This window comes from Archocentrus centrarchus, chromosome 5 (assembly GCF_007364275.1).
Source record: "Archocentrus centrarchus isolate MPI-CPG fArcCen1 chromosome 5, fArcCen1, whole genome shotgun sequence".
Classification (NCBI taxonomy): Eukaryota; Metazoa; Chordata; class Actinopteri; order Cichliformes; family Cichlidae; genus Archocentrus; species Archocentrus centrarchus.
In genome coordinates this window covers 19548630-19774370 of record NC_044350.1, presented here as the reverse complement: position 1 = coordinate 19774370, position 225741 = coordinate 19548630, and the positions used below count along the sequence as shown (strand labels likewise).

Genomic DNA, 225741 nt, shown 5'->3' with positions numbered 1-225741 from the left:
TGTCTCAGTATGTGGGATGGGTGTGCAAGATGTAAAATGTACTTCAAGTGCAAAAAAACAAACAAACAAACAAACATTAAAATATGAACTTGGCTTCATGGCTGTCAATGTTTCTTGTTAGAATGACACAGAGCCACAGAGATTCAAACGAGGGATTTTCTCTACTAATAACATTTACTTTTCATAGTTCAGCTGTGCAGCATCCTGACACAACAGTATCAATTTATTGATTTGCAATAAACAATTCAGCTCTGCAACATACCTCTGTGAGAAGACGAGTTATGAAGGTGAGTGAGAAGGTGAGACAAAGTTAGAGAGGCAAGGCTGAGATGGTTTGGACATGTGCAGAGGAGGGCAAGTGGATATATTGGACAAAGAATGTTGCATATGGAGATATGGAGCAAAAGAGGAAGACCACAGAGAAGATTAATGGATGCAGTGAAGTGGACATGCAGAGGGCTGGAGTGACATAGGAGGATGCTAGGGATCGGGTGAGATGGAGCCAGATGATTCACTGTGGTGACCTCTAAAGGGAACAGCTGAAAGAAGAACACACAATAAGCAATTTAAATGTGTGAGAGCTAAAACTTACATTTAAGAGATGATAATCCCAAACCTTCTTTGTTGATTTTTAATATTTTGTACAGTGTACTTTATCATCCTTGCAGAGGAGTTTCTCTGTGGATCTGGTGTTGCTACAAGCTTTTGGACATAAGTCAGTCTTCATCTCCAGTGAGAACTATTAAAGTTCAGGCGCCATGTTGGAAGACAGCAGAAAACAGCAGCACTATAGTGTGAATCAAAGACAATTGGTACTATTTTTGAATTTTCAGTTTATGTAGACATTCTTGCCTGAAAATTGGCTAACAAGATATTTCTGTAAAAACTTATGATGTCACCCATCTATTTAAGGAAGAATGATGCCATATCATGTTCCACCAAGCCCTTTTGTGCAAACTGACCAAGCCCATTGTTAATAATATCTGGAATAGTTTGGACAGCTCATTTTGTTAATGATTTAGATTTTTTTTTTTTTCACAATTTTAATCATACTTGCACTGTGATATATTTTTGCTTGCACATTTTCTTTCACTTTTCATCATTATCAATTAAGACTCCATGTTCATTGTTGATAAACGTTATTACTCAAGATTTTAAAATGATGCATGTATACTGTCTTCCTGTCTAGAAATTCTGTCCATGAGAAACTCTCATTTCTGTTTGTTCTGGTTGCACAACAGTGGCAGCCATGCAGGGTGGTTTGTTCCTTGGGCAGGACAACCATTCAGGTTCACCATTTTTTTGATAACCATGTTTTTCCTCTTGCTGGCTGATAACGGGCTTGTTTTGGATCTGACTGAAGGTCAATCTCACTGTATGTGTCATGGTCCAGGGTCATTTTGACCCTGGGTGTTTTGTTTTTGCTTTGTTTGTCTGTTCTGGGTTTCTTTTGTTGTGGGGTTTGGTTATGTTTTGATTTTTCTAGTTGTGTTCTGTGTCAAGTCTGCGTCTTTGTTCCCTTGTCTCACTTCTTGTTTTATTTTGATAGTTATCTGTTCCCTGTGTGTTGTGTTCAGTTTTGCTTCCCCTTGTCTCGGTATTTTGGTTCACCTATGTTCCCTGCTGTTTCCACTTCCCCTTATTATCCCCTGGTGTGTTAAAGTCCTGTGTTTCCTCTGCTCATTGTCGTGTCGTTGATTATGTCTTGTTGGAGTGCGTGTGTGTTCTTGGCAAGCCTTGCTTTGTTTTTGGATTATGTTCAGCTCCCAGGAGGGTTTTGTTTTTTGTTCTCCTCAATAAACACTTTTTAGTTATATCTGTCTCCGGAGTCCTGCAACTGGGTCCATCCCTTCATGGCACAGTATGAGCAGGTCACCCATTTACGGAAGGCTCACAGTCCTCACTGCAGGGGCCTGGGTTTGAATCTGGCTCAGGCCATTTCCTGTGTATCGTTCCCCCTCACTCTCTCCCCATCTACCTGTCTGCACTGTCTAATAAAGGCAAAAAAAACAAAAAAAAACTCTTCCTCTTTACATTATCTTCCAAAACACTCTCTCTCTCTCTCTTCTTCTTCTTCTTCTTATACTTCTTGTTCTTCATAGAAAAATGTTATGCATTTTATATCGTTTTAAGCACTTTAAACTGATTATGGTATTCTGTCTCTCAAGTAGATCGTTTTATTATACTGTTCAGGGTTGCGGGGGGGGGGGCTATCCCAGCTGACATAGGTCGAGAGGCAGGGTACTTAATTCAATTAAGTTCAATTTAATTCAATTCAATTCAAAGTCTGAGGTTGAAATAATAACAAGCATCGCTTCATTTTTCTTTTGGTAAACATTGAAAACAGGTCCTACAGACCCAAACACCACACCAGGCTACACTATACTCAAGGTTTTTTATTTTTTTATTTTTCTTTTTCTTTTTCTTTTTGTTTTTCCTTTCCTTTTTTTTTTTTTTTGATAATTCATATCTTTTGATTTTTGTGTGTGTATGTGCGTGAAACAAACCACACCCATATGAGATGTGGGAGTGGAGATAATCCTTTCTGTACAGTTGCCAGCTCTTTGGATGCAAGTATTGAAATAATACATTTGTGTTGTGTTCAGTGTCCTTTTCTACAAACACAGCTACACTCAAAACAGTGATTCTCTGCCCTCATAAACATGAAGCAATCATTTTGAGTAAAATGCAGCCATAATATCTAAAATCCATCCATCCATCCATCCATCATCCATCCATCCATCCATCCAGTTTCTTCCACTTAAGGTTTATTTATTCAAATAATTATTCATTAAGGACAATATGCTTAGTATAAACTGAATGTATACCAGTCAAGCAAATTTAATTTAACCAGAGTCCAGTAAATCAACAATTTTATGTGACCAGATTGCATTCAATTTACATGCAATCAAGTCAACTTGAAGTCAGCATTTGGTGTGTGTGTGTGTGTGTGTGTGTGTGTGTGTGTATATGTATATATATATATATATATATATATATATATATATATATATATATATATATATATATATATATATATATATATATATACATATATATATTTTTTTCACACACACACACACACACACACACACACACACACACATATATATATATATATATATATATATATATATATATATATATATATATATATATATATATATATATATATATATATATATATATATGTGTGTGTGTGTGTGTGTGTGTGTGTATGTATGTATGGATTTTGTTTTGTTTTTTTTAGTTTACAGCAGCAGGGAGTGAAAGAGCCACATCAACGTGAAGCCAAGAGGAACCATAAGCTGTCACTGAGGGAGCTGGTCTGGATTTGGAATACCATCTGTACTAAGGGAAATAAATAAGACAGTGGTGGTAGAATGCTGTAACCTGGCATGTCTTTTATGGAATATGAAGTTTAATTGGAGGAGGATTAATACATTAACTGCCTCAGGGAAAGCTATAATGCAGAAATAGAAATGCACTCCTTCCAGTGAGGATGTGCACAATCTGTTGAAAGCATCTAGCAGCTGGTAATTGAAGGGACAGGACTTGACTCCCCCATTATAAGTATGCAGTAGTAGTAATATAATTGGATAAAAACATACACTATATTGCCAAAAGGACTCTGCAGGACAGTTAGGCTCCTCCACACCAAACTCACTCATCCATGTCTTTATGGACCTTGCTTTATGCACTAGTGTGCAGTCATGTTGGATCAGGAAGGGGCCATTCCCAAACTGTTTCCACAAAGTTGAAATTGTCCAAAATGTCTTGGTATGCTGAAGTATTCAGAGTTCCTTTCACTGAGTCCAACTCCTGACAAACAACCCCACACCATAATCCTCCCTCCACCAAATTTTACACTTGACACAATGCAGTCAGGCAAGTACTGTTCTCCTGGCAACCGTCATTCCAGAGAACACGTCTCTACTGCTTTACAGTCCACTGCATCCAATGCTTTGCATTGTGCTTGGTGATCTAAGGCTTGGATGCAGCTGCTTGGCCATGGAAAACCATTCCATGAAACCAGGGCTGGACTGGGACAAAAAATCGGCCCTGGCATTTTTGGCTTAGACTGGCCTGCAACTATGTCTTTATAGCATTTGACACTGTCTTACTCTTATTCAATGTGGGCATACCTTTTGCTAATAATACTTTTATACTTTTTTTACACTTACTTTAGTAATGCTTAAATTACAAAGCATTTGCTTTTCATTTAGCTTTTTTAAAATCTGTTATTTCACCTGTTTGAGTGCTTTTTAAAACATGTTTAACCAGCATAGAGGCTACAAATTCAAACTACTGTGCAGCCTTTCAAAACACCTTTAACCTAAATATCTAAAATGCTATGATGTAGCCTAAAATGGACACTTGCTGCTCATCCAACACTTCTTGGCCTTGAGTGTTTGCTATTTTATCAGATTAAGGTGCCATGGCTGCCAGATTTTGGGAAGTATGCAAATACCAATATTAATGATACTAATCAATCGCCATTGCTCATCATTCTTATGTAATAGAGGTAATGTTACCTCCATCACCTCAAAGTCCCTGTATTATCCTAATGTTACTACCTGCTTCGTACTACACCTTCCTGCTCACTCTGTCCCTCGGTTTCCAAAACCTGCATCTCTGGCTGCTCCTCCCCGTGTCCGCTGCTGCTGTCTTCACCTACAGCAGAGCCAGCCCAAGCCTTGAAGGGGCCCTAACCAAGGTAAAGACCTACAATAATTACAGAAAAAACCCAACAGTCATCCTAATCTTAAAAATAGAGAGGGTGTCTGTCTCCTGAATCCAAGCTAGGAGCTGGTTCCACAGAAGAGGGGCCTGAAAGCTGAAGGATCTGCCTCCCATTCTACTCTTAAGTATCCTAGGAACCACAAGTAAGCCAGCAGTCTGAGAGTGAAGTGCTCTGTTGGGGTGATATGGTACTATGAGCCAATGAAGAGAAGCCAATATGGGAGAAACTGGCTCTCTCTTTCTAGTCCCTGTCAGTACTCTAGCTGCAGCATTTTGGATCAGCTGACAGCTTTTCAGGGAGCTTTTAGGACAGCCTGAAATTAATGAATTACAATAGTCCAACCTATAAGTAATGCATGAATTAGCTTTTCAGCATCACTCTGAGACAGAAATATTAGAGCGTAGCCTACTCATTAAATTAATGTTGTTACAAGTATACAAATCTGGACAGTTAGAATAGTCTCTTCTTTCTTTTAGGAAATTGGCATTTGTAAAAAATTAAAACAAACCAAAAACAGTTTCATGACAAATGTGGCTGAGCTTGGGGGCCCCCTGGTAGTCAGCCACATATGTCGCCTATGCCTCGGCCGGCTCTGCCTACAGCTTGCTGTTGCGGGAGCATTGCTGTTACAGAGGATGTGGAGGCTACAGCAACGAACATGTCTGTGATCTTTACACATTTTGTAGCATCTACAGCGACACTCTTCAATTTCGTAACTTCTCTGCACCGCCTTTCTGCCGCTTCGGTTTCTCCATGTTGCCTCTCCTTTAACACACGCGCTCAACACTGAAACTACTAGCGGGAGTTACAGGGTACCACGCAGAGAAAGGGTGGGGCCACTTTCATCCTATATCCTGATTGGTTCCATCCACTGTCTATATTGAAGATGGGCCAATGGGCCGCCCCCTCTGAATTGTGGGCCGGTCTCTGAAAAAAAAAAAAAAAAAATCCAGCAGCGTCGGCCCTGAGGACGGTCGGCCCACCGGGCAAATTCGCGGTATGCCCGATTACCAGTCCAGCCCTGCATGAAGCTCTCTACGCACTGTTCTTGAACTAATCTAAAGGCCACACTGTAGCAATTGACTCTGCAGAAAGCTGGCAACCTCTGCGCACTATGCGCCTCAGCATATACTGACCCCGCTCTTTCATTGCAATCACTTCCACTTTGTTATAATACCAGTAACATTTGACTGTGGAATATTTAGCAGGGAGGAAATTTCACAACTGGACTTGTTACTCAGGTGGCATCCTATTACAGTACCACGCTGGAATTCACTGAGCACCTGAGAGCAACTCATTCTTTCACAAGTGTTTGTAGAAGCAGTCTGCACGCCTAGGTGCTCGGTTTTATACACCTCAATTCAATTCAATTTTATTTATATAGCGCCAAATCACAACAAACTGTCGCCTCAAGGCGCTTTGTATTGTGGGTAAAGACCCTACAATAATGCACCTGTGTCCATGGAAGTGATTGGAACACCTGAATTCAATGATTGGGTTGGGTCAGTGATTAATTTTGGCAATATAGTGTATATTTGGCTTGTTCTTCCAATTAATCCACTTCTCTGTGTCTACAGTGTCCCTGGACCCTTAGAAACAGCTTTGTGCATTTACCACCTTCAGTGTCAATACAGCATGCTATAGTAATTAGTGTGTAACCCATAATTTTACTGATGCCTCCACTCCATTTAATCATTGCCATAAAAAGAGCCAGAATGGAACTGACTCATAAAATTCAATACAACCACTATTTATGTTATTAATTGCACCTGTGCTTTTGTACTATGACAGGTTAAAACATCTACTGAAACAAATGAATGTTGAAGCTGACACTGACGTGAACACTGTGCTAAATGGGAACTTGAAGGCATCAGGCATTAGTTACATACAATGCAGCAGAGGCAGGAACAAGAGCCTGCAAACCATTTTTGCTGACAAGCCCTACACATGTAGTGGACACATGGTACTGAATGGAGCCCCTCTTCTCTTGCTGTCTCTCTCTGTCTCTCTCTTTCTGTCTAAAATGAAGGGAAAGGGAACACTTGATCATTGCAGTATAAGATACAGGTAAATGTCAGGGATATTAATCTTTCCAGTTAGGATGCATGAAAACACTGTGAATCCATTTCACCTTCTTTGGGGCAAATGAAAGTAACAACAGGTGCACTAGAGAGGCAACAACAACACATCCCCTCAAAAAAGGGGATGATTTTAGAGGTGGTGGCAACAGATGATTACTCTCTCCTTATCCCTTCTGACTGATTTTCTTCTTGTCTTGCATTTTTGATAGTTTCCTTATCACCACTGGTAACATGGGATGGTATCTGCAGCACATTCAGGTTGCACAGGTAGTCCAGCTTCTCCAGGATAGCACATCCATGTATGCCATCACAAAGAGGTTTGCTCTGTCTCCCAGCACAATCTCAAGAGTGTGGAGGAGTTACCAGGAGATGGGCCACTCCCCAAGGAGAAGGGTATCACCCAAACACCAGGACCAATATCTGCTTCTTTGTGTGAGGACGAGCAGGAGGAGCACTGCAAAAACCCTGCAAAATAACCTCCAGTAGGCTGTTCATGTGCATTTTTCTGAACAAACTGTCAGAAACAGACTGTACGACGGCCTGACATTCTTTAGTGGGACCTGTGTTCACAGACCTTTCTCCAGAGGACATCAGAACTGGCAGGTCTGCCACTGGTACATATTCCTCTTCACATATGATGCTGTGGGCAGCATAAACATTCACCACGGTGTCTCAATACACTTTCACGCCTGTCACATGTGTTCAGCGTGAACTTGCTCTCATCAAGAGTGCACTTATATATGATTTAGGTGATAATTGGTCAAAGAGTTAATAAAAGTAATAATAATAATAATATTGCCAATTTTCATATGATCTCTCAGTTGCACAGGAACAGCCCAGAAATATGTCTCCCAATAGTAAACCACAAAATGATGCAACACATACTGTATCAGCCAGGCATCTGGACATGCTCTGGGACATAAATTAAGCATCAAAATGTTTGGTAAGAATATGTGTGGAAACTGAGAATTTAAAAAATCAGATTTGTAGACAGTATCAAAAATGTATTTCATCAACTGACTTCAGTTAAAGGAAGTCTGTTATTCTTTTACAACCTATTTAAGTATACAAATCATTTTTTATTTTTAAGTATACAAATATGGAGCTTCTTTTTCATCTGTCAGCCCTTTACAAACTCAGTCATAGCCTTTATAGCAACAAAAATTAATTAATTAATTAATCAACCAACATTAATTTCTGCTAAATTAAGTACCTTAAAAAAATCTTGCATCATCAGCATTCACTGATTGTGCAGTCACTGGGATTTCTTTTTTTTTTAAACACTGATTTGGATAGTAGTGACTGTTGAACTACAAGCTCTGAGAGACAGACAGTCCCCATTCAATCTCATTGCCATTACAAAAGGGTTTGACAGTATTTACTACCAAAGGACAGCTGCTGTTGCACTGCAGTAGAGCAGTGGAGCCATTCAGCTGTATGAGTTACACTGTGCATATAGTCCTTCTTACACTGCAGCATCTGTGAGTATTAACAGCTCTCCCCAGAAGCAAGAAAACCATGGAAGTGAAACTCATTACAGACTTTCTATATGTACAACAATGCTACTTTAAGGATATTGATTTTCAGACTGTTTCTCAATTCTCGTTTCTGATTTTATTTCTATAAATCTGAAGATCCGTTTCATTTCATTGCCTCCAGGCATTTTAGGTATTAGTCAGTCTTCTAATTGCAATATGTTTTTAAGAGCGATTTATGAATTATGATAATAATCCTGGAAATACCACAGCAGGGTGTGTGGAGACACCTCGTGAATCAGGTTAAATCTCCCCATGTGGGTAAGCACCCTGCTCAGATAGCAAGACTAAGTGGGGATCAGCTGTTGAGCAATTTTTGTTTCCAAGGAAAAAACATGTAAACATATTACTGATGTTTGGCCCCCAAACAGAAAGCCCTATAGCTGCAGTCTAACAGTGTTAGACATTTGTTCTGCACCACATATAATAAAAGCTTTCCTGAAATACTGGAACAGGGAAGTTGTCACTGACAAAGTGTTTAACGGCACCTATGTTTCCCCACAGTCAGGCATTCAGAAGCTCGGTAGCTAACCCGACAGGATGGCTGCACCTTTTTGTTGCTCCCTCCAGGAGGAAGGATCTGGGTTCAGCTTTTATTCAGCTCCCTGATGGCAGGCTAATACTGCTGTCACGTCCTGGGGAGAGAGAGGACTAATTACTGACTGCACTCGCTTCCTGCCAGTCCCCCTCTGAGAGCCATACACTGTTAATTAGACGACAATGCCAAAGAGAGCTGCACTGTGGATGAGACCGACCTTTACCTCATGTAAATAGCATTACAAATCAAAATGAATTTTTTATTTCTCATTTCCCTTTTTTCACCTCCATAGCAACCTTGTTTATAGAGATTTTCCATTTAACATCCAAGTTAAGGAAAGTTCTCTTGAATGAATAATTTCCTATTTAAGGGACACACTTAATAAAAACGCAGTTTTAACCCAGCTGACAAAGCAGGGACTTTGACTGTAGGCCAGTTTTACATTTTTGTCTCATAGATTTTAAAATGCTGTGCTCTGATATCTGCCTCTGAACAACATAATGTTTATCATTCTTTTTGTTCTTCTTTCAGTGCTTCCTTTAGGGGTCACCATAGCAGATCATCTGCCTCCCTCTCACCCTATCCCTAGTATCCTCCTTTGTCACACCAGCCCCCTTCATGTCCTCCTTCACTGCATCCATTAATCTTCTCTGTGGTCTTCCTTTTTTCCTCCTGCCAGGCAGCTCCACATTCAGCATCTTTGGTCCACTATATGCAGCATCTCTCCTCTGCACATGTCCAAACCATCTCGCCCTTGCCTCTCTAATTTCAACTCCAAAATGCTTAACTTGAGCTGCCCTTCATTTCTAATCTTGTTCATCCTGGTCATTCCCGATGAACACCTTAACATCTTTAACTCTGCCACCTACAGCTCCACCTCCTTTTTGTTAGTGCTGCCATCTCCAAACCAGGCCTCACTAACCTTTTTAGATATTTGATATATTAAATATGATTTTAAGCCACACCAGACTCTCTGTGAAACTGCACTAAGGCTCTGGGATAAAAGCTAATTGCTAACACACTGACATGCTCCCAATCACACAGTGATATCACAGTAAGTGCTAATAAAGTAATGCCACCATTTTACTTTAGGCTGTTAGAATGCTAATGTTTGTTAATAAGCACTACACCAAAGTCTAAATGAGGCTGCTGGGATATTATGGGTGGGTAAGAATAATATTGGACTAATTAAAAAGCTGGACTAAAGATGGCCTGAAGAAAAATTAGAGAAGCAAATCAAATTTCCTCTAGACATTTATATTTCACCCATGATCACAACTGTCAGCCTATTTGTGGCCCAGTTTTACCAGGTTCAGGATGATTCATTTTTTTAAAAGTTAAAGATATTTCCGTCTAAACCAAATCACACTATAGTTACAACAGCTGTGTTGCTTGTATGGCAAAAACAATATTTTATAGTGCTATTTTCCTTTAGGAGCCAAAACAATATTGTGCATTTTGTGAAATATGAGCTCTAGCTCTGTATCACTGTTAACAGGTGATAAAAAAAAAGTGCCTTTTTGCACATAAATCTGAAACTAACTGAAGTGTAAAGGCTGGACTCTGTTCTTTGGGGTGCACTTTGTGATTATCTTCTGGCTACTGATGGATTTAGTGTTTTATTGATGTGATTATTGTAATGTTATTGCTAGTCCTTTAACCAGATGTTTTGAGGTTAAATGCCTTCCCCAAAGGCAATCAGACAATTCTTTCATAAAACTCAAATTATCCTTCCCATTAATAGGTCTAATTAAACTGCATGTCAATATATCACCAGACACAGCTCCTGTGTTTGTGCACCAGAAAACATGACACTAACAGTAATGAAATAAATTTATTCACTTCCGCTGAAAATATCCACTTTACTGGTTAAATAAAATTCTCTGAAATCAAAAGTTTTAGATCAAGTTTAATTAGAAATCTGGCAATCAAAATCACTCGATTTCTTTAAATGAACTGAATGGTTTACACGACAGAAAATAATCCTTCAAAAACGCATACACGCAGGTACACCCAATCATGTTAACCACACAGTATGTTATTAAAACCAGCTGCAATGTCGAGTAAAGCAAAAGCTTACTGTGACTATATCCTGAGAATCATAAAAAATAAACAGTACTCAAGGTTAAGAGCTCAGTTTCATGATATACTCTTTGGTAATCTCTGCAAATTCCTCAAGTTAAATAGTCAGATCATCTGGTAAATATGTTTTAGAAAGGATTATATGATGTCTAAGCCTCATCAGGAAGAGCAGCAACGCTGGCAAGAGCCGGGATGAGCCTCTCGTACACGCTGATGCCTTTCAGGAAGACTTGCTCATTCAGATACTCGTTGTGATCATGCAGCAGGATTGGTGTCTGGTTCATTGGAGAAAAGCCAATAGCAGGGATACCCACCTAGGTCATTAAACAAACATTATTTAAAGGAACTGATTTCTCCCAGTAATGTCCTAGTAATGAAAGAAACCTCACATGACTCACAGAAGGAAATTTCCTCTATTTACAAACTCAGTCAGTTCTTATACTCACCGCTCGGATAAAACGGCTATCTGTGGCAGCAGGAAAGATCTCCTTTTCCAAAGTCATATTCCTACAGTAGAGATGATCATATGAGACTTGGCCGTAGATTAGATAGTATGTTCATGTTCATGTACAAAAAGTGGTGCAGCCAATGTCAGAAAGGTTTGTAAAGCACAAATAAGCACAAATATATATATATATATAAAAACTCAGTGAAAAACATAGTGAATGAAATGAAAATTCTAGTGTCTCACAGCTGCCAAAAGTAACTGTGACAAACCTTTCCAAGCACAAGAAGCAAATTGTGAAAGTTGTGAGAACATTTGCAGCTAATGTGTGAAGACTCATAGAGGGACTATTATTTTTTTAAAAAGGTTATGTAAGCAGATTACAAGGATATAAAATTCAGATCTATGATCCACTATTACAGCAGCCAATTTTTATTTTAAACATTAAATTATTACTTGTTCAAAACTAAAATGACTCAACAAGTAGAACAGAAACTAAACACACGGTGTTTGAAGAATCACCAATGTTTGAGACTTCTGCAGCTGAGGCCAAAACAGAGATTTAAGCTGACACCATACACTACAAACCTATAAGCTAAAAACACTGATCATTTGGTTACACTGAACCTTGGGCCTGGTGTTCATGTGGATGCTACTTTGAGAAATAAAACTCACTTAAATACAGTTACAAACCAAGGACAGCTCCACTATGACATAAGCACTGCATGTCAGCAGACATACCACAGAAACCACTCACATACAGGGCTCAAGAAATATGACAAAGAGCCCAAGCAGTTAATGCTGCTTCCAAACTCCCCAGACTCCAACCTCATCATGCAGGATGTGTTGGATCTTGAATGTATAGGCAGTATTACACCCAAAGGATCTGCTACTATTGTCCTAGTGCCACAAACCACAGGACACCTCCTGAGGTTCTGTGTTCAGGCTCGACAGCTTAGAGCTATTTTGGCCTTCATTTCCATTTTCAGTAAATGTTTTACTGGGAAATAATAAACAGCATATGAAGTCCCTTTAAGGCAGATATTCCTTTCTAATAATCTGACGGCATCTTAACACATCGTATTCATGTGTGAATGAGCACCCTGGTCACATTAGCGAGAAATTGACATTTGAAGCGACTGAATGATAGACTGCTGTCAGTTTAGCAGACTTGTGAGGACAGCAGTGTTATGTATTCCAAGTTTGAAAAAGGATTAAGTCTACTCACAACGCCTTGCAGGCAGTACTGAAGGCATTCCACCATGGATCATTCTCATTTGTGGATGTGACATTTTGGTTCATGTGTTTCTGCAGCAGATAACAGCTGATTTAGATAATTTGACTTTCAGAACAAACCAACAGCAGTCTGATAACAGAGCAGTTATACAGACCTGAGCAAAGTCATAGGTGACGTCGTCTCCTGCTTCCTTGCACCACTGCTTGATCTGTCTCTCAAACTCCTGGTATGGTAGTAATTTAAAGGTCAATGTAGCATTACCATGGAGCTTGCAACCATCTACATAATTGTATGAAGAAGTTACACAGACACATAAACATAAGTGTGACTGCTTACACACCTGTAGATTTACTGTGGGTGGTATTCTTAGGTCAAAGCTGACATCCATTTCAGCTGGAATGACATTGTAGGCCATACCCCCTTTGACCATAGTCATATTTACTGTGGTGACATCACCAAGTGTAAAACACTCACTAGTATTTAGCCTGAAAAACAGAAGGTAGTAATGAACGGCACGAGGGAATGAAATCTAAAAAGAGAGCTGTAGTTTTGCAACATCATCACAGAAATACAGCTTTGAACCAAACATAGCCACATCTTATAATTATAATATAACTTAGTTGCCAAAAACAGTTTTGATATTCATTCTTCAGAAACCTATACGGGACACAAAGACAACACAAATGCTGATGAGCCATCTGGCATTTCTTTTAAATAAGCAGGAGCCAAAATACTGATGTAACTTTGGACATCTTTACTTATCCATAATTTACCAATTCATACATTCAATGTTTCCATTTTGTAGTTTTGTAGTAATGACCGGGAATTTAAAGGCAATATTCTGAAATAGGTATTTTTAAATGTTTTCATTTAATTAGTCTAATCATTTCCTAAACAGATTCCAGGACCCGTTTAAACTATACAGAAATTTGTGATCTGAAATGAATGTGTTACTTCATTACCTGTAAGGCAAGAGATTGAGGGATTCAAATTCACAACTTAGTTATTTATGTCATAAATTTTCAGCTACCACTTTGTGTCAACATGTACTAAACTAAAAATTTTATTTATGTACAATACTGTGCAAAAGTCTTAAGCCACCCTTTATTTATTATTGATATTTTGCTGGGAAAATGGGGAATAGTTGCAGTGATTTATTGAAACATACATGAAACACGTTATACAAGACAAAATCTGAGTCCTAATGAGCTTGAAAGTCAATATTTGGAATGATCCCCTTTATTCTTCAACACAGCCTGAACTCTCTTAGCCAAGCTCGCTTGTAATTTCTTTAAGCAGTCTTCAGAAATAGTTCTTCAGGCTTCTTGAAGGACATTATTGCTCTTTTTTGGATGTTGGTTACCTTGTTACATTCTATTAAGATGATCCCTCACTGCTTCAGTAATGTTGAGGTCTGGGCTCTGGGGAAGCCAAACCATGACTGATGGTGTCCCACTGTGTGTTTTCCTATCCAGGTATGATATCACTGCATCAGCGGTGTGTTTAGGATCATTGTCAAGCAGAAAAATTAAGCTTTCCAGATGATACTGCATGGTGGTTACTTTTCTGCATTCATAATTCCATAATTTGGCAAGATCCCTAACATCACTGGCAGAAATGCAGTCCCAAACCATGACAGAGGCTACACTGTTTTAAAGATGGTAAGACACTCACTGTTGTACCTGTCCTGACCTCCCCCCCTACTCCTCCTTTTCTTTTCTGACCTCCTTTTCTACTCTACTTTGAGATGAGGTATGCTTTATACAACATGCCTCATTCACTCATTCACACACATTCATACAGGCACTTCTTTCTATGGCTAAGTGCTTTCTATCTAACATTCATACACATTCATACTCTGACGGTTGCATCGGAGGGCAACTTGGGGTTCGGTATCTTGCCCAAGGATACTTTGGCATGCAGACTGGAGCAGCCAGGGATCAAACCACCAGCCTTCTGATTAGTGGGTGACCCGTTCTACAGTGGATGGATCTGAACTGGAACTCTGGAAGTGAAAGGCCAGATGCACCTCTTAGGTCTTGTGTCAGGTCTTTGCTGGATTTCGCCCTATTTCTTAAGAACAAAACTTTCAGATGCTGATCAACTGCTGTAGATAGTTGTTTTTTTGTTTTTTTAGGCCTGAGTTTCTTTAAGGACACACTGCACAATGCTGAGATATGTCAACTTTTCAGCTAACAGCTGTTTGGGAATCACCTTGTTGGTGCAAAAATACTAAATACTATTTTATGCCTGTTAAACTGTCTTATATTTGAAAATTTTCTGACATTTAGATTCAACTAAAGAAATTGAAACAAATGCATTAAAATGGGTTCTTTGCAAAGTTGTCTGTTATTTGCAGACAACACTGGTTCATTCCTTGACTTTATTGACTTTATTATGTTTGAAGGACTGATAGACCAGTGTTAAGTAGCTTAACAAACGAACACAAAAACATTCCTCCTCTTTGAAAGACCTTCGGAAAGCCTGGATAACTATTGCTCAAGACCACTTCAAAAACTGTCAAGAAAGTCTAGCAAGTCCCTCACTGCTTCAGTAATGTTGAGGTTGTTGAGTAATGTTGAGTAATGTGATATCATAACCAAATAAAACCATTGCCTTAACGGTTGGAACAGATTTAAACACTTTGTGAGCAGCTTTCAGGACAACATATCACCTCAAACTAACTCCAAAGAGATGCATTACTGAGAAAATCTCTGACAGTGTTTACAATGTAAACTGTCTCACCTGTGCTTTTCCTTCTCTCTGAAGTCCAGGAAGCAGTTTATGATGTGCCGCTGTAAGTGAAAACATAAGTCACTGATGCTTTCTAATAGTCCTTGTAACAAAAAGCTTTTTTTTGTTTGAACAGCTTTATAAGCCAGTAACATTAGACATTTAAATACCAGCTTCTCAGCAGCTGTATTCTCCACAAACCGAGACCCATGACCTGGACTGCCTGGGCAATGGACAGTAATCCCTGAAAGCAGAGGTAATCCTGCTTGATTTGAGACACGTTTTATCATTTACCAGTACTTTAAAACTAATCTAAGTTACATTTTGAAAATTTCAATCTAGTAAGATGTGTGGGCTCTTCACATTCTGTGTATTTTATACTTACACCATGGGTTCCTTTCTCCATAAAACACAGTGAAAGCCTCAGTGGGATTTGCCAGACCTGCAGAACACACGCCAAAGAATTAAATACAGTTCAAGATAAACATTAAAAAAAGAAAGAGGTTCACGATGTATCAACACGCACAACCAAATAATGTAACCTTCATGTATACATTTACAATTAGTTTACAAAGTGATGCACATGACGTGACTTTTTTTTTTGGGGGGGGGCAGGCAGTCAGACTTAAACTCCAGTGAACAGAAAAATTATGAATTGTTAACCAAAAAAATAATAATAATAATGAAACAAATCATAATCCACACATTTTTATTGTCACAAAGATGGCCAGCATCACTGAGAGGGGAATTTAACTGGCTTACTGACCAGGTCATAATCCTAGGTGCATGTGGCTGTGCTGACCATATTCATATTCAACAGACTTGCTGGAAAAGGATTTGGGGCTAAATAGTGTGCTGTTAATTTAGAGTTTATACATCAGAAATTGTTCAATAAGCTACATTTTTCAGACATAGTTTTGAGAGATATTTGCAGTCAGTGAAGGTAACAAACATTTGAAATATTGGAAAGCCTGGTTGTCCTTGATTGAATCATTGCTTGGCTGTTTTTGAGCACAGCTGGGATTCTTGGTCTGCATCTTTTTTTTTTGTGTGTGTGTGTGTGTGCTTCATCACATATTCTTGCATACGTCTGAAGGTTTGTTTATTCTATCTTGGGCATGGGCAGTGCCAAATCAAGCAATTTACAAACAATAGGGATTTTTTAGACCTACATTTACTGATAATTAAAAAAGAAAATAGTCTCAGTTAATGTCAAGAAGTTCAGAAGTTTTAACTGATAATACATTTTATTTATAAGCGCCTTTCATTACACCCAAGGACACTTTAGAGGGGTGAAAACAAGACAAACAACAAAAAACACAAACAATGATGACAATGATGTCATAGAAATAAAATCCCACAACACCAGAATTAAATTGCAATCCCAATTTAATGGTTGCTGTCTCACTTCTCCTAACAGAGGAAAAACAGGAAGCCTAGTTAGTGGTGATCATAAGGAAAAACACTTCTATAAATACTTCTCCAGAAACAATGTGCAAGGTTGAGGCTGGATCAGTTCAGGAGCATAAAGGGGAGACATGACCATGAACATAAAATACAAGAAAAGTAATAAGTAAACACAAATTTGTTCAACACTGGTCATGTTGCAATTATTTAGGAGACAAAAGGAAATAAAAGCTTCACCATTAAAAAAAAAAAAAAAAAAAAAAAAAAGGTGAATCTGGGGGGCTTGAAGATTTAAGACACTCTTCTATGTGCCATAAAAGGTAAAAAATAAAACAAATTGCTGGCTTAGTACTGAAAAAAACCATCATGCCCCAATGAGATGAAGGTAAAGACTGCCAAAGTTAGTTTTTTCCTTCTCTAAATTCTTTTATTTCACCTGTAAGTACACTGCAGCAGGATCAATTACCATTTTTCTTTTTAATTGTTAGCCCATTTAATAGTCTGTTTAGTTAGTTAGCTCAGTTTTACCAGTTTTATAAAGACCCTAGTTGATCTTGTTATGCTTACCTGCAGTTTTATCTTGTTTCTGGCACAATCACATAGAAATATTTAGATTTTTAATAAGTACTTCTGAGAGTACTATTTGAGGACAAGAGGATTTTCTGTGGACAAAATTCAAACTAAATAAATGATCCGAGGTTTTTAACTTACTAATATACTTTGGCATTTTCAATATTCTGATTTTGATTCATTTACTTTTGAAAAATGATGCAATTGATGCTGTTCATTATTATTATTTTACCTTCATCAAGGGCAAAGCCGACGTTTAACTTGTGAAACTCTGGCTGCTTCACAAATGTGTCCATTCCCTTGTGACCTCCAACTTCTTCATCTAAAAAGTAAATAAATAAGTGACTAGAGGTCAACAATAGTTGGAGAACAAATTACATCTTTATTACTTGGATTCAATCATTATGGCTGATTAGACATCTGCTCAGGATGAAGATAAGATAAGATAAGATAAGATAAGATAAGATGAGATAAGATAAGATAAGATAAGATAAGATAAGATAAGATAAGATAAGATGAGATAAAACTTTAATGATCCCACGACGGGGAAATTTGCGCATTACAGCAGCTCAGTACAGAGAAAAAGTGAAAAGGATGAGTAAGAACAAATAACTAAACTAAAACTAAAATAGAATAGAATAAAATAATAAAATGAAGCTGGGTGAAGCAATGCTAGCAACAATGTAAACTCACTAACTCGCTATAGCCAGTGCCTTTGCCCCAAAACTGGCACACTGTGCTGAAATGTTGCTGAATGGGGTTGTTGTTTCAAATTAAATATATTCAGACTTGAATCAAATGCTTTGTGTGGTAAGCAGACAATAAATACTGTACAGCATGTACAAACAGATTCAGAAAACAATGTGTACTCTGACACACATATTTACCATGTCTGTACTGGCTAAATCTAAACAGAGTCCTGTTGTCCAGATTACATCTCCACGACGTACAAGATAACAATTAATACACAGTATGTTTTCCTACCCATCTACACTTGTAACACACCCATTAATAAGAGACTAGTTAGTCCCAGTGTCACTTCTATTGGAGCCTGACAGATAGAGACATTTAAGTATACATTTCCTGTTTTGATGTCTGGGGCAGAGTGGAAGGTCAGAGTTAATCTTAGACTGAGCACATGAGCTTCGCTGACCAAAGGAAACTCATCTCTTCTGTGCTTCATGTGTACAAGACTACAGTTTGTGAAGCAATTAGCCTGTATTAACAATGTGTCAAAATATTCCAGACAATTTAAAAACAGAATATAGAGAGGGATTTAAAAGTCTTACCAGGAACAAACATCAGATGCACAGTGCGCACCGGTTTCCATCCCTTTGCCTTCAGCCTCCTGACTGCCTGGATGTACCTACACAGAACAAAAGTAGACACGGCAGATATATGACAGGAACAAAAACAAGAGTGTGAACTGACAGTATGCAGGCTGAGTGAGCGGGTGTTAAATCGGGTGTTTCTCATAGAACATAAAATACAAGAGGTCATCACAACAACACTAGAGCACAAATCCTGTTTAATAAAGCAAGTTATCAAGGCAGGTTATACCCACTGTATAGTTACACATTTCATGTCCTGTGATCCACGGGCATAAATGTTGCCCTCTGCATCTTTGAAAGCACTGAAAGCATCGTACTTCCAATGTTCCTGGAGAAAAGATTGATATCAAATCTGTTTTTTTCAGGTCTATTACAGGTGATAACAGGATTATAACACCATAAACAGAGACGGACGTCATACCTGGTAAACAGGTACAACGTCTGTGTGGGAATTCAGCAAGATGGACTTCAAAGTGGGATTCGTTCCCTCCCATGTCATGATGGATATGACTCTACCTGGAAAAGCCTAAAAAGGAGAAGGCATGACAGAAAGGAATTTTTTATTAATAATATGTCCCCTGCTTCATGCAAACAAGTGCGGTCTGAATGAAGCGCCATCCATGTCACACACCTCGATCTTCCTCATGGGTAGTTCAAGCTCCTCCGCTATTCTGTCTAGGAACCTAAGAGCAGCATCTAGAAAAGAATTAACAAGACATCATGCTCAAGGATTAATAATTGATTGAAAATTCTCAGTCACCGCTCCTGCTACTGGACTTTGACAAGCTTTCTCTTTTCATCATTGCATTTTTCAGCCACTTTTAGGTCAGCATGTGAAAAGCAGCCTAGCTAGCCACTCTCTCACTTCTTACATGACTGACCTTCTCAGGGCAACTGGGACACACAGACCCTGTTTACATTTGGTTGTAACCACGCTAAATACACGTGTAAACAATCAACTCACTTCATATTTTTTAAATAGCACCAAATCACAACAACAGTAGCCTCAAGGCACTTTATACTGCAAGGTAAAGACCCTACAGCACTCTGGGGAAAACCCCAACAATCAAGCAACCCCCTATGAGCAAGAACTTGGCTACTGTGGCAAGAAAAAAACTCCCGTATTGGAGGAAGAAACCTGCAGCAGAACCAGGGTCAAGAAATTTAACCTTACCTTGCAGTCTGCTTCATACATGACTGAGCAATTAATGGCTAACTGATGCAGATTAAAAGTGAACTTTGATTTTTTTTTTTTTTAAATACCATGTTACAGATTATCACAGGAAACCAAATACTTTTTGTAAAATACAAGAAAATATAAAAATGCCTTACATAAAGAACAGAGAAACACCACATAAAAAAAAAGATAATTAGTCAAGCATCGATTCGGAGACCGTTGAAGACAAGTGCAGCCTAAATTTTCAGTTGTACTACATCGCCAAAGGTCATGGATTGAGCTCAGCGTGTTGTAACAAAAGCGTCTCACCATAATCGGGCTCTGGGTGGACGGTTTTGAGCCGGAGGTAGTCTCTGAACAGAGTCACAGAGGGGTCTTCTCCCTCAGGAGAGCTCTGTCCGCCTCCAACACCTGGACCATCTTTGTCAGGTAGCATGGTGTGATTTATCCTCTGCCTGAGGACACGAGAGCCAATATACGGCATGTTACAATCAAAGCATGTCAGGTTGGCATGGGAAATATCTCAATATTGCCTTTTCTCTGGCACAGACATGACGTTAAATCCGGTTATCGCTGTCTCCCTTTACCGCTACCATGGCCTTACCTGCTTAAGCACCTCTGCTCAAGTCCTGATAAAAGCTAGCTAGCCTTGAGCGAGTTAACTTGTCTCCCTTTCGTTTTTGACACAGGCTCCACCAGCGAAGGCAAGAAGCGGAGATTACAGGACAGCAAAGGGCGCGTATTCACTTACTATACCTTTTTATATTAGTTGTTATTACTGACAGTACTCACCAAGTGCAGCCACGGAAGGTCCCACGACTCAGGTAGGTGTGCGCGTGTGTGTGTGCGCGCGCGTCAGCTGACATGATGCTGGCTTCCTGCCCTTCAAAATAAAAGATTCCTAACTGTTCAAATTGCTATGAATTTGCATTTTCTGCTGTTCGGTTTTCAAACGGTTTCAGACATTAAACAAAAGACAAATGAGAAAGACACGCCGGGCGCGTCCACAACTCTTTGTATGTTTCGCTACTATCGTGCTGTACTGACACCGCTTCTTGTTTCTTCTGCTCGCCATCATTTGTCTCGATCTCACCCTATCTCCAGAATCCTCCTCTGTCACACCAGCCTTCTGCGTGTCCTCCTTCACTACATCCATGAATCTTCCTTCTGGTCTTCCTTTCTTCCCTCTGCCAGGCAGCTCCATCTTCAGCATCCTTTGTCCAATATATCTAGCATCCCTCCTCTGCACATGTCCAAACCATCTTAGCTTTGCCTCTCTAATTTTATCTCCAAAACGCTTAACCTGAGCTGCATCTCATTTCTAATCTTGTCCATCCTCGTAATTTCCAACAAAATATATATAGCTTTGTTCCAGCAGTGATCATTTGTTTGAAGAAATAAAAGCTTTTATAACTTAGATGACATGGATCAACTTTTTCATCGTTTATTTTCAAACGTTTGTGCTGCCTTTCATTAACCAACCTTCCCTCATAGTAAGCTACTGCAATGAGTAATGACGCAATAAAGTAATTTGTGCAATACAGATCAGAGTATTTTAATTTTGAAATCTGTTTCATCTGCAACCACCATGGCTGAATCGATCCTTAATGGGGCCACAGAGGAAACCTAAGTTTTAAATGGTGAAATCTTTTAACAGTGGCCACAGCTTTAAATCAGATACATTATAGTTCTCCCACCATCTTTGCTGTTGCAGAGTAGATTTAAGTTCAGTTCAACAAAGTCTTCTTCACACACTAAGGTTAATTACGGAGTTCCACAGGATTCTGTGCTAGGACCAATTTTATTTACATTATACATGCTGCCCTTAGGCATTGCATACATTTTCATTGTTATGCAGATGATACCCAGCTTTATCTTTCCATGAAGCCAGATGACACACATCAATTAGTTAAACTGCAGGAACATCTTAAAGATATTAAGGCCTGGATGACCTCTAATTTCCTGCTTCTAAATTCAGATAAAACTGAAGTTCTTGTTCTCGGCCCCACAAATCTTAGAAACATGGTGTCTAACCAGATACTTACTCTGGGTGGCATTACTTTGGCCTCCAGTAACACTGTGAGAAATCTTGGAATCATATTTGACAAGGATATGTCCTTCAATGCACATATTTAAAAAAAATATGAGTTTTGTGCATTTGCACAGTATCTCTAAAATTAGAAACATCCTTTCTCAGAGTGATGCTGAAAATTCATAATGCTAATTCATGCATTTATTACTTCTACGCTGAACTACTGTAATTTGTTATTATCAGGCTGTCCTAAAAGCTACTTGAAAAGCCTTCAGCTGATACAAAATGCTGCAGCTAGAGTACTGACAGGGACTAGAAAGAGAGAGCATTTCTCCCATATTGGCTTCTCCTCATTGGCTCCCTGTTAAATCTAGAATTGAATTTAAAATTCTTCACAATATATACAAGGTCTTAAATAATCAGGCCCCATCTTATCTTAAAGACCTTATAGTATTGTATCACGCCAATGGAGCACTTCACTCTCAGACTGCTATTTTTAAGATTAGGTTTAAAACTTTCCTTTATGATAAAGCTTATAGTTAGGGCTGGATCAGGTGATCCTGAACCATCCTTTAGTTATGCTGCAATAAGCCTAGGCTGCTGGGGGGGTTCCCATGATGCACTGTTTCTTTTTATTCACCTCTGTTTACTCTGTTTATACTTTACTCTGCATTTAATCATTAGTTATTATTAATCTCTGTCTCTCTTCCACGGCATGTCTTTTGTCCTGTCTCTCTCCCCTCAGCCCCAACCAGTCACAGATGATGACTGCCCCTCCCTGAGCCTGGTTCTGCTGGAGGTTTCTTCCTGTTAAAAGGGAGTTTTTCCTTCCCACTGTCGCCAAATGCTTGCTCATAGGGGGTCGTTTTGACTGTTGGGTTTTCTGTGTAATTATTGTAGGGTCTTTACCTTAGAATATAAAGTGCCTTGAGGCGACTGTTTGTTGTGATTTTGCGCTATATAAATAAAATTGAACTGAACTGAACTGAATTTGTAACTGTCATAACTGGCACCGTTTTTGGGAACCAAAGGCAGAGACTGAGAGAGGAACTAGGTTCACTAGCTTTATTACACAAAAGAGGTTCGACCAGGAAGGCAGGTGAGTATCCATTGGTAAGTGTTCTTCCAGACAATTGTTTTTTTATTCCACGGAAAATGTTTGCTTCTTTTTCTCAGGTGGGAACACCAGAGGGGCTCTAAGGCAGATGGAGAAAAACAATCAATGAAGAAGATGTAATAAGGAAGATGTCCTAGAGCTACACTAGTTACCGCACTGAATGCTGTACTGAACTGGAGATGAGTGGATGAAGAGCCGGTTCTTTTATGTGCAGGTATCTGATGTTATTATCTACAATGTTTTTTTTTTGTGTTGTTTATATATATATATAGTATCTACGCAGCTTTATAACATCATCGTACATGAATGCTAATTTTTCAAAGCATTTTCACACATTCAGCAGTTTTCGTTTTCACAGATTTATACTCCATTAGACTCCAGCCTAGCCCTGTCTAAACAGTTATTTTTGAGCACTAACGAAGCAGCTGAAACAGACATACAAACACTAAGATGAAGAGTTGGAATACACACTTCTTTCTTGTCCAGGCTTAATCCCCTGCTCCTTTTGACCAGCACCAGAAAGCTCTGTAGTCCAGATAGGCATGGCAAAGGCTAGCTGCTATCATCATCATTTCTCTGTGCGTATCTGTGGTTTACTGCATCAAAATTGTAAAGCTTCACCAAATTTGCACTTTGCTTAAACTCAGTTAATTAAATATATGTAAGCCAAACTATATGAGAATGATTTTAGAAGGCATCTTCATGTGCAAGAGGTCATTTCATCACATATCGAACAATTTTTTACTGAGAATGTGAATCTGCATGTAAAAAGGGGGAGCAGCGATTGTTAAGGCTATGCAGTGAATTGAACTTTGGCTTCTCCTGATTAGTAAACCAAGATGATCAGAGAAAGGAATTTTCAGTCTGCCATGCTGCAGCACGATTAGCTCAAATTTATTTAATTTATTCACTTGAATTATAATCAAATCTCATGAGAGTCCACTTTTTAAAATTAAGTCCACTATTTTGTGCTGTCTTACTTGCACATTGACAATGAGATTATTTTATCACATTATTGTTCCGTCTGTTTTTCCTTCATTTATGGTTTGGCTATTTATCTATAAAGACAAGACACTGAAACTAACACCATAACTGAAATCATGAAAGGGTCTATCAGGCTGATTGGTGAGCAACTGGACAGTTACGCATTTTTAATCCTGTCCATCCTGGTCACTCCCAATGTAAATCTTAACATCCACGTCTCTGCCACCTTCAGCTTGGCCTCCTGTCTTTTTGTCAGTATCACTGTCTTCAAATCAAACATCATAGCAGGTCTTACTGCCATGTTGTAAACCTTTCCTTTCACTCTTGCTGCTATCCTTCTGTCACAAATCACCCCTGACACTCATCTCCACCCTGCCTGCACTCTTCTTCACCCCTAATGTGCACTGTCCATTGATTTGGATGGTTTACCCCAGGTATGTATTTATAACTCATCCACCCTACTCCCTTTGCAACTTCACCATTCCACCTGACTCCCTCTGATTCACATATTTCAGCTTAATTTGGGGACTAAATACAAAAGACAAACAGCTACTTGCCATCACCTGTGGTGAACATTCAGATCCCCTACTTAGGTAAATGTAGCAATATTACCCCTCCATTCAAAATTTAGAAAAAAGTAACGGTATCAAAAGTTATATAATAGTTAGAACCATTAATGAGTTACTTAGTAATTATTCATGTGTAAACATGAAAAAGACCCATGTGAATGACTTAATAAGAGCGCTGGAATAAATGAAAATGCTCAGAAAAGTCGAGCATTGCCTAATTAATTTTTTAATGGGTCAAACTAGTGCCCTTAAAAAATATTTGAGAAAAAATGAATGAGGCTGCCTGCATTATATAGAAAAAGCTTTTGCAAAACAAGTCATACAAATACATAAGGTCAGTTCCATAGAGTTTGTTCATTCTCAATATGCCAGTGTGTAAAATCAAATATACAAAGCACACTTTTTTTGTGTTTTGTTTTTATTTTAAGCAGTGCACATATCTTTCATTTTGGCATGATTGTCCAAAGTCATTGAAAATATATTACATACAATTTCAGTACTACATAATACGAGTTGCTTTTAAAATTATTTTTTCATTTATAACACTTGTTTTTACACCCCCCCAATCACATTAGGCATCAGGTCTGTCTGCTTTTGTGTAGCACAGCTTATGTTTAATGGAAGCCAGAATGTTTACCAGACATTTACTGAAATGCTGTTTGTTAAACATGAAACTAACAGAAGCTTTCAAACACATGTAGAAGCAACATTTGCCTATTTACAGTAGCCTATATGTCACCCACAAAAATGGCAACAGTTATGCAACCACATTAAATATCTTTACATGCAACAAGCGATGAGAAAAAACAAGAAACAAAACTCACCACTATACAAGCTTGACTCTTTTTTTTTTTTTTTAACAAGTTGAACTAGTCTCATATTTTTAGGTGACAATGAAATTCTGAAAAATAATGCATTCATCACAGCAATATCTGTAATACTAAGTTGTTAAATGTAAAATTTGAACACCATTTTCTAAGCCATAGAGTGGCGACCTGTCCAGAGTGTACCTTTGCTTCGAGCCCTGTGAAAGCTCGGACAGGCTCCAGCACCCCTGTAACCCTGAACTGAATAAGCAGTTAAGAAAATGGACAGATGGAGGGATTTCCCAACGCTTCTCCTATGCCAGAGATCCTTTTTGGGCAGAAATAAGAATTCAGCTGATTTAAGTCACCACAGTACACCTTAGCTTTTTTCCAGCAGATATGGTTACAGTTGAATCGTCTAGAAAAAAAAAAAACTGACTTCCCATCTTTTCCTAATCACTATTCTTTGACTTTAGTGGAAAAAGTCAAGAGGTAAAGGAAAGATGTAGAGGACTCGGCTGCACTTAGAAAACTCAGAAATGTCACAGCGGATGCTGCTGAAATGCTTCTGCCATGAAACTGTCATGTTTTGAAGATAGACCGGATTTTCTTTAAGTGGAATATATTTATAAAGTGAAATTAAATACTTGTTACATTGAAATTAGCAGCTCCTCCTGTCCACTCGTTTTATTTTCCTGGTGGAGAGCTGATCCAGTGCAAGTCCTGCCTTTATGAAGGCTTCCTGTGACTAAAGTAACATTAAATAATGATCACCCTAAAGGGCAATCCTTCACTTTGACCATCACTTTTGATATAGCTCATATCTTTAAATAAATTTACATTCTTCATACAGGGTAACAACATCATAAGAAACAGATTTTATTACAGCAGCCTAGTGTTCATAGTTCACCTGTGGGTTCATCATAGTCTGTAACTGAAGGTTTAAAACATGTCAGCAGGTTGTGGCACGACATGGAAACTACTGGAATTGAAATTGAATTATTTACACAACCTGCATCACTTCTCAGTTTTCATGAAAGGTTGGATGATGTGTCGCTTTGAACTGTGGCTTGGCCTAACCTCCTGCCCTTTCATAAAGTATGGTCCAGTGTATCCTCTGCTAAAGAAGGTAATAAAGGAAGCACTGAAGCACATTTCTTTAGTGTGTAGATTTCAACCAGAGCCTGATATACTTCAGGTCATGCACTCAAAACAAAACTGACTATTCCATCCCAACCCAGGTATTCTGTTTCCTTTTTTTTTTTTTTTTTAACCCATCTTTATACCTTCTATTTCTCCACTCATTTCAGTTTGCTGAGGAATTCGATCAATCCTTGGTGAAATTCTCTGGGTTTGTCCATGTAGCAGGCATGGCGCGCGCCTTCCAACTTCAGCACAAAGTGATTTGGAAGTTGCATGAGGTTCTTGTGGGATTGGGCACCCAGATTTGTATCCAAGGCTCCAAACACAATCAGAGTGGGAGTCTGAAAAGCACACAGGACTGAGAAGTCAAAGAAGAAGACCCCTCTGCTACAACATAAAAAAAAAATACAACAGTGTCAACAAAGAGCAATATAGATAAACAGAGTTTTCTGCCACATTTGTGGGGTAGGTCTACTATAACTGGCTGACTTATGAGAGGCTCTTACATATCTATTATATCTCTTAAATATCTATCTCACACATTTTAAATACAACTGTAACTGCATCTTTAAAAATGTGGTTGAAAAAAATCTATTAATTATTTCTTTCCATAGTTCCATTTTTTGATTAAGAGCAGCTTTTAAAATATGGAACACCAAATACTTAATCAGCTGGGACGATGACTACAATAAACTTGCTCTACTTCCTGTTACAAAGTTTAGATTTATAAATGTTATTATTCAGGTTATAATTCCTGTACGGTGCATATTATTTTGTAGTTAATTAAAATGGCAAGCAAATTCCACATTACAATGAAAAGCTAACCACTATTCAATCCTGGAGGGCATTTTCCAGGTTTTCAGTGTAGCTAGTGGATTTCTGAGCTGTTACTTCCTGTTGCATCCTCAAGTCATTGTTTACAAAGGCTAATTTAAAAAAATAAAAAAATTCAAAGATCAGACAACAGTCGTGCTTTTTTAGGTAATGCAGCCCTTCTTTTGCTTTTGGACTACAAATGAAGACCTAAAGCTTTCAGTACTAAAAAAATCTTCTCCTTTACCTCAAGAAAAGCCTGTGAGGCTTGTACTACTTCATAATGTCTGCTGTAATGATTTCAGCAATATCACCATTATTTATGCCTCTCTCACCTGAATATTTTGGTATTGCTGTGGAGAGTAACTCCGGGTGCCAACTGGCGCTACAGGAATAAAGCCATGTAGCTGAGCACTGTTCTTCATGAGAAAGGGGAGGGAGTAATGTCCACTCATTGATGGGCTCAAAAGCACAGCTGCCCTCACACCCAAAGACTCCATAAACCTCGAAAGGAGGTCAACTCGACTCTGGTCAGTCTTCAGAGATTCCGAGTCTGGTGATTTTCCATAGCCTGAAAGGAAAGGGACTTAATAATAAGCTTAACTACAAAACTGGTATTGTTTTAAACCACAAGACCAATTAAAAAAAAAAAAATATATATATATATATATGTATATATATATATATATATATAAAAGGTTGAAGAAGAGTTTTTACCCACAAGCCATCCGTCTGCTCAACTCTGAGCCCTAACTGGACCATTATTGCACAATGTAAATATTATAATTTAAAAAGTGTGTATAGTGTATAGTATATAGAGTATAGTGTATAGTGTGAATTACTTTTTTATTTTTATTCTTCTTATTTATATGTGTGTGTATATATGGTTGCAGGTACAAAATACATTTCACTGTGCATTGTACTGTGTATAACTGTGCATGTGACAAATAAACACTATCTTATCTTATCTTATATATATACATACATATATATAAACCAGATTTTCAGAAATTTGACAGCATTCACATTTGTCTTCAGATATTTCTAGTTATGTCTGCAGTGATGCGGACGCTGCACCGGTCCGTCGTGGTGAAGAGGGAGCTTAGCGTAAAAGCGAAGCTCTCGATTTACCGGTCGATCTACGTTCCTACCCTCACCTATGGTCACGAGCTTTGGGTAGTGACCGAAAGAATAAGATCGCGAATACAAGCGGCAGAAATGAGTTTCCTTCGAAGGGTGGCTGGCCTTTCCCTTAGAGATAAGGTGAGGAGTGCGGCCATCCGGGAGGGGCTCAGAGTAGAGCCGCTGCTCCTCCACATCGAAAGGAGCCAGTTGAGGTGGCTCGGGCATCTGATTAGGATGCCTCCTGGCCGCCTCCTGGGTGAGGTGTTCCGGGCATGTCCCACCGGGAAGAGGCCCCGTGGTAGACCCAGGACACGCTGGAGAGATTATGTATCTCGGCTGGCCTGGGAACGCCTTGGGGTCCCTCCGGATGAGCTGGAGGAGGTGGCTGGGGAGAGGGAAGCCTGGGCTTCTCTGCTTAGGCTTCTGCCCCCGCGACCCGGCCCCGGATAAGCGGAAGAAAATGGATGGATGGATGGATGGATATTTCTAGTTAATCTGGTTGCTCAGACCTCTCCTCAGCTCATCCTGAATTCGAGCCATGCTGGAAAAAAACATGTAGTTATCAAACTCCAAGTAAGGCTTATATCAACCCAGATATAAGCCTTTTGTCCACACCACAACATCCACAATAACAAAATGAGGAACAACAATCAACATAACATTACGCAAAGTCAGTAATCAAACATCCACGTTCATATATGAATATGATAATGTAGGCTGACGTGAACTCCATGATCCGCATTCATATTATGCAGGTAAAATATTTTCAGCCACAAGAGTGCGCTATCATCTCATCAAACTGAAGCTTGCCAAACCAGCTGAACCATTAAACAGATACAAAACTGTTACTCTCTGAATGACAGAACTGCAGAACCTACTGTTTACTATAAATTTATGTGTGTGTATATATATATATATATATATACACACACACACACACACACACACACAGACACACACACAGTTTCATTACTACTGACATTTACCTTAGTGCTTACGAAATATGATAAGACTTAAGTTCTACCTGGTAGGTCCATCGCTAAGGCCTGATATCCGTTTGTTGCCAGTAGGGCCATGGTACCAAGTTCTTCCCAGGTTTTGGATGTGAAGGCCTGACCATGCAGAAGGACAACTTGCAGCCTGCAGAAACACGCAGGTGTGTTACCCAGGATTTTAGATCATGCACAGGCCCATCCTGTGACAATCACTGCCATCTGGTTTCTTAACTCACCTTGTAAATTGTGTTACTATTAATTAAAAGCCACAAAGCATGTTATGTCCTCAGATATGCCACCAGCTCACCTTGGCAGTATCTGCCGTCCAGCTCCATCCACCGGCAAAGCCTCTCGGAAGAACAGCGGAGGGTCACCGGGCAGCTGTCCGGTGCGAATAGACACATTGATGGTCGGAAGAGCAGGAGGAGGGGTGGCCATCAGCCCCATTTTTTGAGCATCAAGGGACGGTTCCATGCTGCCCTGGCGAATGGATGGCAGCAGCAGGTACAGCAGTAACGTGGCCAACAACACCAGGCCCAGAACAACAAGACGATTACGCAAGAAATTCATTTCAACAAGATGGATGATCTGGAAAAAGTGGTAGACAGTAAATTGCCCTTCATATTGTTCCAGTTCACACAGTACTACTACTTGTCTGGCACTGTACAGATGGATAGATGGACATAATAGCCAAACCCATGTTTTGCTTCTACAATCTATGGTTACTAAATGCACACTTAAACTGTATTTTTAGAGACTGTCACACTGCATTGATGTGAGAGTAAATACAGCTGCACTGATGAAATATGAGGAAGGAGAACAGGGGTTCCTGCAGAATGATGTTGCTTCATCATGTAATAAATTGAGCTGACTGATAAAATTTTGAAGACTAAGCTACCACAAAGAAGTGCCAAGCAGTTCTATATTTAATTAGGTGGACATTAAAATTTAAGGGTTGATGGTGAGGTCCTTTGCAAACAATCATTAAATCCAAGCTGAGACGATCTCAGATGAATAATCCCTGCACCAGAGACTGCACTCTAAATGTGCTTAATAAGTCTTAACTGGGCACGTATATTTTAGGAGGGGTGGCTTTGCATGGTAATAGAATAAATGCACACACACACAAAATTTGGTGCTGCAGCGCAAAACTGTAAGACGGTCAATATAATTTAGCCAAATAAAAATGACAGCTAGCAGCAGCTAATTGTGTCTGGTACTAGCTAAACTTGCACAATGGGACACTGCAGGAGGCAACCTGCATTATACAGCAACATACCGACACAGACGAGACAGTTAAACGTGTTCAGTAACTGAGGGGCGAGGCTTTCTTCTCTATCGTCATGTCTCCAGCGTTGCTGGCTGCCAGCGATGGGAAACGTTGCTGAAAGGCTTCGGTTCGATGCTCGTTTGGATGGCTAGTCTAGCTTTTCAAAGTGAGAAATTGTACTTGAAAGACAGCTACAAATATTTATTCTTCTAGCAAAGTAAAACAAATTACCCGGACACTGAATGAATGGTTGCCAATAAACTCAAAGTAGACTAAATATTAACCGACAGACGAGAAAGACATGGACGCGAACGCATTTTAGAGAATATTTGTCTGATATAGATTAAATCTAGCACGATTTAAACCGACTACTTCTCGTCGGAGCATTTTAAGAGCTGCACATAACACTAATCGCCACAGCACTTCCTGTTGAAAGTTTCTTCACGAAAAACAAGTTTTAGTGTGGAGAAAATATTTTTGTTTTAGTTAAACTGGCTCTGGAAGTTTGGTGTGCTTTTAGAAAAACAAAGTTTGCAGCTCCGCCTTTTTTTTGTTTTTGTTTAATACTATTAAAATAAATTTCGATACATTCAGATCTGATTTTAAAAGACAGATTTGTGCTTAGCGGTGATAAAACAAACTAGGATTTTAGGTTTTAAGTATTCTTCATTTATTCCATTAGCTGGAAAAACAACCTATAACAAAATAGGTTGGTATAGAAGTAGAATATAATTCTCAAAACAAAGGTTAAAAATACAAAAAAAGTAAATGAAAACAAGCTCAGTATATTTTACTAACAACAAAATACAATATTAGTAAACCAACTATAAATGTAAGTAAAATATGAAATAATTAAAAAAATAAAAGCTGACTCTGGCTGTGAGCATATAGTCATACAAAATTTTTTATTTTTTTTAAAAAAACTAAACACACCCTTACTGCTTCCATAGCAATTACAAGTGTGTGAAGCAGCTAATCAAGCTGATCATCAGCAAGCGCGAGCACCACTATAAAAGCAGTTTTGGTGTACTGGAGCATTTGGGTGTGTGTTTATCCAATGCCAAAAATCTTCCCAGGTGTGGACATCCAAGCAAATCCACCCCCTGGTTAGGATGTGTAATGCTCAGAGAAACTGCAAAAAAAAAAAAAAAAAGAAAAAAAAAATCTACACCTCAGACTCGACAGGCCTCACTTAGTATGTTAAATGTTAAAAGTTCATGACAGCAACATTAGAAAAAAACTGAACATTAACAAATCTCAAACAGAATGGCTGAAAAAGAGAAGAATCAAGGTGCTGCAAAGACCCAAAGCCCAGAATGCAGCCTGATTAAATGACCACACACCTCAATAAACTTAACTCAACAATGTAAAGAAGAGTGGGCCAAAATTCACCCACAACAATATGAGACAGATAATCATTACTTCAAGTTATTGCTGCTAAAGGTTGCTCTAAAAGCTGCAGTCCTGTGAAAACTCTTTTTTTTCACATGACTGTGCCCTGAGGATGTCCCCGAAGCAGAGCATAAGCAGAGCTAAGAAAATAACAGACAGGCAAAAATCACATAAAAAATATTTTTAATAATGTAATTCCTCAATGCAAAAGATGAATATGAAATGTTTTAGATACAGCACACTTTGATTTTGTTAATTTTCTTTGAAACAATAACCAGTATATTTTGATTACATTATTTATATCTTAATATTGAATGTAATTACTAATAACAGAATCACAAAATGTGTGTTAAATAGGTAAAAAGTATTCTTCTCATTGTAGACCAGCTAATCAAGTGTTACTGTGTAAGATCTTTGTTTTATTTTTGTGTAACTAAGAAACATTTGCTCTAAAAGAATATGCATATTTAAAAAAAAAAAAAAAAAAAAAGAGACTTTAAAAATTTGAATACTTCTTAAAAAATAACTGAGATGAAAGCCGAGGCAGAGAGGTATAACAACAATAGAGGCAACCCTTGCATTTTCGACAAGATTCACAGTGAAACAGTATCTCTAATATGACACATTATATGGGAAAAGCCACTATAATACTGCCATGCACCGACAGTATTCATTCAGTTTCACACCTCACAACATGTAATGACGACCAATCCACCTCTACATGAAAGTGCAGAATTTTAAGACATTTGCAATATACATACATGTAACAACACAATTCAACAGTCTGTGCAATTCTGACACTACCGTTTGTGAAAAACCACCTGCCAGCTTCTATCATAACTCATTTTAGTTACTGAAATTAGAACTTACAGTATAAATATGAAACTGCTCAGCTAGTTTGAATCACTGGCAGGATCCTTGACACAAGCCGCAGTGCAAGCAAATCAAGCTAAGCCTCATAAACATTGGTTTTCTGAGGCTGATATACATGTTTGTTCAGTCACCTAATATTCAAGGTGTTTAGCAATCACAAACAATTTCAAAATGATCCTGTACATTTGGTTATAAATGGAGCCAGCATATAGCCTATTCCAGTACTTCAGGAAAAAGCTGAAATTGGCTATAATCAGTTACACCAGACTTTCAGCTGCTCCCTTATTCACAAGGGGTTGCACACAGACTACTAGTTTCTCCTCCCAGGATCGAACCAGGGATCTTTTGCTTGTTAGGTTACAGTGAATAGTTGTGTTTAAATTCCCAGTGATAATCCACCCATCTGATATATTTCCTAATGGTTACATGACTTGTTTTCACAGTGATATCCATTTAAGTTAGAGGATACCATGCAGCATGTCTATTTGGTCTGCACTGTTCTGGTCATACGCTCATTTGAATATAAAGCAAGGACATAAAGACTTCTGCAAACAAAGGCAACTGCAAAAGAGAGCTGGTTGTAGCCCTGTTAAGACACAATATTAAACTAAAAATGGGCAGGTCCGGCCTTGTTGTTTCTATTAGCAAAAGATAACTAGAGATTTGTAATCGTTATAACATTTAGACATTATAAATGGTTTGTATTTAATTCATAAGACACTTAAAAGCTCGATATCCATACTATAATATAAAATAACGTTGTTGTGAAGCACCAACAAACTGTAAATATGTGTGCGTCTGTTCCCTTTTATCCAATTTTTCTACTCTAAGCCATGTATTGTTCTCATGTTGTACCCATCATAAAAAAATGCATTAAAAAAAACAAAAAACAAAAACGTTTTGGCTTCTTTTCACTGTGGACACAGCCCAACAATTACACTATGGTCCTGTAAAGCTGTGCAACATCTACTTATCTGGAGGTCAGGGTGTGTATGGAGCATAGCAGATACCTTTAATAAAAAACTGATTTTAGACATGATTTCCTACAAGTTAATGGCTGGTCAAATCTTGGTGGTAGGACATTAACTCCAGCCTGTTATTTGGAAGTTAGCAATTTCATACTACAGCTTGTCACCCACAAATATTGCTATCCCATGAGTCTGCATGCCTCGACAAAAACCACCTGCGGCTTTGGGAGGTTTCTGATTCCAGGACTGACTACTTGCTACTGTCAATGCATCAACATAATTTCGACCTTTATGTTAAAAAGTCTAAACTGTCCACCTCCGGGCTGGCAGAAGTAGTAAATAGTTTGGGCTTCTTAGTTTCCTCAGTGTAGTAGAGTAAGCAGTCCGAGTGGGAGAAAAAGGCAAAGAGGCCAAGTCCCTAATACAGAGGAGGCTCTATTCTGCCCTTTTTCTTTCAGAGCACAGTCATCACCGCTGTACCCACTGTAGCATTGGCACTGGAAGTGCTTGTGGAAAAAATCCACTTCAGCTTGGCTGAGCGCTCCTGTAACCTTGAGCTGGCCACTCTGATTAGTTATCTTGTGTGTTGAGGGGCTGAGATGCAGATATACATCGCTGTCCGGTACTCTGCGAAGACAGCGGCCATTGAATTTACATACCACCTGGCTGCACTGCTCTGCTGCTGTAGACACATTGAGCAGGTACCGGCCCAGCGGTCCCAAAAGATACTCATTTATGGTGGAGCAGTTAGCCTGGAAGACAATAAAGAAAAGTTAACCCCGGACACTAAACACCAAGCAGTTCAGCAGTGAAGAAGCAAAGAAAATACAGTTCTTACACTGCTGCTTGCATAGGAGGTGTCCCCCCAGAAGATTACGCCTGCAGCTCCAAGTGCAACACTCTCACCTATTGTGGAGACCAAATCTGTCTAAAGAAAGTTGACAAACAGTTCAGGGCTGTGCCACAGAAAATGACAACACATTACAGTTCCAGTGAAGTTGTACACTACACTGTGCTTTAACAACAGAGACAAATATACACACATTTCATATCCAATATTAGTATCTAGTTTCCAGTTTAATGAGATCGCCCATCAGTTGTAGCTGGAAGGTGTAAGTAACTAAAAAGTGCTTCACATTTTAAATCAGTCACTCAAAGTAAGATGCAGGAGTCAGTTTGCTGCTCTCGTTGGTGTTTGACATACATAAAATTGAATGGGAGTCTTTCAATCTGGGTTTTTAAAGTTACAGTATACAGTGATGTGTCCAGAGAGCTGGAATATTCCTTTTTTATTACTGTAGTTAGAAATGTGGTATCTAAACACTGGAAATCTACTCACATTCCAGCACTTCTATAAAGAATAAAAAAGAATTGAGCAGTGATTTGAAGAAGGAAAAATAGATTACAATCATCGAGTTTACAAAAAAATGTCTTTTATAATTAGGTATCTGGAATTTTTGTTTTTTCTGTATTTATTTCTCAGAATTCAGGACATTTGGATAATAACTCCAACAAGGACATTAAACTTGAGTTGTAATAATCTAAAGAGGTTTGTGCTGAAGGACAACAGACTGGGGTGTCTGAGAAACAAACTGTAAACTTTTAGTTTAACTAATAATAAAGTGTATTTTGGTTTATCAGATAGGATTCTGAGATTGAGTTTTCTTGTGCTATTTTGTGTTTTGTTTTTTAATGTAAAGGAATAAAATGTTACATTTGTATTGACAAAATAACTTCCGACACAACAGTTAATCAAAGTAAAATCCTCTTAGATGAACTGATGCTCTCAATAACTAACCTCAGTTAGGAGAGTCGTCTGACTGATATAAGTAGGTCGGGTGTAAACAAAAACAGGACGTGCTAATCCATCCCCAACAGATGCCAGGCGCATCGCCTCTTTCACCCTGTTTCGGACAAAAAGGCGCCCCTGGCTTGTTGAGCGTAGTACAGATTCCATGTATACTGAGGGGAAAAGTGCTGTACATTCCATCCACAACCAGCTGAGCTGATTATTGCGGTCCACCTCTACAGGAGGACATTGGCCTGTGTAGTTTCGCAGGCTACTCTTGTAGCCATGGTTGTAACAATCTGGAAACAGGTAGAAGCCCCACAGCTGATTGGGCCTCATGTTCTTGGCCAGTTTCAAAGTCTCCAACATAAATCTTCGAGCTGAAAGTTCAAATTCTTGTTCTGCAACTTTCTCCACTTGTTTTGAGGTCCACTTAGGGTTCTTTTTGGCTACCATTTCATAGGACTTATTTCGATAGATAATTTTAGCATCCCAATTTCTGATCCACAAAGGGCGCCACTCCTCCCAGTCAATAACAGCCAAACCCTTTGCCCCTGGTGCTTTTATATATTTTTCAAGACCTCCAGGCATCTTTTTTGAGTGCTCGGTGAGGCTGACAAGCTGTGGAAGGCCTCCATTAACTGCACTGCCATCATGCTTATAATAGGGATATAACCCAAGACGTTCCTTATAGAAGATTGTGAGATTCTGTCCCACAAAGCCCTCATTGGGGGTTGCTACAACATCAAACTGGCTCAAAGATAAGGCTACTTTATATCGTGGTGCACACTCCTGTGTTGGGGCATTCCAGGCAAGAAGAACTGGCTTCTGGGTATATAATGGTTTTCTTGTCTGCTTTATATCTGCAGAACAATAGGCTGTCCACGATGTAAACAGAGTCAGAAGCAACCAGGGCAGATGGCCAGTTGTGGTGAAGAGAGGGTGAAATGCAGCCTCCATGGTCATAGCTCACCTTCAATCCTCTTTGTCTATGAAAGACAAAGCAGTTTTGTTAAATTCAGCCAAAAACAAAACGAAACAGTTCCAGCTTCCTAAAATGAGATATTTCATCACAGGAAATCGTTTGCAAGCAAAGCAACATTACATCAAAGGCAGATCAGGTTTCTGTGAACTACTGCTACATTACTCATTTGTATTTCCAAATAATACCAAAAAAATGTCAACTAGCTCTCTGACAGACGTTACCTTTACTTTGAAAATTGTTGTGGGAGGACAGCTAAATGCTGGTTAAACCAAAATGTAACGCTGAAAAAAAAACATTTAGCTAACATTCAGCTGCTTTTCTGTCGGACTACTTTTCGCCTGTAGCACAAAGTGAATGTTACTTCGCCATTAGCTCAAAGTTTCATTGAAACGTACCATCGTGCTAAGTTAGCTAACGGTTTTCTTTTTCCTACCCATTCTAACCTGTTTCGCTGAAGCCGAGGACTTAAGTTTATTCCATTCCTGTAATCGTCGGGTAAGTTACTTTTCCACTGCCCTGCCATGTGAAAAATAACAGCCACACTCTTTTCAATCCATATCGACGACTAATAAATCAATCCTCTCAGACTAACACAAGTCATGGCAGGAGCGGTGAGTTGAGCAACAACAGTTCGCTGCATTTACTCCCTGTGTACGGGGGTTTTCAATTAATGAAAGGCATATTCTATCCGCATTTTTCCTTTTATCTGATAACAGTGTGGCTTTTATTTTACATTGCTTTAATGCAAAATCAGTTAACCACGATCACAGCTTCGCATGGCTTGAATTTGAGGGTAAATTTACATCCCAGTGCAAACTGCCCCCCTCCGCTGGACTTAAGATCAAGTTGGTCTGTTCCTCGAGTTGTGCCCCGAAGTAAGTTTCATTGATAAAAGAGAATCTTATATTAAAATGATGTTTTGCTCCTACTTTAGATTTTCTAGTTATCTAGATGTAAAGGTCTTTTGTAGTAAAACAGAATAATCATCCTTTTTTTTTTTTTTTTTTTTTTTGCTTAAAGCACTCCAACATTTATGGTATAGGGTATTTAAATCTAACTGCCTTAAATGATTTTCAGGTCACAGTAGATTTCTGACATGCTGACCTCTCAAGTTTAAACAAGTTTAAACAATCGGTTTATTCTGCAACCTTTACAGTGAGGCTGATTTGAATTATTAGGCAATTTAGATAGACACAACTTAAGACACACACACATACATTTGCTTAATAACTTAGAATTTGTTTTTTAAACTGTAATTTAAAGATGAGTACCAATTATGCGTCTTACCAGCAGCCTTTTCTTTTACTCTGTAATCTCCAAATGAAAGTAGATCAATTAAGCTGTTCACTTGTTAAGAATGAATAGACCTCAGTCCTTCTTATGCTCTGTGCTAACAGCCTACAGAGTTCAGTCAAGAGATCCCTTTAACAGAGCACACAAAAGCAGTTGTTCATTGCTATTTAAATATCCAGGAAACCCCGCCTCTTAACCACAAAATTACAAAATCCTCACTTTATATTATTACCTGCTCTTAATTTTGAAGAGTGGTAGTTACACAGGGCAGCTACGTTGCCTGGTTATTTGTTTGTTTGTTTTCCTGATTTAGTGCTAATTCATAAATATGCTGTTTAAAGTACCTGGTTCTAATGTCATGAGATTTTGCATCAGGTTAACCAGCAGTAAATTCAGATTCAGACTTTGAAATCACTAAAGTAGTTTTAGTGATTTTAGTGATAGTTTTAGAGATTCACGTCTGAAACAGCATTTCTGGCTGCCAGGCCTTACATCAATGGTCCTCAGGTTACTGGATCAAGTATAACCTTTTTACATGGGTAGGCCACATCAATACATCAACACACTGTGTTATGCTATAATGGCTACAGAATCCATTGTGAGGATGCTGTGATATGTTGTCAGGATCATCATAAGTAATGACACAGTAATTTAATAACTTTACTTTGATACTCATAGACCCTTTTTGATACTCATAGGCACATGAGACACTCATCTTATTAATTTAATAAGATGAGTGTAACTGGTGGGTTCCTACTGTAGGCTGGATTTAAACATGTTTTTCAGCTTAACATCCTAAGACCCAGCAATTCATTTTTGTCCTCTGTGGGGGACATGAGTCTGAGATCTCTATGTTAAGCAAAATGTATGCAATCTGTATGAGTCCCTAACCCTAACCCTAACCAAAGGAGGTGCTCCTCTCTGAAGGTACTTAAAACTGAAAACATTCTTCAGCATAGCTGTGTACATGGCATGACTCAGATACCTTGGAATCCAGACATAGACTCCTAGTTATAATCAATTCAAGAAACTATGATTTCTGAAATGTTTATTGTATTTGTTAGGAACCTCATTAGCTAAAGCAAAGCTAGTCTTCAACTCTTTTAATAGTGAGTAGGATGTTTGCTTTCAACACACCAATAAAGGTTAGATCAGTGTAGGTGTGCAAAAGCTCAACTAAAATTTAAAAGAGCTTTGATGCTACCATGCATCATGGATTTAATGTCAACACTTGTGATTGTATAAGTAAAGCTCTTACAAGTCACCTGTGCAGTCTACATTTAAGGTTAACTTTATATACCATCTATCTATCTATCTATCTATCTATCTATCTATCTATCTATCTATCTATCTATCTATCTATCTATCTATCTATCTATCTATCTATCTATCTATCTATCTATCTATCTATCTATCTATCTATCTATCTATCTATCTATCTATCTTCTGGTATGTCCTCTTCTCCATCTCTCTCATCATCGTTGCTATGTTCTGAAAGCTAACATGGAAATCTCACTGTAATTTTACCAGCACATAATTATGTTTTTGCATGTCTTATTACTAATAAATAATTAGACAAGCCAGTACAATTTTAATATTCTAAGTCAATGACTGCTCTAAGAACTTTATATTGACACCTCAGTGTGTAGTTTTTGAAGAGTTTTTGGTTCCTATACTGATTTTATTCTCCTAGTCTATTATTTCCCTGTGTTCCTTCTTTCTCATCAATGTTCAGTTCAGTTTTTGTTTTTGTTTCGGTCACACAAAAACGAATGATCCATCGTAAATGCACATCTGACAATCAGTAAGTGAGACCAAAACAGGCAGAAGCAAAAGCTTATATGCCTAACTCAAAATTTACATCCATTTACAAGTTACCTTTTATATAAGAAAAGAAAATACACACACACAAAAAGTTTTGCGACCCCCCCCCCCCCCACCCACCCAAAAAGAAAAAATATTGATATTGATTCAATCACATAACTCTGTAAAATATATTGTAGGATTTTCTTTTTGAAAATAAATAATGATTTACATGTTTTCATGTCTGGGCAAATTTTATTCCACAACTGAGCTCCAAGAACAGACAAGCATCTCTGTTTGAACCCTCTTCTGGCTTTAGGTACAATAAACTTACATTCATCTCTTAAATTGTATTCAGTTTGCTGAAGTACAAAATATTTTATGAACACAGTCTGGCAGGGTCTAATGCTTTTAGCATTAAATATTATTTGAATTATTTTATAATAAACTATGTCTTTAAATTTCATAAGATTAGAGTTAAGAAATAATGAATTTGTGCATTCATAATAGCCTGCCTTATTTATCAGGTTTGTAGCTCATTTTTGTAATAAAACTATATAATTAACTAAAGTTTTGAAAGTGGACCCCCACAGTTCTACACAATAAGTCATATATGGAAGTATCAGTGTGCAGTATATTATAAATAAGGCATTATACGCAAGCAATTCTTTAACTTTATACAAAATACCAAGTGTCTTTGAGATTTTTAACTTTATGTAATTAATATCCTGCTGTTAATTACCACCCTTAAGAACTTTATATCAAAAACTCTTACAATTTCAACACCACTGATTTTAAGTTTTATCTCTTTAAGTACCTCTTTTTTATTTCCAAATACCATGAATTAATTTTTTTATATATTAAGAGACAATTTGTTGACATCAAACCAAGTTTTGAGTAACTTTAATTTCTCCTCTATTTATGCCAAAAGTTCATTCAAATTTTTACCAGGAGAAACTATTGTCATGTCATGTGCAAAAATAATAAAACTAAATATATTTGAAATATTATAAATGTCATTTATGAAGATAATAAAGAGTTTTGGAACAATCACAGAACTTGTGGTATTCCACATCTTTATAGTCTTAAATTCAGAAACTATATTATCTAGTTGAACACATTGTTGACAATTTTCCAAATAACTTTTTAACCAGGAATAAACAGTTCCTATAATCCCACACCTATCAAGCTTTTCCAGTAACTGTTTATGATCAATAGTATCTATCTATATATATATCTATATATATATATAAAATTCAACATTGTCAAGAACAGAGTTAATCTCCTCTAACACATGCATATGCAGTGGTCCAATTTTTTCTAAATCCATATTGTTGTTCACACAGCAATTTTTTTTTTTACAAAAAACAATCCAACTGTTTGACAAAAACTTTCCCAATATTTTTGAAAATTGTGGAAGAGAAATGGGTCTATAATTTTCCATATTGTGTTTATCACAATGTGGAAAATGTGTTTGTTCCTTCTGTCTTCCACTCTGCCTGGGTCATGTTTAGTGTAAGTCTACTTGTCTCATTGCATTCATTACTTAGACCTGTCTTTTTTTTATCTTGCCTTGTGTTGTGTCACTAATCAGTCCACAGTGTATATATAGTCCCGTCCCCCTTTTTGTCCTTGTCAGATTGTTTCCTGTTGTATGTGGGTCCTCTCTCCACCACACAGATTATTGTTGAATAATTGTCTTTTTTAAGAAGGAGTCCATGTACTTCTAAAAGTTACTGATTTACTTATATATTTTCTTCTAGAAAACACATTAAGGAGCTGTATTGACAAACCACATTATTGACCTTTATTGGCTGATTATACCATTATTTTGTTACTAACTGCTATTATTTACAATTTAAGAAAAGGCTGTCAAATATATCTGTTAGAAGCTGGGATAATTTAAACATTCCTTTTATAAGATATATATTGATCCTTTTGACCTTACTGCATGAATGTTGCCTGATGTGTCGGCAAAGCCAGAGGATGGCTGGTTTACTGAGTCAATTTCCTTAATCCTGAGACTGCAATTCACCTCATGGCCTTTTATATTTGTTCATCTATGAGAAAACAAACAACAAAAAAGTAATTGCATGTCTCCCCCAGACTGAAAACAGTACTTTCCCAGAGGGGGGAAAGCTCAAAGACTTGTGTAGAGACAAAATTACTTCAAAGAAGCAATAAAGTGAAGTGGATTTTGGCACTCAACTCTTTATCCCCTAAGAAGAGCAATATTAGACAGCTTTGTAGGAAACCCTTTCTCATGGAGACTGCATTGATAGCCTTTACTGCTGTCTTAACTTCATCCATAACTCATTAGCAGATGCTCTTATACATACTTCACTTCCAAACACTGGTTTGCCATAGCAATTTCCTCTGCAGGTGGCTCATTTCATTGCAGGTGGAGGTAAAGAGCAACGTTTCAAATACAGATGCTCCTTCAGCTCTTTCCAGTGTTTAAAACCTCTGTCAAAAAAGACTAATGTGACTGTTTTTAGGAAGGATTATTTGACAAATAGCTTGGATGAGCTTGCAAAATAAAGGTTATATAAGATTGAGTTCATCTTCATTTAAACTGAGTCTTTAGCCAAACTGCAGAAGCCGGCAGGATAGCACAGTCAGGAAAAACTAGTTTCATCAGCAACATCAGTGCAAATTTTAGTAATGTACTCCAAAATGCTAATCCTCAAAACTTGAAGTATTTTAGAACCTTAGAAAACATAATGTGATCAAATGTATTTAAACTCAGTAATAATATGGTGTCCACAAAGGCCAGACTGATGGCTTTATAGTTATGAGTCCACATTCCCAGACGGCACTTGAATAGTGTGAGATGATTTGATGCCAGTCCCATACAGGTTTAAATTCCAACACCTAACCACATTACAAATGTCAGAGACTTTAACCCAGGGCTCTTCAACTCCAGGCCTCGAGAGCCCCTGTCCTGCAGGTTTTAGATGTGCCTCTGCTTCAACACACCTGAGTCAAATATAAAAGTCATTAGCAGGACTCTGGAGAACTTGACTGCATACCGAGGAGGTAATTCAGCCATCTGATTCAGGCGTGTTGGATCAGGAACACATCTAAAACCTGCAGGACAGGGGCTCTCGAGGCCTGGAGTTGAAGAGCCCTGCTTTAACCCCTTCCCAGACTCCAAACATATCTTGTAGACTCTTCTCAGATTGTTGAAACATCTTAATTTCATAGCATGACCTCCTTGTAATTAACTGTAGCTACTATTTTACTAGCATCACTGCTAATAGAGGAAAAAAACCCACACCCACCCCTCACCACCATGGTGCAAGGCCAAAAAAATATTAACACAAAAAGGATTAACAGCTCATACACCAATCCTTTTTTTTGTCCTCACTTATAATAAGAAATACTGGGAACATTTTATAATGAACTGTGGTTTTGTGTAATTAAGCATCTTTGACATGTAGTTCATCTGTAATGTGGGGATAGAGAAAACGAGTATGATTCAATTCTGCATTTTATTTTGTAATTAAAAAACAGTTATAATAAATTAAAAGTGAAACATCATATGCCAAAGCAGCAAATAAATCAACAGGATCTGTCATTAGACTCACTGCTGCACATATGTGGCTTTGAGGTCACTGAAGCCAGTCCTTCCAACATTATACTGTGACATTAATCCACTTAAAGAGTTTGTTGGCCACTGATTGTCAACTCATTAGGCTGTCCCATAAGCAGATCCTGTTCCATGCATAATGAAGCAAGTCATAATGTCAAAAAACTTAAGTGTGCACTGGCAACTTTCCAGATTCTTGCTCACACCCTGATGGAGGGAAGAACATTACATTCTCCTTAAACTCCTTGAGTTTTATCAATCACACCAGAAGACAATCTACTGCAAAATATTCAGGCCTCAGTCATGTTTCATCCCATGTCTTCACACTTACATGCACACAAACCATGATCTGTAAACTGATTTTCTCCAGATTGGCACCCTTCTAGAACCCCACTGGTGACCTATTCTGTGTCTAACTGCACACAAGCCAAAAACAGATCACATGCAGAGGTTCAGCACACAATGCATCAGCCTGTCCACATAAGGGCATCAAATATATCAAGAGATCAGGTTATTTTAAAAGATGGTTCAGGCTTCCATCTGTAGTGGAAACCGCAGGACGGAGTTGACACAGTGGCTAGTCTGAGACACTCCTCAGACATTGTCAGGCTTCACAGAGGACAATCGGGAAATCTACATGGATACACGGGTGGTCCAGCTTAATGATTCCCTGTATAGACACAAGAAAAGAAAATGATTTGGACAGATGGTACTGAGAACTGGTGATTTGGTGTAAAGTCTTGCATTAAGATTACAATTTCCTAACCTGAGGTGTTAGGTTTTTCTGAATCTTCTTCAGCTTTGCTTTTTTGCGGCCATTTTTTGTCACAATTGTCTCTTCGTAGAACTCATGAGCCAAGTCACCGTCTTCATCAAAGAACATTGAGCTGCAGCAAACAGACAAAATTCATTATGCATAGTACTTGTTTTTTAAGCCACACAATCTAGCTTATTTCTTGTGCACATATTGTGTGTACCACAATGCCCCCCCCCCCCCCAAAAAAAACAAAAAACAAGCAAGTGTTACTCTGTAAATGTGATTTTAAGATGTCAAACTTAAGGTGTCAAAAAGCACTTAAGTCACTTCCTATTCATGTCTTCCTATGAGTTAAATGGCTGGTTTTAAAAGGTTAGCGGTGTAGGATAAAAATAACAGCTCAGTATAAAAGTGATGTATAAGAGTGTAGTTAAAAACCACTACAGATCTGCTACAGCTGTGGATGCTTGTTTGTGTCCAGTCCACATACAATGAGGAGAATGAAAATAGTGGACATGTTAGCAGGGGAATAGAGAGAACAAACATCAGGTGATCTGGTCTGAATTGTTGAACAAACATCATAGATTTAGGGCTTCATCTTTTTCTCTCTCAACAATGTTGGCCAAATGTAAATGTAATTCTGTCTGAATTTTTATTGTGAAAACAAAGTACATTTTTGACTTTTTTGGTTTTTACACATTTTCTCCCCCTGGAAGAGCATATTGTATCATGTTGCAGTTACACATTTTTAAAATCTTTACAAAAATATCGGGTACATAAATGGCCTTTTTTAAAAATGAGGAAAACTGAAACTACTCAAAAACTCACAGACTGCAAATTAAAAACAAAACAAGTCAACGCTAATGTTGAAAATGAGTGTTACAGGCCAAATAAGAATTTGAACATCTGTGTGTATGAAACTACTTTCATCCAGAGTAAAATACACAATGGAAGCAACGTGACGAGGTTATATTTACCTTCTTCTTGTGAAGACAAAAGGAGTTGCACCGGGGAAACTTCGAACTCTCGCCAGTGATTGCTCATTTCCATCTTTGGTTGGATCGTCTGAACTACCTGAGCCAGAGAAAGGCCAAAATCCTTTGGATTTGGAGCCGCTACCCCCCATCTTCAGCTGCAGCACATTATTTTCTTGGGGTCACGAGGCTACCAGCAGTGCTACAGTGTTACTGTACAAGATGAAACGTGCCTTCAGGGTGTGACACCTGCGAAAAGTGGCAAATAATGGAAAGATTTAGCTACATTCAGCCAAAATATTATGACACTGGTATTCTTTATTTTTACAACAGGCTATTGTAAGAAAGGATGCTGCTGAGGCCCGACTTTTCTCCAAACACAATGAAACACAGAAGAGGAGCACAGATTGAGCTCAATTATGATCAATTTATGTCGTAGGCCAGCAGCATGACAGTGCTATAATAAGACGACACAGGCAGAATCGCATACCCGGTCACCCTTTGGAATCACACAATACAATTAGTTTAACAATGAATTTATATCCAGCATAAAAACACGAAAAGCTTGTAGCAGTCTAGAATTAGACTCGGTGACCTTATGTAGCCCTGGCAGCTAACTTGGCTAACAAGCCGTTCCCAACAACACCAAACTGATGAGAAACGGATCCTGGTTGCGCTAATCGTAGCTGCTTTTTTGCCACTTTATGTCCCGTCTGCTAACATCGCTATTAGCTTTGTTACTAGCATTAGCCAGGTCAACATGTTTCTAAACACAATAACGCTTACGGACGCCGCCATGGGCTAGCATGAGCTGGCTTAATAGCCAGCGCTCGTCGCTTTAGCTTAGCTGAACACATACCGTAAGTGGACAGCAGTGTGCTCACAGGTAAGAAATTCTCTTTGACGAATTTATGTTAGTGGCTCGCTAATTCTGTACAAGCAAAGACATCAAAACGCACACAACTACGCTAGTTGTTTATGCTATCTGACGGCCCACGTTCTTCTTTTTCCGCTCAAGGTTGACGCAGAGACATTATGGTGAGCTACCGCCATCAAGTGGACGGGAAAAGAAGAAAATGTAGATCCCATCCACATATGCACTCACCGGCCAGTTTATTAGGTACACCTTGCTATTAGCAGGTTGGACCCCCTTCTGCCTGCAGAATTGCCTTAATTCTTCATGGCATAGATTCAGCAAGGTGCTGGAAATATTCCTCAGAGACTCTGGTCCATATTAATTAATAACATTACACAGTTGCTGCAGATTTGTCAGTTGTTGTTGTTATATTCAAGAAATTAGTTTCAGATGAATGACATGGTGTGTTATATGCGTGTAACAGTGAAACTGCATGGAGCTGAGGTAGTGAAAATAGATTACCTCAAATACATGGGGTCAACCATCCAAAGCAATGGACAGTGCACAAGAGAGGTGAAGAAGAGAGTGCAAGAAGAGTGGAGCAGGTGGAGACAAATGCCAGAGGTGATTTGTGACAAAAGGAGGCAATTTTGACAGAAGAATAGCAGCGACGGTGAAAGGGGAGATTTACAAGATGGTAGTGAGACCTGCTATGATGTATGGTTTGGAAACTGTAGCACTGACAAACAGATATGAGGCCAGTCTGGAGGTGGCAGAACTTTGGATGCTGAGGCTTTCACTGGGAGTGACCAAAATGGACAGGATTAGAAATTAGTGCAGCTGAAAAAGAGCAGTTTGGAGACCAAGTTTGAGAGGCAAGGCTGAGATGGTTTGGACATGTGCAGAGGAGAGATAGTGGATATATTGAACAAAGGATGTTGAATATAGAGCTGCCAGGCAGGAGGGAAAGAGGAAGACCACAGAGGAGATTCATGAATGCAGTGAAGGAACACATGCAGAGGGTTGGTGTGGCAGAAGAGGATGCTAGGGACAGGGTGAGATAAAGGCAGATGATCCCCCTAAAGGGAGCAGCCAAAAGAAGAAGGATGACATGTTATCCTGCTGGAAGCAGTGGTTCTTTAGGGAACCAGTTTAAGTTTGGTGTGGAACACTTTATCAACCAGCACCAACACAGTTGACATGGATTTTAAAGGCAGGTTCTATCACCATTGCAATTGCTGACCTAATGTTCTTGTGACTGATCTCAGCTACATTCCAAAACTTTGTCAGAAGCTCTCCCAGAGGAGTGAAGGCTGATATAGAAGCATATTAATACTTATAGTTTTGAACGAGATGCTCTATAAACACAAATGGGTGTAATATTCACGTGTACTCTACTTTTGTCCCCCACATTTTGACCTACTCACATTTGTTAAAATCACCAAAAGACACATATTAAATGACCCATCATTTTTTACAGTTTATTAGATGATTTTAATATAAACACATTTTACCTTGCCCAACTCATTTTTACAGGTTGATTAAAGTGCCACAATTGGAAAAAAACAAATCAAAAAACACCTTAGCAAAATAAAGAAAACTGAGTATGAGAAGATAAAACAGACAAATGGTAACAAAAACCTAACATGTCACTATAAATAATCTAATCAAGCAGCATAGTTTTTAAAGACAGAACTGTGATCCAGTCCATGATAACTTCTTCTTCATAGCTGGGCTGGTTGCACAAAATCATCCTGACACGAACCTTTAAGCAGTTCACATTAAACAGACTTCCTGCTTTATTAGCAACCTCTAATCCATACAACATCATTGCTGGAGCTATTTCATTTCATTTCAGTTTGAATGTCTCAGTGTCAACCAGGGGTATTTATCTGGGCCATGGCCTGCTTCATCATGTCTCTAGCGACAGCGTAGCGCTTCACAATCTCTCGTACGTGTGTTTCTTCCTCACGTTGGAGGATTCTCAGGAAGTTGCACAACTCAGGAAAGCTAAATGCATGCCACTGTGGAAGAGAGAAATTCACCTCATAAGCACCGTATATTGTTAAGTATATTATTAAGTTTATCTTTCTCAGAGCTGAATGGAAACTTACATTTACATCCCCTGTCTCATTCTCTTTCAAAACCAAACTTAAGACTGTTTCACTGGGACCGGCGCACAAGCGCAGATACAGAGGACGTTCGTCATCAGACAGTTTGCGCATGTACACTAAAGGAAAAGGAAGCAGAATTTCAGAATTCAACAACTGGCTCTGTTTCAGTTTGTAAGAACAACACAATGTTAAGAATCCTACCTTGACTTTGTCTCTCTGTGCGTTCAAACAAGGCAAACTTTGCTGGGTTGTCCACAACGGTGAACTTGTTGAGCAGTGCCTCGATGACTTCCTGTACCCGTGTTTCAGAGCTTATATGTAGGTGCTTTGCAGCATCTTTGGGGAGGTAGAAAGATGTCCGCCGTTTCATCCATCTAACCTGGTGATCCTCTACCTGTATCGAGCTCAAACTCTGACGAGGAGGAGGAAGGGAGATGGGGCGAATTAACTGAAAGTGGACCTTGATGAAACCAGTGTAGGAGCCATCTTTATTCTGCGGGGTAGACAGATTTATAACATAAGAATGGGAATGAAAGGGTTTGATCTATTATCAACAAATATTCTGAATAGGAATATTTCTATATTCACACATCTGTAGCTATACTAAGATACAGCTGTGGTCAGAAGTTTACATACATTTGTAATTTAGGGCTTTTAATTTGTTTGAATTGTTCTTTTTTCAGGGTGGAATGATTGTACAGCATACATCTTTAATGACTTTGAAAAACAAGAATTGGGTGCACAAGTTTGAATTTATTTTGGATTTTCTCTAATCATGTATACACACACACACACACACACACACACACACACACACACACACACACACACACACACACACACACACACACACACACACACACACACACACATGATGCTTTTAGCCATTAACAAGCTTCTGGCATAATTCTGGCTGGATATTTGACCACTGTTCTTGGCAGAATTGGTAGAGTTTATTTAAACTGGTTGGTTTCCTGGCATGGACCTGTAGTCCACAAATTTTAATTAGGGTCGAAGTCAGGTCTTTGGGAATGCCATTACAAAACCAGTTTATCTGTGTTTGGGATGATTGTCCTGTTGGAATACTCAACTGTGTCCAGGTTTCAACTGTTGATTCGAGGTGAAGTTGGAGGTAGTCCTCCTTCATGATTCCATCCACTTTGTGCAGTGTACCAGTACCACTGGCAGCAAAACAGCCCCACAGCATGATGCTACCACTACTATGTTTGACAGTTGGTCCAGTGTTCTTAGGTTTGAAAGCCTCACCTTTACTCCTCCAAACATAGCTCCTGTCATTGTGGCCAAATAGCTCAATCTTTGTCTCGTCTGACCATCAAACTTCTCTCCAGAAGGCATTTGGTTTGTCCATGTGGGCTGCTGCAAATTTCAGTCTAGCTTGAAGGTGGCGATTTTGGAGCAGGGGCTTCTTTCTTGGTTGACACCCTCTCAGCCCATGGTGATGTAAAACTCACTTCACTGTGAACTGTGACTTTGGTGTTCCAGCAGTTTCCAATCATGGCAGGCTTGAGCCTCGGTGGTTCCTGGGTTATTCCTGAACATCCTGACCAATGTGCTCTCATTTGAGGGTAACAGTTTGGGTCTTCTTCTAGACCTTGGAAAAGTGGTGACACATCTGAATAACTTGTACTTGTGTACAATTGTTTGAAATGATGATCGTGGAATCTGCAGTTATTTAGATATGGCTCCAGGAGACCTTCCCAACAACAAATCTTCAATTCTCCTTCTTAGGTCTTCAGAGTTCCTTGGACTTTCCCACTGTTCTGAGTATTGGTCAGTCCAATGAGTGCTGTCAAACAAATCCTTTTTATGCTGGCAAAGAAGAACTACCAGTCAATCATGGTCAATAATGAGAAGTTAACAGGGCTTGGCCTTGAAATTTGAAAGACACTGTAGAACCTTCAGCACCACTTATTAAAAAATATAAGTGAGTGTTTGAGCCTGTATGTGTACTTTTGACACTGTGTGGATCAAAATAAGTTCAAACTTATTCTTGTTGTATGCTGTACAATCATTCCACCCTGGAAAATGACCAAGTTTAAAGAAATGATTAAAAGCCCAAAATTCCCATGGCATTCAAGATGAGCGGATGTAAACTTCTGACAATAACTGTATATCAAAATACAAAATTTTGCTAAAGTTAGTGTCAATGAAAATGTTTTTCAGTCCCTCACATCCACCATGTGGAGATTGGTGCTGATCTGAGCATTGTATTCTTTCACCTTCTGTTGAATCTCACAAACACTTAACTCCTGTTTACCCAGCTCGACCTGTTCATCCTGAAAAGGAAATAAAAAGAACAACAATTAAGCTCCGTGACAGTGAGCAGAAATCTTCCCTCCACACCTGGGTTTTAACAAGGGATGGTGACATAAAACAGACGTATGGAAATAAAAGTCAGCTCAATTCAAGCTCTTCCTATGTAGCCAGAAAATTTAAAAATGCTTTACTTAATACAATTCACCAAACAAAACAGATAAGCCTGATAAACTATGCCATAGGCTCATCATTACAGCACTGTAAAAGAAAGATGAACACGCAGTGAAATACAGGTTCATCTCTGAGCTGCTGGCTTCCTACAGAAAAGGATAAGTCCCTTGGTGGGGGGACACAACCCAGGCCTTATTTAAAAGTTTCCTATCATATAATCATAAATCTTTTTTTGATGAATTCAGTGTTCTTGCTGCAGCTTCCCTGAGGGCACATCCAAACATACGAGCATTTAAAACTTCAAAAACCACACTAAATGTACTTTCAACCTTTTACAGCAGCCCCCACAAATGATTCTTACCGACTGTTTTTAATGAGTATTTTTTCCAGTTAAAAAAATGTACTGAAAAACAAAAAAACCCAGAGCATTATTTTTAATTTATGATAAAGTATCTGACTATCTTGTGCCTGGATGGTGCACAATCATAAACGAGGGTAAACAGCCACCAGAAATGAACAGAGAAGAAAAATAATCTAAACTTGTGCATTTTAACAATGTTTGGGTTACATAACAAAGACATTTGTAATTATGTGAGTGGTTGTATTGGTCAGTGGACAAAAAAAGGGTCACATATTTCTCTGTTTTTGACACAAGGACAGCTATTTTATTGTTCGTTATTGCTCTTCTCAATGACTTTCTCTCATTGGATTGACAATGAATAGGTAATAAAAGCATTATCCCTGAGGGCATAATGATATATACTATATGGTATATACAATAGAGAGTAGTGGACAGTTACCCTTCATCTGCTCTGATCTACCCACTTACTCCACATGAATGTGGGAAGAGTTAAGTGCACTTTATTTTTGTGAAAAAAAAATACCTATGAAACTTCTCTCTATACAAATATAGTCTAGTATTATAGTAGGTTTCTTTTTTCTTTTTCTTTCTTTTTTTTTTTACCACATTTGTGTCTGTCTCAACAGAGTCATCAGAGAAATCAGCATGCTCTGTTAACAAACTTCCATGTGTCCTGCAGTCTAGCTGGATGGATGGTCGGCACCGGTAGTGACAAGTGTAACTGCAGTCTACAAGAGCGAGAAAGAGAGAGACAGTAATCATCAAAGGGTGACATTTGTCAGCAGTTGCAGTGTAGCATCCTCTGGTGATGATTCTAGCCTGTAATGTTTTCCCTTTCTTCCTTTATTGCTGTATAAAGTACTGCAGCAAAGGATACAGAAAAGAAAAAAATGCACCCAGGCTCTATCTGTAGCAAACACAATGTGGTGCTTTCCAGAGTTTCCTTCAGATTAGGACAAACTGCATCATAAAATTTCTCATGAAGGGAAAACCTAACATGAGAATCCTACATGCTGTAGATCCTGTGATGTCTTTCTGTATGGAGTTTACATGTTCTCCCCGTGCCTGCAGGAGTTTCTGTCTTGTGCTCTGGCTTCCTCCAACAGTCCAAAGACATGCATGATAGATTCACTGGTAATTCTAAACTTAAATTTGCCATATGTGTGGATATGAGCTGTCTGTTACTTGTGCTAGCCCTGTGATGGACTGGCTTTAGTGACCACAGTGTGCCCATCTTCTGATGGATGCTTCCAGCAGGATAAGAAACCATGTCACAAAGCACAGATCATCTCAAACTGATTTCTTAAACATGACAGTGAGTTCACTGCACTCAAATGGCCACCACAGTCACCAGATTTCAATCCAATAGACCATCTTTAGGATGTAGTGGAATGGAAAATTTGGATCATGGATCTGCAGCAACTGTGTGATGCTGTCATATCAACATGGACCAAAATCTTGAAGAATGTTTCCAACACTTGATGGATCTCTACCACAAAGAATTAAGGCAGTTCTGAAGGCAAAAGGGGGTTCAACCCTGTACTAGCCAAGTGTCTGATGAGTGTATAGAGCAAGCCACTACAACTTTCAGCAAACTTCACTCAAACAGGAGTCAGTAGTGCATTTTTTTGGAGATTGTTTGTGTTATGGATTTGGACACTTGGAGGGGGAGGGGACTTGGAGGATGTCAGCTAGAGCTGTGTTTAGAGAACGATGGAGGTCTTTGCTATGAAAGAATAAGATCTGCATTACCAGGATTTACTTGCACAGACAGTGCTTGTTTGTTTTGTTCTTTTCATGGGAACTGTTGACAGTAAGAGAAATACAGATTATAACCAGACTTATCCTTTAAACAAATCTTTTTGTGGAAGTACTTACTGGTGCAGCGTAAACTCTGCTTATAAAGCCCCCAGATGAATTCTCCACACAGGTCACACCAGGTGAGATGTGCATGACTGTAGGGCTGGAAATCATGACCTATACCATTCTCGCTTGTGTGACAGCCGGGTGCCTCGATGCTGATGTTGTCTCCAACCAGACGGACAACACGGTAGTGGCCGGGCTGACCCTGGTTTTCAGCTGGCGAGGCTACGTGGACGGCAGGAGTGGCCAGCTCGATGGGATCATTTACGCTGAGGTCCTGCAGCTCAATCAGCTCACATTTAGACATCCTGACCTCGATACAGATGCTAACATGTCAACCGTGCACTTGATGTCCATGAGCTAGTACGGGTGCATGCCGGCTTCCAAAATGAAAATATATGCACCTCCGCATGTTTTGCAAATGTATAGAGTTTGGGACAAAAAACCCCCTAAAAACACTGGGTCAAGTTTTAATTCAGTCCACTGTGATGATAGGCCTCTGAGTCCCTAGGAGCTGCAAGACAGGCAAAAATTATTCCATGTTTATGTACAATACACAAATGCATGCATGGGTATGAATAAAATGTAAATGCATGTTCAACATCTGCACTGTATGGATTTTACATATGAAAAAAACAAACGATTGGTCTTTGTTATTTGATGCCAGGATCTGATAATATTAAAATGTGGGACGACATGATGAGTATAATCCTTCGCAATCCTGGGACAACTCTGTGTTGTTTGTGTGACCCTGAAACTATTTGAGACAACACATTGTCACAAAACACTAAAAGTGGGGGAAAGTAAGTAAAAAGCCCATAGTGCAGATCTTTTTTTGGTACTTGATACTTTAAAGAACCTGAATACTTCCTCCAGCTGTGACAGACAGCATGTGAACGCTGTGTGTGTCCGTCTTGTTGTCTGAGCTGCAGAATTTAATAATCCTCTGCTATGAAGTCAGGTGTCACCAGGAAGAATAAGTGTAAACGTTCTCCTTAAATTAGTGTCCTTGTGGAGCTGCTTTGTGCCCTGAATATGAATACCCGGGACGCTATCTGCCAAGTGGGTCACCACACGGTGCAATTATTCACACAGGGCAACAAGAGCCCTTTGTAACCGCGACCATGCATGGATTTTTATTTATTTTTTGTCTTATCGGTTTATTTTCCACTTGAAGTCATGTATGGTTTACTCTTTACGAGTTTATTGTTTCATTGGTCCTTTGTTTTGCTTAATGCAGCTCTGCGTGTGACGGGACAGCTCCGGTTTAATCCTGTGGTCTGAAACGGGACGACAAACTCCAGTGACAGTTACACCCGAGCAAAATGTTCGAATAGTGTGGCAAAGTGTTAAAAACGACCTTACCTCGCTCACTTCACTTCATCACCCACACTCATTCTGGAGGAAGTCCGAAGTGTGTACGCAGCTTCTCGATGAATTAACACCGAGCCGTCCCTCATCCGACGAACGCACTTGTGTTTGCGCATGCACGTTGTGAGTGTGGGATTACCGTCTAATCCCATGAGTATTAAACTACACTGAGAGGAATCCCCTCTGTTCTCACCCATCAGACACTCGACTGTACAGTGATGAAGAAATAAATGGAAATGAAGTTATTATAGATGATGATTATGATGGAATTTGTAGGATGTTAAAATAAATAAAAAGCAAATTAACTGTTAACAGCTGTTATTTGTTTTTTTCATGTCTGCCTTGTTGCTGAATGACGCATTTCCTTTGGGAAATTCCTTTGACAACAAAGTCCAGTGTTTTGGTAAATCCTGCTCAGCACCTGTATCAGAAAGGCTGATCTTTTTTCAAATCCCTAATTTCCTACTTTAATAATCTAAATCTAAACAGTTAAATGCATTTTTTCATAAATATTATGTCAATAATAAAACAGTGGGAGATTTTTTTTCCTCAAATGGTGGATATGTTGGTTTGAAATGAACAGAATGTTTAATTTTTGATTTGTGGACACTTGGAAACCCTTCAGGCACCAATATGGCAGATTCTTCCAAGCCAGAAATGCATGTCGGAACACCATAATGTGATTTATTCATGTACCACACGCTTACTTTCTGCTTCTGACATGGGCAGCTAAAGCTGCAAGTAAATCGAGATATAGGGCATGAGACGATTTCTCTAGAGTTAGTGGGGATTGCAGAACAGAAAACAGCATTTGGTTAGTGGCTAGTGGGTTAGTGGTTAGTGAAGATTGGGCCACCAGAAATAAAAATATCTAGTGATTTTAAAATATTCAATGCAAAGGGAAAATTACAGTTTAAACAAACAAACCCGTGATCACTTGAATGGGTCTTTTGATGTTCTTAATGGCTGTTTTAAGATGTTTGTGTCTATTTGTGTTATCTGCTGTTGTTTCCATTACAAACCAGCAGTTTGCACCTTGTTGTAAACCCTCTGTATTTACATTCACAAAGGTGTCTTTTGATTGTAGAGATTGACAATAATACATCTACCTCCTCAACAGTGTTCTCGACTTGTTCTCGACTTTTGGTTTTTGAGCCTGATGATGGTCTCCCTCACTTTCACTAACATCTCTCTGGACCTCACATCGAGAGTTTCAGTGAAAAACTACCAAATGCAAGTTCAGCACTTGGAATCAACTCCAGATCTTTTAATTGCTTAATTTGAAATAATGAGGGATCAGGAGTTCACCTGGCCATGAAACTGCTTGTCAGTCAATTGTCCAGTAGTGGACTATGTAGAAAAAAAAAAGTTGGAATTCCCAAACAATTAATGCATTGGTTTTGTTAAACCCCTTAAATTAAAGCTGAAAATCTGCACTTCAATCAAATCTAGGTAATTTGACTTGTTTTCTTTTTTTTTTCCTCTGTACGCCACAAAACATGGTCCATTGTCTAAAAACGTATGGACCTAACCATGAATTTGTATTGCCAGGTTATGTCTTAATACTTCTGTTAAATGTGCTAAGTATCCCCACATGTATTTAACTGATTACTGTTTCTGATTTAGTCTGCAGCTACATCTAGTTAGATGAGTCTGTGTTTTGTAAGAAAAATCTCAATCTGTGGTAACTTGACACATCACATGCTGCAGTGCAATATAACAAAAATGAATATTATGCATATGCACAAACCCACCAGCTGGGTCTGGCTCCCCTGAAGAATAACAAATAATGTAACAATCTGCAAGCATAAGCAACATTTTTTTTTTTTTTTTTTTTTTTTTTTTGCTTATGCTTACCTGTTATGAAGCTTTATTTTTAAAGAATGCAACAGTGAAGCGACCATGCGGCACCCTGTTTGGTGTGCATTGTGTATAAGACACAGAGAGGAGGGATACTCTGAATGAGTCTTGTTGTTTTCTGTGCTGTATGTCCCAGTGTGTGGAAGCTCTGCAGAGTCACAAGCTTATTAAAGAGTAATTGGAGCACAACAAATGAACAGCTGACCAGCGAATGCTGGGTGTGGAACTTGTAACATTAGTCCGACAAACTGATATAGCAAACTGAAGGCAGTTTAGAGGACACTTTCTTATCCATTGTGCAATAAATAGCATGAGAGATGCATCTGATGGCACCAAGATTTATTGTGCAAAATGTTCTCAAACCTACAAACAGCCTACAGCTATAAAAACCCCTGAGGTAGAGATAAATACACATTTTTAAGAAACTTAACCACGTGTTAGAGAACCTGGCAGAATTCACTGAAAGAAAACCTCTCCCCAGTATTCAAGCACCCTTGAGTAGCGATAATACTCCAATGCTTTGTCCACGTCAGCCAGGTTAAGCTGGTGGTTAAGCTGGTTAGAATAAACAGAGAAGAATTGTGGGAATTCCGGTTTCAGAATAAAAGATTTAACGTTTTCTTTTAGTTTTTCAGTTATTTCTGAGTTATTGTACAGACTGTTACAGGTCTATCAGACAAAGCTCAGATCTTAGACTGGTCAACTAAAATATTTCTTCACAGGCCAGTGAAGAGATCATGTCCCATCTTGTTAATTACTTTCTCTGTTATCAAAACATTTGTGGAGATGCTCCTCCATCAATAGGTCATTTCCAGCATCCAGGGTTGTTGTTTTTTTTTCCTGCTGTGGTAGAATGTTTCTTAATCACTGTAGTGACTCCACACTTGAAGTAGGGAGTACTGCACTGTTGACTTGCTCTTGAACTAATCAACAGATGATCCAGTTCCAAACATTGTTCCATTGATTGTTTATTTGCATGTCTGAATGCTCCATCCACACTGCAGTCAAGCCCGGGCACAAGCAAGCTACTCCATGGCTCCAAGGCAACTGACAAGAAAAGGGTCAACAAAAAATACACTCTCCCTACTCACTGATTCTCCATGCTGCCACACCAGTGACCAGGTGATTATATTTTCTACTCATTCGTTAAACACCACCCACGTGACATGCATCCCAGGAATAGACATGCAACACCATATGCATACATAACACCCTGTTTGTGATAGAGTAGGCTAATTCAGCCAATCACAATATTTTGGGGGAATGACAGTGCACAAGAGTGGTGAAGAACATGAGTATCAGGGGTGAGCTGTGACAGAAGGATAGCAGCAAGAGTAAAATGGAAGGTTTACAAGATGGTAGTGCGACCTGCTCTGATATATGGTTTGGAGATGGTAGTACAAACAAAAGACATAAGGTGGAGATGGAGGTAGCAGAGATGAAAATACCCAGACTTTGGTTGGGAGTGACCAGGACAATATTATTAATTAGCATATTAGAAGGACAGCTCAGGTTGAGCACTTTGGAGACAAAGTTAGAGGGGCAAGGCTGAGAATATGTAGCTGCTGGGCAGGAGGAAAAGACAAAGACCACAGAGAGGATTCATGGATGTAGTGAAGGAGGACATGCAGAGGGTTGGTGTGACAGAAGAGTGTGCTACGGATTGGGTGAGATAGAGGGAGATGACCCACTGTGGCAAGCCCCTAAGGGAGCAGCCAAAAGAAGAAGCAGCATCTGTATGTGAATACTGACACAAGTAGAAAAATATAAATAATGAAAAATATTCTAGTGTCATTCGATAACGTGGGGCTTTCATCAAATTCTGGTAAATCAGCTGACATATTACAGAGCCTCCGGTAGTCAGTGGACTGCTTGCCTGGATGTTTAGTTGAATTAAGTATGCTTTATTTTGAAAAACCTAACCGGAACTGTTTTCTTGAAGGTGGAAATCAACAGAGCGGAGGATGTTGACGTAACGATAGGAGATATGTTAATGTTTTACGCAAGTACACTTATGTGACAGTTTACTACTGTAGTGTTTGTGCCCAGGTATCTAAATAAAACAGGGGAGCAGAAAAAGACGATAACGCGCAGACTTTTGACCCCCCATCACTTCCGCTTTACCTTGATTAAACCAACAGCGAGTTCACGTTGGCCACATTCTGGCGTTTGAATGAATTAAAAAAAAACATGGCTCACAAGAAACAGCCCGAGTCAGAGTCTCGGCTCTATGCTTTTATCAGAAAGGCGTCCGCAGTGCTGACCCACTTCGTCTGCTTTGGCTTCACGGTCTTCATCGCACTTCTCTCTCGACTCGGGACAAGTGAGTGCTTTCAGTACCCGCGTATTTCCATACCAGCGCCCCTCCTTGCGTAGCATTTAATTTGATTTCCTGTTTTGTTTTATTTTAGGTTGGTTTTCTTGGCATCCTTTCTTCATGACACTAGCTGTAAGTTTAAACTGAAAATATGATTAGATTCTTCCACTGGCATTAGGCCTTTTTTCCCCCACTGTTAACAAATCCGACAATAATTCAGTTCATTTCTTTTTCCCTCCAGTTCTCGTTCTTCATGACGGAAGCCATACTCCTCTTCTCACCCGAGGGCTCTCCTATCAAAAGTTTTTCACACAGCACCAAAGGTGGTATTCACCGGCTCCTGCAGGGCCTCTGTGTATCCTGTGCAGTCCTGGGTTTTGCAGCTATCTTTTATAACAAACACCTGATTGATAAACCCCACTTCACCTCGTGGCACGGTTTGCTGGGCCTGCTGACAATCTGTGTGGTCGTCGCGCAGTCCTTGGCAGCGATGCCTCTCAGTTATCCGTCTCTTGCCAAAGGCTGGTCCCTTGCCAAACTCAAGCGCTACCACGCAGCGTCTGGACTCATCACCTACCTGCTTGGCAGTGCCAGCCTGCTCCTGGGCCTCTGCTCTGTGTGGTTCACTGCATCTGTCAGAGAATACACCTGGTACCTGTCAGCACTCTGCCCTGCGTTTGGTGCCTTCGTCATAATGAACCAAGTCTCCAGGTCTTACGTGGCTAAAAAACGGTTCCAGTCCTGATGAGATGATGTAAAAGAGTTTAAGAAAAGCTCGCCTCAGAGATTGAACTGTTTAAGTCACATGCTTTCAGACTGAGGGTCAAAAGGAGCTGATTTCTGCAACTATGTACCTCTGATGGTTTTGTGATTCCAAAAAGAAATGGTGCCACATCTGGGTAATGAAATCTTTCAATATGCACAGAACTGGAGCTGCCTGTAGACACTGAGGTCATGTAATTTTTTTTTTTCTGGGAATTTTAACTATGGAGATCAGCATTCACAACAGCTGATAAATGAAATTTAAAGAAGAGAGGGGAGAAACAGCCTTTGTTTTGAGTGTTGACATTGCACAGTTTGTCCACCAGAGGACAGTCTGTAGCTTCCCTGTTTACCACACTTGTATTTCATAAACTAAAAATGTAACGACCAGCTGATCCGAAATCAAACAGAGTTGGGAAAATGTAAACGAGTAAATAAATAACTACACATAAATGTTTGGAAAATCTGTGTTTCAGGTGTGTTAAAGAAAAAAATACTGACTGATATATCGGAATATCGGCTATTTATATCACCAACTATTGGTTTCGCTATCCTTAAAAATCCTGTATCAATCGGGTTCTAATTTGTGTGTAGCTTAATGACTTATTAAACACTACCAAAGATACTTTGTATGTCTGGCTTGTTTGATTAGTTTCTGACCAACTAATTCACGTTACCTTTAACTAAATAATGATGTTCTCACAGGCCTGAGGTCTTTGTGCTAATTAGAAAATGTTGGCTCGTTTAAAAAAACAAAACAAAACAAAACATGGATGCCGTGCCTGCAAGACATCAGCATGCTGGCAGTGTCACTGTGAGCATATCCAATTTTTGGAAGTGGAACATTAGTGGTATACCGCTACCTGGTGATTTAAAAATCCAATATTCTGACATATCAGCAGGTATATATTTTTGCACTCTGACACATGAAACATAAACAGAGTTCGTGGCTATTTATTTACTTGTTTACGCTCTGCTTGGATGAGCTGGTTGTAATTGTGGCGTTCCAAAGAGGTTTATTGGTAACAGGGAAGTTACAGTGCCCTCTGGTGGACAAACAATGCAATGTCAACACTCAGAACATGGTTGAAGGGTGTTGTTCCCATCTCTAACTTTTTAAATTTTCATTTATTTATAGTTCAGCAAATAACTAATATTGGACAAAAATATTGATCCGCCAGTAAATCGGCCGTGGTCTGATTAAAGCTGCTAACTGTTGCTTTACATGTAACTTAAGTGCCATCTGAAACCCAGACAGCATTTCCTCTAAGGGTAAACCCCTGCCTTATAATTTCAAAGGAAAAAAAAAATCCAGATCTACATATAATATTATGGGATCTTCCTTTAACCATGTGCTACCTCTCCATTAAGATTATTAGAATTCAGTTTTGCTCAGTCATTCTGACTAAACAGCACTGAAAACACACTTGGTGGACGACTTAAAACAAATAAAAGGTTTTTGTGGGGTAGGTGTAGGTTAGGTTAAAGAAAAAACCCTGGCTCCAGCCCTGAATGTACTGTATGTTGACCTCATGTTGAACTTTTCTCAGTTCATGGATGATCCTTCCTGTTCTGATTATTTGCATAGCCAGATTTTGGATACATTGTGCCATTTAATATAATAAATGTATTTGTATATGATTGACACTGCAATAGTAGAGTGTTTTATTGTTAAAATAACATTGATAACACAGTCATATTTTGCTTCGGTTTAGGCTGCATGTATGAAACTCTTACTGGATCAGCCATTAATGGGACAAATTCAACAAAGAAAAAGTTAAAAAAATGTAATTACAAAAACAACATTTTCCATCATAAATAAATACATTTCAGCTATTTAGGGTGTAACGAGGGACATGACCGCCAAGTAAGTGAACACCAATAAAAAATTAATAAAAAAATTTGAAATATTTCAGAGAAACATAAAAGATGTAAAGCGCTTCCAACTGATCGAGAAGACGGAACAAAGACACGGGGTCATTATTTCGTACGTTGTACAGTTCACAAGCAGATATCCTTTTACAAAGTGCTAGTTCCACTCTCAAATTGGAAACAAACCAAATCACAAGTTCCCAAGATGTGTTGAAGGAAAACTGGAGGGAAAGAAAACTTCAATTGTAACGAAGCAGCCAAATTGACAGAAGGATCCAGTAGCAAATAAAAGTGAACAGCACTCAGACTGGGGAGAAAACGTCCCCACAATAAAACACATACGAGTAACGTAACACAACAGGGAATGATCCGTTGTCTCAGGTTATCCAGTGTCTCTAAAGGCTAATAAGCACTGCATCTAGCCTAGTTTACAAACAGAGGAAAGTGACTTTCCTAAAACTAATTAGCTCAAGGTGTTGTGATAACACAGAAACACAGGGCTACGGAGAACAGTGAAGACCCACACTCCCTACAGCACCGCATATCTACACTGACACTACTGACAGAAGCTACTTACACTGCACTGCACTGAGGTGAAAAGCTACCACATTATGGCACTGTCAGTTTTGTAAGGCCACCGTATCACCTGACCCAGTTCTGCCACAGTCACAGGCGGTTGTACCGAAAGGGTAGATATCTAGTTTGATGGTTGGTGGCTACATTGGTGACATTTTGATGCTCTCAGGCTGCATGAATGCAATGGTTTCTATGGTTTAGGTATGCTCTCAGAAAGAAAATACCTAATCAAGTTACTGCAGTCTAGACTACATGTTGAGTGCAGGTTCACTGAGTCTTCAGATCAACAAAATGGTGGGGACACATCAGTGAGAACTGCAACTAAAAGAGAAATGACAAGTTTCTGTGAATAACATCAAACCCTGGTTTGAGCTCCTTTTGGCTTTCAATCAAAATCTACCTTAAACTTGTGTTTTGAGTTTGCCTCAGTAGCTCTTCTGACAGATTTGTAAAAAGTAAGATAAATGCTAAGACTGAAGACCCCTTTGTGTTTATTTAAGGCTAAAAATGAAAGAACACAGTCCAAATCCATGTCCCTGCCCCTGTGTTATCAAAGGCTAACATGAAAGTACATTCATTTTAGGTTTAAGGGGGGGGGAAATATACAAAGTTTAACAGAAATTTGTTTCCCTAGCATCCTCGGGGTGGGTTTATCATGATGATCACTGTAATAATAAACCATCTCCTTACGACCAAAATCTACACACTGCACAGTATTGACTTGCAATATAAACAATGATAATGACTGTTTATTTACAAAGTATCAACATGGTCAATTATAGTATCACACATATCTTTTTAACAGGGGCGCTACAATGTCTATCAAACTGCTAAAGACTAAAATATGCTCTGACAGCCTAAAATTCCTGTTGTTAAAGGTGAGCCTTGACGGATTACCTCTGTGGATTTTCATAACCCCCTGTTAGCTACCGAGTTACTCATTATTGTGGCATGTAGCATTCCAGTTTTGTTACACTTTTTTTTTTTTTTTTTTTTTTTAATAAGAAACTGGCCATGAAAAAAAAAAAAGTTTCAAATCGTATCCATCTAAAGTCAGAGGAAAGAAAACTGCACACGCGGCCTCGCTTCAAAACGCAGCAGAGGAGGCTGTTTGTCGCCCCTGAAAGATTCAGCTGGTCCCCGTATGACAAAGGTCTGTTCCCATTGCTCTGCTGCTCCAGCTCAACAACTCTGGGACAGTCAGCATGAGGATTTTGTTACTCTTGACTCTGTAAATCCATTAAGGTATGTGTTCATTGTGAAAGTCGCTGTATGTGACGTTTAATGACACCATTAGAAATGGGAATTCAGATATGTTTCACTGATGACTGAGGGACTGAGACAGTATCAAGTGTTTAACTGCAGAAACGCTGCACTCTCAAAAAAGGTCAAAACCAGTAACTTCATTATATTTACGAGGTTCAGGATTAACATATATACTTTGAGAAGTTTTCTTTGTTTATTCATTTTAATCTTATCAAATTGTACCTTTTTCCTCTTTAATTATTTTACATTCTGAGAGCAAATTCAGAAAATAATGCACATTTTCAGGTTTATTTATTTAGTTACATTAAAGATTTAAATATTCCCATTCCTAATGCACTTTAGGTTAAACAGGTGTGTATGTGTGTGTGTGTGTGTATGTGAAACTGCCTTGCCAGGACTTTGAGATTCTACTGTCCTGTCACCTCTATAACATCATCATCCGAACTGTCACCGCCATTCTCTGTACTCTGGTGTCTGTCTGGTTGGGTCAGAGCTGCCCCCAACAGGCTGGAAGTGGGATTGTTGAAGTGAGACAGGAAGCTGGATGTAGCTGAGCTGGAGTTGGGTGCAGAAAACCCCCCTGACCCTGAGAGGAGAGAGCTGGAGAACATCCTCGGCTCAGAGAGCAATGGCTGACTGTAGCTGAGGGGGAAACTTGATGAAAGCAGGCCAGCCATGTTGGGGTTCATCAAGTATGGAGGCAGAGAACCTGATGGTAGGGAGGAAGAAGTTGCTGCTGAGGGCGTAGATGACATAGGAATGGTGGTAGAGGCGGAGGAGAAAACAGTGGACAGAGAGGATGAGGAGGGGGTGGGAAGGTGCCCATTCCCTGTGGCAGGTTGTCTCAGTAGGTCTGGGCCTGCAGAGGGAAATATGGTCTGTAGGTCAGTCAGTGTTTGTCCTGGTGTTTGTAGGAATGATGATCCACCACTACCAGCCATTAGAAGCGGGTGACTAATGTGACCAAGGTTTCCAAGTAGGGAGGAGGAGTTCAGACCCACTGGAGGAAAACTAAGCCCACCAGAGCCCATAGATAGTCCAGGGAAATGAGCTGCAGCAGAAGTACGTTTGCCTCCTATTTGTGTGTTGCCCTGGTTTTCAGTACTCTTGCGTTTGGTGCCTTGCATCTCTAAAGATGATCTCAAGAGCTCGTCATTGAGTTGCCTACTGAGATCACGGGCCTGGTAGTTTTGTGAGGTGCTTCCATCTCCTGTTGGCACAGATGACATGTCTGATGGTGACACCAAATCATTCCCCATTCCAGATGCAGCAGCAGCATCACCTGTGGATGAAGTATAACGGCTGAGCTCTCTGAGAATCTCAGTGCCTAAGGGAGAGGAGGACCGCTGTTCGCCATTGGGGGAGCGCTGGTTTTGATCCACAGGGGAAGAACAGCCATTACTGACTGGACGGATCCCTGAACCCTGGGTGTCTATGGATAAGACAGAAATGCAGACATTAAATGTCAGGAGACAAAGCTCCTGTCTTTGAGGAATTTAATTTGAAAAGGTCAATCCTGGCAAAGCCAAAAGTTAAAAATATTGTTAACACTTGACATAATTCATCGCACAAATGTAATCATTGATTAAAGGGACGATTCACCCTCAAATCAAATTCACTTTTTTTTTTTCTGGCCTATGGTGCTCTATATCACTACATTGTTTTCTTATGAGTTCATCAGTTTGTCTATCTTCTCTTAAATATAGTGAAACAAGGTGAAACGTGGTGCTCAAAGGATTAAAAAAAGAAAAGAAAAAAAAAACAGAAAAACTTTGCATCACTGTTTCTTTCTTGAAATTATGACTAGGTTATTAAAAAAAATCCACAGTCCATTTAAAAACTTTTTTTATATACACAATCTCTAGGCCTAGCCAAGTGGCAGAAGGCTTCCACCTTGGTGGTCTCAGAATCTCATTTCTGCTTTTTGCGAATGATGTGGTCCTCTTAACTTAATCAGGTGGTGGCCTCCAGCTCGCTCTGGAGTGTTCCACAGCCGAGTGTGAAGCAACAGGTATGAGAATTAGCACCTCCAAGTCTGAGGGCATGATCCTCAGCCGGAAAAGGAGTTTAAGTATCTCAGGGTATCGTTCACAAGTGAGGGGAGAAGAGCAAGAGATTGACAGATGGATTGGGGCTGCAGCTGTAGTGATGTAGACGCTACACCAGTCTATTGTGGTGAAAAGAGAGCTGAGCGTAAAAGCCAAGCAGTCACTTTACGATGCTACCCTCACCTATGGTCATGAGCTTTGGGTAGTGACCGAAAGAATTAGATAATGGTTAAAGCAGTGGAAATGAGCTCTCTTGCAGGATGACTGGCCTTCTCTCTTAGAGATAGGGTGACGAGTGCAGTCATTTTAGAGGCTCAGAGTAGAGTTGCTACTCCTCCACATTGAAAGGAGCCAGTTGAGGTGATTTGGGCATCTGACCAGGATGCCTCCTGGGTGCCTCTTGGGTGAGGTGTTCCAGGCACGTTCTACTGGGAGGAGGTCCTGGGGTAGACCCAGGACACGCTGGAGAGATTAAATTTCTCAGCTGGCCTGGGAATGCCTCAGTGTTCCCCCAGATAAGCTGGAGGAGGTAGCTGGGGAGAGGGAGGTCTGGGTTTCTCTACCTAGGCTGCTGCCCCCAAGACCAAGCTCCAGATAAGCGTAAGAAAATGGGTGAATAGATGGAAAATCCACAGATCTTGCTGTGAGCAGTAGGAGCTATTTTTCTTTCTACTGTGTAAATCTGTCAAACAAAAGAAAAAAAGAAGAGGCTAGCAAACATTACAGGTCAGCTGAAGGGGATGCCACAAACATCCTGTTACACTGTCACAAACTCTCATGATGGGTCAACATACACTTCCTCCCGCAGATAGACACAGCTGATGTGCGTAGAGAAAAAGAGAAAATAGTTCCTACATATTCTTCCTGTCATACCAAAATAACTGAGATGGATAAACAGCACCACAGGCAAGAAGAAAAATATGTACATTTGATTTGGGGGTGATCTGTGTTGAACAAAGTGAGAAGAAGTATGGATGTTCACCTCTTGAAGCAGCAGAACCCCCGGCTATGGGTCGACTGATCTTTCCAGATCGAATGGCAAATATTCTTCCATCGTTTGTTCTGATGTAGGTACCTGCTTTGCAGAAAAGAGTAAGTGATGAAAGCAGTTGAAATGAATGTTTGAAATGAATGCAGGGAGTTCTTAACATGACACTGAACTAACCTTTGGATCCTCTGATAACATGAATGCTCTCTCCCGCACTAATTCGAGCTTGAACATCTGTCGAGCTGTTGGCTCCTGGGATTACTATATCTGTTAATCCAGACAAATGGCTCATTATTCCTCAAATCAACTTTTCAACAATTTAACAAATTCAATCGCTAAAATAAATAAAAATATAAAATTAAGTGGGTAGTTAAGTCATTTCGGTGATTTACATAAAATATCACAATACCTGTTGTAGTGACAATCCTCTGCACGTAAACGCCGGCTTTCTGCAGAAAGTTGACAGGGAGACTGCCGGGAGAGCTGGAGCCAACCATGCCCATGCCTACCTGGCGAGGCATCATGGGTATTGGTGTTGATTGAATTGGCCTGACACTTGCCACGGGCTTGTCATCTGGCCGTGTCATGGGACGCCTAGAAATATGAGGGCTGAACTTATAAGATGAACACACACACACACACATTCTAGCGGTAGTCTCAATTGGTTTGGAAATCCATTAGAAAAAGAATCAAATACAGGTAGAATTTTTATTTATTTTTTTTTTTAGCAATCAAGGCTACTAGTTTTTCCAGACTTTTAAGGGAATTGTTAATTTTGGAATGAAATACTAGACCTGGAATGATTTATGGATTATATCAAACTGTATACCTAATGTAGGACAGTGACAGTGTACATTGTAAAGAATTCAACTACAGAATATCAGAAATAAAAATTTAACTGAAATGAATGCAAGACATAACACTTCAGACTGGCACTCACCATCCACGTTGGTTAAATGCTGGTATGTTTGTGAGTGTATAATCACTGGTTGGGTAATAGGGGGCATATGATGGACGAGAATAGGGCACAGAGGCTCGTTTCTCATCCTCATAGCTCTTCTTAGCAGCTCTCTTCTCTGCTTTGGTCAGTTTTGACTCCTTCCGGTCCACCAGCAGAGACTCGTGGTGGAAAGGTGGCTGTAGAAATACATCGAAATAGGGAAACTGAATCAAATGTCAGGAATGCTGCATGTCATGGAAGAGGCAGGTTGCTCTCTCATGTGCCAGAGCAGCTCAACAGTCAAACAGGACTCACAAAACATTTGTACTCTTTTTCTTCTCACAGTCCAAAGAATTATTAAGTTGAATCATTATTCTAAACTGGCCGTAGGTGTGAATGTAATCATGAATGGTTGTCTGTCTCGCCTTGTGTTCGCCCTGTGATAAACTGGTGATCGGTCCAGGTTATACCACACCTCTTGTCCTATGACAGCTGGGATAGGCTCCAGTCCCCATGTGACCCTGAACTAGATAAGGGGTTAAGAAAATGTATGGATAGATGGATTTTTTCTTCTTTCCTATTCCTCTCATGCTTACGTATTCACTCTAATACAGGTAAGACTTTGAGGGGTGGTCGGTCCATGGTGGTGCAGCTGTTAGGAGGGCTGGTAGTACTCTAACCAGAACAAGCTTCCCTAGCCTCAGACTTCCAATCATCTAGATTTGGCTGGTAACTGATTTTTTTTTTTTGTTGGAAAGCTACTGTTGCACTAACATTCCGCTAATATAAAAACAGAAATGAAACACTGCTTTTTTTTTAATATTCTTAAAATTTGGTGGTTATCTTTTAATATATCGCAGCATGACATTCCACTAACTAAACCTCTCACAACGCCTTGAAATAGGTGATTGTTCTGAGTCTGTGGCTTATGCTTTATTGCAACAGTACCTTGGTAATGAGGTGCGGATATAACTGACAAGCTTGAGATATCACTGTCTCGTATTCTCCCAGGGATTCTAGAAGGATTTTCTCAGCTTCAGGCTCCTCCTCTACAAAATGCAGTAGCGACTCCACCTCCTTACGAGTAAAGTTCAGCACTGGGTTCAGGTCATCAACCACACGGTCTTTAAAGACATAGACAGAAGGTTTTAGAGTTTAATAAATTCAGGTAGATATTAGCAATACTGAAGGCCTCAGTCACACAGGACTAGAAACCAGTTGGCCGCCACTGAAATCGGTCACAAAGAGAATGCTGCACTAAAAACCTCCTTGTGATTGTTTTTGTTACTAACAGATTGCCTGTTTGCACAGAAGATGTTGACCTTTTTGCAAACACACACCATTTACTCTCTGAGCTGCACCAAAATTTGTGAGTGAGACTGAAAACAGAGAACGTTTCACTTCAAAGTAAATGTTTTGCCTTACCACTGCAATCAAAAGGAGCAGTTCAAATTATGGTTTACATCGCAATTTTCACAATTTCACTACTGCTTGCAAGTAGTCTGCATCATTCAAACTACTGGCGACCATGGCAACCTGCTAGCGAAAAAATCACGAGGAGGTTGTTGATGCACCAACCTCTTTGCAACTAATGTCATGGCAGCAGCTGCCAGCACCCTCCTGCAACCACTCACAGAATACACACTTTTTCCTAGTGACCGGAGGCTACCAGAGGGTCACTGGCCTATCTCTAGGGCTGTGTGACTGGGGCTTACACAACCAATTTCACAGCAATTGCCAGCAAGCACTCTCTGACCAGTTGAGGAATACACATTTTTTTCTTGTAACCAATGTTTGCCATATGGTTACTGCTTGGTCTCTAGGCTTGTATGACTGGGGTCTAAATAAGATCAGAGCTTTTATAAGGGCTCATGAAAACTCCAGACAAGTGTCTGGCCACTGTAAGTACTAATACCTGTTGTTCAGATTAAGGAATCCCTTACCCGACATGCCCTGTTTGGAGACTTGTCTGTCGTAGATCTTTTTCTCCAAGGTAAAGTCACAGACAAGACGGTAAATGTAGCAGGGCTTTCTCTGACCATATCGGTAAACCCTACACACAGCCTGGGCATCGTGACAGGGATTCCACGATGCATCAAACACAACTACACGATTGGCACCAATCAAATTTACCCCCAAACAGCCCGCTCTGAAAAACACAGAAATTAATAATAAACTTGCTGCTAGAGCATGGGTAAAATGTGATTAAAAAAAAAAAAATTAAAGAAAGAAAATGCAGAGATTTATACCTGGTAGAAAGCAGGAAGACCCATGTTGTGCTGTTTTCTGGGTCATTAAACTGATTGATAAGCCGCTCCCTTTCTGAGGCAGATGTACTTCCATCCAATCCTGCAGACAATGCAGAGATATAGCATCTCTTTACAGCAAAGCACCTAAACACACTTTAACTTGTGAACTGAAGACCAGATACTGAGTTTAAGAACACTTTCATTAAATTCCTCTAGAATACTTTGTCATCTCTGCAAAAGACTATAATGAGTGGAGGAATCTAATACTATAGAAAATGCACCCAGGGACACCAAATCAATAAAGGCAATCACAACTTTGAGGTTTCAGTGGTGAAGACTGCATTTTCTGCAGAGAGCACAGATTGGATGACTCACTGTAGTAATTGAGGTTGCGAACCCAGTTTTGGCTCTGGCCATCAGTGGAGGCAATGCCTTGCGGCATGGGTCTCTTTGATAAGAAGTCCTCAATGACCGTCAGGGTGGACAAGCTTTGGCTAGTGGGAACACAGCAAAAACAGACTGTAAGAGCTAAGAAAACTAAGTGTGTTTACTTTTATGGTTATGAACAGTAATCAATTTTGTTCATGAAATGAGGTAACTGTTAAAGTAACCTAAACGAATGCAGAAAACCTCATAAAATATGGTAGGATTAAAAAAAATAAACCATCAATGTTTGCAAAAGCTCCAAAACCAAAAAGAGTCTGATTAATTAGGCAAACTGCAGTGTCTTCTATAAGCTTATTGGTGGATTTGTCTTTAATGCCCTGTACATGGTGCACAGAACTTACCTAAAGACCAAAATCTTGTCTCTTCTTCTGACACTCTCATCAATCAAATGAAAGAGCAGAACCATCTTGGCAGAATTCTCCAGAACTCCTGTCTGGTAGTTGGACATTATGTCCTTTGCCTAAAATATAAATATAAATAAATAAATAAATATATATAAAAACCTTTAAGCACTTTATTGGCTTGGGACAAAGAAGGAATATTTTAAATTGTTTGTTAAGGAGTAGAACTAAAACTATTAAACCAAACTGTGTTATTTGATTAATATAGCCAAGCTCTATGTTCATGACATACCCATTCATATGTGATGACTTGATTGGCTCTGTCCTGAGAGGAGTTGAGCGGTGGCAGGGTGCTGTTGACTTTACTGTTGCTTGAGTCTGCTACTTTGGATTTGAGGCCAGCACTGGGTGCAGGGCAGCGAGGGTTGCTAGCTGAAGTGATGTCATCAAGGTCCAGATCCTGCTCGTTGGCCTGATTCTCTTTCTGCAAGGCTTCATAGAGCACATCTGGGTGATTCCAGATCTAGAGAAGAAGATGAAACAGTGCTTAGTAAGAAAAAAAAGCAGGAATTTTCTCTGACAATCATAACCACATCAAGTAAGGCTCCTCAATGTAAATAACTGGCACCAGAAACTGAAGTTTCAGGGAAAAAAAAAAAATCAAACTGTCGCACCTTGCAGCAAACACAGAAGGCTTTGAGTGGATTGAGGCCCAGCCAGCCACTGTTTCCTGCTTCTCGAAAGCGTTTCATGAACTCCGTATAGAGTGCCCTCTGAACGGGAGAGAGCCGTACCAGGATCACGTGCTCCTCCTTGATGGGAAGCTGGTCTCGCAACACATCATGGCCTCGTCTGTAAACCAGAAAAGCACCCCCAAAAGCATGGTGGTGACTTCCACATTAGTATGCTTCTTTTTCACCATGTCCAATTTCTGAGTCTGACTAAAAGCTTACCTCTGGACAAAACCCTCCAACAGGCTGTGCAACACGTGACTGCGGTAGCGCATCAAGCGAACATCTTGAGGTGTGCTGTCCACACACTGACCGTTTAGAATTGGACGCTCAAACATGTTGCTGAACTCCTGGCGTGTGCCTAAAAAGTCAGGCCTAACAAAGTCCACCATGCACCAGTATTCAATAAGGTTGTTCTGCAGCGGATAACCTGTCAGAACAACCCTGCGTCGGGAGCGGATGTTCTTTAGAGCCTGGGATGTGCTGGCATGGTAGTTCTTAATGCGATGGCCCTCATCACAGATCACCACATCGGGGCCAGGCCGGGCTATGGCTTTCTCGATATCTGAAGAAAAAGAATGAAGAAGTAAATAGATAAAATATAAACTGTATACAAAAGACGGATGCACCCATCACTGGTTTGTGGACTCATTTAAAAGCCTCTGCTTTAGCTTTATGGCTGGTGCCGTTAAGTTTTTTCAGAGCCAGAAATGACCATATTTAGACATGATGCACCAGTGCAAGTTATCAGTTTATATTAGCAAGCATGGTTAGCAAAGTACTTCCACTCACTGTATGGGTGTTTTGCACAGACACAGATACCTGATAATTGGTGCTAAGTAACATATAATACTATAATCTAACTCCTCATATACGCTGTTGGTACAATTAAGTGATTCCAATCCATATAATGTGATTAAAAATGCTCCATAAGGCCTGTGCATGGTCAAAAGGTCCACTTCAATAACTCAAATAAGTGGAAGAGTAAAAAACATAACTCTCCACATAATGTATGTTTCAGAGGACTCCTTATGCTTGTGCTTACTTTTCATGAGTTCTTGCTGTCTATCTTCTTCATCCAGGTCAATGATGATTGGTCCAGCAGGCTTCTTTGATTTCCTTTTCTTGCCCATCACAAAGCTCTTCTTCATGGACAGCAGCCGATACATTTCATAACCCATGAGCAAAACGCCTCCATCTCTGGACCAGTCCTCCACAACCTTGGCCCTGGCCAGCGTTGTTCTGCAGGTCATATAGGTCACATGATTAACAGCTGAAATATTTCACCTTAAACACTTAACCATGCATACATGTCAATATGTTACATACTTGTGCTCATCGTTGAGAATGTGAACTTTGAATGTGCGACCAGTGACAATAGTGGGGTCAGTGTCAGGGGAGAGGGCTTCTTGAGATGGGAGCCAGAGGTTAAACTCTGTCAGCCAGTTCTGAAGTGTGTTTACCTTCAGAAGGGAACAAAAAACATGGGATGTCACTTTAATCAAAACAAAACTGTGATTTTAAGGAACATTAATGTGCAATATACAAGACTTTATTTTTTAAAACACCGTATACACTGATTACTCACAGGGACAATGGCAAGCACAGTATGGGCCTCAGTATTCCTCAGCAGGATGTCAATAAAGGAAATGACTTGCACTGTTTTCCCCAGCCCCATGCTGTGAGCGAGGACGCAGCCAAAGCCACTGCTGGTTTTATACCGCTCCAGAGACTCAATGAGGTTATCATAGAGAAACCGGATTCCCCCGATCTTAGAGATGAAGAGAAGTTTAGCAATAAAACAAGCTCTACTGTGATTTTTCTGTTATCAAGCGTCTATGTTTTGCAAGCTCATGAGCAGGATAAGATAGCAGCTATACCTGATGAGGTTTGACAGCCCTGGCCAGCTGTGGGGCGAGGAAAATGTCTTTCTCCTCTGCAGGGTGATTGATATTAACTAGTACTCGACCTTGACTATCAGGCATGTTCAGAGCATCGTTGATGTGTGCTCCACTGCTCTCCTCTGTGCCGTGGGCACCATCAGGATCCTCATCAGCCGACTCACTGCTTATCTGTAGGGCGTCTTCGTCCCCAGAACTGAGCTCTATTACATCTGCACCATCAGTGGTGATGTAAAAACTGAGTCAGTATTGTGTAAATTAACTTGGATATAAAAGCTTACAACTGCATGGAACCCTCATTAATCTTACCATCTCTAATGGGAAGTCCGGGCAACATAGATTCTGCTTTTTCATCTTCTTCGCCACTGCTGTCCAGGCAGATCACATCCTGCTTGCTCAGGAGACCAGGGACCAAGTGAGACACTTCTCCTAAAATTGAAGCAGGATCCACTGTTGGAAAGATCAGAAAGGAATGGGAAACTTAGAAATCAAGTACTATAAAAGCTGTCAAAACTGAAATATTGTTTGTAATTCACTCTTAGAAAAGTCACCTAGTTGAGAGTCTGGGACAGCTGGGGCTGGCGTAGGAAAGTCCTTCCTCTGCTGCTCCAGACGTTTCCGCCTCTCCATCTCTTCCTGCTGAGCAGCCTTGGTTCCAGCTTCCAGCTGATCCTCTTTCAGCAGCTTCCTATAGGCACAGAGAAAATGGTCTGGTTACACACAAGCAAAGGTATATTAGTGAACATAACTGGAAATCATAGAAAACATAATCATACCTGATATTTTTCCTCATGTGTGCAGGCTTAGATGGCTTTGAAGGTTTGGAGCCTTTGGGAGACTTTGAGGATTTGTTCAGTTTAGAGACTTTCTGTTTCTTTGTTTTACTGGAAGGTGGCCTGCTCTGACTCGAGTTCTCTGGGCTCGTTGGAGGCTGAGAACGAGAGTTGGGTCTTGAAGGGGCCCTGGAGGAAGGGCAGGATGCAGGCCGAGACGGAGGCTCAGAGGAAGGCTCTCCGGAGGTAGCTGAGGTGGAGTCCCTGTCATCCTGACCCGTTTCTGTCTGGCTCTGGGCACTTGCAGGTCGATCTAACGAAAGAATAGACAGTAATGTAGTTGAATACTGGCTAACATCCTCTACAGATCTTTGTCTTAAGAGAACACAATTGACAAACTTTGATGCCTGAAATGAATCAGAATATATACATAAATATAAAAAGCACAAAGTTAATTAGTCACACACCAACACTGTCATCTTCATCATCTCCATAATTTTCATCCTCATCTTCCTCCATGTCTTCATTGTCTTCCTCTTCCTCATTTTCCAAATACTCCTCTTCACTGTTAAGGCTGGCCTCCAGGTCACTTTCTGAAATTGCCTCTTCAGACATGGCGTCTTACAGGGCTCTCAAAGTATTACCTGCACACCTTCATCAGGAGCCCTACAATAATGAAGCACATCCAATCTTTATATTACAACTATGCAAAGGAGATATGTTAGTGAAAAAAATATGAATCATTGGAACTTGAACATGTGGGATATACAGTGGTGTGAAAACATATTTGCCCCCTTCTTGACTTTAAAACTTTCTTGACTTTTTGCATATTTGTCACACGTTTCAGATCATCAAACTAATTTTAATATTAGACAAAGATAAACTAAGTAAATGCAAAATGCAGTTTTTAAATTATTATTTTATTTAAGGGGAGAAAAGTTAGCCAAACCTATCTGGCCCTGTCTGAAAATGTAAACCTAATAACTGGTTGTGCCACCCGTGGCAAAAACTTTTTCACATAGGGCCAGGTAGGTTTGGGGAGCTTTTTTTCCCCCTTAATAAATGAAATCATCATTTAAAAACTGTATTTTATATTTACTCAGGTTATTTTTGTCTAATATTAACATTTGTTTGATGATCTGAAACATGGACGTGTGACAACAGCAAAAAATTAAGAAACCAGGAAGGGAGCAAATACTTTTTCACAGTATCCTACACTTTGATACATAGCTTTGTAAACCAAGAGCAGTTATTTATATTGTGCCGAGACCTTCAAATGTTTTAAAGTAAAGATTATGTATTGTACAGTATTACAAAAAATGTTTGCCATTGGTTTGTGTTTCCTCTTTACCTAATCTGGATTTGTTCCTCTCTGCAATTGATACTCATAATAGCCATAAATAGGCCATAAATAAAGGCATGTAGAAATGCTTCTGAATATGACTGAAGCAGAAAACTTAATTATTTCAAATAGTCCTGCAATAAGGCTGCCTCACCCAAAAACTGCTTGTGTCCTTCTATTGCTGCTCCATAAAGACCATTTTAGTAAACTGTATCTGTGTGTGTTTGCCAGCTGCACAGCGGCAGAGAGAAAAGCACTCCAGAGGGTCATCACCACTACCCAAAAGATCTTTACAGTTTCTGCTGCCCCCCCCAAAAGCCCAAAGAATAACAAAGGAGCCATCCCATCCTGGACACTCTCTGTTTGTACTGTTGCCCTCGGGCCGATGTTTTGGAACATTAAGAAACAAGAAGAGATTAAAATTTTTTTATCCGAAAGCCATAACTATACTAAACAGACTGTGCAGTTTTTTTTAAGAAAATGAATTACACAATGAATGCCCACAGAATGCGAAATGTCGTTAGTAGTGAAAGGATATCATCCAATTTTACTTGTAAATGTCCAATGACAAGAAACATATTATTATTACTATTTATTATTGTTATTGGTGATGGTGATAAGATGTGAGTTAAAATTAAGGTCAGCATCAGTACCTTGCGTTTTTGATTCAGCAGAGGTCCTAAAGAATGGGAATTCCACTCGAAAAATTAATTTCAAAAGTTTTGCAAAGAAAAAAAAACCCCACTACAATCATCTTGACTTGGTGAGCACAAGGCTGAAAGCTGATGCCTGATAAGAGCAGAGTTTAGTGTTTACAGACTGCCTGGGTCACTGTGCCTTTGTAATAGAAGGAAATCGGATTCAGCCCTCATATACTTAGTTTACAGATTTCACATTTCTTACTCATTCAAAACAGATTTCCAGGTCCATAGATGAAATGATCACATATACAGATTTAGCCAGGAGAAAAACACCGACTCCCTCTTCCTAAAAGGATTGGGAGCCAGGGATGGACACAGCTTGCAGCCACCTCTGCAACTCATGTTTTGTATTTAAAAAAACAAAACAAAAAACAAAATCATGTACAGCAAACACTTGTTGGTAGGCAGCTTATTTTTGGGCTACCTTACTGCATGCACAGAAATTATACTGTTTGTCGGCTGAGTCAGCAGAGCAACGTGCTAGCTAATTACACAACAACAAACGCAATTTCAGCCCCCGAAGGGTAACGGTAACCTCCACGGCCCGTCAGCGGCATTGGAGGGGACGGGCTGAGACCCGTCTGTGACTCGAGCTCTAAGAGCAGCAGCCTTTCTTTGCAGAATCGACTGTTTTGTTGTGGCGAGATAACGATCTAATACCGTGTAGGTGTAACGTACCAGTAGCTAATGCTAGCCCAAATTAGAGCGAGGCTAACACACTCGGCTAACTAAGACCCGTGATTTAAACGTGGACTTGAGCTTACCTTGTATAAGCGGACGCTGTACTATTTAAGAAGCCCGTGTGTTAGTGCTTCTAAAGATCATTCAATCAAAAAAGTACGGTAATTGTGTAAATGCACTGATAAAACGTTGCTAATTTCCAATTTTTTCCAGTGTGACCATAAATGCGGTCCCCGTGGAGGCTGCTCCAACTTGCGTTCCGACTAACTAGAAGTGGCTTTCCCTGAAGTCATGATTCCCATTCCTACAAGCAGTTTTTGGATTAAGATATGACACATGTCCATTCTGAATATTAATATCACCATAGTACAGTTTCTTTGGCCCCCATTAAACATGCCCGAAAGTTTTAGGTCCTCTGGAGTGGTAGCCGCTACTACGAACACAGAGGCCTGATTATTAACTTTATGTATAATCGTTTACAGGATGACACCAAATTCGCTGTTGTTTACCCGATCCTGTGGGTATTGTTAGATATTATCACCATGCATGGCTGACTGATTGAGCTATTCACTCGTCGTTGTTCTCTCAGGAAGTTGTCGACCGGACTGTTTTTTGCGACCACCCGTCGTTTCTTGATTGCGTATTTTGTAGGAGGCTAGTCCTGTCTATTGTGTTTATCTGCTACTCTCCGCAGCGGATTTGTTAATGGATACGACGTTATCCGCAAAAATTATCACCCTGGACATGGATTGGAGAACATCTTAAATATCATTCTGCTGCGCACAGATGCAAATATGAATAAAGGGTGGCTAGAGCTCGAGAGCGATCCCGGTGAGGAGTTTGAGCAGACCGCGTAGCTAACTAACATTAGCTCTCACATGAAGCGAGAGGCACAGTTTAGCTTTTCAATTAAACAATACAAGCTAAAACATGTCAAGAGGTATTGTGTTGTGTAAGTTGGTGCTGTGAGTAAAGACGGAAGGGAGGATATCAGTGAAAGTAATACAGTGGTTTTTTTTTTTTGGTTTCTTTTTATTATTATTTGATGTGTTGTCTGTTGTTTTTATTCGATATTGAACCTTAAATGTTTTATAATTGTAGGACTGTTCACTCTGCTGGTGGAAGATTTTGGTGAGTACCTGTGCTGTTCTGCAGTGAATATCAGTGGAGCTCTGTTAGAACCTATAGTAATACTTCCTTGTGTGTCTACTCCGTAGGTGTAAAGGGGGTCCAGGTGGAGGAGATCTATGATCTTCAAAGCAAGTGTCAGAGGTAAGTGAATTGGGGATCATTCAGGGGAAATCTGGCTGGAATATTCAAACTAGTGAAAATTCATACAGTTTACATTCATATTTTTCAGCCCAGTCTATGGCTTCATCTTCCTCTTCAAGTGGATTGAGGAGCGTAGGTCCAGGAGGAAAGTTAACACTTTAGTGGATGAGACGTCAGTCATTGATGAGGAAATTGTAAATGACATGTTTTTTGCTCATCAAGTGAGTGGTACTCCTGCAATATTATTCTTTCAATTAAAGCTGATCAGCCCTTAAAACTGTTAAGGTTGTTATAATTTCTTATGAGCTGCCATGTTATTAATTTGGTCCACACTGTAACTAGGATGTTTCTCCTCACAGCTGAGCAAATTTAATCCATACTAAAGGTAATACGCCTGTGATAGTCATTAGATTTTTATTCATTCAGGTCACAAAAACAAGGAGAAACAGCATAAATTTTCTATCACTTGGGAAAACTTATTTTTTTGTACAACTGAATAAAACTGTGATTTTCATTAAAATAATTAAAGCTGGATAGAGCTCAATAAGCTCCACCAAAGTCTATACCATAAATCACATTATTTATATAATAGATAATGTGTTCTTGTATATAGTATTTATTAAAATAAAGTTAATGGAAACATTTTCTGTATATTTGGATCTTTATTTTAATCAAATACTATTAAACAACTAAAGATGTTAGCATTTGTAATTTTGTTAAGAGAGTACCCTCTTAAATAACATATATATACACACACACACAAAACTAAAGAACAAAAAAACTGAACTAAAACATTGTCTTTAATCACGAGTGGCCCAAAACGAAGTGGCCCTTTAATACATTTTGATTCCAGCCCTTTAAAAGCCACATCTGTGTGTTCATATCTTGCTGTAGGTGGTCTAATTTGACATTTATTGTTACTTTTTTATCTAGCTGATACCAAATTCATGTGCCACCCATGCTTTGCTGAGTGTTCTTCTGAACTGCAGTGGAGTTGAGCTTGGCACCACCCTTAGTCGCATGAAAGCTTTTACAAAAGGCTTCAGTCCTGAAGTAAGTTGTTCCTCACACCTGCTCACTAATGTCTGATATTTCTAGTAATTGATCGTGCCCCTTTTCATTCACTTTTATTTGATGAGTGTCATACTGAGTGTCTTAGTAAGTTGGCAAAAGTAGTGGAATTACTGTATGGGATGTATTAATTAAGATTGCCCAAACATGATATTCATATCAGAACATTTTTATGTTTCTATCAACAGTCAACTTCTTCTCCCATATCATCATGGGTAACTCTCAATTGTGTATATTTCAGAGCAAAGGTTATGCAATAGGAAATGCCCCAGAGCTTGCCAGAGCACACAACAGCCATGCCAGGTTGGTTTCAGTCAGTGATTCCTTTTCACATCTTCTGTGATTGGTCTGCCACGCTGTGGGAGATGTCAGGCTTTGTGCAATCGTCAGTTTCTCAAGCTCTCTTTCCGTGTTTCTATGGAGACCGGAGCCTAGGCACTTGCCGGAGAAACAGAACGGGATCAGTGCAGTGCGGACAATGGAAGCCTTCCACTTTGTCAGCTATGTGCCTATCAAAGACCGCCTCTTTGAGCTTGATGGGCTCAAGGCTTACCCCATTGACCATGGTGAGACATGTACCAACAAAACTTTCTTTCTTTCTTTTTTTTTTTTTTTTTAAATCCAGCAAAGAGCCTGAAATCAGGTATAACCTCAGTGGTTGTCTGAGAGTCTGTGCTAAGTACAAATGCTGACTAAAAAATTTTGGTGTCCTAAATAAAGCAGTGCCCTTTCTGAAGTAACCATGCAAACAAAAACAAATTGTCTGTCTCTTAATACCTCCTTATGGAAGTTATTTAAATTGAAATGAACCATGTTGTTGTTGAGCACCCACTTTATGGAAATTGCTGCTTAAATTAACTATAGTACTGCTCAATATTTTAGGACCCTGGGGTGAGGAGGAGGAATGGACTGATAAGGCACGGCGCGTTATTATGGAGAGGATTGGACTGGCCACTGCTGGGTGAGTCCTGAATCAGTTAGCTTCAAGTAGCAGTGCTTTAGCTTTACAGTCACCCTTAAGGCTTCATTCCCATGCTGCTGCTCTGCTCTTTTTCAGTGAGCCATACCATGATATCCGCTTTAACCTGATGGCAGTGGTGCCTGACCGCAGAATGAAGTACGAGTCCAAACTGGAAATATTAAAAAGGAATCGACAGACTGTGCTGGAGGGTCTGCAGAAGGTCAGGAACTGAGTTTCATTGCAGGCCAATTACAATCCTCAAAGTCCAATTAACTGAGAGTATATTAAACTTTGAAGGTTTTTGTCCAAGTGGAAATTTGTAAGGGAAATTAAGTGGGACTAAAATGTTCACTTTAAGTTTATTTTTAATAGCATCAGTGCACAGAAACTCAAGCTGCTTTATATCTTAAGGTAAAGATCCTGCAGTTCTACAGAGAGCCCCAACAATGTGATGAGGGCCCAACCTCCCATTGTAATGGGAGGTTGGGCCCTCACCAATACAATAAGAGGAATAGCTACAAAACAAAACATGCATATACACCAATGCCTATGTATGTTCTTTTTTGAGAAGACAATTAAAATATGTTATTGTGCCAATCAGATGATCCGGCTCACCCAGCCCGAGCTCGTCCATGACAAGAAACAGCAGGACTCTTCCGCTCCAGATGAAAGCACGGCCGCAGTCAAGAAAGAAGCAGATGTGGACCCAGTTACATCCCAGGGAGCCGATCAGGCATCCTCAGGTAAAGTGGTTGGCTCTTTTTCTGCTGTCTCCCTTAATTCATTCTTTTAAATTGTATCATCAGCTTATCACAAACTTTAAACTGAAGCATAAAAATACACCAACTCTCATTTTAGATGACTCAGGGGTTCAGTCCAAGGATGTCTCTAACCCTTCAGGAAACACTAAGGTCATGGGAAAACCACCAGTCCCCTCCGGAGGAGGTCCCCAGCAAGTCACTAGTTCCAATCCCATTGTTCAGCGTTTGCCTGCTTTTCTGGACAACCACAACTATGCCAAGTCTCCAATGCAGGTAAGAAGGGGCAGAGAAGTGTTTACCTAATTAGCATGTTCAGCGTGGAAAAGAGGAAGACCACAGAGAAGGTTCATGGATGTAGAAGAGGAGTAAATGTAGAGAGTTGGTGTGACAGAGGAGGATGCTAGGGATAGGGTCAGATGAAGGCAGATGATCTGCTGTGCTGACCCCTAATGGGAGCAGGTGAAAGAAAAAGTGTACAGCATTTATCCATGTGGTATTTTTTTGGATGCTTTGATTGTAATGAATGACCGGGACTGAGATTGGCATTTTTACCCCTCAGCCTAAAAAGGCTGATGGGGTATTGTCTCCCTGCTGGGTGGGCGGCCAACTTTCAACTTTGTGAACCCGATAACTCGAGAACAATGTCACCTAGGATGTTCAAATTCATACCATAAATGCATCTACTGAAAATCTTTCATGAGTTTGAATCTCAGTGACATTGACTTCAAGGTCAGAGGTCAAGTTTTCTGAAAATCTTGTAAATGCAATAACTCAGAAAAGATGTCACCTAGGATGCTCAAATTGATACTGTTGATGCCTCTACTAAAAATCTCAATGAGTTAGTTTGTGCATTAATAAATGTCAGTCACAGAAAGTAACAATATCCTCAGTGGTTTATATTTATTATGATTTTAGCATTTCTTATTCCTGGTTCTTATTAGCCATTTGCTTTTGAATTGATATGGTGAATAAAGTCACTAAGGCTCATATACACCCCATTAAGATCTACCGAGCCCTGGTAATTATGTGTTCTAGAACCTGTGCTTCCTGGGGATTTGTGCCACCTACAGATCCTACTGCCAGGAGGCTGAGGGATTGCACTGGCGGCCAACAGTTTTGTTTTGTTTTTTTCTTTTTGTCAGGCCACTGATTTTGTGTGTTTGTGGTCACAAAAAAATTTGATTTGACTTTGTGACCTTTTTTGTTCTTGCTTTCTTTCTCTCTTTTATTTATTTGCTTTCTGTGTCCTGAACTTAAGCACCATGCATCCAGCACGCCACAGATACAGGTCACTTCTTTAAAAAGCTGCTGCTTATTGAAAAATGCTTAGTTTCCTGCAAAACGGATCATTTGATTAAACTTTTAACTTAGTTTTTATAAGTTTTATTTTAAGTTTAGGTGTCCCTTAAACACATTTTTTTGGCTTTAGGGGGAAAAAAAAAGAATTTTGTGGAGCTTTATTAAAGATTCTCTGATTAACAGGAGGAGGAAGATCTCGCAGCTGGTGTTGGTCGCTCTCGGATGCCTGGCCCTCCTCAGCCCGCTTACTCAGATGATGAAGATGACTATGATGAGGAGGAGGAAGAAATGCCTGGTTCTGCAGGTCCTTCCAGCAGGCAAGTATTACAGATTTGTTCATGGGGATTTTTTTTTTCTTCACTTGTGATCTGACCTGAAGCTAAAGCTGTTTTAATTAGTGTTTATAAATGTTACTCTTTCTTTTTAGATTTAGGCGGAAAGCAAGTCTGCGCTCAAGGACAGGACGGGTTGGGACTGGAATGGAGAGCCAGATTGCCCTTAGTGTTTTGGCTGAGAAACTGAAGAAGGAGGCCCAAAGAAAAGATGCCCTGAACACACCTCTGTCTGTTCGCACCGAGGGTCGCACCGGGGGCATTTGCATCACATCTGCTTCACAACCTTCCCCCACACCCAGCAATGAGAGCACTGACACAGCCTCTGAGATTGGCAGTGCATTTAACTCCCCGCTGCGCTCTCCGGCTCGCTCCCAGGCTGCCACGCGCCCATCCAGTCCAGTTGCATCCCATCTGTCTCGTGTACTGTTCGGAGAAGATGAGATGCTGAGGCTAGACTCCAGACATAACCGTGCTGTACGAGAACTTGGCCCCTCTGTCAGTGTAGCCCTGCTACATCTACAGGAGGATGGAACTATCTATGCTCTCCCTCCATCTGGTGAGTACACAGGGTCATTACTGACGTTACATTGGTCATTTAAAAGCCTCTGCTGAAGTAATCCCTTTAGTTCGAGTATATTAATCATTTTAGACATGAAGTAAACAGACTTTTCACCTGTACAGCAGATTTGGCTGCTGATGGCACAAAGCGGCCCTGCACTCCTGAGAAGTTAAAAGAGAAAGAGCAGGCAGACGGAAAAGAAGGTGTGAAAGGAGGAGATGAGGGACCATCTGCAGAGGTCAAGAAAGAAGAGGAGAGCACAGATGGAGCTGAGATGAAACCAGGCAAGGAAAAACTCAGCACTATGGAAACTTCTGCAGACAGCAAGCCACCCGGGGATAAGTATTCACCCAAAGTAAGTCCAGAAAATTACCAGGGTTTATTCCACTATGTACAGTTACCCAAATTTATCTACCACAGTATTTTTATATCACAGTACATTTTTTTTTTTTTTTGCTTGTGTTGCCAATTAGGGGGCCATTGCTGAATATGTATATTAGAACACACAGTGTGTCATTTTATTCTGTCTTTTGCAGGAGTTGCTTGCACTGCTCAAGTGTGTAGAGGCTGACATTGCCAATTACGAGGTGTATCTAAAAGAAGAAGTAGAAAAGAGGAAGAAATATAAAGTAGGTTTTTGTTTACAGTACTGTGCAAGAGCCTTGAGATGCCCCTCAGTTGTTTATATTTTGCTTCCAAGGAGCCAGACTTTCTAGTAATTTTTAAAGTGGTCTTGAGCAATAGTTCTCCGGGCTTTCTGTAGGTCTTTCAAAGCTTTTCTTTGGACATTGGCTGGTTTTTCATTCATTTTCCATCCATTTCTTGCACCTGACCATTTCAGAGGAATTTTTGTTTGTTTGTTTTAAGTCGCTTAATATTGACCTATGAATCATTCAAACATTAAAAAAAAAAAAAAGCACCAAACTCAAGTGATGACCCAGTGTTGAGACTGCACATAGCAGACAACTTTGCAAAGAACCAATTTTAAATTTTTATCTTTAGGCACTTTGTTCCAACAGCCTGTCACAAATACACAATTTGGTCCCATTTTTTTAGCTAAATCCATGAAAAATGCCAAACAGGGAGGTACAACAGTGAATGTCTACAATCATCTATAAAATGTGTTAGGAGGTTCTGTCATGTTTTGGGACTGAATTTCAGCCAGTTGTGTCAGAAGTGATGGAATTACAAATGCAGAAAAGTACATTCAGAGTTTGAGCCAACGGCTTCATTTTTCAGCATGGCAATGATCCCAAACATACTACCAATGCAGTAAAAGGGATACCTGGATAGAAAAACACACAATGGAACACTATCAGTCATGGATTGGCCTCCCCAGAGCCCGAGCTCAACATTACTGAAGCAGTGTGGGATCATCTTGGCAGAGAATGGAGCAAAAGGCAGCCAACATCCAAAGAAGAGCTTTGAATGTACTTTAAGAAGACTGGAGAACTATTACTGAAGACTAATAAAATAAATAACAAGAAAGCTGCCAATGAGAGTTCAGGCTGTGTTAAAGAATATAGATGGTCATACCAAATATTGACTCTCAAGCTCATTGTAAAAATTCTGCCTTATATGCTGTATTTCTGTGTGCGCTGCACGTTTCATTAATTCACTGCACCTATTTTCCTAGCAAAATATAACAAAATGAGGGGTGGCTCAAGACTTTTACATAATAACATATTTGGGTTGCTTTCATGAGACTTGTTTTTTTTTTTTTTTCTGTGATAATCAAAATCTTTCTCTTTTGTGTTCAGATTGATGATCAGAGGAGAACCCACAATTATGATGAGTTTATCTGCACCTTTATATCAATGCTGGCCCAAGAAGGTAAAGCTGGTTATCGTGTCTCCTATATTTCATCACAGTTTATCTTCTAGTTCCCTCCCTATCAAAACCATCCTTTAGGAACTCTTGAGTTTTCATTTACATTGCATAGAGTCTTAGTGGTTACTCATAGTGTGTCCAAGTTAAATTGTACCACAGCTATTTTTATATTAGATGTCAGTCTTTTTTTCTGTACTCATTAAGAATTTACTCACTAAGAAAGAATCCCCTAAAATTAAAAAAAAAACAAAACATGAGCATTTTGTTGGTATTTTTGAAACTGTTGCTCCTTCACTCTCTGGTTATCTTCTGCAGGCATGCTGGCCAGCCTTGTGGAGCAGAACATATCCGTGCGTCGGCGGCAGGGAGTGAGCATTGGCCGTTTGCACAAACAGAGGAAGCCCGACAGAAGGAAACGCTCCCGACCTTATAAAGCCAAACGCCAGTAAATACGAACAATCAAAACTTCTGAGAGCAGCAAGCAATCACCACAGGGGGGAAAATAAAAGCTGCACTCCTGAAACATTCTCCTAAAGGTAGTTTAGTGCTGTATTGTCTTTATTTCTTTTATCAGTTTTGTATATACTATTTTAAACTCAGTGTGCTGTTTTCCAACTGTGCCATTGCTATATACAGCCTCTAATAAAGAAAAAAGGGCATGTCCCAAGTGAAGTGGAATGCTTCTTTTTTCTCTCTACAGTTTTGTGGTCAGTACTTTTTTGTTTTTGTTTGTTTTTGCTGTATTTCTCTAAAATTCTATATATTACTAAACATTTGTAACCATAACTCAATATTTCCTCAGTTTTACCCCTCTTTTATGTTTTTCCCAGTGCCAATGAAGTATTGAATGTTTTGACAGCAAAGCCTGTGTTTTATTCATCCTCAGCACCTCAGCATAGCCAGTATAGTAAATTCACTATATAACAATAAAAATAGACTTCTAATCAATATGGACAGTTTTAATATCAACAAGACACAGTCGTCAGGCAGTGGCTGCAGCAACAAACTCTTAGACTGATGCATCAAGTTTTTCTCTTCACTGGAATGTCTTTTCAACTGAAGGTCTCTGGTTATTTATGTATAGTTTGTCTCCTGAGGTCCTGCAAATCTAAAAAAAAAAAAAACCCAAACAGGTTATTGTGTTATTTTTGTAGCTGAAATGGATCTCAAAGTGAGTGAAGATTAAGCTGAGTGTGTGTCGCTGTCTGTTTGTACATATGTATCTGTTTATTGGCTTGCCTATACACTGAAGTCAGTTCTTTGTGCTTACCAGTTCATACTACAATAAAGTAAGAGGAAATGTATGTCTTTTGTGTGTTAATGTAGCAGTAAATGGGTGGGTCTAACATTGTCAGATGTTAGGTTTTGTGGATTTGTTTATAGGTTTATCAGACAAAAGTAAATGTACTGTAGTGGCAGTGGGTGTACACTAGGGAGAGCAATCATTCTGAGATGAGTGGGACCCTGCAGATCTGTCTATGGACCAGTAGCTCTCATACCTTTTGTGGCATGCCCCACTTCAAAAGCAGAAAAATGGCTCAAGGCCCACACATTTTTTCAAATATAGAAAAGAATGAAAATAATCCAAGTTGAATTGCAGTGAAATAAAGGTCAGCACAATAGCATGATTTTTCATGTGGTCATCCACACTCCACCTACAGAGGCTATCTCCCCACAGTGTGGGAACCATTGTCCTAGAATAAGCTTTAAGTAGAGCTATTCAGAATAAAACTTTGGATTTGCTGCAGTCAGACCACGTTGTGGCACAGTGGCTGTGATGTAAATTTCTATTCACATAAATATTTAATATTAGCCTTGTTGCATCAGTATTATCTCTTAGAACAATCTCAGTGTTGTTCCACAGGTTTTGTTGCATTTCATTGGCAGGAAAATACTAAATAGCTACATTTTCATTACCCCCCTGTACCAAATGATGTACGTTCATTTTTACATCATCCTAGTCAGTGTGTAGTCTTTGATCTACAAAACATAAATTACCCTCATGAGAAAAAAGCATCAGTCTTAACATGACAGGTATTTTGGCAGTTTATTTTATTTTATTTTTCAGTTGCTGTTTGGTTTTACCTTAGGACATGTTTAAGCCTGTTTGTAACAAACACTGGCTTTGTGGCAGAGCAGTGAAGCACACACACAGTAACCTATGTGGGAGTGGGTTTAAAAAAAAACAACAAAGCCCCTCAGCTACACATTTCGAGTGCAGCAGATGTTTGAGTTGAGTAAATCCATGCTGTGGTGTGTTATGTCACTGCTGATTTGGGAAAGAGACATAGACTTAAAACTGCAACCAGCTTCTTCACAGTAAATACAAAACATGACAGACATTATATTATTCCATTTCCTTGTGTTGCCATTGTCATATTTACTGTTAGATTTAAATTTTAAGTAACTAAAAACACTAAGTTCAAACAGATTGTGACACTGGGATTTGTAAGAGGAAGTAGAAATGTTTTTTTTTTTTTTTCCCCATTCACATCTAAGGATCTGTTCAAATAACCAGATAAAGATAAGATAAAGATAAAGATAAAAACAGCCTTTATTGTCCCACAGAGGGGAAATTTGGGTGTAACAGCAGCCGCAGTTATTATAAATATAAATAAAGATATAATAATTCACACTATTAAGAAAAGAATATATATAAAATCAACAAACAAGATTAACCTTAATACTACTAATAATAACACTATATACAATGTACATGATGTGCCTGTGTGTTGAACCTTAACAGGCCGGACTATTTACAGTATATTATATATTATCCTACATTGTGTAGGCTATTGTGGTTTTTGTTGGGAGCAGTGATGGTTATAAAGTCTTACAGCTGCTGGGAGGAAGGATCTGCGGTAACGCTCCTTTGTGCATTTAGGATGCAGCAGTCTGTCACTGAAGGAGCTCTCCAGCTCAGCAACAGTTTCATGCATGGGGTGGGAGACTTTGTCCATCAGTGATGTTATTTTGGTCAGAATCCTTCTGTCTCCCACCACCTGCACTGAGTCGAGAGGACATCCTAGGACAGAGCTGGCTTTCCTGATGAGCTTGTCTATCCTCTTCCTCTCAGCTGTAGACAAGCTGCTGCTCCAACATACTGCTGCATAGAAGATGGCTGATGCCACCACAGAGTCATAGAAGGTCTTCAGGAGTGTCCCCTGCACTCCAAAAGACCTCAGCCTTCTCAGCAGGTAGAGTCTGCTCTGACCCTTCCTGTAGAGCGCATCAGTGTTATGAGTCCAGTCCAGTTTATTGTTTAGGTGAACACCCAGGTACTTATAAGAGTCCACTATCTCAATGTCCACTCCCTGGATGTTCACCGGTGTCCGTGTGGTGGGTCTGCGCCTGCGGAAATCCACCACCAGCTCCTTGGTTTTAGCGGCGTTGATCAGGAGGTGGTTCCGCTGGCACCAGTCCACAAAGTCCTGAGTCCACTGTCTGTACTCTGAGTCATCCTCACCTGTGATGAGGCCAACTATGGCAGAGTCGTCAGAGAACTTCTGCAGATGGCAGCGTGGGGAGTTGATGGAGAAGTCTGCAGATACTACTGCGATTCTCTTTTTTAAAGTTTATTCTTGCATTTTTTTAATCTTAGATGAAGCACAATTTTACATTTGATAAATGGACTGGTTCATTCACACTGCGATAAACACATGGGGAGCAATTCAGAGTCCAGTATCTTGCCCAAGGATACTTTGGCATGCAACCAGGGATCAAACCACCAACTATCTGATTAGTAGATGACCTGCTCTTCCTCCTGAGCCACAGCCACCCCCTTTTACTTGAATTACCTGAAGCACCATAAAGGCCCAATGACAACAAACAGAAAGCAGTAAGACAGTGGAAAAAACTCTCACATTGAGCTTAAGTGAAAGTAGAGCATATAAACACACAACACATTATCTATAATACAGAACACTTGTTGGACTGGGCTGCACTCTGCAATCTCCCCTCTTCCTTTTGCCTCCCCTCTTGTCTTTCTCTAAATGCAAGGAAGGCCACCAGTTTCAGATGGAGGTACACTAACATGCATGAGTGACTGTACCACTACCATAGTGCAAAACAGGAATGCTTTGATTGCAGCACAATGTGCACAGAGGGCATGTGACATCATTCTTTGCTAGGGGTGGTATTACACTATTATCTTTTAACAAAGAGTTGGAGGTGGGCTGTGGCCCAGTTCTACTCCTCTGGGTGCAACAAGGAGTTATTTTCATTATCTTTTTTATTTTCACCTTGCTTATTATATCTGACAAACCCTAATTTCAAACATCACAGAAGAGTAAGATAACAAACAAGTTTACATGCAAGAAACCCCAGGGAACAGTTGTCCTTTTTGCTTAAATGACTTGAAAGATTAGCCCGAAATGCTTGGTGATTAATTGTCTGCTGGATGACAATAATTGCTTTAGCTCTAGAGAAATGTAATTAAATTACAAGTATAACCAAATCACTTGTGGCCCACTATGGACTTCCTGAAGATCTGTTCAACTATTTTTAGAGGTTTAACTGTGTTTCATTTGATTTCAAGCATCATTTGTTTATTCTACTTCATTTTATTTGTTTGCTGAATAAAATAAGATGGATTACATGAATAGGATATATATTATATACCTTCCAAGGAGGTTAACATTACAAATATAACATTATGAAATTATTTCTAGTCACACTATTGGCAGGAAACTGCTTTGACCCTATACTGGAAGTCTTTTGGCCAGTTTTAGTTTTATTTCATTTTCTCTTCTCACAGAAGCAAAATTGCACAATGTAGTCAGGCATTTCAAATAAACAGTTCGTTTTGTTTGGTGTCTCCATCATTTAGGTTACAAAACAAATGGTCTATAAAGGAAGCGACGTGCACTGAATCAGGGATGCTTCACTGGTCTCCAGTCATGCGCCCTAGAGGTCTAGGGCCAGGGGTATTTGCGTTGTGGTGACTTGAAGCTTGAGATAAGTGACCACCGTGCACGCGCACGTACTCACCACACAAGTCACCACCCATTGCGTCAGCGCGCTCCCGCATCCTTACCGTCAGCGCGCGTGCTCCGTGCGGGATGCTGAATTGTAGGTGATGATGGCGGAAGGGGAGCAGCGCTGAGTTTCATCTGAGTTTTTACCACAGCTGTAGAACCATCTACAACATCGTTTCTCTCCGTCGAGACCTATCCCGAGGCGATGGGGAACGAGGCCAGTATGGAAGGGGAGGGACAGGCGGGACAGCCCGGCCCCGCCGTCCCTGCAGCAGGGGCTCCGGCTTCCATTTCAGCACCACCGGACTCTGGACAGCTCATCAAGCCCAGCAATGGAGCGCCAGCCGGAGGAAGTGGGGCTGGACCCGGGCCGGGGATTAACAGGTAGCAGCGATAGCTAGGACACTTGTCCGCCAAAGTGTGGAGAGAAATCAGGGAGGCTACATGGCAGCGTGGTGTGTAGCGTACATTAGTAGCCTACGATGTGCAGCGTAGATATAGGATCAACCGACTGCGTGTAGATAGACTTGAATGGGCGCTAAATTATTTATTTCAATATCATTGTCAACACAATTCACCACCCCCTTTCAGGTCCATTTATACTTTTTTTTTTTGGCAACAACACCCTGTTAGTCAAAATTAATATGCAACGCTTTCGATGTGGAATCAATAAAACGTAAATATAGCTCTCAGACGTCTCAAGGAGGAATTTCTACGCCCGTTTTCACGGTATCTGTCCCGAGGCATCAGTAAGTATCATGAATGAAAGAGCGACATAGTGAGGCAGTGCCAAGTAAATATGAAGACTGATCTCACAAATATTAATGCCCCCGTAGCTTCAGGTGATAAATAAATAATAAATGTAAATGATTCAAAGTGCACCGGATCTCAAGTTGAAGGGCTCATTCGCTTCCATTACATGTTGATTTCCCGATCATGCCTCGACAGCAGTACTAGTAAATAGAGAGTCATGTGAAATCACCTTCCACCTTGCAAGGAGACGTCTGTAGGATGACAAAGCTACAAAGATATCGCCAACGTCATTGTGAGAACAGTCCCTAAAAAGCATATCCCACAGCTGTTCTGGTTAACAGATCTTAGTCTCAGTCTCAAATCAATATGCATCCAGTGAAAATTGTTTTTCCACTTTCCTGTGCACTGCACAGAAAAACAGTAATTTCCTCTCCTCAAGAGTGGCGTTGCATCTCACCACAAGAAATCCAGACACTCAGCTCAAACACGTTATGGCGTTATGGTGGCCTTAATGTGACAGCATCACCTTCAGATTAACAGGAACATATAGTACATGACCCCACCCCCCATTGCTGGCTTATACTAACATCAATGTGGGCTACTAAAATATTAGCATTTTCCCAAAAGCCAGCACAAATCATTAGTGTGATCACATGTAGCAGTTTGCACGTCTGTGTTTTCTGTGTGGGTGTGTGGGAGGGATTGCCTTTCCAACAAGATCTGATGTTGCCTTAATTATACAGTTCAACAGTTGTAGACCTGAATACGCACATGCACAGACACAGCTGTGTCTCAGATTTGCCACACCTGCTTACAGTCCCATTCCTTGCATTTTAGCCTGATATTCAAATTTGCAGGCTGTTCTCTTCATGCAACAGACATTTGGTTTGAGATTCTCTTGTTTTTTTTTGTTTTGTTTTGTTTTTTTTATGTCATTGCACTACTGCTTAAGTTCTTTTATTCCACAATGAGTTTTAATGGACTCTATGTGTGTTCTGCAAAAGGATACCATATGCTTTTAATAATGTCCAGCCCCATTCATGTTTCTGTTCGGCAAAGCATTCACTGTTCATCCCTTCTATTCACTTTGGAACAGGTTTAAATCCTCATAGCTCCCTTGTAACCTCATGATTCTTTTATATCTTGATTTCTCGCTGGTATCCACCCTAAGGTATCTCATAAAGTGATGGCTAGTGCTGAGAGACTGAGTGTACTAAGAGACAGAGGGAGGCATTGTAAGAAATCGGCAGGGAGAGAGACAGAGAGTATATCATGTGGTAATTTAAACAGTCTTCTTTAGATTGTGGCTGCACATTCAGTCTGAATCTTGCCATAACATATTCCTTTACAAAGACCTTGTGAGCGTTTAAGAAATAATGAGACAACGGCTGGGTTGAGACTGTAGATAGGAGACTTTCATCTGAATTAAAATGAGTTGCATCATTTTATGAGTTTGCCTATTAATATGAATAAGGATATAATATGCTTTATATATTATTCAAGTAAAGTATATCTTTATTAATAAAGTTCTATATGGGACTTTTTTTTTGGACTAATTCAGCCCATATTACATTTTATTTATTGCAGTCAAAGAACTATATCCGGGTCCCTGTATGAGTCCATAAAGCTATGGGAGACACCCCACCCTTCTGCTTCATGAAGCACCACAATAGTTTTCTTTGCTTATCATAACAGCTTTGACTAAGTGCACAGTCATCCTGACTTATTGACCATAACTGAAAGGCAGTCTGACACAAGCTCCAAATATTTCCTGTTTACAGTGATGAGCTCAGTGTGTTGCTGCTATGGCATCTCCTCATTTTCAGTCTAACAACTCAACTGGTGGAGAGCTGATATTGATATTAAATGTGGTTTTGAGTATTGCCACTGGTACTTCACGAACCCAGACACAAGTACAGTGCATAAAACCGATCAAAAGTAATGGATACACTCAAATTCAAAGGCTTAGTTTTAAAACACTATGCCCTCATATAAGCCTTCAGCAGTGAAACCACGACATACTATATAGTCTGCATACTCCAAATTCAAAGCAGTTTGTATTGTTTATGAACAGGGGAGGGGACATTTACAGGTTATCATTAATATCAATATCATTATCGATTCTGCTAATAGGTTAGAGTCTTCATCTATTTGCTTATTGAGTCCTGATTGGTTTCTTTGTGGAAAATAAGTAGGCTTACATAGGTTTTCAGCATCAACACAATTGTTCTATTATCTCTGTGGCAGAACACATTATAGTAACAGAGTAGAAAAAAGGCCCACCATGAGTTTGACATCATTGTTAGTCAATGCACAACTGTCAGAAAAACAAGCCAGCATTGTTAAAGGAATTGATAAGCTGGGAGGCAAAAGATTTAATTATTTCTCAACTGGAACCAGTTCTAATGACATTTTTATGAACAGAAAATAGATGTCTACTAGGGCTGCTCCTTTATGGCAAAAATCATAATCACAGCTTTTGTTGATAATGAGATCACGATTATTCAATATGATTACTTACAGATGTAAAAAATAATGGATTTATCAAACTTTCAAAAGAGAACAAACTTGTCTTATTAATTAAATGAATTTCCTTTAATTATAATTTAAACAAATAAACTAACTAAACAAATGTGAGCTGAATTAAGCCTGATGGAAAGAGAATTTAAGTTTTTATGGAGAAAAAGGTAAAGAAAAAGGATAAAAAGTTTTATCACAATCCTTTGATATTTATGACTTCTTGCAGTTGTAATTGAAATTAAAATGCAATTACTTTGCACAGCTCTATTGTCTACCTTTGGTTGATTGGCAGCATGTAAGGCGTGCATTCTTGGGAATTCTGTGTAACCTTTTATAGAACACATTTTTACTCTTTTGTGGTTTTTACATTCATAGACATCAGTGGCAAATTGCTGCAAATTGATGTCTTGAAATTATTAGTATTTTTTATCTTATACTGGTGAAGCTGACTAAAACCACATATTCAAGACAAGTACAATCCCCTACACTTTGTGCTTTCAGATTCAGATGGTTCATTTTAAAGATGCCGAGGCTACTCTGTAGATGAAACTGAACTTGAATGCCACATTGGATCTTCTGGCAGCACAGACGCTGTCTGGTTTAGTCACACACTGGATGCATTATGCCATCAGAGTAACAATCACCACAAAACATAATACAGCTGTAGCTCACAGCTTGCGTGCTATCTTTGAGGTTGCTTTTGAAGGAATGTTTGCATGATCTTTTTGGAAAGACTCTTTAATGTACTGAGCCATGTTTCACATTTATGATACGAGGCATTGCAGGGCAAAGTTCAAAGTTTCATCACTGCAGCTACTACTTTTACATTTGTCCAGCATGATTGGGAATATATTGGCTCGAGAGTAGGCTTTCACTTCATCTATGACTTGGCTGCTCATAATTTTTTTAGGGCAGCCAAGCTTGTCTGATGTTAAAGTATGAAAAATGGTGTAAATAATGGAAACAAGAAGTGCTGTGCACTCTAACAAAGCTACCCAACTCTGTCGGAGACACTGTAATAATTAATTTAACGCACTTTGTCACAACCTTTGTTGCAGATTTGGCTAATTGTAAAAATTAATGTCATTAATTGTGTGTCTGACATCTTTTCTGGTATTTAATGGCAATAACTAATAATCACTTTATTTTTTTTTAAACAATTTTAGACAGAAATGACTGAAATGTGTGTCAGTCCTTTGTTCCTCTTATACATATATATACATATACATCTCATTTCTTTTTCAGTGATTCACTTAAGCACAGAAGTGCGCTTGTCTAATGTCCAGCAGCCACTGCATGACAAAATTAAATCTGCCCTGCTAGATAATTATGAAGCTGTAAGTGTTTCCTTCTGGGAAATAAACATAACCTTGTTACTTTTTTTTTTTTTTTTGATGTGGTGTTCCCAGCGCTGATTGAAAAACAAGTGTGGTAGTTGTTGATGCTTTTTGAAGAGCAGATACTTAATGGTGGAGTTACACTTTATGTGATACCTTGAGCATGAATTTAGACATTCACATCAAATAATTCCATTAATCATGTACAAGTCCCATTCATACCCTCCCTTTTTACTTTGACCTTTAACTACTGCTAAATAGGAGGAACAAGATGTTTTTTTATTCAGAAGCCTCAGCTACAGTTTAGTTTCCTGAAACCTGAAAGCATCTCCACTGTAAAGACTCTGTAACTTTATTCAGCTGAAATTAAGTACATATCACTCAGATAACTTTCCCTCTACCAACAGGTTTAATTGGGACACCAGATGTTAGGGTGAGGTCACTTAAATTCATCTGATAAAAATAATTATAAGTGAATGCCTACTGTTTATTGTTTAGTTGCAATGGTTTTTACTGTTCAATAAACCCTTTCAAAGCAATGTAATGGGTTGGTACATTGGATAGGTCAGTAATTTGATTTCTAAAAGGGGAATGAATACTGTTAGTTAAAAGGTGGTCTGCACACAACTCTGCTTGAGGACAGATGTAAATGTACACAAAAATAGAAGACTTTGCTACTAAATTATTTCACAAATAAGCTCTGATTTGATGTTTAAGGGAACTCATGTTATTCTGTATTTAAATTGAAAATGTACTTGAGCATTAGATTTTGATCAAAAAGCTCTTAGGCCTGCAAGCAGCTGTGGCTCTTATACTGGATATTTAATAGTGGATTATGCTGAATTACTTTGTCTATATCCATCACTGTGCAAACATCACTGCCACTGGGTGGATACGCTTCTTATGCTAATGAAAGCATTGACAGGATTACCATGGCTACTTGTGGCTCACCTTTCCTGTCTTACATTGCCAATCATGTCTGGATGTGTTTTAGCAAGCAACTGAAGGATATGCAACAGATAAAATAAATAAAAAATAAATAAATCACACTTTGTTTAATAAATATTGGGGAACTACAAAGAGCCAGCTAGCTTAGCTTAGCATGAAGATAGGAAAAATATTGAAAACAGCTAACTTGGTTCTGTCTGAAGGTAACATAAGAAAGGGAGGCTCAGAATACATTGTATCTAATTTTTTTTTTAGTACAAACTGAGGTTTTTCATGTGATAGCACACAGTGCTCAAGAGTTGTCTGCCATATTGGATGTGATACAACCACCGGTTGCAAGGACAAAATGTGTGTCCCCTGACTGGTTGGCAGTGGTTCCTGGAGATTTCTGGCTGTCACAAGGAGGATTTTGCCAAGCAGTTGGGGAATACACAATAGTCCCTAGTAAAAGGTGATTGTCATGGGATCACTGACTGGTCTTAGGCCTGTGTGACTGGGGCTTTAGCAATCATTTACCCTGGAACTGCTGTAAAACTCCAGCAACCACTCCTAGCTGGTCGGGGAAAACAGATTTTTCCCTCATGATGGTCAGGGTCCGGTTTCTAGGCCTGTATGAATGTGGCCTTACTCACTTGATCTTACACTGTCACCATTATTGTCACACATCATAAATGGTGAACAAGTTAATGTCACATGGTTGGTGGTCATGTGTCTGCAAAACCTACCTATATGTTGTCACTGTGTGGTTGTTAGGAACTCCCCAGTAACATTAGACAGGAATAAGATTTTTTCCATTACAATAGAGGTACACTAAATGTTTCTCCCTGTACCCAAATTTTTATTAAGCTATGCTAAGTGGCTGCTTGAAGTTCCCTTATATTACTGTTCTGATATGAGAGTGGTATAAATTTTTCATCTAACTCTTGGCAATCCAGGGAATAGTATTTCCTGGAATATTGAACAGTTCCTCTGAGATTCATACTGTCTTGCATTGCAATTTTTAATTAGTGTTTTTTTTTTTATCAGTAACAATCAAATACTGTCACATGCGTGATTAAGACTGTATAGACAATCTAACCAGCTTTCTGTTCATACATGATTTGAAGTTTCACATGGAGCTCCCCATCACGAAAGACTGGCAACACACAAATGCTTTACTGTCCACTTTGTGGAGCAATGTGTATTGCTTTAGCCACAAAGATACAAGTTGCTCTCAGTGGATTACCACGTATTGATATATGAGGACATCTAAAAAATCTTTTGAAAAAGTGTCCTTAAGTTTAAACTATGTTTTTGACTCTCATTAAACCATGATGCCTAAGGCTTTTCAAAAATCACAAAAGACTCCACTTAGTGCCTCGGCATTTTAGGTGGCAATTATTATGTGAAAATTACCTTTACATAGACTCACATGTAGACTACACAGTGTATCAACGGTGGGATGCATTAGCAATATCTGAAAAATTTTGGAGCCCCTTTCAGATGTGCACCACTTTCCGTTTATCTAACGGCTTCGTGTCTGAATGTGCACCCTCGTCACTAAAAGCAGCAGCAGCGATGGTCATGCCAGGTCACACCTGATAACATTAAGTATCCTTTTCAACACAGCGCAAGTCTGAATGCATGGCATCACATCCATTATTGGATAGGTACACACAAGACTGTAACTGTGTTTATTCAGAGTGAGAGAGAGTTGCATGCATTTATTCACACAGCACAACAGCAGTACTTCATTAATTAGTTATGTTAGATTATCCCTGACATTGAGGCAGGATCAATCAGGATCTCACTGCAAATTACAGTATGCGCTTCACTACAGGCAGGTGAGCTGTAGTTTATAAGCTGCAGTCTAGTAACTGGCTGATCAGTTAAGTTATTAAAGTGTGTATGGATGTACATATAGCATGCTGCTTTTCTAATTATCAAAACAACGGTCAGATTACAGCTGTTAATCAAAGAAAACTCTAAACTCATTTATTATATGTTACTTAGTGTCAGATCTTGCCCATACTACATAACATTGGCAATACTGTTAACTGTTCTGTCAGTGTTCCCTGAGGATTATTAAGATAAAACTGATCTATCTGAATGACAGAATGCCTTCATTTTAAAAGATTAATGAAACCAGCAATGTTACATATCACATGCCTGAGAAGGACTGAGTTTAGCCTCAGAAGGAGCGAAAGTGATGGTCTGCCATAGACTGTCGGCAACTGTGTGAATTTCAAGTTCACAGTCAAGCGATGAAAAGTAAAGATTTTTCCCAATGGGCTCACTGCGGTAAACACAGAGCTCCTGTAGAGAGTTGAACAAGGTTAGAGTTTTGTAGCAGCTCAAGTCTTTGGCAGTGAGTCACAATTGCTAACATGCTCTATTTTAATTCCTTTATTCTTCCCATTATCGCCACACTTCCCTCACTGTGGATCCAGGGCTGCTGCTTAGACTGTCTTTGAAGATGATGGGCATGACAAAACAAGGTCTAAGTTGTTATGACAGAGGAAATCCTCCGCTCCTATTTAACTGTTGGCATCAGTGCCTCAAGGCCAGGATGTGCAAGAAAACCCAAAGTTTACAGTCCTGATATACCACCTTTGCTCTGCCCAAACAGTTGCCGAGGCGAAAACAGACCAGCTTTAAAGTAGAGCACTTTACAGAAACTGATAGAGGCACTGTCAAATAGTCAGCATTTGATTTACTCTTTGCCAGTGTTTTGAGTAGTATGCTATCACATCATGAACCACAATAAAATCTTTTAATGATATGTGCGCCTAATGCATCTCAGACGTGAAGGACTCCAAAATGCACCACTTATGAAGAAGCATCACTACTTATTTGTATTCAGTAGATATTACCGCTATAAAAGCCTACTTAAGAAGACATTAAATGCAGTGCATTTAAAGTATATACTATTTTCTTCTAAATATAAAGGGTAAAATATGATATGTTAGAACAATAAATTAGTTTTAATGACAAACAAAGCTTTTGAATTCACTGATTCCTATGTTTTCCTAAGTCTATACCCAGAATTACCCTGGGTATACCCAGAATCACTAACACCATGTTTCCCTTAATCATTGATACTTGGCATTCTTCTTTCAGTCCCATGACTTTCCCGCAATCACCCCAAAAGGCTTCTGTGGTTATGTTTTTGCAGGGAAAGTTGCTGCATGATGACAAAAGGGAAAAAAAACTGGCTTGTAACCCATTATTGTTATTTCCAACACAGAATGCGATGAGTTTTTATTTAAATGCTCTTACTTATGCAGTAGATGGCCTTGCATTCATGAGTAAAAAATACCATTGACTGGGTGTCTGTGAATGTGTGCTTATAGGAATAAGAGTGCAAACTGGACTTAAGGATTTTATTAGTCACAGACACAGTGAATATGTGTGCTTCACTGCAGTGTGACATAGTGATCAAGGCTGTGTCATACAGCAACTCAGCAAAAGAATCTGAGAAAGAAAAATATTTTAAGAATATATATATATATATATATATATATATATATATATATATATATATATATATATATATAAAAGTGTAAAATGTATGTAGAGTGTGTAAAAATCATTCTTGACCTTGCAAAGTGTCCACCTTGTTCTGTGTTCTTTTTCATCCCTCTGTCAGGCCACCTCCATCAGACCCAGGACCTAAAGCAGGAGTGCAGATCGGGCATGGGACAGGTGACAGGTTGGCTTCCCATGACACCCCACAGCATGCTGCACCTCATGGAGAGCAGGGCCAGGGCCATGTGGCCAGAAAGAGTCTGCAGGTGGACGTGGGTAGTAGCAGAACTGGGAGGTCCCCTTCTGTGTCCCCAGACCGAGGCAGTGTCCCCACCTCCCCTTACTCTGTGCCTCAAATAGCACCCATGCCCAGCAGCAAACTGTGCCCCGTCTGCAAAACCACCGACCTGATGGGCACTGGGGATGACAAGCCGAATTTCAACACCTGCACGCAGTGCCGCTCCATGGTGTGCAACCAGTGTGGCTTCAACCCAAACCCTCACCTAACAGAGGTAGGCAGTGCTGCTTCACCGGGATAATTTTATTTTGAAGGATTGTTCTCTTTTTTCTTCCTGTTCTATTGTAGTTTACTGAACCAGCATGGCACATCGTAAAGGTGGTATACATCTGAATTCCCCATTGCTGTCGCTGACAGTGAGTGAGTTACAAACATAGTTAGCATCTGCCATGGTGCATTCACATGGAAACAAAAACAAAAATGCAACCGTGTAATCGACTGCACAAACACATTTGGTATGAATTCAGGCATACAGCATTACAGACTGCCTCAGAGCTAAAGAGAATAAAAGGAAGGAAGTGACTATTTAATGTTGACAAACTGAGCACAAGATTTTCCTTGTTTAGTGTAGGATTATTTCTCATATTGTGAAGCTTCGTGTTTAAAAATCTACAGTATCATTCAGATACACGTACTGCATGTCTAAAGTACCAGTAGACACTCACCTGTTGACCCCCTTTTGCCTTCTGAATTGCCTTAATTCTTTGTAGCACCATTCAGTAAAGTACTGGAAACATTCCTCAGCGTTTTTGGTCCATACTGAAATAACAGCACCAACCCAGTATCACGGCAAAGCATGTAACAGACACATGGGTCAATCGTGTATTTGTCACGCTTTGCCTTTCCTAGGCATGAAATGGACACGCATGCAAGTTGCATATTTTATTTATAGCCAACAAGATAGATGGCTGATATGTATTTACATTCGGCCTCCCTATACCTATAGTCTTGTCTTTTCTTTTTCTTAAGTAATCTTGGTAGTGTTGTTTTGTTGAATTGGCTGCTAACCAACAAAAATGTGGTAGTAACGTATTGGCTTTAAATAAATTATTGCCCTCTGCTGGTACTGCGACATAAACATGCAGCTTGCATGTGTGTCTGTTTCATGCCTAGGACAGGCAAAGCATGATATCCACACGGTGGACCAGCGTGTCTATTACATGCTTTGCCCTGACAGCACACAGTGGTGGTTCCAGTGGCCATTTGAGGACAGTCAACTCATTGTCATGTTCAAGAAACCCAGTTTGAGATGATTTGAGCTTTGTGACACATGACCAAGGTAGGCTATGGTGTTTAAACAATGATCAGTTGGGACTAAGGGCCCAAAGTGTGCCAAAAAATATCCCGCACACCATTACACCACCACCACTAGGTTTAACCGTTGATATAAGGTTTCATGTCGTTTACACCAAATTCTGACCCTACCATATGAATGTTACAGCAGAAATTAGAAATCATAACACCAGGTAATGTTTTTTCCAATGTTTTATTGTCTAGTTTTGGTAAGCCCCTCTTAATAGCTTCAGTTTTTTTGTTTTTAGCTGACACGAGTGGCAGCTTCTGCTGTTGTAACCCCTCTGCTTCAAGGTTCAACTTGTTGTAGGTTCAGAGATGCTCGTCTGCATACCTTGGTTGTAATGAGTGGTTGTTTGAGGTACCGTTGATTTCTTTTTAGCTTGAAACAGTCTGGCCATTCTCTTTTGGACCTCTGGCACAAGGCTTCTTTGTCTGGACAACTGCCGCTCACTGGATATTTTCTCTTTTTCAGACCATTCTCTGTAAACCCTAGAGACAGTTGTGTGACAGGTTGTCTTGATCATGTCTACATGCTTAAACATGCTGAGTTGCTGCCATGCGATTGGCTGATCAGATACTTGCTTTAACAAGTAGTTGAACAGGTGTACCTAATAAAGTGTATGAATCCATTCACTCCTTGTAGTGGTGGACATCAGTGTTGTCCTTTACTCCCACAGGCTGTCACTTCAGTCGCTCAAAGTTGAGAGGAATTTACCTCAGTACCTGTCCACTTTGCATCACCAACAGCTATTTTACCAGTTGTTGCTGTGGTCTATGGCTGCTGCATCACTGCTAGTCTCTTCCTGAGTGTACACCCCTTACAATATCATATTAGTGTATGCATTTTTTTTTTTACTTTAAAGTGGGTGATTCAGGTGCTACAATTTGATTTAATTTGTCTTTTGAATATTATTTCTTGTTGACATTTATGAGTAATGTTGCTGATGACTATTGTTATCAAGTTGGCTGTGACTGACTCACGGGCTGAATTGCACCAAATGAATGGGAGTCAAGATGTGAATTAGATGCCTGCTGGTTGAGAGGTGTGAACTTCTGCTCTAGCCATGGTTTCTCTTGATAGGTGAAGTGTTTAATCGTCTGGTGGGCTCATAATCTTTCATCTCTAGAGACCTGGTTATATGCACTTCTTTTCTAAGGTGGATAGTAATATATTACTCCCCCCCTACTAGCCATAATAAATCAGAGGCCCTTACCTCTAGAGCAAACTCTATTGTTTATTCAACTAATGTATCTTATGTGAAGTATATTATCCCTATATATTATACATCCATCCTTTTTGACAAGTGCATCCTAATCATGCCCAGAGCCTCTTCCAAAAAAAAAAAAGTTTCTCACCAAAATCATCACCAAAAGGAACACAACACATTACCCATCATTCACAATCGTTTATATACATCTAAACACTCATCACTGTTAACAGGTAGCTAAGAAAGCCTATTGCCTTCATCCGAAAATAAATCACTTGCCTAATTTGAATTAGGCCATGCTTCACTGTAACTGTGAGTCAAGTGTGGCTGTGTCATCTGTCACAAAGTTTCACATCAACTTCACTGACTCATGTTGTAAATTGCAGCCAAGATGCAATGTCAGTTACGCTGGCCTACAGGCTATCGGAGCAACCATAGGCTGAGTAAACAGCAGGATATAGAATATAGTGTTTAGTTTTTCAACTATAAATGTGTGCATGTAAAAGCACTGCCCAATGGATGTGTGGAAGCTTGAGGACATGCATGCATTGGTGCATAAGAGGGGAGACTGTAAAAGTTGGAAGAAGCCGTGGGAAATGGAAAGACAAGAAAGAAAAATGTGTGGACCAAAGTGGAGACAGACAGTAAAGAATAGATCATGGCAGGGAGTGAAGGAGAGCATGGCAGTAAAGAGAACAGCGGAGGTGGGTGCTTTTCAGCTCAGGCTTGGTGTGCTTGTCAGAGACTGACAGAGAGAGAGAAACAGGGAGGGAAAATGTCCAGCCTCTGGAGACCTGAAGATTTACCCCCTTAACCTACTTAGCATGGATTTGGCTTCAGCCTCACTGCAGCATATCTAAAACACTCTTATCACTCATCAGGGAAACTGATGACAGCCAAGGCGATGATAACACAGAAGATGGTGATGACTGGAATTACGAATACAGTAATGGGAAACTGGCCCAGAGAAACGATAGCCATGGCAAGGTTGTGTCAAAGGCCTCCAAAGCAGACAAGGATTCTCTTGATTCTTAATAGTTAAATATTTGTATATAAGATGTGAGAAAAAGGAAATTTAGGACAAATACTAGAAATAGTCTGTCCTGTATAATAATCAGGTTTTTCTAAGATCATAAACTTGATTTCATTTGTGCATTTGGTGTTTTACGAGATAAATTATCAGAAGGATTTTCTCATTTGTTGTAGTTCCAGGATTAGTTTCGTGATGACAACACAATATTAGTCATGGATCACTTCCTGTGTAAGAGATGTGTGTCTGCAAATAGTTTACAGACACTGATTGAAGTCTCCCAGCTCAGGATAATATGAGCAAAATCTGTCACTGAAGAGGATTTCCCATTAAATTACAGAGAGATGGCAGTGCTGATTAAAGTCTTGATAGCTGTGTATGATTTTGCATTTGAATTTTTGAGCACAGACGCTCAGATAGTAAGCCCAGCCTGGATTTTTTTTTAAAGAAGCCTCCTTATCAGTTGAATTTCTTGTGAAAACAATCTCTCTTCACTCTTTAAGGGGTGAAGATAATTGTTGCAATGCAAGTCAGAGCTGTGTTAAACTACCTCAAGATGGTAACAGTGAGCAACAAATGGATGTCATAGGCCACATCTGTTACAGGGATGCCAGTCAAGCTGTTTTATTTAGACGTGCTGGCTACGAATTCAGACGTGCAAGCAATCATGCACGTGAACAAGGGTGTTCATGAGATATGATGTAGATAACCCCGAAATGAAAAAAAAAATTGCTTGGTGTTATGAAAAATGTCTTTGAATAAAACCATTATGATCAAAGAAAAAATGAGAAAGCTAGCAATGCAAAAAAAAAAAAAAAAATTAGACAGTATAAAGGCAGACTTAGAATAACAAAGAACAGGAGCAGAGAGAGAGAGATAGCGAAAATACCAAAGACATTTTCCCCTGACAGTGTTCTCCCACCACCATACAGGGGAACATCTGCTTCATAATTGGTCCAATTTCTATTTATAGACCCTACCCTCCTTCTGTCTGCAACGGTGGCCCGGTCCCGAGAAGCCACCACTGAAAGAAGGAGGAAGGGAGAGATAGCTGCTTGAAAAAGCTGTGCGGTAGCAGGAGGAGACAGAACGGGAGAAAAAAGCATCATCATAAATTAACCATAATAGCCAGAGAGTTCATACTGACACTATCTCTGCATAAATTCAGCATCTGAAAAAAACAACAATAAAATGCAGAAACAAATCAGAAAACAATTCTAAGATGCTTTTGAAAACAAAATCTTTTCTTCATGCAGTTTGGTGTGCTTCTCCATGATGAAGTCTTTGTTTGGGAAATGCCTTAGAGGTTCTTCTTTTTCTATTTTACCAACAATCCCACAAGCTGAAGAGCAGTTTTAACAAATGCTCCCACACAGAAGCACTCTATCTCCTCATCCACATTTAAAATATAGCAGGTGGGTGGCCACAGTTTACGGTTGCACTAGATAGATTTAGCAACCAAACCTGAAGCAGTAATATCGATTTGAGCTCTAGAATAAAATGTTTCCAATCAAGATGAGACAAAATGCTTCACTAATCAGATGAAGCAGGCAGATGTTTTCAGTAAAAAAAAAAAAAGATAAACCCACTGTACTCCACCTGTTCAGCAACAAACAGCAGACAGTGTTAAAAACTGGCTGGTGAACACTCTGTACTGTATGTAAAAGAGGATGTTGCCACCGTGATGTCGCTGTTAGTGAAGACACACTGTCAAGCTTCAAACTGAGCATTTTTGCCATCTTGGTTTTGAAACTAGACATGATGAGTGAGGGGCAGATCTGACTGATCTGCATGCTCTTAGGCTAGTGACATGTCTGTCAAAAGGGAAAAAAAAGCCCACTCTGAAGCATGTTAAACTCAATAACACTTGAAACTAGAAATTGAGACCATAAACTCATGAGGAAAGCATATATTGCGGCCACAACTGGACTTCTTTTATACACAGGCTTACAGTAAACACTAAACACTAAATTTCTCAGTAGGACATGGGACTGTTAAAATTGACTTTAATGCTTCAAGTTCTAATCCCAAGGCTGAAAATCAGTTTTCTCAAGTGGTACCAACCTGGGAGAGCAAGCTGTTCATAGTGTCATAAACAAACATTCTGTAATTTTCAAGTGTGCTTGAAGGCGGGTTTGTAGGTTGTGAGGGTTTCAGGTATGGTATTGATCCTGGTATGACCTTAAACTTGTGATTACTTCTAAACTTTTAGAACATGCACTGTGGTCCTCAAACTGAGAACTGTGTGAGTTTTTCAATTATTCATATAGTTTTTACACGTGACCGCAGTCACAAACTAACAGTCTTGTTTTTCTTGTATTAAGGATAAATAAGAGCTCCCTGAACTAATAGGGAATAAAGGATGGAGTCTCTTTTAGCATGTGTGTGACTCTGTTTGCTTTTCTCAGTCACAGTTCATAGTCTGCATTGTACAAGAAAGGTGAAATGCTGGGGCACAAAGGAAGTGTAGTGTTAAATATGAATTTATTTTATTTTATTTCCATTTTTTGTTGCTAAAAATTGTTGGAGTGCACAGTAAAATTCTTACAATTTGATCCATAGCTGATGCAAATACTTACACTATATGGACAAAATCAATTCAGCTCTTGATCTTTGGATTCAACTGTTTTCAGTCCTATTGCCACAGGCGTATAAAAGCAAACCATGCAGTCTGTCTTTACAAACATTTGTAAAACAATGGATCACTCTAAAGAGCCCTCTTTATTTGAGTGTGTTACTGTAATAAGATGCCACCTTTGCAACAAATCAGTTCATGAAATTTCTTCCCTCCTAGATATTAAACTGTCAACTGTAAATGGTATTATTGCAAAGTGGAAGCATTCAGAAACCACAGCAAATCAGCCGAGGTATTTACAGAGTGGGGTCGCTGAGTGCTGAGTCTCATAGTGCATAAAAGTCACCAAAGTTCTGCTGACTCAATAACTGCAGAGTTGCACCTCCTCTGGCATTAACATCAGCACAAAAAGTGTGAGCCAGCAACTTCATGTCGTAGGTGTAATGTGTAGGTGGCCATGTAGTGTATGTTTTCATTACACTATCACCGAGCATTCAGTGAGATAACATTTGCCATCATCAGATGTTATCTCATTTGGCCAGAAGGCGATCAACAAGGTTAACACTGGTGATCAGATTGGCTGATATATTAGTGCATTGCAGAAAAAATAATTTTCTCTTTTATGTCTCTGTATGTTTTCAGCGACATTCTTAATGGACATTCATAGTTCTCAAAGTATATTTTTAGCTGATTATTTTGCAGTGCCTGCCTAATTTAGCAGCTCTGCTTCATAAGCTCACTTGGGGAGTGTTTGGTTTAGTACCATGCTTACTGGTGTCCTCTTGATTTGTGCCTGTGTTAGCTCTGCTCCACAGGCTTACTTTGGGCCTCTGCTTATAATTGCAGTACACACACACACACACACACACACACACACACACACACACACACACACACACACACACACACACACACACACAGCAAGGTTAGCCCACACATTAAATATCAATCTAAATTTAGTCAAATATTAGTATTGCAGTTTAGAACCATTGTTATTGAATAATTTGAAGCCAAATGTTGGCTACCTGACTCAGCACTGTATTTGCTGACACACCTCATTCCTCGTTCAACAAATTAATTCATCACTCACTCACGCTGCAAGCTGCAATTGGCCTTTCCAAACAGCCACGGTTTGAGTGGGCACTGTATTAGTTATATAAATGTAAATAAAGTGATATGGTCATATCAGTGAAGGACGAGTCCATTATACCCCAGAGGAGGCAGAGGATGGTTTCTAATCCCCTCAAATTAATTCAAATATTTAGCATCAGACTTTTCTAATCCCCCTCTAACTATGCATGATTTGACACAAGAGATTCAGTGACATTCAGATCTGGCAAAGTGGAACACAATGAGGACGTTTCATATAAGTGAAAGACTGCATGGCTTCTGTCTGATATGGGTGAACTGTGAAGAATTTAATGTAGGAAATCAAGATGCAATTTGGTTAGATTTAGACTATGAAATTATTCATGTATAAAAATACCATTTAAGTGCAGCTTTTCAAGATTTTTTTTAGTTTCTTTGAGATAATTAAGTAAATGTGATGTTTCCTTATCTAAAGTGTTTTTTCATATTATTTGGTCTAAATTATTCTTTTCATGAATCTGTGAAGCTCTCATGAATTTTCTTCAGCTGGAAGATGCTAATTAATATCAGTGCATAAAAAAAATATATTCTGAAATGAATCTGTTTCATTTGTTTCACTGAGGGGGGGGGGGGCAGCACGGTGGCGTGGTGGTTAGCACTGTTGATTCACAGCAAGAAGGTCCTGAGTTTGAATCCACCAAATCCATCTTGTCTCATTTAAAGAACTCCTTGGTGGTGAGGCCCCCAGGGTGGATGAGATTCACCCTGTGTTTTGAAGGCTCTCGATGTTGTAGGGCCGTCTTGGTTGACATGTCTCTGCAACATCGCATGGAGACCTGTTGTTATGGCCCATCCAGTTTCTGGTGGTTGTTGGACTCCACTAGGGCTGCCCTTTTTTACCGATTCTGTTCATAATTTTTATGGACAGAATTTCTAGGCGTAGCTGAGTGGTAGAAGGCATCCACCTTGGTGTCCTCGGAATCTCATTTCTGCTTTTTGCGGATGATGTGGTTCTGTTGGCTTCATCAGGTGGTGGCCTCTGGCTTGCACTGCAGTGGTTCACAGTCGAGTGTGAAGTGGTAGGTATGAGAATTAGCTCCTCCAAGTCTGATGCCATGGTCCTCAGCCAGAAAAGGGTGGAGTAACCTCTCTGGGTCAGGGACCCAGAGTGCTTTTCAATGCTGGTAGAATTGCAACCACATAGGATAAAGCAATAATTCTTTTTGCATTTAAAACCAGACGACTTACACTTACATATCATGCATTCAACATGTTCCAGAGCGCTGTATCCTTCCTGTAATGGGTTCGCAAAAATCATGTAGGAAGCACTAACAATAAAACGTACTCCATGTGCTTTATCATGTGCATTAGCATGTACAGCTATGGCATTTCTGTATCTAGCATAATATGTAGAGAAAATGGTTTTCAATTTCTTTGTGGGTGTCAAGGCGTGGGGGAAAAGAGTGGACACACAGGCAGTCGCTGCAGTGAAAAAGGTGTTAGTTTATTTACAGTGCGATAAGAAAATGGGGTCGTGAGAAGGGGTTTCCAGGTGAGGGATTGTGGAACACAGGCTGAGTGAGGATGGAGAGGTCCGGGGAATCCAGAGGGAGCGAGTGGCGGCGGGGGTTGGCGAGTGTGGGGGCAGGCGGACTCCAACAGAGGATAGAGGGGCGGCGTGTTGAGCGGCGACAGAGGACCAGACGGTTATGGAGCAACAGGCAGGAACTTTTACAGGGATCTGGGGCAAGAAACGGAGAGCAGGTAAGTCACAAGTAGTCACAACGAGAGAAGCACAAGAAAAATGGCCGACACTAACTGAGACTCAGTCAATGATCCAGCGAAGACTGAAGGTCTGCTGGCAGCTTAAGAAACGCAGCCTGATGAGCCGATCTGCCACAGGTGTGGTGGAGCACGCCCAGAACGTCCGCCCAGGAAGGGAGGAGACACGGGAGGCCACCTCCCATGAGCCCACACATAGAGGAGAGACAGACAGAAGACATACACGCCCACAAGCACACACACCAAAACCCTCGGGACATGACAGTGGGTTAATGCACTTTTTAGCTACCTTATGTAGTTACTATGGATTTCCTTCATACATATTATTATAATTAGGGTTCTGAAGATTCTATTGATTATAGTGAGTTGAAATATTCCACAAGATGGTACTACAGCATGTATAACTGTACAGATATGGTCTGGCAGACTTGTTCTATTATAGGTCTTAAAGGGCTACGTATCTCTGGGTCTTGTTCATGAGTGAGGCGAGACAGGAGCACGAGATTGACAGATGGATTGGGGCTGAGGTTGCAGTGATGTGGACGTTGCAGCGATCCGTCATGGTGAAGAGTGAGCTGTTGATTTATCGGTTGATCTAAGTCCTTACCCTCACCAAAAGTATGAGATTGCGAATACAAGCAGCAGAAATGCGCTTCCCCCAAAGGGTGGCTGGCCTCTCCCTTAGAGATAGGGTGAAGAGTGCAGTCATTCGAGAGGGGCTCAGAGTAGAGCTGCTACTTCTCCACATCGAAAGAAGCCAGTTGAGATGGTTTGGGCATCTGACTCAGATGCCTCCTGGGCAGTGATGGTATAGTTAGCTTGAAAAAATAGTCCAACTACTGATTACTGATTACTCCTTTAAAAAGTAACTTAGTTACTTTACTGATTACTTAATTTTAGAAGTAACTAAGTTAGATTACAAGTTACTTTATTAGTTGTTTTCAACAATGGCCAGTCTTGTGCCAAAAAGTGATCGTCTGTCATAAAGTGATTCAGATGTTTCTGTGTATTTTTATGTGTAATATCTTTGCTTATATTGGTAAATAGAGTGCAGTCAACATGATTTATGAAGGGCTTATATATAAAATGCAGAAATAACCTGTTTTTCAACAATCTTTAGGAGTCTGTGTTATTGTACCTACATTATAATCAATCCAGTGCTTTTTGGCCACTTCAAATATCTTTATAGAACTGTGATGTTATATTTGTTGTGATTTCTGCAGCCTTCTGAGACAGATTTCTGTTTAAAAATACATTTTTAATGTCAGTTTTTACCTTGAAAAAAAATGAACATATAAAAGTCACTTTGCCAAAAACTGATTGCAGCTTCTACCGTGTGATAGAAATGCTGTTTCTCACTCAAAATTACCTGATATCATTCATGAGGTCAACAAGTCATTTACAGCCGTTTAAATACAGGGAATGATTTCTTGGCAAATACCAAAAATTGCTGTTTGGCAGACAGTCATTTTTGGCACAATACCAGCCTCTATTACATACTGTAGTAGAGGGCTTTTCAACTTTTTCAGCTCTCCCCCACTTACTGGTTTGTACAGAAGTCCAGCTTTAGTTGTTTGGGTGCTGGGGGGCTCCTGCATTAGCCGCAGCTCTGCTTCGCTCCACCTGTTGCGATTCCCTCTGCAAGTTTGACTGCGCCATGACTCCAGATGTTTTGTCATATTTGATGTAGTGTTTTTGAAGCTAGATAGCACTTTGAGTGCACAACTAACCTTGATGTTGTCATCTTTAGGTGACACAAAATTAAAAATAGTGCCTGTATTTCAGCTAGAAAACGCGCATCTCTCTCCTCCTCCATTGTTTATATTTGTGTCACTGCGTGCTATTATTGTCCTCATGCTGAAAACGGGACGCAATTGTTGCATCTGCCAGACGTCACTCCCCGAAACACAAGAAGAAAGCAAAAATATATCTTTGTACTGAGGAAAATGACAAAAATAGTAACGCACAGTGACTTGGATAAGTTACTTTAATCTGATTACTGGACTGCAAATAGTAACGGGTTGGATTACTCGTTACCAAAAAAAAGGAGTCAGATTAGAGTAACACGTTACTAAGTAATGTGTTACTGACATCACTGCTCCTGGGTGCCTCTTGAGTGAGGTGTTCTGGCCATGTCCTAATGGGGTGAGGCCCTGGGGCAGACTCAAGACACGCTGGAGAGATTATATCTCTTGGCTGGCCTGGGAACGACTTGGTGCTCCCCCAGATAAGGTGGACGAGGTGGCTGTGGAGAAGGAGGTCTGGGTTTCTCTGCTTAGGCTACTGCCCCCACAAGGTGGCCCCGGAAAAATGCAAAAAAAATGGATGGACTGATGGATGGATTTCATTTGTTTCTAGTTATCAAATGCTTTGCAAGAAAATTAACTATTTAATTATTTTGAGAATAAAATGAGTCATGCAGCTTCCAGGTTTCCCACCAAAAAATGCCCATGTGTTTTTTTTGCTTTGTTTTTTTTGTGTTTTTTGATGACAAACTGACATACTAAACAATATGTACATTTAAAATAGTCAAATAACCATTTGGCCATTATAATATATACAGTTAGGTGTTTACATTTTTGGACAATGATGCATATTTTGTAGTTATGGCTATGCACACAACCACAGTGTTTTTTAAGTGCAGCTGTAATCTAATGCTTTTAACAATAGTATTATATTATATATATTTAGCAATTAGAGAGATTTGTATACATAGTCCCCCATTTTCAGAGGCTCAAAGTCATTGGCTGATTGACTGACGAGCAGTTTCATAATTCCATAACAAATTAAACAGATAAAAGATAAAAACTTGCACTTTGTAGCTGTTCACTGGAACTGTCGAAACAGAGATGTTGATGCAAGTGAAGGATGCTGAAAAACCGAAATAAATCTATCAGAGAAATAGCAAAAACTCCAACTCAACAATCTGGTGCATTCTTAAAAAGACTGATTGCATGGGCCAGTTCAACAACACTAAAAGGCCTGAAAGACCACTGTCTATATATTGATTGACATCTAAACAAAATGGCTGATTGCGGAATTCTGTCTCTGGTCAAAAAAAAGAACTTCACAACATCTAACCAAGTCAAGAACATTCTCCAAGAGAATGGCATAGTTTACAATCGAGAGGCACCTTTGTGAATGTAAATACAGAGGGTTTACAACAAGGGGCAAACCACTCGTTAATCAAGAAGAAGAAAGCCAGATTAGACTTTTCCAGAAAACATCTAAAAGAGCCTGCACAGTTCTGGAAAAAAATATTTGAACAGATGATTAACTTGGTTACAAGTCGATCATTATTAATCATACAAGATGAACTTGTACCCAAATGATGGGAAGAGAAAAGGAGGTAATGTTATGATATGGCCGTGTATGGCTGCCAGTGGAACCGGGTCACTAGTGTTTATTGATGATGTGACTGCTGATAGACGTAGCAGGATGAATTCTGAAGTGTACAGGGCTTTTTCAGCCAAATGCTGCAAAACTGATCAGGCAGTGCTTTACAGTGTGAATGGATAATGATCCACAGCATACTGCAAAAGCAACCCAAGAATTTCTCAAGAAAAAAGATGTCTAAGTCAGTCACCTAAAAAAGACCTAGCTGGGCATCTCAAGAGAGGAAATAGCATTTGGCTGTTGTGTTAGTTTGTCCAGCTACTTTTGAGCCCCTGAAAATGTTAAACCACTTGAACAGAAAGTGTGCACTTCCATCACATTGGTATTATTTAAAATCGTGAACAGAAAGTGTGCACTTCCATCACATTGGTATTATTTAAAATCCAGTGTAGTGGTATACACAGGCTAAAGTACAACAACAACAAAAAAAAGTTGCAATGTCCAAAAACGTATGGTCCTAACTGTTCTGTATCTACTGATGTATCTACATACATCAGTAGATACAGAGCTTAGATCAAAAGGTCTGATAATCTGATAAATCTTACTAATACTTCAATCAAGATGTTACCCTGATAATTTTGAATTGATTATCTTAACAAAATGAAATATTTTAACATAATGTGTTTCAAGTAACTATGCCTCTTTTGCAAACCTTTTATCCTATTTACTGGAAATCATTTTATAAGCATGTAAGACAGTAAACCTCTTAATGAACACATATGTTCAAATAACTAAATTATTATACTGTAAAACACATGTCAGGCTTTGGGTGGCTGTTTTTCAACACTGTGCTTTTGCATGTAATCATAGACTGGTTTTAAGTGGACAAACAGTGGGAACTGGGTCAGGAATCCAGCTGAGACACTTCATGCTGAATTTTGCATATACCAAAATATTTTGCAATGAGAACTGCCAGACTGTAAATCTGGGACACTGTTTTAATTATTACACCATAACTTACTGCAGTTAAAGTCCATCTTACAGCCATCATTTTATCTGTTCTCTCAAGCAAGGAGTAACAGAAGTCATCATATTTTGTCAGAGTGCAGGAAAAAAAATCCCAGGAATCTTTAGTCTGTTTTCCTAATAGACTCTATATTACATCCAGACACATAGAAATCTCACTTTCTGCAAAGTGGTATCATTCTTTGACTCTGTGTTGGAAAGAATGATAATAATAATATAATATTTTATTCATAGGCACCTTTCAAAACTCTCAAGGTCACCTTACAGAAATCAGATACAATAAAAACAGACTTGAAAAGAATAACCATCACAGAAGTAGAGAATACACTTAAAAATGGGTTAAAAAGCTGGAGAGCAGTGGCAGCAATTGGCGCCAGCGTTCACTCAACCAGAAGTTTTTAGTTCAACCAGTTGCCTCTGGCAGTTGGCTTTGATTGTCAGATCCATTGTCAAGAATGCGTTTTTTTTTTTTTTTAACGTAAAACTAGCAGAATCACAGCTGTACTAAATATCACAAGCAGAACTGCTACCACTGCACCGATAACAGCACTTCTGTCTCCATCAGGAACATCAAGCACACTCCCAAACCTTTGGAACTTTCACACTGGTCGCTTCACGGATGACTTCACAGATGTACATAAACACATCAGACCTTAAAATCTCCAAAGTCTCTTTTCTGGAAGGTGTTGTTATTATTTGGTAGACCTCCTGAGCTCATCAGGCTGTCCTCTGTAGTTAGAATACATCCCCAGGGTGATGTTTTTTGGGTAGAAGCCTGTGGCGAGGCACGTCAGGATGACATTTGTCTTGACCCTGGAGTTCTTGGACTCCTTTTAGGCCTGCTACCGATTGTTTATTCCAGTAACAAACAGGACTGTACTGTGCACTGTCATTGCACATTTTTGTACGGCTTATCGGACCCACAAAAACTTAGCCTTTGCAGCAAATCTTGCTGATGTTCTGGCGGTGTTGAAACGTGCAGACAGAAACAACTGCAATCAAAATGCTATTGGCCTCTCAGTAAGATACTCAAGTACAATAATGACACATGATGCACTGTGGAGTCAAACAGTACAGCAGAGTGGAGTCTAGATCTCTGTGGCATAATTTCAAAAGCACTGACTATTAAAAGTTTCATAAAAGTAGAAAAAAATCTTTTACAAGGAAACGGTATTTTATTGCATTGCAGTGCACAAGTGTTCATGATATCATGCCGATTTCCTCTACTGTAGATCGTGATTTAATGTTATGCACTCTGAACTACTTTCCTGCATGCTTATTAATGCCATGACTCCCTGCTCTACCTAATACTGCACCAGTATACCTGGTGAGAGACGGTGAATAATACACGTGGAAAAAAAACTTAACAGTGATTTCCCGACAATGACTCAGGATTTTGATTAGCGCCATTTTCCTGCCTGGTAACATTTAGGAGTAAAACAGATGTGTTTTATTGAAACTGTTCTCGTGTAGTTGTTTGTAGAGCTGCCTGTGTTTGAGTTTAGCAGAGGCAGAGAGACAAATTGACAGAGAGAAAGAGAGAAAGAGGGAGAGAGGCACTGGGAGGAATTTCAATGTCTTTGGCCCAATTTGCAAGGAATTGATAAACCACTGCATTCCAAGCACCCTGATCCCCAAACTGCAGTGCTCAGCTGCTGTACATACTGCATGGAGATACTGCATTGTGATCTTTGAGACAGAGCGGCTTTCTTCATCTGCATCTTTGTCAGCCAAAGTTTGGATCTGTCTAGGCGTGTTCGTTATCCAGCTTTTCTGGGGAATGATGGACGGCATGATGTCTCACACCTGTCACCAAATGCATGAAGAAGAAAAACAGGGAAACTTTGTACACCTGTGTGATGTATGCAGTGTTATATCTTCTAACGTCTGTATGTGTGTCAAACTCCAACACAGCAGAAGAGAGAAGCATGCACTCATAAATGAGAGGAAGACACTCTCAGCATAGTTCTTTGTTACATGACTATTTTGGTACAAACATTTACCTGCCAGTGTGGCAGTTTGCTTTCTGAAATGTATCCACATTTGAAACTAGCTGGGTATAAATTTCTGACCCTGAAGAGATGCATCATGAACACACAGATGATGATGGAGATGGAAGAAAAAAATTAGAGGGAGTGATAGGATGTGTGAGATGCAGATAACGAGGAGAAATAAAGATGAGTGTAGGAGAAAAAGATGGAGGGCTGCAAGAACTGCAAGAGAACTGATAGAGAGGCAGAGCAGGAGACAGTGTGCAGTGTGCTTGTTTTTTTTTTTTTTGCTGATACAGATCAGATTTCATAAAGATCCACATGATTGCCTCATAACAAGGGGGACGCAGAAAGGAATGAGATGAAGAGATGAGGCGGAGGCAAGGAGAGACATGAAGAAATTGATAAATAGCTGCTTGCCCTTCCTGCAGCTGCTTTCTTTGTTTGTTTGGGTTTTTTTTCCGTGTTTTTTTTTCCTCAGTGGGCTTTATATGATTATCCTAACTGTAATTTTGAAAGAAAAAAATATCAAGGACAACAACCGTTATAGAAAAAGGAGTTTCTACATGAGCCTCTGATTAGATAAAATGTCTTGTGTTAGATGGCGCTGTGTTGGCCTTTTTCGCTGAGCACATTACTCTGACTGTCCCCAGGGTTCACCTCTGCACCCGGCTTCTCAGTTTTCCTGATTGACAGTGAAAACCATGGCCTCATTGCTCCTTATACCAGGAACTGGCAGGGAGCCAGGCAGTAGGCTAAGGTGCTGCTGAGCCTGTGACTTACTCTGTCTACACAGACTTACTGAATGACTGACTGATCGAATGACTGACTTAAGAGATAAGGAAATATTGTAAAGCAGGTGGAGTTACAAAACACTTAGAAGCAGTCAACAGTGCAAAATTTGACACATTGTGATAGATTCATTGAAGATTTTGTTGCAGAAAGAAGCAGAAAATACATAATTTACAACTGCATTACCATGATTTGAAGAAGTGATTTTCAGCAGACTGAAAAGCAGTCCATTACTGCCCCATCTGGTTGAAAATTTAAAGCCTATCCCACCTTCTATAATGACCCTAACAGATGGGTGTGGCTGGTTGTGGACACAAAGCAGCAGTAGGGATTGCAAGGAAGAGCTAAAGTTCTTCCTGATGACTAAAGTAAGCCTATAAGTCTGTCACTCTTGCTTCTCATGATACAGTATGTGTGGAACTGATGAATATATATTTGAATTTCCTTCACTTTTAAAACAGCCTGAAAATTCTTTTTGCATAATCAGAATTTGATCCAAAAGACAGATAAAAAAAAAAAAAAATCAGAAGATGATTTTATGGCATTTATGTGTGTGTAGAGCCTGCAGGAAATCAGCCAGCTCAGCCAGAGGAAGTCTCTAACACACACGATCTCCCCGATTGGTTGATTACGTCTTCACCCAGAGGAAGCAGCTGTCTGTTAGCAAGTGGCACAACTAATGGAAATGCTGACTAGCTCAGCACTACTGTACTTCTAACTAGCATAGTTCTGTAGGTGCTGTATTGCAGCTGTAATCATGCCAAATAAGCTCAGTGCATGCTAAATATGACATTCTCATTTCTACATAATTTAAACAAGCATTCTGACCACTGGAGGCAGAAAAAAAATAGCCTGCTTTGAGAGCTGTGAGTCACATCGCTACCCATATCTCAGTTTGTGCAGCAGTTCAAATAGTGAATAATTAAAACTGAATATTGAAGTGTACAGAAATGACTATGCAGTTTGATGAGGCTTCAGCAAAATTAGATGTTATCAGTGGGGTTAGGGTAGAGAGTTTCTTCTTGATCTAAAAATCATAAAAATCACAGTATTGAGTCACTGCTTTGCAATATGTAGGGCAGTACTACAGTTTAGGTCCAGTGACTCATAGCTAAATTGGGAAGTGACACCTTTTCTCCTCTCCTTTATCTAGTAATATGTAGTATAATACATTTTTACTTTCTTATGGTTTAATACATGCAGACAGTTATCAGAACACTTTGAAAATGCATCAACAAATACAAGACTTCAGCATTTAAGGACCTTTAAAGTGTCACTGTTGTCACGGTCCTGGTCTGCAACCCCTTGTTTCTTAGTGTATGGTCTTTTGTAGTTATGTTGCCTTCATTGTTACTGTTTTGTTTTTTTTATATTGTTTCATGTGTTCCCCTTATGTATTCTTAGTAGTTCCCAGTTGCTTTAGACCTTAGTTCTCCCTGTGTTCTGTCCCGTAGTGGTCCCCTCTGTGTGGAGTTTTCATAGTCTGTTTTTCTCAGTGTGTCTGTCTCCCCGTGTTGTGTCTAGTCTGCGTCCTCTCTATGTGGTGTCAAGCTTGCATTTGTTTACCAGTCTCCTCACTTCCTGTTTTATTTTAGCATCCCCTGTCTCTTGTGCTTTGTGTTTTGATTTACTTCCCTGAGTCTCGTTAGTGTCATTTTGTTCACCTGTTCTGCCCCAGCTGTTTCCACTCTCCCCTCGTTCTCTCTGTGTATTTATTGTCTCAGTCTTCCCCTCGTCAGATGTCAGTCTTGTTGTGGCTGTGTTTTTCTCTAGTTTTGTGATCAACCTTGTTTTATTAGTTTGTACTGTCAGTCATATTAAAGGCTTGTTTTTCTTTAACTCCTGCCTGCCTGCTCCTGAGTCCAGCATTTGGGTCCTCAATTTATAGGCAAAGAAAAATTCTGATATCATGAGTTCATATGATGATATCAGCATATGTACAGAGCTTTATTAAAAAAGGAAAATTTATAGAGCCATTGCTGATTGTTTCAGCAGTGTACTTCACAAACTAGTTAGCAAGTTAATGTGACAATTCGTCTTGAGTCCATGTTGAAGTCTGCACAGCAGTGATGCGTACTTTGCCACATGTAGTGCTGAGAGTATTGTAAATTATGGAATAATGGAGCAGGAACCCCTCTGCTGATGAATTGTGAGTTGAAAACATTTTGAACTGCCCGAAACAGGCTTCTTTTTTTTGCATCATGCTTTGTCTTTTTTTTTTTTTAAATGAAGTGATCTTTCTGTGTTTTCACTCAATTTTTAAAAGTTCTCAGAGTGCAAATAATTCTAAGCTGAACTAAGATCTTCATGAAATCCAGATTCACAGGCTGAATGGCAATTTTTGACCCTAAGATATAAAGAAGAAAAGCATTGTCCAGCCCTCCCAGCTTGTTCTTTGTGGCTCAGACCTCCAAGCGATCCCAACCCTCAGACAACCTTTTGCTGTCTTCATTTATAATTCATTAAGGCACTATGCAATGACCACGAATCCAAGACAGTTACAATAGTGTGGCAGCTGTCAAAGCACTAGGATGCCAATTACAACGTATGGCCATGTGCCATCGCTAGTGCCTCTTTCTTACTTTCACCTTTTTGTGCGCCTGTATGAAGCAGTAAGTAAACATGAAAATAAAAAAAGGCACATAAATCAGCAAGAGAAACAAGAGGAGATTGGTGGAATGATTTTAATGAGGAAGGCTCCATGTTATGTAATGCAAATACAAACTCACGAGAAAGCAAAAATTGAAGAGACTCCCTAGAAAAGACATAAGGGAAGATTACAAAATCAGGAGCAGCAATGATTTACTGAGGATTTCCAGAGTTCATTTCATCTGTCAGATTTATTTCCCACACATTTGTTTATGGGTAAGTGATGAATAGCAATAAATGTGTATGCAGAGGCATGGGGATAGTTTAATCCTTCCTCAATGAGATATTTTACACCATTTACAATTATTTAGCGGTTGAATCATTTTTCCGGAGACAATTTTTCCCATTCACAGCAGGCTGGAGGCTACCCCAGCAAATACTGGATACAGTCAGTCACATAAACAGATCAACAAAATCACTCAGATTCACACCCATACAAGCAGTTTTTAGTTTCGAGTTCATTTCACTTGAATTTCTTTGGAAAGTGAAGAGAAAGTAGGCCAATGGAGTTCAAAACACAATGGGTGACATGAAAACACGGTAACCCTCACCCAGCCCTATAGTTTATAGTTTTTTAAGGTCACTTAACATTAAATTTCAGCATAATGCCAACTTGTATATTTGTAACAAAGCTAATGGTAATGTTAGCCACATTAGCTGCACAAGATGCTATTTCTATTGTGTCGACATTGCGGTCACAAATGGATATAATCCACTGGACTTTCAGGTCTTCTGGTGCTTACATGAAGACTCAGTTGTGTTTGCTTTTGCAGCCAACTACCGCACATTTGATGTGTTTTGCTTTACAGAAGAAACAGAGTCAAGAAGCTTTCACACAGAAAGAGAGTAGCAGAGCACTGAATGTTACTGAAATTCCGTGACCTGCAGTAACAGGCAAAATAAAAGCAGAGTGGCCACTTTAACCTTTTCATAACTTTAACGTCAGCCATTGACTATCAATGGGAATGATACTGATGACTGACACGCGATTGGGTGGTAAATACATTAAAGAGTTACCGACACAACTGAAAGCTAGAATGCCCATTAGCAGCAAACTGCCAGCAGCAGATGTGTGACGAGTGAATAGCTTTTTATGTGGCTTTAAAAGTTAGCAGAAGTGACTTTAGTGAATAAATGCTAATGGTGGACTGCGAGGTAGCTGCTTAACTTGCTGCTAGGAGTCCATGTTCAAATGGTGATGTGGATAGGTAATGGAGAAAAAGGCTTGATTGTCAGCAGGGCATTTTAGGCTGTCTGCCAGACTTTCCCTTTCTATCAGTTTGTGGCATCATTGTAAGATTATGCAGTAGACAAGATAAAAATACAACCTTCTTTCAGCACTTTCAGGAAATGTACCCACTTGTGAAGCCAAGATACTGTAGCTCATTGCCATTGCCTTGTTTTTCTATCTTTTTCAGGTCCAAGAGTGGTTATGTCTAAACTGTCAGATGCAGAGAGCACTGGGAATGGACATGACCACACCACGCTCCAAGAGTCAGCAACAGATTCAATCTCCTTCTCATGCAACCAATCTAGAACCTAAACCTGATGCTTCAACTCAGCCTGCACCTCAAACGCATACACCTCCTCAGACACAGCCTCCATCGCAGGCCCAACCAGTGCCTGGCCCTACTAAACAGACTGGTCCAGCTGGCTCAGGCCAACAACAAACAAAGCTGCCTCCAGGAGCAGTCCCTCTCCCTGGGATGGCCAAGGCCCCGTCCCAACCTGATTTGTCCCGCAGCTCGCCCGCCCACCAACCTCAGCACCCCCGCCAGGACCAGACACGCAGTGCAGGAAGCTCCCCTTCACGACAGCCCCCACCTCCAGAGCAGACTTTTGGGAAGTTGTTTGGCTTTGGTGCTTCTCTTCTCAACCAAGCAAGTACTCTCATATCTGAGACTACTCAACCCCAACAACAGCCCCCAAAACCAGCCCCCAAACCAGGAGGCGCTCCTGGTCCAGGACCTGGGGCAGGCAAACCCTCAGGACCTCAGCCTGTGCAACAAGGGCCTCGACCCCCTTCTCAGCAGCAACAACAGCATCCTCCCCCGGACTCCTCTAAGCCCAAAGCCTCTTGCCCCCTCTGCAAAACAAATCTCAACATAGGTAACACAGCAGAGCAACCCAACTACAACACCTGCACACAGTGCCGCTCTCAAGTGTGCAACATGTGTGGATTCAATCCCACTCCACACCTAGTCGAGGTAAGACACCATTGTGCTATATAAAATGCCATGTTTTTGTGAGAAACTGTAATTGTAGTGCAGTCGAATGACTTTTGTTTTATCCATTTGATGCCGCCTGGTCTTGGTGTGAACAGCTTCGTTTTACTGAGGATTCCTGTGCGTAGGACTCCAGCATGGCTTCAGGGGTTGTCAAATAGACAGCAATTGGTTGCATTTATTCTGTCCTTGAGGATCCCCATGATTCTGATACTCTTGTTCTTTGGTATTTTTTTAAGAATGTTCCACTGCTTCTCAATGTCATTCTTTAACACAGAGGTATAAAGGCTTTATTACAAATGATAAATAACCAATTCAGTAACATTTCTGCAGAAGAATCATTGATATTTGGAGTTTTGGCAGCATGTTGTGTATGCAGCTTGCACAAACAATATTTTACATAAGCCTGTGAGCTTCTACCTTTTCTCCTGCCTGTCTCTCTGTGTGTTTCACAGTCAGGACCTGCTTCGTTCAGCTCTGTCAGGGCCTTTCATGTGGTTAGCAGAGTGAAGTCCAAGCTGTGACTCACCTCATCAGTGACTACCCTGGAGCAACACAAAAATAAATGACCAATCTACAGGAAACAGAGCCTTATTAAGTTCAATTTAATGGATAATCTTAGTATTGATTAGTCATATCTAGGGGTCAGCTGGGGGCATATTTCTCCTTTAAGTGCCCCCTTGTCCTGTGTCATTTTGGTTGGTAAGAACAGGGCCTGACAATAGCTTCCAGAGCCAGGCAATAACAGAGTTTAATTATGCAAATCAAGTCCAATTGAATGATAGCAGTAATAACAGGCTTGCTGCAGAGCCCTAGCTTTTTATGGGCGAGTCTTGTCTTCACAGGCATCTGGTTGTCACAGGCAGTAGCACAGGCCATTCATAGATTGCTATGGAAACAGAGAGATAATTTGTTTGTCAGCCGTCCCTTTCATGCTTGGATGCTGAGATGCTCAGAGTCTACAAAAACTTTCAGACTGCCGCTGCTCTGTTTTTAGGAGGGACTCAGTTAATAGGTGTGTTGTGTTTCTGCTCTGCTGGCTTGTGCCTGCATCTCAATCCAGCATTCTTTCCAAATCTGTGAGCAGGTTTTGTTGTCATTCCTTGTGAGCTGGCAGGTGGGTCGCTCCAGAGTGGGTGAGAACCATTTGGACATGGTGTGAGGCTTTGTACTTTGAATCTTGGTTCCTCAGCTTGATTTCCACAGCTTGTTTGGCACAGATATCCTCCTTCTCAGCCTCTTCTAATCTCTCCAAACTTTACTGTTTTGTTGCTTCTGCTTCTTTTGATTTTCTTACTGACAATATTGTAACCAATCTTTCTCCTTTTTAAGGATGTGGTAACAAAGCTGGTTGGGTTAGGGATGCCATACTCTACTGTCGTTGTAATTGTAAAACTCACGATACAATGTTCCAAATACCACTTTTGCACAATATTAAGTTTGTGTCATGTTGATTTAGAAGGTAAGCCATGGAGTAGAAATGTCAGCACTATGGACGTGTTTTAAAAAAACTGTAACATAACTAAAGAAGGCTTCCAGGATTTCATTGCTAAAACATCTAAAGTCACAGCTAAATGCTTGCAAATGCAAACAGAAGGAGAGTGCAACAACTAACTTTACAACACACAAAAGAGGAAAATATCCAGGGGCGGTAAATGCAACATTACACAACTACACTGCTGTTGATAACCAGCCTTTTGTCAGTTTTTAAAAATACAAGATTTTGTTGCCTTCTATATGTGCAGGAGCTTTCTTATGCTAGATTTATTGTCTCTTTGACCTGTTGATGGATGGATAGCTCTGGATATCCTATTCCCACACAGTTTTTAAATGTCATAACAGCGTTGCTCATTAACTGTTATCATTTTGAGCATATTAGTCAACTATGTGATGTACTTTTTATGTGTACATCTACACAGATTTGTACCCTTGTGCTGATTTGTGTTTGTGTTTAGAGCAATTAGCTTTATCAGGCTTTGGCTAAACAGGAAATACTAAATCATGATTAGTTTACTGTGTCTAGTGTTGGTGTTTTGTGGAATTTTACACTCACTGACCTCGTCATTAGGTACATCTGTTCAACTCCTCGTTAAAGCAAACATCTAATCAGCTACTTGTGGTAGCAACTCAATACATTTAGGCATGTAGACATGGTCAAGACGACCTGCAGAAGTTCAAACCAAGCATCAGAATAAGGAAGAAAGGTGATTAAAGTGCCTTTGAACATGGCATGGTTGTTGGTGCCAGACAGGCTGTTCTGGGTATTTCAGAAACTGCTGATCTACTGGGACTTTCTTGTACAATGATCTCTAGGGTTTACGGGGAGTGGTCTGAAAACGGTAACTGAAACAACCACTTGGTATGCAGAAGAGCATCTCTGAACACACAACACATTGACCCTTGAAGCAGACAGTCTACAGCCGCAGAAGACTACACTGGTTGCCACTCTTGTCACCCAGAAACAGGAAACTGAAGCTGCAGTTCAAACGGGCTCACCAAAATTGGATATAAGATTGGGAAAATGTTGTCTGGTCTGTGATGAGTCTTGATTTCTTCTGGTAGGGTTGGAATTTGGCAGGCGTTTGGTGGTAGTGTAATTGTGTTGTGGATTTCCTGGGGCCCTTAGTACCAACTGAGCACCACTTAAAAGCCACAACCTACCTGAGTATTGTTGCTGACAATGTCAGTCCCTTTGTGACCACAGTGTACCCATCTTCTCATAGCTGCTTCCAGCAGAATAATGCACCATGTCACAAAGTTCAAATAATTTCAAACTGGTTTCTTGAAAACGAGTTTACTGTACTCAAATTGCCCCCACACTCACCAGATCTTAGTCCAGCAGAGCATCTCTGGGATGTGGTGGAACAGAAGATTCTCATCATGGATGTGCGGCTTGACAAATCTGCAGCAACTGTGTGATGCCATCATATAAACATGGACCAAAAACTCTGAGAAATGTTTCCAGCATCTTGATGAATACATGCCACGAAGAATTAAGGCAGCTCTGAAAGCAAAAGAGGGTCCACCCAGTACTAGCAAGGTGTAACTAATGAAATGACCTATCAGTGTATATAAAATAAACATCATTACCAGATTTATATTTAAGTGTTGATTGTTTTTGTTTTCTTGTATTTTTATTTAATGGCATCATATTTTTTCGATATTCATTCAGAACATATTATAGTATAGAACTATCTGAAAATGTCTATTTTTCCTGCTACAAGAACAGAGAAATTACAATAAACAGTTCCTACAGTGTTGACAGCTCAGGAAATAATATATTAGCTGAAAGGGGTACACATGTAGAGAAAACACAAATAAAGTACAGTGTCTAAAAATTGCCAAACAGAAGAAACACAGACAGAAAAAAGTCACAAATTTACCTAAATTCACTGGAACTATAAAAGTCTTTTATATTTTTATATATATATGTATATATATATGAATGAATGATTGAACCCCTTGACTACCTCATGACATGACAAGCCATCTCTGGTAACAAATCATCACATCCTTCAAAAGAATATTCTGTTGCATTTTGAAAAATATTTTCTAGCCTGTAGAAATTGGAAAATGCTGGAAGCATTCAGGAAAAAATATTTTCTGCCACATTATCAGTGACACAATGCATAATTCATCCAGAGCGAATTAGGCTGAGCTGTATTATTTAAAAAAATAGTGAGCCCCTTTTTAATCTGTGATGAGATGATGATTGCCAGTGTCTTTGCGAGAATGTGGAAGAATGGAGGAGGAGGAGGAGGAGAGGAAGGAAAGAGGTGAAAGAGTGAGGAGGAGGAAGAAAGTGAGAATCAGTGATAATTAGTGAGAGGAAGCCAACTGTTTGTTACATTGCGGAATATTTCACATCAATTAGTGCTGAAAGTCATGTGTGGCTCTGAGTAAATAAGATGTCCTTGTTTTGGGACGTTTTCTCCCCTATTATGCTTCTGAAGGAGATTAAAACAAACCCCCGTGTCATTGTCATCTCCCAAGAGTTCGGCTGTAAATAGAACATAGAATATTTTCACTGGCGTGTCTGCTGCTCAATCTGTTTCACAGTACACTGGATTTCAGTCTTTACTCCTGAATCACTCTTTCTGTCTCTCCTTCTGCTATCACAGTCTACTAGTGAAGCAGATACAGCAGAGTGGATGCCATGCATGAGATCTTTCTTAACTTGAAATACATACAGGTAGAGGTGTGACCGACATAACAAATTACGTCGGACTTCCCAGCATTCTTACTTTAACATTATTATTATTTTTTTTTTTTTTACATTAGTTCATTGTTTTTCCCATATGTTTTTTGTTTTCGTTCCCACGGTTGGTTAGGTGTTCTCATCTGACCTCGTCTGTTTAAAAGTGTTCCTTCTGTTTATAATGAGAAAGAGGCCCAGAGAGGATATTTAGTAAAAAATGAGCAAATTTCTCACAGAACTGTAGAAAAGTGTAGAGAAACAGAAAACATAGTTCATCAATAATTCAGTGAAGGAGAACATTATAAATAGTTCATGCAGTGTGCAGCAGTGAGAGAGCTGTGTTTGATTCCACATGTCACATAAGGTCAGTGTGTGTTGATGCCTGTGTGTATGTCAATGCAGATGTGTGAGAAAAGAATGCATATATGCAGGTGTACTTAAACTAGTTATAGTTAGCTAGTTATATATTTGGTCTCTCATATTGGACATTTATGTAGGACTGCCTAAACTACATGTCCTCCAATCTGAATGACAATATCAATCCTTTGTTCCTATACAACCCATGTGAGCGTTTCCAAAATGAGCGCCCCTACAGGTGGCAGGAGACAAAGCAACCTGATATTGAGACATAGCATATAAACTGCAGTCCACTTTTTATCTTAACATTTTGTGTGTCATGTCAGCATGTAATGTGGCTGTAGCTCTGGAGGCTAATTGAAAGGTTGGTGGTTCAATCCCTGGCTGCTCCAGTGTGCATCCTGAAGTATCCTTGGGCAAGACACTGAAGTGCTTGTATGAATGGGTGTGAATGAGGCACGTTGTATAAAGTGCTTTGAGTGTTGGAGTTGAAAAGTGCTACACAAGATGGAACCATTTTCCTGTGGTATCTACTGTCATTTAGTTCCCATAGACTTCTGAGAAAATCCACATTTATGTATTTCTTCAGAATTTGCTGGAGAAAACCAAACACAATTCACAAGTCCTTCTGTATATGACCGCTATATGTCACTTTTAAGACGTAGGCATTGGTTGTAAAACACGTGCCTGCACAAATGACCTATGAGGTTGTTCAATGCTAATTCATCTCTATGTTATCACCAGTAATGTTATAACATTACTTGCTATTAGCTTATACTGTTGCTTTAGACAATTACATTTTAAAAGTGCAAAAAAAGTTTTGGTGCAGCAAAGTTTATCTTTCATGTTAAAGATTTACTTTATTGTGACTGTGACTGCCATGGCTTGTGTGTAATTTTGGTTTAAACTTTGAAATCCAACTTTTGTATATTCAACTTTAACGATTACATTCTTGAACTGAGATGTAAATAGTTCCTAAAAAAAATCATCTCAGAACACAGATATATGTGCTATATTTGAATGTACACAGAGTTTTGAACATAAGAAGAATTTTTCCTGAGACACATGACCTAATTTCAACATGTTTTAACTAGAAACACACATACCTGATTCTAGAATAAATACTAGCTATACAGAAAGCCTGAGAGCCTCAGTGAATTATATCCCTTTATATTGTGAACTATTACACACTGCCTAAATTCATTTTTTTTCTTACATGAGCATTTCCAGTATAAATTAATGTAGAAAGGACACCCCAGATGCATTGGTCCTATACTGTGTACTCTTATGCAAGGACCCACTTATAGTCTCATTCTGTAATACTCACAGCTGCAGCAAAGCAGTAAAAGAGGAAAAGGCAGTCTGTTAACTGCAAAGCTATATGGTAAAATGGCTCATTTTATGTGCCTTAAAAAGATGATGCAATAAACTATGTTGTTCACACATGAAGGAAATTTACAGATAAGTTTTTAGCCTTTAAAACAGAGTTGTCAGGCTTATGACCTGTGGACCACATGCAGTCCACCAAGTGTTTAGTCAAATCCACTGGGTTGTTTTGCAAAGAGTGAAAATTGTAGAGGATTGCTTTCACAGTCACAGTAATTGTAAATGGTTTTAAACTGTGATGCACATGCAATGACAGTAGTGTAATGTTTCAAGAATGTAGTTTGGAAGTAGTTGATTTTTTATAGGCTTACTGTTGTGGCCCACTCAAGATCCTCAAGTTTAGCTTGATTCAACTTCTACTGGGAGCTATGCAGAAATTAAATACATATGAGTTATAGAACTCATTGGTCTTGATTATTGGCTTTCCACCATGAGAGCCCAGTGCCCTTGAGCACACGTCCTGCATACAGTGAACATATGTAGAACATGTAGTATTTGTGAATGTGTCACAGATCTGCAGGAACACAGTTGCCGCTTTCACACAGAGCGGCAGTGTAGATGAACACACCATTCTTATTCTCAAACATGCTGGAAGTGTTTTCTGAAGGTTGGCACCAGCCTGTGTCTCCCTCAGGAGTCTCATCCAAAGCCAGATGGCTGGTGGCATCAGGCATCCAAGCCTGCCATGCTCAGCCTGGCTGCTCCCAAAGTGATGATGGTACGCCATCACAGATTCAGACACCCACCCAGCCTCAATCAGCTGCTCGCTGCCTTTTAATATTCTCATATTCCTTTATACTGCAAGTGCTACGTGCCTAGAATAACCCAGTGCAGACAGGTTCTGGAACACGAATTACGATTTTCAGGTCCACATGGATCTTGCACATGTTGTATATGCCTGCATGTTTCCAGTGGGAGTGAATATGACTTAATCGCAGCCACTGAAACATGATAACAGGGACTACAGTTACATGTAGTGGGGTCTGAGGTACAGTTTAAATTGTAAAATTTGTGAGCTGAGCTGACTGTTGAAAAGTACTGCATAAAAATATATTCTGAATAAAGACAGAAATGTTTTATGTGCTGTCTCAGTAAGGACATCCAACAATAACACCGTTATTTTATAGCTACTGTACATGCAAATGCAGATTTTCTACAATTTATATACTGGACTATGCTATTCTACCAATCACTTTAAAATGCTAGTGATAAAATCTGGTACTTTCTAGCCCTGCAAAGGCAGACACGTGTACTTTTATGGATGCTCACACATATTATTGTACGTTATTTGTCTGTTCTCCTCGGTTTAAAAGTGCCTTTATTCCAAAAGCAGGAATATATTTTATGAAGTATCTCATTACTTGCTCGTACCTTATGATATTTGAGCCTTTTCTCACATGTCTTGTGATTCACTAAGAATATGTAGATTTGGGTAGATTTGCCATATACATACAGTAAAATTGCTCTTTTGGCACATCATTCTTCATTGTGATGCTCTGGTTGTTTTGTTCTCTTGCCTTATTTTCCACTTTGTGATGGATCTTTGCACACACCCTTCATTTCTTTGCGTTTCACTGATCTTCTCGCTCCTTTTGCATTCCCTCTTCCTCATGTCTACAAGCAGTAGTTGGGAATTGCTTGTTGTTGACACATTGATTGAGATGGCAATTACTTCTGGTTGAATCGCTCACAGTTGACACTGCAACATGGGTACTCAGCACTCTTGATTTAGTTTGTGTTGTATTTATTTATTTTTTTAGCTGCAACAGAAGGACGAGCATTTTAAAACCTCTGTACATAATAAGAGAGTACTTAAAGGAAGTTATGCAGAAGAAAAAAACAGAGAGATGAGTGTGTTTCTGTGTGTGTTTGCGTTTAGGGAGTGAGTGGGGGTTTGGGGTTGGGGTAGGTCATAACGGGAGCTAATAGTTGGGAGTGTTACTAATCCATGTTGAGGGAGTTTGGCAGTCCCTTTGAGTAAAGAGCTTAACCCCAACACACTATTGTAAAGATCCACTCACAAATAAGTGCCATGTGAGAATTGTAAGCCTTGTTGGGTGATTAAACTGAGACAATGCCATTTTTTACTTTGTCTGATAACCATGTTAGGACTGAAGAGGCTGTAAAAGGGAAATACCATGTTCACAATCTTCTAAATCCTGCATTTCTAATGCAGGGGTACATGCTTAGCATGAATTTTGGTAAGTACAGTACACATGGTGATGAAATCCAGTGTGTGTGACTGTGCTGCAGATGACAGGAAGATGATGTGATGTACAGCTATGACTATTTCCTGTTGAGATTATGTGGCACCCAGCACAGATGGCTCGCTGGTTTGGAGGCTTAAATGCCACTCACTCTCATCTCTGGGACCTATGTGTTTGGAATCGAGCTCTGTGCTCAGATTGAGTTGCGTACTCTTTGCCTAAACTTCTCTATATAACAGATCTATGGAGACAACCAGAGGCAAAGCTCCCAGAGCAGCTTTTACAATTCAAGTCTTTTTGAGTTTTTTGACAATTTTTTGGCAGCATTGTTTTGCCTGATTCTAAAGAAAAGAGCAACAAGGAAAAAAAAAAACAGAAAAGGAGAAGATGAAAATGTCTAGCAAGGAGCAGACAGTGGGATTGCACTGGATTTAACGGTATTCTACTGCATTTCTGTGCATCACAAGTGTTCATTTTTCTTGAGCTGTCTTTAACATCAGCCTTAACCTGTACCTAGCACTGCCTGCACCACCAGCAGTATCGGTGCATTTGATGAATGATTATGTGAGGAGCACATGGACCATACTGAACTTGAATTACCCTTCTAGTCCTTCTGGTTCTATCTTCAAATAACCTTTCTCTCCTACCTTGTAAGCAAATGTATTTTGAAGCCTAGGAGGGACCTCGGCACTGGCTTAATCACCTCTTCAGAACTCATCATCTTCGAGGCCTGGTGGCTATGCTAACTAGCTTCAGCTATGCTCCGGGGGACCCTGGCAGTGCTGGGTCTATCCTCGCTGTCAGAGCCACAGAGGTGGGCCAGCACAGTCCTCCCATTGCTGCTACTGGGCCCTCCTGTCTCAACACATCACTTCACACGCCTCATCGGTGCTCCTGCTCTCTCTTCCCTACAGCACCTCAGTCATGCGATTGCTCCCTAAAGCTGGCATTAGGAAAGAAGGAGGGGTTAGCTGAATGCGCTCTATGCTTAGAGGCTGCAAATACTAAAAGCCTGGCAACACAAATGTGAGATTATAGGACAGGAATGTGTGGTTGTATGTCAGGGGAACACAAAAACACAGCCAGGAAGAGGGAGAGCTATAATGAAAGAGAGCGGGAGATTGAGAGACAAAATGAAAGAGATAAAGCTCACTGATCGCTCAGATATTACATTTAACCCCTTGCTAATCTTCTCAGTGCTGCAGCTGTCGGGCGGCTCTGGAAATGAGCAGATCAGTTAGTGAGGGTCTGGGCTGCTGCCCTGAACAGCGGCCCAGCAACAGCAACATCTACAGCAAAAGCAGCCCGAGGACCGTTACGGTCTTCCAAAGAGATGGTATTGTCACTGCCTCCATTAGTGAAGACACCGGGGCTATGCTGCCAAAGCAGACAGAGACATGTGTTCAACATTTTAATGAAAAACACCAGAGGGTGCCACAGAAATGTGCAAAAGTCTTGAGCCACCATCTGTTGTAGACACTCACTGTTGTACTTCGCTCCCGACCTCCTGATTGACAGTGATTTGTACCAAAAAAATTGAGTTTGGGTTCATCACTCCATAAGACCTGCTGACTCATTTTCAGTCCAGTTTTTGTGTAATTTGGCACACCTCCTCCTTTTCTGCTTGTTTCCCTTCCTTAAGAATGGCTTCTCGACAGCCAACCTTCCACTGTGACCATGTCTAATGAGGCTTCGGCAAACAGCAGATTTATCAACTGAAGGGCCAGATGCATCTCTCAAATCCTGTGTCAGTTCTTTGCTGACTTTTTTCATATTTCTTAAGTACGTGACTTTAAAATACTGTTCATCTGCTGTAGATAGATTTTCAGACCTGCCACTTCTTCTTTTGACCTCCACTTGTCCAGTTTCCTCAAATTTTCTAAGGACACACTGCACACCATGCTGAGATATGTCACAGCTCTTTGGGAATCACCTTGTTGGTGCAAAAATATTATTTTATGCCTATCACACTGTGTTATATTAGGCATTTTTCATAGATTCGTCTAAAGAAATTGGAACAAATTCTGTGTTTTTGGAACAGGCTGCTAGTAACAAAGTGCTTAAAGATACAATTTAAAGTTATGTGTTTTTTCATGCTTTCATGATTCATAGGTCAGTGTTAAGTGGTTTAAAAAACTAACAAAAAAACATTCCTCTGAAAAGGGTCAGGTACAAGGACTGGATTAAAATGAGTGAAAAAGCAGCCAAAGAAAACTTTGAAAGACCTTTAGAAAGCCTGGAGAATTATTGCTCAAGAACACTTTAAAAACTGACACCAAAGTCTGGCTCACTGGAAGCAAAATATAAAGTAATGAGAGTCAAAACTTTTGCACAGTACTTTATGCATTTTAATTTTGCTACTACATGTCTTGGGGAAACCCACTCACTTACCACTTGATGTACTTTCATTGAAATCAGGGAATTTAATACACTGTGTTTCTTATGGACACATCAGCCTCTTAAAATGCTTAAATATTTATATCAGTTTGTAATCATCAGTAAAAGGTTTCCAGCTTGAGACAAATCAACTTTAAGTATATGCCAACTACACCAGAATGGTAGCTGGCTTATGCTTACATAAACCTTCTCCTCAGGAAACGTTGTCACATATGTCAAGTTCTTTACTTTTCATCTTATCTAAGCCGACTGATCTTCTGTAAGCTGAGGGTATCTACGGTGAATGTAAGCCACACATTTGTGTCTTGTTATGTATGTTTTCATTAACTTGAATTGTTCATTAAGACTTGCCTATGCTATCTAAATTGTGCACATTCATATCTATAAAGTGTGTAGATCCGCTTTTAATAGCTAGTTTACATGCTGCGTTGCAGACTCAGTAATTAAATTTAGGCATATATGCATGGGATGGCTCTTCAACCTGTATGTGAGACTAGCAAAGAATTACCAGACATGTATTTCTGTTGGACTTGTTCCATTAAAGTTGTCATCTTATTATGTTCTGGTGATAGATTACAACTTCAGTGACTTGTTTTGAAGTCTAATGCGAGGTACATAAATTTTACTTGCTTGACTGCTAGTTGAAGCTTTCTTCGGCAGGAGTTACAGAAACTCATCTAAAATAAAACAGGGTTTAGGAGACAGCCTGATTAACTTGTCCTGGGGACAGACATATGTGACAAGATGAGATGCATGACTAGCGTCGGCTGCCAACCACAGTGTAAAATAGGTTTGCTTGACAGCAGCTTGATTAACATTTTGGAACACAGATATATTATTAGAGGTGTGACTTTTGTTTTTGTTACTGCCTTTATTCTTTATTTGCCTTCGAGGTCTTTTGCAAAATGCGCATCTGACTCTTTAATCTTCATGGCATCACCCATCCTCTGTCTGATGCTGCTGCAGATAGACTGTACGGTTATCAAATAGCGCATGCATCTGACTTAATCTCATTTGGCCACATTGCAATTCTGTGTCTTTATTATCTTGCTGACATTAAGTCTGTATGCTGATTAAATCCTGCAAAGGTTGAGAGCAGTGAATAAGTCAGGAAATATAGTGGCGCAATCGACGCGGTGGGTAGTGAAGGAAGGTGAAAATAAGACACATCAAAGACTTTATTGTACTGACTGCATTAGACAGTTTGGCCACAGAGAGTGGTGCATCCACTAAACTAACTTGAGCTGTGTGGAGTCGCTGTGGGTGCTTTTAAAGTAAGATTGCAGAGGGATAAACACTGCAATTCATCTTGAATATTCTCAGGGCAAATTAACAGAGCTGGGCAAAAAGGCTTAACCGAAAAAAAAAAGAAAAAGAAAAAGAAAAAAAGGAAACAGTTGAATGCCTTTTTTGCCTTCAGAACAGCTCCAGTCATCCTTTGAATGCTGTCTTACAATTCCTCAAGTGTAAGAAGGAGGATATTAGATTGTTCTCGTCCTCGAGGGATGAAAGAGGTGGATTGAAAGAATCTCCCATGATGATTGAGTTATATTTAGCTGTGGTGGAGGCGACAGATTACCATTATTACTGTACAGGCTTTTTATAGAAATATGTCCTTCCCCCTACCTTATATTACAGTATGTTCAGTTCATAGTGTAAGAATGTGGGCATTCTGTCCTTCAGGCCCTGTGCTTCAGCCCATTAAATTCAAAATGAAATAATGGATACTAGATTAAAGTTCCAAGTTCAGCTTTAATTTGAGCACCCCGCACAGTGCCAAGAGTGCGACAGTTAAAAAATTAATTCAACACTTGGCTGCTAAATTAGAGAAATCGTCTGATTTGCCAAAATCAAGAGTTGGATATGTTTTTCAAAAGCTGGATAAGTGAAAAAAGCGGACAAGAAGAACCACCTCTTTGTAATTGGAGGCAAGGATGCTCATTAGGAGCTGTACACATCTCTTGGTCAGAAATTTAAACAAGACTTCATAACCATAAGTTTGGAGGATTTACCAAGAAATGCACCAGAAAATGTCTGGCAAGGCTCAAAACCAAAAAGGCCAAGCTGCAGTTCATAAAAACATACCAAATAGAAACTGTGAATGGAAGTTCTACAAACTAACAAAAACAATAAAATGAAGAACAAAAACAAAACTCTCTCTAATGATGGAAAAGAAGTGTATGGAGAAAAAAGAGCAGCTCGTGAACCAGTGAGTCCATCAGTGAGTTGCACTGCTTTGATTAAAACTCGACTAAATGAACCAAAGGCCTGTAAGAGCAACACCAGAAAAAGCACAAAACATCTGTTAATGTCTGTGTGGCAGTCACTAGAGTCAGTTTTGACTGCAAGTATTAAATATGATTAAAAGCACTAAAAACAGTAATAGGTCTGTACATGTTCATACCAAGTGAAGTGGAAGCCGCGCAACAGCATTCTGTACGAGCTTTAAGTGGTGCAGGCTATTTTGGCTGAGCCAGCTGAGTATAAGACTTTGCAGTGATCCAGAACAGACACAAGAGAATTTGCTACTTTTTGTAGGTCACCTTATGAAATGAATGCTCCTATTTATGAAGTAAACCAAAGAAAGCAAGACCTGACAATTACTTTGGACACTAAAAGTTGAACCTGAAGCAAAAAACTTCTCAGCTGAAGGCTTAACACAAACCAGAGAACTGATTTATCTTTAAAAGGACCAAATAAAAAAATCTTGATAAAGCTGTAAAGAAAAAAAAAAATTCTGACCCACCTCAGACAAGCAAGTCAGAAGAGAAGCTAAACAACAGTGTGGGGATGTTATTGTTGCAGAATTATTTGCAAATGTGTGTGGAGAACTGCATACAGAAGTTTGTAAATATGAACAGGAATTTACAAATATGTCTTTAGAATATCAAATCTATATTATCTATAATATTTCTGAGTGTATTGAGATGAATGAATTGCATATTAGTATATAAATCTTTAAATGATCTATATATATATATATATATACATATATATATATATATATATATATATTAGGGGTGGGACTCGATTAAAAAAATTAATCTAATTCATTAGAAGCTAATTAGAAGTAATTAATTAATCGAAATTAATCGCATTTTAATCACACTTAAATATTTAACATGAGAAATATTAATTTAAGTTTGGTTGATGAATGAATCAATATACATAAGTTTACACTTCAAAATCTTGTTTATTTTCCCACCAGTCTACTAACAGACCAACAAAGGGTGGAAGTGCTCTTGTGATAAGCAAACTCAGCATTTTTGTTTGTACTTCCATCTGGAAGTTTCTTGTATTTCAATTTCCCATCCACCAGCGCAGTCTCTTCCGTCATCTCCGTAGCTGTGTCCAGGGGCGGCATCCTTCGAAGGACCCAGCCCACCGGGTTCTTCGCAGCCCACGAAGACGCAAAGGCCGGAAGTGAGCGGCTAGCTTTCATATCAGCGTCACCTGCCCTCACCTCTGCGTAAATCATGTCGCCTGGCAACCGTGACAGCGTGAAGCACAGTTGTGTAAAAGCAGCTGGTTAAACGAGAACGAACTTTTGCTCCTTTTTGTGGTTTAATTTTAAATCTTTAATTCAAAATAAGCTGTTAAAATAAGCATAACACATTTCAGGATCAAGGAATACAGCTGAGCGAATGATTAATTTCCAACTATATTAAGTGAGACATTAACGTTTAATTAAAAATGTTTAATAAACATTATGATGCTTAATTTGAATTTCAGCCAAACCGATTTGCTCAGGAACAAATGAAACACTGAAACAAACCAAATACCAGCCGTTAGAGATCATCTGAGTGAAACACATCTTGTGTTTAACTTCCACTCAGCTGTGAAAACAGCGGGGGTTTGAAAATGATGTGACGGCAGTCGGACGTTCTCTCCGGGTAAAGCGAGCCGCGATAGCCCGGTCAGCTGACAGCTATGGAGGCGAGCTGCTGGTAGAGCAGCGGCAACGAACAGCTCCGAAAACAGCGGAGCACTTTCTGCAATTAAGCGATATGAATTTGGACACAGCTCATCACGTTCATCACACTGTGCGTCGATATAATCTGTATGCCTGGAACTCGTGTGGTGAGAAACGTTCCACGGTGCGATTAAAATGCGTTAAATTTTTTAATTCATTATTTTCCCCGTAATTAATTATTCGTAATTAACGCGTTAAAGTCCCACCCCTGATATATATATATATATATATATATATATGTATCTATATATATATATATATATGTATATATATATATATATATATATATATATATATATATATATATATATATATATATATATATATATATATATATATATATATATATATATATATATATATATATATATAGATACATATATATATAGATATGTGTATATTACAGCCATTTTTATACATAGGCTTCCATTTTCAGAGGCTCAAAATTAATTGGACAAACTAACAGAATTTTAAATATAAGGATTGTTTGTAATACAATCTTTATATGTGTTTCCTTTCCTACTTTGACATGTTCTGCTGGGCACATTTTGTTTGCAAAAAAAAAATGGTGAATTTAGTAACAAATGCCAAAATAAAGTGCTCTAATTAGTTATCAAAATAAATGAAAATTTTCTGTCAGTAGTCTAATTGATTTATCTGCTTATTAAATTAGGCACACCGTTTTTGTATAAACTATTGCAATTGAATGCCTATACACAGTTTATAAAGTTTTTATATGTTTTCTGTGCAAAAATCTTAATTTGGAAAAAACTTAGTTACTAATGACATTACATAAATATAGTGTAGAAGTAAAAGTAAAAGTACATGCCACCACTGGTGGTAATATGTACACTATAGCTAATGAGATACAGTGCAGGCAGGCAAAGCAGTATGCAGCTTGATAGCGTCCCAGCAACCAAAATCCTGCAGTCAAAAAAGTATCTTCAGATGCATTTATAGATCTGCCACAGCAAACGACTGTATAAGATCACATGTAAAAGGAGAGCTAATTGAGAGGCCTGCCCATCTAATGACAGATGACCTGCCTTGGAGTAGAATGCTTTCACTTTTCAACCATAACATTTTTTTCTGAATGCTTAAAGTGATACTTAAAGAAGTATCTCTAAAACCATTAACATGTAAAACTAAAATGTTTACCAACTGTTCCAATTTGAATGCAAATTCTCAAATATAACACGTTTTTTGCAGAAGTGCTATATACTCAAATATAGCACTCCAGGATGCTGCCTGACTCAGGACAACATTCCATGTGATGTGCCTTACATTTTATGGGCTGACCCACAAAAGCTAGATTCTGCCTAGCTTTTTGTCCAAGCATTGCAGTTTCCTTTTTTTCTTCTATTGTATTTTCATCATTTTCATCAAACCACAACACATGCTCAAACTACACATGCATACTTTATTAAAACTTCACTGCAAACTGCAAACAGCATTGTGTCAATACTGTATACAGTATTGACACAAAACACATTTTTTTACAACATTACTTGGAAGAATCTTTTGCATGAGATGCATAATCATTTTCTCATTTGCACTTAGGCTTTGTAGTTAGTGTGTAGGGTTTTGCAAAAACAGCCAGTAGTTTTAAGGGTAGTATTAAAGCAATTGAAATTACAAACTTGGACAAATCAATACAGAGAGACAGTATGTCACAGATTTGCACATAATTCTGTTTCAATAATGACAAGACTGAGTACACTAATGTTTTGAGTGAGAGGCAGATCTGCGTGTCATCAGCAGTGGAATGGAACAAGTCTATGTTGAAAAATAATGTGGTCCAAAGGGAGCATACAGGTAGAGAAAGTGCTCTTAGAATCGGCTTATGTGGGATCCCCTGTTCAAATGATAATGCTGCAAAGCAGACATCACCTAACATAACATAGAATGTTCAAATGCGCATGTTATACTGAAGCAAACCTTATTCACACACAAACCGAGCTCTGGCAAAAAGGGTAGCTGTATCATTCCCCTCTCTGGGTTTGTGTCTGAAAACACACTTTTAAACACTTTTGTATTGAGAGCCTCCCTGCTGAGGCAAGATTGCCTCACCAATCAGTTAAGTCTACATTTGTAATGGGCAAAAAAAAAAAAAAAGCACCTGTTGTCTCTGCTGATATGAATATAAACAGACAGAATATGTAAATAAAAAGCAGGAAACATGACCTGACCTAGTGCTACGTGGCCCCTGGAGGGACAGCAGAGACACACATTTTTGATTGCAGATGACACACTGTTGTCCTGCAGCAATACGCTCTGCTGGAGAGGCCATGAGTCCTCCTCTCATATGAAGTTATTTCCCATGTAGAGTGCTGCTATTTTGGAAAACATTTATCCTGTACTCTTAACACCTTGGTAAATGTGCTTGTGTACAATGGTCATGTTATTATCTAGTAAAGGGTGATGTTATTAAGCCATTAAGGTCTACTTAAACACATGTTCTACCCAAAAAATAAATGCACTGACTGCATATTTCTGTTTTTTTTTTTTTTTTGCCAGACTAGCCGCTTTATGAGAGGTGATGTTTAGTCCACATTAAAAATATTTATTGATAATAATGAGTACATGACACTGACATGATGACATTTTGCACACACATTCATAGTTCCCAGGGGATGAATTAGTCATTTTAATTAATCAGCTTATCTGGTGCTTTTGCATACAAGCACATACCTGCAACGCAAATCGTATTCCGATCAGTCTGCTGGGGATGACATGCAGGAAATGGTCTGGGGCGGACTCAAATCCAGGCCCTTACAGTAGCCTGTTTTCATATGGGCTGCCTGCTCAAGCAGGTGAATTACAGCAGTGCATCATTGTAGCTGTTTTTAATGTCAAAGCAAGGTTGCTAGGTTGTGGATTTAATCTTTTTTGGATTTGTTTAGCTGAGCGGGACATTGCCATGGCAGCTCAGCTGGAATCTGACAGTCATTTATTATATTATTATATTATAGAAAAGCTTCTACATGAAGTATAACTATCTTTTAGTAAATTTAAATTACAGTTCTACAAATAGATTCCTGCTGGCAAGCCTCTTGGAGCACCTCAATTATGGACAGTCTTGCCACATCATCTGTGTTCCATTAAATATTAGTCTCTTTACATTTCTTTACTAACCTGAACAGCATTCAGCATTCACACTTTCAGCATAACCTTTGCCATTATTCTAAATCTAAAATCATCTCAGTGTCTACATAGAGAATGACAGGTTGGCCTTGTGATAATGAAACAATAGCATTCATTTAGAGCAACATAATGTGAAGGTCTCTGTTTGGACCTGCAAAACTCCTTGTTATTAGCTTACCATTACCATTTAATTATTCCTCTGTGTTGCATGGTATATGACTGACAGTGACTCTACCTGAGTCCTGCTTGCTCAGTAGATGATCCTTCATTTCCTCTCTAATCCACAAGCTTCACCACGTGTCCCCATTGAAGGAGTCCCAGGGGATTGACCTATATACCTGCTGACTCTTACTGACATGTCACAGTCGTGTCATGGTACTGCCTGGCACACTGCTGGGACATGTGCTCAGTCACGCTTTGCATTGCACCCTGGCTGTTCATTCAGATTCTGCACTTGGAAAAAGAGTCTAATAGTGCTTTAATAGAATGCCCTGCTAATCTTTGATTCTCATACATATTTTTGCTTGAAGACTTTAATTATTGGTAGGGGATTATAACTAGACTTAATATAAGCTATTTCAAAATAAGCTTCTACTATTGAGTTCAAATGTAGTGTGTTTCAGTGTTCACTACCCCTTTACTGGTATTGATCGTATGTGTGTCGACATGTCTGGGCACCAAACTGTGTTTAACATATTTCCCCAGTCACCTTAAGCTCACCCTATTCACACCTGCTTGGCAGCTCACCCCTGTGCACGTGTTAGTTAATAATTCACACTGACCCTCTGCTCTCCTGACCTTCACTTGTTACAAATTAATTATGACCTCCTCCGTCGTTTGCCTCATTAATCTCTATGAGACACAGAACTTGAAGGATTATTATGATGGTTTCTGCCTTTGTTCATACACAGTTACGCTTTGAATTTCAGTACTTTGTTGTTACTTTGATGGTTGATGTGGCCACTGCTTTTGTTCCGCTTTGTCAAAAAATATTTTATATTCAGGCAGTGACCAAGGCTGTTTTGATGGGAAAGATGTCAAAGCTGTTGTTGAATTACTTGGAAATAACTAATATATAAAGGACAATAGACAAAGTTTGACATTTAGAAACAAAACTTTGGTGAGGAGGATTACACATGATGCGTGACTGTGTTGCTGTGAATGTTTAATACTGCTGTGCATAGCTGTCATGCTTCCAGTTCCTCACTTCCCTTGCAAAACTTAGTATCTTTCTTTTACCATTGCTTCTCCTTTTGCTGTTTTCATTTTTGGCATGAAAACAACCACTATAATTCAAATCTACTAATTAATAATAAATATCAAGCTTTACTTATGCTTATATTTTAGCCACAGCATGCTGTTTAAACATTCAAACTTATGGAGTTGTGTCAAGGAATGGCCACCTGAAATGTGTGGGATAGGGCCTTCCTTTTCTTTCTGGCACTGAGCACCTAAAATATTATATCTCAATGAGGTGTGTGAGTGCATCTAATGACAGTTGACATTTCTTGCTCACAGCTTGTGTTCTAGTTCCTGGCAGAGAGACCATGTGGGGGGACAGACGCCTGCTGCGAGCTGGCTGACAGTAAGAGGTGTATACAGAGGTTGTGTAAATTGAACACAGTACTGCTTGCACGTGTGTTTCTGTTCTTTTTGACCAGCAGAAGTAAAGTGGGAAAGGGGCATGTGGCCGTCACCACCAGTGCAGGGAATAAGAGCCCGGATAAAATTAAAAACCCTGGTGTTAAATATGCAGCCTACTCTAAGTGCAATATTTAGCAGGATGCTTGAATGCGAGTTTGTGAGTGTGCTGTTTGTTTTTCAGCTCTGCACGTTCGTGTTGTTGTGTGGGTGTGTATGCTCCCACAGGGCTCCATATCTCTTGAAATTGCACGCTCTCTGGCTCCCTCCATGGGTAGGGAATAATAAAGCTTTCAACAATATCTTACCTCACCAGCAGCTCGGCTCTGTAGGTTTGACATTATTTTAGTGCATTTTCATCTTTGCACTTACAGTATTTTTATCACAACTCACTGAGTGATCGAGCATTCAGGTTTAACTGTATTGTAACTGTCCTAAGCTGAGCAGTGCAGTGGTATGAAACCCTCACTGGCTACATCCCTGGAATGTATATGCACGCACATAGTTTTTTTTATTACAATTAAACAGATCAAATATGAATAGCTACATTTGAAACAGTCTTAGGTTCAGCATAATTAAGGACCTTCATTTTCTGCTACTGTACACTCACCTCCTCTTGAAATCCAGTGTGAAGCTAGATGCTGCAGTCATTAGTTCCTTTGGAGGCTTAAAAATATGCAAAATTAAACAACTGTAATCTTGGTATTATTCAAAGTAAATAAAAACATAATGTACATAAGAACAAATACTTAATCAGCTGAAAAAACATGTGCATCTGCTGTCACGGTAAAAAGAAAGTACACCCTCTTTAAATTCTACTGTTTCACATATTAGGATACATTAAACATACATTTGACATCTGTCAAAATTAGAGAAACAACACATGACATATTACGCTGTCATTATTTAACAAGAACTAAGCCAGAATGCAGAAACAGTGTATGAAAACTAAGTGCACCTTCACTGCTTACATGGGAATTAAGAGGGTAAATAGCAGTAAGTTGCTGCTAATCAAATGCACTTGATTAACTGATCATCAGCAAGTGTCTACAGAAGCAGATGTTTTGGCAGTTTGCTGGTCTGGAGCATTCAGTTGTGTATTAACACAATGCCAAGGAGGGAAGACATCAGGTTAGAGAAACAATTGTTGCTGTCTATCAATCTGGGAAAGGTTATACGGAAATTTCCAAGCAATTTGAAGTCCATCAATCTATAGTGAGAAAGACTATTCACAAGTGGAAAACATTCAGTATAGCTGCCAGTCTTCCCCAAGGTCATACTGTACAATGCGCAGAGAAATTGCAAAAAAAAAAAAAAAAAAAAGAGCTACATCTCAGACTCTACAGGCCTCAGTTAGCATGTTAAATGCTGAAGTTCATGACAGCACAGTTAGTACGACTGAACAAGTATGGCTTGCTTGGAGGCGTTGCCAGGAGAAAGCCTCTTGTCTCTTAAAAGAACATGGCAGTACAGCTTAGGTTTTCAGAACTACATCTGAACAAACACACGACAATGTGGACAGATGAGACCAAAGTGGAGACTTTTACTCATAATGCACAGTGCCAAGTTTGACAAAGTCAAAAACAGCACAACACCTCATATGAGCTGTCAGGCACGGTGGTGGAGAGGCGATGAGTTGGCTTTATTTTGCAGTTACAGGACCTGGGCATCTGGCAGTCATTGAGTCATCTATGAACTCTTCTACCAAAGTATTCTACAGTCAAATGTGAGGCCATCTGTCTGACAGTTAAAGCTTGTCTAGGTTAATGTAACAGGACACTGATCCCAAGCACATTAGCAAATCTACAACAGATTGGCTGAAAAAGAGGTGAAAGAAAAGGTGTTGCAATGGCCCAGTCAAAGTCCAGACCTCAACCTGACTAAAATGCTGTGACAGGACCTTAAGAGAGCTGTGCATAAACAAATGCCTGCAAACTTCAATGAACTGAAATAGCATTGTAAAGAAGAGTGGGCCAAAATTTCTCCACAATGATATGACAGATAACAAAGTCATACAGAAAACAATTACTTCAGGTAATTGCTGCTAAAAGTGGTTCTCTTGGATCATTGAGTGTATGTAGTGTTTCACATGCTGCCTAGGTTTTGTTAAGTAAATACTGACACAATGTAATGTGTTGGGCTTAGATATTTTTTTATAATGTTCTAATATGGAAAAACCTTAGAACTGACAGGTGTGCTTTAATTTTACCATGACTTTGCAATGTACTGTGTCATAAAATCCAGAGTTATTTCGCAGATTTGGTGTACCAGTAAAGTCTTTAAAACAGAAAGACGTTACATTTCTATTAGCAAGTTATTAGAGAGAGAGAGAGAGAGAGAACCATACTTTAATCCTTGTAAATTCAAAATTTTGTGTTAACAAGGCATCACATGAAAACTTGTATGTAAATGGCGGTCACACATAGCAATAGGCCCAGAGTGATTTATCACCTGAGTTCTTCTCAAACCTTTATCTGTTGCTCTTGTGTTCTGCCCCCAGCTTTGTTGTTTTGCTCAGAAATTGCATTTCCTTCGGGAGTTGGTGGAGACCAAAGCAAGGCTAAAAGGACAGATTACTGATCTACAAATGAGTTACATAATGTGTAATAAGGGAACTGTTTGCTAACCAGTTGACCAATTCTACATTATATGTGTTGTGTTTCTGCTGCCCTCAAGTGGTCTTTAGTGTATCTACATTCAAATAATTGTATTCATTTCAAACTACCACAATTGATTATGGTAGTTTGAAATGGATACAATTATTTGAACACAGTCTGTATGAACATTCTGCAGGGGTGTACTTCATAATAGATTTTCATAACTTCAGGAATCCTTCTATTGCCTGGAGTTGAAATGCTGCTTTTAAGTCAGCGATTTTCATGCTGCATTTGACTTTTACTCAATCTTTCAAAACTGAGAAAGGCAGTAAACATGATAGTATTTCATTCAGGAAGTCCATTTCTTAAACAAATGAGCCACCAAAAAGCCCCATTGAAGTACTTTTAGTTTGTCATTTATATAACTTCTTTAAGTCTTGGTTGTCATTACCGTTTTGCTGTCTGTGTAATGTAAGCTATATTATAAGTGTTATAATTAATATGAGCTTCTTTTTTCATGATTTTTGTATTTTTGTAACTGTATGCCCCCAAATGCGCTTGCAGAAAAGCATGTGCAGTCAAACATGCACAAAAACTTACACCACTGCGTGAGTGATCAGGCCTGTAACGTCTCAGCAAGCTCCAGCAAGAGTGGGATCAGCCTAAGAGAATGGGATCAATCTGTCTGACCTTTTCTTTGTGGTAACCTACACTGTTCAATCTCTCATTATTTTGACAGTGAAAGGGCAGCTTTTCCGGCTGTGAGCTGTCTGGATGGATGAAACATTACTACACTGCTCATGTTCACACTATGTACATTTGCCTCATGACAGAGTCTGACTCACAGTAACTACTCTCTCACCTCCACTTTCAGTTTTTAAAAAATTAGATTTCATAATTTGCTATTCTAGATGTATTAAGTAATATATGCTAAAGAGATGTGCAAGTGTGGAATAATACTGGAATAACTAAGTTATTGTTTTTTCCAGGAAATATAATGGGGCCATGACAGCATCTAGCACACAGTACCAACAGCACATTTTTATTTTTTTGCCTGTTTGTTTTGTTTTTTTTAATCCGGTTAATCAGATCAATCTTGGTTTCATCTAAACAAAGATGGAAAAGTGTAGCATGCCCTTCTTTTTTAGTGTAACCAGTAGTTTGCATCTTGTTGTGAACCTTCTGTATTTACATTCATGAAGCCGTCTCTTGATTGTAGACTTGCACAGTGCGCTTAACTTCACTAGATGGAAGTTTTTTCCTAACCCAGGAAAGATTTCTGCAACATCCACTTCAGTTGTCTTCTGTGGTCTTTTGAGCCTTTTTTTGTTGCTGAGCTGGTCAGTTTATTTTTTTCTTTTTGACAGTGGACCAGATTGTTAGTTTGGCCTCTTTAGTTTTGCTACCTTTCTAATAGGTTTATTTGGGTGGCCTCCTACATTTGAGAACTCCAGTGAACAATGGTAAATGGACTGGTTCTTATATAGTGCTTTTTACTTAAGCACTCAAAATGCTTTATATAGCATGTCTCATTTACATACATTTATACAAACACTTCTACATCTACATCTAAGTGCTTTCTATCTAACATTCATACACACATGCACACTACAATGAATGCATTGGGAGCAATGCAGGGTTCAGTGTCTTGTCAAATGATACTTTGGCACGCAGCCAGGGATTGAACCACCAACATTCTGATTAGTAGATGATCTGCTCCACCTTCTGAGCCACAGCCCCCCCCCCCCCCAGTGCAAGTGCAATACTTGGAATCAATGTTATCTACTTAATTTGTCAGTAAATAATAAGGGATCTGGCCTCACCTGGCCATGGCACGGCTTGTCAGTTAATTGTCCGATTATGTTAGAGCAAGGGTGGTCAATTCATTTTCCCAAGGGGCCACATGAGAAACTGGGACTGTTGCAGAGGGTGGCACGACTAAGCTGAACTCAATTCTGCTGAGTATTAATTTAATCCCTTTATAAACCGTGACTGGCAAGAATAGATGTTACAGTTGGGCAATGAAGATGTGAAATAGGTGTAGCAAAAATGCCAGCATTTTATCACTATTTAATCAACATTCCCATTTTGTCCCATTTCAGCCCCAGCCTATCTAAGCACACAGTTACCTCGTAGTCCCTTTCAATGAGCACATTGCTACCAGCTCCTCTGGTAATCTCAAAGTCTTTCATTATCCTATGTCCAAAGATGAGTAATTTGGCTGTGTTCCGGACATCACAGCTCTTGTTCAGAGCCAAGGAGAAAAAGTTAAAATTGTCCGTTTTGTTTTTTTCCTCTATCCATCTTCTTACCATTCAACTGGGGGTGGGCCCTTTCTAAGAACCTTCTTTTTTCTCAGGGCATATTAATGTGGCAGAGTCCACCAGTCACTCTTTGATAAACTCCCCATCAGAGAATGGCTTACTGTTTTTTGCAGTTTTGTGGGAAATCACAAAGCTGGTCTTGACTGCTCCATGTGTGGATGTATAAAAGCTTGGTAAAAAGTCATTGTATCTTTTGCAAGTTTGCTAACAAAGGTTCAGATGTCCGTTCCCACTTTGTGTCAGTCAAGTTCTTTTATGTCTCTGTGTGTGTAGTCTTGCAATGGTGATTCAAACTGTAATCCTTAAACACAGCAATCAAATGCGACAATACAAACAGCTTAAGAATTAAATCCCAGTTCCACTTAAAACTGTTTGGCTAGCTGTGCCATTTAATATTAAATAATAGCACAAAATGTTGGCAGCTCAAAGAAAAACAAAACAAAACATTCCACTACAATAGATTCCTAAGAAAATAGTCTGCAATAATTTTTTTCTTCTGTTTTTATGTGGTCCATCAAAAAGCTGTTTTTTGTACCAAACGTGTTTCTCCTGTAAATTTTTGGCCTTTTAACATAGGAATCTATGGGATTGACTGGTTTTTGAAGCTGTCCTCAAGTGGCCATTCCAGGAACGGCAGGAATCTGGGAAAGACACAAAAACAGATGAACCACAATCAAATAAAACATCCTTTGTAGTTATTGAGAAAATTTGTAAAACAGTATCTCAAAGTGTGTGTACATGCTAGTATTGGTAGATGTGTGAGCAATCTTCAGTTTTGTATCTAAATTGTATTTTACAATATTTATAATATTTTACAAATCTCTTTCATTACAGATTCCTTCTGTCTCATAACCACTATGTTTTCTCATTGACTTTAGTTGGTTCACAGAGAACGTATCAAGATTTTGTTAAGAAATACATTACATCTAATGGTCCCAACAGCTTGTTTGTGTGTAGTGTAGAGAGTAACTTGGAGTTCAGTCCCAGAATTTATTCCGAACATGTGTTCTGTCAAGAACACCACAAACAAATCACTTGTCGATGCTTTATGTATATGCTGTAGTAGATACAAGCAGACAGCAAATGCTTTTTATGTAATTAGGAATTTACAATCAGTCTGTAGTCTTGTTGGCTAAATCTGAATTACCGATCAGAGTGAATGTTAAGTACACTGTCCACTGATCAGATAACTTAACCTCCTGCCATTTAATGAGGTTACCAACCCACTAACAGGATGATCCTTCTAACAAACTGAGCCTGCTGTCCTAAGACAAAACCCACACACACTTAATCCCCTAAAAAAAAAATGAGAGTTCCAGTAAATGATAAACACAAACAACAGAGGTATGTCAGTTTCTTTGCAGTTAAAAGTAACAAAAAGCTGTTTTCAGAATTAATTATTTCCAGCTTAAAGAACCCATTTCATTACTTGTGTCTTTTGTAGTTTTGGCTACAGTTTAATTTGTATTTATCGAGCTGCTGGAGACTACCACACTGAATTGGCTGTTCTGTTTTCAAGACGCATTAAAAGGCTGTCTCTGAAGCACAGGGGCTCATTTTTTTTTAATTTTATTTTATATAGACCTGATTTTCTCCACACAGTGTGGGTAGAGGTGGGAAGCACAGCCCACTATGCTCGCTGCTGTACAAGCTAAAGCACTCTACATGAATAATTTGCTACTCCCTGCTCCGGTTTGGCCTTGCTCCTCTCTCCCTTTCACCCACGCAGTCATGTTATGCTGATTCAGGAGCAAAGAGGAGAGTTTGGCAGTGCCAACATGGCAGGAAGAGAAAACTGCTCCATATCTCATTTAGGTGATTTATTAAATTATACTTTTATGAACATGGTTAAAAAGGGTGATTGGATGTGGTTTTGAGAAAGCTGTAGAAGTGAGTCACATTGCAGTTTTTATTAGATGGGTTGATTTTTGTTATCACATGTGTGTATATGCACATAGTACACTCATATAGCATGTCTTCACTGTAGGTGTTGTCGCACAGCTTAAGTAGTTGTCTGTTAGTCCCAGTGTGTACTAGCTGTCCACAAACACACAGTCGCTTGTGAAAGAACCAGCACAGATGGCTAGTTCTGAGAGTACTGCACCTGTTTATATATAGCCTCTCAGTAGAGCACTTGAGAGATAGGAAAACAAAGTAAGTCTGTCTGTTCGGCATGCCAATGGCTCCATCCACGCTTCGTGGTCTCAGTTGAGACAGCAGATTCCTTTAGGATTTGGGCACATTAACAAAGGTTTTATCTTGTACAGAAAAATAGCATCAGCAAAAATAGCACATTATACATAGATTTTAAATGTAACCACCATGACTGTTTTGCTGCGTTATACACTGCTCAAAAAAGTTAAAGGAACACTTTGCAAACACGTCAGATCTCATTGGGAAAAAAGTCATCCTGGATATCGCTGACTTCACTCTGACATTTTATGTTGCCTACCACTATGTGGCTGAGCTGCTGTCATTCCCGATTGATTTTACTTTTTTAAGATACTAATAACAGTTGACTGTGGAATAATTAGAAGTAAGGGAATTTCACGACTGGACTTGTTGCAAAGGTGGCATCCTATCACGGTACCATGCTGGAATTCACTGAGCTCCTGAGAGCGACCCATTCTTTCACAAATGTTTGTGGAAGCAGTCTGCATGCCTAGGTGCTTGGTTTTATACACCTGTGGCCGTGGACCTGAATTTAATGATGAACACCTGCATTCAATGTTTTGGATGGGTTAGTGAATACTTTTGGCAATATAGTGTATAAGTAAGTCAGTACCATACAGTCACATACTGTGACTTTTGCTTTCTCAACATAACCAAGTGTTTGCCAGGCTCTTACTTCATCTTATTTTATGTTGAAAAATGATGTCGCTGCCCACACTATTGTTACTGCAGCATTAACCAAGACGCACTGCATATTTTCACACTCCTCATGATTCAAATGGCATCATTTCTAAAGGAAGGAGTTGCATAATTTGTCACTCATGTTGCATAATTGAGTTATTATTGAGGTTCCATGTTTGCTGGGTCATTGCCACTTATTACAGCTTTTTTCTGACTGATTAGCCATCATCTTTGAAACTTGGCTGTTTTCGCAAAACTCTACAAATTAATTGCAAGACCATCAACATCAAACCAGCAAAACATCCATCATTATCCATCCTTTGCAAAAGAAGACAGTTACTGCAAAACTCACCAAACTCTTGAAAAAAAAAATGTTATTGCAGAATGACAAACCATCATTTAAAGAAACACCAACAACTCACATAGAACAGATTAAAAAATACTTGTTTTTTTCCTGTATATAGGGCACAACAGTTTGTATTAAGGTTTATACATGTTGTAAACATAGATACACAGATATACAAATGTGTATTGTATGCATGTGTATTCTAAATATAACACTATAAATACAAAAAAGGGAAAAAAAATTACTTGTGAAAAAAGAACAGCAAAAACATAAAGGCCAAATCGTGCCTGTTTTTTAGGTCAGGACAAAAGATTTAACCCACATTGCATGCAGTGTTGTCTTGAGCTGGGCAGTGTGGAAAGAACAGGTTATATCTGAGTGTAAAGCAAATCACAGGGATCGTTTAAGCATTCAGAAAGGAAAAAAAACAAGTAAACTGTTGTGATTTGATTTTTCCAGTATTTATCCATTATAACTTAGGGATAATACAAATATTCATGAACAGTGAAATTGTAGACGAACCACTTTTATCAGCAACTGTTTTGGATAACCTAAACAGTCTAAACAGTCTGGACAGTGTACCTAAGCACCAAAAAGCAAACTTAGTCAGCTAACTGTTAGCTGAAGAACAATGTCAAGCATCTAACAATTTATCTGCTGTCCAGAAACACAGTTCCTGTGCGTTTATACTGTTGCTCTGTCTGCTGGGATGTGAGTAGTTAAATTGAGGAGGTTCCAGTATGTTATCTATAGTGGCCTCCTATAAATAGTAATTTACTTTAGGTAGGTAATACTGTAATTAGATATTAATATAAACAGCATTATATATAGTAAATAGCTACATCTTTTATACACATTGTCTCCACCAACAGCATCATTATTCCACCAGCATCACCTTGTCCTTCCTATTTTCCCATCCTCCTCCTCATCCTTTTCATCCTCTTCTGTTAAATATGAGCTGTAGCTTTGTCTTCTACCACCCACGCCAACATGTCACTAACCATTATTTGTACATTATTTTGTGCCCACAAATCAGTTACACTGAGCACATTGTACACATGGAAATATTACAATTTAAAAAATGTGTAAAACTTTCACATAAGACTTACATATCTCTTACTATTATTAATTAATTGAAATGATGACTATATATATTATGTGTAAAAAGAACAACTTTTATGAGGAATTTATTATATTTTTATACACCTACTGGCCACTTCATTAGGTACACGTTGCTAGTACTGGGTTGGACCTTCTTTTCCTGTTGTTTATACCAAATTCTGACCCTACCATCCAAATGATGCGACAGAAATCAAGACATAATGTTTTTCTAATCTTCCATTGTCCAATGTTGGTGAGACTGTGTGAATTATAGCTTTGCTTTCCTATTCATAACTGACAGGAGTGGCACCCAGTGTGATCTTTTGCTGCTGTAGCCCAAGGTTTGATGTGTTGTGTGTTCAGAGATGCTCTTCTTCATACATACATTGGTTGTAACGAGTGGTTGTTTGAATTACTGTTGCCTTCCTATCAGCTCGAAGCAAACTGGCCTTTCTCCTCTGACCTCTGACAGGCATTTTTACCCAGAGAACTGCTGGACACTTTTGGTATTTTCTCTTCTTTGGACTATTCTCTGTTGGTTGTGCGAAAAAATCCCAGTAGACCAGCAGTTTCTGAAACAGCCCAAAAATCATGCCACATTCAAAGTCCCTTAAATCACCTTTCTTCCATATTCTGATGCTCAGTTTGAACTTAAACATGTTCTGACCATATCTACATGCCTGAATGCATTGAGTTTCTGCCATGTGATTGGCTGATTAGATATTTACATGAATATGCCTAATGAAGTGTAGGTCTTTCATGCATATATCTATAGGTTTTTAAAATTTATTTTTCACTTAGGGTGTCTGTGACAGTGTGGCCACCATTCATTTTGGCCACTGAGTCAAACAGAGGAAAGACAAGGAGCACTAAGAAGAGCAAACAATCAGTCTCTCCCTCACACAGGGCCTGATCACTGACAGATTGGGTATAAAATGATAACGAAGGCAGACTGTTCTACTCACAGACCTTATCGCTAGAGACATGTCTGTCAAACGCTGGCCTCTGGGGTCTCTAGATTAAGATCCCTATTGTGCTGATAGGATGTTCCTTGCTGATTAAATGCTTATAAGTCTCTGTCTTACTTGTAATGTGGGCTTTTCTCATTTATTTGTATAACTCAGGAGGATAACTCTTCTTAAGGGTACACTCCTTAATTGAATTTGACAGAAATGACAGGATCCCAGCAACTCGTATGACTCCTTTTTGCATTTGATCATTGCAATGTGAAGAAAATTTAAGGGCACTTTAAAAATAAATGGTTTATTTGCAAGCTTCTCTGCCATCTTGACTGTTTGCACCATGGTAAAGATGTCCTCTGATACAGTCACTGCACACCTGCATTCTTTTATTTATTACCTGTTACTGGGCATGTTGCTAAATTCCATCTTCTGTATTTATGCTTTTGAAGTATTACACCAATAAAAGAAATGATTTATTTGGGCAGATGGTAATCAGCAATAGAGGTGTTTATGAGGTTATTTGTTTTGCTGTACAAGTCTGTGACACAAGAATGCTCATTCTTCAGGCCCGAGGCACAGATGATTATCATTAACAGGAGGCTGTGTTACAAACATAGTTCCTTCCCCTCTATTTTCAGCTTTCATTACCTGTAATCGAACCATTTCTTCTCATTGAGCAGTTTGATCGATCTGTTGCGTTGACCCGAAATTGAATCTGTTTATGTTAATATCCTGTCTCTGATGGCTTTTGTACTAGATTTTTGACAGTGTCACACTCCTACTGCTAGTCACGGGGCTTAGCGAGGATGACTGTGAATGGTGAATACTGTTCTTGCAGAAGCCGTGGGCTTCATAAAAGATCTAATCATTGTTGCACCCCTCCAATCTAATAACAGCTGTGTTCATTTGTATTCGAACTGCACTCTTCTTCTGTGTACCCTGTTTGAGAGTGTTTAATGTTGTCAAAAGTCTTGTTGAGGAGATGAAAGGCCTTGTTTGGACAGGCTTTCAAATATTCAGTTGTTCAGACTTGCTATACCAAGTCCTTAGCACACTATTTATAAAGAAACTTGACTGTGATTTAATTTATCTAACTAACAGACACATCTTTATACTTGTACCCATGAATTACAATGAATAAGAATCCAGTAATTTATTTATTTATTTATTTTTTTTGGGGGGGGGGATATTAGCACCTAAGCATGCTCAAGCTATATTGGTGGCAGAAAATACAAATCAGTGTTTTTAGTAGCATTTTTGTAGTAATTTGTTTTGCTGATATGCATACTAAGAAATCATGTTTTCCTGTCTGATTCCTTTACTTTGTTGCTGATTCCTGCTTTCTTGGTTCTTGTTTTTCAGAAGAAAGAATGGTTATGCTTGAACTGCCAGACACAGCGGGCCCTGTCAGGAAGCTTGGGAGATATTCCGCCTCCTGTTCCACAGCCCATGGGATCCCCCCGGTCACCTGCTCCAGCCAATCAACAACCACCTCAACAGAAAGGGCCCAATCTGCTATCAGGGCCCAGGGCCACAGGTCCTCAGCAACAACAGAAACCAGCGGGTCCCCAAGTAAGTGGCCCTCTCTCTAATGTGAAACAGGCTGGGCCTGCCCCTGAAACCAAGGGTTCTGCCCAACCTAAGGGTTCAACCCAACCACCTTCCCAAGCTAAGGGTCCAACACAACCCTTGGCTCAAAGTAAGGGACCTGGTCAGGTGAAAGGTCCTAATCAGTCACACCCTCAAAGTAAGACCCCTGCTCAGTCAGCTAATCAAACGAAGGGCCCGAGCCAGGCCAAAGGGCTGACTCAGACAAAGGGATCTGCTCAGCCCTCTGCTCAGACTAAGGGCCCTTCTGGTGCCAAGGCTTCATCTACCCCTGGTAAAGCTGCACCCAACAATGCCAAGGCTTCTTCCACCCCTTCAAAAACCGTACCTACTCAGTCTAAACCCACAGGTAACAACCAGGCCCGCAAACAGCCACAAAGCCAGGAGAAGACTAAAGTTGCATCTAAATCTCTAAAAGAAGACGTCAAAGCCTCACCAAAGAAGGCATTATCAGAGACTGTCACTTCTCCAAAAGAGAAGAAGATAGCTGAAGATGCGCAGAAGTCAAGACACCATGAAGTGAGCTACCTGCAACTTCTTTGCCTTCACCTGTTACACTTGATTCACCATTTATTATTTTGCTCCATTAAAAAATTGTTCTGTTTTTATTATTGTGCTTATCCAAGCTCTTTTTTTGTTTGTATTCTTATTTTCATAACTATCTATTTCCATCACTCCACCACTATCATCTTAATGTTATTACCTTCTTAATCTTTAAGTTGGTTTGTACTAGTTATCGTTAGCTAGCATTATTATTGCTAAGTAAATAATTACATCATTATATATAGGTGTTCTATCTTAACATCATCGTTTGTAAAACTAGTGTTGTGCCTGCTGTCATGTTAGTTTCACAAAGGTCAAGTAGCTGTTACTGCCTGTGGTTTATTTAGGAATTATGATATCTAGACTAGTGACATCATTATGAAATCACTGAGGCGTGTGACATCAACTTTAAGGTCTCTTCGGGTGATTAGCGTAAATGTGCGTAAAACGACAATTGAGATAGGTGAAGAACAGATAGATATTATATATAGCAGTTCCTTCATTTATTAGTGAGATGAATTCTTTTTAATGGACTTTTCTTCATCATCATAATGTCCTTAACATCACCGTTTTTGTCATTTTCGTCATCATCATCATCATCATCCATATCATCATCGTCATTGTCTCAGGAACCATTCCTTATATTCAGCTCATGCCGTTGTTTTGCGTTCATGTTTTGTACACTTTTATTTTAATTGCAGGTTTTTCTTGAACTTATTTTGTGTTCGTTTAATGTGACATGTGATGATATTTTAAGCATTCTAAGCATGTTCGTTATTCTTCAGCGGTTGGAAGAATGCAATGGAGAATGCGTCAAAGATGGCAATGAAGCATGTAATCAAATGACATTTGTCTGTAGATGTTTGTATGTTCAACTGTCTGTTATATTCACTCTGTGTCAGTGTATTTATCCATCTGTGTGTACATAATGCTGAAAGGCAAAATCAACCCAAATCAAGAGGATGCAGTCAACACCTGTAATAAACTATAAAATAATTAATTCACTATATATGTTCCAAATTCTCAGTAACACTAATTAGTTGTTTTGCTTTAACTTGTTTTGCTTGTTCGTGTCCTATAAGACAGAAGATTTTACCTTAGGCTGGTCTCTTTTTTTCTCCATGAGAACAAATTTATAAATCTTTCCAAGTGGGATCCGTATGCAAATTTGCATCATTTTTTAAAACCAAAAAGCAATAAAGAGTAAATATTTGGGTTGATTTTACCCTAAATTGTTGCTATAAATGGTTGTATGATCAAAGGAACAGTTTACACAAAAACAAATTTACATATGTTACTTCTGCTGTCTTTCCATCGAAACGGTTTTAGTACGAGTTGCCCACTTTTGGAGATGTCCACTGTAGAGATAATTCCTGCCTTTGGGTGAATATAAAGGAGCCAAATGCCACTTGCCACGTGGTGCTTAAAGCACCAATAAATCATTTGAAAAACTCAGCACTAATATCTTCTCTTTGTTGATATTGTGCCCCGGTTACTCTAAATAAATAGTGAACCTAGTTGTAAAAGTTTCACAAAGGAAGTATTTTCTTTCTACCACACTACATCCACCAACTACATCCACCATCACTGTGCAGAAAGAAACATCCAGCTGGGCTGAGAGACTTGTGGTTGTGACAGGATGTATGGTTTATTTTGGTTGGCATGTGTAGTTCAGTCAAAAGAATGTAGTTCTTACAATAAACTGCTCACAGCAAGGTTAGTGGACTTTTTCTTTGGTTTCCTTATGGTGCTTATGGTGCACCAAAAGGCGAACATCTTTTAGTGTCATTACATTTAAGATAAAGCAGACACTATACAGTTGATATGTACAAAACAGGGCAACTCACACCAAAACGATCAGGATGGATAATAAAGTCAAAGGAACCTAAGAAAAGTAAATTGGATTTTTGATTTTGGGGTGAACTGTCTCTTTAAGGGTATGTTATTTCCAAGGTAATTATTCTCTAATATTTTACTATTAGAGACTATTTCATCTGTATTAGGTGTAGTAAATTAATTTTACTCCTAAGCATTTCAAAATGCTCATAAAAATGTCAGTACTGATGAGCTGGATGAAATAGTTGGATACAAGATGTGCACTGAAGCTTGTAATAGACTTTTCCATGAGTTCATTTCAGGGGAAAAAAAAAGTATACCTATTCTGCTTCTGACCTCTTCTCTTCTTCTTTCTCTCTTTCCTTAGGATTACAACAAATCAAGTTCTCAGAGTTTAAGTGACACTGGATACTCTTCAGATGGCATCTCAAGCTCTCATGGGGAAATTACTGGTCAGATCCGGGAAGAAGGAATCAAGCTCAATGAAAGAGGTGCTTCCATACCCTCAGAAATCACCAAGTTGGAGAGCTCTATGAAACCTCTGCTAGAATCAAAGAGTGCTTCAGACCAGAAGCACAGGCCACATTCACTGTCTGTAGGACAGGACAGGGATGTCAGTCCTGATGACGATGCAGCAAGGGATGAATCAGAAGATGACCTCAGTTGTAAGCTTCGGCATGATTATGTGGAGGACAGCAGTGAAAGTGGTCTCTCACCATTGCCAGTAAGACAGAAGAAATCACATAAAGATTTAACAGATGAAGAATACATGAGGAGGCAAATTATGGAGATGAGTGCTGATGAGGAAGATTTAGAAGATTATGGAAATCAGAAAGCAAAAAGACACATAAACAAGTGGGGATTTAAGAAAAGAGTGGCGACGACTCTCTCATCATTCTAATAGTTTTGAGGAGGACACCAAGGTTTCAGAAGGAGCTTATAAGGCAAATGAAGAGGAAGACGTTGTAATCGCCGGAGGCCTTCGCCGCTTTAAAACCATTGAGCTGAATAACACCAACAGCTACAACCGAGACATGGAGCTCAGTACTGAGCATGACCTACGAGAACCAGAACTAGAGATGGAGAGTCTCACTGGGTCTCCAGAGGAGCGGTCTAAAGGAGAGTATTCATCAACTCTGCCTGCCACCACTCCCAGCTACACCTCTGGAACCTCCCCCACATCTGTGTCATCCATGGAGGATGACAGTGACAGCAGCCCTAGTCGTAGGGCCCGACTAGAGGAGGCCAAGCAGCAGAGAAAGGCTCGGCATCGGTCCCACGGGCCACTGCTGCCAACTATTGAGGACTCATCTGAGGAGGATGAGCTTAGAGAGGAGGAAGAACTGCTTAGAGAACAGGAGCAGATGAGAGATTTAGAGCAACAGAGGATCAGAAGTACTGCCCGAAAAACAAAAAGGGATAAAGAAGAGCTACGAGCCCAAAGACGCAGAGAAAGGTCCAAAACTCCCCCAAGTAATCTCTCTCCTATTGAGGATGCATCACCAACAGAGGAGCTGAGGCAGGCTGCTGAGATGGAGGAACTTCACAGATCATCATGTTCAGAGTACTCACCTTCCATGGACTCGGAGGCAGAAGGCTTTGAGGTGATTGGTGGAAAGCTTTACAAATCAGGAAATGAATATAACCTTCCAACTTTCACTTCACTCTACTCTCCAACAGAAAAGACAGCAGTGTTACCGTCTGATAAAACACTGAAAAGTGCAGAGGAGGTGTATGAGGAGATGATGAAGAAAGCACAGCTCATGCAGAGGCAGGGACAAATAATTAATCAGCAGAAAGGTACCTCGCAGTCTGATGATAAGCATCATCTTGAACCTGGAACTGCCCTTACCCCTGGCTCAAGCCCAACACAGGTTTCTGCACCTATGTCCTTCTCCACAACAGGCAGTGATCCAAGAATTCCAGGTATTCATGCAGCACAGCATCTATCAAAAGAAACACAAAACAGGATGATGACACAGAGTGCCAAAATTGAAGGTGTTGTTGGCGTTGCCACAACAAAAGCTGTGAGTCAGACTGTCACAAATCGCCAAACAGGTGGCACAGTGCCTGCTGGCACCAAAGTCGGCTCCCAGAGGCCAACACAGGCACCATCTGACCCTGGAACATCCTCCCTGACTTCTAGAGTCTTTTCCATTTTCAAAGGTCCTAGCCCTCCAGTCTCTCCCACTACTTCTCCAGTGCAAAGTCCAACTCATGCACCATCTGTGCGACCCACTAGCAGTAGTGGGAGGCAGCTGCCATCTTTGCCTGGTGGTCCTACATCAGCTGCAGCATCCCATGGGGCTCAGACACCTCAAAGAGCAGTTTCACCACGTCTTGTACGACAGCAGTCCTCGCAAGATTCACCAGTGATGGTGATAACGCTTGGCTCTGAAACAACTAGTCCTTCCAAGCCACTTACTGTTAATTCTTCCACTTCACCTTTGTCATCACCACACAGGCTGGTTGTAAAACACTGTACAGCTCTCAGCCCCCTTCAGCAAGTTCACCAACATCACCTCAAAGGCACCCATCGCAACAGTCCCTAAAACATTCTTCTCAGATGGCTCAAAATGTTGAAAAAGTAAATGTAGGTATAAGCGCTGGATCTATGGAAATATCTCTAGGTAAAATTTCAAATATTCAAGGCACTTCAAAGGTTGTAGGTCAGGGTGAAGCACTTCCTGGCACTAATGTTGTGGATCTGAGAGCCCCAATGAGGCCAGCTCCAATTATAATGACAGACCAGGGGATGGACCTAACATCTTTAGCCTCTGACACGAGAAGATATTCTTTAGGATCAGAGCAGCCATCTGGTAGACACACATTAGTGCAACCTCTTATTATGAACCTAAATGCACAGGAGCAACCACATGTATCTGTATCAACACCGACCACAGTTAGTGTCACAGTCGCAGGTTCAGCATTCATATCCCAACCCAAGCAACCTGTTGTGTATGGAGATCCCTTGCAAACCGTGTGGACCTTGGGCAGGGTGTTGGATCAGCTGTCTGTTTAACGCAAAGTAAGCCACCAATCACGGACCCAGCTATTCCCAAATTGATGCCTGTCTGGAGAATCTGGTATACAACAGCAACAACTACAGTTACAGCAGCAGAAGCTCCTGCAGCAGCAACAGCTTCTGGAGCAACAGCTTCAACAGCACCAGCAGCAATCCTCTTTTGCTCGTTATAATTTGGCTAATCAAGTCCAGCCACTGCTGATGAAAAAAGACCTTGTAGTGAGCCAGACAAGCAGCGCGCAGCCTGGAGTGACTGCTAGTGCCATACCTAGAGTTTCTCCACTAGCTCCACCTTCAGTTTTCTGGGGCTCCTGCTTCTAATGTTCCCCACGAATTGTATGGTGGAGTTGCCTTAGAACTAAAAAATAAGCCAACAGTAATGAACCTATCCACAGGTAAACCCCATGTTATGATGGTGCACCTTGATGAGAGTAACCCATCACAAAGTGGCACAGTGACTCAACTGATAAAGCGAGAGGAACCTCCTCCCCCTCCTCAGGTCTTGGATCTTACAGGACAGATCAAACCAGAAAACCAAGTGGCTTGTTGTGATGTTGTTTACAAATTGCCCTTTGCTGGTTCCTGTTCAGGGTCACTAACTCAGAAGTCTACCACAGTATCCTCAGATAAAAAACACCACCACTGAAAGCTCTCAAGCAGCCCATGCTCTCCATCCACTCACTACAGCGTTAACCAACAACAACAGCAGCAACAACAACAACAACAACAGCAACAACAACAACAACAACAACACCAGCCTCAAGTTACACAAGGAATGACAGATGAACACAAACCATACCAAACACCCATAGTCCCCTCAGGAAGAATACAGCCATCCATGTCTGATACTAATCTGCCTTCCATGACTGATGCCAGCCACTACCAGAGTAATGTCCAAGGTGGTATGGCAGTAGATCTTAGCAGTATGAATCAGGTTTATGATGGTGGATACCTTGGCATGGGAGCTCAGTATGGTTCTTACACAGACTTGCGTCACCAAGGAGATCTTGCAGGCCCTTCATTACCCCTTCGCCGGTATGGCTCCATGTCAAATATCAGTTCAGACTATGCTTACAGTTCACGTGACCTAACAGGATCACAGGACTCCAATTTGGCTCAGTATAGTGCAACCACTGCCAGGGAGATTAGTCGCATGTGTGCAGCTCTTAACACAGTGGATCAGTATGGGAGCCGGTATGGAACTAACCCAGAATTATCATATGGGGCTGGAAGGGGTGGGCCTTTAGCAAGATTAAATCTCCAGCAAAGCTTAGCATCAATAAGAGCAAATTTACTGTATGGACCAGATGGAAGGCCAACAGCAAATGGCCAAACCTTAACAAATCTAATAAATGCTAGACAAGCTAGTATACGCGCCTTGTACCCTGCTGCTTTGAGGGGAGGTGATGGCATGATATATTCCACCATAAATACTCCCATTGCCTCTACCTTGCCAATTACTACACAGCCTGCCTCGGTCCTGCGCCCCATGCCTAGAGGAATTTACAGACCATACCCTACAGGTGTAACTGCTGTACCTTTGGCTAGTCTTACAAGATTGCCTCAGTTGACTCCCAGGATGCCTCTGTCCACGCAGGGACCATATTCTTACCCTCCTCCAAACCAGTATCAAGCTTCTGCCACACCATCAGGAAGTATGCCTGGGGTAAGCAGCTCACACCAGGAAACTCCAGTGTACCTCGGAAAGCCTTTAACAACAGTTGCTGCACAAACACCTACAACAATTGCACCACCGCAGCCTGTGGCACAGAATGTTCCTGCTCCTGGGATGTACACAACAGCTGATCATCAAGTAGACCATACCTCACAGACTGTTACATCTCTCTCTCAAGCTCAAAGCCATCCACCAACTGTCCAGCCAGTGCAGGCACAGCAGTTGCCTCCACAAACTGAGCCGTTATCTTTGACTCAAACCCAAACTCAAGCACAACCCGTCAGTCAGCCTCAACCATTAGTCCTGCCGCAAAGCCAGTCGCAAGCAACGCCACATGGTTCTGCCCAAGCACCAAGTTCCAAACTTTCTCCTACAACAGACGCTCAGAAAGGTAAGGAAGATGAGAGACTAAGTCAGCAACAAGAGCACATGCTGCAGTTAGAACGAGAGCGGGTTGAACTAGAGAAATTACGGCAGTTGCGTCTGCAAGAGGAGCTTGAAAGAGATCGTATGGAGCTTCAGCGTCACAGAGAAAAAGAACAGCTACTGGTTCAGCGTGAGATCCAAGAGTTGCAGACAATCAAACAGCAAGTCCTACAGCAACAGCAAGCTGAGCGTGAGACACAGCTCATTATGCAGAGGGAACAACTAGCTCAACAGAGAATGCAGCTTGAGCAAATTCAGTCATTGCAGCAGCAGCTCCAGCAGCAGTTGGAGGAGCAAAAAAGGCAAAAGACAGCAGCAGTGGAGGCAGCAGCGGCTGCTGCAGCGGCTGAAGCTGCTGCTGCATCTGCTGCAGCCGCAGCAGCAGCGACATCTGCCCAGGGTGCTATTCAAGGGGTTGTTGTTGGAGGAGGTCCCCCTCAAGGGTTTATTATTTGTGACCAGAGTGGTAGAGTTATTCAGCAAGATGGGCAGAGTGTTCAGTTTTGGCAAGATGGACAGCTGGTCCAAGCTGTGGTGGCTGCTCGACCTATTCATAGTTCAGCCTCTGAAATGTCTTTAAGAAGCAGTGACAACAGGTTGACTCTAAGATTATGAAAAAAGCAGAACTCCATGCCTCGGCTGTAGGGATGGCTCAGAGGAGGACTCTGTGAAAAGGATTACAGACAGCTGTGTGCAAACAGATGATGAAGATGGAGAGGACAGATTCATCAACAGGCGCAGGAGAACTAGGCGCATTGCAGACTGCAGTGTCCAGACTGATGAGGAGGACCAGGCAGAATGGGACCAACAGCCAGTAAGGCGTCGGCGATCACGTGTATCAAGCACTCTGAATCTAGTGGTGAGGCTAAATCTGAAGGATCATCTAAAGTGGTTTCTGCAAGCATAGCTATTCAGACCACAAATGACTCATCATGCCAAACAGAGCCTGACCAGCTAGGCAGGATTTCACCTGCAATCCACATTACAGTGGCAGAGACCTCAAAGGTTGACCTATTGCATTACATAGCAGCTCCTGAAAGAACCCACAAAGGAGAGAGTCTGGCCTGCCAGACAGAACCAGAGTCTCATTCTCAGGTGTGGTCGCCCCTCAGCTGAGTGTCCCCACAACTATCAGCCCTTACTCAACAAGTCTGCATATAGTTGGTGCGAACACATCTGACCCTGTCTCCCCAAGACTCCAAGGAGTTGCTAAGTTTGAGAGGAGGAAACCAGACCCCCTGGAAATTGGCTATCAGCAGCACAAAACGAGTCTCGTCAGCCCCCAAATCTCCCCAAGTGCTTATACTCCCCTGTATCTCCACTGTCTCCTCATCGTATGCTAGAGACAACATTTGCCTCACAAGAGAAGCTTAATAAGGCCCATGTAACTCCCCAGCAAAAGGCAATTTACTGCCGAGTCACCCCAGCGCCACCAGACCCTGCCAAGACCCATAAAAAGTGTACAGCGCTCCATGTCGGATCCCAAGCCTCTCAGCCCTACATCAGAGACACCTGCCAAGACCAGGTTCTCTCCATATCACCAACAAGCGGTGTCTAACAGTCAGGTAAAAAAAAGAAAAATTATAATCTTTTGTTTAACAGAGTTTATCTTGTATATAAATTATCAATGTTTACACAAGGAATAATCAGTAGAATTAAAAAAAATTAAACATCCTTTTAAAGAGTATATTCAGAAGAAAAATCTGACTTTAGAAACGTGGCTCATTAAACCAGTTAAACTAATGTGTCACTATTAGTGCTACCAGTGCCTCTAAAATTAATTTATTCTGCATTTATTAGAGTCTATTAGCAAAGATACAGTCAAATAAAAAAGAGGACGTTTGGGGGTTGTTTAAAGTCGCATACTGCTTTTCTAGACTATAAAACTAGTCACTTCATTATCTGACTTAAGAAGCAAATACACACACACACACACAACACACACACACACACACACACACACCACACACACACACACTCAGTTTATACCACCATATGCTACCAGAGCAGCTTCAGTGCACCTTGGGGTTCATTTTCCAAATCTGAGACTTTACGGGAAGGATGAACACAATTCTTTCAGAATATTTTCCCTTCATTTGGTGCTTTGATAAGAGAGGTGGAGAGTGGTGACTAACAAACTTAGTTTAGATTTGCTGACTTTGAAGGCCATAGAATATTTTCAACATCATTCTCATACTGATCCTGATGTTGCAGGATGCTTTGTGTGGACATGGATAATCACACAGGATCTGACATTGACAAACTGACAGAATGCTTTCACAAGAGCAGATGGCAATATCGGAAAAGCCTTTTTGCTGCATCTCCTCCCCTATCTTCTCCCTTTATGCACTTTTAGTCCGTTTGTCTCTTTTTCTCTCTCTATTTGCCATGTTTTCTATTTTTGGCAGACCCTAAAGTTTTGCCACAGGGAGACACAATGTGAAGTAATCCTGCTGCCTCGCTCTCCTCCTGATTGTTAGCAGCTGGTCGAAGTAAATTAACATCGCTCTGCACTTAGACCAAGTCTTTTACATATTCATACCTCTAATCTTTAGTGTTAGCGTTTAATACACGGTTCTCTTGTGGACACTAAAAAAAAAAACCCCACCATGGATCAACCCAGCACAAATGTTTTGTAAGTAAAAGACTAGCGTAGCTGCCTTTTTAAATTGTGTTTCTTTTTCTTTTTTTTTTTTTTTTGGTAGTGTCTGATTGTTCTTACTTGCATGCTGCACATAAATATTTATGTGTTGTAAAAGAAGTCTAGCCATGGAAACTATCAAAGGAGTTAAGAGAAAATTAGCATATTTTTTGAAAATACAGAAACCAGAAAACATTTACTTCATTTTATTCTGAGGTTCCTGTCAGCGTGAAAAATATGATTAATCATTATATGCTCATGTTTACATATACTAAACTGCTCAAACACACAATTTGCTCAGTATGATATTTAATCAAAAATTTTGCCATTGACATTTATGTACCTTAAATTTAGAAAAAAATTGCAATGATTTATATATATTTGACTAATGATTAGTTTATTATGGAAACAGTGTTTTTAATGTTACTCTTTTAATAAGTAACATGATTAAATTTGAGTATTTTTATGTATGAGGGGGGCTCTGTGTTAACTTCAATTTCTAAACAATTTATTTAACATTGTTAATCTTGCATAACATGAAAAATGTCACTTGCAGTTTCTGGCTTCGGTGGAACATTTTAATAAATATAATGAAATTAAACTATATTAATTAAAATACCGATGCAGCTCAGGCTCTCATAGTACGCAGTTCAATTAATGTCAGGGAGTCTGACAAAATACGGAGCTGAATAGCTCTTTGCTTTGGTGTAGAGATGAAGATGTGTTCAGACTCTCTGTGAGTACTAAGTGCACAGTAATGAGTTTAATTTACATAAACACATTCTGTTTATAGCTCAGTGTTTGCTGATGTGTATCTGCCTCTCCTAGCAGATGGCCTCCCTGCAGCAGCAGCAGAACTCTCTGATGAGGAAAGTAAAGAGGACTCTCCCCAGCCCCCCTCCAGAGGAGACTCCACTTCCCATTGTTACTCCAGCACAAATGTACAGCTCTCCTGGCATGCATCAGAGGGTCCTTCCAAGACCTGCCCAGGGTGTTACCAAGGCTGGCCTTCTGAGTGAACTAAAAGCTGTGGAACAAGAGTCATCGAAGCTTCGTAAGCAGCAGGCTGAGCTGGAGGAAGAAGAAAAGGAGATTGATGCCAAGCTGCGCTATTTAGAGCTAGGCATTACTCAGCGAAAAGAGACTATGGTAAAGGAAAGGGAGAGGAGAGAATTGGCCTACCTGCGATGTATGGGTGATGCTCGAGACTATATGTCAGACAGCGAGCTCAATAACCTTAGGATGGCAGCTGCAACTGGAACCTTTGATGCTAATGGTTTGCTGACAAGGCCCAGCACTGCACCACTGAGTCAGTTTACGAATGATCTCAATGCAACTTCTCAGTATCCCTCAACTTCAACTTATATGTCTTATCCATACCCTCAAACGTCAACACAGCAGCCAGGCTCCTCTTACCAACAGATAGGTTTTCAACCTCCTCAGTACCCTTCATCCTCTGCACCACAGCCAGGAACGTTCCAGCCACATCCCCCACCAGGCCCTGGATATCAGAACCAGGGAACCTATTCCTCACGGATGTATGGCCAGTCCTCCTATCAGACAGACATGGGCATGCAACAGCATGGTCACCAGGGCTTCCATCCACCTGCTCAACCTATGCCAGGACAGAGCCTTCCTTACCCCACTCACACTTCCTACCAGCCTGGCCTCTCCTACCAGCCCCAGGCTGAGATCCTTACAGTCCATCAAAGACCAAGGCAAACTTCTTTGGCTGACCTTGAGCAAAAGCTTCCCACCAACTATGAGGTCATCAGCAACCCAGCAGTGTCAGTGGCCACATCAGCTCCAGATAGCAGCTATGGTTCAGCCTATAGCAACGCGTATGGACAGTACCCGCCCACCTGAGCCAGGCCTGACTCACTCTATAGAAAGCCCCACCACTGCTATGCCACAGATGGTCTCTACACCTCTAACTTAGAGCAGAGCATTCCTAGGAACTATGTTATGATTGATGACATCAGTGAGCTGACAAAAGACAGTAGTCAACCCACTGATGTTCTGGGTCATCCAGTCGGAGGGCGGTATCGCAGTGAGAATGGCCCAACCCGAGGAAGTGCATATGGTAGGCCTGAAGATGAGTCTGTTGATGCTTATGGCAAGCCTACAGGTTCGACAGGTTACCAGACCACAGTTGACAGTCGCACTGGCACCACAGTGAGCGGAGGCTCTTCCTATTACTATGATGATTATAAACACACATCACGCAGCAGCTCTAGTAGCCACAAATTAACATCCAAGAATCTCGCCCCTGCTGTAGTCTCCTCTAAACGTAGTAAGCACAGGAAACAGGGAATGGAGCAAAAAATTTCTAAATTCTCCCCTATTGAAGAAGCACGGGATGTGGAGTCTGACCTTGCCTCTTACACAATGACAACATCAACAGGGGGCTCCTGTACAGTTGTGTCCAGATCCAAGAAGCTTCAGGATGATGTCACCTATGGAATGAAGAAAAGTGCATATGACCAACAGAAATACTATGGCACCAGTCGTGAGGGCCTTGAGGAAGAGGAACGCATGTATAGCTCTGGTCGGTCCAGGTCTACAGGATATGGTATGGACAAAATTTCTTCCAGAGATGCCACAGGCCACCGGAGTAAATCCTATGAAAGAGATGCCATGGAGCGGTCTCAGAGGAGCAGCCGCAGTGGAAGGCCTCCTATGCGCCAGAATTCAGAAGAGGAAAGCCCGCTCAGTCCTGTTGGGAAGCCTGTCGGCATGGGAAGAACCTCTGGCATCTCAGAAGCTCATGATGTAAGAAACCAGTACGGTTCCAGCCATTCACTTCCAGATGTGCAGGACCACCACAAGAAAGACCTGCCCAGGAGTCATGTCTATAAACCAGATGACCCTTATCTTGTAGATGACATGCACTGTGCTGTTTCTGACAGCGAAGGTAACTGGTGCTGAATTATTTGTGCTGTAATTTGTTCCTCCAAACTGTGTTGGAAAGACTGCATGCCAAGTATGGAGAACAGCTCTATTATTTTTTTTTTTTTATGGGAAGTTTCCTTTGATAAAAACGCCAAAAAATGTTTTATATTTCTGTTTTCAATGCATCATTTTTATGTATGAGGTGGGCTGTGAAACGCTGCTGCTTTTTTTCTGTTTTTCTTTTTATAAACATCTGCATGGCTCTGGAATGTGGAGCATGACTTTCCAGTTATTTTGCATGTCATCAGTCTGCATGCTACTCCACCCACCACATAATACCAACTGACTAATAAAGTTTGTATTGATTTTTGAAAAGCTTATCATTTGGGTCAAGAAGAGACTGACTGGTTTGAGAAGCCACGAGAGGCCCGTTCTGATCGCTCAAGACATCATGGAAGTGGGAGTCACTCATCCACAGGTAGACGTAGTAAACATACCTACCATGATTATGATGAGCCTCCAGAGGAATACTGTCCACAAGATGAGTACAACCAACGCCACTCCTCCTCCACACCACGGGACCACCGTCACCCACACCGGCAGCTCCGGCAGACACAGCTCTTCCCGCCACTCCTCGGAAGACTCCAGGTCCTCTCGATCTTCCAGGACACACCCCAAAGACCCATCTGGCCGTTCTGATGGCCGGACCTCCTCATCTACACAAAGAAGGAGTGGTGCAGACTCCCGTTCTGCCCAGGAAGCCCTCGGAACTCGGGAGACTTCTCTCGTGACTCACCACATGGTCATCACCATGGCACTGGTGGTAGGAGTCAGAGGGGACAAGGAGATCGCTCAACCTCCCGGAGACAGGATCCCACTGCAGCAGGGCCTAAACCACAGCAACAGCAGCCCCCTCAGGGCCATTCTGGCAGCAGCGATCAGGTGGACAGGACCAGTCTGGGAGACATCTAGGCACTGAACCACTTGATGTTAACCAGCAGGCCCAGCAGCAGCAGCAGCAGCATCAGCAGCAGCAGCAGCAGCAGCAGCAGCATCAGCATCAGCAGCAGCATCAGCAGAGTGCACAACAGCAACAGCAACCGCCGCAGCATGGCCAGACACAAAGCAGCCATCCCATAACAACAAGTGCAGGGGCTGTACCAGCACAGCAGCAACCCAAATCTGGCCAAGCTCCATCACAGGGACGCCAGCCTGGAGTAGGGTCTGCAGCAGGGCAGCCACCTGCAACAGTAAGTGGATCTAAATCTGGCTTTACTTTCCCCATATAGAAGAAAACAGACATCATATTTTATGGCTATGTTAGTTGTTGTTGGTGTTTTCTATATGTTCCACAGAAGCCTTTTATGATGTTATATAGTAATAATAGACATTAAATTCCACTGTTGTGACCTACTCAACTTTCAAAAACTGTTAAATGCCACTTGTTTGATACTAGTCACGCATAAGTGTGAGAACAATGTGACTCACTCAGCAATTCACTCAGCAGTTTTAGTGGATGGTTAGCATTAAAGTAAAATCAAGAATTACATTGAACTCAACTTTACCCATACTCAATATTTGTCTTGATTTTTGTTCAGGCAAAACAGGATGCCACACCTGCAGCAGCTGCCACAGGAATGAAACCTGCAGCAGGAATCCCAATAGCACCTCAGCCTACCAAAATAGCAACACCGCCTCTAACAGGCATTGGTAAGTTTCAGATTCCCTATCAAAATGTCATAGACCCAAACAACAGGCAAAAAAAATGTGGGTGTGTTTTATTTTTTTTGCAGGCTCTAAGGCTGCCCCTGTTGGGATCGGTAGCAAACCAGGAGGTATAGGCAGCGCAGGAGCAGGTCAGGCACCTGCTGAAGGGGAAAATGTTCTCACCAAAATCCTACAAGGAGGGGCTGCAGAGCAAGCAGGAAAACTAGGAGATGGTACTCTCATTAATAACTTGATTTATTGAAATAAAATTTCCTTTACTTCCAGTTATATTATGTGTAGCTTAAGTTATTGTATGGTAAAGCAGAGTCAATTAAGCTAAAATTAAGCTCCTGGATTTTCTTGAATTGATGTTTTTGAATGAGATTGTTATTATTTCATATTTGCCTCCTTTTCTTTTCTCATTCTTGCAGCTTTGTCTGGCCTTGGGAAGAAGTTCACTTCATTCTGGTGAACTAAAGAGAGGAGGGTAATGAAACTGTAGTTCTTTATAAGAGATTTGCTGGAATTGCTTTTGACGAATGAGCAAGAGGTGGCGTCTGTCAACAGAACTGAATAAATAATGTATGGAAAATTGATAATGTGTGTGGATATTGTTTAAACATGTTCATTTTATTTCTGCTGTGCTTTTTTCAGGGTATGAAGAGTGGAAATAAGATGGATTGGTAGCTTTGTACTGGAAAAACCTATGAAACTGCTTTAATACATTTCACTTTATGAAGGAAATAGAGGAATGCTGAATGCATCAGTGAGTATCTCCACTTTTTGCACAAGTTTGAAGGTGATTTAAAGAGTTTAAAGCACCATCTATTTATTGGACGTCTCTCTGAAATATTAAGAATTACTTGTACAGACTCTGACCTCATTATTGGAATTTGTGGCCGTTAATATGAACATCAACATTTTAACAGTGTGTATATTGCAGAAAGTATAACAAGTCCACTTTGATTTGTTTTATGTGTTTTTTTTGACAAATGTTGTGTCATCTGCACCACTAGGCAGTTGAAAACTGTGACATAATAGTAACTTATTTAAAAATTGGATAATGTTTTTATTCACACAGATGCAGTAAATACAGCAGATGCTACACTATCGATCATTGGCGACACTTTTGGTTTTATGGCTTTTAGTTTTTTTGGGTACACCAACACTCGAAGCTGTGAAAACATAAAATGCTGTCACACTTTGATTAATGGATTAAGTGTTCTATCAGGGTATATTTACATAGATTAGCATAGTCCATGTCTGCATAATGAGAAGACTGAAGTGAAGTGATGACTCATTAAATGTCTTGATGTATATTGAACTGATTCGCTGTACCTTTCCCTTACCCCGAATTACTAAACAGAGGTGGAATCAAAGGATGCCTTGTCAGCACTCAATTCCCCAGACATGGGTGCATGGCTGAAGTCGATTAAATAAGGGTGATCGCTTCGTCAGCACAGTTTTACAAGACACAAGCAGAGGGCTGAAAGTAAGTGGAGGCTTTGACAGAACTACGGTCCAGAATGATGATTGTGAAGACATCTAAGGCCTCATTAGAACAATGGCAAGTCACTTTCACATGCTTGTGTTGCTAGATTACTGGTTGGCTTAATAAGTTTTGTTTCAGGGTTGTTGTTGTTTTTTTTTTTTTTTTTAATTTGGTGACAGTTTTGATATTGTCCTCTTGAAGTTTGTGCTGCAGAGGTGAGAGGCAAAAGCCAAGAGCATGTCAGGTCTGCACTGCAATAGTTTACCTCCTAACTAAACACACCTCCAGTAATCTGGGACAAGCACACTGGGCTATAATTAGCCAGCAAAAGCTAACTGTGGCATGGCTTTAGTGGCACACACGGAAAGACATGCAGAGACAAGAGCACATGTAGGGACACAGATTCATGACTCATGGTAAGCATCGTTCATTACGTGGTAGAATGAACTAATTCTGCTCAATGGAGCAGAACTACAAAAGTGCAAATAAAGCAGCTTTCAAAGCACGTTTTTTTAGACTCTGTCGAAACTCATGCACGGACAAAGCTGAAGCTTATTTGAGTGAAGATCTGTCATTTAGCTTTTATTCTGTCTGTGGTGAAGTTTGGATTGATATCAGTAACCATGACGGTCATCTCTTGTTGGTTGCCACTCTGAGGAGTCAGAGGGGAAATGTAGAGGTAAACCAGACCCAGTGGCTTAGTGAATTACTGCCAGTACCAGCTGGGCTGTGATAGGCTGGAATATCACATGAAGGAGGATGTGGTGGGCAGGCTGAATCGTGACATGAACAGAAGACAGAAAGCTTTGATCTGTCTCAGTGTGTGATGGCTTTTTACAAAATATAGAATTTCCCAAGGTCCAGATTTTATAGCCTTCTTTTTTTTTTAACGTAATTCCTTCTTTTATTTGTATTTTTTTAATTTGTTGTTTATGCCATTTTATTCTGAAAACATTAACATGTCCGTTGTCTTAATTTCAGGTGGACAATGGTCAGTAATAATGAGGATGAAGGGAACTTAAGAGAGTGTGAAAGGGGACAAGTCATACTTCTCTTGCCTTTTCTGGAAAAAAAAATAATCCTCCTGGGACCTGTGTGACAGTAAAATCCCCACTAACTGAGAAAGGTGGCTATCATAGGGGAAATTGAGCATGTTCATCCTTGCGTGTCCCTTCTTTGAAGCTGCTCAATAAAGAAAGCCTCACAGCGCCCTCTACAGGGAGGATGATGCAACACCACTCATGTCGTTCAGGGATGCTTGATTCTACTTTGATGTCTTCAGAACATTTTCCTGCAAAACATGGTGAAAATCAAGAAAAAGAAGACAGATTTCATAGGTTTTCCTTGTACCAAAGAGACCAATCTTAGCCCTAAAAATAACACCACTTACCAGGAGCAGAACAGGCACATCACGGCAATGACAACCAACCTGATGACTCCACTAAAATTCTTCAAGGCTTGGTTTCTCTGATCTCTACAGTACATTCCAGTATAGGGAAAATTACCCTGTCTTTGAATGTGTTTTTATTTGTCCTTTTTGTTTCAGTGTCTACAGAATGCATTGTGTAAATGTGGACATGAGAATGCACGCACAAATGAAAAACTGGGGGAAAAAAAAAAAAAAAAGCCCATATCAATACTTTTTCACCACCTCGAAGATGCCGCTAGTCATTAGCTGTAGGTTTTTAGGAAAGGGAATTACTACCAGTGTGCCCACATGTGTGAGATTCACATGGATGAGAGGACCAAATGAAAGAGTGGCCACGGCTCTTTATTAGCCATCACGAAGCCATCGTTATATTCAGCCCCAGAGCCTTCTGGGACTTTATCCTGTTTTGTTGATTTGTCTAATTTTTTTAGTTTCTTTTCATTTTGCCTGATATTCACTGAATGGAAGAGCCTTATTCGGTACATGTTTTACTTGTATACCTCATATGTTTGAAACGTTCATATTGTCACATTTGTTTTTACACTGTATACTATTGTATGTACATAAGACAAACCAGAGATCTAATTATGTAAATTTGTTGTTTGTGTATTTAATGAATCACTTTCCAGTGACTTTCTTTTTTTCTTTTATTTTTTGTTATGTGGTTTTCTTTGGTAAACTTTTTATTCATATTAACTATTTTTCACTTTTTATTTATTTGAATCTCCGATTTTCTGCATCAGATAATTTGCTTATTGATTTTTAAAGCAATAGCATGCAGAAATGCTATATAGCACAATGTGTAAATGTAGTTTAAAGTAGTGAAGGGTATTCTCAAATACTTCTGTCAATAAATAGCCGTAATACAATTTGTCAGAGGGTTTACAATCACAGTACCATGTACAAACATGCATGATATATGCAGACGCATAAGAGCATGCAGACGGGTACGAACACACTCACACTTTCTCCTCCTTTCTTTTTCTCACTATCTCTCTACCTATTTCTTGCAAACACACACACACACACACTGTTACACACTTTACATCCCTGTTACACTTCAGAGCCAAGGTTAATTGAGTTCTCACCAAATAGACCTGCTAACCTCCTGCTGATTGATGAGGTTACCAATTCACCAACGAGTTGATCTCACTAACAAGCTGGGCCCACTGCCTCTATTTGTGCAAAGACACACACGCACATATGCAGACACACACATATGCAGACACACGCACACACACACACACACACACACACGCACACACACACACACACACACACACACACACAGATACAGGAGAGGACGAAAGCAATTATCAATTCAAATGTTCTATGCAATGACTCATTTTGAACCTGGAAGTGATTCAGCCTAAAACAGTTTATTATCATCACTGTACTCACAAGAAAACAACAGTTACGAACTACGATAGTAGAAAAAAGTACTGAAAATGTTTTTACTTAGCAACTTGTCTGTATGAATTTGAATATTGAATATTGACCTAGATTTTTCTTTTTTTTCGTGGCATGTTTTGACCCCTCACTCCCCGCATGGGGGACTTGTTGCCAAAGGGTAAACTGTGTTAGACTGTCGGTTTTGAATGTCCACCATCATGTTGCTTTGAAGCATGGGTTTGCTTGGCTTTGTCTGGCTGTTTGTAAGCCCTCATTCAGTTTTTGTGCGTTTTGGCTGACCTGGGCTCCTCAGTGTTTGGCTTGCAGTGACTGTCCGTGCTGCTATAAAACCTGTGATACAGATGGTCAGCACTCCTCATTAATATGTGTCAATGTACATATTGGGTGTCAGTATAACCTGTAAGGATGAATGGAATGCTTCTATCAGATATTTCATTGTTGATTAACCCACTCAGCAGCCAAGCCATTGGAAAGGTGCATGATTAGAAATTATATTCTTGGAAGTTGTACCTGATTATTAAAAAAAAAAGGTAAGGCATGATTTCACCAAGGTTTGCCTAACAAACCTTGACTTTCACTGGCCAATGTAGAGAATAATAATGAGTAAAATGTTCAGCCAGTCATTCACAAATCAGGGCATGTCATTTTGAAAGCACAAGCCTGACTGGTAGCACTCGATGCTCGATGAAACACAGAAATATTGAGGATGCGTGACAGTGCCTCGGTATATCAAAACACGGTGAGGGTCGATGATGAGGTGCGAATCAGCCTTCAGTGCAGCCACCTGGATTAACAGAAGGGCAGACAGGCACATTCTCACATTCTTACTGTAAATATAAATTCGTTCCTCTGTACAGCTTTTGAGTTTTGAGTACGGCTGTCATGTGCATCCCCATGCCGTATTTGCTGCCAACTTTTGTGTATAAAAAGAATATTTATTATCACAATAATGAGGATGACGAAACTAATGATGAGGATGATCATTAATATTGCATAAGCATAGTGTATGTGGCTGACTTGTATTGACTGTTTACAACAGTGGAACAAAACTTGTATTCAGAAACATATCCAGTCTCTGTGGAGTTTCTATACATATTGTATTTGTTAAACAAGAAAAAAAAACCTCCATGGCAATTGCAGAGTAGAATGCCTTTGTCAGACTATCAGGAGGTCCTTGTTTTGATGGGTGTGATCTGCAAGGTGATGAAGGAAAGCAACTGAAAAAAGAAACTAAAAACCTGGAAAATGTCATTCACTGTTGTAAGTGCAATGGGCAAAATGTCAGTCGTGTATCCATTGTGAAACCTTGTGTTCTATTCAGTGTATTCCTGTAAACAGAGTAAATTTTGGTGCATCATGTCAAGTAATGTGATTAATGAAAATATTGACCCTGCAATTTCCAAACAGAGAAAATAATAAAAAGAAAAGGAATATATTGTGATTTCTATCTGCAGTCTCTATGTGTGTGTGTGTGTGTGTGTGTGCGTGTGTGTGTGAGTGTGTGTGTGCCACATAGTTGTAGGTAAGTTCTGTGGTAGGTTTGCTGCCAGCAGAGGAAAAGATCAAGACTAAGACCTTGAAGGCAATGAGACTGTTCAGATAAGACTAGGCTTTACATGCTGAGGCAGGGATGACTTATCCCAGTGTGGGTGGTAGAGAGGCAGGAGCAGTGTGAAGTGGAGTGTTTGCCAACGCATAGGGAGAGATGGAGGTGTGAGTGTGTGAGTATTCGTGACTGAGTCTGCACATGTGTGCATATCAGAACAAACATTATAGTTTCCTTGTGTCTTCGCTGCTGAAACTGAAGCTAAACTGAATTTAAAAAGTAATGAATGGATTGTACATATGTATAATATGCCCTCACTTACAACCAATGTGTCCCCAACCATTTGACTTGCTATTCCTCCAAAGAGGTTTTGAAGTTGCAGTGCATTCAGGTTGTTTCTAAATTGTGCTTGAATTTGGTGGTGCAGCACAATAGAGGACTACTGTACAATGAGTTGAATTCCCCATCGCCTTACTATAAAACACCACCCACTGAACAGCTCTCTGTACCACACAGAACACGCTCTCTGTACCACACAGAACACGACCACATCAGCACTCACATTTCCTAATCTTGACTGCCCCCAACTGGTTTGATGCAGAATTGGAGACAAAGTAGTTTTAATTTTTAATTGAAGAAGAACACAGTAAAAGTAAATAAATAAAACATGCAGTTGATCAATATTTGATCATCACATTATAACACAAAGTCAGTTAAACTACACGGATATCCATCTGTCCAGTTAGGCGACATAAACCATTGTGATTCCATTTCACCTGCTTTGGTCCAAATGAAAGCGACAACAGGTGCACTGCAGAGGCAACAACAAGGCAACCCCTCCTCAAAAGTGAATGATATGGCAGGTGGTGGCCAGAGACCATTGCTCTCTCTGTATCCCTCCCTCCTGACTTTCCTCTAGTTTAGATTTTTTGCTAATGTCCTTGTCATTACTGGTAGTAGGAGATGGTACCTGCAGCCCATTTAGCTCACAAAGGTAGTTTAGTTCCTCCAGGATGGCATATCCACACGTCACACAAAGGTTTGCTATATCTCCTAGCACAGTCTCAGGAGTGTGGAGGATAAACTAGGAGACTGGTCATTGCACAATGAGAGCACTGTAGAAGGGCATCATCCAGTGGAACTAATATCTGCTGCTTAGTGCAAGGAGGAACAGGAGCAGCACTGCCAGGGTCTTGAAAAATGGCTGCCAACAGGCTATTCTTTTACAAGTTTCTGACCAAACTGTCAGAAACATGCCATGAGCACTGCAAGAAATTGTGATATCCTTTAGTGGGACCTGTGCTCACAGCACAGCATCATGCAGCTCGATTGGCATTCGCCAGAGAACACCAGAGCTGGCAGGTCTGCCACTGGTGCCCTTTTCTTTTCACAGATGATAGCAGGTTCACACTGAGCATGTGTGACAGGCGTTACCGAGTCTGGACATGACGTGGTTATGCTGCCTGCAACATCATCTGTGAAGCGAATGGGGCACTGGTGGTGGACTTGCCATTTCTGATGCTCTTGGACGAATATCAATTGAGCTGCACTGTCCCCGGCCGTGAGCAGAGGTCCCACTAAAGGACATCAAGCCTTCATGCCACCTTCTCTTTCTGACAGTTTGATCAGAAGGATGAAACAGATTCATGTATCCCAACAGGACAGACTAACATCCCTGAAGTTTAACTGACTTTGTTGATGATCAAGTACTCCCTTAATTTTTTTTGGAGCAGTATTCTTTTATAACTCAGACTTTTGAGAGAAAGACAGAAATAATGTATTCATATATTCAGACTGTTTAAATAATTACACTTCAGGGTTTTTTTTTTTTTTTTTCTGAATAGAAAAGCAAAAGAATGGCTCAAAAAATATTAATATAACCAACTGGTACCCTCTAAATGCAAAACAGGATGAAGTCTTAAACTCACCCTTCAGTGCTACGCTCTTGATGCTAATCCTGACTCTGAGGTAGTCGATTATAATTGGCTGGACTACACAGTCAAAGACTACACCAGGATGTGAAAGGATTAAACTGAATTTGCACCCAACTTTATGGCTAAAAAGGTCAATGATTTGTTTAATGAGGTCAGTGTCTGTGCTGACCTGCAAATGCAACAACAAATGATCTTTTGATTTATAGCAGCTAACCCCCCACCCCCACCATCTCACCAAGTTTTTGCCAAAGTTTAAGATATGAGCCGCATGTTAAAGAGAAGTGTTTGTTGGAGTATTAAAGATTTTCCTCTTTCATAAACGTGAAGTTGAACAAATGACAAAATGAAAGTCTCTGCAGTGAGAGATCCATTGTTCCTGCTAATCAACTTGTGACTTTCCCTCTTAGATCAATAAAGTTCCTCTTTTTCTTAATCAAAGACCTCTATTATTGAAGTGACTGGTACTTCGAAGGAAGCAAAGAGTGGACTTCATAGATACTCTTTTATAAAGATGATGGATGCATAGGGCCAAAAAGGTTAAAACGCCACTAAAGAAAATCACTGTTAACTGATATAAGCCATCAGTGTGAGTGCTGGAAGGCTTTAACTCCCAAATCTTTGTCCTAACAAGGATTTATTGCTAAGTTCAGCAGCCAGCTCCACACCACTGGTGTCTGACCTTTTTTTCCCTTCAGGTCCCTCTGATGGGGCACATTTAACATTGTAACATTATATATGACACTGCTGGTCTCTATAGTAACTTATATGAACATATATTTTCTTTTGCAGATCTTCAAGGCTTCTTGAGCCAGCTCTATTCAGTCTCTTGGTGCAGAACAGGTGAACAACTGTATACATCAGATTGATTAATTGTCTGTTATTACTGAACCCATTTATACTGTAGGTCACTCGACCTGGATGTCCTCATATTAAGGGCATACGTGATAAGTGATTAAACTATAATTGGGATGCTCACATTCATTCATTTCCTGAAAGCCATGACGACAGCCTTTGCCTCTAAGGATTAAGCAGTTATTAACATCAGCCATGACCTGAGTGGAGCAGTTTATGACTCATCCTCAAGTGATGGAGGTAGAAGCAGAGGGTGAGAAGAAGTGAGGGCCACTCATTCTACAATTTAGTCACTGTTACGATCAAAGCGCAGTCAAGATTACAGGAATCAAGGCTTTAAATTAAAACTGATTCACCCTGTTACTGCGACATTTCTGAGACATCTCCTATGAGTACAGCATTTACCCATTTCTAAACCTTTTAAACACAACAAACCAGACAAGTGATACATAGAAGAAAACTAAAAGGAACTTTTGCAGACCGAGAAGCCACTTATCAAGACTTTGATGTGTTTAACTACATCACAAGAAGCCAGCAAAGAGCAGATCCATAACCCTATCAGCCCTAAATATGTCAACATCTATCAGGCTATTGAGAAAAAAAATGACAAATTAATAGTGCAGACAGAGAAATTGCAGCTCAGGTTTTTCCTTCCTCACCTGTCACTCGCAGTCTCAGTCTGCCTGTTTGCAGTCCTACAGACTGCAATATCAATACACAACCTTTAAATAATGAAACAATCTTTCTCCACACCTTGATGCCTTCTGCAGGGTTTGTTGGTGTACTGTTGGTGCCTTACCTAAAAAATGATCAATAACCTGAGTTTTCATAGAAGCACTGTAAGTCTTACCCTTTAAAAATATTTAGCAGATAAAATTTACAAAAGAAATGCCCACCAATATTCCCTGAAACCCATCATATTCAAATGCTGTGTTCTGTTGAAACAGAAGCACTAAGTTTTATTATTATGGGTTTGTTTGTTTTTAGTTGTAATTTTGTATTTTTGATTTTAAAAATGCCTCGAGCAGTTAGGATACCACACAACAGCAATAGTAAAGTTGTGAACAACTAATTGGTTAATAAATTATTAATTTCAGCTGAACACTGGTCAGTTTCTGAGTGTGTAGAGAAATAATGAAACTGCTCACTTAAACTGAAAATTGCTGTAAGCAGGTAAACATGTTTGATGATATTCATGAGCACTTGGCATCTGCGGTTTTTAGCAGCTTTAATTGAGAAAGACCAATATTTTGGTAATGCTACAGTAGCATGTAGGTAGAAAGAAAGAAAGAAAGAAAGAAAGAAAGAAAGAAAGAAAGAAAGAAAGAAAGAAAGAAAGAAAGAAAGAAAGAAAACATTTGGACACAAGTGTGTCCAAACTTTTACTGGTACTGTATTTTATTCAGTTTATGTACCCTAATAGCATCCTCAAAAACAAACTAACAAAATAATAAAAGAAAAAGAAACAAAGACATAAACTGTATATGTGGTTTTTGTGTAGGGTTTGTAGTTCACTTTGTATTATTGTGAGTATTTTAATTTAAAATAAAGAACCAAATTACATTGCAATAGATAAAAAAATTCACTGAGATATGAGATTTCGGCAATGATGAGACAGAGATTTTTTTTTTTTTTTTTTACTTTTGGTGACCTTGACCTTTGACCTTGAAAATGAAATCATATGTTCTTGGGCCTCTAGGGAATATTTCCACAAAGGCTAATCAACTTTGGTTCAAAACTGGGGCGCCAGGATGGCTCAGAGGTCCTTTATATCCCTCCTCCCAATTTCCTTTCACTCTCCACTGTTAATAAACCTGCTACGGCCAAAAAACTACAAAAAAAAACTTTGGTTAAAAACTTTTCACAAATTTGTGAATATTGTCCCTATCTCACAATGGTAAAGAATCCCTTTAAAAATTCCTGGATCCAGTCGTGATCTTGAGCACCAAAAAACTTTTAAACAATTGTTCCTTGTACCACCACTAACAACTCCAGAAATTTTCATTGAAATCCGTTCATAATTTTCCAAGTTATCCTGCTAACAAACAGACAAACAGATATATACACCAACATAACAGAAAACATAACCTCCTTAGATCCTGTACTTTTTCACTTTTACTTGAGTAAAGAAGTTGAATCAGTACTTCAAGGTTTATCAGAGGATTTTTTAACACAAGTATCCTTATTTCTGCTTAAATGAAGAAAACCTGTACTTTTGTGACCTCTGCATGCAGGTCACGCATTAGACAAGTAAATCTGAAAGCCAGCACTCACAACACAACGGAGATCCCACAGTTGATGAGATATTATAATGTAAACATGAGTGCAATACACAGGAGAGAAGTATTCAATCAATGGGTCCAAAGGGTGTTTCAGTGTTTCCCCATTATTGTTACTGTATACTTGGATGTGCACATGAAATAAAGAGTGTCAGGAGCAGGGAGACAGAGTGAGTCTGCGTGTGTTTGTGTGTTCAGGACACAGAAATGCTGATGCCTCTCCTTTGGGCCCTGTCAAGCACACTTAGCGTCAGTGTTTACAATGGAAAACAGGAGAAAGTCCCTGTAATTCCAGGAGGCCTAAAGGGAGGTGAGAACAGCAGGAAGACAGGACCCGGGGGGAAATTGTTCTGATTTGAAAAACCCTCCGGGCTGTCTGTTCAAATGCACGTGAAGGACGTACTCACCTCATGGTAAAATCACAGTGTATGATGATGTCACGGGTTTAAATTGATTTCTGCTGCAACATAGGTTCTTCTGTCAGTGCAGCTCAGTGGATTCGTGGTTACCCTCAGGCAATTTTGATTTATAATGCTGGCAGGCTGAATACTGTTTTATAAAAGAGTCTACAGTATCTCAGAGCTCTTTTGGTTTGATTCCATTCCAACACAGAAAACTATCCCAGTTCTGGAGTGCGTTCATATTTTAAAGATATCAGATTATCAAGAACTTTAAGGACAGGTTCAAGTGTTGTGAGGAAGGCTTCAGGGCGTCCAAGATAGTCCAGCAAGCGCCAGGACCATCTCCTAAAGGTGATTTAGCTGCGGGATGGGGGCACCACCAGTACAGATCTTGCTCACGAGTGGCAGAGGACCAGTATGAATGCATTGGTATGCGCAGTGAGGTGAAGACTTTTAGAGGATGACCTGGTGTCAAAAAGGGCAGCAAAGAAGCCACTTTTCTCTGGGAAAAACATCAAGTACAGATTGATATTCTGCAGAAAGTACAGGGACTAGATTGCTGAGAACTAGGGTAAAGTCATTTTCTCTGATAAAGCCCTTTTCTGATTGTTTGGGCCATCTGGAAAAATAATTGTCTGGTGAAGAAAAGGTGAGTGCTACCATCAGGGTCATGTCAGCAGTAAAGCATCCTGAGAACATTTGTGTGTGGGGTTGCTTCTCATCCAAGAGAGTGGGCTCACTCACAATTTTGCCTAAGAACACAGCCATGAATAAAGAATTGCACAAAAACATCCTCCAAGAGCAACTTCTCCCAACCATCCAAGAACAGTTTAGTGAAGAACAATGGCTTTTCCAGCATAATGGAGCATGGTGCCATAAGGCAAACGTAATAACTAAGTGGTTTGGGGAACAAAACTTTGGCCCATGGCCAGAATACTCCCCAGACCTTAATCCCATTGAGAACCTGTGGTCAATCCTCACGAGGCGGACTGACAAACAAAATCCCCACAGATTCTGACTCCAAGCATTGATTATGCAGGAAATGGGTTGCTATCAGTCAGGATTTGGCTCAGAAGTTGATTGACAGCATGCCAGGGAGAATTGCAGAGGTCTTGAAAAGGAAGGGCCAACACTGCAAATATCGACTCTTGGCATAAACTGAATGTAATTGTCAATAAAAGCTTTTTTGAAAGTTATGAAATGCTCTTCATTACACTTCAGTATACCATAGAAACATTTGACAAAAAGATTTAAAAACACTGAAGCAGCATACCGATATTTGTGTCCTTCTTTAAACTTTTGGCAACAACTATAAGCTTTACCATATTTTCAAGGGTGGCCTATATGTTTTTTGGTATCTTTTCATCAAACTCTCAGGAAGACAATGAATACTGATGCTTAAAAAATGATTTCGAACTTTTGATTATGGACTTTCTGATTAAGAAATATAACTCATGTAAACCAAACCTAGACTGACCTCAATCACTCTAACAGTCACTGATATGTGATAAAATGCACACCAACAGTGTTTCTCCAAGCTTTTAGTTCATCTACTTGTGCAGACTTGATCTACTTTCATGCAAGCAGATTTGGGAGATTATTTCTTCTGCTCAGTCAGAAAGAATAAACTAGATCAGATGGTGAAGCAAGTCAATCAGCAGATAGGTCACAGAAACATATGGACGTCACTGCCAAGAGCAGCCCCAATAATAGAAACAGTTGATTAAAATACAAATATGTCACATTGTAGATAAAGTACTAGAGTAAATGTACTGAGTTACTTTGCACCACTGGTTGAATAAAGAAGCACTGGCTGCTCCACTACAAGGTAACTTTTGTGTTTTTTTACTTCTGCTTGATTCATTTGTTTTAGGCTATGCCACAATTAAAATGTTAAAAGTGGCATATTAAACCAATGGGATTCAAACGTTTCTGGGCACACTTTGGAAACATAAAAAAATATAATCACACCCTCATTTTATTTAATTTGATTTTACTTTCTTTTCTTTTCAATCATTAACAATAAAAAAGATACAAGCTGATTTTTACTTAAACAAAGGACAGTGTAATATCATCAGCTAACTCTTACGTTCCCTAGTTTAAGTTCATATTTTTCAGCCCCACTTGGCAGAAATATCTTCCTGTACATATTAGATTGAGACCAAATGTACGGACCTGACCACTTGTACCACACTTGTATTGAGGGTGACGTGAAGCATGGGAAGGTGGACTGCCTGAAAAATCTAAAGAAGAATGAGCCCTATACACTTTTAACTTAAACATACTAACCTGAAGCTACAGTACATGCATCAAAGTGCTTCCCGACACCTGCAAACACCGGTTTGAGCCCCCATAAATATCACTGGGAGACGTGTAAAAAAAAAAAAAAAAAAAAAAAAAAAAAAAAAAGATAAATAATCCAAACATCTTTTGCTAATGTGAATAGACACGGTCAATGATTCCCATTCAGCACCAACATGATGTGAAATTTAGTGCAGGCCGCTCTCCGCATCCCTCCCGCCCATCCCTTCCTGCCAGCTGCCACTTGCAGTAGTGGTGATGCTGCTCCCTTGCGTGGAGAGGAGGAGAGAGCGTGTCCGCTGCCCAATGACAGCGCAGGATGCTGAGAGAGGCTGCTTGGGTGAATGGAGGCGACAAGATGCCGTCCAGAGCGGCGAAGAAGAGGAATTAACATCGATAAAGGTAATCGTTTGTTTATTATTTTATTTCACATCAGATCTGTTCGCTTTCTGTTCGAATTAACACCTGACATGCGCGGAGTGCACGAGCGCGTTGTGAGCGACTTGCCGGAAAAAGCACAGGCTGTGTGCGTTTAAAAAGAAAAAAAAAATATCATCCTAATTCGGTGGTGGTTGATTGCATAGCCAGTCAGTGCTCACTTGATACGTGAGAATTTGCATTTTTAGGCCGTCTTGACACCATTGAGCAGCGCCGTCTTTCAAAATAAAGGTTTCAATCGCTTTCCCTACGGCGGGTTAGACTAATATTTCATTGGTGTATTCAGACGCACACCACGCTGGAGCCATCGAAAATGTAGGCCCAATGAGCTGTCAGTTGCTCGGTCGTGCCTTCCTGTATTACTGTGGTGCATCAAATGTAGCACTATTCACCCTGTGTCAAATAAGTCGACAAAAGGAGAAACATCCAATTTGAAAACAGGGGTTTATGATATAATGAAGGCAACCGTCATTTCGGGGTGTTTCACTTTTTCCCCCCTGACATCTTCCATTAGAAGCCAATACCATCCTTAAACACTGTAATTTTGTGGATAACCGGATATTTTGTGCAGCACATTTGCAAATTTCCATCTAATCAAGCCTTGAAGACAGTGGGAGGCATATGGGGGCGTCGAGGCTCTGTAGTAGAATACCTGATGAGGAGGCTACATGTGTTGCACATGCTCGTGTAAGGAACCGGTTTGTGTGCTTCTTCTTTCACATGAATTGCCAACTATTACCAGCCCATATGACAGTCTATTTATAGAAACTGTCCTTCTTTGTCCGCCATTGGCGTGCGCGCTGACCACAGTACCACAGCCGCTCCATATAGTTTAGTAGGCTGGTCGCCTTCATCCATTTTTATCACGGTTAGAACAAAATACCCTCGCGCAGCCTTTCAAAAAATGTCACGATTGCCTAATAGGAAACACTCTTCCTGACCCCAGAGATATCCTAAGCATCCCCTGTGGTGAAATCTTTGTTTCAGAACATCTGTACCCTCTCTGCTGTTTCCGCATCACTTCTCTCCGAATTACCACTGAAAATTTCTTTACTGTCCTATACTATGAAGTTTATCATCTCAGGAGCGTGATCTATATCGCAAACCCTCAAAAAAGCATGTTTAACATGTATGATCGCAACAACCCATAATAAACTTGGAATAATAAACTCGGGAAAACAAGTTTGGTGTCATAATGTAAATAAGACCCGATTTCCCTTCTGATTTGTCGTGGAGTCTTTTGTTATCCATATAAGGTGAATGGTTGCGTTTGGCCCTGTCGTCAGCTGGCATCCCTTGAGGTCCTTCTATATTATCACTGAGGTCCTTCTATATTATCACTGTTTCTGCAAAAATTGATACCCCCCCATTTTTGACAGTTTTCTCAGCTTGGCTTTGTCATCAGTGTGCTTTGGGTGCAGCTCATGGAATTTCACTTTCGAGCAGGGTTACAGCAACAATAAAAGGTCATGCAAAGTGTTTTATACCATAACATAAAGGATTAGTCAATCATAAGTCATTGTCCAGCAAAAATGAAAACTATTGCCAGTGTCCAACTTCTAAAACGAAACAAACAAGCATCAGTATCAACTTTTGGTGCCAATGGAATAAATGGACAATTTAGTATGAAAATTTTCACTACATGTTACTTTACACTGAAAGTTCTATGATCAAATCACAAGCAATTAAAGATTTGCATCCCACTATTCCACCAATAAAAAACATATGAGTGTGGCACGCCAGTGTGCTTGGGATGTGCCATGTGGTGAATAGGAAACACCGTGTATAATACAATAGAGTCATAGCAAGCAGCTGATTTCTGTTAGGACAGACAAAGGTGCATTTTGGTGTGTTTACTTTAGCAGTGGCAATCTATTGTGCTTTCAAAAGCTGTGTTTGTAGGGTTAGTGAGTTAGGGTGGCTATATATATATATATATATATATATATATATATAAAGAGAGAGAGAGAGAGTAGTTTTCCTGTAATTGCAGAGTTTATATAAACTCATCTTTGTAGATCCTAACAAACAGTGTTTTATAGGATTGATCACAGCGAACAGCAGTAATGCCTCAACCCCGAGCAGTGTCATCTATCAGCAGAATCACCAAAAACAAATGATTTTGAGGCTCATTAGCAGGACAACTCTAATTTATTAAAAGATGCCTCTGTGCTGTCTTTTGCTGGATACTGTTTTTTCTCCCATAAATTTACCAACCAGACTTCACAGAGCTGCTTTAACAAGCTGACCAGTGAAGATAACAGCAGCAGCTTTGTTGTTGCACATGTCAGCATATTTGAAATTTGCATTTAATTTGCTGGTGTCTCTTGGAGCATGTAAAGTTTAAAAAGGGGAGTTGTTTTGAAACCAAAGGATATGAATGAAATACCTTAAGGCACACTTTGCCCGAGCCTTTAGACAGACCCCTCTTTGTTTTGGCCTTTTAAAAAAAAAAAAAAAACTGTCCAGTCCCATCCTGTTTCCAGACACCTGTTACTTAATACAACTAGCAGAGATGACACTGTCTCGTCGGACCTCCTCAGCCAGGCTGCAGTGATTGCTCCTGGGCAAGCGTTGATTCACAGATGAAGCATCAGTGAAAGCAGCTGAGGGTCCCTGTCATCCAAAATCTGATTTTCATGCACTGCGGCGACCTGTTAACATGCTACACTGTGCCATTAATTGTCATTTTATCTGTCCCTCAAAGTAGAATAAAGGAATATGCATGAAGATAAAAATGGAATGATTTGCAGAATAAACCCTGAAGTCACCTTTGGAGCACACAACCGTCTACATTTGGCCACATTTAAATTTTTTATTTTTTTTACCAGACCATTTTTTGAAACATGTTCTGCTCTTACGTCAGCTGACTGAGGTGCTTTATCTTTGTTAGCCCAGGCATAGTCACCATGGCAACTGGGTCTGAGTACCAAGTGTCACCAAAGGAGACACTTTGATGGAAGAGTCTGTTTTTTTTGTTGTTTTTTTTACTTACAAACTGTCTATAACCTCAGCTACTATTTGTCTTATTTGCTCTAACAGGGCTTTTTGTGTTTGACCTAAAATATCACCCCTGGTGTAATGATGACATTATGGGTCACATCGGGTTTAAATAAATTATAGACACAATATATCTTGTGATATATTTAAACTACAGATGGGATAAAATGACACATCCATTATTACGCCATTAAAAATTAACTCTCGCACATCATTTTCTCCCATTTAGCTAGTGAGGTCTGCTTTGTTTTAAAGTCTGTGAATTTTTGAAAAGCTGATTAAGTTCCACTAGGCCCCGCAGTATGGCATGACTGTTATGATTATCATATTCACCTAATCCCTTCAAGTGTTCGAAAAATAAAACCCGATCAAAGATATCCATCTATTTTCTTTATTGCAGTCTGGAGCCTATGCCAGGTGACACTGGGCAAGAGGTGGATTACACCCTGGATGGACAGGTCATCAGTCTGTCACAGGGACAACACACAGAGTCAGACAACCATCTACACTTTACTATTGCCAACAGCCAGTTAAGAGCTGCAGCATTGTGTCGATCCGAAAGACGTGCTCAATCCAAAAGTCTTTACAGTCTTATTATGAATATCACAGTATGAGTGGTTTTTAATTATCTGTTTATTAGACAATAACACACTGCAGGGGGTTACTGTATTCTGTTTGCCATGGGCATCAATCTCTTAGCTGTCTTTAAGATATGGTATTGACTGCACCGCTCGATGCACTGTGATACTCTATGTTTATGTGCTCTGATGCTGTTTGTACCGTTACCAGCAGGCTTGGTCATGCTTCTGTGTATGTGTATGTTACAGTTTAACTACATATTAAATCCACTTTCCAAACAACACATTTTTCTCCCCGGAAGAGTTGCTAATTAGGATGCTTTCAGTTGCTAATTGGGTCTGAACTGTATCTTTATAGTCTTTTAAAATAAATTTAAAAAACCCCAGAAAACTAATAGCCCTTATTTGTTTTTTAATTGCATAAAATAATAGCATTTGAATTGTTAAAAACCTAAAAAAAAATGTCTTTAGACATTTTTAAAGAAGAAATTAGATATTTCTTTAGCAGCTATCTTAATTTTCCTGGATATCACTGTTTACTCTGCTGCACAGTAACCAAGCATCAGTGATTAGAGAGTGCACATGTGATATATTGTTCCAGTATTTCAATTAGTCTGTTGTTTATTGGGATCATTAATGGGGTTTACTGTAGATCAGTGCTGGCCAGTGCCGAATCCAGTATTATGCTGGAAAGTTCCTGACAGTTTGCTACTAATATTAAATGTGTTGATTGATAAAACTAATAAAAGATAGAACTTGTTCTTTGTCAGTCTGTAGTTTCATATTTTGAAGGGCAAATCTGTTTGTTATCCTTTTCTGAATGAGATAGGGCTGTGCCTTTCATGTGACACATACAAATAGTGGTTATTTATCTAACAGAAGCTTCTCTCCTGTTTCCTCAGATCTGACTTTGATCTACTCCACCTTTTCAGACATGAAATAAGTCACCCATGTGCAGTTCTAAGAGTCAGAGCAGTCTCATTATAGCTCGCCCCTGTTAAGGACCCCTCTGGTGGCTACACCGCCGAATCACAGGACATGTACGGCAGTGCCAGAGCTGTAGGCCATGTAGAGAGCAGCCCCGTACGGTCCCCGCGCCTACCAAGGTCCCCCAGACTGGGCCATCGAAGGGCACACAGTGGGAGCGGGGGTGGTGCGGGGGGAAAGACGCTCTCCATGGAGAACATCCAGTCCCTCAACGCTGCCTATGCTACTTCGGGGCCCATGTACCTGAGTGACCACGAGGGCGTGGGCTCCACTGCCACCTACCCAAAAGGCACTATGACTCTGGGTCGCGCCACCAGTCGGGCCATGTATGGGGGCCGCGTCACAGCCATGGGCAGCAGTCCCAATATTGCTTCTGTGGGGCTGCCTCATGCTGACCTTCTGTCTTACAGTGACCTGGGCTCCCTCTCCATGCTGCACCCCCACCACCACCAGGGGGTGCCCTCTGCTCTGCTGAGGCAGGCAGTGCGGGGCAGTGGTGGGGAGCTGCTGGAGATGCAGGCCCAGCTCAGGGAGATGCAGAGGGAGAATGAGATGCTGCGACGGGAGCTTGACCTGAAGGACAGTAAGTTGGGATCTTCCACCAACAGCATCAAGAGTTTCTGGAGTCCTGAACTGAAGAAGGAGAGAATAATGAGGAAAGAAGAGGCAGCCCGTACGTCAATCCTTAAAGAACAAATGAGAGTGACTCATGAGGAGAACCAGGTGAGACAAGCCCTCTTAGCTGTCATAATCCACTCATTACTGCAGTGAATTTCAGTTGCTGCTTGTCTCTTGCCTTTCTATTATTTCACGTACTGTCCTTTTTGAGCCGTGACTGTGCTTTCACCACGCTCTTCTTTGCACTAGACCACAGTCATCCTCATTCCAAGAATTCAGAGAATTATTGCAGTCATGTTTTTCAATACTTGTGGGAACCTTTCTGGAAAGAGTTCTTTGTGTGCATAAATATTTAACACACCGACACTCTCCTCTGCTAGTACTCCTCTGCAGAATGTCACCTCAGCCACAGGAAATACAAGACCCTAATCGAGTTTTCTACAATACAGTTGAAATCTGAGCTTTTTAAGTAAGAACCATGATGACACTGACAACAGGTGAACTGAACTTCCCTCTACACAATATAGCGACAGCAGTGCTTAATTTTTGTGTATTTTTAAAGGTTCAGCAGATTGGCCTTAGAAGGGGAGATGTCAAAAGGTTTTCTGCTTGCCTCAGTGTGGGGGTGTAGTCATGGCCCAGTTAAATCACTCCCTGACAAGAGTAGGCACAAGGCCCAGAGACAATTGTCAAGGACTCTTAAACACTCTCTATCTGTCTTACTCTTTCACTGTCATTCTCATTTTCCACTGCCTGTCCTTTACTTACACTGACTTTGATCATCTCTCACTGTTCATGCCTCTCTTCATCTGGCCTTCACTACATTCACTTTAAGAGAACTCCCACCATATTTTTGGAGTGAATGAAGTAAAATGCGAATCTGCAGCTGTCTTCTTCTTTTGTATTTACCTGTGTGTCCAGTGCACAACTTTCCACTGAAAATACTGTAAATGTAAAACAGCTGCACTTGTGTTCACGTTGAGAAAATGCTCACCCTGATTTTAATCATGTTCATGTCAAACCTTGGTTGCAGAAATTCTAAATAGTTAGCTGACTCATAGTGCAGAGAGAACATTTGGATACAAACCCCTTGGTTCAGTTGGATTTGTCAGCTGCTGATGATACAGTACACTAGATTGTGGAATAGGTCAGTATATTGCTTGTCTGGCCCGACTGAACTGCACAGTATGGTTTTTCTTTTTATGGGAGGCTGTGGCATGATACAGCAAATTGAACAATACCTCAGTGATGTAAAGGTTAAATATTACCAGCCGATTGGTGTCTTTGTGCCAGTTTGAGAGGTGTTTTAAGCTAACGAACAGCCAGCGTGCCATTCATTACTCAGAGCACCAGACAGAACTCTCCACCCTTCAAGGTCATAGAAGGATACTAGTAGTGGGACTGTCATGTGACAACTGTCTGTCTGCACATCTGCTTGGATTCATGTATAATAATACCCATTTATAAAACACATAGGTTCTGACACACCTGATTTGACTGGTGTTATAAGGGGGCTGCACTTTGTGTGCTTATGGCTGAAGCAGTGTCATGTTGCTAAAGGGAAAGATGTGTCACAGCAGGATGGCTAAACCTGATCAACATTTGAAATAACTGTGTGATTGAGTTATTCTATTTTCTGGTTTTGTTTTTTAAATCCTCACCTGAATAAAAATAGTTTCATGATTTGAAACCCATCAATATGTCAACATTTCTGTAGATTAAACAGTCTTTGTATTTGAATGGTAGACAGACTGTCTGGCTTTAATGCAAAACTGACTGTGAAATGATCGGCTTCACCTCATCGTTACTGATGAGACTGTGGATCATTATTTTGTATCAGTATGAAATCAAAGATTTAATATAGAAGTATGTTTTGGTGGTGAATGTGTCTGTTCAACAGCATTGTGAGTGTCAGGACCAGAGCAATTTCACTTCTTTATGTTCAGTGCAATTAAATACTAAATCCCGTATGTACACTGCTCAAAAAAAAAAAAAAAAAAATTAAAGAAGCACTTTGAAAGCACATCAGATATCAATGGGAAAAAAAATACTGCTCCTGACATGGACTGAGTAATGTGTCAGGAATGAAAGGATTCTACATTGTTTCATGGAAATTAAAATAATCATTCAAGACACCCTGGAAATCAAAATGAGAAAATTATGCAGCAGTCTAGTCCATGTTGCCAAAATTTCATTGCAGCAACTTAAAATGGCACTCAGTAGTTTGTATGGCCTCTATTTGCTTGCCTGACAATGTCGGGGCATGCTCCTAATGAGACAACAGATATCCTGGGGGATCTCCTCCAAGATCTGGACCAGGGCATCACTGAGCTCCTGGACAACCTGAGGTGCAATGTGGTGATGTCAGACAGACTGAAACATAATGTTTCAGAGGTGTTCTATTGGATTTATTTCAGGTGATTGTGTGGGCCAGTCAGTGGTATTAATTCCTCCAGGAACTGTCTGCATACTCTTGCAACATGTGGCCAGCCATTGTTGTGCGCCAGGACAAACCCAGAACCCATTGCACCAATGTAGGGTCTGACAATGGGCCCAAGGATTTCATCTCTGTCTATATAGGTCTGTGCATCCATCCATGGATATACTACTCCAGACCATCACTGACCCATGGCTTCTCCAGATCCTTTCACATTTGTCACATGTGCTCAGGGTGGACCTCCTCTCATCTGTGAAAAGCACGGGGTGCCAGTCGTGGACCTGCTAATTCTGGTATTCTATGGGTCCACAGTTCCAGGCAGTGAGGACAAGGGCCACTAGAGGACATCAGGTCTTCAGGCCACCCTCATGAAGTCTAGTTCTGATTATTTGGTCAGAGACATTCACACCAGTGGCCTGCTGGAGGTAATTGTAGGGCTCTGGCAGTGCTCATCCCGTTCCTCCTTGAACAAAGGAGTGATACCGGTCCCAAACTCTGCATTTAATCTTCAATTATTAATCTCTGGCTCTCTTCCATAGCATAGTCCTGTCTCTCTCCCCTCAGCCCCAACCGGTCGTGGCAGATGACTGCTTCTCCCTGAGCCTGGTTCTGCCAGAGGTTTCTTCCTGTTAAAAGGGAGTTTTTCCTTCCCACTGTCACCAAGTGCTTGCTCATAGAGGGTTGTTTTGACTGTTGGGTTTTCTCTGTAATTGTTGTAGGGTCTTTATCTTACAATATAAAGCACCTTGAGGTGACTGTTTGTTGTGATTTGGTGCTACATAAATAAAATTTACCTGAAATTGAATCCTCCATGCTCTTGAGACTGTGCTGGGAGACACAGCAAACCATCTGGCAATGGCACGTATTGATGTGCCATCCTGGAGGAGTTGGATTACCTGTGCAACCTCTGTAGAGTCCAGGTATCACCTCATGCTACCAGTAGTGACACTGACCCTAGCCAGATGCAAAACTAGTGAAAAAACAGCCAGAAAAGTTGAGGAGAGAAAAATGACAGTGGCTTCCACCTGTAAAACCATTCCTGTTTTGGGAGTTGTTTCATTGTTAATTTCATTAACATAAAAGCAGCTGAAACTTATTAACAACCCCCTCTGCTACTTAAATGACCAGATCAATATCCCAGAAATTTCAATGGCTTAATGCTATACTCGGATTAAAAAGTGTTCCTTTCATTTTTTTGAGCAGTACATTGTAGTGTTTTGCAGAATAGGCTATACAGTGCAGGCATTAATAGTTTCTACTTGACACAAAGAGAGGACTCTTTTTTTAATGTATTTATCCTTGTCCAGTGTATACTCTGCCTCTGCACTGAATGATATTTATATTCCTCCTGGTAGGGCTAATTAATGAAGTATGTCAGCTAATAAAAGGCAGATGTGCCTTGTTACTATAATTGGTCTTTTCTAACTTGATTTCTGGGCTGTAAGGCGTCCTTACATAAGTGCATACTTGCAGTGGGATGGTTTGGTCACACCCACTGGGCTTGTTGAGAGGCTGAGTGAGGAGCAAATTGCTTCATTAATAATGGAGTAATTTCAGGCCAATCATTACGTCTGTCTTGCAGAACTCTTTACAGTTGCATCAGGTGCCTCGGGCCTCTATTAGCTTGAGCAAATGCCATGCATTATTTATCCTATGAAATCTAGAAAAATGGAATGTGCTTCTTTTTACAAGAACTCTGGAAAATGAGACAACGTTCGGGCATTAGAGTTTGTCTTTTGTCTCTTTTGTAAAGCACAGATATCATTGTGAGTGAAATACCAAGCATAGCCTGCAGAGGTTTAATCAAGACATTCAATGGTCATGACTGGAGGTAATGATTACTGATTAGTCCACGACTGTTTTATGTGGTACATTTTCAGTGTTCTATACAACTGGCAGAGGCTGTTATAAAACTGTTCTTTTTGACTCAAATGTTTTGCTTTGCTCAAGCAGGAGACGAGCTGCTGGGGGCAAATATGTGAGCTAGAGCATACCATATCTGACTGAGTCATGACCACTGCTGCTCAGCCAACTAGTCAGCCTGCATCAGTGTGTTTCACAAAAATGGAGGCTTAGCTTCCCAATCACTCAGCTCTGTCTGTGCATGGGCGCAGTGTTTGTTTATTTTATGCTGTAAGATGTCAGTCTTTACATGGCGCTAGCACAAGTGTGAACACGTGAACTGAGTGGGGCAGTTGAATCTCACCAAGAGTGCTGGGGGCTCAGTTTATTTCATGCACACTGCGAAAAAGCATTCAAGCTTGCATGCCGTTTATACAATACAGTGTGCTTGTGCAGTGGGTGTGTGCGCACGGGGCTGTTTGCATTCTTAATTAGAGGTTACTTCCCTTTGTAGTTGTGCTGGCTTGTAATGTGCGTGCAGAACTTTAATCGCCAGTGTGTATTTGTGTGGGAGAGGATAGTTAATTATTTGTATGTATGATTCATGGCTCAGGTTAACCCACTACAGAGTGCATTAGCGCAGTTTGTCGATTTAATGTTTATCTCATTTCATTAAGTAGCAAACAAGCTTACAGCTGTCACACATACATGATGAGCAAAACTACTAATGACACGTTGAGTCATGTCACAGTCAGCATCATGTGAATAGTCACTTTACTTAAAGTGCCCATGGATCCTTCCTGTGGCTGCCACTCTCCATCAGGGCACATAAGATGGCTGCTGCCTCATCCACATGACAGGAAGGTGTTGAAATGAGGAGGCCGTCTCTTTATTTTATTTAGAAAAGATGAGATGACAATGCAGAGAGTTTACACAGGACAGAGCCGCTAAGATTAAAATGGGAGTGGAGGATGAAAGAACAAAGCAAAGGGGATAACACACGTTACAGTTGTGTCATTTTCCTTCGCATACGTTTAGATGTAGAGATTTACGTTAAGTAAATAAACTAATAATTTAAAAAAATGCATGCATGTAAGCCAGGAAATAAAATGTACCTGCACAATTAATGACACTTATATTTTACTGGCAACAATCTTGAATCTTGTTATTTCAATAAATTACACTGAAACATTTCAAAATAACACAGATTATTAAAGGTGAAAAACTGGCATTTAAAATGAATGTACATTAATTCATTTTTTATTCTCGAATGTGGTTCTGTTTTGTTCGAATCCATGCCTGATTAAAAATGGTATCATGATTTGAAACACATTTATTTGGCGACATTTCTGTAGATTAAACACAGCCTTTATGTTTGAATGGTAGACAGACTGTCTGATTTTCATGCGAAATGAGCGTGAAATGATCCACTTCACCTCATCATTACTGACGAGGCTCTGCATCATTATTTTGCATCAGTGTGAAGAGGAAGCTTTAATATAGAAGTATCAAATTAACTAGCTTTTATTCATAGCACAGGTGCCTGAGCCAAATGGATGCGCTAAGTCAGCATTACACCACCAAGATATTACCAACACATAGAATAATTGATGAAACAAATAAGCAGTGTCACAGGTTCAAATCCACTTTTGACATTTGCTGCATGTAATCCTACGGTTTCTGCTGCCTGCCTCATAAATCTATACTATTAATTACTGCCTGGCTTTTTTTTTTTTTGTCTAGTTCTACTAATTCATTCAGTTTTTTTATATGTGTGAAATGGCTCACCTGTCTCTACACTATCCTCTCTCCACACACAACAGATTCTTTTACAACAAACACACCTGGTGAAGAAAATGTTTGGTAAAGGAAATTAACCAGCGTCTCTGCAAACACAGTTTCAATAAGCTAAAAAAAACAAAAAAAAAAAAACAGATTGGAACACCCTCCTTATGTTTTCTCTCCTTTGATAATGATGATGGATTGGTGCAATCACCACCCCCATGTGTCCGCTCATTTCAAAGAGTACAGAAGTAAGTGCCTAAACCTTTATGTGTGCCCCCTTGTGCGCTCAAATTCAACTGTGTTTCAGGTGTTAGTTATGAATTTAATAATAATGCTAATATTAATTTAATGGATTAATGTGTATAGAAGCTAACTGTATTTCAAGGTTACTGCTAATAAATAACTTTTATAACCAATCTAATCCCCTCTAAGTGGATAGCAACCTGGTGCTATGCTAGCAAAAGTGATTATACTACTGCTACTAATAAATCATATACTATTCATGAGTTTGCACCATTAAGAAAAACTATAATCAAGAAATTATTTACTTTAATGTGCCTTTTTTTTTGTATGATGTCAACAGTTTAGCAACTTCTGTGCAAAAAAATTTTGATTGACTTTCTTTGTTGTTTTCCTGATTTGAGTGGGCATTGAATTCGTTTTCCTATAATTCCAAAACCCATTGTAATAGCAAATGAGCCTCACAGAGCTACTCCCATGTCACCAGTTTTTTAGTGGTGTTTAGACATTTCAGTCTTTATTATCACAGAGCTTCTAAATAGCAGTATTAGCTGATATTTATTCTAAACTAATTCTGAACAGACCTGTCTCAAAGTACCGTTTAACTGCCAAAATGAGTCATTTTGTTTTGTGTTTGAATGTTATATCATCTGTCACAGTGACACGTTGACACTCAGTTAATTAAATTATGCCTAATTATAGAACTTCAGTCGTCTATCTTTGGTTTTTATCAAACTTAATAATGACTATGAGGAGAACCCCTGATATCTTTACTATAGTTTTAAACAGCAATATAAAAAGATATAAAAATGAAATTCCCCACAAAGGGTGAATCTCAGGGTTAATCTTTAATAGTGCTGCATCTTTGTGTACTGAATATAGTTTTACTTCACTTCTCTGTGGTGTCTTGACTCTCAGATTTCTGCCTTTACACCACTGCCTAACTTTCCTGTAGCTGAGTGCAGATGAATACGTGCAACGCTTGCTTGCCTGGTGTGGGTGTAATTGTGTATTGTCAGCCATCACGACATACAATACAGAGGATTAGGAATGTAGTGAGGAGTAGGCTGTTCCTAGTCAGCACTTTAAAGCTGTCTGTCAGATGCAAACACCCACATTCTCTTACACATACACACACAGTATGCCACACATATCGCAGCTTGTTCCTTTGCCACCTGCTAAAATGACTAAATGTCACCAGCTTTGAATATAATTCTGAGGGTAGAGTAGCTTTAACAGTTTTTATTACGCATTGCAAAACACTTTTTAGCTATCCTAGTAAATATCCATGCTAATGGGCTATTGGTTAGAATAATAAGGCTGGGCAGAGTAGAGGTTTCTGGTGCCATTTTTCCTGCCTCCAAGATGCATGGAGGTGAAAAAGAAGTCTGAAACGGTCACGTTTTATTGTTAGACCAACAAGTGATAGAGGTGGAGCAGCAATGCTAGCACTTTTAAATGGGGCACAGAGGGAGGTTGGCTCCTCTGACATCTGCTGTTTTCCCAACATATGCAGCTCTGAGTATTTAACACATCCTGACAGTGCCTGCTAAGGAGTACCACTCTTTTTTTTTTTAATGTTTAGGATGTTAAAAATGTAATAATGATTTCACAAAGATGCCTAAGCAGCCTGTCAGTTACGGCCATTTAATCTGAACCGTGGAAGCTGGAAGTGAATGACGTGGTGAGTGACTTTTTTCCAAAGAGGAGGAGAAAGTTGGTTATGTAGGTAGGACTCTGGATTTATTTAGATTAAAGTTATGTTTAACTCCTTAAGATGTCTCCAATTATTATTACTTTTGCCTGTCAAAATTGCAACTATAAGTTTAAAGTAATACTTGCTGTAGTTGTAAGCTGCCTTGTGTTATTGTGCAGCCAAATTTTGTATGCATGGTTAGGGCATACACAGTGCTTACAATTGAGTGAGTAGGTAGGTGAGACCTGGCAACCTGTCTATCCTGCCTTACATCCTATGGTAGCTGGGATATGCTACAGTTTGATGAGCAGTTAAAGAAAAGGGATGGATTGTTAAAGGTCAGATTAATGTAAGAAAAGATACATTTTGTAAAGACAGGATTTTTGTAGACACTTATTCCAGATAATTTAATCTTTTTCCTCTAGCATAACCAAGAAAGCCACATCTTCCTTGTCTGTGAAAAGCAGTCACCTACTTTATAAATCACCACAATTTTTTGTAGTGATATTCTTTAAAATGGCAAATACGACTCCTTGTTTATGGTAGCTCTCAAATGGATTTTCTGTTTCCGCACTACAAGTTCTCTGACAGCCAGTTACCCCCGGCCGCACCAGGTGTCAGTCTGACAGGGAAGCTCGGCATCTCTCTGTGACTCTGGTGAAACCTCTGGAAGCAAATTTTTAGGATATGCAGCAAAAGAGAGGCCTACTTGTGAGACAGGGTGACCAAAAAGCCAACATCCGCTGAGTCATTACTGACTCATAGAAACTTCCACAGCTCTGCTGTGATTATGGGAGAAATGGCCATACAGTCAATTTAACCCACAGTACAATTATGTAAATGGATTCACTGGACTGGCTTTTGCAATTTAGTTCCAAGACGGCAGGTAATTTAGGAGAAAGGAGCAGAAATGAGGAAGTGTAAGAAAGAAACGATGTGAGGAAAAATAAACGCTTGGGTAGCAGCATTTGCAGGGATTTATTCTCTATATGTTCAAAAAATTTGATATATTTCTGAAATGTTTTCCTTACATAGCAAATTAGTATTTCTGTGAGGAAGAAAACTGTTTTGAAACATGTTTATCAGTAAGAGACTTTTAATTTTAAAATTTGTTCAAATTCTCTCATTTATATTGCATTTCCAATACAACATAGCACTGACTCACTGAAGGGAGTGCGGCTGTAAATGATGCTTGGCAGCATTTCCTGCAAGATTGCTGACACAAACACTGCCCCCTGATGGTTGGAAGAGAACATGTTTTATATTTGCGCATGTCAGTTCTGTGCTCAGAAAATAAACCAACAAGGAATCTTAGAAAGATGACAAGGGAACTTACTTCTTGGCATTTGTAATAATTTTCTATATAAATCATGAGTTTTCTTATTTGGTACTACTTATATCATAATTACACTGTAGTTACACTCTAATTATTCTAAATTAGAGCTGCAACTAATGACTCTGGTGAATTTGTTGATTACTTTAATAATTAATTGTTCAAAAATGTTAAAATAATTTAACAAATCAAACAAATGCTCTAATGTTTTGCTCTAAAAGTCAAAAATGATTCATCAGCTATAGCTGCAATTTAGTTTTCCACAACATTTCATCTCATCCATTAACAGATCACTTTTAATAGCTTTGTTTATACTGCTTCTGTTAATTTTAACTCAATCACTGCTGCTAATCATAATGGTTTATTGGAGCCATTTTTAAAGCCATTTCCAATCTTTTATTCATCTCTTTCCAGAAAGGTCTTTCTGATGAAGTCATAATTTTTCCGTGAGCAGACTTTTGACTTGTTATAGAGAGAAAAAGCAGAGATAACACACATTTCATCAACAATAGCTCAGTTCCAGTAAGTGTCTCAGTATGCAGAGAGTTAGCATCTTAATGAGAATTGTATAAAATTGCATGTTCAGCTTTATGATGAGTACTTGTACTGCACTGCATATAGACATACTTATTAGTGTGAACACACTTATGTGTATATATAGAAGTACCCGATTTGACTTTGGACAACAACTCGGGACTCCAGAACTTCCTTAATCAGTTAAATGCTGTAACTATTAAAACTGTTCATTTCTCCATTGCTTTTCCTGCTATGGTAAGCCAAAATGTCTGTTGTCAAGAAGAATTTGCTATACTGACTGTGGTCTGATAAACTGGCAGCTCTCATTTTAAGCTCTGACTGGTTTGTGTTGATCATCCGTCTCTGTTGCATCAAGCTCTGACGCTGTGTTTTCACCATACATTTGTTTTTCTGTTCATTCTGCCCATGCTCTGCAGCTGCTGGATGCCAGGAGAACCAAGGTTTGTCCCTATGTTTGCACCACATGCTGAGTGCACAACATAGAGTCACCTTCAGTGTGGCGTGTATTTTCAGACACCTGGCAATCCCTTTGCACCGTACAGTCTTCTCTCCAATGAATCCTGCAATTCCTAAAAGAAAGTTCAATATTTTCAGCAATTCAAGCTCCCTTCTTGTCCTTTAAACCCTGATCTTGAATGTTTCCTCACTTTAAGAGTACAAAGTGATAAGTCTGTTTAATGCAATAATGTCTTGTGCTCCACCCCCCCCCCCCCCCCCCCCCCCCCCCTTTAGTACCACAAACCCTACAACCTCAGAGTGCCTGTGAAATCAGTTTGATTTCAGCTATTTCCACTCCTTCAAATCCTGATTAGGCCATTTCCTGGACAAAAAGTAATTTTTGTTTCACTCTCTGTCTCTGCTGGAAGAAAATTTCTAGAGAATTCAAATTTAAACAGAAACTTGGCCTTAAATGTATTCCCGTGGACCCAAAACCAACATCCTTAAGCACAGGAAAAAAAATGTGACTGCTGTATGGTTTTGATGTTACTTATTGTGGGCACAGACAAATTCACAAACATGCACACCTTTGTTCAACAGATGGCTGTTTCGTCTCACAGTGTATTAATACTCTAACTTATATTTATTAATTTTTCAGACACTAAGGTTAAGTATACTAGTCACAGTCAGTTTGCATACGTGTTTTCGCAGTAACAGTATGCACCTGTGACATTTTTAACACAGTATTTGTGTCTTGAGCCTAATGCATAAAACTGTGTGTGTGTGCACAAAGGCATTCTTTTTTGTCAGATTCATAAAACCATGCATAGTGTCACTATGAAATTGTGAGAAGTGCACAAGCAAAATCAGTCTTTAGCTACAGATGCATGTTGACACCTCTTTAGTTGCTCATTTGGATTAAAAACATAGTTTGAGCCACAAAGACGGGTGAAAGTGAGAAAGTCACCTCTCAAGTGAAGAAAAGGAAATATTAATTAATGGAATCTAGAATCATGAACAAAAACTACTGAATAGCTTTGTAAGTTCTTATGCATGAACATTACGCTAGCCTCCATCTATTTCACAGTAATCACAGTAATCCTAAATAACAAAAAAGGGTAAGTACCTGATAATTTGGTACAGAATTATTTACAAGACAGTTTTGAATCTTAAATTGGAAATTATTATTTGAGGAATACATATAAACAGAAAAAATACTATATAAGGGTAACTGCAAGCTCTGAAATAGTCTATTTTAGTAACTGTAAAATTTTGTCTCACATATTTTTCTTCTCAGTTTCACCATATCTGGCTTGATTTGCTTTAAAAACATGCCTTACATGATCTGGTTCATCTCAAAAATTAGAATATTGTGCAAAAGTTCATTTTTTGTTTGTAATTTAATTCAAAAAGGTGAGCTTACATATATTCTGTATTACACATAAAGTGAAATATTTCAAGTCTTTTTAAACAAAAAACAAAATATAAAAACAAAAATAATATTCCATTCCCAGTTTGAGTAAAATACTATTCAGACAGTATAAATAATGTCTATCTCTCGGTCTAGTTCAGTACTTGCACCCACAATCATGGGAAAAACTGCTGACTTGACAGTAGTCCAGACAATGATCATCAACATCCTCCACAAGGAGGGGAAAGCCACAGAAGGTCATTGCTGAAAAAGCTAGCTGTTTGCAGAGTGCTGTATATTAATAAGAAGTTGACTTCAAGGGAATGGTGCAACAGGAAAAGGAGCACAAACAGCAGAGATGACAGCAGCTTTGAGAGGATCATCAAGAAAAGTTGTTTCAAGAACTTGGGAGAGCTTCACAAGGAGTGGATTGAGAGCCACCAGACACAGATGTCTTCAGCAAAGGAGCTGCAACTGTGAATTTCATCAGAGGAATCTTACCTGGGGTGTTGCTCAGACGTCCAAAGTGATTTTTTTCAGATGAAAGTCAGCTTTGCATTTCATTTGGAAATCAAGGTCCTGGAGTCTGGAGGAAGAGTGGAGAGGTGCAGAATCCAAGTTGTTTGAAGTCCAGTGTGAAGTCTCCACAGTCTGTGATGATTTGGGCTGCCATGTCATCTGCTGGTGTTGGTGGTTGTTAGTCCACTGTATTTTTGTTTTGTTTTGTTTTGTTTTGTTTTTTATCAAAGTCCAAAGTCCACATCTACCAGTCATCTACCAGGAGATTTTAGTGCACTTTATGGTTCCATCTACTGACAAGCTTTATAGTGAAGCTGATTTTTTTCCCAGCAGGACTCACCACCTGCCCACAGTGCCAAAACTACTGCCATGACCAGGTTATTACTGTGCTTGATTGGCCAGCCAGCGTGCCTGACATGAAATCCATAGAGAATCTAAGAGGAAGATGATAAACACCCGACCCAAAAAAATACAGACGAGCTGAGGGCCACTGTCAAAGCAACCTGAGCTTCAGTAACAGCGCAGCAGCACCACAAGCTGATCGCCTCAATGGTACACTCCACTGATGCAGTAATTTGTGGTAAAGGAGCCCAACCCAAGGACTGGGTGTGTAAATGAAGTTGGATAATTCTGTATCACAAATCCTTAGGAAATATTCTAATAGTTTGAAAAACTGGATTTCTGATTTTCATGAGCTGTAAACCGTAATCATCAAAATTCAAACAACAAAAGCTTGAAATATTTCACTTAACATGTATTGAATTTATGATAATTTAGATTTTGAATTAAATTCTGAAAAAAAAAAAATTTACATGGATATTCTGTTTTTTCTTTAGTACCACTAATATATGTGAGCTACACATATTCTGACCACACATTTTTCCTTTATATGTACTATTTTATGTAAAGTGGAATATGCATGGTTTTTGTGTACACATAGTTTATGCACTTAGCCCCTTCTCGCTCAGGGTGAAAGTCAGAGAGCAAAGACCTGTGACAGCAACAGCGTGTTATTGCTATTATGTGCATAATAAAGGAGCAGCCTTTTACAGCACACTAATAAACTAATGTTTGGCAGCTGCCACTTATTTTTAAAAAATATATTTTCTCCAACAGCTGTAAACCTCTACAGTGAGGACTTAAGTAGATTACAGTATTCCACATTTTTCAACAAATAAGCCTAAAATTTGAAGATCAAGGTAAGTCATGTGATCCCCATGTTCATCCTGCTGTGGTATTGATCCATAGATCTGTATGCAAGAGCTATTTAAAAGTATATATATATGTTTGTTTATCCCCATGTGTAGTGTTATTATGTAATGCTGTATTGTGGGTTATGTCTAAAAATAATTTTTTCAATAATTGGTGAGCTTGTGTGTGTGTGTGTATACATGCATGTGTTTGTAGCATCTTCAGATGACCATCCAGGCTCTGCAGGATGAACTGCGCACGCAGCGAGACCTCAACCACCTGCTGCAGCAGGAGAGCGGAAACCGTTCTGGTTCTGAGCATTTCACCACCATCGAGCTGACAGAGGAGAACTTCCGTCGGCTGCAGGCCGAACATGACAGGCAGGCCAAGGAGCTCTTCTTGCTGAGAAAGACCCTAGAGGAGATGGAACTGAGGATCGAGACCCAGAAACAAACCCTTGGTGCCAGAGATGAGTCCATTAAGAAGCTGCTTGAGATGCTGCAGAGCAAAGGGCTGCCTCCCGGCCCGGGCAGGGCGACCGAAGAGGAGGAGCAGGAGAGAGCTCGGCGCATTGCTGAAGCAGAGGCTCAGCTGGGACACCTGGAGGTCATTCTGGATCAAAAGGAGAAGGAAAACATCCATTTGCGCGAGGTATTCTATGACCAGGGTTAAGATGAGGATGTTAATTCATTGGATTCACTGTGTCAGAGTTAAAACTGTATTTTTTGTTTTATTGTCACTAGATGGCAGTGCAGCATGTCACAAAATCAATATTCTCTGCTGCTTATCCCTGCATCGTATCAATTATGTAATGTATGAAGTAAAAACTGAAGAGCAGTTGCATGAAATATTTTGCATGTGTAAGCATAAAGTTTCTGAGCCTTCTTTTAATCTAATAATCTAGCTTTCATTAGAGATTGCAATCAATTTCTCTGTACTGCTGCTACAAATTGTTGTGTCTTTTTTTAAGGAACTGCACAGAAGAAATCAGCTGCATCAGGATCCAAGTAAAACTAAGGCCCTGCAGACCATTATAGAGATGAAAGTAAGACTCACGTACAGCCTGTATATAAACACATTCAGCAGGCCCCAACAGATAGGACATCAAATATATTTCGTCACCTCTGTAAAAGGCCAGGTGGTATTTTGTATTTACCTAACTGGCTGACTTTCAGAGCTGTGGTATTATGTTTGCCATTGCCTGTCTAAATCAGAGCCTTTCCTGGTGTATGCTGCCAAAGCTATTGTTGTGACTGTGATCCTCAGCAGCTGAGTCAATCGTCAACACCCTAACACACAAAGCAGTTGTGCAAACATAAACAAGAGTCAATATTACTGTTTCAGCTATTGTGGCTCTCTTGACAGACGGTCTACTACCCCAAACAGTAACACACCGCACTGGTTTCATGACAAGACATTTTCTCTTCCACATGACAGATTGTTTGCAAACATCGCAGACTCCATCTCTGCCATTTTAGTCTCATTTTTTTCTGCAGGCAAGTATTGTTCAGAACTGTAGAGCATTGTTTTAAAATTTCATTCAAGGTTTCTGAATACAGCAAGTGTGCTGGGCTGGATTATAGCACCAAAATGAGTATTAAAGGATATCTAGAATTTTCTAGTTGATGGGGGATGAGGAAGCAGGCCTAAAAGCATGTTGGATTTGAAATACTTACCCAAAACATATTATATGGAGAATATTTTAGGAAGATGGACCACACCCTCTTCACATAAGCATGTTGCACAGCAGCTGGATGTGGCACTAGAGATATCGAGCCCATCCAATGAACCACTGTAGACACCACCAGCCCCACTGCAGAGGCCTGACATCACTTCCTCAAAATAAATCATGACATCATCGCTGAGCTGACACAGCCCCTCTCACTCGGCTGGATCCGTGCCGAGCGGGCTCCAGCCTCCCTTGGCATGGTCATGTGATATGTGAGCTCTAGGATCCTGTTGATTTTCATATAGCACGAGGGAAGTCCCGCCTCCTTCTCCTCCTGTGCTGTGCAGGAAGACCCTGCATCTCTCCCCCTCTCCTCTCTCCCACTGCTGTGTTGATGCTGATGGAAGCACGAATAAGCCTCCCTCCCTCTCTTCCCCTACAGCCCTCCCACCCTCTCCTCCTCACTCACCAGAGACAGTGCACAGTATATAGCCTGCCTGCTGCTGCCATGGAAACAGGTGTGGTTGTTTATGACAGTGAGAGGCCAGTATACAAGGAGATAGAGAGACAGAGAGGCATACAGAGGCAGGGAAAGAGAAATAAAGAGCAAGATTTACTGACCAGGTCGATGTACCAGTGATTACATGTGGATGGAATAAAATCACTCTTCTTAAAAGGTACGGTGTCTTGTCTCGATTGCAGCAGTGTTAGTTCATTGATGTTCGTCTCGTAACACAGAGACTGAGGTGAGGTGCAGCAGCAGCAGCAGGGCGAAGTGCATGTACATGTGCAGTGCTCATACATTGATGTTAACCCCTCAGATCCTTGTCCGGTAGTCCATCATTCCTCATTACATTTCCCATCTTCCTCTGCAGTGGGCTATCACTGACCCTGCTAACGGCCATAAGTTCATAAGTTCAGAGTCACTAAGAGGAAAGAAGGAGGGACACAAAAAGAGAGAAAGACAGAGAGGAACAAGGTTGCTCCATGCTCTGCTGGAGAGGGAGATGGACCATGGCTAATCTTAAAGACGTTGTATTATTTATTTAAAAAGCCGTGAAGCTAAAGCTGCACTCACAGTCGCAGTCTAGAGACTGGATTCTGCATTGATCTGCAAGCATCTACGGCAAAAGCTACGGCTTGTTACTTTTCTTCCTTTCCCCCTGCACGTTTCTCTCCGGTCCCGGTTGATCTCGCCGTACTGGATGTGCGCTCAATATTTCCCAATGGTGATTAATCCTCTGAGCTGCTGCACGGACCTGAGTAGCAGGCTTCTGATTTCACCGACAGATACTGCAGTTGCTCTCAGCCAGACCAAAGAGCTTCTTGGCTTACCTCACTATATATTTCTGTTCCTTTTTTCCCCCTCAGTCTCTCTGTCTATATTTCTCTTTAAATCTTTTACCCTCCATATCTTTCCTGGACTCCTGTCTTTAGCTCAGCTTTATTTGCAGCATGCAACTTTTGGACATGCCAGTCTTGGTTTTGAGGTGTGTCTCCTCCGCGTGTTTGTGTGCAGGACACCAAAATTGCATCTTTGGAGCGCAACATTCGAGACCTGGAGGATGAGATCCAAATGCTGAAGGCAAACGGCTTACTGAACACAGAGGACAGAGAGGAGGAGATCAAACAGATGGAGGTCTACAAGAACCACTCTAAGTTTATGAAGACTAAGGTAGAGACTGCCTGCACTGTGCATGCAGATGCAGAAAATCTGATGCTGTGAAACTATGGCTTAATATAAAATGGCAGGCATGTTGTTTGAGGTACAAAGCTGTGCAGAAGGGAGAATGCTGAAAAGTGTTGTGTTATCTAAATGAGCTGTTGTAACGTGTAGTGAGATCAACAAAGTGTCGTGTTGGCAAAAAAAAATCTAAAAGAAGCTCAATGCCAAAAGGAAAGAAAAGCAAACTCTGCAAAAGGACACATTGACATTTTAAAACACTTTTCCTACTTGATTATATATTAAAAAAAGCACATTACTTTATTATTCTGTGGCCACCAAAGAAACACAATGTATTCAGTAAGTTAAAAGAGTGTAAAAAAAATTGTCTGCCCACAAAGCCACAATCAAAGCTTTGTTTTAATTTAACTGACTTAAGTTGCTTTCATTTTAAGACTAGTCAGTGATTATAAGTTGTGCTTGCATAAAAGACTTAGCATTATATACCCCAGCATAGCTACCTAAAACCTGTGATAGTGTCAGGGTGTGTGTGTGTGTGTGTGTGTGTGTGTGTGTGTGTGTGTGGTTCTTTGGGGCTGATACTTCTCTTTGGAGTGTTTACATTTTGCTCTCCGTGTTAAACGACCAGGCACAGACCAGCCACAGTTTTGTTATTCTATTTTTAGACTTCTTTTCATCAATCATGAATAGCAATGATGTATAATATATGATGAATGCAGGGGAGTTAGTCCCAAATGCATATTTAATGAGGGGGAAGCGTGCCGATGAAACTAGTGCAAAAGCTGTGCAGACTAGCTCACTGTTAGGGCAAGATTCTCACATGGGCATGTTGTGATTATAAAATTGTTACATTGCCCACGTAAAATGTCTGGATCAGATGATCTGCTTCCTGTGATGTACAGATTGACCAACTGAAGCAAGAGTTGTCAAAGAAAGAGTCAGAACTGCTGGCTCTGCAGACAAAGCTAGAGACGCTCAACAACCAGAACTCAGACTGCAAACAGCATATCGAGGTGCTCAAAGAGTCTCTCACTGCCAAGGAGCAACGTGCTGCCATCCTGCAAACAGAGGTAATAAAACAAGCTCAACTTATCTGTACACTTACAGTAAATTATCTTAACAATACACAGTGCCTCACAAACATTCTCAAACTCCTAGCCAAACCGAGCAAATAAAAGGCTCGCCCTGGGCCTGAGGCTTATTACCACAAATCATATCAGCAGTGTGTTTACTATGGAGGCTTTGTAGTAAGTGAAGTGTAACCTAGGTCACTGTCACAGATCATAGACCTCAGAAAGATCACAGATTTCCATCAATAAGTAAATAACTGCAAACACTTCCTTAATAAATACTAAGCCAGTGTCCTTTTTGTGCTTCCTGAAGTTACACTGGGGTTACTGCAAATTAAGATGAAAGCACTTTGAATAAATGTTGCATTCCCTAAAAATGTTATATCTAATGCTACTTTTGAAATAATTAAGTTAAGTCTACACTGTGTGCTTCCACAAATGTGTATTAATGCGCTTCAGGTGGATGCTCTCCGTCTACGCCTGGAGGAGAAAGAGTCCTTCTTGAACAAGAAAACCAAGCAGCTGCAGGACCTGACGGAGGAGAAGGGTACTCTCGCTGGAGAAATCAGGGACATGAAGGACATGCTTGAGGTCAAAGAAAGGAAGATTAATGTCCTGCAGAAGAAGGTGAGAATGGAAGCAACGAAGACTTCACCATTTAGAATTTTTAGGGGCTGGAGCACACAGTAAGCAAAATCTTGGATTGTCTACATTACTCTACTACCAAGTTATTGTCTTTTTTTTTTTGACTGCACTGGACTTTAGTGTGGAGGCATGTGTAATTACTCCAGATATAGTCCCAAATCTGAAATGAACAGTGACTACGTGGGTTGTTTTGTCATTTTTTGTGTCCTGGACTAAACCAGTCACTGTGAAAATAAAAAGCTGAGAGGTTACACTCTCCATTAAATGCGAGAGAGTCTCATGCTCTCAGGGGAAAATGTCCATAGAAAGACAAGCAAGGAGATATTTCTGCCTCACTGGCTCTCATTTGTGTGTGTGCTATAAATACTCACAGAGTGTTACTCCCTGTCTCACCCAGACCTGCTCAACCATTCCCTTTGTTTTGTTTTTCTTCTCCTGTGTCTGATCACACCTTCTCTCTCTCTCTCATCTCTGCACTTTTATCTTTTTCATCATTATTAGGAATTCTAAATCCTTGTTTTCCTGCTCATTGCCATTATTTTGTGTTGCTTTCTTGCCCTATCATAAATAAAATACAAGACAGACCACTGCTATACCGTGTTGTTGTAAATGCTCAGGTAGCAGTTTGGTATATAACTGGCTTTACATTTTTCTGACAGTTTTCCTGGTGTATTTCTTCTTACATGGAAAACAAAAACTTTGTTGAACACAGTGCTGTTTATAGAGTGTGTGACGCTTCAGAGACTTCTCCTCTCACTGAAAATGACAATGGCACCAACTTTAAATATTGCTCTGGTTTTGAGATCATGCTTTTTACCTGTGTTTTGCTGGTATTTTTTCTTACTTTTCTGAGTCAGATTGAGAACCTGCAGGAGCAGCTGCGGGACAAAGACAAGCAGCTAGGGAACCTCAAGGACAGGGTCAAGTCTCTGCAGACCGACTCCAGTAACACAGACACTGCCTTGGCCACCCTGGAGGAGGCACTGTCAGAGAAGGTAGATTACAGCGCTGTACAGTATACCACAGAGCCTGTAACACTGTCTGAACTGCCATACTTTGTAGTTATTGTCATATTATTCAAAAGATGTTTAAACTGCTGGATGTGATTGATGTGACCTGTGTTTTCTTTCATGCTCTGACTAAGCCCACCAGGGCCAAACATTAGCATATTTATTGATGGCGCAGATGAAATATAGATTAGAAAACTTTTTTTGGAAGTGTTACTTAGGCCTCTGTTACAATGGCCTAACAACTGGTCGGCGAATGGTTGCTGGCTGTCACTAGGTGAAATTGGTCACTATGAAGGTGCTGCACCAAAAACCTGCTTGTGATTTTTTTGGTCTGTATCAGATTGGCACATTGCTGTAGTTTGTATGGAAGGCGCTGGATTGTCTGCAAACATTTTTCTGTAATAAAACTTGAAAAAAGTTGAAACGGACACGTTTGCTCTCAATTCAGTTCAATTCAATTCAGTTTTATTTACGTCTGTGTAGATTCTCAGTCATCCAGGTCATAGTAGTCTCTGGAGCTTGAAAAAGGCGACTGGACTTCTTTTTGTTTCTTGAAGACGTTTCACCTCTCATCCGAAAGGCTTCTTCAGTTCTCAACCAAATGGTGGAGAGACCCAGGTATTTAAACCCCTGTGGGCGTAGTCCCCTGGAGGTGGTTATGACCCTCTATTGATCATGTGCATGAACACATGTGCCCAGGTGTGAAGGGGGGCGTGGGTCATATTTATTAATCAGTGGTTTCAGTTGAAACCAATTTAGGACTCCGCTCCATTGTTTCCTGTGGCCTATTGAGGCCACTGGAACAAAGGTGTGAATGGGGGTTGAGACGTCTGGGAAGGGAGCTCAGGACAGCACTGTAAGGGGGGGAAAGTTGGTGACGTAATCCACCTCCTCTGTTCAATGATGGTTGTTCACAGTGGACATAGATGGCTTCTTTCACTCCTCTTTCAAACCATCTGTTTTCCCTGTCCAAAATGTGGACATTGGCATCCTCAAAAGAGTGCCCTTTTTCCTTCAGATGCAGATGTACTGCTGAATCTTGTCCTGTCGAGGTGGCTCTTCTATGTTGTGCCATTCGTTTGTGAAGAGGCTGTTTGGTTTCACCAATGTAGAGGTCCGAGCACTCTTCACTGCACTGAACAGCATACACTACATCGCTGATCTTGTGTTTGGCGGGTTTGTCCTTGGGATGAACCAGTTTTTGTCTTAGGGTGTGACTTGGTTTGAAGTATACTGGGATGTCATGCTTGGAGAAAATTCTTCTGAGTTTCTCTGACAAGCCTGACACATATGGGATGACAATGTTGTTCCTCTTGTCCTTCCCATTCTCTGTACTTTGTGTTTGGCCTTCATTCCTGTGCATCTTAGCTGATTTGATGAAGGCCCAGTTGGGGTAACCGCATGTTTTGAGGGCTTTCTCAGTGTGTGTGTGTTCCTTATGCTTCCCTTCTGCCTTAGAGGGAACACTTTCTGCACGGTGTTGTAGGGTCCTGATCACCCCAAGTTTGTGTTCCAGAGGGTGGTGGGAGTCAAAGAGGAGATACTGCTCTGTGTGTGTGGGCTTCCGGTAAACTTCAATGTTGAGGCTTCCATCTTCCTCGATAAGCACCGCACAGTCCAGGAATGGTAACTTGTTATCTCTGGTGTCCTCCCTGGTAAAACGTATGTATTTATCCACTGAGTTAATGTGACGAGTGAAGGCTTCTACTTCTTGGGTTTTGATTTTGACCCAGGTGTCATCTACATATCTGTACCAGTGGCTAGGTGCCATCCCTTTGAAAGAACCAAGAGCTTTACTTTCCTCTTCCTCCATGTAAAGGTTGGCTACAATGGGAGACACTGGGGAGCCCATGGCACATCCATGCTTCTGTCTGTAGAATCCATCATTGTATTTAAAATATGTTGTGGTAAGGCAGTTTTATTTACATAGCGCCAATTCACAACAACTGTCTCGGAACAAACTACCGGCAGAACCAGGCTCTGGGAGGGGCAGCCATCTGCTGGAATCGGTTGGGGGTGAGGGTAGGGAGACAGGACAAAAGACACACTATGGGGGAGAAAGCCAGAGTTTAAAATTGATTAATGATTATGTGCAATAGTCGTGTATAAACACACAGAGTGAAAAGATGGGAGCGGAGAAGAAACACTCAGTGCATCATGGGAAGCCCCCCAGCAGCCTTAGCCTATTACAGCATAACTAAGGGATGATTCAGGGTCATCTGATCCAGGCCTAACTATAAGCTTTATCAAAAAAGAAAGCTTTAAGCCTAATCTTAAAAATAGAGAGGGTGTCTGTCTCCTGAATCCAAACTGGGAGCTGATTCCACAGGAGAGGGGCCTGAAAGCTGAAAGCTCTGCCTCCTATTCTACTTTCAGAAAATCTAGGAACCACAATTAAGCCTGCAGTCTGAGAGCAATGTGCTCCATTGGGATAATATGGTCCATGGGATCTTTAGGAATCAGTTCAATTCAGTTCAAATTAAAAAAAAAAAAAAAAAAAAAAAAAAGGAATCAGTTCAATTCAATTATTTATTATTTATATAGCACCAATCACAACAAACAGTCGCCTCAAGGTGCTTTGTATTGTGGGTAAAGACCCTACAATAATACAGAGAAAACCCAACAGTCAAAACGACCCCCTATGAGCAAGCACTTGATGATACTTTATGATATTTTATTGATCCCACAGTGGGGAAATTACAGTTGGTGACAGTGGGAAGGAAAAACGGATATGGATAAAAATGGATATGATGGGACCTGATTATTTAAGACCTTTTATGTGAGGGGATGATTTTAAATTCAATTCTGGATTTAACAGGAAAAAGTAGAAGTTGCACCTTTTGAAAAGTGTTGGTTGCAGCAGTAAGTAGCACAGGGACACTATCACTTGGCGAGTAGTTTGCAAGTGTCTGTGGACAAGTCAGTGTTTTCCATTCAAACTCTCGATGATGGCAACAACTTGCTAGCCACCAAAGCAATCGCAAGAAGGTTTTTGGTGGAGCACAATACCCTTTGCGACCAATTTCATGCTAGTGACTGCTAGCAACCTCCAGCATCCGGTTGGGGGATAGACATTTTTCCCGTGGCCAGTGGTTGCTAGATGGTTGCTGACAGGTCTAAGCCTGTGTGACTGAGGCCTTACCTTTTTAACTTTAACTGGATATTCCTTTTTATATACTTGGAAGATTTGATGTAAGTGTGTTCACTGTCGAGATTAATAGCTGCTAGGCAACTACATCCTTCAGGCCCTTTTGGAACTCTCATTTTTAAGTGCATAAAGTAGGAGTCCACCCCACTGACATGAATCATTTTATTTTATTTAGCAAATTTAGCAAAAGCCAACTCTTCAAACAGAATACTGTAAGCTTTGGTGAACTTTACAGCTGCTTCTAAGGGGATTTTGAACAGACACAAACTACAGAACTCCTTCCTCCTATTTCTCCACTTTATCTTAAGCTTAGTTAGCTGGCAGCTGGTGACATCTCCACATATGTTAAAGCTTTCCTTTAAATGAAGGATAGTAGTAAAAATACTTGATTTCTACTGTACTCTTAAACAAAAAATGTTACCAGTACAAACTGTTTAGTAAAATCTTTCAATTTAAAAATGCACTTAAATTTATGAGGTCTCTCGAGTTGCTGAGGAGCGATTGTACAGAAGTGTCTGGATGAATAATACATTAACTGGTGATGTTGTGGAAACTATTATGAGAGCAGATTCACACTGTGCAGAAAATAAGTATGAATAGTATAAAATATAAATTTATTATTGACATTACTTGATATTAAAGAAGAGAGATGAATACACGTAACTCACACAGAGCTTCATATACCCCCTCCTGCGACTATGCTATAGTTTAGGAAACAGTATGCACTGCTCTGCACTGACAGCAAGCAGCTAAGCTGTTGTGAAGTCCCTTCATAGTGATTCAAAAGGCTCAATCAGGCTTGACCTTTCTTAGGCTTCCTAAAAATAGTAGAACCTCAGTAAATACAGGTTCTAACTCTATTACAGTCTACAGATTTATGCATAATTCAGTAAAGGCGTGATGTAATCCGCTCGTTGCATTTGATATCATTATTTGTGTTTTATTCCATTTTTAGTGAACCAGAATTTGGTTGTTACACCCTTATTTAAAAAAAACAAACAAAAAAAGAAAGAAAAAAAAGAAAGCATGTAGCTGGAGTAAAATTCCAAGATGAAACTAAAATTTATCATTTAGTTTCATCTTAACCTAATTCTTAATAAGTGCTCTTATTTTATTTGTAATGTTAATTTCACATAACTGGAGATATTAAGGGTTTCACTAATAAATTAAGGTTCTAATTTCTTTTTTTAAAGGAATTAACAGATGCAAATCTCTGATTCGATTCTTTGAATACAGATTATCTGCACCTAAAGGTTACTTTTCATCTCTAAGCTGGAGCAGTCTTAAGTAAATGTATTAGCATGTCTTAACAGGTATGGACTCTAACTATTTAGTCATTTAAACTGTTTTAATTCTTTGTCCTTCTGTGTGTTAGGAGAGGATTATAGAGCGTTTGAAGGACCAAAGGGAGAGAGAAGACAGAGAACGACTGGAAGAAGTGGAATCATATAAGAAAGAGAACAAGGAATTGAAGGAGAAGGTGAACAGCCTGCAGATAGAACTAACAGAAAAGAGGTCAGTGAGCAAAGAGATTTTCTTTATAGGATGTACGACTGTATACACATGACTGTGTCTTGCACAATTTTCTATTTCTCTGTGCTGCCTCTTTTAAGTACAGGCAAATACTGAAACTCTCAGGTGCCATTAAAGCAAAAGAACTGCATCTTAGTTGCACTTGCTGACACTCTGCTGTCTGTCCTGACTATTCACCTGCAGTCCAGTCTCATTGATCTGAAAGAGCATGCATCATCCCTGGCTTCCTCTGGCCTCAAGAAGGATTCAAAGCTTAAGTCACTGGAGATTGCAATCGAGCAGAAAAAAGAGGAATGTAGTAAGTTGGAGACACAGTTACAGAAGGTAGGTGTGCGTCTCTCACCATTGGATCACCTAACACAGGATAATATAGAGCTTTAATTTAGATTTTATGAAACGAATAGTTCACAGTTTTTAACCTGTAGGGCTATATTTTATATTAAGCTGTATTTTATTGTCATGCCAGATGCAGACGTTTTCAGCAAGTTGTTTTGGAAGAAATAATTGCATTTTATAGTAATTTGTCTAATGCACACTTTCACAAGGTGCTTGTTGCAGCCATCCCTAATTTGAGATTTTTTTTTTTTGCTTTTAAAGATCTGTTGTGCTTCAGTTAGAAGGAAAGGCAAGTAAAGGTAGTAATGTCTGTAGTCCTGATTTGGGGCAAACAGTGTAGTAAAGCTAGCATTAATATCGGATCAATACAATTCACAGGTGTTGGGAAAACAATGCCACAAGACGTTTCATGTCAGAGCTGCTCCTAAGCTTTTGATTGCATCATACGATCGCCATTTAAAAAGTCTAAACAAACACTGTTCCACGGGAATTAAGCAGCTTCATCTGCTCAGAAAAACTTGTATTTAAAAACTTGTGTGTAGCTACATTCTGGACTTTGTCATTACACTGTTTTTGCTATCAGTGCTCAACTGTGAAGAATGATCTCAAAATGTACACTAATCCTATTCTTATTGAAGGTCATATATAAATGAAGACTTTCCACTGATGAGTTCCCAAAGATTTGAATAAAAGCTGACCATTTTAGCACTTAATACTGCTAATTTTCTACAGAAATGAGGATTCTCTTTGTATGAATTGCAGACAGCTTCTCTGCTCTGAATGAAGACTGTAGCGATGTCTCTCTTTAATTGAACCAAACTATAGATAAGAAGTCAGAGCTGAGTGTCCACTGTAAAGAAAGGAATTAGCTCATTGTGAGATCAGGGACCACTTCAGTGGAGTCTATTAAGCAGATACAGACATAAGTAAAAAGGCTAACTATTCCTTTGTAATCTTGAACTGGAAATGATTGGTGTAGTATATCTTCTCTGTTCATATTTTCCTGCTGGTTCGATTTTGTACTGTGTGTTAATGTCCTTGGAGGATGAATATGTATGAACATTGATTATTTAGTGGAGCTAACTCTGTCCCATTTAATAATTAAAGTAGCACTATAAAACAGAATACCAAGGCCTAACTTCTGAAAACATGGTGTCCTTCATTAGGCTATTTCTTTGGACCTGAACAAGGCACATGAGCAGGCCTTACATAAAGCACACTTCATTAGGCTAATGTCTACCATCATGCTTTGTCTCCTGTAACAGGCTGGCATGCTTTGTTAGGGTGCTACAAGGAGCAGACAGTCTTTAATCCCCCCTTTTCTCCTCCTTGAGACTGTCCCTATATCTCTTCCTCTGTGTTTGTCTGTTTTGTGTTTCCGTTAGCCTAACAACATGTTTACTATGTTACTTATCTGTCAAACATGTATTGTACCATGTCTGCTCCTGCTGTGCTCTCTTTGGCTCAAACTCAACCCTGACATTTACTCTCCCGGGACTTCCCCGTCTCCCTCCATGTTCCTTCCTCAAACCCCTCTGTTTGCAATGTAGCAAGCTGAGCAGCTATTCAGTCACATGAACACTCCTGTAGTCCCTCTCCTGAGCTCTCTGAGGCACATATTGAAAGCATGAGGACACTGATAAGTTCCTTGAACTATGCTAGATGGTGATCATGCCAAAATCCCAGCACAGGCCCTGCTTTCACCCACCCAGGATGCATGTTGCTCATTGCACTGTACTGATATAATGAGCTGCACTCAGAGTCCTGTGCACTGTGCTCATCCTGTAACTGTTTGTGACACGTGGTGAAACTGGTGCTACATATGCGGTATTGAAGGTTTACTCTGTCAGCTGGAATTTCCCTCAATATGGATCCCACTGCCATTTTATTAAGCATACCTAGCTCAAACTAAAACAAACAATCCTGCAATAAATTCTATCTTGGGAAGGTTAATTTCCTTTTTTTTTTTTTTTTTTTTTTATGAAGGTCAATTCCTTTTTTAATGAGGATAATTTCACTTTTTATGAGGCTAATTTCCTTTTTTTTTTTTCAATGAAGGTTAATTTCCTTTTATACAGGTTTTTATTTAACTTTGTTATAATTTTGGAAGATGCAGTATTATTGAATTATAACCCATTATATAATATATGGAAATGTCTTTATTATTATTATTTAGTATAGCCTCATATTATGGACAAAATAACTGAAACTCCTGTCAGTATATAAAACAGTACATTTCAGCAGCGCTGCAACTGAATTTTCAACTACAACTTTTTAAATTGTGTTATGTAAAGACTTCGGGTAGCTAATTAATTGCAGGACTGTTGCGTTAGACTGCGTTAGCTTTAATGAAGTATGAAGTATTTGAAGTTGTGGCTTTGTAGATATTTTTCAGTGGGTAGGCTTAGTATATTGTGATATTTTTCCACAGAAGAGAAAAATGTTTCAGTGTAACAACAATCTAAAAATAAATGTTCATACAATTTTGTAATAATTGTTAAATTTAATGGTGAGGTTTTCAGTCATTAAGCCTTCACCAGGGAAATTGTGTGATTACAGGAATCATACAGATTACACTGACCCTGAAATACAGCACACCTGTGTTTTGTCATAGAAGTACATGTGGGGAATGTGACAAATTAATATCAGGCTCTTCACAAAGACTCTCAGAAACTTTAAGCTGTGGAAGTCACAGGACGTGACCTGAAGTTTCCTCATATTTGTTCCACTTACAACACCTGAATGAAAAACAAAAGAGGCAAACAGAGTAAACAAACACTTCTCAGATATGTTTTTGTTGTTGAATTATCTTTAAATATTACATTTTTTTTTTCAGAACAGAATTGCAGTTCAGTGTGTTTTAATATCTCAGTATATATCCCAGTTTGTCAAACTATTTGTTAATGAATTATTATCAGATATTGATAGCTTCTCATTTGAACCACTTTCATGTGTTTTGTGGTACTTGGTAATGTCAAAGGTTCTTAGCAAATATTATAGGTAATAAAAACAGAAAAAACAAATAAATTAATTAATTGAACTAGAAAATCTACCAATCCTCCAATGCTTCCTTTCTATAGCCTCCTATAAATGCTCCCTTCTGTAGCATAATGATCACTGCAAAATCTGCAGTGGAGGGCAGTTTGCTGTTGAAGAACAACCTCTTGTAGTTATTTTCTCAAAGACCATTGAATCTTAAATGAATTTATGTGCATTTATATCAAACCATCCTTACTTTTCTACAAGCTAAATTCTAGCATCATTCCTCATGCTTAAAATATGACACTTAAAACAGATTTACTTTCTTGCCCTTGCTTCTCTTTCTTCATTCTTTGGACTGACAATTTCAAAGACTGTGCAGCTTGTTGGGTTTGCATGACTTGGTCAACCTTTGTGCATGTTGTCAGTATCAGTGTTGCCACGCTTCTCTTTCGTCTCCGTGTGGTGCTGTTAGCGAAGGTATCAGCCGTGATTGAAGATCACTGCAGTGTTTTGGTGGATGGCTCTGTATAACTTTGTGACATGTGATGACATGTGTGGTTGCGTATTGTCAAGGGTGATGTGTACCACTGTAGTGAAATTCATGGAGAGTTGTCCTTGCTGTCCAAAACTAGATCTCTGATTTGATAGTCAGTGAATCAGTAAGACGATTTAACGCTTAACTTACAATAATTTCTTACTGTTTTTAAGACATAAAAAAACTCACACGACTATCCTGAGGTCCTGTATTCTGCTCCATGTGTACGAAGTGACTGGGAGTCTCAGTGGACCATTTAATTACAGCTAAATAATAGCTTTGTTAAAACTAATGAGCCAGTGCTAGTAATGATGCCCTTAGCCCACATCATTGACTCTGCTTTATTCATTTAGAAGTATAGGGAAAGTAGAAGGGAAGTAGATAATATGTCACTGATGGACCACAGTGTACTGTATGTGTCTCTTTTTCCATCAGCAGTAAAACATCCTGCGCTGCACTGCACAGTTTTGTTGATACTGTAATGTTAACTGTGTGTTTTTGGGTGTGTGTTGTTTGTATTTGTCTTTTCTTGGAACATTGATGCAGAAAGCCCATGAAGTGGAGCAGCAGTCAGGCTCCAGAGGGAACCCTGAGTATGTGGACCGGGTGAAGCTGCTGGAAAAGGAGGTGAGCTACTACAAGGATGAAGCCAGCAAGGCTCAGACAGAGGTGGAAAGACTCCTGGACATCCTGCGAGAGGTGGAAACCGAAAAGAATGATAAGGACAAGAAGATTGCTGAGTTGGAAAGGTAACTACTTCTGACTGCAGTTTAGCCTCTATGGGTTTTAAAACCCACCCTTTTACCTTACAGTCTGTTGTATCTACTATTGTTATAGGTATAAAGATTAAATTAGTATACCTGTCTGCAGTTTCAGCAAAATTCTTACTTAAACATGCAAACGCACGATAAGTGCATTCCTCTGTTTATCATTTAGCTGATATATGCTGTCTTCCACTCAGCTTTGGACCTAAACATTCAATATATATACACATGGAATATATATAAAATGTTAATTTCATATATGACCGTAGACTGTATATAACAGATGGATCTAGCAGGTTTAGGAAACTAAGACAGATGTTTCCTAAATCTGCATTATTTCTATTGGCGGTGGTGCCTCCTGCTATGCAAAAAGAAATCCGATGGTATGAGTGCATGAGAAAATGAGAATGACCTCAGGAAATACTTTTCTTTAAAGCGTTTGTGGTCTCTATTGTTAGTTTTATGTGTTACAAAAAAAAACATGAGCTGAATTTTGGAAATGATGGTCCCATGTAGTGAAAAAAAGACTTTCAATTAGGATGTGCTATAGGGCTTAATTACCTTGTGATTGCCAAGTCCCCACCTTATGGACTTGCACTCAGTTTCTCATTCATGTTTGGTAGTATGCAGTTAAAAAAAAAAAGGAAAAAAATGGCGATGGCCAAAGTGCTCAAAGCATTGTATATGATATAAAGAAAAACTCGAGATGTCATAAATTATGTATTAGTTTTCTGTGGATTGGTTCACAACATTTTCCAAAAAAAACCCAAAAAAAACAAAAACTTTTTTTTGATGGAGCTGTTGACCTCTATCACATCACAAACACAAACCCCTTTCACCTTCAGACAAATTGGGTTATTTTGTAATTTTGACCAAAATCTTTAATGTTATTACTAGAAGCAATATAGTGTGTTACTGTTTTGTGCTGAGTAGCTCTGAGCAGTCTGTTCTCGATCTGGATGGATGTGTTTGTCAACTTTAGAGTCCTCTGTGTTCTTCATATTTTGGGTGACTTTCCATGTGCCTTTGTACACATTTTCATGTCATTTCCATGTTATGTTCAGATGTGATGTTATCATGCTGTACTGCACTTGCTGGTATTGGATAACACACAGCACACACCTTCCAGTGGACAGGAGGTTTAACTTTTGATATGCCTTAAGGCTCTGTTTATAACTTGCACCAACGTTCCACTCAGTCGCTTCACTTTTGGAAAAGCTCAACTGAATTCAGTTAATGGACTGCATAAACAAAGTGGGTGGCCTCTCTGGTTCTTGGCTTACCGTTGGGAGCAGTTCACAGTCTCAGCATGGGAAGCAGATTTGCACTTTGGTTTGGCTAATGAAGGAGATCACTGACGTTTATATGGACAAGATTCAGACTGATGGGACTGACATAAGGATTGGTTGAACTGCATGAGGACCACACAGCCCTTCTTCCCTGTCACCACTTAGTGTTAAAAACACTTAAATGTTCCCTTCTTGGCTCATTATAGGGTGAATATTATGCTAATTTGTTAGTGGTGTTTGATTAATTGCGTGTTCTTGTCCTTTTTTTGCCATCTTTACCCACTTTTCTCCATCCCGTTTCCCTTTCTATCTTCTGCATCATGCTCACTGGTCCCTTTCTTTACCCCCTGCCACGGACCATTTTCAACCTACTTCTATTCTATTCCTGAATTTGATTCTGATTTTCAAATCTCTTCTTCATCTCCCTTGCAACTCTTTTCTGTTGTGCCCCCCCCCCCCCCCCCCCCCCCCCCCCCCAACACCAGCCCCCCTCCCTCTGCCCCTCGCCCCACCCCACGTCCCGGTGGCAGAGCTCCCCCTGACCCGCTCCCTTCTGTGTCCAATGCTCCCCAGCAGATAGGGGGCATGGTGTGGGATTTCCTGGGAAAGTGAGTGCTCTGCCCTGGCACTTAAGGCTTGGCTGTGTGGTTAAAGTCTCCGACTGCGACTGCCGCAACTGCATCTGGTTTCACCTGTGTGCCTGGGTCTGCCTGCTGTCTAAAGGATTCACAAATCTTTGTATCAGAGTGACACAATCTGTTTTTAGTCCATGGTGCCATTGCTTTACTTGTGCACATGATACAAAGCTCCCTGGATTCATGTTTGCTTTTATGTCTTTAGCATGTGTTTGCTTTGTAGTCTGCATCTGTGTCATGACTGCTTTTTGATCATGTGATTGTGTGCGTGTGCATGTACACATGTGTAAGAGAGGAGTATGCATTGCATGTCTATTTTTGGGCAGCACTCATCATTAACAGTCATCTGTTCACTGATGATGTAAAGATGCTGTATGAACAAGCACAGCAAATTAAAGAACCATGTAATAACTGTGCAATTACTTGTGCAAAATTGACTACATGTCTCAAGATTATAATTAAATATGAAGTCCAGACTTTAAAGTTTAAGGACTGTACTTCATATAAGTGCAACAAATCAGGTCATAACATTGGAAATATATGTCCAAATAGGCATATATTGTTTGGTATTCCTTTGCACCAGATGTTACTTTATTCATTTATTCCTCTTCTGGCCTGTTTCTATAGTGATGCATGGTACAGTCACACCAGGGTTTCAGCAAACTGCCAAAGAAAAATTTGCAGTTTAAACAGGAAACATTTTACAGTTGTAATTCATAACCCTAATTAAAATGCACTTGCATATACTATAAGTGTTTAGTACTAATAATGCTACAAATACTGCGCTCATCAGCAGCTTTAAGCCATAGAACTTGGTGTGATTTATCCACTTTCTTACTTTTTTACATTTTATTGGAGGTTGCTATACATTCTGTACTTCTGTGTGCTATCTGTTGAACTAGCATCCTAATTAACACACTTTAAGACACACACATGTACATCCTTTTGTGTCTTTTTGTGGCGTTGGCTGTTTGTCCCAGCTTATTGTAGGAAGTGTTTGTCCTTTGCTGAGGCCTGCTCTTGCCACGAGCACGCTTCCCCTTCTCATTCCAGCCACCCATCTGCTCGCCTCACCCTCTGTCACCCTCTGTGACCCAGCCAGTCTTGCAACCTCACATCCCATTAACATCACCCGACAACTCCTCTATCCTCAAGTGGTATTTTCCAGTGCCCCCTTCTTCCTGCTCTCCATTCCAAACTTCCCTGCCTAGCTTGCTCTACCAGACACCAAAGGAAAAGATCAGCCTAGTGGCCTGCATGAATAGAGCTGCTGTGCTCCAGGTCTACACGCGCTCAGCGTGGGGTGCTGTAGTAGGTAGGGTCTGGACTGAGCCCTCGGTCCTGAAGTGTGTCAGTTCAGTCAGGTCTCCTCTGTCTGAACAACCCTCCAACCATCCATAACTGATTCTCCCACTAGCATCCTTCTTGCCCACTTGATCAGACCACTGTTGGCTTCCCCTCCTTGTGCTCGGCGCTCAAACCTGTCCTTTCCTCTTCTTTTGCCCGGCTAACTTTTGCCTGACTGAATGCATGTCTGCCACTCCCAGGCTTGGGAGCAGATGCACATGGTTCCTTGTTTTCAGAGAGGGTGCATCCTGCATTAGCTGTGTCAGGCTGCAGAGCAGTGACTGCCACAGACGCGTTTGTAATTTCCCATGTTGTTTGATGAGCAATGAACACAGCGTGATCGCCTCTGGGTTCACTGTATTTTTTTTTTTCTTGTGACCGTTTCTTTATGTTCTGGTTCTAATGTCTTTCTCTTTTGTTTTTGTTTTTTAACTTTTTCCTGTGTGTTCTCTTATTTCCTGCTTCCAATGTCTTCTTCACTTGTTCCATCATCCCCTTATCTTCTGCCTTTTCCTTTTCCCATCTGCAGTCTAGCTCCCAGGTAAGTAATGCCCCCTGCTCCCATTACATCTTCATCTCTTACCCAACTCCATCCTAACTCTGGTGCTTAAACCTGTGAGTTATCTCAGCAATGTAATTAACATGAAGCTATCGCTCTGTGATGCTCATGTCTTGTTGCTGCTCCCGGTGATCTCATGACTGGTACTATTTTGAAACAGGATTCATTCAAAATGCACTTGACATGATCGCCTGTTGCTGTACTGGTTTTGCTTATTTGTGTTCCATATTTTTGTTCATACATCTATTTATTTTTCATATAACTCTACTGCCTCAAGAATGTATTTTTTTACAACATGACCAGCATGGAAATGCTCTTAAATTTTTGTGGTTTTGCAGACAAGGAGGTAAAGATCAGGCTAAAAAAGGTTCGAACATCAAATTGGGGCCACAAGGGGACAAGAAAGGCTTAGGACAGGACCCTCGAAAGGACAGCTCAATAGATGGTGGTCACCACTTGAAGGTGATGTACCCTGATAAAAGAAATATTTACCTGTGATGATACATAGTTTAGTAATTACCTAATGAGATATGTGTCTTTGTTTCCACAAATGTCAGTTGGAGGAGCTTATGAATACACTAGAAAGGACAAGGCAGGAGTTGGATGCCACCAAGCAGCGTCTTTCCTCCACACAGCAGTCTTTGCAGGAGAGGGACACCCACCTCACCAACATGAGACAAGAGCGCAGAAAACAGCTGGAGGAGATCCTTGAAATGAAGTGGGTATTTTCTGATATTTGCTGCTATTCTCAGCATGGTGGCCTACATTTTCTCCTCTTTTTTAAAATGTGTTTCTAATTAAGCCTCGGATTAATTTCTATTCTGAAAATGTAATCCAACTTGTTATTATAGTATGGACTGAAATAGCACATATTATACAATTGAGGACAGCAATAGAACACAGAGAGTTTTTTTTTTAATCCAGTGTGCAGTGTAAGTTCTCAATATTTATTTTTATTATTTGCTTATTTAACTTATAAACCTTACAGTTTCAGTTTGTTAAATATTTTGGGAAATTCTTTTTTTTTTTTCTAATTTCATGCAATGTTTTCCTCACCATGAATTTGGGAAATGGGTAAGACAAGAAACAACTGGACATAAACACAACCACTTTAGATTTCTATTAAATATTCTTTAAATGAATTGAACTATATATTCTTCTTCTGCTTTGAGTCTTTATGCTAAACTAACCTGCTGCTATGGGCACAGCCTTACTTGCTTTGAAGTCACAGATCACAGTATCCCAGTATTCCCAGCCAGTTTAATCCTTTAACAGTCCTGGTTTTCTTTGGCAAATTGTTTTGGGCCCTGATACGGGCCCTAGTATTGTTAAAGGTTTAATGTATTAACTTAAAATTTATTAGAAAAAGACTGAACAAGTATGGCGTGTTTGGAAGGGCTGCCAGGAGAAAAAACATGGCAGGACATCTTGGGTTTGTAAAACTGCATCTGAACAAACTACAAGACTTCTGGAATGGTGTCCTATGGGAAGTTGAGACCAAAGTGGAGTTTTTTGCACAGCACCATGTTTGATATGAGTACAAACACTTCATACCATCTGTCAGCACGGTGATTGAGGGGTGATGATCTGGGACCTGGGCACCTTGTAGTCATTGAGTTGACGATGAACTCCTGTGCATACCAAAGTGAGGGCACAGCTAAAACTTGGCCAAATTAGATCATGCAACAGGACGATGATCCCAAACACTGCAGTAAATCTACAATAGAATGACTGAAAAGGAAAAGAATCAAGGTGCTGCAATGGCCCAGTCAAAGTCCAGACCTCAACCTGATTGAAATGCTGTAGTGGGACCTTAAACCTTTATGGGGCACTCATTTGGTTCCTTGCCTGTAAGTGGTTAAAAAAAAGAAGTGTATATATAAAAATATAGGGCAGCACGGTGGTGCAGTGGTTAGCACTGCTGCCTCACAGTTAGAATACCATCTGGAAGGCCTGGGTTCGATTCCACCTTGGCATGCAAACTCTGTGTGGAGTTTGCATGTTCTCCCCGTGCTTGCGTGGGTTTCCTCTGGGTACTCTGGTTTCCTCCCACATTCCAAAGACATGCACTTACTGGGGTTAGGTTAATTGGCTAATCTAACTTGCCCATAGGTGTGACTGAGTGCGTGAATGTGAGTGTGAAAGGTTGTCTGTCACTCCGTGTTGGCCCTGCAACAGGCTGGCGACCTGTTCAGGTTGTACCCTGCCTCTCGCCCTATGACAGCTGGGATAGGCTCCAGCCTCCCTGCGACCCTTAACAGGATGTGCGGAAGCTAATGGATGGATGGATGGATGGATATAAAAATATATATGGTGAAAGGAACATGTAGTTCAGAAGATTACAGATTCATTTTTAGGACATTAAAATATATATATTAAAACTTTATAGAACATCAGGTCATTTCTTCATGACCACACACACTAGTTTTTCACACAGTGCTTCTTTGATATGTTGTGTTGCTGAACATCTAAGGTTGCATTTAAATTATTTTAAAATCTGGCAAGGACCAGATGATTTTTTTTTACTATGCCCTGATACCTAAAGCCTTAGAACTGAAAGAGGGTGTACTTTCTTCTTCACATGACTGTATGCAGTTTTAATTGTAGCAGTTTTAGTGAAATCGCTTCATGAACTGGCTGGAGGTTTTGTTTTTGTTTTATATGCTACTGTAATGTTTTATACTGTTTTTCTTTTAGACAACAAGCTCTGCTGGCAGCCATAAGTGAGAAAGATGCTAATATTGCACTGCTGGAACTGTCTGCCTCGAATAAAAAGAAGACCCAGGAGGAGGTGCTAGCCCTCAAGAGGGAGCGGGACAAACTGATGCACCAGCTCAAACAACATGTTAGTACTGCAGCATAATTTCTTTCTGTGCTGATACTTGTTACCAGGGTAATCAAAAAGAAAATTTCGCTGCACAAATCAGACAAATACTTTTCTCCATGGTCATCATGGCATGGCCACTTTACAAGTTCAGAATCATTTTTATGCCTTTATGTCTTAAGTGTCTAGTAATTCCAAACTTGTCCGAAGTAAAGTGACGTGCTTTCATTATCAACTTAATTTGCAAATCATTTCTGGCCATGAACAAGTCAGAGTTGAATAAGAATAATAAGAAGAATAAGTAGGCATGTTTACTATGTCAGGACTTAAGACATATGAGTTTTTACTTCCTAGATTTCAGTCTTACAGTGGTCTCAGCCATCTGTTAGTCACCTTGATGACACAAAAACTGATCCCTATGAGCCTCAATGTTTAGATGATCACAGACTTGTATTGTAGTTTAACCTCAGACTGTATATAAAGTATAGGTGAAGCCTCAGGGTCCGAAGCCATAGTAGAAGTGCCTTAAAGTTATATTCTTAATAATGGCCAGTAGGGGATGACGCCTCTAGCTGCGAATATAAATCCAATTGTATATGGAAAACAAGAAAATTACCTTCCATTGAATGTCATTTATTTCAGTAAAGCTTATCTGAAATGTTTCAGTACTTTGAAGCCTTATTTAAGACAACTTGATGTTTATATTACAAATTATGACAGCTACAGTTAATAAGTGACTGACAAGTTATTGCCACGTTAGTATATAGTGTCCTCACTTGTGACTTCAGCATTAAAAAAAATAGCATAAGTGCCTAAGTTGAGGCTTCATTACTGTAGCCCCCAATGCAATCTGAGGCACCACAGTGGTTCTGTCCACTTTCATATACTGTTTATGATTATAAGGTGCTTCTGTTTCCTGTCTTCCCATCACTGTGAAGCAGTAATGCTCTTTATAACTGCAGATCATCATGCACTAATCGCTTTCCTCTTCTTACAGACACAAAGCAGAATGAAGCTGATAGCCGACAACTATGAAGATGAGCAATATCATCCACATGCTCCTCACCACCCCCAGCCTCAGCCCCCACACGCTCAACCTCAGCCCCAGCCCCAGTACCCCCACGCTCCCCACCCTCAGCAGACTCCATATCCACATGCCCCACATCCGCAACACCCACAGCATCTGCAACACCCACAGCACCCACAGGCCCCCCAGCAGCACCCACACCCACAGCAGCCTCAACCTCAGTACCCTCACCCTCCTCACCAGCAACACCCTCAGCACCCCCAACCACCTCCCCAGCATCAACAGCACCCACGCCCTCCACAACCCCAGCACCCTCATCAACAGCATCCCCAGCATCCTCCACAGCACCCACATGGGCATCTGCCTCCGCAGCACCCTCACCCTCAGCACCCACATGGACCTCCACAACAGGGGCCGCACCCCCAACATCCACATCCACAGCACCCCATGCACCCCAGCACCCTCAGCACGCACACCATGCCCAGCATCCACGTCACCCTTCCCCCCACCATCGTGGGGGGCCAGCCCGAGGACCCCCGCATGCTGGTCACCGCCCTTCCCCAGACCAGGTAAGATCACAGATGTTTTCTGTATTATTAAAGTAAATATACTATATTAAAGTAATGCTTTTTCAAGTTTTCAATTAGTAAACAAAAAACTGACAAATGAACAATAGCGCAGATGTCAGATAATGCATGCAATGTTAAGATTTTTTTGTAGACAAAATATTTAATCCAAAAGTAGTTGTTAGAGTATCTGAACCAGATGTTTGTATTGATCATTAAGGCAGATTTCTAGTTCTTCCAATACTCCATGCTACTTTGATTAAAAGCAGAATGCTTAAAAAAATCTTAAGACGGTTCATTATCCTTTACCAATTACCCTTGATGCGTACTTTAAGTGTGTTTATGTTTTCTGTCACATTGCCTGGTGGGCCAGTGAGTGCTTTTGAACAGCAATTTCTGTCTGCTTTCTTCTCCTCATGCATAACACCACCAACAACAGGATGACGAGGAGGGCATTTGGGCATAATCCTTGCTGTGACAACCAAAGCTCTAATGTTGTTTTGAGGGGTGAGATATATTTAAGACTTTCTTAATATCCTCTCTGCCTGTAGAGTCTGGGGTGTTTTTTAAAAATCTGAAGAGGTTCATGACATTTAGACTTTATATTTTTCTCATATTTAGATGATTCAGTCACTACTGGAGGAGCACAGCCATGCCATGATGTTGTAACACTACCCAATGAAACATTTATTACCTCCACTTAATCAGTACCCAGCAATGGGACCTTTTTTTCCCAGGAAGAGGAGGGGGAACTCAGGTGTGCAGGTCATGCATGGAGACTGACAGCTGAGCAGGTAATTTCACACATTTGGACACACATAGACACAAAGTGAACAATATATTATTAGGGCTCAAAAAGAATCACTGAAGTATTTTTCCAAACTGAAACTTAAACCTTCTTTTTCATGTTTCTGCTAAAGGTGATGTGGGACCTCTTCTTGGTGTGAACAGGACAAAGACGAACTCCACTTCCTTCACACAAGATTAGAGATTCACAACTGAAGTGGTAGGAGAGGGAACAATATGGAGAAAGAGATGTTCTCTGTGTGTCAGATTGTTGCTCGGACGTGTGATCAACATGGGAGCCCCGTATCAGAGGTCTCACCGAGGTCACCTCACCTGTTTGCCACATGCTGAAAGGGTTCAGGCCAATGACACCCTCTTGATCCACCCAGCAGAGATCTCATGACTGTCTGCCAGCCCAGTATTTCTTCCTTCCTCCTTCTTCCTTTGACTGGTTCAAGATCATGGTAGTTTTGCTGCCTGACTGACTCCTCTGGCTCTGGTTGGCTCCTCCGCCTGACTCTTGTCATGGTTTTTCAATCCTCACTGCCCTTCTGACCCACCTGGTGACATCTGACCCCTCTACCTGGCTATCATGACCCTTGGTGTGTTGTAATCATCAGATTGTGTTGCTGAGCTATATTTTTCTTCTGTGGCACGCAGTTACTTCGTTTTTAACCTTTTTTTTTTCTTACCCACCTTCCATTTCTATAGCGTCTTCATCTTCAGCATTTCTAAATTTGATGTTGTGTCCCTTTACTAGCATGTTCCACACAATCCAGATTAAGCGATTTTAGGTTTTCTATTGTCATTTCTTGTTGGTAAAACGAAGAACTTTGATCTGACTGATAACAGGCTTGAGCCTTGCGTGCAGCATCAAGAGGTTTCCTTGGCTGCATGAGCAGGGCCTTCCAGTTCTCTGGCTTGTTTTAGCCTTAAGGCTGTGGCTGCAATGGATTTGATCTTCATCTTACCTCATTTTAATCAGAAGTAGTCAAAAAAGAAATAAACTATGCAGATGTAAACATAGAGTGAATGCATTCCCATCCTTACTTAAATCAAGTCAAAATGATTTACTTATCCAATCAGAGCAGCCAAGGGAGTGGTCAGAATATATTGATCAGATTACTTAGATTTTCTGAGACTATGCACCTATGCACCTCCTCTGTGTTGCAGGATTTTTTACTAATGGTGCTTCTGCTGGTGCTCAAACTAAATGGTATGAGAAGACCTGGAAAAAGAGCATCTTTTAGTCCTTTTACAGTAAAGGGACTTAATCCCACAATGGGCTTCATAAACGACTGTAAAGGAGTTCTTTGTACATATGATTTGACAATAGGGGTTTGTGATCCAAACACAGGGACTTGTTCCCTCAACAAATACTGCTACTAAAAGCATCATTATCAACTATAGAGAGAAGGCAGTGTCCAGTAAATGTTTACCCCGCAGGTCTATTGGAGCCACTGGCACACCAGTGTCTGACCTAGAGTATGCTCCTGCTCCCCTCTCCCTTGTACTCTTCCAGCAGTAGTCTGTGTGACCTCCCCATACATAGTGACTTGTTTTCTCCTTCTCAACAAGGTGGCCTGTGCCTCGTAAAAACTGTACACATATGATAGATATGCATATATTATACATATAGAGAGAAATCTATAGAGTGTGTCTTCTATATGTGGTCAGAAAATCATTTCAAACTGACAAGATACTATATATATATATATATTATACATATATATATGTTTTTTTCTCCATTCTTATTTTTCTAACTGTCTAGAGGTCAGAGAAATGTCTTATTTAGAGAGTTGAGTGGTTTGATTTTCTCTGATTTGTACTGTGTATGATAAAAACCCCTCAGCAGCAAAGTTAACATTCCCTGTCTGAAAATACAGGACAGCCCAAATAGAACAAAAAATAAGAGCTTTAGAGCAGTTTATAGGAAATAAAGAAGTGTATCCAAATCTATCTAAATGTTTAGAAAAGATGACATTATTACATTCCTTTCTTAATGTGAAAACAACTCAGTTGAAGACCACTTTGCCTGTGGTGACGACTTTGAACCACTTTTTATTTATTTTAATTTTGCAGCTCACACAGGTAGCATTGAGATTATGTCTGCTGCACTCAGCAGTCAGAAGCTTGCACTTGTGAGAGAGGACTATCACAGTTAACATCCAACTGAAGGTTTGAGTGACTCTGTCTGGATGCATTTCTTTCGGGTGTTTGTCGTTGTTGTCGTCTTGTAAACCGAAGTGATGATGTATGTGACTGTGACAGCTGACCAAGTAGAAAAAAAAAATGCAGACATTGTTACAGTATAGTGGAAAAATGAAGTAGACTGTTACTATCCCCAGTTCCTCTCCCTAACCCTCATGGTGCCTGTGTGTCTCCCTTTTATGGCCAAGTGTTGGTTGTTGTATATAAATGTCTTCCCATTCACCCATCACACCGAGGTGATCTGCGCATCATCTTTTATGTGTCTGCTTCCCACCTTTACCGCTCCGCTCCACTGACCAAGAATCAAAAGATCGTGTGAAACTTTGCTGTTTGTGTTTACAAATGTTAAGCTAAAATCCTGATTTGGATATTTGAAAAAAAAAAAAGGGAAGACAATGCAGACAGACAGAGGAGCAAAAATCCTACCACTACACCATCAGGGGGATGGAGTATGAATCCTCTATTTTCAGGTCCTTATCTACTGAATACTTGAAGTACAGAGTTCTCCTACCATGAAATAGTACATATGATTTACATGGTAGACAACATGGAACATTTCAATTGTGCCCATGCATGCTGATTTTTACATAATGTGCCAACTGAAAGTGACGATGAAAGGATAATCTCCTGTTCTCTATGCAGAGCGATTTCTCTACTGTTGTGTCAAAAAAAAAAAAAAAAAAAAGGGTTTAGGAGACACCGAGGCTTAGAGGCTGGGGCTGGTTTCCTGGGCTTAGACTCAAGACTAATCTGACATTGCACTTCAGTGTGAGGCAGATTCAAGAAGGCAAGGCTTCATCGGTGCCTAGAAACAGCTGTGTAGAAAGACTTGAAAAGTCACCAGTAATATTCAAAAAGCCTTCAAAAAAAGTACAAAAAGCCTGACATACATTTTCACTTTATTGTTGTAAACAGGTTGTTTTTGTTTTGCTGCATATCACTGAAAACTTTGGATTAAATAAATCACTGTGACCAATGCCAGAAACGCTTTTGTTTGACAGAACAAATATTATGTTTACTTTTTTATTATTCATTTTTGTATTTAAGTTAGCTTTATTTTTTCTATTGTTTCACTGCACTGAACATGCCAGTTTGAGACTGTACTATTTGTATAGGTAAATGTTTTGAGGTGTACAGTAAAAACCTAGGAACAAACTAAATGTGTGTCCAGCATGCTGAATGATTATTTGT

The 225741-nt window shown here is 40.0% G+C and overlaps 10 protein-coding genes across 22 annotated transcripts; 4 read left to right on the top strand and 6 right to left on the bottom strand.

Annotated features, from left to right (window-relative positions):
- Positions 1–10791: 10791 nt before the first annotated feature.
- Positions 10792–20752, bottom strand: LOC115780160 (aminoacylase-1). Its single transcript, XM_030729188.1, has 15 exons — positions 20673–20752; positions 20190–20335; positions 19335–19399; positions 19125–19229; positions 18937–19031; positions 18662–18738; positions 17605–17694; positions 15781–15837; positions 15566–15639; positions 15408–15457; positions 13003–13147; positions 12817–12885; positions 12654–12733; positions 11427–11487; positions 10792–11294 (listed from the first exon to the last, which is right to left on the bottom strand). The coding sequence occupies exons 1-15, from the start codon at positions 20744–20746 to the stop codon at positions 11130–11132; spliced, it is 1353 nt and encodes a 450-aa protein (XP_030585048.1). The 5' UTR covers positions 20747–20752; the 3' UTR covers positions 10792–11129.
- A 4245-nt stretch (positions 20753–24997) lies between these two features.
- Positions 24998–31137, bottom strand: abhd14a (abhydrolase domain containing 14A). Of its 3 annotated transcripts, none has more exons than XM_030730097.1 (5): positions 30744–31137; positions 29772–30052; positions 29494–29609; positions 27680–27915; positions 24998–26872 (listed from the first exon to the last, which is right to left on the bottom strand). In XM_030730097.1, the coding sequence occupies exons 2-5, from the start codon at positions 30032–30034 to the stop codon at positions 26690–26692; spliced, it is 798 nt and encodes a 265-aa protein (XP_030585957.1). In that variant the 5' UTR covers positions 30035–30052; positions 30744–31137; the 3' UTR covers positions 24998–26689. The 3 variants fall into 3 exon arrangements, with proteins under 3 accessions (XP_030585957.1, XP_030585958.1, XP_030585959.1); XM_030730098.1 differs by having other exon boundaries at positions 26789–26918; XM_030730099.1 differs by having other exon boundaries at positions 26820–26915.
- A 1155-nt stretch (positions 31138–32292) lies between these two features.
- On the bottom strand, positions 32293–38158 carry hyal2b (hyaluronidase 2b). Of its 2 annotated transcripts, none has more exons than XM_030730482.1 (4): positions 38029–38158; positions 35766–36745; positions 34806–34895; positions 32293–34719 (listed from the first exon to the last, which is right to left on the bottom strand). In XM_030730482.1, exons 2-4 carry the CDS (start codon positions 36720–36722, stop codon positions 34330–34332), a joined length of 1437 nt encoding a protein of 478 aa, XP_030586342.1. In that variant the 5' UTR covers positions 36723–36745; positions 38029–38158; the 3' UTR covers positions 32293–34329. The 2 variants fall into 2 exon arrangements, with proteins under 2 accessions (XP_030586342.1, XP_030586341.1); XM_030730481.1 differs by lacking the exon at positions 38029–38158 and adding an exon at positions 37185–37351.
- A 5159-nt stretch (positions 38159–43317) lies between these two features.
- On the bottom strand, positions 43318–46200 carry tusc2b (tumor suppressor 2, mitochondrial calcium regulator b). Its single transcript, XM_030729523.1, has 4 exons — positions 46020–46200; positions 45164–45409; positions 44196–44316; positions 43318–44099 (listed from the first exon to the last, which is right to left on the bottom strand). Exons 2-4 carry the CDS (start codon positions 45310–45312, stop codon positions 44034–44036), a joined length of 336 nt encoding a protein of 111 aa, XP_030585383.1. The 5' UTR covers positions 45313–45409; positions 46020–46200; the 3' UTR covers positions 43318–44033.
- Positions 46201–47483: 1283 nt separating this feature from the next.
- On the bottom strand, positions 47484–54307 carry rassf1 (Ras association domain family member 1). Of its 2 annotated transcripts, none has more exons than XM_030729485.1 (7): positions 54168–54307; positions 52818–53316; positions 51543–51667; positions 50323–50427; positions 48332–48623; positions 48131–48246; positions 47484–48040 (listed from the first exon to the last, which is right to left on the bottom strand). In XM_030729485.1, exons 2-7 carry the CDS (start codon positions 53107–53109, stop codon positions 47891–47893), a joined length of 1080 nt encoding a protein of 359 aa, XP_030585345.1. In that variant the 5' UTR covers positions 53110–53316; positions 54168–54307; the 3' UTR covers positions 47484–47890. The 2 variants fall into 2 exon arrangements, with proteins under 2 accessions (XP_030585345.1, XP_030585346.1); XM_030729486.1 differs by having other exon boundaries at positions 50371–50427.
- Positions 54308–57982: 3675 nt separating this feature from the next.
- Positions 57983–59737, top strand: cyb561d2 (cytochrome b561 family, member D2). The gene is made up of 3 exons (XM_030728500.1): positions 57983–58356; positions 58445–58482; positions 58592–59737. The coding sequence occupies exons 1-3, from the start codon at positions 58224–58226 to the stop codon at positions 59093–59095; spliced, it is 675 nt and encodes a 224-aa protein (XP_030584360.1). The 5' UTR covers positions 57983–58223; the 3' UTR covers positions 59096–59737.
- A 2798-nt stretch (positions 59738–62535) lies between these two features.
- On the bottom strand, positions 62536–76613 carry rad54l2 (RAD54 like 2). 8 transcript variants are annotated; one of them, XM_030728494.1, is made up of 22 exons: positions 76510–76613; positions 73712–73888; positions 73248–73557; positions 73023–73159; positions 72781–72921; positions 72451–72683; positions 72159–72341; positions 71900–72033; positions 71616–71812; positions 70793–71135; positions 70514–70691; positions 70132–70362; positions 69840–69958; positions 69427–69545; positions 69052–69151; positions 68746–68951; positions 67751–67926; positions 66803–66999; positions 66272–66471; positions 66040–66129; positions 65857–65952; positions 62536–64258 (listed from the first exon to the last, which is right to left on the bottom strand). In XM_030728494.1, the coding sequence occupies exons 2-22, from the start codon at positions 73857–73859 to the stop codon at positions 63234–63236; spliced, it is 4563 nt and encodes a 1520-aa protein (XP_030584354.1). In that variant the 5' UTR covers positions 73860–73888; positions 76510–76613; the 3' UTR covers positions 62536–63233. The 8 variants fall into 8 exon arrangements, with proteins under 8 accessions (XP_030584354.1, XP_030584351.1, XP_030584353.1 ...); XM_030728491.1 differs by having other exon boundaries at positions 73712–73910; positions 76478–76577; XM_030728493.1 differs by having other exon boundaries at positions 76478–76554.
- On the top strand, positions 76554–85351 carry bap1 (BRCA1 associated deubiquitinase 1). 2 transcript variants are annotated; one of them, XM_030728499.1, is made up of 17 exons: positions 76554–76799; positions 77070–77099; positions 77186–77240; positions 77329–77461; positions 78174–78293; positions 78553–78614; positions 78735–78877; positions 79194–79272; positions 79369–79492; positions 79874–80015; positions 80131–80306; positions 81516–81649; positions 81760–82223; positions 82352–82581; positions 82763–82855; positions 83987–84059; positions 84372–85351. In XM_030728499.1, exons 1-17 carry the CDS (start codon positions 76763–76765, stop codon positions 84503–84505), a joined length of 2229 nt encoding a protein of 742 aa, XP_030584359.1. In that variant the 5' UTR covers positions 76554–76762; the 3' UTR covers positions 84506–85351. The 2 variants fall into 2 exon arrangements, with proteins under 2 accessions (XP_030584359.1, XP_030584358.1); XM_030728498.1 differs by having other exon boundaries at positions 76555–76799; positions 82349–82581.
- A 3886-nt stretch (positions 85352–89237) lies between these two features.
- bsnb (bassoon (presynaptic cytomatrix protein) b) lies at positions 89238–171008 on the top strand. The gene is given in 31 exon segments (XM_030729343.1): positions 89238–89416; positions 98219–98609; positions 118588–119376; positions 150243–151007; positions 153235–153716; positions 153718–155324; positions 155327–155839; positions 155842–155928; positions 155931–155948; positions 155951–156192; positions 156194–156520; positions 156522–156564; positions 156567–158635; positions 158637–158829; positions 158832–159083; positions 159086–159250; positions 159253–159398; positions 159400–159558; positions 161463–162488; positions 162490–162535; positions 162538–163548; positions 163903–164117; positions 164119–164278; positions 164281–164454; positions 164457–164776; positions 165125–165236; positions 165320–165466; positions 165665–165720; positions 165888–165999; positions 166600–166725; positions 167707–171008. Coding segments are annotated over 28 exon segments (11679 nt in total). The 3' UTR covers positions 165706–165720; positions 165888–165999; positions 166600–166725; positions 167707–171008.
- Positions 171009–179183: 8175 nt separating this feature from the next.
- Positions 179184–222312, top strand: LOC115780354 (ERC protein 2-like). Its single transcript, XM_030729507.1, is given in 20 exon segments — positions 179184–179282; positions 183799–184606; positions 198147–198581; positions 198901–198975; positions 201119–201274; positions 202186–202353; positions 202813–202980; positions 203856–203993; positions 208532–208675; positions 208873–209013; positions 213089–213291; positions 215081–215203; positions 217107–217118; positions 217475–217598; positions 217694–217854; positions 219834–219981; positions 220958–221482; positions 221485–221556; positions 221993–222060; positions 222175–222312. Coding segments are annotated over 18 exon segments (3492 nt in total). The 5' UTR covers positions 179184–179282; positions 183799–183934; the 3' UTR covers positions 222020–222060; positions 222175–222312.
- Positions 222313–225741: the final 3429 nt, after the last annotated feature.

Coding starts and splice junctions, on each gene's coding strand:
- LOC115780160 (XM_030729188.1), bottom strand. CDS start 20,746: ATGTCAGCTGACGCGCGCGCACACACACACGCGCACACCTACCTGAGT. Junction 18,739..18,936: donor ATGAAATGTGTAACTATACA/GTGGGTATAACC, acceptor TGTTCTGTGTAG/GTACATCCAGGCAGTCAGGA. Junction 11,295..11,426: donor ATAGCCGTTTTATCCGAGCG/GTGAGTATAAGA, acceptor TTAATGACCTAG/GTGGGTATCCCTGCTATTGG.
- abhd14a (XM_030730097.1), bottom strand. CDS start 30,034: ATGAATTTCTTGCGTAATCGTCTTGTTGTTCTGGGCCTGGTGTTGTTG. Junction 29,610..29,771: donor GGACGGCAGATACTGCCAAG/GTGAGCTGGTGG, acceptor GTGTTTCTGCAG/GCTGCAAGTTGTCCTTCTGC. Junction 27,916..29,493: donor CTTAGCGATGGACCTACCAG/GTAGAACTTAAG, acceptor CTTTCCTTTCAG/GCTATGGAAAATCACCAGAC.
- hyal2b (XM_030730482.1), bottom strand. CDS start 36,722: ATGACCATGGAGGCTGCATTTCACCCTCTCTTCACCACAACTGGCCAT. Junction 34,896..35,765: donor AGACGACTCTCCTAACTGAG/GTTAGTTATTGA, acceptor AACTTTCTTTAG/ACAGATTTGGTCTCCACAAT. Junction 34,720..34,805: donor CCTCCTATGCAAGCAGCAGT/GTAAGAACTGTA, acceptor ATTGTCTTCCAG/GCTAACTGCTCCACCATAAA.
- tusc2b (XM_030729523.1), bottom strand. CDS start 45,312: ATGGGGGGTAGCGGCTCCAAATCCAAAGGATTTTGGCCTTTCTCTGGC. Junction 44,317..45,163: donor TTTGTCTTCACAAGAAGAAG/GTAAATATAACC, acceptor TGTTTGCTGCAG/CTCAATGTTCTTTGATGAAG. Junction 44,100..44,195: donor AGAAAAACCTAACACCTCAG/GTTAGGAAATTG, acceptor GTGTCTATACAG/GGAATCATTAAGCTGGACCA.
- rassf1 (XM_030729485.1), bottom strand. CDS start 53,109: ATGTCTAAATGTGAGCTGATTGAGCTGCAGGACCTCAGCGTAAATGAT. Junction 51,668..52,817: donor GCAGAGTTTACGCTGCACCA/GTAAGTACTTCC, acceptor TCGCTCTTGTAG/ACTGCAGTTACACTTGTCAC. Junction 48,624..50,322: donor CCAATCTCCACATGGTGGAT/GTGAGGGACTGA, acceptor TCTACCCCGCAG/AATAAAGATGGCTCCTACAC.
- cyb561d2 (XM_030728500.1), top strand. CDS start 58,224: ATGGCTCACAAGAAACAGCCCGAGTCAGAGTCTCGGCTCTATGCTTTT. Junction 58,357..58,444: donor TCTCTCTCGACTCGGGACAA/GTGAGTGCTTTC, acceptor GTTTTATTTTAG/GTTGGTTTTCTTGGCATCCT. Junction 58,483..58,591: donor CTTTCTTCATGACACTAGCT/GTAAGTTTAAAC, acceptor TTTTCCCTCCAG/TTCTCGTTCTTCATGACGGA.
- rad54l2 (XM_030728494.1), bottom strand. CDS start 73,859: ATGTCTGAAGAGGCAATTTCAGAAAGTGACCTGGAGGCCAGCCTTAAC. Junction 69,959..70,131: donor AAGTCATCACATATGAATGG/GTATGTCATGAA, acceptor TTTATATTTTAG/GCAAAGGACATAATGTCCAA. Junction 66,130..66,271: donor GAGGATTGTCACTACAACAG/GTATTGTGATAT, acceptor CTGGATTAACAG/ATATAGTAATCCCAGGAGCC.
- bap1 (XM_030728498.1), top strand. CDS start 76,763: ATGAATAAAGGGTGGCTAGAGCTCGAGAGCGATCCCG. Junction 78,615..78,734: donor GCACACAACAGCCATGCCAG/GTTGGTTTCAGT, acceptor GTTTCTATGGAG/ACCGGAGCCTAGGCACTTGC. Junction 79,493..79,873: donor TGCTGGAGGGTCTGCAGAAG/GTCAGGAACTGA, acceptor TGTGCCAATCAG/ATGATCCGGCTCACCCAGCC.